This window comes from Mustela lutreola, chromosome 5, assembly GCF_030435805.1.
Source record: "Mustela lutreola isolate mMusLut2 chromosome 5, mMusLut2.pri, whole genome shotgun sequence".
In the NCBI taxonomy this organism is placed as follows: Eukaryota; Metazoa; Chordata; class Mammalia; order Carnivora; family Mustelidae; genus Mustela; species Mustela lutreola.
The window spans coordinates 28163362-28399653 of NC_081294.1; the positions used below are offsets into that span (position 1 = coordinate 28163362).

Consider the following 236292-nt stretch of genomic DNA (forward strand, 5'->3'; position numbering starts at 1 on the left):
AACAATAAAATGCCTTTCCTTTTCTGTGATTCACCACATCATAGGAACGCGTGAGACTAAAGGAAGACAGAATAGAAGAGAGGGAAGAGAGAAGGTAGTGGTACAAGGAAATGACAGGAAAAGAGAAGGGGGATGTGTACAACAATCAGGCTTCAGCGTCCAGGGATCTGCTTTGTCCTCAGTCCACTGCTGGGATCCTGACTTTACAGGTGGAGACTCAGGTGCCCTGAGCATCTTTCCTGATCTGCTTTTCTTAGCTCTCTACTTCTCTCACAGATTAATGACAAAACAACACAATGAAACTCTCTCATCTGGAGAATTAGGTAGAAGCAACTTCTTCCTAAGTTTCCAAAGGCCTAGCCAGAGCTGGGCCAAGAAAGTAGAGAAGGCACCATTGCTCCCCCAAAATCTCTAGAAGGACTAGTGAGGCTTCTCTTTTCTTTGAGCTCCCCGCACTATATCTAGGTTTCTCTCTAGGTCCTTAGGCATCTCCTGCCCCACCCAAAAAGAGTAAGTACACCAGTGGAAATCCCCTGAGCAAACTAGCACATGCTGTACCAAAATATTGTGTCTTGGCTTTGTTCTTTTACATCTTCACAACTAAAGGAAAGAGATACAATCAAAATGATAGTCCACTAAAATGATAAACAAGAGAATTTAAAGAGACACAACCCAATTACTCACCCATGGAGTGACAACCTGAGCAATCCATGGGACCTATGCTGGTGGAGAGATACAATACATGATTCCTTCTCTAACACTTACTTAGTTTATGGGAATTCGTAGTTACATCTTTCTTGAAAGGATCTTCAGCTCATTGCAAAAACGTACCAATTTTCATGAATCAGACTCGTGGTTTTTCTAGCCAAGCTTTCAAGACAAGATTAGAAATGAGGGCACAAATTATTATTTGATGCACAAAATTGTCACTCTTTGAAATATGTTTGAAAATGCCAAAAGAAAACCTCAGCAGGTGGAGGAGATAGATTGTGTCCATGCAGCTGGCTTCTTGCTCTGAAATGTCCCTTGAGCTTGCACTCCAGAGTGTGATCTTATGAACAGGGCACCCCTTCTCTTTCACTGGATCTGCCTCAACGATGGGGACAAGCTTCCAGAGACTAGTATTGATGCCCAACTTCTTCTTTTCTTATTTTATGAGTCTATCACAATAACTGTGATGATGACATCCATGAACTCAGGCAGCTTTCAAAGACTTTCTGTGTTTTACACTTTGGGGTGGTGTTCGTCTTTGCTAATTCAGCCACTTTTACAACCCTGTAGGACCAATATCTACCCAATGTCTGTAAATCAAACAAAAGTTCACTATCATTTTCTACTCCACATCAGTACTCATCATCTTGTAATTTTAGTCTTATGGCTTTTTTTTTTTTTTTCTAAAAAAGAGCTGAGGGGTATTTTATAACTCCAGTCCAGGTGATTAGCCAGTGAAGACCTGAGCAGTCATCAGTGTTATGGAAGGCCTGTCCGTCTGTTGATAACAGGATTGCTATCAAGCAGCACCTTCATTTGAATACTAATAGTGGTTTAAAGAAAAAGATACAACAATTACCAGGAAGTCCTTTAGACTTAACAAATATGACTACTTTAACCCAGGAACCAGGCTGGGAGCAATTTTGTTTGGCAGACAAGTTTGGGGAGAGTCTGAATTATCTTTGTCATTGTCCTAAGCTTTTGCCCAGTACATGTAGGGAGGTACCAGTGTGGTTTGCGAATACCGTATGTTCCCAAAATGTTGTGTGGCAATCACATTTTCACAAATATAAACCTACTAAAAACTCAAAGATAAGCAATCTATCCAATAAGCAAGGGATCAACAGTTTTTTTCTGTGAAGGACCAGAGCATTAAGATTTTACATTTTGTGTACCATATAGTTTCTGCAGTAGGTCCTCAACTCTACTGCTATAACACAACAGTACCTCTGTTCCAATAAAACTTTATTTGCAAAAATAAGTGGTGGGCCAAATTTTGTCCCTTGGCCATAGTTTGCCACGTCCTGAACTAAATAAATAATTCTTGAATGCCTACTTTGATGAGCAAGGCATAAGTAAGTACTGGAGACACCCAGAAAACCAAACAAAATTGCTGTTCTTATGAAACTCTCTAGTGTGTATGTTCAGAGATTGGAGGTGAACTATTTAAAATAACAATATATTCATAAAGTGCAGAATCTTTCCTTAAAGAGAAACCCCAGACAATCAACTGATTAGATTTCTAAGTTTAGAGTTTTATCTTGCTTTTTTTAATTGAATCTTATTTAATTGAATCTTAAGTGAATCTTTTTTTAATTGAATCTTTTTAATTGAATCTTATTTAATTGAATCTAATTTTTTAATTGAATCTTTAATTGAATCTATGCTTTTTTTTTTTTTTAATTAAATCTTATTCACCCTAGTCTCAGGTAGTTTGGGGCTAGATTTGAATGTGCTACCTTACTCTGGAATAAGCTGAAAAAGTTTGGGGGCTGAAAGACATGTCAAAGAGGTACAATAATTCAAAGGCTCTATCCCTTCATTTCCGCTACCTCTGCTTACAACAGCAATACTTTTTACTCAGACTTCCTGTTTCTGGCACTTGCCTTCTTTTTTGCTGTGTTTATACTTCCCCCTGTCTGTGGTTAAGTAAGTATAAAGTGCCAAAGCTGTAGATTTGTCTCTGTCTCTCTCTCACTGCTGCTCTCTCTCATTCATTCCTACACATAGGCTCACACACCTCCTCTCTCCTTTCTTTCTCTCTCTCAGAATGATGATTCTGGGTACAACTTTTGGTATGGTTTTCTATTTACTTCAAGCCGTTTCTGGAGAAAGTGGCTATGCACAGAATGGTGAGTCATTCCTAACTTTTCTTTAGGATTTCAGATTATCTCTAGCCTATGCTTCAGGTTACTCAGATCCCTAACAGACCTGATCTGGATACTGGGTTGGAAAGGAGTTGGAGACCTTACCACATACTCAGTCATTTTTTAAGTTCTAACCACCAGGACGGGGGGTCTTAGGGACAATACTGTGGGTGGTTTATAAAGTCTTAGAATCGTCAGAAAAGAATGCATTTGACTCTCTAAATGTGGATCTTAATTGTTGGTCAATGCCTCTGCTCTTACAAAAAGAACACCCATATGGACACAATGGCTGTGCTTATTGGAGAATCTCCAAGGAAGTTTTACCTTGTTAAAAAATCAAGCTAGATTTCTTTTGCTTAGCTTTTCAGGAGGTTCCAAAAGCATGACTTTCATGATAAAATAATTTCCAGAAACAACAGCTTTGTATGCATTCACCAATGCCATATCTTTAGCACCTGAAAGAGTATCTAGAACATGTACTCATTCAGTCTTCGAATTGAGTATTTGAAAATTTCTTCAAAATACTTTAGTTTTGATAGACTTACCTGAGATTCTTAGTGAATAACTGAACAGAGAAAGATCTGAATGAGTTGTCTCATTGAAATATATTTAATTTTCTACATATTGGCAAATTTATCATCCTATAATAATCTTTGGAATCCTTGAAATACTTAACATCTGGAAGCCAGTGCTGCCTACTTAGTAAACAGGTTGTTAATTACAACAAGACTGTAGACAAAGGCAAAACAGCCGCAAAGGAGCCAACTGGGAATTTGGACCACCCATTTGTTCCTGATAATTAAGTCCTATCACTTTAAGAATTAAAAAGGCTTTTCTTACCCAGGTTATCAAATACATCAGCCTAATGATTCAGCTTAGATATGTCAAGTCATGTATTTACTAAGGGTGGAAATTCCTAGAATATTTTCACTAGGGGCATTATCAGAGGGCTGACATTTTTCACAGGGTGACCATGTATGAATTTCATTGTGAGGATGATTATTATTTGAAAGTGTTGCCTAGTGTTTGCACAGATAGGTGGTTGGCAAGTAACACCTAATTCTAACTCTTCAGAGTATAATCTGTTTCCTCTATTTTCTCCTGGTGGCCATACTTTTTTTTTTTTTCTAAGAAATAAGAATTCTAACTGAAAACTGATCAGATGGATTTAAATTTAAATTTCAGATGGATTTAGGAGATCTAACCACTCATCCACATTGATCATCTGAAAACACATTTCAGTTTGGTTGTATAATAATCAGCTGCCATTTGTTGAAAGATTCATTCTTTGATAACCACAAAGATGAACAAAAGAAGAAAGGGTTATTTTTTAAAAATCCAAGCCATTTATGCTTTTGATTAACTAATTTATTCCAATAGAAAGATTTCTAAACCACATGGCCTTGTCTATAATACATATTCAAATAATTAAATTTTTATAGAAAAATATGCTTAGATAGTGAGCATTTAAAGGATATGTTAACTCACTGTTTTAAGTTCTATGTAATTTCAAAGCCATAGTAATAATACTTTTGATAAAGAATTCTTTTTCAAAGGAGCCCCCAAATTTTTCACATATATTTCAGAATTAGAATTCTTATTTTACCTTTTCATTTATTATTTCTCAAAAACAACAACAAAAAGATGATAGTCATAACTAACCCTTTTTGGGTGCTTACTGTGTTTTAAGCTAAGTCTTTGCATATATTTTGTTCAATCATTCTTCAAAATAATGTGAATTTCCATATTGAAACAATGAGACATAAAGAGGTTGAGTAACCTGACAAGGACCAAAAGTAAATAAAAAGTAGAATAATAAGAATTTAAACCCACAGGTGTGGTGACGGAGGCCTTAACCACGGTGTATATAACCTTTACCTAAGGATTTTTCAGCTTAGATCAAGTATAATATTCTCTTTGTAAAATGCCTTGCAATTTTTGCAAGTTGTTGAGGGGAACTTTTCTTGGTTACAAAGCAACTTTATTGGCTAAAGAGCCAAGGAACTGCTTCTCAAAACATAGTCACTTTAATTGTATGACCAGTGCTTTGTATATTGTATGAAAATGTACATCAGACTCACACCACCAGACAGGATGGCTAAGGTAGGTGGGAGTGCTTTGTTCTACTGGTGCTCAGCATCTGCTAGACTGTGTTCTCTCTCTGGCTTATACTGATCTCGAAGAATTTTGGAGACAAAGTTGATCCACAGAAGCCTGAATCCAAACAGTAATGTAGGTTCTATTGTATAGGATTGGTGGAAGATTTATAAAAGAGAAAACATCAAGACAGAGTGAGGACTGCTGAGTAAAGGCAGGCTAAAGCCACCTAGAACCATTCCACTGAGAAAATAGCCAGTTCTTAGGAGACAAGAGCTTAGTCCTATAAGATTAGGAATGAACATGTTTTAAAATGTGAGCCCTATCTGAGGGTTTTGAAGGGGTGGGGAGTGGGAGCTTGGGGGAAACCAGGTGGTGAGTATTAGGGCACATATTGCATGGAGTACTGGGTGTGGTGCAAAAACAATAAATACTGTTACGCTGAAAAGAAATTTAAAAATACATTATTAAAAAAATAAATGTGTTTCTATATTAAAAAAAAAAATGTGAGCACTAAATGATGGGTTTCCCCCTCATTATTTAAAACTATCATCAGGAAGAAGGCTATACCTTGCTGAAATTACATAAGAAGTCTTTGCTAGTGGCAGAATTGTGGGCCTAGTGAGTTCTAGGAATGGTCAGAAAGAGAAGTGCCAACAGCTCTTATCTAGATCTAGCTTTTCAAGATTTGTGGCTTTAACTGAACCAACCTGTCACTCAGCTAGTCGGTCCACTCACAACCAGCTTTACTAATTTTCTCACAGACCTGCTTAGTTATTGAAATAAAGAAGATGCTGTTTCTACATTTCATTGCATTCAGGACACTCAACGGGGGTTTAATTTTAGTACATTCTATATCCTATTTAAAACCCTAAGAGATTCTAATTCTAATTCCTGTTGTTGATGGGTCAAAGTATTTTCTTGTATTGATGGACCTGGAAGCCATCACAGGCTCACATTTGACCACTCCAAGAATGGCTTCGGTTACGCTGGATTTTTTTCAGGTCCCAGTCCAAGTGTATTTGCTGACAATTTTTTTTTTTATTAAATGCTGTGAAATATATATACAAAATGTCTGTTAAATCTTAGGGTCCTCAACCCAGTCTAAGAAATCTAGTACTATCTGTGACAGAATATACTGTCCAAAAGTGGCTGAAAAAAAATTCTGGTTCCCTCCATACTTCCAGAATTCTGATGTCTTTAAGATATAATATCTATAGAGGAAGGATCTATATACCTATAGAAGCAGTACCTGTAGGATTCATGCGAAGGTCTACTAGATCTGAGTCCTGTCAGATCTAATTTTTTCTAACCACATTTGCCTTAGTAGCTTAAGACAAATTGCTTTAAATAAATATTTGTACAATGGAGATAAGCAATTATACTTTTGGTTGGGATGCCGATTTATGCAAGGAAAAGCTATCCCTTAAAAAGTGAACTTCTGACTGTAAGATGGTTCTCATTTTCCTTCATTCAAAAAAGAAATACTTGGGAGTAAATAAATGAAGATTAGTGATAAAGTCAAAGGCTAGATTAGGTAACATTTGAAAAATGGAGATAAAGTATCCATATTCGAAATGTACCATTTAACAGAAGAAATTGACAGTATAAAAAAGAAGGAGCATATTTAGTATTTTATTCTAAAGAAAGAGTATACTTAGTATTTTATTCTAGATCTCTGGGGCACTAACTCAATAGCAGAAATATTTAGAAATATTTGGAGGTTATTTAGTAATTGTGATGATTTTGTTTCCTGTTAGAAAAATCTGTGCTCACTAGAGAATTTGGTTTGGGTTTGGGTTCTTTTCGGTTTGGGTGTTGGTATTGGTTTTTCTGTCTTTTCCCTTGGGCTTTTCTTCTTTAAATAAACTTATAATCATTCTTTCATGTCTGCCCCAAAAGGCTACCATTTCTTTAATGTCACCCCAGATTTCAAAAGGAGGTACCATTTGCTTCATTAACAGCCGCAGATTTGTCCTTCCCCAGGAGAGTTTGAAGATGCCGAACTGGATGACTATTCATTCTCTTGCTACAGTCAGTTGGAAGTGGATGGAACCCAGCACTTGCTGACCTGTGCTTTTGATGACCCCGACGTCAATACCACCAATCTGGAACTTGAAATATGGTGAGGTGCCTAGAAATCCTGCCTCTCCTTTCATGGGCTACTTAGCAAAGGAGGGAGGATGGGGCCCAGTTCTCAAGTACTAAAGTCGAATCGATTCCAAAAACTTCCTGAAACCCCCTGTTGTTCACCAAAAGACTCCAGCAGAGATGCTCTCACAGTTTCATCTGTCCGGCCTTGCTGCTACAGCAAGCTGACAGGATGACCTCACAATCCTGACTTCGTGGCAGAGTTTAAATCTTGCCTTCCTAGGACACTCCTCCCCCAGATTTCTTTGTCCAACATGAGACAGTCTAGTGCTTTGTTGCACTCTGGAGCACAGCTACCTGGTTTCTGATCCCCATACTGCACAGACTTGGCTTTTTAACCTAAAGCAAGTGATGTAACTCATCTATGCCTCAGTTTCTTCACCTGTTACATGAAATATACTAACTCATAAGGAGGTCTGGATGATTAAATAATTTAATACTTTAATAATTTAATTAGAAGACACATCCAGTATATAATAAGTAATGGGAAAAGAGCATTAAAATAACAAAATCTGAGTACAGACCTAACTTCTACTCTCTTGACATAGTTTCACTTCGCATGATACCCTCAGTATCAACTTTCCAAAAATCTGCAGGAATAACCCAGCTCTTGGTTTCTTGAGGTCTCAGAGAAAAGGCAAGGGAAAAGAGAACGTTTCTCTCTAGTTTGAAAGTTTGATGAAGAGCTCAGGGAGCTTTCTTCTCCCTCCACAAACCATCTTTTGTTGCTGAGGGTTATTCTCTCTGATGACTTGAAAAAAATGCTCCAATGTGAAATTCTAACTTAGGGTTATCTCCAAATTCATATCAGATGACCTAATTCGTTTCTTAGAAAAAAAAAAGTAAGTCAAGATTCACCAGTCGGAAAAGAGGGCTTCTTAAACTCAGTAGTCCTTCAGCTAAGCCCCTCTAATACAAAGCCTAGACAAGCTCTAAATCACATGTGTTATATTAAATTATAGGAGCTTTCCTGCATGTGCTCATGCAGTGCCTCCTGATGGAGTCATTGGAGAAGGATGGTCTTGGACTTGAATTCCACAGAGCGTTCTCACTCTGCCTCTGTAGGTTCACTTCTCTAACACACTTTCCAGAAATAAATCGTCAGAAGAACAGCAACCTTCTTTCCAGAAATAAATCGTCAGAAGAACAGAAACCTTCAATGTCCAGAATCTCTACTGCAACTAGATATACCAACATAGCCAAACAACTTATTCAAACTATCCACTCATTTTTATGGACAAAACCCCTTCAACAGAAGTTTGACTTTGGGTTTTCCACTCAGCTCTTTGATGGACTGTCATGCTAGGGTAGTTTCTCCTTGGGAGGCTGAGATGGCCTTTCTGGCCACTTTCCCTCACACCACTTCCTTGCCCCCTTGAATAAATTTGTCCACTCCCTTTTTCAAATTTCTTGATTATTTTTCCTGTCATATTGTAATCTGTCAGCAGCTTCTATTGGGGGTTTTCAATTGGATTTAGATATTTCAGTTGGAAAGAGATTGTCTTAAGACATGTTTTGCAGTGTGAAACAAATATGAGGAGGATAAGGTGCTCCTAGATAGCAGCTGTTTTTATAAAGGTATATGTTGACAGGGATTTTCATGTAATTCCTAGGCCCAGCAGGGACATTGTTTCTCAAATCAAAATCCCCTGGTGTGTTATATTTGCTGGATAGGCTAGGTTGCTTTTCCAGTGAAACTAGATTTATTGGAACTTTCTGTTCCTTTAACATGTTAATAAAGAAGAAATTGGAAATGACTCAAGAATGTGCTTTCTGATGAGGTCTTTACACAGTTTAGATTGTTGCTAGAAACCAGGTATTATTTCCCAGTTTACTAGGGGCATTTTCCTAGGTGAGTTTACCACCTGTCTGATCTGGCCACCAATCTCCCAGTGTTAGAAACTAAATTATTTAGTGTTCAGTGAGAGGATCCACCTCTCAGGAATGTAATTGGATTAGCCAAAATCATAGGATTAGATTACTGGCATGCCAGTTGATGATTTCACAGTGGTAGATAACAATTATTACAGATACCCAGATATTCATACTGGACTCAGGACCTATGAGACTTGGTCTTGGGAAAGAAGAGAAACAGAGCAGGCCAGTAGGGTGTATATCAATATAAATCCACTCTTACTGGGTGATCTGAAAATTTTTCATGCACCAAAACATTAACCAGTTTGCAGGTACCTAGAATGACAAAATAGAGGCACCAAAAATAGTCACCTAGGTTAGAATCCCAATAGCAACCCTTATAGAGCTCTGTGACCAAGGAATTACTTAAGCTCTCTGATCAGAACAACTACCTTGCATCGGGGTTTTTGGCATATGGTCAATACCTGTAAATGGCACTTAATTCTCAGTGTAGACTGATTTTCATTAACAATGTGATCAAAAGTTTGTTCAGTAAATAGAACGTAAAACAAAGGAGTTTGTTCATTTTAAGATGAAGGTTATTTGGTTCAGACTTTAAAGTGCTTATTAAATTTTTTAGGATTAGCTGCCAGCACTCAAACATCTAGTTTATCTCTTTAAAAATCAGTTTTGATAATAGTGGGCCCATAAAGCACAAGTACAAAGTAGAATTCCAGCTGCTTCTGTGGGTAGACATTGAAATCTCAGTCCAGAGGTTAGGCCCACTCTTATAGATACCAAAGGCACTTGAATTGGGAACCCTGCTTTTTAGCTGTTTGAGTAAGTCCTACAGTCAGCTTTCAGAAGGCAGCTGATTTCCTTTATTCCTGCATTCCTGGGGGTACCACATTCACTCCCAGTTGCCACCTACAGATATCACTTCACATACGTCACTCTCGGTTTCATCATTTACCACCTGTGACACAGGCACCCTACCAAATCTACCTCTAGAATTACCTAGCAATATCTGTCAGGTAATTAATTTAGTCCTTCTTCAGTAAACCATACTAACTTTCAAAGTTGTTTGATATTTTTGAGATTGATTCTGTCTTTCAAGGCCAAATGATGCTTTTGTTTCTGTTTTTACTATTTCCATGGAGACCCCTGTCTGCCCCCTCAGGAGAAATGCATTTATCCAGATAAACCAGACATGATTGCAGGAAATTTAGGAAGCTGGAGACAGGGTAGAGAGGCAGGCACTATGGTTTTCCCAACAGTCTCTCCCAGTTTTCAGAAACAGAGGGTTTTTGTGAGTGGCTTAGGTTGAGGTCCCCTGGGAAGGTCCTGCAGGCCCAAATTTGTTAGCCTGAGGTCAAAAGTACATCAACAACAACAACAACAACAAAACAAACAAACAAATAAAACAAACAAAAAACAGAAGTAAAGCCAGCAAATCACCGAAGTAGTAATTTCTGGAAGTTTATTGTGCATGTACCAAAAGGTTTGCAAACCAGGAGCACTTAAACTAAAATATGGAATGAGGCTTAGAGATATATTGTTATAAAGTAACTTATATCGTGTAAAGGCGATGAAGGTTTATTCTTTACAGTGATTGGCTATAATGTTAGAATTTTCTTAACTGAATGGAAATTGGTTAGTGGTTACCTCCTATCAGTTTTGGCAAACGATTTAAGTTTTGCTTATGATTGTCAGAAGCATAAGCAAGAAGTCACCCAGGTTAAGTTAATCTTGCTTGTCTTACAAAGTAAGCTAAAACATCTGCTTACATGACTAACTCATTTTGTCTGCCCAGAGAATATTCAAGTTTGGTTTCTGTGTTTAATTTTAACATTGGATAATTATAATCCTTTTTTTCTCCCCCCAAAATACCCTAAAATGGCTCTATCTGACAGAAATACAGTGCAATCCACAAACATCTGAGCCATATATGTAATTCTAAATTTTCTAGTAGCCACATTTAAAAAAAAAAAAATTGGTGAAATTCATTTAAATTAACATATTTAATATAATAATATATTTAATTTAATATATTTTATTTAAGTTAATATATCTAAAATATTATCATTTCAACATGCAATCAATATAAAAATATTATACACTCTTTTTTGCATGCTAAATCTTCAAAATATGTTGTGTATTTCATAGAGCACATCACAGTTTAGACTAGCCATATTTCCAATGTTCAATAACCACATACCAAGTAGTGGCTATTGTGTTGAACAGTGTAGTTCTAGAATATGTCTAATCTTAGCAATAAATACTTAGCAACAAAGTAAATTGTTTTAACCTAGTTAAGTTAATTGAAATTCAATTGGATTGACTTGAGTTTAACTTATCATGGGGAAGACACTAAATTTTCTTTTTTTTTTTTAAGATTTTATGTATTTATTAGACAGAGAGAAATCATAAGTAGATGGAGAGGCAGGCAGAGAGAGAGAGAGGGAAGCAGGCTCCCTGCTGAGCAGAGAGCCCGATGCGGGACTCGATCCCAGGACCCTGAGATCATGACCCAAGCCGAAGGCAGCGGCTTAACCCACTGAGCCACCCAGGCGCCCAACACTAAATTTTCTCTAATTACCTGAGGCCAGGGCCACTGGCACAAAGTGAGACTGTCCACTGTAGGCCACTGGGTTTTCTTAGCTCCTAGCATGGCTTCCCCTCCATATAGAGGGGATCCTGAAATTCAGACACTTAAAAGGATGCCAAGGCTCACAAGCCAACTGTATGGTGACCCTTTCTATTTCATTGCTTATTAATCTCATTCTCCAAAAGGTGAGAATGAACCAAGAATACCATTTTAGGTTCTTCTTAAACTTCCAACAATACCAAGAACTTGCTTCTTGTTAAGGATTTATAATTGAATATTCTACCATGCTTTACTTACAAATATATTCTAAACTCGATGACTGAACTAAAAGCTATTATCTTTTTAATTTCTCCACATCATGTCTTACCTAAATTCAGAAATGAAATCTACTCCAATTCTTCCCTTCTATCCTTATTCATCTAATTATGACGTATTGCCATCTTCAGAACTTTCCATGTGACACTCGTCCCAAGTTTGTCCCCTAGTATCCATCTGGCCTAACTTAAAAATTTGCTTTTGATATTTACTCTACTCCAAGGGGAAAAACCTCAATGAAGGATATGCTCTCTAGGAAGTCCAACACACACACGTGCACTCACACATACACACACACACACACACACACACACACACACACACACACTTAAAGCCAAAACAATTGCATACCTTAAGATATAACAACAAAAAAACTATAATTGGGGGTGGGACAATTTTAAGGAAGGTGCCACAAGTAGTAAATATACTTAGCCAATTAATAAACTTAAAATTTCTTCAACCATCTCTATCTTTGTCTGAATGCAGAAGTATAACCAGTCACTCAAAGATCACAGCAACCCAGAGCTGGGAGACTCTGCCCCTAAATCTGAGGCATCCTTCTCAGATTTTAGCCCAATGCCCACCTCATCTCAAGCCACAAACATGTTCTTTCTGCTCAGAGTCCAGGAACAATCCCAGAGAGGGCTCACTTGAGCACATGCTGAGATAAGTACACCCACATCCAGTTTGCCAAAGAAAACTAACACATTCTGTATTGTAGATAGTAAAGGACCTTTTTAGAAGATATTCCCTATAATCTTTTTTAAAAATAACTTGTACTATGCAGCCATCAAAAGAAATGAAATCTTTTATTTATTCTTCTCCTACCCACTTAAGCCCCCATGTTGCATCACCACTTCCTCAAGATGGGATTGGGAGGGAGACAAACCATAAGTGACTCTTAATCCCACAAAACAAACTGAGGGTTGCTGGGGAGAGGGGATTTGGGAGAAGGGGATGGGATTATGGACACTGGGGAGGGTTTGTGCTATGGTGAGTGCTGTGAAGTGTGTAAACCTGGTGATTCACAGACCTGTACCCCTGGGGATAAAAATATATGTTTATAAAAAATAAAAAATTAAAAAAAAATAACTTGTTATTTAGAAGAATTCTTTCCCTGTAAGCAAATCTATACAAAGCCTTTATTTTTCCTGCCACTATCCCCACTTCAAATTTGAGCCAGCTATACCTCTCTTCAGGGCTATTTGGCTAGAAGTGCATGTAGAAAAAAATTTGGTAACCATGTTTATCACAGGGGAGGGACATTAAATTGAGGGTTGAGGAAGGAAGAGAAATGAGTACTTTTATTTTTATTCTTCGTTGTTTAATTATTTTTACAATGAGAATACATATTTTACTTCCTTCTTTAATATGGAATATTTCTTTCACCCTAGAAGGATGCCTCCTGTCCCCTTTCAGCCGTTCATCCCATGTGAGCAATCTATCACCCCCTGGTTTTGCCAGTTTCCAATAGTTCTTATAAATGGAATGACACACTGTTTACTCTTTTCTATATGAATTCTCTCACACAACAAAATGCTTTCAAGAATTACCCATGTTGATGTATGTATCAGAGCTCATCTTTTCAACTGCTATTAATTCCACTGCATGAATATATCACAAGATTTGAATCCTTTCTCCTCTTGATGGACACTGGAGATTTTTCAAATTTTAGACTATTATTTTTTTAAGCTGCTACTAAATTATTTTACAGATGTGTTTGTTAATGCACACTTTCATTTCTCTGTGGTAAAAACCATAGTGGAATCACTGAATCATAGGGTAGGTGTGTGTTTAACTTTGTAGGAAACTGTCCAGCAGTTTTCCAGAGTGGTTATACCATTCTATTCATCAACCAAGAAAGTGTGAGAGCTATACATCGTCTCCAACATGTGGCTTTGAAAACAGTATCTCGTGATTTTTCTTTACCTTTCTCAAATAACAAATAATTTTGACCATCTTTCTGAGTAGCTGCTGGCCATTTGTATGTCTTCTTATGGCAGGTGTCTGCTAAAGCCATTTGTCTTTTTTACTGAGTTATTTATCCTTTTATTGCTGATGGGTATGAATTCTTTGTATGTTCTGGAAATAATTCCTTTGTCAGATACATGGATTACAACTATTTTCTGCCAGTGTGTAACTTGTCATTTCATTTTCTTAATGGTGTATTTCAATGAGGAAGAAGCTTTCATTTTGATTAAAGTCCAATGTCTTTTTTTTTCTCTTTCATGTTTAATTTTTATGTGTCAATACTATTTTTGTTCACTCCCAAAGTCAGAAAGAAAGTTTACTTTTTCAATGTTGTTTTGAGTATTCTGAGCTCTTTATATCTCCACATAAATTTTAGTATCAGCTTGGTTTTTTTCTTTTAAATCTTGCTGAGATTTTGATTAATATTATATATGTTACATTGGGGGAATTTGTTATCTTCTCACTACTAAATTTGCTAATCCACGAATACGCCACTCCATTTATTTAGATCTCCTTTAATAGCTCTGAGGAATGTTTTATAATGTCCATTGTAAAGGTCTTGAACATCCTTTATTAATTTTATCTTTAAGCATTTTATGTTTATTGTTATCATAAGTAGAGTTGTTTTTAAAATTTATTTTCTAATTGTTTGATTCTAGCTTATAGAAATATAATTGTCTTTTATATTCTGACCCTGAAGAATTCACCCTACTAGTTCCTGTAATTGTGTTGGAGAATCTATATAATGCTGTCTGCAAAGAAAGGTTTTTTCTTCCTTTTCAAACTGGGTATCTTCTTGTTTATTTTTTCCTCTTGCCTTACGCACTGACTAGAACCTCTAGTACTCTAATAAATAAAAGTGGTGAAAGTGGTTATTCCTGTTTTGTCCTTATCAACGGGAGAAACGTTCACAATTTCACCATTAAATATGATAGTAACTCTAGACTCTGTAAATTTCCTTTATCAGGTTGAGGTAATGTTCTTCTATGAATTGCTGGGAGTTTTTTATTATAGGTGGATGTTGAATTTTGTCATATGTCTATCTGCGTTACTTAAGATAATCAGATTATGTGTGACTTTTGTTCTGGTAATACGGTGAATTGTATGATTCATATTTGATTGCTGAACCTGCCTGGATTTCCTGGGATGTGACCTACTTTCTCATAGTAGTAACATCAATGTGTTAATATTTTCTTGGGGAAATTTTGATATACATTCTAGGGGGATGTTTATCTGTAAATTTCTTCTCTGTGATATTTTTGCCAGCTTTTGGTACAAGAGTTGAGCTAACCTCATAAATTAAGTTGGATAGAGTCTGTTTCTACTCTATTTCCCAGAGTAATTTCTGTAGAATTGGCACAGTTCTCAGTTTTCAGTTCTGTTTTTCTAGAGCCATCTAGCTATTGCTAACCCATGCTTTTCTTAGCATGTTTCTTAAATATTTGCTAGAAGTCACCAACATAGAAGTATCTGGCATAGAGTTTTCTTATTATGTAAGTTTGTTGATATTAAATGTAATTCCTCTGAAAGAAATATAGCTATTGAGATACTCAATTTCTTCCTTATTTGTACTTTTGGGCAATATCTTTTTCTTAGTAATTGCTCTAATAGTTAACAATATTCAACCTTATCATAGTTTATTTAGAGTTAATATTGTACTATTTCATATATGAAATCTAAGAAACTTGTAATGATACATCAATATACTAACAATTATCACATCCTATCTTATGCACTATTGTTATATATTTTTACATCTACCATACATTATAAATGCCACAATAATGTTATAATATTTGTTTTAAGCAATCATTTAGCTTTAAATAATTTAAAAGAAAGAAATATATATTGTCTTTTACATTTACCAAAGTATAGCCTTTCTGGTACACCTAGTTGTCTCCTATAGATCTGCAATCCCTTATGGTCAATGCCTTCTGGTCTAAAGAAGTTAAAACAAATTATCTCAATTTTTATTTATCTGGAAATATCTTTACTTGACCCTAATTATTGAAGAATATTTGGTACATGTGAGACTTCAAAGTGGACATATTTTTTTCTCTCTTCCAGAGTTTTAAAGGTATTATTCCAGGGTCTTCAGTTCCCATAGTTTTTGATCAGAAGTGATATTTTTCTCTAGATACTTTCAAAATTTTCTATTTGCCTTTGGTTTTCAGCCATTCAACTGTGATGTGCCTAGGGGTGGTTTCTTTTGGATTGATCCTGCTTGGATTTGCTAAGTTTCTTAAACCTAAAAATAGACATTTTTGTTACATTTGGGAAATTTGCAGCCATTATTTTTTAGGGCATTTTTTTCCATCCTAGTATCTTTTCTTGTTCTGGAATTCTAATTACATATTTATTTATTCCTTGATATCATCCTATAGGTCACTGACCATTTCTGTTACTTCAGACTGAAAACTTGTCGTTGCTCTATCTTCAAGTTCACTGACCCTTTCCTCTGCCATCTTCAATCTGTTGTTAAGCCCATCAGTGCATTTTTACAAATTTCTTTTTTAATTATTTATTTTTTATAAACATATATTTTTATCCCCAGGGGTACAGGTCTGCGAATTGCCAGGTTTACACACTTCACAGCACTCACCAAAGCAAATACCCTCCCCAATGTCCATAACCCCACCCCTCTTCTCCCAACCCCCCTCTCTCCAGCAACCCTCAGTTTGTTTTGTGAGATTAAGAGTCTCTTATGGTGCGTTTTTACAAATTTTGGATTTACTTGTTCATTACAGTATTTTCATCTGGTTTTCTTTTACAATTTCCATGGCTCCATTAACATTATACATCTATTCAATCATTATGGCTATATTCTTTGTTTAGCCCTTGAACGTATTTACAAAAGCTGCTTTAAAGTCCTTTTCTGCTAATTCCAACATCTGGTCACTTTAGAGTAACTGCTTTACATTGACTGCTTTTTGTCTTGACTATGGGTCTCATTTTTCTTTTTTTCATCTATTATAGTGGCTCTTGAATGTATGAAAGACATTGGTAACAGGTTTTCTGGATTCTGTTAAATTCCTCTGCTGAATTTTAGTTTTACCTCTGTTAGTAGGTCAACGGGACTAGATTAATCTTCAAATTCTCTTTTATTTTGAGACAGCATCTAAAATCTCATTTCAGTACTTTCTAGAGCCATCTAACTATTGCTAACCCCTGTTTTTCTTAGAGTCTCTCCCACACTTGACAATTAAAGGGACATATACTGATATGAGCAAAGTTTATATGCAGATCTGGTGTCATACATCCCCATTAAAAATATCCAGCCATGCAGACAAGTCCTCTAACTTCTCAAGAAAATAAAATTGTAGCTTTCTGTTATATTCTAGATGCCTATCACAGTATGATCTGAGGATTGCCATCAAACAAATTTTAAAAAACTAGGAACAAGGATACCATCCACCTCTTTTTAAAGGATTAATTTCCCTCTCATGTCTGCATATTTTTGGTTACTCTCTAAAGCTTTTAAATAGGATTTCCAAAAAAATAGCTTGTCTAAGGTTTATAATAGTTACATATTAGAGGGCTAGTATGACATAAGTTGTTCTGCTATTACTGGAACTCAAACATATACTTTTTATTTTAAAAGTACAATGTGGAACTTTTTAAAAAATATATTTTATTGGGGTGCATGGATGGCTCAGTGGCTTAAAGCCTCTGCCTTTGGCTCAGGTCATGATCCCAGAGTCCTGGGATTGAGCACTGCATCAGACTCTCTGCTCAGCAGGGAGCCTGCTTCCTCCTCTCTCTGCCTGCCTTTCTGCCTACTTGTCAAATAAATAAATAAGTAAATAAATAAATAAATAAGCAAATAAATAAATAAATAAATAGATGTATTTACACATTCAAATAAATGTATTTATTTATTTATTTATTTGAGAGAGAGAGAAAGAGAGAGAGAGAGAGAGTGTGTGTGTGTGTGTGTGTGTGTGTGTGTGCACGAGTTGGGGAGGGGCAGAGGGAGAGGAAAAAGGAGATTCCAGGCTGAACAGGGAGCCCAATGCTGGGTTCAATTCCATGACTCCGGGATCATGACCTAAGCCAAAGGCAGACACTTAACTGATTGAGCACCCCAGTGCCTCAATGTGGAGATTTTGATGTTAGTTGTACAGTAGGCAACAATCTCTCTTCCTCGGTTTCTTGAAAGTCTGATCTGAATTGGGAAGAGGAAGTGACAGAGTTCAATTCCTAGAGCATGGCTACTGTGTGTTAAGCTAGGGAACATGGGGAGAAGGGTTGATTTTAAAGTATGTTGATTAGGTAAAAGTGGAACACAGTCAAAATTACCTTTGAAAATCCCTAAATTACTCATTAAGTATATATGGTTTTATGTATACAATTCTTTAGACTATTGTATCATTTCCTTTAAGTTTTCTGGGGGCAATGTTTCTTTACAGGTTTTATTTTCTCAATTTATTTCTGCAGGATATCAAAAAGAGAAATTACCTTCTCACCTAAACAAGTATTTGTTTTTCAATGATTGATCATTTAAAAATAGGAATTTTCCATCTTTTTCATGAACATGCTTTGACTGTTTCAGATTCAGTATATCACTAGGTATGACAATAGCAAGAAGCCACATTATTTAATTCTCTCTCTCTCTCTCTCTCTCTCTCTCTCATAAGCATCTATGCATCCACACACCTATGGACAGAGTAGAAGTCATACAACTGAAATATCCATGAAATGCTACTCTATTGTAGACAGAGACTCCGACTTGATTTAAGATGGATTCACTTTTTGTTTCTACAGTGGAGCCCTTTTGAATGTAAAATGCCTGACTTTTGATAAACTACATGAGATGTATTTCATTAAGACAAAGAAATTCTTACTCATCGGAGACAGCGAAATACATGTGAAACTTGGAGGAAAGAACATAACTTTCAAGAAACTGAACATAGTCAAAATAGGTAAGAATTTGTATATAGGGGTAAGGTTGCCATTTAGGGATATATGAAGACACTGATTCAGTGTCATAACCTGTAAGTGGAAATTGGACAAAGTGATTAAAGAGATGCATTCTTTTGCTGGTTTTAAATACTATGGTTCACTTTCTCTCCCTATTTTTGACCCCTTCTTTGGCGCCCCAAAAGAAAATTAAAGGTAAGAGAGCAGTATTCATTAGAGACAACAAGGAGGTGAGAAACTTTAAATCTATCTCAGCTTTGCTTCACTAAATTGGTAAAATATAGAGTAAAAGCAGAAGTTCTATCTGTAAAAAAAAAAAAACCGGAAAAAAAGTCAGAGAAAAAGTCACTAATGTGAAAAAGACACATTAGTCAGAGGGTTGTGCATGTTGGCCACACAGCAACATAGGCCACAACCTATGTGAAAGCAAAGGAGATAATAACAACAAGTTAATTATGAGTATAGGACACAAGAAAGTTGGCTTTTGTCATTTGTAGACTAGGCTGTCAAGGATGGATGGTCAGTTTGTGCACTGTGCAAGAGCATAATATCTACAGGTTCATCACTGGAATTGCAAATATAGATAATAGACACACACACACACACAATTGCAAATATGTATCTCTCACTTCTCTGAGAGCAGGTAGAAAGGACAAAGATTCTCAGTCTTCTGGCAGACTCCTGGCATTTTAGAGACTCCAGCTGGCACCCTGTCCATCTGAATCCCCAAATCATACCCAGTTCTCTCAGAGGCCCAATTTCTATACCTCAGCAGAAACAAATCTCAAAAACCACATCTGAGGAGCCAAGGGAAAAAAGCAGTAGTGCTTACCCCTGGTAGCATGTGTCCCTGTGAAGTGGGAGTTAGGAACCCCTTGGGGTTTTAGAAAGCACCCTTAAGCAACCAGGATGAGAGATAGTGGAGGCATATTACTCAGTAGTACCTTCTTCTAGTTCTTAAAGTTATATTTCATTGGCAGAACTGTCATTGAATTAAATTTAAACTGGAAGTCCCTGATTGAGCTCTAGAACAGAGTTCCCCTGCAACCACCTGGCCCTCACATACTTCCCTTTCTTTAGGTTTGGGCCCTCTGATAAGGCTAGAGGGGTAACTCCCTCCATTCCCATTAGTCTTGGTGGCGTAAATCTGTTATTGTTCAGATTGTTTCCAGAATAAATAAACTTATAAAAATATTTCTTGAGAAATGAGCTACTTTTCCTAATGTGCTCAAAGGCACCCTTTGGACCAGAGACAGACCTATTTGGAGGACACCTGGCAAGCCACTATGAGATAATGGAGCACAAAAACAAAAGCTAGAGAAGAGCAAGCCTCAGAATCAGACAGAATTGACTTTAAATACTAGTAAACCATTTTATAGAAGCCTGAACTTAATTAATCTCTCTGAGACTCAATTTCCTCGTCACTATAGCGGTAATAAGGGATTGTTGGTGGAAGCTTGTATAACTAAAGCACTTGGTGCTTAGTAGGTGTATAATCGATAGAAGTCTGTTCTTCCCTTTTGGGGAGTCCTTGGGAGATGGGAAAGAAGCAAGGAATTCAGTGTCAGAGGTTTCATTGAGAAGGTGAATCTTAATTATTCTCTTGAATGAAGAGTAGGAACTGACTTGGCGCGTGAAAATGTTGACAATATTTTGTGGTGGTCTGTTTCTTTATACCCACCTGCCTTTCCCCTTGTTTCCCCTGGGCACCTTCCCTTTCTATAGTGCATCTAAGAGTAAAAAAGAATAAACTTCCTCTTTTATAAGACATCGAAGGACAAAGGAGAGACTTCCTCTTTTTCAGGATCTCTGGGGCAATGCAGGAAAATCTTAGGTGGTTACCACTATGAGCAAGTGACAATAATAAGTGAGCCAAATTCCACCACATGAGTTCACATTACTGGGTCAGCAAGTCGGTCTCAAAGCCCAAATCAGGTAGCTTAGACTCCAGATCAGTCTACAGAGTAAGAGTTTGATGAGCACATACTCTCTCATTAACAATAGGTTTAGCTTGGATTTTAGCCTATGTGCTCCCCATCTCTGTCTGAGATCAGCCATGCGAAAAAGTGGCTGTCCCACCTTTAGACAACTAACATCCCAGGCTTTGGCGATAGAGTAGCTAAGAACCCAAGACAGGAAAGCCCCTGGACAATAGTGGAGAGGCCACCTGACATGCATGCTTTTCAAAGAATTTAGTACATTTCTCTGGGATCATTTTGCCTAGAATAAAACCTATCTCCCTCAATAGCATTTCATATATGGTGCATATGATCCTAAGAGGAACTTTGCATGGCAAGCAGGCAGAAGGAAGAGACTAGAGAAGAATTTAGAGCCAATACAAACTAGATTGAAGTCACACCAGAAGTTATGAGCTTAGGGCCAGGAGGCAGACCCTCAAATTCTATATAGCTGAGACGTGCAAGTCTCCCAGCTTACAATCTGATTTTATTGGAATAACAAGGACTCAAAGTTCAAATACTCCTATTTGGGGGCCAGTTATTAGCAAATTCTCTAGTATTCAAAAGGCAAAGAGAATATGTTTTAGTGTAGAATTGGCACTAGCTGCCATAACAAATAAACCCTAAAACATATGACAGCTCAAACACCAAAAGTTTATTTTTTTGCTCACATAAGAACCAAAATAGGTATTTCTAATTTGTGGTTGATGCTCCTCCAAGCAATATTCAGAGTTCCTTCATTCTGTGGTTCCATTGTCTTCAACATATGTCTCCAAGTGTTAGAAAGGGAATAAGCATAGAGCCATACATGTAAGGTTCCTGGGCCAGGATGGGAGATGGTACACATCACTTCCACCCACTTTGCTCACAAGACCACACCCAACTGCTAGGGAGGCTGAAAAGCATAGTTAGGCTTGTGAATCAGAAGAAGAAGAAATGGTTTTCTCAACAACTGTCCAGTTACTGACTCAGAAAAAGAACGTGATTTTCAGAGTAGATGAATTTTAAAAAGTATAAATGAATTTTAAAAAGAAAATTCCTTTTTAATTTCTTTTTCCTTTCCAGTTAAACCTGAGGCTCCTTTTAACATAAGAGTCATCTATCGCGAGGGAGCAAATGATTTTCTGGTGACATTTAACACATCTCATTCACAGAAGAAGTATGTGAAAGAACTAATGCATGAGGTGGCCTATTGCCAGGAAAAAAATGAAAATGACTGGATGGTATGTAGATTACCCACATTTATCCATTACAACATTCATAAAGATGTATATATAAATATACTTTATAGGTAAATTTACATAAAATATACAAAATTTAAAACACTTACATAAAACTCTAAAATAAAAAACTTCTTAATGTTATAAATTTCATTGTCCTGGAGGTGAATTTACCTGGGGAGGGCCCATAGCAATTTTGTGGTCAAAATATACCTTTTCTGGGAGAGTCTGCTCAGTCATTAACCTTCTGCCTTCAGCTCAGGTCAGGCTCCCTGCTGGGCGGGAAGCCTGCTTCTCCCTCTCCTACTCCCCCTCCTTGTGTTCCCTCTCTTGCTGTATCTCTCTCTGTCAAATAAATACATAAAATTTTTAAAAAACAAAATGTCCCTTTTCCTGAAAGAAGCTTCAGGTTCCACAAAACCTAGGTCTTCTCGGGGCCATCCCATTTTAGCTCTAATTTTGTTTTTCTTGCTCTATTTTTTTCTTTTCATAATGTTTCTAAATTAGGCTGTTGAATTAACAATACAGAATCGATCCTCTTTATTTGGGGGGTCTCAAAAAGTACACAACTCTCACAGGAAAATCAGACAAAAATCATGACCAAGCCATAGCCACAGTCTGGGTCACAGTTGTGGAATCAGCCTGAAGTAAGGAAGCGAGTGGAATATTTTTCTTCGTTTTTTTTAAAAGCCTGAGTTCTTCATCTGCTTAGTAACAAGATTCATTTGTATCATAATTTGGAGGACTATTTAGACTCTATGAGTTACTGTTGGAATGGTCTAGCTGTCCCAGAAATTTGTCTTGAGGAAAAGACAGGAGAAATGTAGAGTGTCCCAGATTTTCAGGTTTCTCTTAGCCTACTGGCTTAACTTCTGTCTTTTTTGTACCACATGGACAAAAACCAAATGATGGCTTCTCCTTCTCAAGGTGAAGAGTGTCTACTTACCCATACTCTTCCCTTTTCTCAGGCCAGGATTAGCCTTCTTTTTCCACAACATGTTGCTGTACAGTACTTATATTAAATGTAATGTCTGCCCTAAACAGCCTTCTCTGTCTTTCTACCCATCCATCCCACAAACTAGGCTACCTTGATCCTGCCCTCTTGAACCTTCATCTGAAAACGCTCCAGTGGAAAAACAACTATAGCGTAGAAAGGAAGAATCTTGAATAAATGATAGTAGGACAGTCAGTTTGCTACTTGCCAAAAAACCCAAGTTAAATGTTTAACTTGGTCCATATAAAAATAAAATAAAATAAAAAGATGATTTAAGGAAATTATATAAAACTGAAACTATAAACTAGGTAGGGAAAATATAGGTAAATGTTTATATAATCTTGAGATGAAGAAGAATATCCTAAGCATAAAAGCAGTAAAAAAAGGCAAAAGATTGATACGTGTGACTACATAAAAATAAAGGCTTATAAATGTCAGCACATAAAATAATCAAAGTCATTAAGCAACTTAGAAATTAGAAATTAGGATTAAATTGTCACGTATACTACTGACAGATGGTTAATATCTTTCCTATATAAAGAGGTCATATAAATCATTAAGAAAAGGACAAATGTAGAATAGAAAAATTAGCAAGAAACTTGGAAATGTCTCATAAATTAGAAATATGTAAATTCAATAAATACATGAAAACTAATAATTGAATGAGTATAAATGTAAGTAACAATGGAATATTCACTTTTTATTGATCAAATTGAAAGATGTTTTTTCCTCCTTAAGGGTAATACACATTTTTGAAGATACTATTGTCTCTATATTGTTATTTACAATATAGAGTGGTATATTTTCTAGAGAGAAATTATTCCTGCTCACTAACCTTACCACTCCCTTTTATTTCCTTTTGGAATGTGAAATGGGGGAAAAGGGGAAAAAAGAAATTAAAGTATAGAAAGGAAGGTGGGAGCCTGGGAGTGATTTATATCCTCTTGGAATGGAGAGCCCAGCTCACCTGGGCTGAACAAACGTCACCTGCTCACCTGAACAAAGACTCATGGTACTGTTGTCCTCCTTGACCCCTGGTAGCATCATTTAGGAGCTCACACATGGTCCTCCCCATGTCATAGCTTCTTTTCCTAATGAGAGTATCCATGTGACTGAAGACACTCAACTTGAAATGATTCGGGGGATCTGGGTAGCACTTCTTTTTCAATCCTAGACATGTAACAGCGTACTTTGTTCTTTAGCATGTGAACATATCCAGTACAAAGCTGACACTCCTACAGAGAAAACTACAGCCTGATGCAATGTATGAGATTAAAGTCCGGTCCATCCCTAATGCCAACTATTTTCAAGGCTTCTGGAGTGAATGGAGTCCAACCTTCCACTTCAGAACACCAGAGATCACAGGTGGGAAATGACTGTAGAATCTTTGTGCCCTTCATAGGGCTTTGCATGTCAAAGTGTGTGAGCAGGAGTGAGAGCCAGAGAGACTAAATGAACCCACAAGTTAGGACTCCCCCTAGGGTATTCTTACAGTTTTATAGAATGACCTGCTGTCTTTGCCCTTTTGGTGAAGAACAAGGAAGTGGTGGGAGCAAGGTCCTTAGTTGTTGATCAAATGACTCTACTGGTATCGTCAGTGACTCTACTGACCTAGATGCTCTTGGGAGATGCTAATGCTGAACAAAATGCCCATTGACTACCTCCACTTTACCAATTTAGACTGGAATTCCCATGGCTGGTCTCTGTAAAGTGCCTCTAGGGAACGCCTGTGGTGATGGAAGACGGGCAACCAAATGCTGCTCTTCTGTGCCCCCTTTTTCAGAATAGCAAAGATACCCACGTGGTCTAGGAAGCAAGAATGGCTAGAAAAAAACAAAGAGCATGGCTCAGGCAGGCCCCTGAGGAACAAAAACACCGCAAACATATCTTATCTTTGACGGTATGAGGGGAACTGTTCTGCCATCCCAGACTCCCATTCTCAGACTGGAATTTGTCGAGTCTTCAGTACAGAGAATCCACCTCATCATTCTCCTGCAGGGCTTCCTTCTCTTGGTGGTGGGAGTTGGGAAAGAGTTCTGGCAGCTTAATGCCTGTCACTTTTATATTTCAAGTGACAGATGTTCTAGACTGGTCACCCAGTTCAGTACCACTTACTGAAACCAAAATTCTTAGTTTATAAATCTAGTACATCATCCTATTTGCTGAAAAGTAACTTCAAAGAAATAATAGATGGTCCTATGTTACTAAATAAATTCAAAGCACCCTGAAAGCATCCCCTACTACGTGGTTAATGATTGCTAACCAAGATCTATCCTTGCATTCCAGGGAGGATGGATCCTGTTTTACTAACTATTAGCATTCTGAGTTTCTTCTTTGTGGCTCTGATGGTCATCTTGGCCTGTGCATTATGGAAAAAAAGGTGAACTTTAACTAATAAAGAGGATGGTTACTTGGGGTCCCAGACAGTTGGAGCTCTAACCCTATTTATTGATGAAAAAACTACAAAGGGGAATAAGGCATTTCTGGAATTACAGTGCCCATATTCCTCCCCAGCTGGGGGCACTGGTGAATTTCAACCGTTAATTTCATAAGGGATGAAAATATGTAAATTTGACATAGGACAAACCCTCCTCCCAAACTTTCTCTCCTAACAGAATAGAAAGTATGCCTCCAAAATGTTTGGGCGGCTTGGGGTACCCAGGGAAAATGCAGAATGTATTTGAAAGCTTGAATTTCAACACATGACTTTGTGGGACTTTGCATTCTACCCCACGAAAGAGCCATGTTGGCTTCATTACAAAAATGATGTTTTTGGCACATACCTTCAAGTTATTAATGTTCTAGAAAGCTACCCACAGCACAGAGCCATATATTCTCATAAGACTCCAACTTGAAAAAGAACAACTTAGAGCAATTTCCCTGGGTGACTTAGAAAATATTCCTCATCTCCACCAGAAGAAGAGCAGAGGGGAGGAATAAGATGACGACACCTGTATTAGGAGTAGATGAACAGGGTGAGTGTTGGCTTCATAGCTACACCATTGCCAAACTTCACTGTTCCTCTTTCCCAGGGCTCTCTCCCCAGTGCTCACAGAGATGACTGACAATGACCCCTCTGTGAATTGACAGGACACTGAGGCCCAGGGAAAACAAGTCACTTACTCAATCTCACCCATCTAGTTGTAGCAGAGCCAAGACTAGAAATCCGCTCTTTTGATTTCTGGCTCAGAACAAATGGAAAGACCTACTGTGCATGCTCCCACACCATTCATTTCCTCTTTCTCAATGTTCTTTCATTTCAGAATTAAACCCATTGTGTGGCCCAGCCTCCCCGATCATAAGAAGACTCTGGAACAACTGTGCAAGAAACCCAAAAAGGTGAGGGCTTCTGGCGCTTCTACCACAATGTTAGAGGCATCCCAGTACCCAAGAATGATATTGCAGGATAGAGAAAAGTTGAACAATAAGTTTTGGTCTTTTGTGCTTCCCATGACTAGGGTCCCTCATGAGATCCTGGCCGTACCATCCTAGAGATAGGAAACTAAAATGAAGTAAAAGTCTCAGAAGTCTCCCAGGGTGGAGGACATAGCCAGTCCCTTTAGACCTTGATGTGTCAGAGCGTTTCCAGAGGCAGAGTCAACTAGACTTGTGGGTAGTTCTCCAACCTTCTCTGGTAGACCCCTGTCAGAAAGTTCCTTACATCCTTCCATGAACTGAACCTTTGCTTGTGTGTCCCTTTGGAGCACTCTCTATGCCTTCTCTCTTTTTTGGTGCAGAATTTGAATGTGAGTTTCAACCCCGAAAGCTTCCTGGACTGCCAGATTCATAAGGTGGATGACATTCAAGCTAGAGATGAAGCAGAGAGCTTTCTGCAAAACACTTCTCCTCCACAACTAGATGAGACTGAAAAGCAAAGGCTTCGAGGGGGTATGCAGGGCCCCACCTGGCCATCAGAGCATGCAGTCATCGCCCCAAAAACCTTCAGAGGAGATTCACCCTTCGGAAGCCTGGCTGGGAGCACCAGTATGTGTGAGGCCCTTGTGCAACCTTCTTCCAGGTCCCCAGACTTCAGGGAAGGTGGCAAGAATGGGCCTCATATGTACCAGGGCCTGCTGCTTGGGTCTGGAACTACAAATAGCACCATGCCCACTCCATTTCCTTTCCAGCCAGGAATCCTGACACTGAACCCAGCTGTCCGGGGACAGCCCGGGCTCACTTCCTTGGGATCAAGTCAGGAAGAAGCATATGTCACCATGTCCAGCTTCTACCAAAACCAGTGAATTGTCAGAAATGCAGGACTGGAACCATGAAGACCAAGATGACCGAGCTCCTACTTACTTTCCCTCATAGGACAAAGAAGACAAAATCAATGCCAGCCCTCCGTATAATCTACAGGATTCAGAAACATAGGTTGGACCACTCCTCCCCACTCCAGGGTCATTTGGCTTGAGGGAGGAGCACTCTGCTGCAGGCAACCCAAATTATTCCATTATTCCAGAAAGAAAAAGAAGCAGGAAAGAATGAAAGAAAGGGTGGAGGAGAGGAGAAAGAGGGGTGTACAGCGGGAAGAAGGCAAGGGCAGACAGAGGGAAAGGAGAACAGAGATGATATCTTCCATTACTAGGACTCACTGTGTGTCCTGTGCTCTGCACATCTTGTCTCCCTGCATCCTCATGGTAATCCCGGGCACTGGCGCAATTTTTATTGTTATTATTATTATTATTCTCTTTTCTAATGGATAATGCAACTGAGTCTTGGAGGCGTTAGGTAACTTGTCCATTTTGTTCCCCCTCAGCATGGGGTTTGATGGTTGGCATCTAACTCTGCCCACTGCCCTTCAAGGCATGTACCTTCTCCTTGATTAGGGGTCGTTCCCTTTACAAGTGCCACACTTCAATAATATGGAACAGGATGACTATATAATTTATTGTCCAAATTGAGTCATTTTGAAAGTGAAAGGGGACATTATAAATACTCATTCCAGGACAAGCAGCATAAGTCAGGAGTTTCCCAGGCATATGGGGACAAGGCCACCAAAAAAAAAAAAAATGCTAAGAGAAAGAAAGGGTGATGTAGTATGTGAACTACCATGGCTAGCCACGTCTATGAAAACTGAATAAGGCAAGAAAAAGCCACAAATGCCACTTGATTTTGTTTTTCTGAAAAAGGAGAAGCCCAAAATTTCTACTGTTAGTTATCAAACACATGATTCTCTTGCTACCACCACCCAGCTGCATCCCTTGACACAGAAGAATCTGTTACCACCTCTGGATACAGGTGCACTTGAGCAATAAACCAAGAATAACCTTTCTTTGTGTGTAGAGACTGCCCCAACCCAAACATATCTACAGACTGTCCTGAGTTTTATGGCCTTAGATGCTGCCACAAGCTTCAAGGGAGAATTATAAACATACACAGTGAGTGAGCTGACTTGGCCTGGGTCTTGAAGATAAAGAAGATTTGACATGTGTCCCCTTGCCTTTCTTGGTCTAGATGAACTTCTGGTTATTATCTCAAACCAGGTTAAGACAGCTAAATAATCGCAACCCAGGGGAGTGCAGGGGAGGTCTCTCCCACAGGCCCCCAGCCCCTGGGCACCTGTAGAATCACACAGGGCAGCTGAGGCCCAGGAAGTCATGAAGGGCATGGGTTCAGGATTTGGTTTGGTTTTGTCCAGGAGTTTGTCCCTGCTGTTGTTGGGGTTGATATTTCATATCTTTTTTTTTTCTTTCTTTCTGTTTTTAGTTTGTTGAGGAGGTGATGTGTTTTTAATCTCTTTGTTTTGTTTTGTGATATCTGGGAAGGGGGCTTTAAATTCTGTCTAACAGATCTTATTTGCTGGTTTAGCAGCCTAATTATAGTAAGATCATTTATTCTTCCATTGGGCATTATACCTTACAAATGCTTTTCTCTGAATCAGTGAAGAATATAATCTCACATTCCCTTCATGCTTTTGTGATTTTTAAAGCATTTCTGTAAGCATTATCCCTTTCATTTCCTTGACAAGTGTTTATGGAAAGTCTGCTATATGCCAACCCCAAGGCTGGGTGTGAGGAATCAAAGACTAATAAAGTCGGGGGCCTCATAAAGTGAGAAATCTAATAAAAGTGCCAGCTTTGTAAACAAATGATTATAATCACATAAAGTGCTACAATAGAGGCATGATCATTCAAAGGGCCCTGTTGAAGACAATCAGAGAAAATACCATATCTGCATGGAGGAAAAGCAGAATCTGCCTGGTGTGTCAACAGCAGAAGACATTTTCCACCAGGTAGACATGTGTTCTTTACCTTTTGTAGAAATGGGAACCAGGTCTCAAAGAGGAGGTCATCACAGGAAACTTCGTATCAGCCTAGTTCTCTGGTACCTTATCCACCGAGGTCCTATGAAGTGTGTTGTTAGCTTTGACTTATGGGAAAACTGGGAGACAGAAAGGACAGGTAAGTCATTCCACCTGAGGTGTGAAGTCAGGACTTAAAGCCCGAAGTTTGTTTCCCTGACATAATAGACAATCTCTCAAAGAAATGAGAGCATAAGTCTAGAGGAAGATCCAAGTTGCTCCAGCTCTAAAATCCTGTGTTTCAGTATTGTTGAGTACAAATGATCATTTGAATTTTGTGTGTGAGTGTCTGTCTTTTACTGGAGGGATTTAAAATTATTGTATTATCCTCTTATAATCATAACTGCTGCTAATGTGTGATCTTATACTCAGGGATAATGTATAATATCAGATTACAAGTTAGTTCTGACTGACCTCCTTTCAGATTTCATTAAGAAAGAAAAGCTGGTGAGAGACAGGGCAGAAGGCAGAGATGTAAACTGCTAGTTCTATAGAGCATGAAATGATTGCTGTTTTGACAGGCAGCTCATTTGGTCAAATAAACAATCCTGGCTGGATCTAGGGAGCCTTGGCGTGTTCAACTGATTTTCCACTAGCTTTTGCCTCACCTGTCCTTCTGGTTTCCATGGAAACTGGCTTCAGAAAAGCCAAGGATAGGCCAGTTCAGATGTGCATATATGTGTTTCCATAACACTTCTGGAGGCACTATAAGATGGAACTGGCCAGGAAGGTGGTGAGAATATGTGGTAAGACAACTGGAATGGTACAGATCAGATGGCATTTGTCAGCTCAGTGGTTTTTCTTTGGGGTTGTTCTAAAAACTCTCCAGAATTCACTACAGTGAAGGTCTCTGATTGGACCACATACTTCCCATGGGCATTACAAACATTTTGCAGAGCTGCTAAGTATCTAAGTATCCATTGTGTGTTACCATCTCATATTTAATTAAATGCTATGGAACTCTCTATGCCTGTGCTTGTCGTCTGTGAGGAAAAAGGGACAGAGTGGGCCACAGTTCTCCTCAGCCACTGAACACATTCTGGTGTCATTTGCTGTCATTTTATATTTGGATCTCTGGGGGAAACTCACTCGGTAATTAAGTAATGAATTCACAAATTAAGGAATTAATAACAGTTTGTTGAGTATCTGTTTTACGTTACTTTGTCCTGTGCTAAGCACTGGAGTTACAGAGATGAGATGTTTCCATTTCACCATCACCGGGGGCCAAAGACACACAGGAACAGTTACAATGTCATATCACATACTTGAAGGCCAGGTATCACCAGGATTCTCAGTTGAAGCAATAAAAACAAATGTAGGCTGATTTTTCAGAAAAGGAATTTAAAAAGGCTACTAGAGTCCTCCCAGAAAATTCAAAGGGATCGAAGAACCAAACATGGAGTTCACGAAGCTGTCCCTTCCCTCTAGCACAGGCATCTTCAAAACCTGGTCAACCTCCTCCACCACCACCACCAACCCCAGAGTAGACCTGACCACCATGTCTGGCAGCTTCACGTCCCTGGAATCTGCAGTTAGGTGTAACAATGCCTACCTAGCTCAGGTGCCTGGGCTCAAGCAGTGAGAAGCAGAGAAGAGAAGAACTTGTGTTTGCCTCTTCTGCAGGAAGAGGCTGTGCCTCGTAGATTGGGGTTGTCTCCAAATAAAGGAATGAATTGCTGCCGCTGGCTGAGGAAGGAAAACAAACAAACCAGGAGCAGCAATGTGGAGGAAATCACACTTGATGTGGCAATGCAGTGGAAGCAGGAATGTGACAGAGATACAGGAACCCGCAGGATGTTTCCTGGCAGAGAAAGCTGCTCAAAGTCATGGAGCTGTGACAGAACATGGGGCGTTGGGGGAGGTATAGATACAATAGGTGATGCCTCCTTGTCTCCCTCCATTGCAAACAGTAAGGTGTTGGTTTTTCCCAAAAGTCAGACCCAGGGCACTTTTATAAAAAGTAATACATTGCTGCCTGGAACACTTTATTTTAACTAAGAACATCTGACTGTATGCCCATTCAGCACTCATCTGTAAGAAGAGCAAAGCTGCTCCTTTGGGTTGTGGGCTGTTGACCATCATCTACTCTTTCCAATTTTGCCTTCTTTAAGATGGATAAGGACCTTCAAACACTTAAAAAAAAATGTAGATGCCTAACTTTGTAAAGGTATTTAATTTTTCAAAATGTTTTAATTTTTTTAAAATTAAATTTAAAATTAATTAAATTTAAAATTAATTTTCTAATTTTTTAACTTTTAATTATTTAAACTCTTCAAAGGTATTCAACAGCCCTGTCTCATGCTATCATGTTTTCAGCCCTGTGACAGCATTTTTTCATGACAAGCGTGCCTTTGTCAGTTTTTTTTCAAACCATTGAAGATAGTTCTTGTAGATCCACATGAGTCTTTCTTTGCATACTCAAACTTCATCAGCCTTATAATATGATCACAGTAACAGGTCCGGTTGGCCTACACAAGTCTGAAACACGCAGGACTGACATGGGTGAGTTTATGTTTCACTAGAAGATAACCTGCTAGCAGCCAAGTCTCAGCAGAGGTGTTAACTGTACCTCACAGAGAGAATGAAGCGTGCTGGTTCATTCGGCAGGTGGTTCAGTGGAAGCCATCCAGAGGCAGAGAGTCTGCTGAGCGATGGCTAAGACGGTATTAAGAGAACTGGTGGGGAGCAATGGTTAAGCATTTGACAGGCCAGTCTCAGAAGTTTTGATTTAGTCTTCAGGGAATATACGTGGAAAGATTTTAATCAGGGTTGTGGCATAATAAATTTTATGTGTGTATCAGGGTTAATGGAGGAATCCTGTAACACCTTAGGCTTACTTCTATTCACCACATTGATTTGGCATTATCTGATCTGACTCCCCTTTGGGCTTCTAAGTACTCTGGCAGAGAGAACTGTGACTTACTGGTGTGTATGTGTGTTGTTAAACACAGTACCTAAGAATCAAGAAGGCACTCAATCATAACATGGAATGAATGAATCAGCATGCTAGTGAATGATATTAGTCAGTGTGCTTCCTTATTACCATTCAGGGTAGATTAATGCCAGGATAGGAGGCTCAGAGACACTGCATCCCTGAGAGAGTAGCATATCTGGCAGCCACGTGTAGGGAGTCGGTTGCCTTCCCCATCCACAGTTACCTCCCCAGCTGCACTCTTAACCACTGTAACCACAGAAGTGGGGAAACAATAGGGTGGGGGAAAGAATTTTTCAAAGCTTCATTTTTCAAAGCTTCATTTCTCTGGTGAATATCTACATTTAATTTTGTTTATTTACTTACTTAGTGTATTTCTGATGCACAGTGAAGTCTAATCTAACTTTACATTTTAATGGCTCATGGCATTTCTGTGGGATTTGTGTATCTCTTGCAATGAGGTAGCTGTTAAGGCAAAGAAAGTATGATGCATAAAACTTGGTGGGTCAGAGGAATACATTAACACTCATGAAAAACACTGGGGAAAACAAATGTGAAGCAAACAACACAAGAAGACCCAGAGGTTTGAAAAACAAAATTTTGATGTCAAATTCTGCAGAAACAGTTGAGCTGATCTGGTGGACCCTCAACTATAAATTAGGAGGGTCAATTCCTTTCTACTCTGGTAAAAGCTTCTCAATGAGAAGAGAACTCCCAGAGGCTGAGAAGGGCTTTTTCTTTTTTTTATGACAAATTATTTTGTTGCAAATTATGAATTGGACTGGTCATTACAAAAAGGATAAGTAATCAGAAAATATTTTAATATTAAGCCAAAGACACTGTTGTCTACTGATAACAATGAAATACTACTTTTATAGGTTAAGGAATAATTAGCTTAGATAAAAATTTAGGAAATGCTCTTCCATGAGACTGATGAATATGCTGTCAAGTCCCTTCTTCACACATCAACAAACTTTCATGGATTTAAATGTAAGGGTGCCAATGCAGATTTGAGTGATGCTTAGGATTAATTTTTTAATTAAAAAAAGCTTTAGCAAAATAAGAATAGGATATAGGCCAGAGTCTTGCTCAATGGTAAAATATTAAAAGTACCCCATTAAACTTAGAAATAAAACAGAAGAAATTCTACTGTCACCACATTTAACATTGTTTTTGAAATGCTAGAAAGTGCAATTAGACAAGGAGAAAAAGCGAGAGGCATAAATATTAAATAGGAGGAAACTAAGTGATCATTACTGGCAAATGAAATGTTTGCAAACTCAAAGGGATCAAGTAAAAAAATACACTAAAAGACACAGAGACTTTATTAAAGCCTTTGACTATAATATTTCCACTTGTTGAATTATTTCTTTAAATCTTCATTGAATATTTATTATGAAACAAATACTTGCTTATTCCTCAAAATTTAAGAAACACAGACATATATGATGAAACAAGTAGAAGACCTCATTCCCCAATTCACTGCTCAGAAATAATCATATTTAATAAGTGATGTGTAGTCTTCCACATCATATTGTTTCCATATTGTTTTAAATATCAATATGGAGAAATATGTGTTCAAGAAGAGCCTGCACAAGTCTGGAGAAGAAAAGAATTGAGAAGAAACTGACCAAATGAGTGATTTTGACATTTATTCATTTTTTAAAGATAATATAAATTACACTCATTTTATATTTAGAAATGACAAAATGATAAAAATTATCAGTGCAAAAAGCTACAAAGTTACTTGCCTAGAAATTATAGATATCCCTGGTTAGATTTTCCTTTTTTCTTTTTCTTTTTAATTTTTGTTTTCTGTTTTTTGACAATCATAGACATAGACATAGAGAACCTATGTGTCCAAATCAGGGTACTTATAAAAATTTCATTTACTTCTAAGTAGGGGAGAAAAGGTAGATTATTTAATAGAGATTAGAATAATACACTAGCCATTTGTAGATAAAGGTGGAAGTCCTGACTTCTAAAATAAATTCAACATAGATCAAAGATATAATGTTAAAATGAAAACAAATATGATAGAAAAGATGAGCAAATCATTTTATACTTTTTGAATGTGAAAAGCATTTCTAAAATGCTTTTCTAAAATAAAATCACAAAACCCAGAAACCATAAAAGAAGCGATAAGCTTGAGTAGGTAAAATTTAGAATATTTTAATTTCTTTATGAAATTAAAAAATGCACAACAAAAAGAAGATAAAAATAAACTGTAAAAACAGAGTAACTACAAGATAGGCACAGTGCTAATATCCTTAGTATCCACAGTCTTTAGATCAATAAGCAAAAAATGAATAATTTAAGAGGAATATGAACAAAACACATTAGCAGATGGTTCACAAAAGCAAAATTTATTCTAAAAATAGGAAATAGGAAATATGCTCTCTTTCATTCAGAATAAAAAGTGCAAATAAAATAATGAGGTAAATATTTTGCCTATTAAATTGTTAAAATTAAAAATATTGCTAAACTTCAATGCTGGGAAAGGCATATGAAAATAGGCTTTTTCATATACTTTTGATAGAACTATAAATCAGTGAAACTTTTAAGAGGATGCTTTAGACATACATGACAAAAATCTAAATGTGTATATTCAGAAATTCCACTTTCAAGAACTCTCTACAGAAATAATCAGAGGGGCTCAAAAATACATGTACCAAAATATCTATGCGCCACTGTTCAAAAAGGAGAAAAATCATAAATATTCTACATAAAATATGGTATATCCATACTATGGAATAATAACAAAGTCACTAAAAGAAATATGGTAGAGATTTAGATAAATGATAAAAATGTCTGTGCCATTTTGTCATAGGCTTCTAGGAAGGGGAAATTCTGTAGAGGTCTCTGCCTCTCTCTTACTCCCTTCCTCTATCATTTCCACAATAAGAAAATACCAGATTGAGCTGTGTAACTATTAGCTGTTGCTGTGTTGATGGTCAGTAACAAACCATGCCAAAACTGAGTGGCTTTAAACAGCATCATTTATTGTCACAAATTGTTCATCGTGTGGGAGTTGGATGACCTAGGCTGAGTTCTGCTGGGTGATTCTACTAGTATCAGCTGCAATGACTCTGCATCTGCAATAGAACAGAGTCAACTGACTTATGCTGGGTTCAACTGGGAATACACTGATCTGTGAGTTGCCCATCTTTTTTTTTTTTTTTAACATAATTTTTTTATTTTTTATAAACATGTATTTTTATCCCCAGTGGTACAGGTCTGTGAATCACCAGGTTTACACACTTCACAGCACTCAGCAAAGCACATACCCTCCCCAATGTCCATAATACCACCCCCTTCTCCCAAACCCCCTCCCCCCAGCAACCCTCAGTTTGTTTTGTGAGAGTTGCCCATCTTTTTCTTGAGAAAATACAGAAAGGGAAATTAGAGGATCGATTCCATTTATTATAGCACCAAGAACCATAAGATACCTGAGAATAAACCTAACCAAAGAGGTAAAGGATCTGTACTTGAGGAATTACAGAACACTTATGAAAGAAATTGAAGAAGACACAAAAAGATGGAAGACCATTCCATGCTCTTGGATCAGAAGAATAAACATTGTTAAAATGTCTATACTGCCTAGAGCAATCTATACTTTTAATGCCATTCCAATCAAAATTCCACTGGTATTCTTCAAAGAGTTGAAGCAAATAATCCAAAAATTTGTATGGAATCAGAAGAAACCCCGAATCGCTAAGGAAATGTTGAAAAACAAAAATAAAACTGGGGGCATCAAGTTACCTGATTTCAAGCTTTACTACAAGCTACTCCGTCTTACTCTTTTCATAGTAGAGGTGCAAGAGAGGAAACAGAAACACAAAGACCTTCTGAGACTGAAGTCCAGAACTAGCACACCTGTCACATCTGTCATTTGTACCTCATCCTATTGGACAAAGAGATCAAATAGCCAAACCCAGGCTCAAGGAGTGAAGAAATACTTTTTTTTTTTCTTTATGGGAACTCTGAAAGATAAGGTAAAGCATGTAGATAGGAAAGGGATAGAGTTGAGACATTAATGCAGCTCCTTCAGTCACATTTGAGGATAGATATGCGGTCAAATTTACAGGACAACACAAATGTTGTCCCTATCTGAGGAAGCTCTCCTCTCCCATTCACACAACAACAGCACCACCGCAGACACCTTCTCTCCATTCCTTAATGATAGGGCTTTTTTTCTATAATTGTACTGTGGATTTGGGGGGAAAGAGAAGTGGCTGGGCAATGGAAGGATTTCAATATTCATAGATCTCTCAATCTAATAGCAGCAAACCTAGCCATTTCTCATATGAATTGTTAAGTGAGAGAAAAAACACACACACTCCTAAGCATGAAATTTAATTTTTCCCCTTCGGTGTGATTGACTGAGTTAAAGTCATGTGGGCATCCCTGGACCAAAGATAGTCACTAGAGAATGCCTTGCACTAACAGGCTTGGAAATGGCTCACTCTCTGGACCTGGGAATGAGATAAGTCTCAAACAAAATTAAGGGTGAGAGGAATGAAATAAAGGATATTAAAGAAGCAAACTAAAGTGTCTACTAAGAAAATCTCCTTTTTTAAAGATTTTATTTGTATATTTTAGAGAAAGAAAAAGAGATAGTGAGAGAAAGAGACAGTGCATGAGTTGGGGAGGGGCAGAAGTAAAGAGAGAATCTCTAGCAGACTCCCTGCTGAGGATGGATTCTCAACATAGGGCTCCATCTCGGGACTCTGAGATCATCACCTGAGCTGAAACCAAAAGTCAGACACAACCGACTGAGCCATTCAGACAGTCCAAAAGACTTTTTTAAAAGTATATATAAAATACTTTATATATATATATATATATATATATATATATGGTATATAAAGAGAGAGATAGAATATTAAAGTTAGAATATGCTTTGAAAAAAACTCTGGAAGGCAAAGCTCGAATTTTTCAGTGGTTATTATTAAGGAGAAGAATGGAATGATAGATGAGAATATAAAAGTAAAAGACTTTTCAATTACTGTTTTTGTCTCTTTTCCTTTTCGGAGGGAGTGTATATGTTTTATTACTATAACAAAATAATTAAAAGAATAAAATGTTTCTCAATATAATTCTTACTTGGAATTAAAACTTTTGTTTTTTTTTCTGTAAAGTTCATTTTTCTAGAATAACATTGATATTGACTTACTCAACTAAAAATATGCAAATAATGAATCATGGAACACAACATCAAAAACTAATGATGTACAATATGGTGACTAACGTAACATAATAAAAAAATGAGATTTTCTTGTTCTAGATCCATAATCTGATTTCTTTTTGTGGGTGACACAGAAGTGAGCTTCAAGACGTCCTATCCTCGCATCTTGTAAATAATTTCTGAATTCCACCATAGTTCATCAAGCACATTGTAGTTGCAAATTGCAGTGATAGATGCTATGAAACAAGGTGAAATGCAAGAGCACCTGGCTCTAGGGGTCCCAAACAGCACAGATTCAGCCACTTACCACTGATAAAACCCAGTAGTGAAACAAGAATTTATTTCAGCAAGGCCAACATTAGGAAGACAGAGGACTAATGGTCCAAAGCCTGTCTCCAGAGTGCTGAAAAAACTTCTAGGTTTATATAAGGAAAATATGGGACCCAGGTTGGTGGGTATGTTTAGCCAAGCATTAAAGATAAGGCCAATCATTGCTCTGGGGACAATCATGCAGGGTCTGGCCAACTAGCATCAGGGCAGCCATTATTGTTTAAGGGGGTGGTTTCGGTTCCCATCATGGGATGCTTTGCCTGCCAGGTCCTTTGCCTAAGTTAAGAGATAGGTTGGAAAAAAGAACTTAATTCATTAGAAAGTACAGACCAAAGTCAAACTGGAGGTAAGCCAAGTCCTGTGTCAATATAGTATGTCTCTATGGTTCCCATCTCTTCTTCTTCATCCTTTCTGCTATATTGTCCTGGTAGAAATCTCACAATCCTGCCAAGTGGTGTCCATATAAATTTGTGCTTTCCTCTATTGGTGTTTGGCAGTACTTTCTCCCTCCAAGGCCCTCCATGATTCCTGCCAAACCTCCACCTCTCCAAATCCCCCCATTAAACCTCAACCCTTCTCATTCCCAGCGGGTATTTTTGCCTTTACTTTGAGAAAACTAGGCCACGACTCTTATTCCTCTCTTCATATTTCCATCTACAAACTCCCAAATTCCCATAAATACCTACCAACTCTTCTCCCAGTCAAAGGATGAGACATGCCTCTGTCAGTAGAAGACCAACTCAACCATTACTGTCCTTTACCCTTCCTTCCCCCACTCCAGAACTTTGTCCCTTCAATCATGTGATATCTCCTATACTTTTGCTATTTCCATTACATTCATTGGCTTTTTACCTTCAAGACTTTCTTATCGATCCAGACCTATACCCTGAGCTTTAGAATAATGTCCACTAAGCTGAACTTCCATGAGTAAATATATCATATGCCTTTTGATCAGGGTTAAATTTCTAGCACCTAGGACAGTACTCACTGGTAGTACTGAATATTTGCTTAATAAATACTTTCTGGTTGAGTGAATGCTCAACTGCCTATCTGTTTCTTACCTAGATATCCATAGAACTCTCAAAAGAGCTCTCCATTTACCCCACCGGTAGCTTCTCGAATTTGTCATTTCCCAAGTCTGGTAGAGAAGCTGCCATGATTTGATGAACTTAAGAGACCCTGAAAAGAAGGACAGTAGATGTCTCATGTATAGACTATATGAACTGGGGTTTTCCCTTCCCTTCCCCTATATGCCTCATCTGAGAACCATAGAACAGGAGGCATCTTTGTGGCTCAGTCAGTTAAGCATCTGACTCTTGGTTTCAGCTTAGGTCATGATCTCATGGTTGTGTGATCAAGACCAGCATCAGGCTCTGTGCTCAGAAGAGACATCTGGAAATATATAAGTCAGGACAAATTATGGGAGCCTTAAATGCCATGCCATAGGTCTGAACTCTCAAATGGTCTTGGGGAATTACTGAATATCTTTAATATCTTTAAGAAATGAAGTGACATGATTGAATCTGAGGTGTAGGAAAAATCATCCTGGTATTAGCATGAAGGGTAGAGGAAAAGGTATAAGACTGAAGGCACAGACTTACCTGTGGACCATTTCTACATTTGAGGTAGGAAGAACTCAACATGTAAAATGGGGAAGGAGAAAAAGACACCAAAAAAAAAAAAATCAGCTGACTCAAAAAACTGCTGTAAAATAATAGCAAACCCTTCTATACAGCTTATTTAGCACCAGCTGAAGTTCTAAGTGCTTCCCATATATTAACCCATTATCTCTGCTTAGCAGATGAGAAACTGAGCTGTGAGAGATCAAGTAGTTTGTCTACACTTATAAAGCTAGTAAGCCACACAGAATCAGATTTGAAACCAGGCAGGCTGACTCTGGCATTTTCACTCTTAACCATTTCTTGGCAAGGGAGGGAACAAAGATCCTTGGGTTTCTAGCTCATGTAACTGAAGACTACAGACTGAGATAAAAGTTCGCTCAGTATTAGTAGAAGATAGGGTGGGACTAATGGAGGCCACGGAAAGGAGTAATGAATTTTATTTTGGATCTGCTGATTTCAAGTGAACGTGAGTGACATGTGCAAATGTCTGTTACCTGGGCTCTTGCAACGGAAGAAAGTCAAGTCTCCTTTCCTGCCATTTTTTGGAGCTGGCATTATGTGTTAGAGCTAATATCTTAATGATGTTCTGATTTTTAACTCTATCTGATTCTAAAAAATTTCCCCACAATTTCTATCTGTAATAATAGTCTGCTTTGTCAGTAGACAATACTCACAAACCCTGAAAACTTCCCATAATTTATTAAATTAGGATGATTAGTTATTCTGCTGAATTATTTCCAGATAAGATTGTTCCAATTTAATTCTTCCCTCCAAGATGAAACAAAAAAGTATCTGATGTCTGGTCAGTTCACCAGGGCTTCAGTGAGGTACATTCCAAATGGTATGGAAATAAGATAGCCCACAGAGCAATATTATTTTTACTGTGATATTTTATACACAATTAATTAGAACAGAGGTATAGAAAAGTACCCTACAGAGACTAATTTCACCCTCAAATGGGTGAGGTAAGCCAGATCCTCAGTGATTCCATTGACATGTCTAATTAACATATCTAAAGTGAAAAGTGTGTCCCTTTCATGGGTAGTTGCTCAGCTATGAAACATTGAGAAACAGAGAGGTCAGGGAGGAATTTTTGTTAGTTCCCTCCAGGGATTGTTATGAAAAGAATATTATGGTCTTATTGGCAAGATGAATGCAATGCAATAAACTGTCAGCCTAATTTCATTAAATATTCTAATACACATGCCCTTTGTTCTTATTCCAGTGACTAAATAACCTTATAATTGTTTCCAACAAAGAACCTGCCTCTAGGGCAAAAATTTTCTCATTTACTAACATAAGTAACCTGGTTCCAGCATGTGAGATAAGACATAGCTACAACTCCCCACGGAAAACTCCTGTGTGGACATAGATGGAAAATTCCTAGCTCCTCTACATAGAGGGAGATAAAGGATGAATTGTCTCAGAGTTGGCATAGCATGAATTTCAAGATCTAGAATAGAGCCATAAGGCCAAGAGACAAGACAGGCCAAGTGGAGAATCATTACCTAATGTGGTTGTAGAAGTTGTTTTCTTCGTTGCTAATATGACCAAGAATAGAAAGACCTCGGTTCTATACTCCTCCAACCTGGCAAATACCTTACTCCACATGGATTAGCAGGACCACCAAACATGTCTCCCTGAGAAGATGGAAGGCAGGGCACCTGGGTGGTTTAGTCAGTTAAGCACCTGCGTTCAGCTCAGGTCATGATCCCAGGGTCCTGGAGATTTAGCCCATGGGGCTCCCAGCTCAGTGGGGAGTCTTCTTCTCCCTCTCCCTCTGCCCTGCTCATTCTCTCTTAAAAAAAAAAAAAAAATGAAAGAAAGAAAGGAAGAGGAAGAAAAGAAAAGAAAGGAAAAGAAAAGAAAGAAAGAAAGAAAGAGAAAATGGAAGGCAGTGGGGACTGCTATTTTAAGTGGTAGAAACAGCTAATGGTCCACTAAAATTTGTACTCTCTCCCTATTAGATAGATTTGCATTGGCAGGAAGATTTCCTGATTGAGACCACACTTCCCAGCCTCCCTTGCATTTAGATGTAATCATGAGACTAGTGTCATCAAGCAAAATGCAAGCAGAAGAGATGTGTGTCCCTTCCAGACCATACCTTTTCAGAAAGTTCTTCAGCCTTCTCTACATACTCTTTCCCTTCAGATACCTCGATCTCAGTGACTACAGAGCCTGAGAAAACAGCAGAATCATAAAATGGAGGAATCGTGCAACCCAGAATCACCACCTGGAGGAAAGCTATTCACTGACCACAAACTGGATACATAATACTGCTTCAGGAATGAAAAAGAAATATCTATTGTATGAGCTATGATAAATTTTAGGGTTTATTTACCACAAATGTTACCTAACATGCCATGTGTATGCCCTCTGCACTGCTTAGTAGCATCGGAGAACAAATTGCTAAGTGACTAGACTAAGAGCTGAATCGTCGCTCTCTCCCATCCTCAAACCCAGAGGAGGCTCTCTGATCTGGCCTCAGCAAGTGTGAGAATTGCATTCTCCATAGTAGATGAGTGGCTTGGCATTCCAGTTGCTATGAGCTCGCTCAACATAGGTCTGTCTTAGGAGATGGACCCACTCCCGGCGGGCTGACACATTCAGAATCTCAAGGCTGGAAGTCTCCAGGACTCAGCCCTCCAATCAAAATGCCTCCTCCCAAGAGTGCTATTTTGCTCCTACACATGCCTGGGGGCACATATATTTTCTTGGTACCTCCTTCATATTTTCAAGACTCTGATGGCAAGGAGAGGATGGCCCAGCATTGACAAATGGGCCAGGAAACCTTGCATCATCTGCCTTATGGAGGAGCCTAAAAGTGGGTTCCAAAGATGAATTCCCAAAACAGTTTGAAAGCTTTCCTCACTGGTGTACCCTAAAGTTCCAGAAAGCCTCCAAGTCTTTTTTTCCTGATAGGTTGACCCAGGACGTGATCCCACAAAATCCTAGTCTTCTACCAAGAGGGCCAACTGAGCTCACCTTCCTTTTGTCACCAGAATCACTTGTGACTCCTGTTCACGCATGTGTGGGCATTTGTTGACTTTAAATCCCTGGCTTAAAATATGAAGACAGAAAAAAAAAAAAAAAAGACCATTAAATTCCAGAATAAAATAAATTTTATTTGTATTCACCAAGAGACACATTAGAATAAGTAAGCTCAGGAAATTTTACAAAGTCAGATGTTCTTCCAATCTTTTTATCATCACCCACTGCTAAAGACTGGAAAGAGAGGGAACAAATAGAGATTTGGGGAAACATCTACCTTTACCCCTGTAAGAGGAATGACTGTAACAAGAGGTACATTATTTCACCAAAGAACCACTTGCCAGTCTCACTTCATGGCTTGCTTCATTCCTTCCTTCCTTCCTTCCTTCTGTTCTTCCTTTCTTTCTGATTTAAAAATATATCCTCAGCCATTTAAGCAATGCATAGGATCCAGGCCATTAAGTAAGATGACTGAAGATCTATTGCTTTTAAAATCCTAGATCTTTCAGAAACTTTAGTTTACACCTTATCAAGAATCTATAGCATTGGACGTCTTTCAAAGTCATTCCACTCTCTGAGAGTCCCCGATTTCCGAAAGAATTAACAGACAGAAAGTCATAATCTCCAGGATTTTGTCATCATTAAAATGAAATAGGCATCCGTGTCAATAGAAGCACTGACACCAGCATAATAGTTCAAGAACTCTTCTTTCGAAACCTGAGAGGGATAAAGAGCAGGAGAAAAAGAAGGACATGGTGTCAAAATATGTGAGACATGGTAAGGCATTTTACATTCTCCCTGAAATGTTTTCAATGGAGTCTGATCTGCCACTGATGATCAAGCAAAGTCAGGTAACTGACTCTGAGATCAGGGAACCTGGCTTGCCCCTCCCTTCTGAGATGGGGCCCTTGCACGGTAGGCTAAAGACCCACCTGCCCACTGGCCATCACCTTTTGCATTAAGATAAAAATGTTTAGAGCTGTGCTATCCAATACAGTAGCCTCTAACCCCACATGGCTTTTTAAGTTTAAATTTGTTAAAATTAAACATAATGAAAAACTGAATTCCTCTGTTGCACTAGCCACATTTCCATTGCTCAATCGCCGTACGTGGCTAGAGGCTGACATCTTGGAGAGCACAGATGGAGAACATTCCCATCATCACAGAAGGGCCTATGGGACCATTCTACTCCAGAGCATACTTGGCATGATTATACTTGTGATTATTATTAATACTTTAGAGAAATTTATAGCATAAATGTACAGGTTAAAAAGCTCTTTAAGGAAAGGAAGTTTAAGTAAGATGACTGAAATAAAGGATAGAACTAGAGAATGGGGTGCTTCTCAGGATCCTTGGACACCCAGGAATCCACGATGGCTGGGATTCAAAAACAGGATGTAAGGCACTAGCCACATGGGAGGTGCTAAAAGGCAAACTTCTCATTTTGGTCAGGATGTGTATTCGTGTTTCGTCATTGGCCCTGTGAAGCCTATAATGGGCAATGAAATTAAAAGAGCAGAAATCAGCCTGTGGGATCCATTTCTTTCTCCCCCCTCTTAACCCCCCCTGTTTCTTAATACAAACACACAGAGTATTCTATTCCCCACAGTCTTAGGGGTACCACTCAGAGGCTGGGCATTGCGGGAACTTGCTTGGCCTGCCAAATGGGAGGAGTCCAACCCTGCAGGAAAAGGAATATAGACATCAAATTTTCAAACTCTCATTCTTGGCTCAAAATAAGTGGGGGTGGGGAGGGTAAAGTTACATTTTGTCCTTTTAAAAACATGAGCAAGTACAATTTGAAAAGGGCCTTATCATTTTCAAAGAAGAAATTTCATCCCCTTCAACTGAATTATCACACAAGCAACATTTTAAATGATCCAAAAGCACCATCTGGGAAGTAAACTTTTAAAAGAAGCATGATATGTAACATGTTAGCTATTAAAGAGAAAAATATTTTGGAAAGACTTTAAAACAGAAACAAAAGCTAGATGAACTCTTTTAGTACAGGGTTGTTAATGTTTCAAGTCTTCAATTGAGGGAATTATGTTAAATTAGAAAATCATGTGAATGTCAAGACACAATATGATAATGTGGTAAATTGACAAAGTTGGTATTAGATATTAAATTAGATCTAACTTTGGAGCTCAAAATCTTCTTAATTTCTGGTTTCTCAAAGCAATATCTTAACTGTTGACATTATGACAAATTCTTGCTTTCAATGCATACATAGCTTACCCACTACAAGCATGTATAGATTTTTTAAACAAAATATTTGAAAATTTATATCATAATGTCACTGAAATTCTGCTTTATAAAACACCTTTTCAGCCTCAATTTCAATTAAAGATACTATCAGGATAAGATTTACATATAGGAACTCCTCACTATCTAGAAATGGTTTGAGTCACAGTTAGATAAATAAAGTCTTGCCAATGAACAATTGGCCTAGGGCCATTTTCAGATATGTGGGAATTTTTTATGACTAGCATTTTAATTACATTTATGTGCAAACAGATATCTCCAAATACCTGTAAAACATATATGCACATAAGCCAGCACAGCTCTTATAATCTTTACATAATGACTTGCTTAAGAACCCATCCTTTTTAGTGTTGGTGAGACAGAAGTAGATTTTCACTCAAACCCTAAGTGAGCTCAATTAGAGGAGCTTAAATTAATGGTGATTTACTCTATTTACTGTGCAGCTTCAAAGATTATCTTAAATAAATGGTTGTAGAATGATGTTGCTAAATGAGATTTTAGGCATGACTCAGGATGAAATCTGTGGAACAGGGTTTATTCTGCAGTCCCCTTGGAAACTAAAAGAATGATCTGGGTTTCAGAAGGTAATGCCTGGTGTTTGGTAATGCTCTGCGTTTGTGCTGCACTTTATCCCATCAAGGTGGAAGCAATCGGAGGCTCACGATAACCCCGGCAAGAGAAGCTACTCTGCCATCTGTCATTTTCTCTCAATTACAGGTTCCTTTTCTGTTCCAAGGCACTCTCAGAGCACGGGCCATCATCAGTTCCGCATGTGGTCTGAGTGTTTCTAGGAGACCAGCAACTCAAACCTTTCAAGTATAAGATCAAGATGTTCCCAGAATCAATACCCGTGTCTGAGTGCCAAATGCAAAGGTTTGTAAAGAAAAAGTTATTCAAGTCTTTCATGACAGGATTACAAACTACATACTCAGATCTTGCTTCAAAATTTCAGGTGCTTGAGCTCTGAGTTACAGGGTCCCTCTTAAACTTATTATGGGGTCTCGTGCAGAATGACACATCTGAGCCGCGCGGCACTTGTCCCTATGTTGGGAATGAGAGTGGGAACAGGAAACTCATGGTGCTCACAAGAATTTTGGTGAAACAGAAATGGCATCAACCATGTTCCATGGCTGTTAGAATTTGTGTCATACTCCAGAGAAATCATAAACAAATAAATTCCATTTATGAAGAGTAAGAAGACTCTAGAACAGGTCGGTTCATTTTGAGATTTTTCTTTCCCTGATATGATATACCTTTCTGGTTGTTGCAAGTTCCATTATCAAAACCTCAGCTACTGGTCGGTGGTTCACATTTTCAGTGTGTTCACTCCTAAAGAGCACCTTTCACTCTATTCTGCTGAGGGAAGATACTGGCTTTGGCGAAGCAGGTGTGAAAATAAAACAAGAAGGTTATGCTATTCTCAGAGAGGAAGAGCTGCTTCACCACAAGCTTCTCACCACACCAACTGAGGTGGCAAAAGAACTCTTCTCACACAGCAGCTTCTCAGAACCCCCATCAATCATTTGTTTATGTTTCTTTCAACAGATTTCACTCGTCATCTGTTTTATAAGACATAATTTTAAGGGACTCATTTGGTAACTTGGTTGTTTTTTTTTTTTTTTTAAGACAAGGAAAAAACTAGTTATCTCTCTCTAAGTTATATAGTTTCCACATCAGCAACCTGGAGGAGTAGGAGCACACTTAGAAACTGGCTTTCCAAAGGATCAGTTACATGAAGATGACATTATACTATAACCTATCAGATCCTTTGGCAGCTTTATTTTTCCTTGAATCATAAGCATTTCTAAAAATTGAAAACTTTGCTGCTTCTTTCAATAAGCTCTTAATTTACAACAGCAGCTTACAATTTCCAGGAAAGCAAGTTTGTTGACCAATCTGAGAAACTGGAATTTGGAGGTGGGGGGGTTCTTTTATGCCCCAGAGGGTTGTGTATAAGTCCAAAAAGGTATACCACTCAGAGGATGTTAGTAGAATTTCATGAATGAGGAGCAGAAGGGCCCCACACACCAGCCAAGAATACATATTTGGTTAATTTCATCTCTCCACTTGATTAAACATCAGCAGAACAAATTGCCTCTGTAGGTTACCTAAAGAGGGTTGAATCATTCCCTACTTGTACTCTTATGGCTCAGCAAGGCAATTCACAGTGGCCAAGGGAAGTGAAACACTGACAGTGATCTGCCTCCAAGAATAAAGGGATCTTTTCTTGGCAGTGTCTTGATAGACTTCCTATAATCAGTAAATTTACTGCATGGTCCTACAGCACATTGTCATAGGAAGGGCCCCAACTATCCTGCCTTCAGGGCTGATGCTTCTCCTCTCTTATCTCTGAACTCTGGGCTCTTGGTTTGGGTTCAAAGCCAGTGGTTTTGTTTGAATTTATCCTATAGCTTCTTCCTCTATCCCCAAAGCCTACACATAGTAGTGACTCAATAAATATTTACTGATGGGATGTATTCAACCTTGAACTGTGACAAAGGCAATCTGCAGCCTACTTGGCGGGGACCCAGCTCTGCCTTAAAAAACTGCTCTTAGGGTATGAATGTTGTTCTGTGTTGCTACCAAACTACAAAGAGCCATCCATCACCCTCCAGAGTGTCATTTGGGTCTGGGACAAAATCCTATCAAGGTTCGAATGTCTAGGAAAATTAGCCGTGCAGGTGGGCTGGAAGAATTCTGCCTCAGGCTGCAATACCAAGACTTCTTCAGGCAGGATGGGAACCAGCCCTTGGAGAAGCTGGTTAGGGTCAGACCACCATTCTTGCCTAGTTTTGCCTTTGCAGGGTAGGGCGGGGGAAAGGGTTACAACCCAGATTCAGTATTGATATTGGTGGCTTCTTGTGGCCAATCCTGATTCTCAGAATTTTTACATACTGTCTCTGTTTCATGAAAAGCTGCTAAGCTCATCCTCTTCTCTTTGGCTTGTTTCCTTCCTTCCTGTCTGGGGTCCTGGCCCCAAAGGTAAAGTGCTCCTAAGGGTTGGAGATATTTCATTGTGTTTAGCTTCTGACCTCAGTATTTACTTTTTCAATTGGAAATGGAGTAATATTTAAATTGTGTAAGTTAAATAAATAGAATATATATATCCAGAAAAGTGTTGTTAGCAAATGATTTTTCTTAAATGACTGTTTGTTCCTCCCCTGCTACCAGAAGGAGTAAGAGTTAAATTATGAGTGAGCCCTGATGAGGCCAGAAATCACAGTTAAGACTCAGAATAGGAATGTAGTGATTCTTGACCATAAGATTGTTAGATTTTTTTTTTTTTTTTTTTACTGGGCGCGGGGGTCGTTGGTGGAATCTTCATTTGTGGGCCCAGCATCTGACCTGCTGGAAGGGAGACATCTGAATGTGGCCAGACACACGCTGAGGTACAGGTTATCTGAAATCTGATAGCTGTGCCCCAATTAGACAGGAAACAAGAGTACGACTGGGGAAGACAAAGCTGATAGCTACAACCTAGTCCTTATTCAGAATCACATGCTAACTCTCCAATTAAGCAGAGGTATGAGTCATTCCCAAAATCAAAGGCACAATCCATCTAGAACAATACACTTGAAATCATGGCCAGGAAACCTGGGACCTCTCCTTCGCCATCCTCTGCAAGGTGCAGGTTACAGAAAACATGGTTTTTTTTTTCCCTATGCATTCCATCATAATCTCTTCTGGATTTCTACCTCATTTCTACATATTTCTTCATAATACCTGGCATCTTTTGGCCTGCCAATCTCTACATAAGCCTATAGAATAAAGTCAGTGGAAAGCCAGACTTGTGCAATCAATTTCTGAAAAACTAGCTTCCCATAATTTGGGGATGTTCCCAACCTCAAGAAAAAGGTCACTTGTCCGGCCTGTCATAGGGAAGTGGGAAATTGGCTTCTTGACAACAAACAAACTTCTATTATTCTTATCTGGAAACACCTGCTTTCACAAATTTTAAATCAATGTGTATCTTGGTCTCCACTTCCAACTCTCTGAGATAAAAAGTAAACAAGCGAATTAGTACAAAATACAGCAAGTGTGTTTGATTGACCCTAAACCCAGAGCCACTTAAATACATGGGATCTTAAAGGGTACTATTATCTCAATCCACATCCCCAAAGCAGGGGATGAATGCAGCCAGGGACAGAGGTGACAAAAAGGACTGTCCTTGAGTAACAAGGCAGGTAGTCATAGTCAAAGGGCTGTCACTGTGCTTCTACCTCTGGCCCCAGACACAGAACACACAGAGGGACACAGTGGTGGTTTCAATATCTATTTGCTAGTAGCTGGGGCTGCCTTTGCTTAGAAGCCTTTCATGGGGAGATTCTCACACACTGACAATATGAAGCCAAAGCTTAGATCTGGGAGGAGAACACTTTGGGCCATGAAGTGTCAAGATGGAAAATCTTGGAGTAGCAGGCCTACTCAAGTACCCCACCCCCTTGTACTGGTAGGAATGTCAATATTATTGGCCCATGGCAGGGACGGGGGAGATGAACATTCCACCAGACAAAGGCTTGCTGATATGGTCTGCTCACTCACAGGGCAAGAGGTCCCACATAATATCTGAGAGCACAGCCTAGCCTGAGACTTGAACCACACGGATGGTCCTAGCTCACCTGCTCAAGGAAATGGCCTCCCCTCTCACAGACACTTTAGATGACCCAAAAATGTCATTCTAAACCTACTCACCAAACTGAGGCTTCCCTAAACCACTGGCAGAGAAACTTAAGATTCAGGTATAAAAATTGAGGCCAATGTGTGGTTCTTCTGGTCCCAATTTGGAACTGAAGCACTTAAATATTTACAGTCAGGTGAATTCTCTCACCTAGAAACAGACCATCTAAAATGAGGTGGAGAAAGACTGTGGGTGCGTGGGTAGGGATTGTAATTAAAATAGTCAAACTTTTATTTATGGCCAAGGAAGACACCTATGTTTATTAGACATGTGTATGTATCCTAGAGCCTGGCTCTAGTAGCTTTTTGAATCTTATTTTAATTAATCCCTCTAGTAGATCTAAGGAAACAGCTTTAGCGAAGTCTTTTCTGCCCCAGAAGATGCAGTTTGCGTTGACACGAAAGAACATGAACATGAAATCAAATGTGATCCCAGTTTGGGGCTGATGTTTAACCATTTGGAGCCACGTGGCCATACACCCAAGACCCTGGTCACCAGGTCCTACATTTAGAGCTTCCAGGCAGTTCTCATCATGACAATGAAATACACATCCGTGTCAATGGACGCGCTCACCCCTGCATAGTAGTTCATAAACTCCTCAGGGGTCACCTGCAGTGGAAAAGTCAGACACAAAAACAAAACTTTGCTTCCCACCACTTCAGTAGAGGCCTATCACCAGTACCTGGAAATGAGAGAAAAACTTTGGGCAAGGCTCTTTAGTGACACAGATCAAGAGTAGATCTCAGACGAGAGGAAACAGTCAAGTGGAGGATGGCCATGAGGGGTAGCGGAGGGGAAAAAGGAGTAGAAAGTTTTGAAAATTTCCAGACCAACCTAAATGAAAAGCGAGACACAGGCTCTCGCCTTTCTTTAAGTGCAGGAGCCTATCTGTTTGGATAAGTGTGACTGAAACACAGAATGAGAAAGAAGTTTCTTTAGTGGTAGTTAGTATGGGCTTTCTGCAACATGTCAGAAATAGTGCTTCAGGTTCTGGGTCTGAGCAAGTAATGGTTCACCTTTCAGAAAGTGGGATTCTGCCCTGTGGATAAAGAAACAGATTTCTACTTAAATACTCCTTGGCCTTATGCTTTTTTAAAGTAGAATGTACTCATTTCAAGGCACAAAGTGAGTGGGGCAAAAAAAGGCGACCTCTGCTCCATGCCTTCCCACACCCCCTAGGATGGGTTCTTTCTCCATCCTATGTCTATAACTGTCTCTTTGGAATATCAATTAATGTGTTTACCTAGGCTAGAATTTTATTTTACTTTCCTTCTAGAAAGAAGAAACAATAGTTATCAATCTTATTTTTTAATAGGTATAGACGATGTGTACGCTACAGTTCAACTATACGGGCTGACGTGATTAGGTGACTCAGGGAAAGAACTGTTTTCCTGTTCGACTGAGCTCTCTAACCAATCAATTTAGCCCGAGTACTGCCCTACTTACACAGGAGGACACAGAAACAATTATGATGGCTGTTAGCCCTCAATGTTAAGTGTCAGAAAGGATTAAAAGCATCACAAAAAGTGAAACCCATAAATAAATAATAAATAAATCCATATAAATAAACCCATAAATACACCCATAAAAAATGAACACTTCTTTCACAGAATGCCCACCTATATCTACTAAGAATCATGGAGCTGACTCACCCACTTACCTTTTTTTGCAATTATAAGTGAACAGAGAAGAAAAGTCACAGGATCCATATTTCACTCTCTACACCTAGCTCCCACGTGAGCCCCAAATAGTAAGATCCAGAAGGAACAAAGTAATTGGACTGAGCTAATAGTTAAGCTGGGCTTTTCAGTGGCCTAGAAGTAGAAGTCGATGGACATAGCTTTTACTAAAATCAGAATACTCTTAATGTTCTCCTTTCTTCAATTTCTTTACCTATATCTTCCTGTGCATTTGTCCGTTACCTAGCATGAAACCCCACCTGAGAGTCAGGTTACATAAAACTGGACATCAGAGCTAAGATATTTGATCACGTCAGAAAAGGCCATCAGTTATTCTTCGTGAGGTGTCTGCTTGTTTCCTGAGATTCACCGTACACGGAGAATAGCCTGAATTGAAAATCCTATGATTTCCCCAAGTTTGCCCTCATTGTAGTAAAGCACCTTTCACTAATAATACCCAACTACTGAATTATCTTGTTGGACATTAGTAAAAAGTGAGAAAGCGGACATGTCTGCTCTTGGTCAGCCTCTTGATGATGCTACCTTAGCTGATGGACTATTTATTATATGATGGAGAGTGTCCCAGATGGGAATGAGGGGAATATTTGAGTCATGATACAGAGTACAGTACCCTTTCCTCTGTTTAAGACTGATTTTTTAAAAATTGTAAGATAAATTTAGGTTATTTGTATAGACTCAGTAATATATTTAAAATAATTTTAATTATTAAAAAAAAAACACTATGAGATAGATGAGGCAACAAGACCCATATTCTCTCACAGGCTAATCTACTTCTGAGAGATTTTTTTTAAATATTTGTAACTGTAAAATGAAATATATAAATGAAAACTTTCAAACATAGATATTAAAAACAAGAAGTAAAAAATTTCAACCAACTAGGGTGGGATTTAGAGAGAGAATAGGAGAGAGGATAGTGGCTGGGTGGCTTAGTTGGTTAAGCATCTGACTCTTGATTTTGGCTCAGGTCGTGATCTCAGGGTCATGAAATCAAGACCCACCTCAGGCTCCACGCTTAGCGGGGAGTCTGCTTGAGATTCTCTCTCTCTCCCCCTGCTTCTGTCCCTCCCCCTGCTCAGTCTCTCTCTCTTTCAAATATATAGATACATCTTTAAAAAAAAAAAATCAGAGTGAATAGGGTTCACTTCATACATTATACAGTTGCTTTCATCCACATGACTTCTGTGCACCCATTGCTTGGAGGGCGGGGTATGGGAATTACTAGTACAGGACCATTCCATCAAAATCCATGACTACTATATGGAAAAAAGACAGCCTTTTCAATAAATGGTGCTGGGAAAATTGGACAGCCACATGCAGAAAAATGAAATTGGACCATTCCCTTACACCACACACAAAAATAGACTCAAAATGGATGAAGGACCATGACTACTATAAACCCCAGGAGACTTTATGGCTACTTGAGAGCTTAGCCCACAAATTTGAGCATCATCCTTAGCTGAGAAGTGTACTAAATTTCTTGCCTTAGTCTAAATTCTGTCTTATTTGGATATGAGCTGTATATGTTAACCATAAATGAGTGCACTGGCTTCAAACATAGCTATGCTTCACCATAAGAAATCTTGATGTATAAAACAACTCAATTTGGAAAGATAAGTTAAGAACTAATTATCCTCTTTATGAAAGAATTTACCGTGGAGTTTCTTTACATGAACAGTTCCTTGTGCATTTAAAATATGATTCAGTGTACAAAAGTCTGAATCACACATCACATTCCAGAAACATTTTCGTTATGTCTTTTAGGTGAGATCGCTCTGTAAAACCCTTAGCACAATACCCAGTAGGTAAGTACTCAATAAATGATCTAGATCTGTAATTATGCCACGTAAGTTTCATGTATGTATTATATGTAGTAATTAAAAAGGGGCACTTCTGAATCTTTTAGAGACAAGGATCTCAGATGTGAACATGATTAAGAGTCATCGGGGGCCCTTACTAAAACTGCAAACCTTTGATCTCCACCCGAAAATCATCAGGTTCTGTGGTTCTGCCCGGTGGCCAGCAAGGTACATTATTAATCCATCCCCCAGATGATGATCGGGCACAGTCAGCTGGGCATTTATACAGGGTCTGTGATATTCAGGTAATATCAAACACTATAACTGCTAAAAACCCCCAGTGACCTTTATGAGCATTTGAGAACTTGAGATGGCTTGTTAAAATAAATGTCAGAAAGGACAGGGTTGGGAACTTTAAATCAGCTGAATCATAACAACCGGCCACTCTGACTTGGGTTAGAGCAAAGAGCAGCTGAGGTTTCCCCTGGCAACGGGGAGAAGGAACCACCTGCAGAGAGCAGGCAAGTACACCCTGGGATCTCATGTAGAGGTGGGCTAATTTGGGGAAATGGCAGTTGACTATTTTTCCACTCCCATTTCAGAGATCAAAGGCTGGCTATGTTGGAAGAAAACATACGGTTCAGTTCTGTTAAGTCTGTCTCTAAGCATTAGGCTGCCCTACAAAATCTACCCCTAACCCCTTCTTTGAATCCACCTCTATAATTCCTTCAACTAAAAGGAGGGGTATTTCTCTGTCCCCTGGGGGAAAATGTCAGCAGGAAGGAAAGAAAGGTAGTCCCCTAACCCCTTGCTAATAAGACTTTCCATGAAGTTTCACAGAAAAATTTGGGGGAAATTCCCTTCAGAAGGGGAAGCCTTGTTTCCTATTCCTACCATTGCCATTTTTCCTCCTGCCCAGGGCCCCACTCTTCTTCCTGTGTAACTCGGCGGGGAAGAACCCTCCCTAGGGTTCCGCTGCACTGAATGTCAGCCAAGGAGAACACTCCCTTCCCCATCATCAGAGCAGCCAAGACACCTAATAGCAGAACTGAGGCCAAGTTCAAAAGTCCACTTACGGCTGTTGATAAAAGACAGACGACTGACACTGTCATCTCAGCGTGACACAGCTGCTGAGTTGCAGTTCCTTAGCCTATCAGACTATGCATTTGCAGCCTAAAGATACCAGTTAATGGAGGTGGGGTGGTTGCCCTTTTTTTTAAGGCCGCTGTAGTTTCCAAATGCAAGTTAATCTCAAAGCCCACTAACGATGAAATCAAAGCGAATTCTGTTATCTGGCATTCCCTTTACTGAGGGCCTCCCTTAAATGACGGGCCTGCATAGCAAAGTGTGAGGACACACAATGTTGTGGGGGTGAGTGTGAAAAGCACTGCCACAGCCTGAAACACCTTGTGAATCATGTTCCAAATAATTAAGTTTTGGTTTCATTTTGAAGTTGAATAGGCTCTGCTGCAGTCGAGTTCATTGGAATGTGGCTGGCTAAGTACGGTAAGTACAGTGACCATGAAATGGAGTGTTAAATCAAAGGACCACGTTCTCCAGATGATGGCTATTTAGCCGTGTGTGGATCCCTTACCAATATATGTGCAAACACACATATCTTATCACTTCCTCTCCCAACTTTCTAGATAGTCTCTAAGGAAATACTTTACTTCTACTTATAAGGAATATGTTACACATATCTGTTAAAGCTTTGGCTCTCTTTCCTAACTAAAATTACAAACTTGACAGAAGAAATTCCACTAAAGTTAAGCTCTTCTACTTACCAATCCATCTTTGTCATAGGGTGAATCAAAGTTATCCAGAAACTTCCTGAATACTTGCTCCTCCGTCCATTCTCCATTCTGGTACTTAGGGTGGTGTTTGGCGTTATATACCTCACGAAGATCTTCAATTGTTATAACTCCATCTCCGGTCTTGTCTAACTTCCTAAAAGCTTGCATAATTACCTCTTTTCTGGCTCTAGACATTGGAGGCTAGACAAACAGAAACACACACACACACACAGACAACGCAAGTCAATGAGCTTGTTTTGTATCATACATCATGAAATATCTGTTTCCTCTCAAGGGTATGAAATGGTCTGCGTGCCGTTAAACAACACGCATGACAATTACTCTGAAAAGTCCCTACACCTGTTGCTGATCTCCTTCCCATCTCCTCCACAGTGCGCTGACAACTTCTGAAAACAAAACCTTAAAATAGCCAACCCAAACCATGTGAAAGCCAAACTCAGCAGATACAGATTCATGAGGCTACTTACTCTTAATGTAAGAAGAAATTCATTGAAGTCTATTGTTCCGTTTCCATCTTTATCAAACCTCCGGAAGAGCTCTTCTGCCTCTTCCTTTTCCATGACCACGGCATAATCATTTAGCCCTTTCACAAATTCTTTGAAGTCAAGAGTTCGGTTGTTATTGTCATCCATAATTCGAAACACTCTAAAGAAAACATACACGGACACAAAAAGAAAGACAAAAAAAAAAAAAAAAAAAAAAAAAAAACAGAGAACAAGGGGTAAGAATAAAGATTTAAGAATAAACACTCTCACAGTTTTTTAAAGTAAAATACAGAAGCCCTAGATTCTACTCTGAACCCTCCTCCCAAAATAGGAGAGTCTCTTCCGAGCCTCTCATAAAATAAAATGTGCTATGCGATTCTAATTTTAAGACATTCTGAAAAATGCAAAGCTATAGAGACAATAAAAAGACAAGGGAACGGGGAGAAGAGAATAGGCAGAGCACAGGGGATTTTTAGGGCAGTGAAAATATTCTGTATGATTTTATAATGGTGGGTACTTGGCCCTATGCACTTGCTAATGCCCACAGAACTTTAGTATACAAAGAGTAAACCTTAATGTGTAAATTTTTAAAAAATTATTTAGGAGGTCAGGGAATTCCAGGAAGGAACGTAGACGGTGACAGGAGAACCTAAAGTTGGAAATAATCTCACTGAATGTGGGGTGGGGTATGCTGACTTGTAACTGTGGAAATTAGAAGAGTGCATAGGACTAAAGGCACAAGGAACTGCACATAGGCACCGGACTCTAGTTCATAAAGATATTTCCCATGGAGATTTGAGTGGGCAATTCTGACATGCTATAAGCTATACTGGAATTAAACAACTGAGTAAACAGAGGGCAGGTGGTGGAAGTTAGTGTATCACTGTTGAAATGAGAATTTAGATGAGCTAGGGAGGAGCCTAGAATGGTCTGATGCATGCGGGTAATGGGCTAGAGTTGGAGACATTGATATGAACTCATGTTTAGCTTAATATAAATAAAATGATTACATATAAAAATCTATAGCTATGTACATATATCATATATTTTCTTTTTCTGTCAGCTAAGAGAACCTAGAAGTAACACCCCATTAACAAGCACATCTAGAGCCTAGATCTTGGTTTCCAATACAGTTCTTCAATAAAAGGAATGGGGATTTTTGGAGAAATGTCTGATTCTAGGACTGGGGCATGATATACAAGATGAACCTGGAATATCTTATACCAGAAAGTAAGGAAGTGCTCAAAACAAACAAAACTACATTGATGGGGCTACATCAGAGGGACACAGGAGCCAAGTGAAAGAGCTCCTAAGGCCCAGACTTCAACATTTTGGGCAATAAAATAGTGTTGTGTTGTAACCCAAAGTATAAACTAAATATCCATGAGTTCATATTGATTTAAGTAAATGATTCAATAAAGAAATAAGCAAATATTACTTAGAAAAGACAAATTTCTCTTGCAGAAATATTCCAGATAAATTGTGCACATACTCTGTCCTCAAGGAGGAAAGCATAGTCCCCACTCCCTATGTATGGCTCTGCACAGAGACTTCCTTCCAAGGAGTACAATACAGAAAGGGAGGGAGCAGTAACTTTACATTGGAGAAGCCAGACTAACATTGTCTCAGCCAGATGATGAAGGTCAACATCAACAGTGATAAGTCAAGTTGACAGTAGGCATCCTTGACATGAGGTGATGAAAATGGTGCTTCCCTAATGTGGTCTCAAAAAACCATAAACCCAGTCTAATCATGAAGGAAACAGGAGAGGGTAGCTTCCACTTGAGTTGAAGAGTGATTAAGGAAAGGGCAAAACCAGTAAAGGGGCAGAGGCAGACGGCACATTGGAGCATGAACGATCCAATAAATGAGCCAATAAACTGGCTTATAGGGGAAGGGCTGTTAGGGATTGGTCTGGGGGGTGGGGATGCAGGTAGCAAGAGGGACTCTACTGAGCGGGTCAGTGAGTAGGTGAGAGGGCAGTGTCGCCGAGGGGTTTGCACCAAAGACAGTGATAGGACTCCAGAATGAAAGAGGTGGAGTGTGGAAGTTAGGGTGATACAGTAGTGAAGAGAAGTGGGCTAGTCTTCCTGCTGGACTGTGGCCACCTGGCCACCAGGGTCCATGTGTCCACAGTCTGGACTTCTGACGGCACTGGGCTTCCTGTGAGAATTTGAGACCACTGAACGTGACAGTCCTGATACTCAGCGAGTACCTCACTGGAAGAGAAGCCTTCCACAACCTCCGCATGTGAGGCCGGGGCCCCTGAGGCTGCCCTGTACTTCTCTCACACACGACGTCACCACAGAGATTCTCACTTCCGTGACAATGAGTCTCCTCAGTCTAAGGCCTGCGTGGGGCCTGGAGGGGCCTTGTTCACCCACGAATGTACACGCACCTGGCTCATGGCAGGCTCTCCTATAGTCTGTCAGAGAGAGGTAATGGGGGGCTCGGTGGTTCAGTCAGTTAAGCGTCTGACTCTTGATTTTGGCTCGGTCATGATCTCAGGGTGGTGGGATCAAGCCCCGCGTTGGGGCTCTCCCTGCTCTCCCTGCCCACCACAGAAAGCTCTCTCTCTCAAGTAAATTAATTGATTAATTAATTTTTAAAAATCTTTTTAAAAGGGGGGGCCTGGGAGGCTCAGTGGGTTAAGCCTCTGCCTTCAGCTCAGGTCATGGTCCTGGCGTCTTGGGATCGAGCCCCGCATTGGGCTCTCTGCTCAGCAGGGAGCCTGCTTCCCCCTCTCTCTCTGCCTACTTGTGATCTCTGTCAAATAAATAAATAAAATCTTAAAAAAAAAAAAATCTTTCAAAAAGGAGAGAGAATGCACAGGATCTGCCCACTGGAGGCTAACAATCTCTTTCTCCTTAGGTTTTGAGGACTTCTCCCATATCAGAGGGTCTGAGGACAGGCTCTATGGAGCTGGGAGAATCCCACTGCCGTGGTATATCCCACAGGCAATTCCTGTGGCCCCCCAGAGGTGAGCAAGATAGGACTGCCTGAGAGCAACCTCCTCCCTCTTCCACGCCGGCCCCTATTGTCACAGCTGCTAGGAGCGTCTCTCTCCAGGTCCTGCTCCGTGTCTCTGGGACCTGAACATGCCTCTCCCTTCACTTCCAGGCATCCCAGCAGCTGGGCTCTCTTGTCACAGACACAGCCTTGCTGAATCTCGGACAAAGAACTAAAAATTGTCACAAGGGACCTCAGAGATCCGTTCCTCCAAACTGCATTTTACAACTAGGGAATGGAGACCCTAGGAGACCAAGACTTGCTCAAAGACCCAGAGCTAGTCATAGCCTCACCTGGCTGTGTCCCGCCTCTCTACTTTGGGCCACTGCCACCCCCTGGCCCGGATCCTACCTGCCGAGTCCTTTGATGCCTGCGGAGCCCCGGGCCAGGCACTGCAGTCGGAGTCTTTCAATGGGGTCAGTGGCCGTGGTGAGCTTTTTCTTGGCCTGGATTGCCATCTCCCGATCGTGCCGTGCTGTCCCTGCCATCTGAGAGGAGAATTCGCAGCACATCAGCAGAGCTCGGGCCTCATCAGCCAGCTTCTGGCTGGGCAGGGGGACAGCAGCCTCTCCCAGAAGGAAAACACTCTCACCCACTTCCTGGGAAAAGCCTCGAACTCCCCAGAATTTCCAGCTTTTGGCTAGACCAACTATGTGCCTGGAGTATTCCTTGCTTACTTCTCTGGTCCTGAGGACATCTGACTTCTCCAGCCTGGACAGCAGTTCTGGACAACAGTTCAAATAAACAGCCTTTCCCAGACACACTTTCATTTTGTCGAAACACTCCTCCCATCATACAATGAAAAGTCCCACTTCTCTATATTCTCCTTTTTGAGTTGTCCTTCTATTATTCTCGTAGTTAGCATTCTACATCTTCCCTTTGACTCCACATTTAATATTCTCCTCTTTGGCCTAACATTAATTTTTACTGTTTCTGTCTTGGCGGAGCTGCTCCACACTGGGCCCTCAGAATCCCTGCCCATAGCTGGCATGTTTTGTTTAACAGGTTGGTGTTCATTACTACCTGGATTCCTGAGACAGAGAACGGTAAACAGGTACTCTCTCTCTCCTGACAAGTAGATATAAGATCTTTTTTTTTTTTTTTTGTCTACACTTTGGCTTTTGTGTTTTAAATATTCAGAAATAGGAGAGGGTGGGTACCGTGAACCTCCCTCCGGAGAAGTCCCTGAGCCACACACAAACTCCTGCAGGGCGGTTTGGGGTTTCAGAACCTGCAGAAGTGGAAAGCGCTCTGGGATGAGGGCCTGGAGACCCAGGTTCTAGTCCAGACTCCCAACTCCCTCTCAGCGACGTCTGAGCAAATCTCTGGGCCTCTGGTTTCTCCTTCTCTGTCAAGTGAAAGGCTTAAACGATTTTACAGTTCCTCCCTGTTCCAAAAACAACTAATCCTCCTATGAGCTCACTGACCCAGCAAATGAGGGATTCTAGAAATTACTTTTCTTAATGGGAGTTGTGAATGAAGGAGCAAGACAGTTGAGGGGTAGGCAGACACAGCATTCAAATGCAGAAAAGATGGTGCTGGAATGGATCTGCTCTTGGCTCAAGGCTCCCCCCCCCACCACGCCTTGTCCCTGGCCAAGTGCTGGCAATTCATTCTCCTGAGGCCCACACTAAAAAGGGGGAATTCTTTTCATCGGAGCCGACAACTCTCAGACCGATGCTCTCTAAGGCTGTTCATCTACACTACAGGTCGTGAGTTCTCCCCCACAAAAATCTCATTATTTCACTTTGGAGCGAGGGAATCTCAGACTGAAAACTGAGACCACAACAGATAAGTCAGGGATGTGAATTCCCAACAGCCTCATTCCCTAGCACATGTCCCAAGAGCCAAGTTAGAAGTTCTCTCCTTCTTGACCCACATTCTGGTTCCCACGACTTGAATGTAACTTGGGAATAATTCTCAGTTCTCTTAGACCCCCAAGGCAAGAAGGAGACCTTTGTCCAGTAGGTCCTGGCCGCTTTATTCCACATGAAGAAGAAACTGGTCTGCTCAAGGCTGGCTGGATCCTTCCTCGCTTCCTCCAGCAGCGAAGGAACGGGTTGGCCAGAAATCCAGATGGCCACCTGCCATGCTTTTGGAGGCCTCTCTCTCCACTCCCAGTGGGCCTGTACACACAGGTCTCCAACTCACGCAGCCACCTCAGCCACAGCCCAAATCAGCTGCCTTCCTGGCAGCTTTAGCCTCTTCAAACCTTCCTTTTCCTGTTACTATTTTGTCACCTGATGTCAAACCGACAACTCCTGGAGCTTGACCCCAGCTTCTAGCCCTAAGGCCACCCCACAGAAGGCTTCAGCCACAGTCAGAACCCTGGGTTTTTCTGTACGAAAACCCCAGCTCCCTCCAGGCACCCCCTGCCCCCGTACACAGCTAGCCTTGCCCAAGCCTCTTCCTAGCCCTGAGCAGCCTGAGCAGCCCTGACCAGAGGCTGCTAGCAGCACCGCCACCGCGCCCCTCCCCGCCACCGAGGGAGCTGGAAAGGCTATAGGCAATCTTGTGCCCTAGCTCCGTCAGGCCCCCAGCCCTCACTTGGTGCCATCTGCCCAGTGGCTGCCCCCTCCCCCTATTCATCTCCCTGTCCTCATTTCCATCACCTCTCCCCTGCCTTTTCACCCCGCCCTGCTGGTTCTGGTTTGCCACACCGGTCACAGGGGCAGGCGGGGAATGGAGAGACACACAGGCCACAAACCAGTAACGGGGTGTGTGAGAGACAGCACGAGAAAGGACCCAGGTGGGGCCCTACTGACACACCTTCAAAATTAACAGCGTCAGTTGCTAGAGTTTATGGCTCCCCGACCCCGTGGTAGGCGTGTGCCCAGGCCTCACAAATGCCCAAGGAGCTGAACTGAAAACAGAAGCTCAAACAAATACACGTGCGTCCTGTTCAGAGCATTCCTCACGGTGGCCAAAAGCACAGAAAGCCCAAATGTCCATCCACAGAGGAGCAGATGAACAGAACACGGTTCCGCTTCTCCAAGGTCACCCAGTCTTCAGATGCCCTACCTCCTTGTGGACCCGGGTTTGGGATCATAATAACACTGCATTAACCTCTACTGTTCCCATGCTCCTGCTTGGTCCTTCTATGCAGTAAATGTAACCTTGACCCACATAAAGAGTGGACTCGTCTGCTAATTCAACAGCTATTTGTTGGGTAGGTACCATTGGTCGGAGTCTGCTGGGTGCTGGGAACCCAAAGATGAACCCAGGTCTGTCCCTGTTCTTCAGGAGCCCAGATTTCATTCACTAGCAGCTGGAGAAGGGGAGGTGCACATGGATGATTAGGGTAGAGTGAGAAAACTATAAGATTGGTGCTTCAGCAGAGAGCCGTGGTAATTGGGGAAAGGACCTCACATCTGGCCTTGAGGGGGGAGTAGCAATGCAACGAGCAGAGAGCGGGACAAAGCATGCACAGACACAAGAAGGAAAAGCCAAAGTCACACACTGATTCCATGTACAGGGAACATCAAGAAAAGTCAAGTGCACAGAGACAGAACACAGACTGGCTATGGCCAAGGCCTCAGGGAAGGCGGCCATGGGAAGTGGAGTTTTTTAGAGGAGCGGGAGGGGGGGTGATGAAAATGTTTTGGAACCTGATACAGATGGTGGTTGCACAACATTAGGAATCTACAGTATATTTTTAAATGACTAATTTCACATTATGTAAATTTCACCTCAATTAAAAAAAAAAAAAAAAAAAAAACCTGTGAGCTAGTTACAGTTATGGTTTCTATTTCACTGATAAAGCAACAGGGGGGGGGGCGCCTTCGGTGTGGCTCCCAGGAATTCACACACCCTTAGGACCATGAGGTCACCCCAAGCCCCTCCTCCTTCAGCAGACTGGGGAACTGAGGCATGTGCTGGTAAAACAACTTGCTCCCAGATCCTGGCTGACACCCAAACGTAGGTCTTCTGACGTTTCAGCAGAGCTCCTTCTACTTCACCACGTTTGTGAAGTAAGATAAAAGAATCTCAAAGCACAGTAGGTGGTTCCCATCCACAGGAGAGCAGGGCAGAGCTCAGGAAAGCCTCCTGCGGGTTTTATCCCCTGTGCCCGACCCCACACAGCGACCATGCACATGGTGGCCTCTGGGGTTGACTCTGATATATTCAGTAAAAAGAAGTCCATTCCCTCCTGCCATGATTCTTGAAATGCCTGAGTTAACCATTCACATCCATCGCTTAGTTACCTGGTTCATCAACAAACGTATGTTCTGTGCGCTGTTTTCAAGTCACAAGTGTCAGAGAGGAAGGATGACTCTGAGAAGCAACTCCTTGAACAGCACAGGATCTTAAATTTGATTGAAGATTAACCACTGAAGTCCCGTGGTTAAGCAGGACAGGAAACAAAGTTTGGTAAGAACTGGGGGGTTTCAAAGAAAACCCAACAAGGCAGGATTTTGGTGATGAAAGACGACACTCGGGACTTCCGGAACTTGCCTTAAGGCTCCAGGCACCTGGGCAAGAGTCTGTCCCCAAAGGTGTGTCACTTAACATCACTGCAGGACATAAAGCGTCCCTAGACTGCAGAAGACCCTCCCTGAACCTCTAGGAGCCGGCCTGGTGACCGCCGAAGAGCATGCCCTCCCTAGGCACGGGGCCGCAGCGCCACCTAGTGTTGGCACCGCGTCTGCGCATTTCCCCAGGGGGGCTGGGTCCCTTTCTCCAACAAATGTTTATTAAGGGCTTAGTTTAGAGCAGGTCACTGGGTTGGACTGGGGAAGGGGGAGTAAGGGCGTGGGGGAGAGCAACCCTACTACTCCCTCATCACAAATCAGAAGAAGGTAGCTAACCTGACTTCGAGCAGGGTTTTCTGAAGACTTCTCAGAGAAGGGGCTGTCTTTTATCCTAAAGGAAAGAGTAGTTAACCAGGCTAGGGTTGTGGGGGGCAGAAGAAGGAAGGGTACCGTACACTTCCAGAGTGCCAAGGCCCAAACGAAAGAGAAAGTGGTATAATTACAGAAATGCAAGTATTCTAGCAGGACTGCAGAATGGTGGGCGGGTGGTGTGATGAAGCCCTTGTTGGGAAAGGGAGGAAATATGGAAAGCGGAGATTTGGAGAAAGATGACACTGAGAAGGTAAGCAGGCATCAGATCACAAGGAGCCTGGGACACAAGCTGGGCAGTTTGGATCCTGTACCAACAGGAGACGACAAAGGACTTTAACGAGGCAGTGACAGTTTGTTGTCAAAGAGCCCTCGGATTCAGTATGGCACAGACTGGGGACAGCCAGGTGAGAGATCCTGCTGACTGAGTGGAGGTACTGGCAGCAGGGACAGAGAAAGGGAAAGAGATCTGAGATGGAGAGTACTCAAATATACAGTGTGAAGGAGAGGGAGGGCTCAGGGTTGGCAGAGATCAACCACCCACGACCCCGCCAACACCCCCCCACACACTCCCCCAGCTGGTGAGGAGGAACGTTCACAGAGCAAATATAGGGAGGGACCTGGAGATGTGGGGCACAGGCCAGGTGGAGCCTCCAGCAGCAAAGCCAAAGGAAACTTTGCAGCAAGGGTCACTGGGGCTCCTCACACAGAAGCTAGTTAAGGCTCCCTCATCCCACTGTCCAGCTGCACAGCCTCCTGCCCCTGCCAAAACGCTCTGCTTGGATTTTAAATGAATCATTGTGAGACAGGATATGGACAGGTAAAATTGCATGGAGGTCTGTCTTTTCAAGTGTCTCAGGAAGTCGTCTTTGCGGGGTTCAGGGACAGATTTAAACTGAACCTTTGGTGCCTTCTTGCGGCCATAAGCTGAATTACAATTCTCTCGTGGCAGTAAGCGGAGAGAGGTCTCCGTCTCTCTCCGTCTCTCTCTCATGAGACTACACCCAACAGCTTACACACAGAGGTGGATCTTAAAACCAAAGAGAGAGCCCCAGGAGTCATTTATTCAGACACCGATACAGAGAGAGCACCAAGATCTTCCACATCCTCTGACACAAAACAGGAAACGTCTCATCTGTAAAGCACACTACCCTCTGTTTTCTGTGACATTACACTTCTGGTTTTCCTCTTTCACGAAAAAGATGGTTGCAGGAAGGTGCAGAGGGAACTGCAGCAGGGTTAGTCAGGTCAGACAAACTTTAGAGAAAGGGAAAGCTAGCCTGGAAGTGTTGGGGGAAACTGAATTAGGGAACCGTGGTAGAGGGAACAGAGAGGAGGAGGCTGTGGGCTGAGGAGGAGGAGGGAGAGCAGGCTGGCCTCCCCTGGCTGCGCAGGGATGTTCACCGTGATGATGGGACATGGTTTTGCCCAGAAAGTCCTCCTTTGCACCCCACTCCTTGGGGTGCAGAGACAGGGGGACAGTGTGTACTGTGAGGGAACTGTCCTACTGAGGAAGTCACAGAAGCCCAGCCCCATGAAAACAGTAACTGCCAGCAGAGCCGTCCAGTCTTTGGAAAGACTTCATGCTATCAAGCCCATTTTCCCCATAGCCAGCCCATGTAGTGAATCTTGCCTTAAAAACCTTTTGAGGCATTTCTGTAACCGTTAAGTACCTGTGCCATTACATTAACCATTTCAATAGCAAGGGACCCAGAGTTGCTATAATAGCTCTGTGTGATTTTAAACATTTTTCTATTTAGAGAAAAGAAAAGAGCAAGGCAATGTCAGAGTAGGTAGCTGCTGCTTAAACTGTAGAGCTTCGAACTCACCCTTAGAAGATGGAAGACCTACTGACCTTCTCTCAAACCCACATCCAAGCCAAACCTTTCCCCATCTTGACTTTGTGGGGATGATCCTGTGCCTAAGGGCCATCCCTATGTGGATGGGGACATGTGGGGGGTTTTAGATTGTCTCTACTTGGGAACAGAATGTAAGACTCAAATTTTGATTTAGACTCAGTGCACCTTTTACTAATTAAAATGTCATCCAGGGATAGGGTAGGACATTCAACATATCGTGTTTGAAGACAATAGTAGGGAAATATCAAACCATCTCTACTGACTCCAATCCGTTTAATAAACTAGCTCCTGTTATGTAGCAGATGGCAAAATCCTGTAGTTCCTCAAGAGTTTCCCTTAGAAAATGCTCCTCTGTCATGAACTGGCTCCCAGTAGCTCAAAGTAGCCTAGCAGGAGGCTAGAAGATGCCCCTCTGAGACTGAAATGAAAGACCCAGATGATTTGAGGAAAGACATAGTTTCTGCAGTAGAGTCCTGGGAACCTGCACTCACCCCAAGTTTAATCACAGGTGTGGGTCAGTGTTGTTGATGTCCTGGGGGATCCTTCATTGAACCCATTTGAGCTCAGTTCAGTGAAACAGACCCTTAGCATCTCTAGCTACTAACAAGGGACGGTGCTAAGTCTTCAGGAGCAGGTACAGAGCTATGGTTCCAACCAGGTATGATTTCACCCACTCTGCCCTCCCTCCCCATCCCCAGGGGATATTTGACAATGTTTGGAGACGTCTTTGGTTGTCACCGCAGGGGTCTGGGGTATTACAGGCATCTAGTGAGTAGAAGACAGAGATGCTGCTAAGCTTCCTACAAAGCACAGGACAGCCCTTGACAACCAAGAATCTTCCAGTCCAGAATGCCGGTAGTCCCGAGGTTGATCCCCCCTGGCGGAGAGAAGGAACTAGAGCACCAGGAGCAACAAGGGCACCAGAGGTGTTGTTGATGACTCAATGTCTGTGCCCCACCCCAAGCACAGGAAGTTAAAATCTCCAGGTGTGATGGCAGGGATCTGTACGGGGCTCAACACGTGGCTCAACATGGGGCTCAAAACCCCGACCCTGCGATCAAGACCTGAGCTGAGATCAAGAGTCAGATGCTTAGCCAACTGAGCCACCAGGATGTCCCTTCAGAGGGTTTTAAGATGCACCCGAGTTTGAGAATAGAAGGAAGCAACAGGAGCTACAGGATCCCTCTAGTGGCAGGAGTGAGACCTTGAGTGACAGGGCTAGAGGAGAACTGAAACGTAACACAGGATAAAATTCAGGCACGAGGAGAAGTGTTAAACCATAATTCAAACCACTCCGGGGGCCATGTCTGTGGCTCAGTGCTCTACATGCAGGAGTTCATGGCCTCGGGCAGTTGGTTCTGTCAAACATTGTCACCCTATTCCAGGACGTTGGCATAAACCCAGAGAACCCAGATCCTTGCCCAACCAAGAAAGTGCCAGGGGCAGTGGCAGAGTCAGCGCGGACACCTGAATGTGCTCTGGCGACGTCCCCATGTTCAACAGGGATGCTCCGGTGCTCAGACACTGCTTTGGGAATTCAGGGAAGGTCCCTGAAAGGAGAAGGAAAGCCAGAGCTCCAAGGAGGAAAGTGCCTTGGAGGGCTCGAAGGCTTTCACTGCAGACGAGGGAAGGGGACAACAGCACAGGGCCAAGCCAGGCCACACAAGGGGGTCCTAAACACACCCCTCGCCCTCCTGCCTCAGGGCCTTTGCTCAGTTAGCAGAGTGATGTGCAAGGTATTGGTTTTGTTTTTTGAGGTTTTCTTTTTTGTTTGTTTTTTTCCGAAATCAAAATCAAAGCTACTGAGCTGATTATCTTCCATTATATTTGTCTTTTCCCACAAATTATTTTTTTTTTAAGATTTTATTTATTTATTTGACAGACAGAGACTACAAGTAGGCAGAGAGGCAGGCAGAGAGAGAGAGAGGGAGAAGCAGGCTCCCTGCTGAGCAGAAAGCCCGACTCAGGGCTCGATCCCAGGACCCTGAGATGATGACCTGAGCCGGAGGCAGAGACTTAACCCACTGAGCCACCCAGGCACCCCATTCCCACAAATTATTTTTTAAATTGCTCCACAACCTATGAATACATGAAACATCTGGGTTTTGTTTGGATTGTTAATTTCCACATCAATTTGAAGTATGATGGTATGCAGATCTACACTTTAATGATAAGAACACACTGGAAATGAGACATCACTGAAGTCTGGCATCTTATCAGGTTTTCTCTGTGCCAAAATACATTTTCATAAGATGTTTAAAATTCCTGCTTTAGCCTTTGTCAATTGGCAGGTTTCTCTAGAGCCCATGTCTGCTAAATCATTGTCTTTCTTTTATTCTCTCTGCTGTTCTTTGGGATGTGACTTAAGTCCTCGTGTTACTGTTTATGATATGGCATGATTTGAGAATAATGCATTATAAATATCAGTGTTGGAAAATGTCTACTTCATACATCTACTTGAAATTTTATTTTATTAATTCAACCAGGGCCAGGATTCAGGCCCAGTAAGGTAGGGGACTAGGGTGCCATGTTTAAGGAGGCCCTTCATCTCAAGACGGTGCAAATGTCAACATTGCACTTGTCCAAACCTAAGAGTCAGTGCCTCCTTAAATATTGTGCCCTAGGTGCCTGCTTTGCCTCACCCTGGTCCTGGTCCTGAAGTTAATGTCTGTTTACTGAACACCCATTATGTGCCACAACACAGTGATAAATGGGACAGCCAAGGTCTCTTCCAGGAGTTTCCAGTCCTCAGAGTAGTTTTAACCTTGTTGAATTTGAACTACATCTGATGTTCCAGACACTGCAACTGGCTTATTCTAAAGTCATTCCAATCTCCTTTGTCTGCTGCATTCCATTTTCAGTTGGGTGGCCACGTGAATGAGTTCTGGCCAGAAACCCAACTGAAAGTATCGAGAGCTCTAGGAGAACTCTTCCATTTCGTTTGCCTCTTCCTGCCTTGAACAAGAACGCAATGTCCAGAGATTTAGCAGCCTTTATGCAGTCATGAGGAAAAAGCCAAGGGAATCACAGATACCAACTTAAAGCCCTACTGTCACTGTGCTGCTGTACCAAGTCAGCAACTGCCTGACTCCACGCTCTTGTCCTGAGGAACCTGTCAGTCAGGTTCTCTATCATAGCCAAAAGTATTTCTAACTGATATAGTTGGCAAAAGCTTCTGTGTACAGAGCTTGGCTTGACCTTAGATATTGACCTTTACCCAGGTAAAATAACTAGCAATCCAATGTGAGGAGAGAAGCTCCCCTGAGAAACAGTCGAGAGGAGATCAAGTGACTCCATTACAATCTGCTCTCTCCACAGAATTTTATCAGCATTCAGCAACCTCTGCAGCATTTTTGGCTACGAAGAAGTGAGAAATACTCTTCAGCCTTATACTCAAGAACCCATATCACTAACACAATGTGATACCAGTTTATTAAAGCCCAAAGGTCCCAGGCTTGCGAGATCCTTATAATGAGCATCTCCAGGGAATCTCTGGAGGCAGGAGGCGGTGTAATAACACTCTCCTTGCTGTCTCCTTCTCCATCTTTCTCTGCCTTTAGTCTCTGGGGTTTTTACCAGGAAATCGCTTGCAATCTATTCCGGTCAGACAGCCTATTACATGAAAGATCTTAAAGAGGCAGAGTAAGAAAAGACCTAAGCTACACAAAAGTAAGAAAAGATTTGGCTGGATTGGTGTACAAAATGCAAAAAAAACAAATAAACAAACAAACAAAAAAAGACAAAAGAAAAATAAAACTTTCATTCCATACTCCCTGGTTTTAGTGACTATGCTCTTAGAACCAACCAGGCAACATTCCAATATCCCATTTTTCAGGTACCGTGAGACCTTGGCCTCAGTGATTTCAAACCCACTGCAGAGACAAACCCCAAATGTCTATCTTCTACTACTTTTAGATGGGAATAAAGGTCTGAGTACCATTTGTATTCTTGCAACATTAGAAACCAAAATCACTTAAGTAACTATTTTACGGCCACTGAAAATGCCTCCTTTGGGGTCATTTGTCCATATAATGTTTATTTTATAGCCACTTAGAAATCCAGCCAACTATTTGCATCTTGCAGGCTTTTAACTGATACTTCCAGAAAACCAAGAAGCACCAATGGATAAAAACCCAATGTCAGAGTGACAGTATCTGCATAGCTAGCGTATCAGACAGAAATCATGTCCAGCTACTCATAACAGAAACCCGGAATTGTCTGTGAATATGACAGAGGTTTATTTCCTCTCATGTAAAGGAGTCTGGAGGCATTTCAGAGAGTCTATGTCCCAAAGAACTACCATCTTTCTACTTTACCATTGTTTGTATCCTCAGAGTTGCTTCAAGTTACAAACGAACCTTTGTTGCTCCCACCATTACATCCACACCCCAGGCAGCAGAGAAGAGTGAGGACAAGGAGAGTGCCCTTGGCAGCTGAGTCATCCCTTCTTAATGGCTCCCACCTCCTTCCTTAATGGCACCCAACTCCTTCCACTGAAATCTCATTGGCCAGTCCCTCAAAGGCGGCTAGCACTATGATCTGAATGTTCATACCCTTCCAAAATTCATAAGTCAAAGTCCTAACTCCCGGTATTAAGAGGTGGGGACTTTGGGAGGTACTTAATTCACAAGGGTAAAACATGAATGGGATTAGTGTCTCATAAAGGAAGCTCTAGAGAAATCCCCTGCCCCTTCTACCACCTGAGCAGTAGCACGAAGGTGATGGCTCTACACCAGGTAGGGGGCCCAACCATGCTGGTGTCTTGGTCTTAGATTCCTAGCCCACAGAATTATGAGAAATAAGCTTTTGTTTTTATAAGCTACCCAGTTTGTGGTATCTTGCTAGAGCACTCCAAACATATTAAGACAGCTAAGAAACCTAATTTGGGGCTGGGTACTTTGCCATCCTTCAGGTTGTTTATAAAGAAGAGGAAAATTGACAGGTTCTGCCACAGTTGGCAGAAGAAATAGAGTCCTTCTAGAAACTATGTCAGCGCTTCCAGATCAGTTTTTCCCACAACATCCTGCGAAGCCACCATATCATCCTGACGGAGAACACCAGTGTGAATTCTGGAATCAGAAGTGAATACGTTGATGATTTCTGGGCTCTCAACCTCTGTTTCCCCAAAGAAACTAAGATCCACAATTCCCTGGGAAGTTGTCGAGAAGACCCTGAGTTTACACCAACATACCCGAAAATGATCTAGACCTGGAGACACCAAACCACAGCCCGGGGGCCAAATTTGCCCCTCCATCCAGTTTTGTAGATAAAGTTTTACTGGAAAACAGACACACGCATTTGTTTATGCATGATCCTTGGCTGCTTTCATGCTACAGCAGGAAAGGTTAATAGTTGCCACAGAGACCTCTGGTCTACAAATCCTGAAATATTAGTTTGACATTGATTAGATTCCTCTTTCAATCTTCTCAACCTATGCCACGCTCCTCCACACCTTGTCTTGAAAATCACAGTAAAAATGGAGATGAACTCACTTGCATCACCTCCTCCAAGTCTGTACAGGTATTTATCTCCAAAACCATCCTGACTTTGTCCTCCCTGCCCTGTAGGAAGTGAGAATTGCCTCCCAGCTGAGGATGGTCTCCACCTAAAACACAAATCCCAACCCCTCTTCAACCCTCAGCCCCCATTTATGCCCCTTCCCTCCCCTCCACCAGCTCCTCCTTTTAGTTCATGAATCTGCAGTGATCCCTCCATCGTACACGGCCTCCAGCTCTCGCCCTTCAAAGCCCACTACCTGGAGGAGTCTCTGGCTTCTCCACTGTCTTCCCTTCCATCCATACTTCAGCCCACTGCAGTCTGGTCTCCGCCGTCCCTCCACTGAGCCTTCTCTCAGGAAGCACTGCCCACCTGATTACCACCACCAACAGTCACTCCTCATCTATTGCACTTTGCCCAGCAGTTGACTCTGTTGATCATTCTTCCTTCTTAAAACTAATCTCTCAATGAATCTACTTTCCTCTGTCTCCCTTTGTCTCAGGAGGTCTGACCTATTTTGCCTCTCCCTTGCCTTTTGGCTGCTTTCTAAAATGCTACTCCCTCCCAGGATTTGGTTATTTATCCTCTTCATGCTCTCATACCATCCCACGGCCCTTTCAGCCCCATCTACTGACAGCACGATGGCTCCTGAGTCTTTATTCCAACTCATGCACTGTGCTAGCTTCAGTCAGCTTTCCCCGCAAAATGTGTGTGCTTCAAGGACCTACAGGCAACTCAAGTTTAATGTTCCAGAGCCAAGTTCATTATCTTTTCCTCCTATTCCTTGCCTCAGGAAATGATACCACCATTTCCCCAGGTCATCCACTGAACATTATCCTAGACGACTCCTCCCCTCTGTGTTGAATCAGCAGGCAAATACTGTAGAATTTCGCCATCTTGACACCCCTTGCCTCTCTGTTCCCTCCCTCATCTCCATTGCCATGGATACAACCTAAGTCCAGGACCTGGTCACCTCCCATCTCCACTATTGAATTTGCCTCTTAGCTGATTCCTTTTCTCTAGTCTTCCCCTCTCCAACCAGCCTTCAGATGACTGTCATAGCCATCTTTAAAAATGGAAATCTGAACTTCAAACTCTAATTAAAAACTTTTTTAAAGACTTTTTAAAAACCTTTAAGTTTTTTAAAGGTTTAATGGCTTAAAGGTTTAATGGCTCCCCATTGTGTACAGGTAAAGAGTAAACATCTTCGCATTTGAAGTAGACACTGGCCCTACCTGTCTCCCCAGCCTGGTTTCTAGCAATTCTCCACCTCTTTACAATTTATTCTGCATTTATACCCATTCACATTCCCTACGCGCACTATCGCATTTTGTCCCTGTGCCTTTATACATGCAGTCCCGTGTTAAGGAACACTTTTCCTCACTTGTTGGCCTAGAAAAGTCCTGTTCTTCCTCGTATAGTCACTATGGTGAAGCCTGGCATAACCACTCTCACCAGAGGGAAACAGCTTGCGTCTTTCTTTGCACCATCTGCGCAAAACCCAGATAGTGTCCATGCTGAATCACGATGCAACTCTCCGCTTTCAGAACTGCCTCTCCTACTAGACTATAAGGTTCTTAAGGGCAAATGCTGTAAACTTTGTGTCTCCAGTCATACCATCAGCACTCAGCAGGGTGCTACTAGATTGTTATTAGATCACCGCTATTTACATATAAATAGAAATACATGTCCACAATTTAAATCTCGGTATTTAAGATGCAGTTACAAAATAGAGACATTTCTGTAGTAAAGAGATTTTGGTAAAAAATAAACAAACAAATAAATAAATAGGAGCTCTAAAAACTGGAAACGAATTCATCTACTTAGTATGATTTAACTACACCCTAGAGACTGAAGGCAAGATAAACAGTATTGCTGTTTAATAAGGTCCTTCTCAATTTTGTGACCAATCAAATCAACTCGACAACGTCTAGCAAGCAGTGTCCAGCCTACTGCTGTTTTCTGTCTAAGTGGTCAGTTCAGCAGGGTATGACAGAAATAGCACATCTTTCAATGCCGGAAAAACCAAGGTCTGAATCAAAGCTCAATCTCTTGATGGCATTAATGACTTGGAGATGCTTCACCTCGAAGCTGTGTTTCCAATGGTCATACAGGCTAGATGAAGCAATTCACCCAAACGCTTCACACGTCAGTACCCTACACCTAGTGACTGCTCAGTGATGTGTACTGCCCTCCCCTTTAGGGAATAAAATTGATTCTGTACCTTTTTATCTGAGCTCTTCTTCTCAAAAGATGACCAATCGTCTCCCAGAACCACGCTATTTCCTCCCCAGACTGACAACCGAGAAGTCTCATCAACTGCTGGTTTTCTCTTTAGAAAGTAACACCTTTCGTCTTCTCTCTCCTTCTTTCTTTCTTTAGCTAAAACTAACCAAAGTGATCAAGCCAACATAATAGTTCAAAAACATTGATTTACCTTCAGTGCTAACCTGAGGCCACCAGTTGCTGGGAACCGAAACTACGGACGCGCTCCGGGGTGTGCGCCTGGGCGGGTTCAGCCCCCCTGCATCCCCCGAGGCCTCCTCCGCGTCCCTCCCCCGCGACCCGCTCCGGCCGCCCTTGGCGCTCAGTGCACGGGGCTTGGACTCCCAGAAGCAGAGTCACACCCTGATTGGCTCAACTCACTGTCCATCCCTTCCCTGGCCCTGCCCTTTCTCAAGTTTACATTTTGGTTGCCTAGGAAACGCGCTGGCGGTGAAAGCCCGAGCCGCTCCCCGCCGAGCGGAGGCTGCAAGAAGGGTACCTGGCGATTGTTTGGTTTCAAGGACGGCATCAAAACTTACCTCGTTTGTTGTATCAAATGATGTTCAGCAAATTGTCTTACTCCCTCAGGCCACCCCCTCCCGCCCTTCTGTTGTCTCCAGGCGGCACCCTGCTGGGGTGTCTCATTCTCTCTCAGGTGACACTGAAAACCTCAACACACAGGAGACGCCACGTTATTCTAAGTGATTCAAAGTCCTCCCTCGTTCTCCACAAGCTCAAGCTGACACGATGCCATTCTGTCCTGTTTTGGTTACCTCTTTTCTCCTTTCTTCTCACTTCCCTTCTCTTCTTACACTTGCTCACGATGAGTTTGCCAGATTAGAAGCAGCCTAGGGCCCTGTTCAGAAAAGGTACCTAACTCCAGCTCTCCTCCCTCCTGGCACCCGTGACATCCGCCCCTTCTCTCGCTTCTGTCATGAACTTGTCCAAAGAAACCAGGACTCTAATGATGAGGACAGGAGTTCCACCCTCTGTCTGGCATTCTACATTCTACGGATTCTCAGACAAGTGTGGTCATTGATGTCTACTGTCTCTACAGAGGACATTACATTTCTCTTGTCCACTTGTCACCCTCGCCCTGGAGATCAAAGAGGTAATATTCTCTGGGGATTTTAAGGAGGACTTGCCTTGGTCGAAGGAATTTCCGTCGGCGTGTGATTTGAGGAGCAAGAAGGGCCACTTGCAAAATAAGTCCTTTGTTTCTCTTTTAGGATAAATGTTGCTTTCAGAAAGCCCCTCTCAAAGGTACACAACACCCACCAAGCAGTAAAAACTATTGACACTGGCAGGGTATTTGATGTGGCACCCACCTTCACCCCAGGATAGTTCCCAGAGTCTTCCCCACACACCATTAGCTTTTTGTCGAAAGGCATCCCTCCTTACTGCAGCTGACCCCGAGGTACTAAGCAGTATCATTTCATTTTCACAAAGTGAGATTACTAAGCTAAACTGACCATGAGACAAGAGGCACTGCCAATGACAGATAAGTCTACTTTTCAACTAATAAATCAGTAAGACTGTGGGAAGTCACATGAGAGGACCAGGAAACTCTGCATCATCTTTGTATCTTTCAAAGCTCCCAGCATGATGCCTCGTTACAAATAGGAAATCAGTTGATGTTGGCTGAATCAAATTGTTGAACTGGGTAAAACGCACTCATGTTAAGGACATTTAAAATATGAAATCTAGAAAGAGCTAGTTCCTTGGACTAGGTAGAAATTTGCTTAAGACAACAAGTATTCCATTTACCTCCTTTTTCAAGGGTAATTGGTTGACACTTGTACAAATAGCTATCTCCCAGTAGCCTGCAATTAGGATGTGATTTTTTAAAAAATATTTTATTTATTTATTTGACAGAGAGATCACAAGCAGGCAGAGAGGCAGGCAGAGAGAGAGAGAGGAAGCAGGCACCCTGCTGAGCAGAGAGCCCCATGTGGGGCTCGATCCCAGGACCCTGAGATCATGACCTGAGACAAAGAGAGAGGCTTTAAACCATTGAGCCACCCAGGTACCCCAAGGGTGTGATAAACCAAACAACAGAAGATTGACATGGGGGGAACCATGTCAATTACCGTAGGAACCAACAAGTGATCATGACTGATGCTAATATAGAAATAGATAAGCAGAAGAAGCATTACATAATGAAGGGAAACATAAATGACAGATTGAACTCTATATCAGCATCTTAAAATGTACCTCTAAATACATGTATTTTGTATGCAGATACTGAGTGTCCTATTTCATGCCCATCAAAGATCAACATATTAAATATTTTACCTGTGTTTATCATTTCTCAAATGTGTTATTTTAGGTTATAATTATGGAGCAACTCTAGGTCCCACTCACAAAATAAACTTGAATTAAGTCTGATACATGTATCTGATCACTTAGTCTGATTCTTCAAGAAGTAACTCCAATTCTTACACACACTATCTCTTCTCTCTTCCAAACTGTACTAGCTCTATTTTAGAAATTATTAAAATGTATTTGAATTTCTAATTATGTTCAAATACAACAATAGTTCTTGAATACTACATTTTAAGGGACTCAACAGAGTGACACTGAAAAACACATCTCACACTTAGAGATTTTCAAATCAATTTAAAGTATAATTTGTATACAACAAGCTGCATCCATTATATAACTATAATACAAATGCTACTTCATTCATCTTTTCATGGGCATGTAGTTTTTTTCTGGGGCTATTATAAATAAAGCTGTTATGAACATTTGTGTACAGATTTCCAAGTGGACATAGGCTTTCATTAACCAGAGTAAATACCTAGAAGTGGAATGTCTTGGTCATGCGGCCAGTGTGGCTGAACTGAGAAACTGCAGAGCAATTTTCCTGTGTGTGGCTACACCATTTCCCACTCCCCTCAGCAATGGAACAGATAGGAGTGCCAGTAGCTCTGTCTCCTTGCATTATAACTGTTCATATCATCAGTCTTTTTAATTTTACTCATTCTAGTAGGTGTGCTATGATACTGTGGTTTTATTTTGCTTTTCTCTAATCACCAATGTGTCAAGTAATTTTTCATGTGATTATTGGCCCTTTGCATATCCTCTTTTGAGAATTGTCTGCTCAAACCTTTTGTTCATTTCTGTACTGGTTGTGAGATTTGTTTGGATATTCTATATACAAGGGTTTTGTCTGAGAAATGTGCTGCAATATTTTCTCCCAGCTGATGACTTACATTTTTATTTTCTTGTACATGTCTTTAGAAGAGGGAAAGTTTTTCCTTTTTATAAAATCCAACTTATCAAATGTATTTATTTTATGATTTTAGCTTGTGTGATATGAATAATAAATCTGTGCAATCATAAGACTAGGATGACTTTCCTTTAGAATATTCATAGCTTCAGTGTTCACATTTAGGTTGATGATACACTATGAGTTAGTTTTTGTATATGGTACATAGTAACAGTCAATGTTTCTTGTGTATGTTATTAAGGAAAAAATATAAGTCATTCAGATATCAGTTGTTCCAGTACAATTTGATGGGAGATTTTTCTTTTCCCATTGACTTGTTTGTGTACCTTCATGAATCAACTAAAGATGTCTATGTGGGTCTATTTCAGAGTTTTCCAGCTACCTTTGGAAGTAGTAACCAGAAACAAATCACAGAAGGCTATATCCCATGCAAGGAGAACCAACAAAGGATCTGAATCAGGGAATGATGAGATCAGATGTCCATACCATCAAGGCCATGCTGACAGTCTGCCCCAAGGAGAAGATTTCAATGAAAAGAGACTGGAGGCATCAGCCCGGTTCACCGGCTGCCTTGGATCAGATTCTTTGGATGAAAGTGGAACTTAGGAAGGAGTAGGCACAGAGCTGGCTTCTCTGATTTATAAGTGTTCAGGCAGGATGACAGGGTGAGAGTGGGAACAGGACTCATCAGCTGGAAGCCTCATTCCTTGGTCCCTTCGTTGGTTATGAGGGGGAAGAGTCTTGGCTATTTATTCTAATGACAACACAGAGAAAGCTTCAGGTCTGCCTTTCAGGAATTATTACAGAGACAAATTTCAGAGATTTCATAAGAATTGCAGAAATAAAACTTGAATTACACACACACACGCGCGCATGTCTTCATGGACGTGCTTGTGGCTGTAGGTGACATCATACAACACGAGAACTCACAGAACCTGGTAGACACCTGCCACCAGCTCTGCATTCTACCTAGAAAATCTTATCTTGACATGAGCAAGGGTGGGCCTCTTGCCACTTCTGCATGGAGTATTTCGTAGTAGCTGCTTCATCCTCCATTTGAATTATTTCAACATGTGGTCATAATCCCAGAATTAACCAATTAAAAATTAGGGTGTCTGGGGCCATCCTGGATATGTACTGTTTTCTTTACTATGTTTTAATCCACAAGGTAACATACATTTAAAACTTTTAAGGAAAATTTACTTCAATCTGAAAATGCAAAAGCAAATATAAGCACAGAATCTGAAGATTGCTTCATAAGAATTTCTAAGGGAGGCAGAAAATAGTGAAAATCAATTTTTGTACCACCCTCAAGTATGAATATGAGAAGACACCAGCGGTGCCCTGTGTGAGGGGAAATCCTTCTACAACCAAGACCTCCCCAAACATGCATCAAGGCTGCACCTCCATCAGGCTTTCTTCAGCTTCCTGAACCCATATAGCCAGCTGGCCACCATGCCCGGCAGCTTTCCACAGAGCCACAGGGTGCCCAGGGTGACCATCAGCAAGAACAAGAAGACATCCAGCAGGTACTGTTCATGCCACGGCTGCTGCAGGCCATGGGCTTAAGGTGGGCTACACCCCCTGTCTGGAGGATGTGGTCAATCCAGCCCACCAGCCTCTGGGCAGGGGTCAGGGGGTGGGAGCGCCTGATGATGCTGGTGGCCATAGCTGCTGACTTGTACCTGTTGGCAGAGACAGAGGTTGGGCATTACTCATGTGGTCTTAGAACTCTTAGAGACCTTGTATCACACACACACACACACACACACACACACACACTTTCAGTTATATGCACAAAAGACTCTGTTTCAAGGAAAAGTTGTTGGCCTGGACTTGTTAGAGTTTAGCTGGGTACCATTGAAAAGTTCAGGCTTGTCCTTCCATGCAAAGATGCATGCCTAGTGCTAAAAGTGCTAAATTATTTAAAAAAAAAAAAAGTGTACACTTACTAAGTGTAAGGATGAGTCTCTACCCAGGGGGGAAAACTATAAAGAAGTGTCTGAACTGTAAACACGCCTCTACACAAGGACACTTACAGTAGGCTAAAGGAAAGAGTATATAGGAATACATGTGATAGAACATACCCTGGATTCAGAGTAAATGTCCTTGAGACCCTAATAAGATACCCAGTCCATTGTGATTTTCCCATCATTGTGCCAGAAGGGAATTTACCAAAGAGAAGATGGGCCCTTTTACTGACTTACTTAAGAGAAATTCATCCCAACTTACTTTTGTGGCAGGCCCTGTGATAGTCCCTGAGAACACAGGGAAAAACAAGAGACACTGGGCTGTCGAGGGTAACTCTCTACTTGCTAGTGTGAGGGACACTCAGTAAATTAAAACAGAAATAAATGGGGTAGTTACTGATCCTGAGAAGTGTTAAGAAGGAAAAATGATTGAAGAGGGTGGAAGAAAGGGACACATTTAGGACTGTCACACAAAGACCACCCGCCTCTCTGATATGAGGGTACTGGAGAAGAACCCAACTGTCAAGAAGGAGACAGACCTGTGAAGAGAAGAAGGGATGTCTGAGGGAACAACACTGACAAATGGTCTGAAGCAGGAAACACTGTGGCATATTAGGGAACAAGAAGGTGTCCTCCTGCTCAGTGTAATTCTATTATCAGTAGCCCTCAAATATAAGATCTCTCAGAGACCCTATGTAAGTAGGTCAGAGTCCTCACAACACTTAGGGAAAAATTGCTCACAATATCTAACCTAAATTGCCTAGTCCTGTTCTCAGAAAAAATAGGTCATCTGTTAACTTCACACAGATATCATTCCATGTCCCAGAAGTTTCAGCTTTTATTACAAAAAAAGAGCCACATGTTGCCCTTTTTGCTTAATGTCTTCATTCAGCCTAAGTGAACACAAGCCCAGAGAACTCCATACCTCTTGTCTTCAATGACTTCCTTCATCTTCAGAGCCAATGTCTCTGCCTTGATCTGCTTTAGCTGGATGGAGACACCAAAATTTTGGCTTCTACTTGGACCAGGTTGTCAGACTGGTCTCCAAAGACAGGAATCCCCACCATGGGTACACCATGTTAGATGGCCTCCATTATGCTATTCAATCCACCATGCGTGACAAAGTGACAGACAGATCTGTGGGTTAGCTGTTGCAGATCAGGAACAAAGCAGAATATTTCAAGATGAAAACTTCAGAACACCAGGGAATGTATTTGGGTAGGAAAAAATACCAAAGGATCTCAAGGTATGTTAGATAAAATGGATTTACTGATTTAGTTTTAGACAGACTCAAGGGAGCATATTCCAGAATACAAAATTCTTGCCTTGACTCTGTACAGAGACTCCTCTAAATCAATCCATCTAAGACTTGGAGCTCAGGGAAATCTGTAGAGAAGGGTGGTAAGTAAGGCATATTCTTCCTCCCATTCATCCAACCTTCCTTCTATCCTTTTTCTCTCTTTGCTTCCCTCTCTTTGTTCTCTCTCCCTCTCTGTGTCTTGTCTGTTTCTTACTTTGTAGGTCTCAGGCTCTCCCTTTCACTGCCCATTAACTTCCTGCTTACATGAAGGCTAACACCGTCACTAACATAACATCTCATATGGCATTCATCAAACTTACACTGTATGTCCTTTCTCCTCAATTTCTTAAGAAATCCTCTAAAGTAGGCAATGATGGACCACCCATCTAGGTATATCCAGTTCCTGTGTGCTCACCCCACTATTATTTAGAGAAAACTAAAACAAGTGTTGATAATGAAGAGTTCATGTCAAACACTGCTTCTCAATAGGGATGTGCATCGGAATCTATTTGTGACTGGGTAATGCATATTATTAAGGGCACCTGTGGTCATGAGCACTGGGTGTTATAACACAACTAATGAATCATTGAACACCACATCAAAGCTAATGATGTACTAGATGCTGGCTAATTGAACATAATAACTAACAATTAACTAACTAATTAATTAATTAAAAGAATCTATTTGTGTTTCTTTGAAAATTAGAAACCTTTTTCCCTACACCATGTGTAGAACCCTGTATCATAACTTCTCAATATGCTTGTGAGCCATAGTCTTAGGGATCAACTTCTGATGTAATCAGTGGTTTTGGTAGTGAGGAGGCTCTAAAAAGTGGCACAGGACAAAGACAACCTATTAGTGTATAAGAAGTTCTCTGTTACCAGAGAGCTGGATGGACAAAATAACTGGCTGAGAGGTTACTTAGCTTCACACTCAGAAGTTTTGGCACATTCTTCAGACACTGTCAACATAAACTTTGTGAAAGTGTGAGTACACTTTTTGGGGAAAAAGAGGAAGAACCAATGTGTATTGATTGGAGTGTTTCTATAATGGCATGTGGCCTACCAGGGACTCAAGAGGCTAGGAACAACAGTGGCAACAAGAACCCCAAATGTAATCCCAGAGTCCGCAAACTGTCTTTGATTGTGTCTGGACAACCTTGGTCTGTGCCAAATATGGTAAATTCCAAATAACCTAATGAAAATATTGCTTCTGGTGGCAAGAATCAGGACTGGAATAGAAAGGAAGAAGAAAACATAGCAGCTGAAGCCATTTGGGAAGCCGAGCCTGATTTCCCAAGAACTCCAGCTGGCTGCTCCATTCCTGTCCTCTAAAGATTACCTTTAGCTACTAGATGGCCCTTCTCATGCTGGTGGGGTTGCCCAGAGGAAACCTAAATATACATAAATAGGAAGAGAAAAGAAGATCCAGGCACTCCTCACCCAAGAGGTCATTCTGAGGAAGCCAGTCCACAATTTTCACATCTGCTGCCAATTTGACATCTTTGGGCCAACAAGAAGGATTATACTTCCATATCACCCCTTGGGACAGATGAGCAAAGGCGCTGTTCATCTCCCTGAGAACTTCCTGGGACTGATAGCTGTTCACAATGGAGCTTAGGGCCACAAGGACAAAACCAGTCTCCCTACACGGCAATGAAATTCTCACTCTCCTAGAGAGAGGTAAGAAAGGAAAGGAGATTAACACAGTTGTTCATGAAAGCCTGGATGCTTTGAAATGAAAGTCAGATATTTACTGAATACATCTTCCTGTCAGTGCTTAGAGCTCACTAGGTTCTCCTAGCCCCTGGAAAGCTCAGTGTCCTCTGCACTCTGCTCATATCCATTGTCTGTTGGACTTGAAGTCATTTCTCTGAGATCTCAGGACACATCTTACCATATAAACACTTTCAGTAATCACAAACGAATGTGAAGACAGCTGTAGGTGTCCAACCACTTCCACAATAGTCCAAGTTGCCCTTGAGGCACTCAAAGCATACTATAGCACCAACATCTAGATCCAGGACTTGTGTGTATAACAGTGTTTTATAGCAAAGGAAAGTGGAGATGGTGGGAATCTCTTCCTTCATTGAAAACATGGTCCCAGGGTTATCTTCATCCCTCATTCTAGGTGTGGGGAGGTATGGTCATTTCGGAGTGTTCCAATGCCAGAGCAGAGGTGCTAGAGCCTGGGAGAATGCCAGTTGCTGTGCTGGCCCAGTCGGGGGCAGCATGCTTTCTGGAGGCTGAGGTAGATGATGGGGAAATGTTTTTATTATTGTCTCCTTCATATGCTTATTAGCTATCTGTCTGTCCTCTTTGTTAAGGGCTCTGGGAAGGTTTAACCATTTTAAAATTTTTGATTGGGGTTTTTATTGTTATTATTGAGATTTAAGGGGTTTTTTGTATATTTTGTGTATATGGTTGTGTATTTCTTATAATAGTCTTTATCAGATATTTCTTCTACAAACATTTACTTTTGGTTTGAGTTTCTTACTTTTATTCCCTTAGGACTGTCTTTCTCAGAACAGAAATTTTAATTTCAATTTAGCCCATTTACCAACTCTCTCCCAGAACATGTCATAGGTTTTGTATCTAAAAAGTAATTACCCAACCCTATGCTTCATTCAGATTTTTCAATTCTTTAAAACACTTTTCTTCTTTCCTTTGTATTTTTAGATGTTTCCAGATCCCAGCCTCTACCCCATTGCTCCACTCGGGCTTTACATGACTCCATGCAGCACAATACTCTAAAAATTACTACTCCAAAGGAACCACTTAAAACAGTTTCATTGCCCTTTTATAATTATAATGATCAATATAAATTTATTACTTAAAATTAGAAAAGGCAGAATATGATGTCAGGATAAGAAGGTGAAGGCTCTCATTTCCCCACAGAAACATTTAAAACAAGAAGAACTAAAGACTGACTTCATAACTTTATAGGCCTTGGGGAAACAGTATATACAGAAACCACATATGCCCATCGAGGGACAAAAAACACACTCAAAATGCTGGAACTTTCTATGGCATTCTTACTCTCCCTTGTCCTACCCTCTTCCTGGAGAGGCGTGTCACAGTCCAGAGGCAGCAGTGCTGGCCTTGCCTTCCCCAGCAGCAGAAGAACAGAAAAAAATTGCAACATTACAACCACTCTGTGGGCTCCCAAGTGGCAAGTTTCTGTCTCACCAAACTTGGAACTTTCACTGGGAATGGCAATATAGTCCAGATATCAGGCTGGCAGGACTTGTAAGGTAATAGTGGCACCATGGCATTTAAAACATGCACAATTCCACAGAACTTAGAGTCTTGGGGCAAGAGATATGGGCAAAAACTAAAATAGAACAACTAAAAGTCCTGAACAGAATCTGGGTGAGAGTCTCTGGGAACATAAGACATTAAAATTAGTCAAGTACGCAGGAAGAATCAGAGTTGAATAAATAAATAGATTAATTAATTAATTAATTAATTGCATATAAATAAATAAATGCAAATAAATGTCCTAGACAGGACAAATACCCCAAAATATCTAAGAGACTTTAATCCTTTGCCCCTGGCTCTTCCAAAAACTCATAACATGCCCCACTAATTAGTAAGGTTCTTTCATGGTAGTCTGCAAACACTGGCTGAGGTGACTGTTTTTCCAAATGCCCAGTTTTCTACAAAAGATCACCAAAAAAAGACAGAAACAAGTCATCCAAAGGAAGAAAATAAATCTCCAGAAACCCCCCTTGAGGACACACAGAAATTGGGTTTACTAAACAAAGACTTACAAAGTTGACTAAATATGTTCAAAAAACTAAAGAAAAATGTGGACAAAGATCTAAAGAAAATCAGGAAGACAATATATGAATAAAACTGATAATATCAAGAAGTGCAGAATTTTTTTAAAAAAGAGCAAAGGAAATCTGGAGCTGAAAAACACAATAATTAAATTGAAAAATTCAGTAGGATATTTCAACAGCAGGCCTAAACAAACCAAAGAAAGATGTACTCAGCTTGAAGGCAGGGCATTTAAAATGTCAAATATAAGAAGCAAAATGGAGAAAGTATCCAGAAAATGGAAAGGAGTCTAGGGACTCATAGGACCCCATCATATGGATTAATGTATATGTTGTGAAGATCACAAGAGAAGAGAAAGAGAAAGAAGCACAACAATTGCTTAAGGAAATAATGGCACACAAGATAATATTACATGTAGATATTATATGTAACACCACATTATATGTAACAATTCCAAACACAACAAAAAACCCTGTCAGAACTAATAAACAGTACTGAAAAGTACCAAAAACACCAAAAAAAAAAAAAGCTCAAAAATATCAATTGCAATACTGTATGTTAATAATGAACATTTCAAGAAGGAAATGAGTAAAACAATTCTATTTATAATGTACTCAAAAATAAAATACTTAGGAATAAACTTAACCAAAGAAATGAAAGATTTTACATTGAAAACTATAAGATATTGTCAAAAAAATTAAAAAGATATAAATACATGGAAAGAAGTCCAGGCTTTATGAGTTTGAAGACTTAATGCTTTATAAAGATGTCAATATAAACCAAAGTGATCTACAGATACATACAATCTTTATCAATAGCAAACAATATTTTGTTGCAGAAATAGAAAACTTATCCTAAAATTCATATGGAATTTCAAAAGAACCTGAGTACCCAAAACATCTTGGGAAAAAAAGAAAAGTTGGAGGTCTCACTTTTCCAGATTTCCAAACTTACTAAAAAGCAACAATAATCCAATAATCAAAATAATGTGTGACTGGTATAAAGATAGATATATCAATAAATAAAAAAGCTATCCCAGAAGTACACCCTTATATATATTTGGTCAAATATCTTATGACAAATGTGCCAAGACCACTGATGAAGTAAAAGACAGTATTATCAACAAATGATGTTGAAAACTGGATAAAACCATAACTCAAAATGGGCAAAGACTTAGATATTTCTCCAGGAAGACATATAAAAAGCCAGTAAGCTTATGAAATGGTGAACATCACTAATCAAGGAAATTCTAATCTAATCAAAGTGAGACTGTACTTCCCAACCATTAAGAGGGCTAAAAACAAAATTAAAACACACACACAAACAGAAAATGGCAAGTATTTATGAAAATATGGAAAAGTTGGAACTCTTATGCATTGTTGACAGAAATGTAAACTGGGGCAGTCACTCTAAAGGACTATATAGCAGTTCCTCAAAAAATTAAATATATAATTGTCATACAACCCCGAAATTCCATTTCTCAGTATATTCCCAAAGGAATTAAAAGCAGGGGCTCAAACAAATATTTTACATTACTGTTAATGAACATAGCAGCATTATTCACAATAGCCAATATTGAAAGTAACCCAAGTGCCTTGGATAGATAAATAGATAAACAAATGTGGTATACACATACAATGAAATATTACGCAACCTAATAAGGAAAGAAATTTGGACACATGCTAAAACATGATTGAATCTTGAAGACATTATGCAAAGTGAAATAAGCCATCACAGAATAAACATTGTACGATTCCACCTATATAAGGTACCTATAGTTGTCAAATTCATATGACAAAAGGAGAACAGTGGTTTCCAGGGTCTGGAGTCAAAGAGGAAATAAAGAGTCATGGTTGAGTGGGTATGAAGTTTCAGTTTGGAAAGAAGAAAATGTTCTGGAGATGCGGTGATGGTTGCCAACAGTATGGAAGTTCTTAATGACCCCAACTGTACTCTTCACGTGGCTTAAGTGGTGAATTTCACACTATGTATATTTGGTCACATTAAAAAAAAAAAATAGGAAAGGAGAGAAGAAAAATTACACAAGTGTTTGCTGTCTCACGAATTACACTCTAACTTCCATTATTCTCCACCACAGTAATTCCTGTCTCAGTTCCAAGACCTAACTCACCATCATGTCAGGTAAGACCTGTGTTTTGTTCTGGTCTTATTCGTTCAACTGAATCTTCCACTACTCTAGTGTGGCCAGTGTCACTGAAGGAACCCAGCCTCATGGCCATCTCACTTATACCTCCACACACTGAACCTCCTATTCTCTCGATATGCTGTTTCTTCCTCCCCATTCCATTTCTTTGAAAATGCCACCATGAACCAAAGTCCATCTTGCCCATGAATCATTCCCCAGCTTTTTCTGTTCACTCAATACAAGGCCAGCAGAGGAAGGGTGGAGAACTTGGTGCCTAGAAAGCACGAGGACATCTAGGCTTTGGTGCTCTGAGCTGAATGTACTAGGGAAAAAAAAAATTAAAAATTTTTTAAAAATTAAATATATATTCACCTGAATGTCTGTCCTCTCATTTGTAAAATTGGAGGCCATCACTGTTCCCCCAAGGTGGCATGATATACAATCTATGAAGTAAATTCCATATAATAGCAACCCAGTACCTACAGGCAACAGGCAGCCCCTAATCTCAGCTCTACTTCATTTTGATAACTTCTAGAGCAGTGGTTCTGAGTTCAGGCTCTGCATTCAGACCAGCTGAGTAGCATTTAAAACTTACAATACCTAGCCCCAATCCCAACCAATCAAATCAGAAAATTTATACTGAGTCAGGGATGGGGGCTCTAGAGAAAAGAGCCATTGGAGATGATGGCTGCAGGTCTTGCTGTCAGTCGCACCTAGTCCAGCCTTGTTATACTATGTCTCTTTAGTTTTTTTAAGATTTTATGTATTTAGGGGCGCCTGGGTGGCTCAGTGGGTTAAGCCACTGCCTTCAGCTCAGGTCATGATCTGAGGGTCCTGGGATCGAGTCCCATATCAGGCTCTCTGCTCAGCAGGGAGCCTGCTTCCCTCTCTCTCTCTGCCTGCCTTTCTACCTACTTGTAATCTCTCTGTCAAATAAATAAATAAATAAATAAAATCTAAAAAAAAAAAAAGATTTTATGTATTTATTTGAGAGAGACAGAGAGTGAGAGAGAGATCATGAAGAAGGGGAAGGGTAGAGAGAGAAGTAGACTCCCCACTGAGCAAGAAGCCCAATGCAGACTTCATCCCAAGGCCCTGAGATCATGACCTGAACTGAAGGCAGATGCTTAACCAACTGAGCCACCCAGTGGCCTCTATGTCTCTCTCAATCTCTCTCTTTCTCTCTTCAAAATATATTTCATCATGGATAACCAATCTCCTTAAAAATCGTTTCATGCGGTAGCCTCTCACTTCATAATTATTATGCATATGATCATAAAAAAATTAAAATTAAAATGTCAACATACTGAAGCATTTTTACCAGCAAGATTAGGACCAGGGTAAGGAATAGGAAGAGCTTAAGAGTTCCTCAAGGAGGTTCACAATAGCAGGGTCATGTAGGACCTAACAATACTTCCATTACCCTTACAGGAAGGGCTTCCTTAAAAGTAGATCCTGGAGTCAGCAAGATGGCAGAGTAGGAATCCCTGGACATTCTTTCCCCCTGAAAGCACACCAATTTGGCAAAATTTCATGGTCAAATTCTCTTTGTAAGAAATCCAGAAACTAAATGAAGGGGTACTGCACCCAAGGCAAAGGTTAAACAAATTCACCAGAGCTGGCAGATAGTTTTGAAAATACCCTCTCATCAGAATTCCAGCAGATGGATAGCCACATAAACAAGAATAAATTTGGACCTTTACATCATACAAAATTTCAAAATTGATGAAAGAATAAAAATAAGACCTGAACTACAAAGCTCTTAGAAGAAAACATGGGAGGAAAATTTCATGGTTTTGGTCTTGCCAATGATTTCAGAGATATAGGACCATGGACAGGCAACAAAACCAAAAATAAACAAGTGGGACTATATCAAACCAGAAAGCTCTATAAAGACTAAAAAGACAATTTAGAGAATACAACCTAGAGAATAATACATTAATTATTATTATTATTATGTATTAATACATTAATACATAATGTATTAATGTACAACCTAGAGAAAGTATTAAAAACAATATACCTGATAAGAGGTTAATCTCCAAAATATACAGAGAGGACTACAACTCAATAGCAAAAATTAAAAAAAGAAAAATTCCTATAACTAGATTAAAAAGTGGGCTAAGTATTTAAATGACATTTATCCAAAGACAAAATACAAACAGCCAACAGATACATGAAAAAAGGCTCAAAAAGCACTAGTCATCTGGGAAACACAAATCAAAACCACAGTGAGGTTTCTCTTCATATCTGTCAGTACAGCTAATACCAAAAAGCAGAAAGACAAGTGTTGAAGACATGAAGAAATTACAATATTTATATACTAGTTTCCAACTAGTAGCTGGAAATGCAAAGTGGTATAGCCACTGTGGCAAACAGTGTAGTGATTCCTCAAAAAATTACAAATACAACCACTAATGATTCATCAATCTGATTTCTGTGTATATAGCCAAGAAAATAAATCAGGATCTCAAAAAGATTTCTGCACTCCCATATTAATTAAAGCAGGATTCATAAGAGCTGAGACATGGATACAACCAAAATATCCATTAAAGATGAATAGGTAAAAAATTATCATGTATAGATACATAAACACAAAGGAATATTATTTACCCCCTTAAAAGAAAGACATTTTATTCAACACTTGGGTGGCTCAGTTGGTTAAGTGTCTGCCTTCAGTTCAGGTCATGATCCCAGGGTCTTGAGATTAAGACCCTCTACCTCTCCCCCCAATTCATGTGTTCAATCTTCTCCTCTCTCTGTCAAATAAGCAAATAAAAAATCTTAAAAGAAGGAAATTTTACAATATATGAAAACATGGATGAATTTTGATGACATTATGCTAAGTGACATAAACAAATATTACATGATTTTAATTATATGAAGTATCTAAAACTCAAATTCATAGAATCAAGAGAGAAAAACCACGTGGTCCTCTCAATTGATGCAGAAAAAGCATTTTCAGCATCTGTTCCTGATTAAAATGATTCAAAGTATAGGGATAGAGGAAACATTCCCCAACTTCATCAAATCTAACTATGAAAAATCCACAGTGACTATCATCCTCAATGGGGAAAGCTGACAGCCTTCCCTTTAAGATGAGGAACACGACAAGCATGCACACTCTTGCCACTTCTAATACTCTGAAGTCCTGGCAACAGCAATCAGACAACAAAGAGAAATAAAAGGTATCCAGGTTGGCAATGAAGAAGTCAAGCTCTCTCTCTTCACAGATGACATGGAAAACCCAAAAGACTCCACCCCCAAACTACTAGAACTCATACAGCAATTCAGTAATGTGGCAGGATACAAAATCAATGTACAGAAATCAGTTGCTTTCTTACATGCTAACAACTAAAATAGAAAAAGGGAATTTAGAGAATCAATTCCATTTACTATAGCACCAAGAACAATAAGATACCTGGGAATAAACCTAACCAAAGAGGTAAAAGATCTGTACTCAAGGAACTATAGAACATTCATGAAAGAAATTGAAGAAGACACAAAAAGATGGGAGACCATTCCATGCTCATGGATTGGAAGAATAAATATTGTTAAAATGTCTATACTGCCTAGAGCAATCTATACTTTCAATGACATTCCGATCAAAATTCCACCAGTATTTTTCAAAGTGCTGGAGCAAACAATCCTAAAATTTGTATGTAACCAGAAGAGACACCGAATTGCTAAGGAAATGTTGAAAAAGAAGAACAAAACTGGGAGCATCACGTTGCCTGATTTCAAGCTTTACTACAAAGCTGTGATCACCAAGACAGCATGGTACTGACACAAAAACAGACACATAGACCAGTGGAACAGAGTAGAGAGCCCAGATATGGACCCTCAACTCTATGGTCGAATTATCTTTGACAAAGCAGGAAAAAAATATACAGTGGAAAAAAGTGTTCAATAAATGGTGTTCGGAAAATTGGATAGCTATGTGTAGAAGGATGAAACTTGACCATTCTCTTACACCTTACACAAAGATAAACTTGAAATGGATACAAGACTTCAACATGAGACAGGAGTCCATCAGAATCCTAGAGGAGAATATAGGCAGTAACCTCTTTGATATCAGCCACAACAAGTTCTTTCAAGATATGTCTCCAAAGGCAAAGGGAAAAAAAAAGCAAAAATGAACTTTTAGGACTTCCTCAAGATCAAAAGCTTCTGCACAGCAAAGGAAACAGTCAACAAAACAAGGAGACAACCCACGGAATGGGAGAAGATATTTGAAAATGACAGTACAGACAAAAGGTTGATATCCAGGATCTATAATGAACTCCTCAAACTCAACACACACAAAACAGAAAATCATGTCAAAAAAATGGGCAGAAGACATGAAGAGACACTTCTCCAAAGAAGACATAGAAATGGCTAACAGGCACATGAAAAAATGTTCATCATCATTAGCTATCAGGGAGATTCAAATCACAACCACATTGAGATACCACCTTACTTACACCAGTTAGAATGACCAAGATCAATAAGACAGTAAACAACAAGTGTTGGAGAGGATGTGGAGTAAGGGGAACCCTATTACACTGTTGGTAGGAATCCAAGTTGATGCAGCCACTTTGGGAAACAGTGTGGAGATTCCTTAAGAAATTAATAATAGAGCTTCCTTATGACCCTGCTATTGCACTACTAGGTATTTATCCCAAAGGTACAGATGTAGTGAAAAGAAGGGCCATCTGTACCCCAATGTTCATAGCAATAATGGCCACAGTTGCCAAACTGTGGAAAGAGCCAAGATGCCCTTCAACAGATGGATGGATAAAGAAGATATGGTCCGTATACACTATGGAGTATTATGCCTCCATCAGGAAGAATGAATACCCAACTTTTGTATCAACATGGACAGGACTAGAAGAGAGTATGCCAAGTGAAATAAGTCAAGCAAAGAGAGTCAATTATCATATGGTATTGTTTATTTGTGGAGTATAAGGAATAGCATGGAGGACATGGGGAAATGGAGAGAAGTGAGTTAGGAGAAATTGGAGGGAGAGATGAACCATGAAAGACTGTAGACTCTTAGAAACAAACTGAGGGTTTTGGAGGGGAGTGGCAGGTTGGGTGAGCCTGGTGGTGGGTATTATGGAGGGCACATATTGCATGGAGCACTGGGTGTGGTGCATAAACAATGAATTCTGGAACACTGAAAAGAAATTTTAAAAAATTAATTTTTTAAAAATTTACGTATGTAAAAAAAAAAAAGTACTCATTAATTTCCAGGGGTTGGGGGAAGTAGGTAATTGGTAATTAGTATTCAAAGGAGGAAGAGTTACAGTTAAGTGAAATGAAAAAGATATTGAGATCTAAGGCACAACATGGTACATATAGTCAATAGTTATGTGGTATATGTTAAAAATGTGTTAGAAGGAGCACCTGGGTGGCTCAGTGGGTTAAAGCCTCTGCCTTTGGCTCAGGTCATGATCCCAGGGTCCTGGGATCAAGCCCCGCATCGGGCTTTCTGCTCAGCGGGGAGCCTGCTCCCCCCCAACCCCCGCATCTCTCTCTCTCTGGCTGCCTCTCTGCATACTTGTGATCTCAGCCTGTCAAATAAATAAATAAATAAATCTTTTAAAAAAAATGTGTTAGGAAGGTGGATACCATATTGCCATTCTTACCACAGTAAAATAAATTATAAAATAACAGAATGGAATAAAATTTTAAGTGAAATTGATTTAAATTAAATCAAATTAAAATAAAAAGGTACATCCTAACTGTTTTGTTATCTCATCCTACTTTACTCCCAGTTCCCATTGGCAGAGGAGTCAACAACTCTGCACTAAAAGCTTTGCATAAGTCCATATTGAGCGTAAAGGTTTCACTTACTTGTGGTACTGCTTTAACAGGTCTCACCATTAAGCCTCCAACATACACAATGCTGGGTAACAGGGGCTGAGTAAATTCAAAGGCAAAGTCAGAGCTCAAACCACAGCTCTGCTTTCCTTAGAAGATGAGACAAAACAGGCCTAGAACCTTCTGGGAAATGTTCCTTAATGGTGCTGTCAAATGCAGACTGGATTCACCATTGCCTCTTGAAGAAATCAAAGAGCATCAGAAAATTCTTCATTCTTCCCCAGAAGTCCATGTGGTCAGTTAGCAAGGAATGGCATGCTGGAACATAAGACATAGGGATTGGTAGCCCAAAGTCCACACTGGCAAATGGGGTGGGAAGAATTGACACAAATGGTTTCTGAAGCTTGTCAGCAACCAGGAAAGAACAGAAGTCAAATGCTTCAACAAATAATAGGTCAAAGTTCTCATACTTTAAGGAATCCATGATATCTCCTCTCCTTAGTAAATCACAGGGTGGCTCAGTGGGTTAAAGCCTCAGCGTTCAAATCAGGTCATGATCCCAGGTCACTCAAACCCTGAAGTCCCAGGTTTCAATCTAGGGGGCTGCTCTAAAGAACTTTCCCTTTTGCTGTGGGTCTGTGAGTCTGTCCTCAGTCCCCAGCATGGGAGGCTTTTGTGCTCTGGTGGTGCAAGATTCCAGAGACTCCCTCCCCCTTCCATTTATCTTCCAGTATTTCCTGTACAGTCATGGCTCCCTGCTTCATACCTCAAAACCAACCGCCAGAGATACTCTGTTTGTAGATATCTGGATATATCTTCTTACATCTCAGGCTGATTTCCTGGGTGTTCAGAGTGGTCTGGTAGATATACAGCTCAATTCAGGGAACTGGCTGAAATAGGGTCCCCCTCCTCCTCTGTCATCTTGCTCCAACTCCCATAGCTTGTGCTTTATGTGGGACAGCAGCACAACACTCTTTGTGAGCTCCTGTGTGAATGTTTGTGTCTTGAATGAGTGTGCACAATGAATCTCTGTAAAAGCAAGTTGTCCTCAAAGCAGTGTAATACATGTGCTCCTGGAGAAAGTTCAATGTGGTTAAGATCTTGCCAGCCAAGCTTATGAGCAGGGCTGTTGAGGCAGTCCATGAGAAGCCAGTTATGAGGGATTTATATCCTTCCAAGATGAAGATGAAGAGAAATTGTGGTTGAGAGCTTGTTGAAATAGAAATTAAACAGAAAATATGCACCAAATTTGTATGGTTGTGAAGTATTTATGGGTACTTAGATATGGTCAGCAATTTCAATAACATTGGAAATGGGAGCCCTGATAGATGAGGCATGGCATTAAAGTTATAGTAGTCCCCTGCAAGGCACCATTCATTCTTTCCAGGTTTAGGAATAGTCTAAATTAGGCTATTAAATGGAGAATCACTGGGAATAATCACTCCTCCACTAAATAGGATTTAATCCTTAAAGGCACTGTTCTAATATAAATTAAGTTGTATTAACAGTTATAATATGTTGAGCAGATCCAACATTATCTCTGTTTTTTTGTTATGCTGACTGTAAGTGCCAACACCTTAATTTTATTTTAATTTATGACTTTAATTTAAATAAGAGCTACCACGTCCACTTTGAAATTATTTAACAAATGGGTTTTCTAACTATGGGATATTTAATTTCATGTGTTATGACAAGGCATGCACATTTGTCTTCTAATGTTTTGTAACTTTTAAGAGTTACAAACTCCTAAAACTAATTTCAGGGAATTACCTTGATAAATTTAGATAGCTATTCTGATGTATTGATGAAGATCATTAAGTCTTGCCATTCATTCATCTCATCTTATGTTAAAAGTAATTTAGAAGCTCTGATGTCAAAAGCACAGAAACAAATCTGTGCCCTTTTTCTGTTATAAAGTTTTAAAATAATATTAAATTCCACATGTCAAAACTAAGAACTTTGCTTTAATTTCTTTCCTGACCCTCCCATCTTGCCTTTTCCTTCTCTTTCTGCTTTCCTTTGGTTGTTATTAGATGTATTTTGGAGAAGATATTCTTTCCAATCTGTTCATATTTATAAGTTTCTTCCTCACAATGTCCTACTTAATATCATCAAGGTGAGGGGCATTCTCACTGGTGATTTTGAGAGATCTTAGATTAAGCTGAGTTTGAATTAACTCCCTGAATTAACTCCATGGGGGTTATCTATGATCAGTGTTTTCCCCTATTACTCTGTTAGTCAAGGTTTTCTTTTGCTACAGAGATATAATCAGCAGCAGTAGCAAAGGCATTTTCTAAGGTTCTAGTGCACCTTCTATGTTTACAGGTATGGATCTCATGATATGCCATGATGACTACTCTTCTTCACACCATTCTCTGGGCTTGTAAATTGTATCAGTCTTACCCTGGAGGACCATCCTTAATGGGGAAAGTGCCTGACTAGCACACAGCCATTGGTTAGAGGGTTCCAACTAGCCTGGTGTCAGTCACAGTTCATGCTGCAATCCAGGGCCATTTAAAGGCTAAACCCATACTTTTGTCTAAATGCACTTATAGAAGCCTCTCAATGGGATGGAAGTGAGGATTTCCCTACTTGGATCTGACTTGCTTGGCTTGAAAATTTTGCTTACACAAGGGAGGGTATGTTGAGACTTTCACTTTGCCAAGATGATTCAGAGAGGATTAAAAGGGAGGTGGAGTTTGAAAGCTGTCAGCAGTCCAACCTCAAAAATGGTGTCAGACTCTATTACACATGAGTTTTGGGGAAAATCCAGGATGGTAAGTAGGGCTGCAGAGGACTGTGGTTTTTAACTTAGCCTTTAGTATTTTGGGGCAGAATAAAAAACCTTGGAAGGTACCACCTTTATGTTTAACCTTTTTTTCAAAAAGAGAAAAGAATGGGGAACTATGTATGATAATAGAAGATCTGTATTTCAGTACAAAGGATACCACTCATTATATGTTCAATCTTGAGAAATTATTTGACACTCTGTTCATTTTTGTTTTCTCACTTGTATGATGAAGAATAGCTATACCTTTAAGCAAAAGCTTTAAGTAGAAACTTCCGGTACTTTAAATTGAATAACAGTGACTGGATCATTATAAGGTTCTCAATAATATTATCAGGTCCTATGATTGAACTGAGAAAGCAAGAAAACAACAGCAATAAAACATACTTTTTACTTTTTCATTATTTATTTAAAAGCATATATATATATATATATATTCTTTTGGAATTAAAAAACTATTGTATCATCATGTTAATATTAATCTGAGGTAAGTGACCTATCTTTATTATTGCTTATTATGGTGTGTTTTTTTTTTTTTAGAGAAGAAAGCAAAATCATACCAAGTTATCAGTTGGTTTCCCATTGAAGATCATGAAAAACATTTTTTAAAAGTTTTTATTTTTTTTAAAGACAGAAGCTTTGCATGGCAGATAATTCTTTTTATTTTCTGAATGAAAGACTTACCATTTTAGTGACACAAATGAATTTTTGGATGCATGGATACTTGGAGTGAGTTTAAGAGAAATGGATGGATGGATGGATGGATGGATGAGTGGATGGATGGAGAGATAATGATGGGTGGCAGTGGATGGGTAAAGTAAATGAGTTTGGCACCCCCAATTTTTCAGTCTGTGTACTATTCCTCTTCCACTGAAAACAAAAATGTATTTCTGTATACTGAAGAGGATTGTTCCTTCTGGATCATCCTGGTAATACTTCACCTACAGTCTTTGTGTATATATTCTCTCCCTAATTAAAAATGTGGATAGACAACTTAACTTCCCATTGTTGGTAGGCAAATCGGAGCCACCATTTTTTACTTACTTTTCCTCCGTTCTCCTCACATAAAATCAAGAATGGAAAAATACTGATTCTTTAGACCTTGAGCCACTATTTTTTAAACTCATTTTAAAACCCAAATACCTTGATGATAACAATGGGTGATTAGCCTGAGAGTTTTTATCATTACCTGAAGTATATAGAAAGTTCATCTTTGACATAAGAGGGGAAAGACAAAAATTCATGCTTTGTTGGTTAATAACAGCAGCCTAACCACACCTCTTTTCTTTCCTTAAATTTTTATTGAGTTAAGGTGGTCCTAAAATCTGACTTTTCCCAGAAAGCCTTTCTCCTTACCTAAACTAGGCCAAATTCTCTCATCTGTAAGAGATCTGATATACCCATTTGAAACTTTGGCTATGTCATCTTCTGCTATTCATAATTTTTAGTGCACATTTTGTCCCTTCTCCCCAGCTTGATACTTAGTAGACTAATTGTCTAAAATTGACTAAAATACATGTTAAATATGGTATGGTATACTGAACACAGTGATTTCTTATATTTTGTTCAATTTATTAACTTCAAATCTTATTAATGCTCTTCTTTTGAGGAGTTTGTACTTCATGACTTGTATTTATCCACAATCTATAGTAATTATTCATTATGCAAAACCTTTAAAAATGTAATAGAGGGTAATTTCAGCTAATCATCTGTTGTCTTAAAGTTGATTCTAAAGTGCCATGGGCATTTGCGTATTGCTAAGGAGCTCTCACCTGTGGGCCTTCTCTAAGTGGGCTGATATGGTGTAGTGTTGTATGGGTTAGAGGTTTGGTGGGCCATTGATTCTCAGTCCTTCATTTAAGTAAGAGGAACATGGGTCTCCAAAGCACCAGCACCTGTAATATCTGGTCAGGAGCATTCTTATCTATTGCCCATAAGTTGTGTAAAAATGTTCATTTTTTTTTCCAGGTACTGATGGGAAAATGTTAAAGGAGAATAGTGCCATAGACAGCGTCTTAAATAGGTATCAGTAAAATGTTAACATTACTTCTTTGAATACTCTTGGAAACATGAAATGGATAGGTTAATTATAAGCTTCAAACATACTTTTATTTTTTTTAATTGTTTACCTCATAAGCTAGAAAAATGTGAATCTTGTGTTCAGCTTAGAATTTGGATTCTAATTTTTACCATCAGAAGGTTCCTTATATGAAACAATTTGTCAAATTTAGATTGTACACAATTTAAAGAAAAAAACAGGGCTAGATTATCAATATTGGAGGACCCTGCTACCAAGTTACTTCCACAGGTAGGCTGGGAAGAAGATCGTCACTCATAAAAAGTTAGACAACTTTCATACAGATAAAAGTTATACAGAGCATCATAGAATGTGTCAAGAAGACAAGGAACTATGAGATTTGCTACAGTCAGGGATGGCTTCCAAAGTGGAAAGTTCTTGAGTTGGCATGGATGATGGGTAGATACAATTGGCTGGGGAAAGGGCAGGAGAGGAGGTGAGAACAATTTAGGAAGCAGAAACAACCAAGACAGTATGACCAGAGCAGAATTATTTGTTGGAAACTTTTAAAATAGGTGGGCTGTTGCCAGATATGGTCTTTCTTAACCTGGGGTATTTTATTTGAGCCAAAGATTCTCCTAAATATTATGAAATTGACACCTTCAATGAATATTTGTCATGACCATGAACTTCAGGAGTGCACTGTAAACTGGGGATGGCGGGTGGCTTTAGAAACACAAAGGGCAGAGACATGCCTAGACCTGGAAACAAGGGCTGGGAGGGCTGCTGTGGGGCACATAACCCAGAACACTGTGGTTTTTAGCAGCACAGACAAAAATGGAGAGAGTATGGCCTGCAGTTTTTACTGAAGAACAGGCTCTGATATTTCTGTTCTGAGACAGAAGTTCAGATATGGTTACTTCTGCTCTGACTCACAGAAAAGATGTGGAGAGCCACCAGAGAAAGCCGCCAGAGAATAAAAGCCCCTAAAACCTGTTTTCACTGAGCCCCCCCCCCCACAAAGGGCAGAGAAACTCTGCCCAAACAGGTTTGCCTGAGTAATAGCACTGCATGCCCTCCCCTATAAAACAGATGAAAGAACAAGAGGCTGACAACCCTAAGGTCCCTATAAATCAAGTGCATCTTGCTTAGGTTGTTGCTAATAATTTGGACTCTAAACATTCCCTCAACCACCCCTCAACAGAATGACTAAGTGGAGAAACCCCCAGCATAGGAAAAATTCAGAGACTGTGACCTCTGCCACAGAACTAATAGATATGGATATAAACAAGATGTCAGAAATAGACTTCAGGGTAACAGTTATGCAGATAATAACTACATTGTAGAAAACTATTAATGGCAACATAGATTCTCTAAAGGCAGAAGTGAGAGCTGAGATGGCAGAACTTAAAAATGCTAGGAATGAGATCCAGTCTAATCTAGATACTCTAACAGCTAGGGTAAACAAGGCAGAAGAATGAATTCATTATCCAGAAGACAAACTGATAGAAAAGAAGGAAAAGGAGGAGGCTTGGAACAGCTTAGAAGCCATGAAAACAGAACTAGAGAAATAAATGATGCCATGAAAATGTTCCAATGATGGAATCATTGATGTCCCTGAGGGGTTTCAGGGAGAGAGAGGGCTAGAACATATATTTGAGAAAATCCTAGCTGAGAACTTCCCTAATCTGGGGAATGAAACAAGTGTTTGTGTCCTAGAGGCAGATAGAACCCCTTCCAAGGTCAAGAAGAATAAACCAATGACCTGGCATGTAATAGTAAAACTTGCAAATCTTAAAACCAAGAAAATCATCTTAAGGGCAGTTAGGGGAAAGAGATTCCATGTGTACAGAGGAAGGAACATCAGAATAACATTAGGCTAGTCCACAGAGACTTGGCAAGCCAGAAAGGGTTGGCAAGACATATTCAGGGTACTAAATGAGAACATGCATCCAAGAATACTTTATCCAGTAAGGCTGTAATTTAGCATGGATGGAGTGATAAAGAGCTTCCAAAACCAGCAAAAACTAAAAGAATATGTGACCACTAAGCTGGCCCTGCAAGAAATATTAAGGGGCATTCTATAAGAGGAGAAAGACCCCCAAGCCAGCCCTGCAAGAAATATTAAGAGGGTTCTATGAAAGGAGAAAGACCCCAAGAGTGATACAGAACAGAAATTTACAGAGACAATCTATAGAAGCAAGGCACTCACAGGCAAAATGGTAACAATAAAATTGTATCTTTCACTAATCACTCTCAACATGAAAGGCCTAAATGCTCCCATAAAATGACAAAGTTGCAGATTGTATAAAAAGATAGGACCCATCCATATGCTATCTACAAGAGACTCATTTTGAACCTAAAGATACATCCAGACTGAAAGTGAAGGGATGGAGAGCCATCTTTCATGCCAATGAATAATGAAAGCCAGAGTAGCAATTCTCATATCAGACAAATTAGACTTTAAGTTGAAGACTGTAGTCAGAGATACAGAAGGACACTATATCATTCTTAAAGGGTCTATCCAACAAGAATATCTAACAATTGTAAATATCTATACCCCTAACATGGGAGTAGCCAATTACATAACCCAACTGTTAACCAAAATAAAGAATTTGTGGAGCATAATAAAAAAACATGGAGGACATGGGGAGTTAGAGAGAAGGGGGTTGGGGTAAATTGGAAGGGTAGGTGAATCATGAGAGACTATGGACTCTGAAAAACAATCTGAAGGGTTTGAAGTGGCAGGGGATTGGGAGGTCAGGGTACCAGGTGGTGGGTATTATAGAGGGCACGGATTGCATGGAGCACTGAGTGTGGTGAAAAAATAATGATACTGTTATGCTGAAAATAAATAAATGAAAATAATAATAATAATAATAATAATACATTAAATGTAGGAGACCTTAACACTCCACTCTCAGCAAAAATACAGATCATTTAAGCAGAATATCAACACAGAAACAAAAGCTTTGAATGACACACTGGACCAGATGGACCTCAGAGAACATTCCACCCTAAAACAACAGAATAGTCATTCTTCTCAAGCGCTCATAGAACTTTCTCCAGAAGACACCACATACTGGGTCACAAATCAGGTCTCAACCAAAAAGACTGAGATTATTCCCTACATACTCTCAGACCACAATACTTTGAAACTGGAACTCAATCACAAGAAAAAGTTTGGAAGAAATTCGAACACTTCAAAGACAAAGACCATCCTGCTCAAGAATGTTGGGGTCACAAGAAAATCAAAGAAGGACTTAAACAATTAATGGAATCCAATGAGAATGAAAACGCATTGGTCAAAAACCTATGAGATACGGCAAAGACCATCCTAAAGAGGAAATACATAGCCATCTAAGCCTCATTCAAAAATAGAGAAATCCCAAATACACAAACTATTCTTACACATTAAAGAACTGGAGAATCAACAACAAATTAAGCCTAACCTATGCACAAGAAGGGAAATAATTAAGACTAGAGAAGAGATCAATGAAGTAGAAACTAGAAATATAGTACAAGTTACCAACAAAAACAGAAGCTGGTTCTTTGAAAGAATTAATTAGATTGATAAACCACTGACCAGACTTAATTCAAAAGAAAATAGAAATTCAAATTAATAAAATTATGAATGAAAGGGGGAGAGATCACAACTAGCACCAAGGAAATAGAAATAATAATCTAGAAATTATTATTCCAACAGCTATATGCCCATAAGTTATGCAAACTAGAAGTGGATGTCCTGGAAACATATAAATTTCCAAGACTGAAACAGGAGGAAATCAATAACCTGAGTAGACCAATAACCAGTAACAGATTGAAGTGGTGATCAAAAACCTCCCAAAAAATCAAGAGTCCAGGACCTGATGGACTCCCTGGGGAAATCTACCAAACATTCAAAGGAGAAATAATACATATTCTCCCGAAGCTGTTTAAAAAAATAGAAACAGAAGGAAAACTTCCAGACTCATTCTATGAAGCCAGCATTACCTTGATTCAAAAACCAGGGAGAGACCCCATCAAAAAGAGATTTTTAGACCAGTATCCCTCATGAATATAGTTGCCAAATTCTCAACATGATCCTAGCTAATAGGATCCAACAGTACATTAAAAGGATTATCCACTACAACCAGATGGGATTTATCCCTGGGATGAAAGGGTAGTCCAGCATTTACAAATCAATCAATATGATAGAACACATTAATAAGAGAAGAAAGAAGAACCAAATGGTCCTCTCAATTGATTCAGGAAAGCACCTGATAAAGCATAGCATCCTTTCCTGAATAAAACTCTTCAGAATATAGGTATAGAGGTAACATTCTTTAATTTCATAAAATTGATCTTTGAGAAACCCACAGTGAATATCACTCTCAATGGAGGGGGGGGGGGTAACTGAGAGCATTTCCTTTAAGATCAGGAGCACAACAGGGATGCTCACTTTCACCATTATTGTTCAACATAATACTAGAAGTCCTAGCAACAGCAATCAGACAACAAAAAGAAATAAAATGTATTCAAATTGCCAAAGAAGAAATCAAACTCTCTCTCTTTGCAGATGACATTATACTTTATATGGAAAATCCAGAAGACTTCACCGCCAAACTACTGGAACTCATACAGCAATTCAGTAATATGACAGAAGAGAAACTCAATGCACAGAAATCAGTTGCTTTCTTATACACTAACAATAGAACTATGGAAAAAGAAATTAGAGAATAGATTCCATTTACAATAGTACCAAAAACCATAAGATGCCTTGGAATAAAACTAATCAAAAAGGTAAAGGACCTATACCCTAGGAACTACAGAACATTCATGAACAAAATTGAAGAAGACACAAAAGATGGAAAAACATTTCATGCTCATGGATCAGAAGAATAAACTTTGTTAAACTGTCTATGCTGCAAAGAGCATTCTATACTTTCAACACCATTCCAATCAAAATACCACTGGCATTTTACAAAGTGTTGGAACAAACAATCTTAAAATTTGTATGGAACCAGGGGCGCCTGGGTGGCTCAGTGGGTTAAAGCCTCTGCTTTCAGCTCAGGTCATAATCCCAGGATCCTGGGATCGAGCCCCGCATCGGGCTCTCTGTTCAGCAAGGAGCCTGCTTTCCTTCCTCTCTCTCTGCCTGCCTCTCTACCTACCTGTGATCTCTGTCAAATAAATTTAAAAAAAAAAATTTTTTTTAATTTAAAATTTGTATGGAACCAGAAAATACCCTTAATCACTAAGGAAATGTTGGGAAAAAAAAAAAAGCTGGAGGCATCACATTGCCTGATTTCAAGCTATATTACAAAGCTGTGATCACCAAGACAGCATGGTACTGGCACAAAAACAGACACATAGACCAATGGAACAGGATAGAGAGCCCAGATATGGACCCACAATTCTATGGTCAAAAATCTTTGACAAAGCAGGAAAAAATATCTAATGGAAAAAAGAAACGCTTTTCAATAAACAGTGCTGGGAAAATGGGACAGCTATGTGTAGAAGAATGAAACACAACCATTTGCTTATACCATACAAAAAGATAAACTCTAAAAGGATTAAAGACCTCAATGTGAGACAGGAATCCATCAGAATCCTAGAGGAGAACATAGGCAATACCTCTTTGACATTGGCCACAGCAAATTCTTTCAAGACACATCTCTAAAGGCAAGGGAAACAAAAGTAAAAATGAATTTTTAGGACTTCATCAAGATAAAAAGCTTCTGCACAGCAAGGGAAACAATCAACAAAACTAAGAAGCAACCCATGGAATGGGAGAAGATATTTGCAAATGACATTGCAGACAAAGAGCTGATATCCAAGATCTATAAAGAACTTCTAAAACTCAACACCCAAAAAACAAATAATCAAGTCAAAAAATGGGCAGCAGATATAAACAGACACTTCTCCAAAGAAGGCATACAAATGGCTAACAGACACATAAAAAGATGTTCATCATTAGCCATCAGGGAGATTCAAATCAAAACCACATTGAGATACCACCTTACACCAATTAGAATGGCAAAAATTAACAAGGCAAGAAACAAAAAATATTGGCTAGGCTGGAATGCAAGTTGGTGCAACCACTTTGGAAAACAGTGTGGAAGTTCATCAGAAAATTAAAAATAAAACTACCCCCTGACCCATTAATTGCACTACTGAGCATTTACCTCAAAGATACAGATGTAGTGAAAAAAAGAGCCATATGCACCCTGATGTTCATAGCAGCAATGTCCACAATAGCTAAACTGTGGAAAGAGCTGAGATACCCTTAACAGATGAATGGATAAAGAAGATATGGTCCATATATAAAATGGAATATCATTTAGGCATCAGAAAGGATGAATACCCAATTTTTGCATCAGCATGAATGGGACTAGAGGAGGTTATGCTGAGTGAAATAAGTCAGGCAGAGAAAGTCAATTATCATATGGTTTCATTTATTTGTGGAATATATGGAATAGCATGGAGGACATTAGGAGAAGGAAGGGAAAAATGAAGGGGGATTTCAGAGGGGGAGATGAACCATGAAAGACAACAGACTCTAAGAAACAAACTGAGAGTCTTAGAGGGGAGGGGTAACAGGGATGGGATAACCAGAGATGAGTACTAAGGAGGGCATGTATTGCATGGAGCGCTGGGTACTATACACAAATAATGAATCATGGAACACTACAATAAAAACTAATGATGTACTGTATTGTAACTAACATAATGTAATAAAAAGATTTAAAAAATTAAAATTTAAAAAAGCACAAGCTATGGCATGTCAGTTAAAATTCCTGAGAAGAACTATTGTTGCGTTGAAGATCTTTCCATCCCTACTGTCAAGGATGCAGTTTCATTTCCAGCATGACAGTACTGGAAACTTTCCCAAATACATGTTCCTACAGAGGTATATATGGAGGTGGGGAAGATTCTGAGACGATGGTGGAACACCAGGAATCTGTCTTCTGACCTAGACAACAATTCCACTTGCAGAATCTTCTAAAAAAACTATTTTGACACTCTGCAGTCAATTGATCACTTGCAACACCCAGGAGAAGTCTGTAAGTGTAAATTGCAGATAATTTCAGTTAGCTTCATCTCTTATCACAGTACAGTTACCCATTCCACCACCCCTCAGTCTCAAAGCAGGCAGCTGAACATGTGTTCAAAAAGCAGCTTACATACAGGTTTAAGGAGCCTACACAGGCAAAAAGGAGGTTCTTATCCAAATATCAGGTATCTGTGCTCTAATTGCTGATTGCTTCTTCTGATCAAAGAGGTATAGACAAAGAAGTCAGCAGCAATATTTTTGCAACACTGTCCCATTGTTGCAAGTACTTCCTCTTCTACTTGAATGGAATTCCAGGGAACTTAAAAGCCTAACACCATTTTTTCCCCTTATTTTTCTCATTTTGCCCTATTGAGAGAAAATATTAAAGGCTAGGATTTAAAATTTGAGTGTTGTAGTTTTAGCATGTTAAATAAATCCCCATGGCAACACACACAGAAAATAGCTACAGGATACACAAAAGGAAATCAGAAAGTAATTAAACATTTCACAACAAAGATTTGACTAAACACAAAACAAAGAGTAACACACAAAAATGAAGTATAAGAAGCTAAAAGACATATAGAAAACAATTATCAAAATGACAGAATGTAAGTCTTTCCTTACCAGTAATTTAAATGTAAATGGTTTAAACTCTCCAATCAGAAGACAAAGAATAGCAGAATGAACAAATCAAATCAAATAAGACTGCAAGAAACAAAGAAGGACATTATGTATTAATAAGGTTCAATATAGCAAGAAGATATACCTATTATGAACACATAACGCACATAACAAGAGACCATTAAATAGCTAAAGCAATAGCTGGCAGAATAGAGGGAGAAACAGACACTTCTATATAATCTTTGGACATTTCAACACCCACTCTCAATAATGGATAGAAAAACCTGAAAGAAGATCAGTAAAGAGACATAAGACTTACACACATTGATTCACTAGATGTAACGGACATATAAAACACACTCTACCCAAAAACAATAGTATACACGTTGCTCTCAAGGGTATGTGGTACATTTTCTAGCAGAGACCATATATTCAGTCACAAGTAAGTCTCAATGATTTTAAAAGATAGATATTATAAAATATAACTTTTCTGACCATATCAAGATGAAGTTAGTAATCGACAACAGAAGGAAAATTGGAAAATTCCAAGTTATGGAAATTAAACAACACTCTTTTAAATAACCAATGTGTCAAATCTGGAGAACTCACAAGGGAAATCAGAAAATATTTAGAGATGAATAGAAAATGAAAATGAAAATACAACATAACAAAATTTATGGGATGCACCAAAAGCAGTACTCAGAAGGAAATTTAAACCTGTATTATGCCTATATTACAAAAGAAAGCTCTTAAATCAATAACCTATTTTGCCCCTTAAAACACTGGGGAAGAAAGTGTACTAAACCTAAAATAAACAGAAGGTAGAATTAAAAGATTGTGGAAGAAACTAATAAAATTGGAATGCAAAATAAATAAGAACACAATGAAAGCCAATTCTTTGTAAAGTTCAAGAAAACTGATTAACAAAACAGAAAGAAACAAAGTACAAGGACCAGAAATGAGAGAAGGACTACCACTAATGCTGACAAAATGATAAAAAGAATTCTAGAATTCTATGAATTTTAGATGGCAATAAATTGGAAACATAGTTGAAATAAACAAATTCTTAGAAGACAGAAACTACCAAAGTTAACCTGACGAAGAAAATGACATTCTGAATAGACTATAAAGAAGAAAATTGTACCATTTTGGTAAAGAACACTGAATCTCTTGCCATTTAGATATCCAAAGTATAAATGAAGGTTAGACATGTGTCTAAGGACACAATATAAAGCCTTAACCAAGATTCTCCTTATCTTCTGCAGATTTTCAGACACTACTAATCATGATCAAGGCACTGATTAATTTCTGTACATGCACAAGCCTAATCTTCTTTGAACAAGACATTCAGTGAAACATTCAACTCCCTCACTAACCTCAGTCAGTAGGTCTCATAAAATGCCATGATGACTTATACAGATTCAAACTGAAATTAATGAAACATGGCACATTCTGGTCATCAGTCAAATGTGAAGGGAAACAGCCATTCCAGCCCCACCACTAACCACCATAAAAACCCAAACACATCCTCCTTTTCCTGCTCTTTTAATGTATGTTTAGACCAGCTTTGGAGATTCTTTACTCTCCCCTGTGAAGCCTCATTATGTTATTAATAAATCATTTATTAGCCTCCTGGTATGTATATAAAGCCATAAGTCTCAACATCCAAATCTAACTTTGGGATGGGGAGAGACATCCTGTCTCTCAGAGTGCCTAAAACAATTTAGGAAGAAATAATACTAATTCTACCCAAACTCTTCTAGAAAAATGAAAAAAAGAATATTACCCAATTCATTCTCTGAAGTAAGCATTGCATTGATAACAATGCCAGAAAAATAGAAAAAAAAAAGTTCCAAGAACACAACAATGTCCCATATGGTCACAGATATAATATTTTAAACCAAAATTTAACAAACCAAATCTAAAAATATGAAAACAGAAAGTACATTTTGACAAAGTGGGGATTGTCCCCAGAATATGAGTTAGTTTAACATTTGAAAACCACCTAGTAAAACTGATCATATTAAAAGAATAAATAAAAATCATATATACATATTAATACATGCAGTAAAAACATGAAATATATTTCCCCACCCCCTCAGTTTGTTTTGTGAGATTAAGAGTCACTTATGGTTTGTCTCCCTCCCAATCTCATCTTGTTTCATTGATTCTTCTCCTACCCACTTAAGCCCCCATGTTGCATCACCACGTGATTCACAGACCTGTACCCCTGGGGATAAAAATATATGTTCATAAAAAATAAAAAATTATATAAAAAAAAATATATATATATATATTTCCCCACACTAAAAATTGTGCTCTTCAAAAGACACTGCTAATAGTGTAAAAAAATCAGCCATGGACTGGCAAAGAACATTTGCAAAGTTTGTATCTGATAAAATACTTATATCCAAAGTATATATCAAGAACTGAAGACTCAATAAAGAGAAAAAAAAAAAGATCCAATTTAAAAATAGGCAAATTTGACAAACATTTCACCCGGAAAGATAAATGGATGACAAATAAGCCCAGGAGAAAAATGTTCAACATCATTAGTCACAAAGGAAATGCATATAGAAACCACAATGAAGCACAAGTAAACACTTACACAATGATGGCTAAAAGCAAAGACCAACCATACCAAGTATTGGCAAGGATGTGGTGTGCCGGGAACTTGCAGTCACTTCTGGTGAGAAGGCAGAATGTTACAGCCCCTGGGGAAACAGTGCGGCCATTTCTTAAGAAGTGAAACATACACCTAGCATATGGTTCAGCCACTGCACTCCTACTAATTAATCCAGATAAAAGATAGCCTACATTCCTTCAAAGTCTTGTACACAACTTTTCACTGCAGTCTTATCTGTAATAACTCAAAACAGGAGAAAACCCTAATGCCCACCAACAAGCAACTAACTAAGCACATTGTGGTAATCCATACAAAAAACATCATTCATCAAAAAAACCAAAATATTTTTGCTGAATGCACTAAACCAAAATATAAGGGGGCATAATTATGATCCCATTTCTATAAAATCTACATGATGCCATCTAACACATGGTGACATATCAGTGATGGATTGGCAATGGGAATAGAAAGGTGGGAAAGCTGGGAGGGGAGATGGCAGAAGGACATTAGACATCTTCTGGTAAAGAACAAATATATTTTTTATCTTGATGATGTTGATACTTTCACAGGTATAGATACATACATATGCTACCATATGTATATATCCAAAAATAACAAATTGTGAATATTGTTTCCATATAATGGTTTAAATAATGAAGATAAGAAACTTCAGTCTGCAGCCATGCAAAGGGAGAGGACTATATTAAAATTCTTACTTTAAACAACGAAATAAAACAAGACCAAATACATGTTAAAATGGTTTTTAGACATTGAACTCTAGGTAGTGCAAGATATTCACAAATGGCTGGTGAAAACATCCACAATACAGTTCAAGAAGGAGATACCCAGATGTAGCCTGACCATCTCTCTGAGTGGAGAACTTCTGATTTGGGGGAAGGCATGGCAGCTGGAACTCACAGGGAAGAATACCAGAATACACAAGAGAGCTGTAGGGAGAGAAAGCTCTGGGATTGGGGTCTTTCTGGGAACAGTCAATGAAAACATGGAGAAAACTACTCAAAGCACCATAAAAAATAAACAGAACAAAACCTAGAGGTTATACAGAGCCTCTTCTCAAGCCACTACTCAGTCTTGAAAACTTCCCAATCAGCTAGATAAAGGTGCATTTTGAACTAACTCCTGTTAGAGTTATGGAGTTAACTTTTCTCAATAGGTTCTAAAATTCAGAGGGAAAAGCTGTAATTTATTAAACTTTATAAACCTCAGCAATAAGAAACTGATCTCCTCTTGATAACAGCAGACTAGATACTAGGGTTTTGGGGTTTTTTTTTTAACTCCCAGGGCTAAGATGAAAAAAACATCTAGGTAGATAAACTGAGGATCCCATGAATCCAAAGCCTGAATCTCAACATAGGGCTTCCTAACATTAGCTGCTGATCTGCTCTCCTAACACCATACCCAACAAAAGCAGAACTAACTGGCTGAAGGGGTGGAATTGTCTGGTCAGGACAATTGTCCCTCTAGACAGAACTTTGCTTCAGGGTTTGTAGTAAAGCCTATGAGAATCAATGACATAACTGAACAGAAGAAAGAAAACCTGTCACTTGGGGAATGTCTACCTGGCAGAAGACAGCAAGCTCTTTTCGGAAAAGAAAGGGTCAGAACTGCAGGTCATTAAGTCCTCCATAAGTTGGCATCTTATACCTCTGACTTCAGTTATTAATAGAACAATCCACCATCTCAGCATTAGAAACAATAGCTACTTCAATTTTTCTGAAGTAATTTATTCATTAAAGTTGTAAATAAAAACCGCTTAAATAAGTTATCTGAGGGGTGCCTGGGTGGCTCAGTGGGTTAAAGCCTCTGCCTTCAGCTCAGGTCATGATCCCAGGGTCCTGGGATCGAGTCCCACATCAGGCTCTCTGCTCTGCAGGGAGCTTGCTTCCTCCTTCTCTCTCTGCCTGCCTCTCTGCCTACTTGTGATCTCTGTCTGTCAAATAAATAAATAAAATCTTTAAAAAAAAAAAAAAAAGAAGAAGTTATCTGAGAAGTAGTTAATACAGATTCAAGTTTCAATATTGAGTATTGAATAATCCAATCAAATGTTCCCTTATTTGCAGACCTCTTCCAAGATCAACTGCTGATGAGAAAAAAAAAATCCATTTCAAAAACCTCAGAAATTCTCAATGAATGGTAAATATTTCAAGAAACTCTGGACTATTAAAACTTGGAACCAAGAATAAAACTAAGGGAATCCATGGGTCCCCTGAATGGTTTGTAATTTTGAATGTGGGCATGTTTGTTAAAGAGGTAGAGGGTCTAAAGCTTTCAGCAGTTCCTCAATCTGTGGGTACCACCAAAATGAAATGATCATGGACTACAACTACCATGATTGGTAGTCAAGGAAAATACATAATCAGACTGATAATCAAGGCAGATAAGGGGATGTGTGTAAAAAAGATATCCAGTGAACAATATAGAACCCAATCTAGAAGGCAATTAAACAGTAAGAGAGTCTGAAGTTCATCTCTAGATTTTCATACCTGCTCAGACTTGTTTTTCATCAAAAATGATTAATTTTTGATTTTTTTAATTAAAGTTCCAGCAATTCTGAATGAGAAATCCAGAGCTTAAAGTTCCAGATCCACACAACTCTATTATTAACATGCTGTATGAACTTGAACAAATCTTTTGAGTTCTCTGAGCCTCTGTGTCCTTGTCTGTCAACAGAAAGACTTGACAACATTGATGAATTTCATCTTAAGTTCAAGCTTAAGTGGCTCAAGCACTTCTCCATCACTATGCACAAATCATGGGCAGCCAAGGACTTCTCAAGAATTTAGAATCATGTCATTGACAGATTCTGATCCTAGGATATTATTAAAAGACATCCTTTAAAAAATCTTTCTTAAAGTTCAGGTGTCATAGCAGGAGTAGAAAGAAACCTATGAAAAAGGAAGAATAACTTTCTTTATAGAAAGAATCTATAAATATGGCTGAACACTTCTGTTCAATACAAATTAAAGTCAAAGCACAGTAGTACTTTTCAAAATAATCAGTAATAATTTATAAAGGCTTGCCTGAAATGAAGTGACACCTAGGTAAGGGGGTAAACCATGTAGTTATAGCATGTGGAAGCCAGATCTACAGAGCCTGATAAGATACCAAAGAGGCAACACACACACACACACACACACACACACACACACACACACACACATTTTTTTCTACCCTGTCAGTACAACTAGATTCAAAAATATTTTGTGCTAAGTAGTGTTATACAAAAAACATTATATCTCTTTGCCTTCAATAGAAAAATTCAAGAATTCAATACTTACAAAACAAAAATGTACCTGGGATTAAAAAATCTCATCCATAAAGAAGCATAATGACATCATAGCCATGATCTTGAAGAATCTGAGATAACCGATCCAGCAGTAGATAATGGCTTCCACCTAGGAACAATACAAAATTTAATTTTTGCGAAGATGTGAACAGAGGGTCTGAAATTGATGTGGGAATGGGAAATCCAAGGTAAAAGGACAGAGAGTTGATGGTGAGCAGAGGAAGATGAGTTTCTTCAGTCTCCCTGTCTCACTTTAGGTAAGCAGCAGCTGAGATACCTAGAAACTGCCTGTGGCAATCCTCCATCAAAGACTTGTCTGTGATTATGGTCACCATACCAGTGTGAGGAGCTTCTCTAAACTAAGGCCTGAAGGAGTTTCTGATCTTGGTACATCGTGTATTTTAGCCAAGCCTTATGGAAACACCATGTCCTAAAGAAATAACTATACTGGTAGAAATCTCGAGACACTCATGTGTAAGAGGGAGGGAAACATTCCTATTGGACAACCAATCAGAGCTTGTTCTGGAATCTAGTGTAGGAGCCAGAAACAAGGGAACTTGAGTATCATTACAATAAACAGTACCTTGAGTTTCAGAGGGTTCAGATAGAGAGAAAAGTTGAATGCTTTGATTTGTTTACAAATGAATATTTTTATATTTCTGTAAGTCACAGATATCTTAAGAAAGAAGTTTCCTTAGTCTAAAATAGCAAACATTAGAGAACTAGCAGTGTTTAAAATGAGACACACTATAATCTTTTATTCATTTAGTCCCATGTTACTAATTTTGGTTTAGTTTGAATGCAGCTTTAGTTAGTTCTGGAAATTCTTACTCATTTCAGTTCTTATCTTAAAGATATTTAATACCTGTGTTGTCCTGAAAGTCCTTTATATGAATCTCCATTAAGGTGAAACTCATTTTGCAAGAGAATTAAAACAACTATAAATGACAAAAGCTCAAAATAGATATGGTTAAAGAGTTGATGAGATGAGAGTTTACAATATAGCTGGCAAGTAAATCAGGTTATTTCTGTAGTACATAACACTTCAATAATTAAAATAGCAAGTCAAAACATTAATGTATAGAACCTGTAGAACAGTTATAGCATTTACCCAAATGTAACCCAAGGTTTATCATTTGTTTAGCAGTACTTCCTGAGTAACTTAGCATACCAAGGAAAAGCCTAATGAGCTAAAGAGATTTCATTTATAATTTAAGTCTTGTCAACATTTGCTAAAATCTTATAAAGTTTTAAAGCACATACCTGAAAATAATTAGGGATGTTAAAGACCTGATGTAGGCAAAATGTGGAAAATGGTTTTTCTGGTCAGGCAAAGAGGAAACTGTTTACATTTTCTTCTTAACAGCAGGTCAATTAATCTAAGAAAACTTCATCTTTTTGAACAGAGAGAAAGCAGACTTTATACCAGTGTCTATTTAAAATTCACTTCAATATTAGTCCATTCCTACCATACCTAAAATTCCATTGCAAAATTTTCCCTTCAGAAACCTTCTACAACTTTCCTTTGCCTTCAGATTGTGTCCCATTCCATTTCTTTCCAAACAACCATCTCCTCAAAAAAATGCATTTCCATTCCTTATCTTTCTTACGTATCTCCTACTTTTCCACATACAGAGTTGTTTCCTTTATTTCCATCAGTCTTAGTTACAGTTAGCAGAATTTCATATTCTTAGAAACACCTTAGTCTCTATAGACAGTTAAGTATTAACCAATTGTGAACTGTTACAACAGAATTCTTTAGACAGCACATTTATGAATCAGTTAAGCACAAAATATGTTTACCATATTTAATTTAAATATTTACATATTTAAATATTCTTAGTTTCTTTGCAGTAAGTCAAAATTACAATTATTTTGGAACCTTGTAGTCAACTTCCAGAGAAGGATGTAACTGTAAATTGCATATAATTTTAGTTAATTTCAGTTATTCCAGCAATGTTCACAGTACCAGCCACCCATCCCAAACATACATCTCATGGCAGGCAGCTGAATATATGCTCATAAAGCAGTTTACACACAGGTTTCAGGAGCCAGAGTGGGTAAAAAGGATGTTCTCCAAATCTCAGGTGTCTGTGCTTTGACTATGAATTGCTACTTCTGATCACATAGGTACAGACAAAGAGAAGGCAGTGATGCTTTTGCACCATGCTATATTTTTTTCAAGCACATTTTGTTCTGGCTGAATAAACTTCTACGGGTCTTAAGAGACTGTTATCTGTTTTTTTCTCCCTGACTTTTCTCTTTTTCCTCTTATGGGAGACAAACATTAAGGGCTAGGATATTGGACAAAAACTACATATATGATGAAAATTAGAAAGTGTCTGTTCATGTCACTAAAAGGCTCAGAAAAGACCTAAGAAAACAAAAATTTACAACTCACACTGATGTTCACCCAAAGGCAGCCTAAAACAACCACAAAATAAAAACAATAAACAAAATTAATTTTAAAAATCTGCAAATCCTGGGGAAAAGAGGAGAGTCTAATCTCCAGATTTAACACATTGTTAAATTCAACAGGTCAGTATTCAACAAAAAACTCAAGAGATACCAAACAACAGGAAACACCCTAATTCAGAGGAAAGTAATAAATTAACAAACTGTCTCTGAGAAAGACCTGATGGCAGATATATTAGACTATGACTTTAAAATAAGGGCCATATGGACCACATTTTCTTTATCCATTCGTCCGTTGAAGGGCATCTTGGTTTTTTCCATAGTTTGGCAACCATGGCCATTGCTGCTATAAACATTGGGGTACAGATGGCTCTTCTTTGCACTACATCTGTATCTTTGGGATAAATACCCAGGAGTGCAATGGCAGGGTCATAGGGAAGTTCTATTTTTAATTTCTTGAGGAGTCTCCATACTGTTCTCCAAAGAGGCTGCACCAACCTGCATTCCCACCAACAGTGGAAGAGGGTTCCCCTTTCTCCACATCCCCTCCAACACATGTTGTTTCCTGTCTTGTTAATTTTGGCCATTCTAACTGGTGTAAGGTGATATCTCAATGTGGGGTTTTTTTTTTTTTAAGATTTTATTTATTTTGACAGACAGAAATCACAGGGAGGCAGAGAGGCAGAGAGAGAGGAAAGGAAGCAGACTCCCTTATGAGCAGAGAGCCCGATGCGGGGCTCGATCCCCGGACCCCGGGATTATGACCTGAGCCGAAGGCAGAGGCTTTAACCCACTGAGCCACCCAGGTGCCCCTCAATGTGGTTTTAATTTGAATCTCCCTGAGGACTAGTGATGATGAACATTTTTTCATGTGACTGATAGCCATTTGTATGTCTTCATTGGAGAAGTGTCTGTCCATATTTTAGATATGATTGCCTGTTTTGTGTCTGTTGAGTTTGAGGAGTTCATTATAGATCCTGGATATCAACCTTTTGTCTGTACTGTCATTTGCAAATATCTTCTCCCATTCCGTAGGTTGCCTCTTTGTTTTTTTGACTGTTTCCTTTGCTGTGCAGAAGCTTTTGATTTTGATGAAGTCCCAAAAGTTTATTTTGGCTTTTGTTTCCTTTGCCTTTGGAGACATATCTGGAAAGAAGTTGCTGTGGCTGATATCGAAGAGATTACTGCCTATGTTCTCCTTAAGGATTCTGATGGATTCCTGTCTCACATTGAGGTCTTTTATCCATTTTGAGTTTATCTTTGTGTACAGTGTAAGAGAATGGTCGAGTTTCATTCTTCTACATATAGTTGTCCAGTTTTCCCGGCACCATTTATTGAAGAGACTTTTTTCCACTGTATATTTTTTCCTGTTTTGTCGAAGATTAATTGACCATAGAGTTGAGGATCCATATCTGGGCTCTCTATTCTGTTCCACTGGTCTATGTGTCTGTTTTTATGCCAGTACCATGCTGTCCTGGTGACCACAGCTACACTATGGAGTATTATGCCTCCATCAAAAAGGATGAATACCCAACTTTTGTAGCAACATGGATGGGACTGGAAGAGATTAGGCTGAGTGAAATAAGTCAAGCAGAGAGAGTCAATTATCAGATGGTTTCACTTATTTGTGGGGCATAACAAATAGATGGAGGACATAGGGAGTTAGAGAGGAGAAGGGAGTTGGGGGAAATTGGAAGGGGTGGTGAACCATGAGAGACTATGGACTCTGAAAAACAATCTGAGGGGTTTGAAGTGGTGGGTGGGTGGGAGGTTGGGGTACCAGGTGGTGGGTATTATAGAGGGCACAGATTGCATAGAGCACTGGGTATGGTGCAAAAATAATGAATACTGTTATGCTGAAAATAAATTTAAAAAAATCCACACAATGCTATCTAACATATGGTAACATATTAGTGATAGATAGGCAATGAGAATAGAAAGGTGGGAGAGCTGGGAGGGGAGATTGCAGAAGGACATTAGAGATATTCTGGTGGAGGAACAAATATATTTGTTATCTTGATGATGTTGATGGTTTCAGAGGTATATACACACATGTGAGTGTATATATATATATATATATATATATTTGTGCACATATATGTGTATCTCAGCATTTGTATATGCCCAAATATATCAAATTGTAATTTTTAAATAGATGCAGTTTATTATATGCCGATATTACTTAAATACAGGTTGGAATAATGAAGATAAGGAACTTCGGTCTGTGGCCACAAGAAGACGACAGGACCATATTGAAATTCTGACTTTAAACAACTAAATAAAACCAGACCAAATACATGTTAAAATGGTTTTTAGACATTGCACCCCAGGTAGTGTAGGACATTCATTGATACCTGGGGAAAACTTCCAAGATACAACTCATGGAGGAGATACCCAGATCTGGCCTGGCCATCTCCCTGTGGGAGCACTTCAGATTTGGGGGAGGACATGGCAGCTGGAACTCACAGGGCAGAAAACCAGAATACCAAAAGAGAGCTGTAGGGAGAGAAAGCTCTGGAGTTTGGGGTCTTCCTGAAAACAATTATTGCAAACATGGGAGAAAACTACCCAGGACACCATAACGAATAAACAGAACAAAACCCAGAGGTTATAGAGAGACTCTACTAAAGCTACTACTCAGCCTTGACAGTTAATGAAGATCTAAGGAAAGCTCCCCGATCAGCTAGATAAAGGTGCATTTTGATCTAACTTCTGTAGATTTTTCTCAATTGATTCCAAAATTCAGAGGGAATGTTGGTTGTAATTTATTAAACTCTATGAACCCCAGTAATAAGATCTGACCTGGGGGTAACTGGGTGGCTCAGTTGGTTAAGTGTCCAACTGTTGGGTTCAGCTCAGGTCATGATTTCATGTTCCTGAGATAAAGCTCAGCACTAGATCCATGCTCAGAAGAGTCACTTGGGATTCTCTCCCACCCCCTCTGCATTTCCCCTCCCCCCTCTCTCTCTTTCTCTCTCTCTCTCTCATAAATAAATAATAAATGAATAAATAAATATTTTTTTTAAAAAGGAGAGAAAGAAAGAAATTGACCTCACCCTGATAACAGCCGACTAAGATACTGGGATTTTTAACTCCCAGGCTAAGGTGAGCACTATTTGATAGATTATCTGAGGAACCTATGAATCCAATCAAAGCCTGAATTCCAACATAGGGCTTCCTTGCATTATCTTCTGATCTTCTCTCCTACAACCATATTCAACAAAAGCAGAACTAGCTGACTAAAGGGGTGGAACTGTCTGGTCATGATGATGTCCCTCCAGATAACTTTGCTTCAGTGATTTTAGGCAAGCCCTTGAGCATCAATGATGTAACAGATCCCCCAAAACAAAGAAGACCTGTCACTTGGGCAATATCTACCTGGTAGAGAAGTAGAGCAAGCTCTCTTAGGAAAAGGAAGAGTCAGAACTGCAGACAACTAATTCTTCTAGGGTGGCATTTTATACTTCTGATTTCAGTTAGTGATTGAAATAATCTTACAGGGGCACCTGGGTGGCTCAGTGGGTTGGGCCTCTGCCTTCCACTCGAGTCATGATCTCAAGGTCCTGGGATCGAACCCCGCATTGGGGTCTCTGCTTCCCCCTCTCTCTCTGCCTGTCTCTCTGCCTGCTTGTGATCTCTCTCTCTCAAATAAATAAATAAATAAATAAAATCTTAAAAAAAAAGAAAAAGAAATAATCTTATAAGTCAATATTAGAAACTGAGGTTAATTCATTATTTCTGACGTCATTTATTCATTAAAGTTGTACATAATAACCTTATGAGGAAGTTATCCAAGCAGGTAGTCAATGTAGGTTCAAAAGTTTCAATATTGAGTGTTGAATCGGGTCAACAAAAGTAATCCAATCACGTGTTCCCTTATTTGCAAGCCTCTACCAAAGTCTACTGCTGAAGAGAAAAATAAATAATCCATTTCTAAATCTCAGAAATTCCCGGTGAATGGTAAATATTGCAAGAAACTCTGGACTATTAAAACTTAGAACCAAGAACAAAACTAAGGGAATCCATGGGTCCTCTGAATGGTTTGTAAGTTTTGAGTGTGTGTAAAGAGTTAGAGGATCTAAAGCTTTCAGCAGCTTCTCAATCTGTGGGAACCACCAAAATGAAATGATAATGGCCTACAACTACCATGGTTGGCAGTCAAGGCAAATACACAATCAAACTGACAAGGCAGATACAAAGGGATGTGTACAGAAAGGAAATCTAGTGAACAATATAGTACTTAATCCAGAGGGTGATTAAACAGCAACAGAGCCTGAAGTTCATCTTCAGAATTTCATAATTGCTCAGACTTGTTTTTCATCAACAATCATTAGTTTTGGATTTTTTAAAATTAAAGTCTCAGCAAGTTTGAATGAGACACCCAGAGCTTAAAGTTCTGGATCCACCCACTCTATTATTAACCTGCTATGTGGAATTGAACAAATCTTTTGAGTTCTCTGGTCCTCTGTGTCCTTGTCTGTCAACAGAGAAGATTTCTCAAGATTGATGAGCTTCATCTTAGCTATAGATTTTTTTGGATTTTCTTAATTCAGATTCAATTAGTCAACATATAATACATCATTATTTTTGATGTAATGTTCAATGGTTCATTAGTTACATATAACACCTTACACTAGTTAGAATGGCTAAAATTAACAAGACAGGGAACAACAAATGTTGGCAAGGATGTGGAGAAAGGAAACCCTCTTACACTGTTTGTGGGAATGAAAGGCGGTACAGCCACTCTGGAAAACAGTATGGAAGTTCCTCAAGATGTTAAATAGAGCTACCCTACAACTCAGCAATGGCACTACTGGGTATTTAGACCAAGGACTCAAGAACTTCTGACATCATTATGCACAAGTCATGGGCAGCCAGAGACACTCAAGAATATAGGCTCATCTCATTGATAGGTCTGATCCTAGGACATGATTAAAAGACATCCTTTAAAAATGCTTTCTTAAAAGTTCAGGTCTCATAACAGGAGTAGAAAGTAACATATGAAACAAGAAGAGCAGCTCTCCTTAAATAACAAAAACTGTAAATATGGCTGAACAATTCTGTTCAACACAATTAAAGGCACACCACAGAGTAGAGTTATCAAAATGAACAATAATGATATACAGAGTTTTGCCTAGATGAAGTGACACCTAGCTGAGGGGGTAAAACATGGAGTTATGACATGCAGAGGCCAGATCTACAAATCTTAATATGATATCCAGGAGATAACATGAACATACATGCACATATTTTCCCCCTTTATTCAATATAGCTATATTCAAACAGATTTTGTGCTAAGCAGTGTTATACAGAAGACATAGTCTCTCTGGGATAGAAGAATTCAATGATTACAAAAAACAAACGAACAAACAAAAACACACCTGGGATTAAAAATTCTTCTCCATAGATTCTTCTCCTACCCACTTAAGCCCCCAACAAGATGGGATTGGGAGGGAGACAAACCATAAGTGACTCTTAATCTCACAAAACAAACTGAGGGTTGCTGGGGGGAGGGGGGTTGGAAGAAGGGGGTGGGATTACGGACATTGGGGAGGGTATGTGCTTTGGTGAGTGCTGTGAAGTGTGTAAACCTGGTGATTCACAGACCTGTACCCCTGGGGATAAAAATATATGTTTATAAAAAATAAAAAATTAAAAAAAAAATTCTTCTCCATAAAAAAGCATAGTGACATTGTAACCATGATCTTGAAGAATCTGAGATACCCAGTCCTGCAGTAGATAATGGCTTCCACCTAGGAAAAACACAAAATTTCATTTTGTAAAAATGAGAATGGAGGGTCTGAAATTGATGTGTTGGATAGAGAAATCCAAGGTAAGAGGGCATAGAGTTGACTGTGAGCAGAGGAAGATGAGTTTCTTCAGTCCCCCTGTAGCAGTTTGAGTAAGCAGCAGCCAAGACACTTACCCAGTGTGTGTCCAAATCCCAACCAGTGTAAATGCTCCATCAAGATTTCCTTTTGTGATTCAAGGTCTCCATGTCACTGTGACAAGCTTCTCTACTTAGGCCTTAGGAGTTCCTGATCCTAGGTACATACTGATATTAGCCAGCTCTTACGGGGACACAGTGGAAATTAGGCACATTACTATGGAGGAGAGTGGGAAGAGTTCCCATTGAACAACTGGTCAGAGATCTTTATGGAATAATTCCCTTAGGAAATTTATGTTAGAGTCAGACCCAGAAACTGGGAACTTGAATATCAGACTGAGAAATAGTCGTTGGAGCATGAGGAGGTAGACCCACCACTTAGAACCCAAATCCCTGAGATTCAAAAATATTTGACAGGATGTTTCCAATTGGAGCTTGAAAATTGCTGAGTATGAAATTAAGTCATTCAGGACAACTGTGGACCTTTGGATGGAACTACAGAATCCTACACATGATAGGTTTGGATATCACCCATCTTAAGATTCCTGAGATTCTAATGAAGAGGAAGTTTGATCCTCTAGGGTGGTACGGGTTCTATCAATGCAATGACTGTGAAAGACCATAAGCCACCATGGAGATTTTTGTTGACTCTATGGATCTTGGCAGCAGAAAAAGTCAGAGTAGGAAGAAAGCTATAGACTTTGCCCACGTGGGAAGTGATGGTTATTTGGAAGATGAAGATCTCATGATTACTAAGTAGGCAAGAGGGATGTCAGACTACAGTAATGGTGTGTATCTGTGGAAATTACTCTAGTTTTTTATATCTATACTGTGTTGGCTGGGGTAATGCCAGTTATATATAACACAAACCCCTCTCCTCCTCAGACTGCCTTCAATGGATCACATTAAATCCTTGAGAAAAATGGATGCAGGGAAGAAGCCATCCACAGAGGCAGCCATTCCTGAGGGTATTGGGGAAACCAGTGCATTCTGGACCAGAGGTGGGGTTTCTAGCTCTTCTAAACCATACGTGCTCCCTCCCAGAATCCAGAGAACACGTACTTTAAAAATACTTTTGTTCTGCCACCTTTTTCACCAAAAATAGTTTTAAAATAGAAAACAGTTTTTTTAAATACTGGTTTTTAGGAATCCCCACTGTAAAGTGTAGATTCTGAGGAAGAGGATCATTTTGAGGTAAGAAATAGTGAGTAAAGTCCGAATTTGTCCATCAGGGAGGTCTGGTGTGCTCTTGCAAAATGCCCCTCATTTCCCTGACCCTCAGGTTCCCGGTCAGGAAATAAATTAGGGATATCCAATTAGATGAACTTGGTGGTTTCTTCTAGCTCTAGGATCCCCAGATACATAGGGATTTAAAGTGATCCCAGTAGCCCCCTATCCTTTCACAGTGGGTCCAAAATATTCTTGGGGGAAACTCCATCCTATGGTAACTCATTATCCTAATAAGTGTGCCTGTTGCCCTTCTGTTCCCATTGGGGAAAAGTAAGGGGACAAATTTCATTGACAAAATTAACTGCTTCACTGTCCTTTAAAAGCTTCCAGCAGCACAGGCAAAAGAGAGAGGGACTCTAAGAATTTGATTGTCCTCTGCTCTGCCAGTCTTCTAGGTGTCCTATCACTGACACATTTTTAGTCTGCGCTGTCTCCAAGACCCTAAAACTGACCTCACCATCCACTTTCTACTGGTATCTACTCCACACCCCCAGATTTTTAGGGTGTGCCTCTGAAAGTATCTTCTTTCACTAGAGTAGATGGCTTAAGGTCTCCAGGTCAGTCTGGAACTAAATTCTGGCCCCAGATATGCACAATGGGAAACCCTTCCAGAGAGGATAAAATGAGATGAAAGGACACAACTGATTTCTCCACAACTATCTTCCCTATCCCCAGCAGTAGAAACTCCACTCTGAAACTCCAGGCCCCCTCCCTCTTCTTCTTCCTCTAACCTAGGACTCAAGCCCTGTAAGGAAAACCACATAGAATGACCCTCTGACCTATGGCATGTGTCTGAGTCCTAGAGCAGGTACATGGGGTGCACCAGACTCTGATTCTCCTGCCAAACACTCACCCAGTGAGAATGTAGTCAGAATTTTGATGGCCTCTGAGAGCAGGAACCCAGGCAGAAGGAAGCCTACTAGCAACAACATTCCCTTCCCCGCCATGCTAGCTCCCGTACCAGCTGTGTCACCCAGCCCTGTGCCCAGATCCCTGTGCCCTGAGCCCTGCACAGTGACCTGTGGGCTCTGGGGACACATGCTGCACTGGCAATCAAGGAAATGTGCTGACAGGCAGCTAGGGAAGAGGAGAGGGGTGGATCCCAACTGTCTTCTCTTCTGTTTGTCACTTCTGGCCCTTCTGCTCCTCCTCCCAGGGTGCCTACTCTACTGGCCAATCTGTCCTCACCCTCTCTAACCTGGAGCGGTGAGAAGGAGGAGTTAGTGAACTCTCCTTAACTCCTCTCTGTCCCTGTAATCACTGCACTCTCCACAGAGAAGAGACTCTGAACCAGGCGCGTAGGGACCTTAGGAAGTCACTTCCAAGATAGTTCCATCTCCAGGTGACTCAGTTCAATTTCCATTTTAGGGACATTTTTATGAATTTTCCACGTCCGAACTGTTCTATTGACCTCATTGTGACATCCCCATGCCCCAATGCCCCAGGTACTTGCTTAAAATCTTTGCTAGTGTTCCAATATCAAGATCCCCAAAGCTGATTCCCAAAGAAAAACTGCCTACACTTATTGCTCAAAGAATTTCTTTGGAAAATAACCTGTTGATGACAAGTGCCAGGGTCCCCTAAATCTTAAGCTCCACTAGAAGGCTAGGTCTTGACCTGAAGTACTAAGTCTCTAAAGGTCAGTCTATAATTCTGAATGGGCATGACAAAACAAGACTGGGTGGTGGGGCACCAAGAAGTTCTAATCTTATAAATGCTTGAAATCCTTTCTTAGAAAGATTAGAAAACTCTCCAAACATTATTCCAGTTTTCCCTTATACTATGTGATTGCATGCGTGTGCATTCACAATTATCAACCGTTCAGGTATTCTACCTTCCCTATGAAAAACTTAATCTGCATTAGGAAGGCACCATTTAATGTTTATCTAATCATGGTATTTTATCTACAAACCTTATTCGAACCCCTCCCCTTGTCTGATTAATATCCTGTGATGTGATATGAATTTGCTGGTGCAGGAGCCAACCCAGGATCACTTATTACATTTACTTATCATGTCTATTCATCTCCTTTAGTGAGGATTGGTTCTCACCCCCTCTTTGTCTTTCATGTCATTGATATTTTAAAGACTACAAGCTGCTTATTTTGTGTGATGGATCCCAAGTTAGATTTGCCTGATGTTTCTCATTATACTTCAGGGATACTACAAAGGTGCTGTTGATTCCATCTCAGTGAGTCACGATGGGAAGCACGTGATGTCAGATGGTCCTGTCATTAAAGATGATAACTATCCTTTGTTTAAGGGGGTACTCACCAAGATTCTCCACTGTAAAGTTGTTATTTTCTAACCCTATAATTAGGAAGATGTGGGGAGACATTTTGAAGCTGTGTAAATATTCTGTTTCTATCAAATTTCCCTCACTCATTTTATCATCTTTCATATTTCTTACCTGAAGCAATCATTGCCGTCATGATGGCTTATCAATTATTTTAATTGAATTTTTCTTTCTTTTTTTCATGTAACATTGTATTGTTACAAAAACCTTTCTCTTTCCCCCTCTATCTGGTTATCGATCCATCCATCCATCAATCTATTTGCCTATCATCAGTCTGTATCAATCTGTTGTTATTATTTATTCACCAATTTATATTTATTCAGTGGTCTATCATCTTTTACTCTCACCATGTATTGGGTTACTCCTGTTTAACCTCAACCATTTTGGAACTTTTTCTTTATTTCTTGCACATAATTTCTTGACTCCTCTTATACTTTTCTTGTCTCTGTCTTAAATTCTTCCATTTCTCAGTTCTTTTTTAGTAAGAAATGATACTCACAAACCTGGATATGGTTGGCAGAAGTGCTCATTGTTAATGAAGCTCCTTTGCTTATAACTGTTTTCAGTGGACAGAATTAATCGATAGATACAGATATGAACAAAATTTTACGTATGTACATTGCCATGTTTGTATTTGTGAAAAATTGTGAATTCATACTGATACCTTCCAATCCAATACACCACTACAGAGGTGATTTTAAGCCTCTCCATTTCCACATTAGTAAATTCCCTTCCTAAGACTGAGAAATCTCCTTTCAACATCTTTGGTATATTTACTCATTTGCTCAGTCGTGCTATGCACTGGAAAGTTTACCATGTACTCATCCACCAACTGTGAGTATCAGCCCTACCCAACATACTACTCAAAAAATAGTCTTCTCAAAAACAGACGTTTTGCAGTTCTTTTTTCCTTTAGATTGACAAGACAGATATTCAAAGCAATATGTGCAAAATGCAGTTGTGTTCACTCATGTTTTTTTAGTACACGCAATTATGTTACTACATTTGAAAGCGTTTTAAGGCGTGCCTGGGTGACTCAGTTGGTTAAGTGTCTGCCTTCAGCTCAAGTCATTTTCTCAGTATCCTGTGATCAAGCAGGCATCAGGCTTCCTGCTCAGCAGAGTCTGCTTCTCTCTCTCTCTCTCCCCCATCCTCACTTTACCCCTCCCCACTGCATATTCTCTCTCTTTAAAAAAAAATAATAAAATCTTTAAAAAGAAAAAAAGAAACATTTGAGTTCTCTTCTTTTTGTTTGTATTCTATTATAGAGTTTTCTTCACCATTATTTTGGGGTTTTTTTATTTATTTTTTATTTATTTTCAGCATAACAGTATTTATTATTTTTGCACCACACCCAGTGCTCCATGCTATCCGTGCCCTCTATAATATGTAAAATACTAATGTGATTTGGAAAACCAAACTATGTAAACAAAGAAATCACTAGGCCTGCATTTGTTTCCCTGACCTTCATGCTATTCAAAAATAGCTTTATAGATCATCTATCACATTACTCTGTCTTTTCCTTCCTCTCCTTTTTTTTTTGCAAAGAAATGCAGATAGATTTATATTTTTACTCTCTCTCTCCTTTCTCTTGTCTTAAAAATAAAAGTTAGCTTACTATATTTATCTTTAGACTATATTCTTTCTTACTTTGTAGATTACAATCCAGTCACCATATGTTTAAAGTTGTCTTGTTCAGTATAGTTTATAGCTGCCTACGATTTTGATGTGTGCATATACCTGCATAGGTAAATTTACATAGCTTTATCCCATAATTTTAATAGTTTTTTTAAATGTTGGGAATAGTAGTCCTGTATATGTGATGAAAGTTACATATATGTTACATATATGTGGCATATATACATATGTAACATATATACATAAAGCTACATGTATACATATGTTACATATAACATGAAAGTTACATATATTTTTCTCACTATTTTCTTTTTTTGAGGAGGGTGGGAAGAAGTTTCCTATATTTACTTGTTTTTTCCTTTTTTCTTAATTAATGAATCATTCAACACTACATATGTACTAAATACAGTTCATACTAAATACAGTTCATATATAGTTTTTGATGCAGTGTTCAATGATTCATTAGTTAAGTATAACATTCAGTGCTCATCACAACACATGCCCTCCTCAATACCCATCCCCTTTATTACCCCCCTCCTCCTATCCTTCTCCCCTCTGAAACCCCCAGATTTTTTCTTGGGGTCCATAGTCTTTCATGGTTCATCTTCCTCTCTGATTTTTCCCCCTTTCAGATTTCCCTCCCTTCCCCTATGGTCCTCTGTGCTAGTGCTTATGTTCCACATATGACTGAAACCATATGATAATTGTCTTTCTCTCCTTGACTTACTTCACTTAGCATAACCCCTCCAGTTCCATCCATGTCAGAAAGGTATTCATCCTTTCTGATGGTGGAATAATATTTCATTGTGTATATGTACTACTTCTTTATCATTCATCTGTTGAAGGGCATCTCAGCTCCTTCTACACTTTGGCTGTTATGGACATTGCTGCTATAAACTTTGGGGTGCACATGCCCATTCTTTTTAATACATCTGTATCTTTGGGGTCAATACCCAGAAGTGAAGTTGCTGGGCCAATGGTAGCTCTATTCTTAACATCTTGAGGAGCCACCATACTGTTTTCCAGACTGGCTGTACCAGCTTGCATTCCCAACAGTGTAAGAGGGTTTCCCCTTTCTCCACATCCTTGAATTTGTTGCTTCCTGTTTTGTTACTTTTAGCCAGTCTAACTGGTGCAAGGTGGCATCTCATTGTGGTTTTGACTTGTGTTTCCCTGATGGCTAGTAATGTTGAGCATTTTTTCATGTGTCTGTTAGCCATTTGTATGTCTTTTCTGGAGAAGTGTCTCTTGCATTATTAGTTTTTTGAGTGTTGAGTTTGTATTTTGGCCCGACTTGTGGTGATTTAACCATGCAAAAAAGCTTTAATGTTGTCAAATTACATTAGTTGACTTTTCTTTGTGGCATCAGGATTTTTAAGTCGCATTTTGAAAGTCTTACCATATACCCTTCTTATGGAGAAATTCACCATTTTCTGTTAGACTCAGTATGTTGTCGTTTTTGTACTAAATATCTAATGTGTTTAAAGTCAACTTTTAGATATGTTGTGAAATATGGATCAAATATGGTCTTTTTTCTAAAAGATTATCTGGTCATTTCAGCATTGTTTGTTCAAGCTACCATGCCATGTGCTATAACAACAAGATAAATAGAACCCATTCCTGACTGTCAGGGTCTTAGAGTATCTAAATACAGACACATAAATGTTAAAAATTTCAATATAGCAAAAAAAAATGCTTCAAAAGAGGATATACGGTGAGCTCTGTTGCAGGCACCAAAGTAAAGTCTAGTCACGCTAATGTGAACATAAAGGTGAAATAAATCTTTGCTAGGAAGAACACGGGGAAGTCTTTTGTTCCAGTGAAAGCATAATGGCATTTCTTGGAGAGGACAGAGCTAGGTCAAAGACAGAAGGGTACAAAAAATATGATGTGTTGGAGTAGGTAGAAAAAAACTTCCCTCCTTAGGTAGATTATATCAAGATCCTCTGAATCCTCTTCCAGACTAAGATTCAACTTTGGCCTGCTGCCCTGCCCTTAGTCCACTAAGCCCACTTTTAGCAAAGAATCTGCATCTTCCAAAGGCCCAGAATGGTGCCTTCTACAAACATAAAATCAGTCAATGTTAGCTGAGCCATATTGTTGAACTGGGTAAAATGTACTCATATTAAGGATATTCAAAATACGAAATCTACTTTTCAGAAAGAGCTAGTTTTTTGAATTAAGGAGAACTAGCTTAAGACAACAAGTATTTCATTTACCTTCTTTTGCATGGGTAATTACATAAGTAATTTTTCATGTGATTACTGGCCATTTACATATCTTTTTTGTGAAGCGTTCAACATTTTTTGTCCATTTTTGTATGGGTTATAATAATGTATAGATATTCTAGATACAATTTTTTTGAAAAATGTGTGGCAATATTTTCTCCTAGTCTATGGTTTAATTTTTGTCTTCTCATGTATGCCTTTAGAAGATTGAAAGTTTTTCACTTCGGTAAAATCCAATTTATCCCTCTTTCTGTGATTTGAGCTTATGTGATCTGAAGAGCAAATCTCCACAATATTAAGACTACAGGGACTTGGAGCACCTGAGTGGCTCAGTGGGTAAAAGCCTCTGTCTTTGGCTCAGGTCATGATCTCAGATCCTGGGATTGAGCCCTGCATCGGGCTCTCTGCTCAGTGGGAAGACAGCTTCCCCCACCCCCACCCCCCCCCGCCTGCCTCTCTGCCTACTTGTAATCCCTGTCTGTCAAATAAATAAATAAAATCTTAAAAAAAAAAAAAAAGACTATGCTGACTTTCCTTTAGAATGTTCATAGCAACATTTAGATCAATGATACACTCTGGGTTAATGTTTATGTATATGGTACACAGTAATAGTCAGTGCCCTGATGTAGGTAACTAAAAAAAATCAAAGACTCTTCCAACTTGCCAAAGAGATTTTTCTTTTCCCATTGACTGGTCTTTGCACCTTATTCATAAATCAAGTGAGCATTTCTGTGTGAATCTATTTCAGATTTTTCAAGATACATTTGGAGTAGTAGCTAGAAATAAATCACAGAAGGCTTGTATTCCATGCCATGGAAGCCAACAAAGGATCTGAACCAGGGAATGATGAGATCAGATGTCCATACCATCAAGGCCTTGCTGACAGACTGCTCCATGGAGAAGGTTTTGATGAAATGAGACTGGAGGCATCAGCCTGGCTCACTGGCTGCCTTTGATCAGAATCCCTGGATGGAAGTGGAACTCAAAAAGAAGCAGACACAAAGTTGGCCTTACTGAATTACAAGTGTTTGAGAGGATGACATGGTGGGAGTAGGAATAGGGTTCATCAGCTGGAAGCTATCTGTCAGTCATTTTGTTGATTATGAGGGGGAAAAACCATGGCTATGAATTCTCATGACAAGACAGGGAAAGCTTCAAGTCTGCCTCTGAAGGAACTGTTACCAGAGATAAATTTCAGAGATTTCATAAAAATTTAAGAATTGAATTATAAACACACATACACACTAAAAGTTTAAAATGGTTAATTTTATCTTGAAGAAGTCCCAAAAGTTCATTTTCACATTTGTTTCCTTTGCCTTTGAAGACATGTCTTGAAAGAAGTTGCTGTGGCTGATGAAGAGCTGATTGCCTATGTTCTTCTCTAGGATTTTGATAGATTCCTGCTTCACATTGAGGTTTTTTATCCATTTTGAGTTTATCTTTGTGTATAGTATAAGAGAGTAGTCAAGTTTTATTTTATACATAGATATCCAATTTTCCCAGAACCATTTATTGAAGAGACCATCTTTTTTTCCACCAGATATTTTTTCCTGCTTTGTTGGAGATATTTAACCATAGAGTTGCAGGTCCATTTCTAGACTCTCTACTCTGTTCCACTGGTTTATGTGTCTGTTTTTGTGCCAGTATCATGCTGTCTTGGTGATCACAGCCTTGTAATAAAGCTTCTATGCAGCAAAGGAAACAGTCAACAAACAAAGAGGCAACCCACAGAATGGGAGAAGATATTCAGAAATGACACTAAAGACAAAGGGCTGATGCCCAAGATCTATAAAGAACTCCTCAAACTCAACACACACACAAAACAGGTAATCATGTCAAAAAAATGGGCAGAAGACATGAATAGATACTTCTCCAAAGAAGGCATACAAAAAAGACATACAAAAGACATACAAATACAAAGAAGACATACAAAAAAAACACATAAAAAAATATTCATCAGGGAGATAAATAGCCATCAGGGAGATTCAAATCAAAACCACAGCTTCTTACACCAGTTAGAATGGCCAAAATGATCAAAACAGTAAACAGCAAGTGTTGGAGAGGATGTGGAGGAAGGGGAACCCTCTTACACTGTTGGTGGGAATGCAAGTTGGTGCAGCCACTTTGGAAAAGAGTGTGGAGATTCCTTAAGAAATTAATAATAGAGCTACCCTATGACCCTGCAATTGCATTACTGGGTATTTACTGTGAAAATACAGATGTAGTGAAAAGAAGGGCCATCTGTACCCCAATGTTCATAGCAGCAATGGCCACAGCTCGCCAAACTGTGGAAAGAGCCAAGATGCCCTTTAACAGACAAATGGATAAAGAAGAAAAAAAAAAAAAAAGAAGATATGGTTCATATATACAATGGAGTATTATGCCTCCATCAGGAAGGATGAATACCCAACTTTTGTATCAACATGAATGGGACTGGAGGAGATTATGCTGAGTGAAATAAGTCAAGCAGAGAGAGTCTATTATCATATGGTTTCACTTACTTATGGAGTAAAAAGAATAACATGGAGGACATTAGGAGAAGGGAAGGAAAAGTGAATTGGGGGAAATCGGAGAGGGAGACAAAACATGAGAGACTGTGGACTCTGAGAAACAAACTGAGGATTTTGGAGGGGAGTAGAGTAGAGAGTTAGGTGAGCCTGGTGGTGGGTATTAAGGAGGGCACGTGTTTCATGGAGCACTGGGTGTGGTGCATAAACAATGAATCTTGGAACACTAAAAAATAAAATTAAATTTAAAAAATAAATAAAATGATAAATTTTATAAAATATATATTTTACCACAATTCAAAAGAAGAATCCCAAGAGTGCTTCACAAGAATTCTTAAACACAGGCAGAAAATAGTGAAAAGAAATTTTGTGCAACCCTCAAGTGCCAATATAGGGAAGACACCAGGGTTGCCCTGTGCTAGGGAAAGCCTTCTACAACAAGTGGTTCCCCAAACCTCCACCAAGACAGCACCTCCATAAGGCCTTCTTCAGCTTCCTGGCTCCACACAACCACCTGGCTACCATGCCCACCAGCTTCCCACAGAGCCACAGTGTGCCCAGGGTGACCACCAGCAGGAACAAGAAGACATCCAGCATGTACTGCTCATGCCACAGCTGCCGCAGGCCATGGGGCTTGAGGTGGGCTGCACCCCCTGTCTGGAGGATGTGGTCGATCCAGCCCACCAACCTCTGGGCAGGGGTCAGGGGGTGGGAGCACCTGATGATACTGGCGGCCACAGCCGCTGACTTGTACCTGTTAGCAGAGACAGAGGTTGGGCGTTACTCATGTGGTCTCAGAAGTCTTAGAGACCTTGTATCTCTCACACACACACACACACACACACACTTTCATGCATATGCACAAAAGACTCAGTTTCAAGGAAAAGATATTGACCTGGCCTTATGACAGTCTAGCTGGGTCTCATGGAAAAGTTCTAACTGGTCTATCCATGCAAAGATCCATGCCTAGTGCAAAAAGTGCCAAATTATTAAAAAAGTGACTAAATTTAAGGATGAGTCTCTATCCAGGGAGCTTTTGGTAGGCTAAAGGAAAAAGTATTTATGAATATATGTGATATAACATAAACCCAAATCAGGGTAAATGACCTTGAGACCCTAATAAGATATTCAGTTTATCATGGTTACCACATCTTTATGCTGGATGGCAATTTACATAAGAGAACATGGAACCTTTTACTGACTCACTTAGTAGAAATACACCCCACCTTACTTTCTGGAAAGCCCTGTGCTAGGCCCTGGGAACACAGGAGAAAAAAGAGACACACTTGACCATCCAGGGGAGCTACTTTCTACTTTCTAATGTAAGGAACACACAGTGAATTAAAACAGAAAGAAATGGGGGTAGTGACTGATCCTGTGAAGGGTTAAGACAGAAAAGTGAATTATGATTAAAAGTGGGAAACTGGTGTATTTAGGACAGTCAGACAAAGACTGCCTGCCTCTCTGAGGAGAAGACATTGAAGATGAGTTTGGCTGTCAGATGAGTTAGCCCTGGGAAGAGAAGGGAAGCATGTTCTAGGGAGCAGCACTGACAAAGGCCTGAATCCAGAAACAGTGTGGCATTTTGGGGACAAGAAGGCAACTTCCTGCCTCAGTGTAATTCTACTATAAGCACTCCCAAAATAGAAGAACTCTCAGAGATCCTGTGTAAATAATTCGAGATGGTCACAACAGTTAGGGAAGAAGTTGTTCTCAACATCTAACCTGCATTGCCTTGTTCTCAGACATGTCAGGTGTCAGCACTACACACCTAATATTCCACATCTTGAAGTTTTATCTTTCATTACAAAAAAAGAACCATATAGTGCCCTATGTGTTTGACAGTTTGTTTCATCCAAAGTGACCATAAGGCCAGAGAGCTCCATACCTCTTGTCTTCAATGACTTCCTTCATCTTCAGAGCCAATGTCTCTGCCCTGATCTGTTTAAGTTGGATAGAGACACCAAACTTTTTGGCTTCTACTCGGATCAGGTTTTCAGTCTGTTCTCCAAGGACAGGAATCCCTACCATGGGTACACCATGTTGGATGGCCTCCATTATGCTATTCAATCCACCATGGGTGACAAAGAGACGGATGCGTGGGTGAGCTGTTGCAAATCAGGAAATATTTCAGGGTGAAAATTTTCAGAATACCAGACAAATTTCCAAGGACAGAAAAACTACAAAGGGATCTTAAAGCATGTTGTAAACTTGTATTTATTGATTTAGCTTAGGACACACTTAGCACACACATTCCAAGATATAAAATTCTGACCTTGTCTCTGTACAGAGATTCCTCTAAACCAATATATTTAAGAGGCAAAACCCAGGAAAAGTTCAGAGAACAGTGCTAAGAAAGACATATTCTTCTTCCCATTGACCCATTAATCCATACATTCATGCATCCATCATTCTCTCTCCACACTGTCTCTCACCTTCCTTCTATTATCTCTGTCCTTTCTTACTCTCTCCTAGTGTCACTCTGTCTGTATCTTCTCTGGTTTTCTATCTCTGACTGTCTCTGTCTTGTGCTCTCCCGGTCTTGTGCTCTCCCCTTCACTTCCTTTTCACTTCCCCCTTATCTGAAATGTTAACACTTTTATTGACATCACATCTCACGCGGCACTCATCAAACTTGTACTATATGTGTTTTCTCCTCAAGTTCATAAGAAATCCTATAAAGTAAGCTATGATAGACCACCCAACTTAGTATTTCTAGTTTCTGTGTGCTCAGTCCACTCATATTTAGAGAAAACTAAAACAAGTATTGATAATGAAGAGTTCATCTCAAACACTGCCTCTCAATAGAGATGTGCATCAGAATCTATCTGTATTTTTTTGAAAATCAGAATCCTTTTTACCTACAACAAGCCTTCTGAATAAATGTGCAGAACCCTCTATTTTAAGTTCCAATATATTTGTGAGCCATAATTGGGGGATGAGCCTCTGCTGTAGGAAGTGGTTGTGGTACTGATGGGCTCCAAAAAGTGACACAAAGGACAAAGAAAATGTATTGGGGTATAGGGAGTTCTCTGTTACCAAAGAACCGATGGAACAAATAACCAGCTGACAGTTTACTCAGCTTTACATATAAATATTTTGGCACACTCTTTACAAATGATAAATATCAATTTTGTGAGAGCATGAGGACATCTTTTGCAGGGTAGGAGAATATACTAAAATGTGTGGGAGTGTGTGTCTGTAGTGGCACACAGCCTAACAGATACTCAAGAGGCTAGGAACCACAGTGGCAACAAGAACCCCAATATATGTTCTCAGAGTTCACAAACTGTCTTCATTTGTGTCTGGGCTACCTTGGCCTTTGCCAAGTAGTGTAGGGTCAAAATAACCTGATGATTATATCATTTCTGGCCACAGGTATCAGGACTAGAATAGAAAGAAAGAAAACATGGCAGGTTTAGCCATTTGGGAAGCAGAGCCTGATTTCCCAAGAACTCCAGCTAACTGCTCCATTCCTGTCCTCTCAAGATTATCTTTAGATACTAGATGCCCTTCCTCATGTTGGTGGGGTTCCGCAGTGGAAACTTAAAGATAAATAAATGGGAAAAAAAATAAAGATAAATAAATGGAAAGAGAGGAGTAGAACTGAAGAGTTCTTACCTAAGAGGTCATTCTGAGGAAGCCAGTCCATGATTTTCACATTTGCAGACAATTTGACATCTTTGGACCAATAAGAAGAATTACACTTCCATATCACCCCTTGAGACAGATGAGCAAAGGCACTGTTCATCTCCCTGAGAACTTCCTGGGACTGATATATACTCACAATAGAGCCCAGGGCCACAAGGACAAAACCAGAGTCTCCAAATTTGGCAATGAAATTCTCAAATTCCTAGAGAGAAGGAAGAAAAGAAAGGAGGTGAACAAAGTTGTTCATCAAAGCCTAGACAGCCATGAAATGAAAGTCGGCTTTTTGCTGAATACAAACCTCCTATCTGTGCCTAGACCTCACTGTCTTGAAGCCTCTGAACAGCTCAGTGCCCTCTGCACTCTGGTCATCCATTGTGTCTGGTGGTATTGAAGTCATTTCTCCTTCCTTCCAGCAGCCCTCAATTTGAGAAGACCAATAATTTAAAAATGGGCTATCCCCTCAACACAGAAGACAGACAGATGGCTAATAAGAATACAAAAGAGCCAATAGTAGAAACATTTCCCCAGCATCTACCTCAGCTACCTCATCTACTTCTTCTTCCAGAAAAAGACACATCCTACCATATAAACACGTTCAGTAATCACAGATGAATGTGAAGACAGCTGTAGGTGTCCAGTCACTACCACAATAGTCCAACTTGTCCTTGAGGAACTCAGAGCATACTGTAGCACCAACACCTAGATCTAGGACTTACATGTATAACAATGTTTTATAGAAGAGCAAAGTTGGGGTGGTGGGAATCTCTTCCTTCATTGAAAACATGGCCCCAGTACCTCATCCCTCATTCTAGGTGTTGCAGATATGGTCATTTCAGAGTGTTCCAATGCCAGACCAGAGGTGCTAGTGCCTGGGAGAGTGCCAGCTCCTGTCCTGGCCCAGTAAAAGGCAGCATATCTTCTGGAGGCTGAGGTAGATGCTGGGGAAATGTTTCTACTATTGGCTCCTTTGTATGCTTATTAGCCATCTGTTTGTCTTCTGTGTTGAGGGGTTAGCCCATTTTAAAATTATTGGCCTTCTCAAATTGAGGGCTACTAGAAGGGAGGGCAATGAGAGGAATGGGGTGACTGGGTGATGGACATTGAGGAAGGTATGTGCCATGGTGAGTGCTGTGAATTGTGTAAGACTGATAAATCACAGACCTGTACCCCTAAAACAAATAATACATTATATGTTTGTCAAAAAATTTAAAAATAATAATAATAAATAAATAAATAATGTGCCAGAGGTTAGCATAAAACACTATTAATCTATTAAACGTTTAATGATAAGAAAATAACATTCTTGTCAATTATGGATAAAACAGGGAAAATAAAACCTCCATTATTTCTGGATTTAAAAAATTATTGTTTTTTTTTACTGTTAAATTCTAGCATTCTTGTATACTGTGTATATTTGTGTGTATAAAGTGCTTATTTGTGTATTTTAATAACTGTTTTAAAAATTGAGGAGGAAATGTATTGCAATGAGCACTGGGTATTATATGCAAACAATGAATCATGGAACACTACATCAAAAACTGGGTGTGGTGCAAAAATAATGAATACTGTTATGCTGAAAATAAATTTAAAAAAATTTAAAAAAAACTAATGAAGTACTATGTGGTGACTAACATAACACAATAAAATTTTTAAAAATGAGAATATATTGTGACCAAGTAGGATTTATCCGGGGATGCAAAGGTGGTTAACTATTCAGAAATCAGTAACTATAATCTTATTAATAAACTACTAAAGCAGGGGGAAAAATGAAAGATAGGTCTCTTCCAAATACTTTCTCTTGTTCTTGTTCTTGTGGCTCCTCTTTTCATTCTCTTGACAGTGCCTATCCCGAACAGAAATTTCAATTTCAGCTTCACACACTGATCAACTTCTTTTTCTGTATAGAATACAACTTAGGTTTTGCAATTTAAAAGTTTTCACCACACTCCATTTCATCTAGATTTTCTCTGATATCACATTCTAAAAGATTTATACATTACCATTTGCCATTTATATTTAGGTCTGTGGTCTATTGGAGTTAATTTTCTTTAAGTGTCTATGATCTTGGCCTAACTGTGTGTGTGTGTGTGTGTGTGTGTGTGTGTGTGCACAGATATCCATTTTTCCTGCACAATTTTTTGAAAGTCTGTGTTTTCACTATACAATTATCCTTACTTCTTTGTGAATCATCAGTTTACTAAATTTAGGTGGGTCTATTTTGGGGTTCTCTATTGTGTTATGTTGACTCTTTTCCTAATCTTCTGCCAATATCATTCCATCTTGATTATTGTAGCTTTATAATAAGTAATCAAGTTGGTAATGTCAGCCCTCCAACTTTCTTAAATATTGGGTTGGCTTCAATTGGGTTGAAGTTCAATATTGGGTTCATCTTCAATATTGGGTTGGCTCTTTAGAATTTTGGTTCTCCATGCTAATTTTAGTATCATTGCATAATTATCTACAAAATAAATTGGTGAGATTTTTATTGTGATTGCATTGAATGTATTGATCAATTTAGAGAGAACTAAATACTTGACAATATTGACTCTTCCTATCTATGAACATATTCTCTCCACTTATTTAGATCTTTGATTTCCTTCATTAGACCTTTGTAGTTTTCCATATATGGATCTTGTACATATTTTTTAGGTTTATTCCCAATTTTGGTGATGCTAACATAAATTGCATAGTGTTTTTAATTTCACATTCTTCTGTGAATTGTTTATATATAAGACTGGTTTTATACATTAAACTTGTATCTTGTGACATTGCACTAATTGCTTACTAAAGTTACAGGAATTTTTATTTGTTTTTTCTTTTTCAGATTTTTGTATTGGAGCATCATGTCATCTGTGAACAAAAGCAGTTTTATTGATCCCTTCCTAACCTATATGCCTATTATTCCCTTTGCTATTATTTACCTAGGACCTCCAGTATGAGGCAAAGAGGGCCTAGTAAGAGGACATGCTTATCTTGTACCTGATAGGTTGTCCTTTCATTTTCTACATAATGCCCTTTGATACAGAGCAGGTTTTAATCCTGATGAAGTCCTATTTATCTACTTTTCATTTTGTTACTCATGCTTCCCACGTCACATCTACGAATTCATTACCAATTACAAGTCCATGCAGATTTATGCCTTTCCTTTCTTCTGAGATTTTTATGGTTCTTAGTTCTTTATTTAGGCCATTGATCCATTTTGAGTTAATTTCAGTATGTAGTGTAAGGAAGCCTGAAATACATTCTCTTTCATGTAAAAATCTAGCAGAATCAACATTATTTGCTAAAGAAACTATTCTTTCCTTGTTTGAATGGTTTTGGCACCCTTGTCAAAAATGAATTGGTCACAGATGTATGAGTCATCGAACTGTTCTTCTTCATGTTCTTTTGGCAATTCAAGGTCTCATAACATTACCATATGAATTTGAAAATTGGCTTTTTCATTTCTATAAAAAGAAGAAGCCATTGAGCCATTGATAAGGATTAGATCAAATCTGTAGATCACTTTGAGTAGTAGTATTCTCTTAATAAGATTAAGTATCACAATCTATGGTCTGGAGATATCTTTCTATTTATTTAGGTCTCCCAGAATTTCTTTCAGCTATTTTGTAGTGTCCTGTGTACATGTCTTTCAAATCCTCAGTTTAATTGGATCCTGTTGTAAATAGAATAGTTTACTTAATTTTATTTACAGATTGCTCATAGCTGCCATATGGAACATAATTGCACATTGATATTTTCCCATGCAACTTTGCTGAACTCATTTATTACATCTAGTAGTTTCTTTCTGGGATATGAATTCTTTGGGATTTTCTCCATAGAGAATTACATCATATGAAAATCAAACTATTTCTACATTTTCCAATTTGGGTGACTTTCTTGTCCTTTTCTTGTCTACTTGCTCTGTCAAGGGCATATTTGAATAGCAGTGATGGGAGGGCATCTCAGACCACTGATCTTAGGCAGCACAATTGCAGTCTATCATAATGAATGTTATGCAGAGAGTGTACCATAACTCTTTATTATGTTCAAGAAGTACCTTTCTACCCCTAGCTCTGTGAGTATTTTTATCATGAAAAGGAGTTAGTTTTGTATCAGACACATGAAAAAATGTTCATCATCACTAGCCCTCAGGGAGATTCAAATTAAAACCACATTGAGATATCACCTTATGCCAGTTAGAATGGCCAAAATTAGCAAGACAGGAAACAACATGTGTTGGAGGGGATGTGGAGAAAGGGAAACCCTCTTACACTGTTGGTCAGAAAGCAAGTTGGTGTAGCCTCTTTGGAGAACAGTGTGGATATTCCTCAAGAAATTAAAAATAGAGCTTCCCTATGACCCTGCAATTGCACTCCTGGGTATTTACCACAAAGATACAGATGTCATGAAAAGAAGGGCCATCTGTACCCCAATGTTTATAGCAGCAATGGCCACGGTTGCCAAACTGTGGAAAGAACCAAGATGCCCTTCAACAGACGAATGGATAAGGAAGATGTGGTCCATATACACTATGGAGTATTACGCCTCCATCAGAAAGGACGAATACCCAACTTTTGTAGCAACATAGATGGGACTGGAAGAGATTATGCTGAGTGAAATAAGTCAAGCAGAGAGAGTCAATTATCATATGGTTTCACTTATTTGTGGAGCATAACAAATAGCATGGAGGACATGGGGAGTTAGAGAGGAGAAGGGAGTTAGGGGAAATTGGAAGGGGAGGTGAACCATGAGAGACTATGGACTCTGAGAAACAATCTGAGGGGTTTGAAGTCACGGGTGGTGGGAAGTTGGGGTATCAGGTGGTGGGTATTATAGACGGCACAGATTGCATGGAGCACTGGGTGTGGTGCAAAAATAATGAATACTCTTATGCTGACAATAAATAAAAAATAAATTTTAAAAAGTTTAAAAAAAGGAAAAAAATCTTTTCTGCACCTCTTGACATGATTTTTTTTCTTCCCTTCATTCTAATGACATGTTGTATTACATTGACTGATTTTGTTATTTTATAAAATATCCTTATCTCTTGCAAAGTTATGATATAGTCTGTTTTGTGTGGTATTAATTAGTATATAACTACGCCTAGATGATTCTTAAGAAGTTCTGATTTAATCCTCTAAAAATGAGTGTTAATACACTTTTGTCGATTATTCAAAAAATTCGTTTCTTCTTCGTCTGCATTATTTGGTTGTCCCCAGCTCACAGCCTTTACTCTATTGTCATATCTGGCTCTATTTTGACTCCATCCAACACTACACCAAAGATCTGCCAGCCAAGAGACCATTTAAAATCAGCTTTGTTGTCTTTTGATAATTATAAGTTTAATATAAATCTATTACTTAAAATTGAAAAGAGTAGAGCATGACATCAGAATAAGAAGCTCCATGCTCTCACTCCCCAAAAGAAATATTAAATATATATATATATTTAAAGAATTGAAGATGAACTCTACCCCAGGCAAATGTATAACCAGTCTCACTGAATACAGCAAATAGCTTTGAAAACACCATCTGATCAGAATCCCTACCCCCAGCATTGGATATTCACATGAACAAGAATAAAATCGACCCTCACCTTACACCATACAAAAAACTTAACTCAAAATGGATTAAAGATTTAAATATTTAAATGTAAGAAACTACAAAGCTCTTAGAAGAAAACATAGGGGAAAACTTTCATGGCATTGGTCTTAACAATGATTTCAGTGATATAGCACAATGCAAAAGAAAATGAAATATCAAATTCAAAATGAACAAACACCAAAACAAACAACAACCATAAAACCAACTAGGACTACATTAAACTAAACTAAAAAGCTTCTGCACGGTAAAAGAAAAAATCAAGAAGGTAACAGACAACGTACAGAATAGAAAATACTACAAACTATCCCTGATAAGAAATTAATCTCTAAAATGTATAGGAAAAGTCTACAACTCCATAACAAAAAAATTAAAAAATCTTATAACCCCATTAAAAAGTAGGCTAAGGACTGAAATAGACATGCATCCAAAGACAACATGCAAATGGCAAACACATATATGAAAAAATGCTCAGCAACACTAGTCATCAGGGAAATACAAATCAATACCACAGTGTGATATGAATTCACACCTATTGGTATGGTTATTACTAAAAAACAGAAGACGTGTTAATGATATGGAGAAAAAACAACTATCATATACTGTTGTTAGGAATGAAAAATGGTGAAGGCACTATGGAAAACAGTATGGAAATTCCCCGCAAAATTAAAAATAGAACCACCATATGATGGAGCAATCTGATTCTCTTTCTATACTCAAGAGAATGAAAATAAAGATCTCAAAGAGATATCTGTATTCCCATGTTTATTGATGCATTATTCACAATAGCCTAGATGTGGTAAGAAACAATGTACATTCAAAAGATAAGTGGGTAAAGAAACTGTGATATATATACATATAGATATATATGTATATATACATATACAATATGTATATGTTGTATATGTATACAATATGTATATATTGTATGTATATAATGGAATACTACCTATTGCTTACCCTTCAAGGAGGAAATTTTCCAATATGAGAAAACGAATCTTAGGGAAATTATGCTAAGCGGCATAAGCCAGAATAGCAAATACTGTATAAATTAACTTATAGAAAGCATCAAATATAGTCACATTTTAGAATCAAAAGTGGGAGTTGGTTTCTAAGGGTAGGAGGGTGAGGGAAAAGGGTAGTTGTTATTCCATGGAGGAAGAGTTTCAGGTAAGCAAGATGAATAATATCTTACAGATGTGAGGTACACATGATCCCTACAGTAAATAATTATATTTTGTACTGTTAAAAATTTGATAAGGGTGTAGATCTCATATTGTTTTTACCACAATAAAATCAAATTTGAAATGAAATCAAATACGAAAAATAGACTAGAAAAATATAAAAATAAATATGTATTTATAGTATAAAATAAATTAAAATATATATTCTCATTGTTGTCTTTCTCACACTACATCACTCCCAGTTCCTACTGGCAGGGGAGACACCAGTTCTGCATTAAAGAGCTCTCCATGAAGTCCATATTGAGAGCTAAGGTTTCACTTACTTGTGGTACTGGTTTAACAGGTCTCACCATTAAGCCTCCAACATATACAGTATTGGGAAGTAGAGGCCGAGCAAACTCAAGGGCAAAGTCAGAGTTAACAAACCACAGCTCTGCTTTCCATAGAAGATGAGACAGAACTGGCCTTGGACCTTCTGGGAAATGTTCCTTGATGGTGTTGTCAAATATAGACTGGATTTGCCATTGCTTCATGGAAACACCAAAGAACTTCAACAAATTCTTCAGTCTTCCCCAGAAGTCCATGTGGTCAGTTATGGAATGGAATACTGGAACATAAGACACAGGGCTTGGTAGCCCAAGGTCCAAAGTGTTAAACTGTGTGGGAAGAATTGCCACAAATGGCTTCCCAAGCTTCTCAGCAACCAGGAAAGAACAGAAGTCAAATGCTTCAATGAATATCAGGTCAAAGTTCTCATTTTTCAGGGAATCCATGATATCACCTCTCTTGAGCAAATCACTGCATTGGATTCCCAGTTGTACCATTAACTTAAAAAAATTGTCAGGTGTTTCCCTGTAAAAAAACTAATGGCAAATATTCATTGGAGCTGTAATTTCACAAAGTTTAAGAGAATCTTTGGCTCAAAGAACATATCCCAGGTAAGTAAGATCATATCTGGCATTAGCCCACATAATTTACCAGTGTCTAATGAATACTCTGTTCTCATCACTCTGCTCTGGGTGTTTCTGCTTTCTAAAATGTTCTCACTTCCTCCCCTCCCCTTTCTCTGGCCAATCCATATGTATGCACTAGTAAAGTTAATTCATGGTCCTTCTAGTTCATCTTTTTGTTTTGATTTACTTTGTTCTTTTTAAGGTCATTCTACATCGAAAACATTCTCTGTCACTAGTAGATCTCAGAGTCCCATGTCTAGCTGATACATTCTGTGATGTTCTGTTGAAGTTAATTTGTTTCATTTCTTCTGTTGAAGTTTCATACTGACATCTTACAAGTGACTGACTATCCTGTTTCCTAACCAAACTATGGAAATAACTTCATGGCATCAATATTCATTTATTTGAAACTGGGTATATCCTGAATTTGACAGATTGTCTCATACAAGGAACTTTCTGACAGTAGTATTAGAATCTAAATCTTAAGTTGAACATGAGATTTATCTCTTCCTACCTAAAGAGATTAACAGTTTTAAACAAACAAAAATAAAAGCCTATTCAAATCTAACTATTATCCTTCCATTTCATGCCAGCTGGAGTATTCACAAAAGTTCATGCTAAAATTTTACCACTACCTATTAAGACTCTTCTCTATGGCACTATTCCAGGAATTAGTCTTTCAATGTTTTGCCATCAGTGTCTGCAAAGAATATGACCTTTTTTATACAGCATATGGGTGATAGATGAGAATATTCTTGATGAGAGGTTATAGGCCAGGTGCTTTGGAGACCCATGGGCCTCCTATTGAATGAAGGACTGAGAGAACCAAGGCCCAGCAAACCTGTAACCTGTGCAACATTCTACCCTACCAGCCCACTTAAAGAAGGACCATAGGTGAGAGCTTATTAGCAATATGCAGATATACATGGGATTTAAAATCACCTTCATGTGACAATAGATGATTAGCTGAAATTATTCTCTATTACATTATAAAAGATTTTATATAAAGAAATATTGGTTAATATCATTGAAAATTCAAGATATGAAGTACAAATTCTTTAAAAGTAGAGCATTAATCATATTGGAAATTAAGTTAATCCATTGAATAAATACAGGAAAGTGCTGTGCTTCACATATTATACCATATCTAACATGTATATAAAACTGGTCTCTAAAATAATCAAGTGAGGTAGAAGAGACAAGACATATAATTTTTAAATATGTGAGTAGCAACACAAGATAAAATAGACAAAGTTTCAAATGAGAACTTTAGATCAGATCTCTTATAGATGAGAGAATTTAGTCTTCTAGTCTGACTAAGGAAAAAGGATTTATGGAAAAAGCCAGATTTTAGAATCACCTTGTAGCAAATAAAATTTCTATGGAAAGAAGGGAGATAGAGATGAGGCCACTGTATTAACCCAGCAGGAATGAATTTGTATCTTTTCCCTATAACATGATAAGTGACAACTTACTATATTTCCCAGGTAATGAACACTACTCTCAGGTTATTCACTCATTTTGTATCACCAAGATACTTGGTTTTTCAAATGAGTTTAAAAGACAGTGGTTGAAGGTATTAAAAAAACAATATTCAGGGTGCCTGAGTAGTTCAGTGGGTTAAGCCTCTGCCTTCAGCTCTGGTCATGATCACAGGGTCCTGGGATCAAGCCCCACATCAGGATCTCTGCTCAACTGGGAGCCTGGCTTCCCCCTCTCTCTCTGCCTGCCTCTCTGCCTACTCGTAATCTCTCTCTCTCTCTTTCTCTCTCTCTCTGTCAAATACATAAGAAAATCTTTAAAAATATATATATTCATAAGCATCTTTCTATTCTTGAATTTATGTGAGGGTAAGAGAGGATAAATAAGTATTACATGGTGGGTCTCACTTGCCTAACAACAATGAGAAATTTAAGTTGTCTAAACCACCTTCTTTGTTGTAGAGTATGAAAACAAATATCTAGGTGAAATGTTGCCTGGAAGATCCAGAAGGAATCCTCACTATATGGAAATACATACATGTATTCCCTCACTATATGAAAATACATACGTTTGCAGTGGAATAGCAACAGTACAAAGACTGAATGTTTGGGGGTGCAAAACTCATCTACTCCATCCATCCACTGCCACCAACCATTCACTCATCCATCTATACATGCAAGCATCCATTCATGCAACCATTCATTTCTATCACTAAAGTGGCAAGTGTTTCATTCAGAGAATAAAAGAAATTACCTGCCAAGCAAAGCTTCTGTCACAAAGAAATCAAAAAGTTTCTTAAATTCTTTTCTATGATCTTCAGATGGAAGCCAACTGATAACTTTGTACGAAATGTTTCTCTTTTCTAAAAAAAAAAAAAAATTAAAATTAAAAATAAAACACCAATAAGAAAATGTTTAATGATACCATACAACCCTAATTAACAATGACATGATGATAACGTGTTTGTTTACTCCAAGGATTGTATATATATATTCAAATGTTTGCTTTTTGAACTGGTTTGGTTTGGTATTTCTGCTTTCTCATTTCTTCAATCATGCAACCTGCTAAACTTTATTGAGAACGATATAATGATAGTCACTTTTACTCATTTTAAAGTAAGAGAAGTTTCTGTTTAAAGTTTGCACTTAAAGGTGTAACTAGTCACCATTTTATAGGTGAGAAAAGAGTACCAGATAATTGGTCCAGAGTGTACATATAGTGAATGGTACACTTCATATCTAAATACATGTTTTATCCCAGCTTCCCAGGCATTTCCCACCTATAAAAAGAAATCATTTTCATTAAAATTTAAAGTGATATATGCACAGGTTTTTCACTCTGCCAAAAGAATTACCAAACTCTAGATTTTAAAAAGCGGTCTTCTGCAGCCCTACTTCACATCCCAGAATTTCTCCCATAAGTCATGTGTAAAGGAGTCTGACACCATTCTTGAGGTTGGACTGATGACAGCTTTCAAGTTCTATCCCCCCCTTAAACTTCTGGGACATATCTTGGCAAACAGAGAAGAAAGCCTCAACATGCCATCTCTTAAGTGAGGAGGAGTTTCAAGCCAAGCAAACCAGACCCAAGTAGGGGAATCTTCACCTCCTCCCTACTCAGAAGCTTCCATAATTGGCATTTGGGGACAAAAGTATGGGAGTAGCCTTTCAGTGGCCGGGGCCATGTGTCTCACCAAACCTGTTTTCTGTGTTAGCTTAGATTGTGCTTCTGAATCCCAGCATGAGCCATGATTGACACTAGACTACATAGTACATAGTACATTAACCTGTGACCCATGGTTGCGTGTCTCAAGTACTGTCCCCATTATGAACAGTGCTCTGGGTAAGACTGATTCCAGTTTACAAGTACAATGAATGGTGTGAAGAAGGACAGTCACCATGTCATAGGTAGGAAGAGATCCACACCTACAAAAGTAGAAATAACTCTACAAACCTAGAAAATGCTTTTGCTACCACTGCCGATTATATCTCTTTAGCTTAAAGAAAACCTTGATTAAAAGAGGAACAGCGTGATCTCACAAAACAAACTGAGGGCTGCTGGGGGGAGGGGGGTGGGGAGAAGGGGGGTGGGGTTATGGACATTGGGGAGGGTGTGTGCTTTGGTGAGTGCTGTGAAGTGTGTAAACCTGGTGATTCACAGACCTGTACCCCTGGGGATAAAAGTATATGTTTATAAAAAATTAAAAAATTAAAAAAAATAATAAATAAAAGAGGAACAGCGTGTATGTGTATGGTTAGCTTGTGCAGTTGTGATCTTTCTACTTTTTTTCTTAATGTACAAAGCAGCTTTCTTTTTCTTTTTCTTTTTCTTTTTTTATTTTCAGCATAACAGTATTCCTTGTTTTTGCACCACACCCAGTGCTCCATGCAATCTGTGCCCTCTCTAATACCCACCACCTGGTTCCCCCAACCTCCCACCCACCGCTGCTTCAAACCCCTCAGATTGTTTTTCAGAGTCCATAGTCTCTCATGGTTCACCTCCCCTTCCAATTTCCTCCAACTCCCTTCCCTTGTCCTCCATGTTATTTTTTATGATACTTCCAACTCTGTTCTCCTTTTTCAAGACAGCTTTGCCTACCCTGCATCCTTTTCATAGTTCCATATAAATTTGAAGATTGTTCAAGTTCTGGGAAAGAAAAAGCTGTTAGCATTTTGATAGGGATTGCACTACATGTTTTGGGTAGTATACATTTTAACAATATTAGTTTTTCTAATCCATAATCATAAAATGTTTTTCCCTAAAAAAAAAAAAAAAAAAAAAAAGAGGAACAGGGAAAAACACTGATGACACCCCCATGGAGATTAACTCAACAGGTTCATTCAAACTCAATCTCAGGTCTCTCAAAATCACTGCTAGCAAGGCACTGCTACCTAGCCTTGATGATACTAATTGGGGTGCTCCGAGGGAGAAATTTAAAAATATGAGCAGGTTAGAACAAACACGGACCCAAAACACATCTAACAACAACCCAAACAAAGAGGAAAGACAGGCGGAAAGCACGGTGGGAAAGTCAGGAAAGAAAATAAAACAGAGGTCTCAGCTTTGATACATGTGGAATTTAACATTACTTGTAAAAAGCCTTTAGAACAGAAGAAAAGCACAGAATGGCTTTTGTCCTCTACATCAAAGCTTCTAAATTACTTTAAACATTGAATGAGATATACCAATGACAAACCTTAATCGTCTTAATGAATACTTGGGCAAAAATAACAGATACATAAGAAAAGCTCACTGAATTTATCAAAGAAATTCCTGTACTCTAAGGAGTCAAAAATATTAGTTATAGAGGACAGATTTGCATGCCCTGTCTTAACTACTGGGACTAAATATCCCATAGTCATAATAGCCATTTTTTATACTATCTCCTGGTGGCTATGGTTGCTCTTATGTAACAAGTCATTAACAAAAATAAAATTAAGGTTTTAGCATTTACAGTAATTTTGACAAAAAGGGACCCTTTGGATCTTCCCAACATATTAAAACTGTTAATACACCCAAATATATATTAAAAGAGTATCTTTAAGGATTATAATAAGATTTAACCATTACGTAGAATATGTTAAGCAAAGAGTGATTATCTCCACTGATTCTCTAATTTATAAAATTTTAATAGCCTAATTCAGACTATTCTTAAACCAGAAAAGAAGTAATGATGCCTTGCAGTGGATTACTATAAGGCTATGGACATGATGTAGCATACTAAGACCCCCCATTTCTAATTATTACTGAAATTGCAGACTATGTTTAAGTACTAATAGATGCTTTACATGCATAGATTTGGCAATGATTTCTATTTGGCAATCAATTCCTATTTCAACAAGCTCTCAGCTGCAGTGTCTCCTCACCTTCACCTTGGCAGGAGACAAATCATTTGTAACTGCTTTCTTATGGACTACCTCAACAACCTGCACACAAGCTTTCCCGGCAAGACCTTAACCGCATTCAGTTTTCTCCAGAAGTACATGTATGACATTGCATCAAGGACAACCTCCTTTTGCAGAGATTCATCCAGCACGGGCACTCAGGACACAAACATTCACACAGGAGCTCACAAGAGGGATGTGCTGCTGCCCTACACAAAGCACAAGCCGTGGCACCTCAGTTGAATTCCTGTGAAGAGTTACCTGTCAGTTGAAGGTCTTTCCATCCCTGACACCATCAAGAAATAATTGTTGGGGCTCACTTCCAGCATGAGAGTATAAGAGCTTTCCTGGACACACATTCAAACAGAAACTGGTCAAAATTTTATTTTATATGTACACACACAAATTCAACTAAATATACATAAATGCTGAACAGAAAAGTTGGTCAGAAGGTAGTGGTAAATATTCTAGGAAGATGGGGGAGAACCAAGAATCTGTCTCTGCACCTAGATGACAATTGTCCATCTGTGCCCAAGAAAATGCTTGAAAGATCTTTCAGAAAAGATCTGAAAGTACCAAAATTTATACCTCAGGTTGAGCCTCGCCACAAAGGCAACCTGACACAATCACAATACAAAAGTAATAAGCAAATTAATAGCAAAAACCTGCAAACTCTGTAGAAGGGAGGAGAGTCTCATCTCCAGATTTAACACATTGTTAAATTCAATTGGTCAGTTTTCAACAAAAATCATAAGACACACCAAGAAACAGGAAACTGAAGCCCATTCAGAGAAAAATAATAAATCAATAGAAATTGTCCCTGAGAAAGACCTGATGGCAGATATACTAGACGATGACTTTAAAATAACAGCTTTGAAGATTCCCAGGCAACTAAAGGAAAATGGAGAGAAGGTTACAAAAAATGTATGCAAAGTAGAAATATCAATAAAGCATAGAAAATCTAAAAAAATTTCAAAAACAAATTGTGGCACTGAAAAATGTAATAAATGAAATGAAAATTTCACTAGGAGGATTCAAAGGCAGATTTGAGGGAGAGAAGAAATAATCTGTGAACCTGAAAATAAGACAATGGAAATTATCAAATGCAAAGAACAGAACGTTAAAACACTGAAAAAAAGAACACAGCCTAAGGGACCAACATATGCATTGTGGATGCTCAGAAGAAGAAGACAGAAAGAAAGGAATAGAGAGAATATTTTAAGTCATAATGGCTGAAATCCCATAAACTGGGTGAAAGATATGAATAGAAACATCCAGGAAACTCAATAAACTCCAAGGAAAATGAACTCAGACACCCACACCAGGACACATTATAATTAAAATTTAGAAAGATAAGGAGAGAATAGTAAAAGCAGCAAAAGAGGGCATGTAAAATGATGAGCCCTGGTGTTATATACAACTGGAATTGAATTATATGGAATTATTGAATGCTATATCTGAAACTAATGATGTACTATATGCTGGCTAATTGAATTTAAACTTAAAAAGTAAAAATAATAAAAGCAGCAAGAGAAAAGTGACTCATCACATACAAATGACTGATTTACTCAACAAAATTTTTTCTGAAGGATGTCAATGAGATGAAGAATAGATTTCTTTTTATGGAGGGAGGATAGGCATCCAAGGAAAGAGAGAGAAAGAGAACCTCAAGCGGTTTCCTTGCCAACATGGAGCCAGCCATAGGGATGGATCTCACAACGCTGAGATCATGACCTGAGCCAAAATCAAGAGTCAGATGCTTAATCAACTGAACTGCCCAGGCACCCCTAAAATTATCAACAGATTTTTAATCAGAAGTTTTGGTGCCCAGAAGGCAGTGGGCTAATATATTCCAAGTGCTAAGAAAAAGAATGATCAACAAAAAATTCAGTATCTGGCAACACTTCAAAAGTGACATTCCTATTAACACATTCCTGGTAAACAAAAGCTAAAGTTGGTTGTTACCACCAGGCCTACACTGACAGTAGGGAGCCCTCCTGGGAAAAAGGAAGCCACCAGATAGTAACTCAAGAGATATGGAAAAATAAAGATTTTAATAGAGGTGAATGCATAGGGAATTAGATAGCTAGTATTATGGCAATGCTTTCTAACTTGACTTGAACTTTCTACATGTTTTTTGAAAATAGTACATTTTTGTAAAAAATATATTATTAGTTTGAAAACAAGTATTTAAACTTTGTAACTCCAAGTTTTCTCTGTAATTTAAGGTACTAACACACTTAAATTAATGATAGTTTATGTTTGGGGCACACAATGTAAAAAAAATGTAATTTTGTGATATCAATGATGCAAGGGATGAAAAAACATTATATGAGGAGAATTTCTGAATTTTGTTAAACTGTTATAAATTAAAATGTGAGTAGCATAGATTTTAGCATGTTAAATTAAATCCCCATCGTAACACACATAAAAAATAACTATAGCCATACACAAAAGGAATGGCACAAGAATTTAACATTTCACAAGAATCAGCTAAACACAAAAGAAATGGTAATAGAGAAAGTGAAGAACAAGAAACCTATAAGATATATAGAAAACAAGTATCAAAAGGACAGAAGTTTCTCCTTATCAGCAATTACATCCAGTGAACATGATTAAACTCTCCAATGAAAAGACAGACATTGACACAATGGACAAAAACAGATGTACCCAATGTTCACAGCAGCAATGGCCACAGTCGCCAAACTGTGGAAAGAGCCAAGATGTCCTTCAACAGACAAATGGATAAAGATCTGGTCCATACATACAATGGAATATTACATCTCCATCAGGAAGGATGAATACCCAATTTTGTATCAACATGGATGGGACTGGAGGAGATTATGCTGAGTGAAATAAGTCAAACAGAGAGAGTCTATTATCATATGGTTTCACTTACTTATGGAGTAAAAGAAATAACATGGAGGACATTAGGAGAAGGGAAGGAAAAGTGAATTGGGGGAAATCGGAGGCAGAGATGAACCATGAGCAACTGTGGACTCTGAGAAACAAACTAAGGGTTTTGGAAGGGAGGGAGATGGGGGGTGAGTGAGCCTGGTGGGTATTAAGGAGGGCACATATTGCATGGAGCACTGGGTGTGGTGCATAAACAATGAATCTTAGAACACTGAAAAAATTAAATTAAATTAAATATATATATATAATCCAAATGTAATAGCCTTGTGAGGTGACAGATGCAAGCCATACTTGTGGTGAACACTTCATAACATGAACAGTTGACAAATCAATATGTCACATACCTGAAACTATTGAAACATTATGTATCAACTATACTTCAATAAAAAGTAATACTTTAAAAAATTAAAAATAAAATGGGACTAACAATGGAAAAAAGAGGATGGGGTCTGTGGAACCTTCCTGTACTATCTTTGCAGCTTTCCTGTAAATCTACCATTATTCCCAAAAAACTAAATGTATTTTTAAAAATACAAAAACAAAAAGCCTATAAACACCCACACAAAGAAAAACATGATCCAACTGTACATACTGTGTTCAAGAGACTCACTGTAGGTCCAATGAGACAGACAGACAGGAAAATGATGGGAAAAGAAATTCTAAGTGAAGAATAAGCAAAAGAAAGCAGATGACCAAATATCAATCACAACAGATTTTAAATCAAGTAAGATTGCAAGAAACAAAGAAGGACATTAAATATTAATAGATGTTCAACACAGCAAGAAGATAGGACTATTATAAGCACATATTCACCTAATGAGAGACCATAAAAATAGCTAAAGCAATAACTGACAGCTGGATATTTCAATATCCACTCTTCAATAATAGATAGAAAAACCAGAAAGAAGATCAGTTAGGAGACAGAAGACGTACACACATTGATCCACTTGGTGTAATAGACATACACAGAACACTCTGCCCAACAGCAGCATACACATTGTTCTCAAGAGTACATAGGACATTTTTCAGCAGAGTCCATTGTTTAGCCACAATAAGTCTCAATAGGTGTTAAAACATACTTATCACAGGCTATCTAACCACACCAGGATGAAGTTAGAAATCAACAGCAAAAAAAGAAAAAAGAAAGAAAGAAAAGAAAAGAAATCAACAGCAGACAGAAAACAGAAAATTCACAAATTATGGAAATTAACATCCTTATAAATAATGCACATATCAAAGAGAAATTACAAGGGAAATCATAAAATACTTACAAAAAATTAAAAATGGTATACAACACACCAAAAGCTATGGGATGCCAAAAGCAGCGGTTAAAAGGGAACTTGGAGTTTTAGTGCTTATCTTAAAAAGGAAGTTATCAAATCAATACCCTATTCTTCCACCTTAAGACACCAGCGAAGAAAGTGTACTAAACCTCAAACAGAAGGCGAAATTGACAAAGACTGGGGGAAACTAATGAAATTGGAAATAGAAAACCAACAGAAGTCAATAAAAGCAGAGCCAGTTTTTTGAAAATATCAAGAACATTTACAAACAAGAAAGATACAAATTATTAGCACCACAGATGAAAGAAGGAACACCACTAATTACCACACAGAAATGAAAAGGACTATAGGAGAACGGGTGATATGGACAAATTCTTAAAGACAGAAACTACCAAAGTTAACTAAAAGAAGAAAAAGACATTCCAAAGAGACCTATAAAGACAAAAGGTTGTTCCATTTGGGTAAAGAGCACAGAAACTCTTGCCATATAGATATCCAAAATATACCTGAAGGTTACACATGTGTCTCCACACACCAAAGACACAACACACAGCATGAAGCAAGACTCCTTATCCTCTACAGATTTTCAGACATTACTGATTATGAATGACCAAGGCACTGCTTCATTTCTCTACATGCACAATGCTGGTCTTTTGAACAAGACATTCAGTGAAACATTCAGCTCCCTCAACAGCCTCAGGCAGCAGGTCTCATAAAATGCCATAATCGACTTTCTTATAAAAGATCCAACTGAAATAAATGAAACAGGATGTTCTCATCATCAGTCAAACATGAAGGGAAACACCCATTCCAGCCCCACCACCGACTACCATAAAAGCCCAAAAGCATCCTCTTTTCCCTGCTCTCTCAATGTATGTTTGGACCAGATTGAGACTTTCTTTACTCTCTCCATGAAGCCTGATTATGTTATTAATAAGCCATTGCATATTTTTAAATATTTTATGTTTAAGTAATCTCTGCATCCAAAGTAAGGGCTCAAACCCACAACCCCAAGATTGAACGTTGCATGCTCTACCAACTGAGTGAGCCAGGAGCCCCTAATAAACCACTTTATAACCTCTTTGTGTGTATACAAGGCTATAAATCTCAACATTCCAATCTAACTTTGGGGTGGGGAGAAGTTAGAAATCAACAACAGTCTCTCAGGGTGGCTACAACAATTTCAGAAGAAACAATAGTTTTACCCAAAGTCTTCCAGAAAAGTGAAAGAGGAATACTATCCAATTCACTCTGTCAGGAAACTAATGCACTGATAATATTGCCAGAAAAAAGAAAGAAAAAAATCCCAAGAAAATCAGAGAACCATGGAACCACATGGACACGGATATAAAATTTAAACCAAAATTGAACAAATTACATCGAAAATTACATAAAAGAGAAAACACATTGAGACCAAGTGGAATTCGTTCCCAGGACAAAAGGTTAGTTTAACACTTGTAAATCAGTGTCACTCATTATTTTGACAAAACAAGCAAAAAAAAATCATATATTCATACCAATACATGCCACAGAAGCATGAAATTAGACTTCATCGAGTTAAATATTCTGCTCTTCCAAAGAGAGTGAAAGATAAGTCATGGATTGGAAAGAATATTTGCGGATTTATATCTGATAAAAGACTTATATCCAAAATATCTGAAGATTCAATAATAAGAACTATTTATAATAATAACCCAATTTATGAATGGCAAATTTGGCAAACAGTTACCAGTAAAGATAAATGAATGACAAGCACATGAAAAAAATGTACAGCATCATTAGTGATAAAGGAAATGCATGTGAAAACCACCATGAAATACAACTAAACACTTACACAATGGTGACTAAAAGCGAAAAGACTAACCTTATCAAGTATTGGCAAGGATGTGGTATGCATAGAACTTGCAGTCACTTCTGCTGTGAGAAGGAATGTTACAGCCTCTTGGGAAATGGTGTGGCCCTTTCTTCAAAAGTGAAATATACACCTAACATACGGTTCAGCTACTGCACTCCTACCAATTAATCCAAAGAAAAGATAATACATGTTTATACACGGGCTTGTACACAACTCTTCACAGCAGGTTTATTTGTAATAGCTCAAATAGGAGACACACTTAATGCCCATCAACAAGCAAATAAATAAAAACATTGTGGCAATAAATACATTGAACATTATTCAGCAATAAAAGTGAGTGAACTATGCATACACACATTATAAATGAATCACAAAATACTTTTTGTTGAGTTCAATAAACCAAAATCTGAGACAGCATAATTGTGATCTGATTTCTATAAAATCTATATGATACAATCTGACATAGGGTGACATATTGGGGATCATTAGGAAATGGGAATGGAAAGGTGGGAGAGTCAGGAGGGGAGATTGCAGAAGGACATTAGACATCTTCTAGTGAGGAACAAATATATTTGTTATCTTGACAATGTTGATAGTTTCACAGGTATAAATACAGACATATGTTATCATATGTATATATCCAAAGGTAACAAATTGAAAATATTATTTCCATACAATGGTTTAAATAATGAAGATAAGGAACTTCAATCTGTGCCCACAAGAAGATGACAGGACCATATTGAAATTCTTTACTAAATAAAACCAGACCAAATACATGCTAAAATGGTTTTTAGACATTGCAACCCAGGTAGTACAGGATATTTGTGGACAGCTGGAGAAAACTTCCAAGATAGAGCTCATGAAGGAGATACCCAGATCTGGCCTGGCCATCTCCCTGAGGGAGCACATCAGATTTGGGGCAGGACATGGCAGCTGGAACTCACAGGGCAGAATACCACAAGAGAGTTATGGGGAGAGAAAGCTCTGGGGTTGGGTTCTTCCTGAGAACGGTCAGTGCAAACATGGGAAGAAACTACCCAAGGCACCATAAAGAATGAAACACAACAAAACCCAGAGGTTATACAGAGCCTCTTCTCAAGCTACTACTCAGTCTTGAGAGTTATTGAAGATCTATGGAAAGCTCCCCGATCAGCTAGATAAAGGTGCATTTTGATCCAACTTCTGTAATTTCTCTCAATAGGATCTAAAATTCAGAAGAAAATAATGGTTGTAATTTATTAAACTCTATAGACCCCAGCAATAAGAAACTGACCTCCCCTTGGTAACAGCAGACTAAGATACTGGGTTTTTTAACTCCCAGGGCTAAAGTGAGCACTGCTTCATAGATAAACTAAGGAGCCCATGAGTCTAATCAAAGCTTGAATTTCAACATAGAGCTTCCTTACATTAGCTACTGATCTCCTCTCCTGCCTCCATACCCAAAGAAAGCTGGACTAAATGACTTCAAGGGGTGGAATTATCTGGTCAGGACAATATCCCACCAGGCAGAAATTTACTTAAATGTTTGTAGGCAAGCCCCCTGAGAACCAAAGATGTAAGTGCACAGATCCCCAATACAAAAGAAGAACTGTCATCTGGGGAATATCTATCTACCTGGTAAAAGGAGAGGCATGACAAGCTCTCTTAGGAAAAGGAAGAGTCAGAATTGCAGACAATTAAGTCCATTTGAAATTGGCATCTTAAACTTGTGATTTCAGTTATTGATTAGAACAATCCTATGTCTCAGCAATATAAAATGGAGCTAACTGAGTTTTTCTGCAGCCATTTATTCATGAAAGTTATAAATAAAAACCTTATGGGGAAGTTATCCAAGCAGGCAGTTAATGCAGGTTCTAAAGTTTCAATATTGAGTGTGCAATCAAGTCAACAAAAATAACCCAATCACATGTTTCTTTATTTGCAGACCTCCCCCAAGGTCTACTGCTGAAGAGAAAATAATCTATTTCAAAACCTCAGAAATCCCCAGTGAATGGTAAATGTTGCAAGAAACTCTGGACTAGTAAAACTTGGAAACAAGAATAAGACTAAAAGAATCCATGGGTCCCCTGAATGGTTAGTAGTTTTGAGTGTAGGTATATTTGTCAAAGAGGTAGAATGTCTACAGCTTTCAGCAGTTCCTCAATCCATAGAAATCACCAAAATGAAACAATCATGGACTACAACTACCATGGTTGTCAGTCAAGGCAAATACACAATTAGACTGATAAACAAAGGGATGTGTATAGGAAGGATAGAAAGGATATCCAGTGAACAAAATAGAAGCCAATTTAGATGATTAAACCGTAACAGAGCCTGAAGTTCAACTCCAAATGTTCATAATTGCTCATATTTGTTTTCATCAAAAATGATTAATTCGGGTTTTTTTAAGTAAAGTTTCAGCAATTCTGAATGAGAAACCCAGAGTTAAAGTTCCAGATCTACCCAACTCTATTATTCACCTGCTATGTGAACATGAACAAATCTTTTGAGTTCTTCGGTCCTCTATATTCCTGTCTGTCAACAAGAGACTTGACCTGATTGATGAGTTTCATCTTAGCTACAAATTTTTTGGATCCAGTGACCCAAGAACATCTAACATCACTATGCACAAAGTCAAGGACAGTCAGTGACTTCTCAAGAAAATAGGATCATCCCACTGATAGATTCTGATCCTAGGATATGACCAAAAGACATTCTTTTAAGAAGCTTTCTTAAAGTTCTGGTCTCATAACAAGAGTAGAAAGTAACCTATAAAAGAGAAAGAACAGCTCTCCTTACATAACAGAAGCTAGAAATATGACTAAACCGTTCTGTTCAATACAATTAAAGGCACACCACAGAGCAGCAATTATCAAAATGATCATAATCATGTATGGAGGTTTGCCTGAAATGAAGTGACACCTAGGTAAGGGGGTAAGCCATGGAGTTATGGCATGTGGGGTCCTGGTCTATACAGCCTATTATAATATCCAGCAGGTAACATAAAAACAGACACACACAGATTTTTCCCCTTCTTTCAATATAGCTAGATTCAAACAGATTTTGTGCTAAGCAGTGCTGTACAGAAGACACTGTCTCTCTGGGATAGAAGAATGAAATGATTCATAAAAAAACATACCTGGGATTAAAAATTCTTCTATGTGAAGAAACATAGTGACATTATGACCATGATCTTGAAGAATCTGAGATACCCGGTCCAGCAGGAGATAATGGCTTCCACCTAGGAACAATATAAAATTTCATTTTTGTAAAAATGTGAACAGAGTCTGAAATTGATGTGGAGGATGGGGATATGCAAGATAAGGGGGCAGAGTAGTGTTCATGGTGATCCAAGGAAAATAAATTACTTCAGTACCCCCATCTCACTCTGGATATGCTCCAACAAAGATATCTCTGTCTGGTCTGTCCAAATCTTGACCTGGGGCAATCCTCCATCAGACACTTCCTTTTGTGACTCATAGTCTTCATGTCAGTGTGATGAGCTTCTCTTCTTGGGCCTTAAGGAATTCCTGATCTGAGGTACATACTGATATTAGCCAGACCTTAGGAGACACCATGCCCTAAAGAAATAACTGTACTGGAAATTAGAAACAGTGCTGTGTGGGATTGGGAAGGGTGCGTAGTGGACAATCAGTCAGAGCTCTTTATAGAATACTTCTGTCTGGAAATTCATGTTAGAGTGGGAACAGACCCATGGGAACTTAAATAACAGTCCAAGAAATAGGATTTGAAGCAGAAGGACGTAGACCCACCCTTTAGAATCAAAATCCTGGGAGATTCAAATATACTTGGCAGGATGTTTCAGGCCTGAAAATTGCTGAACATCTAATTAAGGCATTCAGGATAACTATGAACCCTTGGGTGGAACTACAGGATCCTGTATGTGACAGACTGGGGTGTCACCCATCCTAAGACTCCTGAGATTCTAAGGAATGAGAACTTTGATCTTCTGGGAGGTACAAGTTCTATCAATGATTTTCTAGAACCATGAGTGATCACGGGACCTCTTTTATTTTAGTCTATGGGTCTCAGAGACAGAGAATGCCATATCAGTAATAAAGGAATAGAATTTGCCCACACTAAGAAGTGGGATTGTTAGCAAGATGAAGATTTCATGATTATTGGGTCAGCAGAGAGGGATGTAGGACTATCGGAAAGGTGTGTATCTGTGGAAATCACTCTAGTCTTTTATATCTGTGCTTGTCCTGCCTGAGGTAACAAGGATTATAGAAAACAAAAACCCCTACTCTCTCAGACTGCCTGCTCTGCCTTCACATTTAGCCCTTGGAAAGAAAGGACACACGGGACAAGCCATCTACAGAGGCAGCCATTCCTGAGGTCTTGGTGAGCCCAGTGCATTCTGGGCTAGAGGTGAGGCTTCCAGTGTCTCCAAACCACACCTACTCCCTCTCAGAGTCTGGAGGAGACGTGCTTTGAAGAGTAAGGAAGTTTGTTTTCTTCTAGTTTTTGTTTTTTGCCACTATTATTAAAAAATTGATTTAAAATAAAAATCAAGGTTTTTAAAATACTGACTTTTAGGAATCCTTACTGTATAGAGTTTGGGGAAGAAGACAGGTTGAAGGTAAGAAACAGTGTGTAAAGTCCAAGTGTGTCTATCATGAAGGTCTGATGTGCTCTTGCAAAAGGCCCCTCATTCCCCTGACCCTCAGAGTGCCTCTCAGGAAATAAAAAGAGTGATGCCCAGTTAGATGAACTCAATGGTTTCTTAAAGTCTAAGATCCCAGATTCACAGGGACCTAAAAGTGATCATCAGAGCCCCCTATCCTTTCACAATGGATCCAAAAGAGTCTTGAGGAAATTCTATCCTATGATGCCTCCTTATCCTGATAAATGTTCTTATTCCCCTTCTGTTGCCTTTGGAGGCAAAAAAATAAAGGAAATAAACCTGAGCTCACATAGAACTAACTGCTTCACTGTCTTTCAAAACCTTCCACCACCAAGGGTGAAAACAGAGAGGGGATCCCAAGATCTTGATTATCCTGGGGCCCCCTCCTCTGCCCTGTCAGTTCTCCAGGTGTCTTATTAATGACACATTCCCATTCTATACTGTTGCCCCCAAAAGCCCCCATCCTTGGCCTCCAAGAGCCTGATACTTACCTCACCTTCCACTTTCTACTGGCATCTACTGCACACCCCCAGACTTCTAGGGTGTACCTCTCAAAGTGCCTACCTTCCCTAGAGTAGGTGACTCAAGGTCTCCAGGTCATCACTGGAACTAAATTCTGGCCCCAGTTATGCACAATGGGAATCACCTCCAGAGCAGATAAAAAGAGAGGAAAGGAGGGGCACCTGGGTGGCTTGGTGGATTAATCCTCTGCCTTCAGATTGGGTCATGATCCCAGGGTCCTGGGATCGAGCCCTGCATCGGGACTCTGTGCTCAGCAGGGAGCCTGCTTCCCCCTCTCTCTCTGTCTGCTTGTGATAATGAAAGACCCCCCCCTCACCGTCGTTAACTAATTAACTGCTCTTTTGTTGTGTAAGAGTACCCCTCCTCCCCTTGCAATGAAAAGACCCTTCCCCCAGGGTTGAATTCAATGTAACTGCTCTTTTGCCTTTCTGTAACCTCTTGGCTTTTAGGGCATGACACTTGTCTCCTGTTTGAACAAGATACCTTCTCCTAATAGCCGAGGCATGGTCACATAAGCAAGGGGGCTGCATGGTCACGTAGGTCACGTAGACAGGGGGCTGCATAGTCAGGTAGGCAGGATGTCTTTCTGCTGAGTAATAAGGTCAAACTTCCCCTCTTTGTTTCCCCTTCCCGCCTTTCTCTTCGCGCGAGGGGGTCTTCCAAAGCCAATCCGCTAACACCAAGTATGCCTTTTTTCAAATGTTCAAATTGTCAGCCAATCGGCCCCGTCCCATCCGGGACTTGTTTGTACCTGTCTATAAAAATCCTGCACCACCCCAGCCTGGTGTGCTTAGCTAGCAGGAGCTGCTGACCACCCGCAGGCCCTTGCGTAACAATAAAGAACCTCTTGCTGTTTGCATCCTGTGGCAGTGTTGAATTCTTGGGTAAGGGGATCCGCAGGTCTTTCATTTGGAGGTCCCACCGAGATCATCGGACTCCTGCCCAGGGACCCAACCGACTCTCACTGGGAGGTAAGCTGGCCAGCATTTAAATTTTAATAACTGTGTTCTTGTCTCCTGTCTCGTGTTCTTGTTTGTCCTCTGTCCTGCCTATACGCCTGTATAGGACTGTACTACTACGCGTAGTAGCTCTGTATTCTGGGCAGCTTGAGAAGGAGTTGACGAACTCGGACTTCTCCCCTGCCACCCTGGGGGACGCCCCAGGGATCAGAGGGGCCCGGTTTTTTGGGGCCCCACAAGTATCCGAGGGATACGTCTGTCTGTAGGCCTCAGAGGAAACTTGCAGTTCCTCGCGGCCCTCTGAATCTGTACTTTCGGTGTTGCACCGAAATCGCGCGCGTTTGTCTTTGCCGGCTTGTTAATTGTCTTGTGTCTTGTGTGCTTTTCTCGTCGCCCTTTGTGTTTCCCTTGATTAAGGTTAACTGGAGCCAACTGGGGTTGGTCTAACTCGAGACAGAGACCATAAGGAATATTCCCAAGCAGCTGCCGAAACTCTCTTTGTTTCGGGGAAGTTTCCCTGTGTTCTCTGGCCTGACTTGGACTGCTTAACCCCTCCCCCCTTGCTGGTGGGAAAGCATGGCGTCTGCTCCTCTGTTGGGGCTTAGGAGCTCCAAAACCGGGAATCCTTTCTCTGCCTCCTGGCGGCGCTTTGTTTCTTCTGTTTCCCCCTTACGTGTTTCTGTACCAACGTGTGTGCAGCCTGCATGACTGGCCTCTAGATCATGCACCACGGCTCCTTCTCTCTTCACTGTCAAGGAGCAAGAACAACACCCCCTCGACCTAACACCTCCCCACTCCAGATCTTCCCACGCATGTCTCAGGTAAACATTCAAAGTGGAGTGGGTCCAGGTGGAACATAAATCAGAGTTGGAACTAAGTTGAGTTTGTTGGTTTAATTAAGATAAGACGTGTCTTTGAAGTTACAGCAGTAAATGTGAAACTTTTATTCTATCAGTTTACTGAAGGTCAGATAAGCTTGTGTTACTTGTTAAAATTTGTTAGCAAAGGAATAACTAAACTGATGGTTAATTGTCTGTCTCAAAGTTCTAATGGCTAATTGCTAAAATAGCTTTCAAAGTCTTTGGTAACCTGAAAGTTTTAAAGTTTCGCTTGGATGACAAATGGAATTGAATTGTGGACATCTATATCTTAACCAGACAGGATAAAAAGCTAAGTCGTTAATTACTGGATGTAGGTTTGTGCTTTTGACTTCTTACTGCAAAGAAACTAAGAGTATTTAAATCTGTTGGTAAACTTGTTTGCCACTTAACTGATTGATAAATTGCCACCTGAAGAATTCTGTTGTAACAGTTCACAATTAGTTAATAACTAAAGGTGTTTCTAAGAATACAAAGTTCTGCTTAGTGTAACTAAGACTGATGGAAATAAGGGAAACTATGTAGGAAAGTAGGAGATATGTAAGAAAGATTTAAGGAATGGGAATAAATTTTGTTGAAGGTAAAGGAAGATAATTTTGTCCTAAATGAGATGGTTGTTTGGAAGGAAATGGCTTGGGACAAAACCTGAATGCAAAGGAAAGTTGTAGAAGGTTTGTGAAGGGAGATCTTCAGAAAAGGAATTTTATCTATGATCAAGAATGGATTAAGATTGAAATGAATGGGTTTTAAAGGTACATTGGTACAAGGCTGAAATTGTCTCTGTTCAAAAGGACAATGTTTTCTTAGATCAATTGATCTGCTGTTAAGAAAATGTAAATGGTTTTCTCTTTGCCAGCCCAGAAAACCCAGTTTCTATGTTTTGTTTTATTAGGTGTTTAACATCTCTAATTATATTTAGGCATATGCTTCAACACTTTCTAAGAGTTTAGCAAATGTTGACAAGATTTAAATTGTAAATCTCTTTAACTCAGGCTTTTTCTTGGTATGTGAAGTTGCTCATGAAGTACTACTGAACCAATGATAAACCTTGGATTACATTTGGGAAAATACTATAACTATTCTAGAGATTCTACTCACTTCCTAAAGTTTTAATGTTTTGAGAGATCACCGCTTGATACTGTAATTATGGAAATGTTATGTATCACAGAAATAACCTGATTTCCTTGCAGCTAAATTGTAAACTCCCGTGTCTCTTTAGCTCTAACCATATCCATTCTGAGTTTTTGGCATTTATAATTGTTTTAATTCTCTTGCAAAATGAGTTTTATCTTCAAGGAGATTCCTATCAAGGACTTACAGGACAAATACAGATATTTGATATACTTGAAAATCCTAAAACTGAAATGGGTAAGAATTTCCAAAACGGACTAAAGCCGCATTCACCAGAATTAGTAACATGGGACTAAATGAACTAAAAGATTATAGTGTTGTGTCTCTTAATGTTTTGTCTTACTTTAAACATTGCTGGTTCTCTTTAATGTTTGCTCTTCCAGACTAGGGATACTTCCTCCTAGTTATCTGTAATTTACAGAGATGTAAAAGTATTGATTTGCAAACAAATCAAAGCATTCAACTTTTCTCTCTATCTGAACCCTCTGAAACCAAAAGGTCTCAGTTAAGCATTCTTCCATGGCAATCAGTCATTTGCATAAGTTCAATAAGAATCTGTTCTCCTTTAACAGGACACCATTGGAAACATGGGTTATTTTACCAAGGCTTTGGCTGGAATGTCATATTTGAGAAAGACATGCATAGACTCAGATATGACCAGACAGCTTTAAAGGAACTAAGGTTGACTTTATGAAACCTGGAGCCATAAAGCCCCTTGGGACTGTTGGCCTGATACCTTGCTTACAGAGTTCCCAGCAGCCTCACCAGGTGAGTAAAGAATGTCACTCTTTAGTAGGTTCGGAGACTCAGAAGAGGCATTCACCCAAATCAACAGGTATTGCAGGCATGCCTGATGGCAAGTACAGGGCTTGGCTTCTGGCCCGGAGAGGCTACTAAAAGTTCAACCTAGAGATTCCTTATAAGAAGTTCCAGCAAAGCAGATTCTAAAAGATCTATATGATCACACTCACTGTTCTTGCTGAGCTTATGTAAATAATGGGCCAAGTTTGTAAAAACTGGATTTGTTTCACAAGTGAATCAGTCCTGATTTGGCTATCTCTGTAAATGAGGGTTATTTTAGAGAGAAAAATTGTTTTAGTAATGATGAAGTCCCAGAACCTAAGTCAGGTTCGGTGGGGAGAGGTTCGGAGCTGAAGACTAAAGAAAGAATTCTTAAGACATCTTTGGTGCAAAATGGTGGTTTATTAAAGCACGGGGACAGGACCCGTGGGCAGACGAAGATGCTGCTGCCCCGGGTTGTGAGGAGTGGCTGGTTATATACACAGGAGTTGGGTAGGTGAGGACAAAGGGTTGTTCAGAAGGGCTATTGGGATAAAGAAGACTGTCAGGATATGGAAGGCCTGGTTACTATCAAGCCAAGGCCACTTTCCCTCTAATGAGGCACTAACATAAAGACAATTGGGAGTCTCCTGGTGGAATGTTACATTCCTGCTATCAAACGTCCTTGTTAGTGAGATTTAGGTCTTAAAAGAAATTTAACTTTATTTACTTTTCCTTCTACCTCCGTCTCCTTCAGTTTTTTATGGAGGGGAGGGTGACGTTAGGGCTTGAGAAACTGAGTTATGTATCTTTGGAAATTGGGCTATTGATAAGGTAACTTCTTTGTTGTAAATCTCAAGGACATTTATAAACCAAGAGAGACTCCTGCCTTGCAGGACTATGATCTCTGCAAGTTAACTATTTGTTCTTCTTTTAGGGCAGTCAGGGGTGCCTGTGGAATGTCACACATATTACCAAGGGGAGTGGGTGGAGAGGGGGTGCAAGGTGCCAGCCCCTGCTCCATCCTCAGCCAGCCTCCTGTTCCCTCATCATTCCCCCCTGAACAATTTTGACCCTTAAATCTTTAAGGTGGTTGAAGGTGGAAGGTCTCATCTTCTGTAACTTCTTCCTGCTGAATAGGGGCGTAGAGCTGTCCCTACCTATTCAGGTCAACATTGATCAGTGGAGGAATGTATAGGGGAGTTATGAAAGGCGGAGGCAGCTGAATCCAGCGCTGACAGTGAAGGAGTGTCTTTGCGCGTGGTAAGGATCATCTGTCGTGGTAAAGTCATTGCAGCAATGGAGTCTCGGCGCCAAGTAGAGAAACACTGAACAGAGCAACATATTAAGGTTAATGAGGCGATAAGAATGAGAAGCCCGAAAAGGAGATTTGGCCATAGCCCTCCTTCAAGCTAGGAACTTAACTAATCACTAAAAGAGAGAGAGAGACCTTGTAGAGCCTTAATCTGGGCATTCATATCCTTTATATAAAAGTATCCTTTGATACTTTTGTGATAGTCTGGGATGTACACACAACATTCTGTCTTGATAATTGCACATGTGCCACCCTGGGCTGTTGTCAGGACATCTAAGGCCATCCTTAGTATAGCGATAAGGAGGGTTTTGTAACTTAGGCCCATATTTGATTGGGGTGTTATGGCTTGATAGCATCCCCTTTCCTTCCAAATAGCTCCCTGGGCATATTTGGAGTCAGTATAAATGTTAATTCTTAGGCTTTGACAATTTGGCTACTAAGACAAATTTGGACCTGATGTGACATCATTACAGTCAGGGACTGTCCCATAGTGAGCTTTGAGGCTCCTTTTATGAGGGCTGTTCTATGCTTAGCTAAAGCATCTGTTTGTAATTGCACCTCAACAGAGGTGGCCTCTAGGATAAATATGACTAAGGGATGAAACCAATAAGATGACCTCTGAGTGGTCCAACCTTAACAATATCCTGATTACAGAGGATCATTGTCAAGTGGGAGAAAACTTGTTAAGAGATAAGGAGAGTTCCCCATGCATCATCCAATCCAATCATAAAGAAAGTGGGGTCATCCATTGTCTCCACAAGTCCATAGTTAATCCTATGGAGTGCAATAGGCTGGCTTTTAGGCAATTTCATTATCCCAGCCACACATAAGGTGTTAGTTAAGTTATACAATTGTAGAGGAATCAATCCCATTTTTCAGTTGTTTAATCATGTGCCGTGGGGTCTGCGAATATCCCCACAAAACAGTAAGATCAACTAAAGAAGCTATTGTACAACTTCTCTGAAGTTTACCTCAAATTGTTTAGCTTAGGTAAACATTTAAAGACAATCAAATCTAGAATTTAACATCCATAAAGGTGTGTTACTAAAACAATTTTTTTCTCTAAAATAACCCTCATTTACAGAGATAGCCAAATCAGGACTAATTCACTTGTGAAACAAATCCAGTTTTTACAAACTTGGCCCATTATTTACAAAAGCTCAGCAAGAACAGTTGAGTGTGATCATATAGATCTTTTAGAATCTGCTTTGCTGGAACTTCTTATAAGGAATCTCTAGGTTGAACTTTTAGTAGCCTCTCCGGGCCAGAAGCCAAGCTCTGTACTTGCCATCAGGCATGCCTGCAATACCTGTTGATTTGTGCAAGTTCCTCTTCTGAGTCTCCGCACCTACCAAGGAGTGACATTCTTTACTCACCTGGTGAGGCTGCTGGGAACTCTGTAAGCAAGGTATCAGGCCTACAGTCCTAAGAGGCTTTATGGCTCCAGGTTTCATAAAGTCAACCTTAGTTTCTTAAAGCTGTCTGGTCATAGCTGAGTTTATGCATATCTTTCTCAAATATGACATTCCAGTCAAAGCCTTGGTAAAATAACCAGTTTCCAATGGTGTCCTGTTACAAGGAGAACAGATTCTTATTGAACTTATGCAAATGACTGATTGCCATAGAAGAATGCTTACTGAGACCTTTTGGTTTCAGAGGGTTCATATAGAGAGAAAAGCTTGAATGCTTTGAGCACTTTTACAAATGAGCACTTATACATCTCTATAAGTTACAGATAACTTAAGAAAAAGTATCCCTAGTCTGGAAGAGCAAACATTAGAGAGAACCGGCAATGTTTAAAATAAGACAAAACATTAAGAGACACAACATTATAATCTTTTAGTTCATTTAGTCCCATGTTACTAAATCTGGTGAATGCGGCTTTAATCAGTTTTGGAAATTCTTACCCATTTCAGTTTTAGGATTTTCAAGTATATCAAATATCTGTATTTGTCCTGAAAGTCCTTTATAGGAATCTCCTTGAAGATAAAACTCATTTTACAAGAGAATTAAAACAATTATAAATGACAAAAACTCAGAATGGATATGGTTAGAGCTAAAGAGACATGGGAATTTACAATTTAGCTGCAAGAAAATCAGGTTACAATTTCCGTGACATATAACATTCCCATAATTACAATATCAAGTGATGATCTCTCAAAACATTAAAACTTTAGGAAGTGCATAGAATCTCTAGAATAGTTATAGCATTTTCCCAAATGTAACCCAAGGTTTATCATTGGTTTAAATCTTGTCAACAATTGCTAAAACCTTAGAAAGTTTAAAAACACATGCCTAAATATAATTAGGGATGTTAAACACCTGATAAAACAAAACATAGGAACTGAATTTTTCAGGCAGGCAAAGAGAAAACCATTTACACTTTTTAACAGATCAATTAGCTAAGAAAACTTTGCCCCTTTTAAACAGAAAGAAAACCAGCTTTTTATACCAGTGTCTTTCCCTTTTTTTATTTTACTTCTAAGTGTGCAGTCTTAAGATAGGAGTTTTCTGGGTTTCCCTCCTATCATGAATGATGTCGCAGACAAGGGAGGGGGGGGATCTTTCCCCTGCTGTCCTGTTTGCATCCCTCACGGGAATTTAGGAGCGTCTTAGCTAAGGCCTGTCCGCATAAACCCCGGACCAGGCTACTCCGTGGAGTAGATGACCGTTATGCCATATGACACCCCGCGAGACTCAAGGTGCAGCCCACTCAGACTTGGTAGCCGAAGTGGTGGATCCATACAGACACATTCACACAGTCAGGCACTCTTCAGATTCAAACAGGTTGGATACCCTCCCCTTCTGGGCATCTCTGGCTAATGGGAGGTGATCAGTCTCCCCTCTCATTCTTTACAGATTAGAGTGAGTTTCTATGGTTACAGGCAATGGAGGATGGTAACAGGGTGTTTTCGCAGTCCCTCAAGGTTGGGCTGCTTCCTTAATCTCTCAAGGCCAAATGGCCCTTATACTTGGAAGTATAATCTGTGTGGAGGCAGGCCAGGAGAGTGCTAAATCACCTTGGAGGCTGTTTTTCTTTCTTTTTTTAGTCTGTCCTGACCATATCTAAAATTTCTTTTGTGAAGATTTCCGTTCACAAACCTTCTACAACTTTCCTTTGCATTCAGGTTTTGTCCCAAGCCATTTCCTTCCAAACAACCATCTCATTTAGGACAAAATTACCTTCCCTTACCTTCAACAAAATGTATTCCCATTCCTTAAATCTTTCTTACTTATCATCTACTTTCCTACAGAGTTTCCCTTATTTCCATCAGTCTTAGTTACACTAAGCAGAACTTTGTATTCTTAGAAACACCTTTAGTTATTAACGAATTGTAAACTGTTACACAACAGAAATCTTCAGGTGGCAAATTTATGAATCAGTTAAGTGGCAAACAAGTTTACCAGCAGATTTAAATACTCTTAGTTTCTTTGCAGTAAGAAGTCAAAAGCACAAACCTACATCCAGTAATTAACGACTTAGCTTTTTATCCTGTCTGGTTAAGATATAGATGTCCACAATTCAATTCCATTTGTCATCCAAGCAAAACTTTAAAACTTTCAGGTTACCAAAGACTTTGAAAGCTATTTCAGCAATTAGCCATTAGAACTTTGAGACAGACAATTAACCATCAGTCATTTCTCCGCTAACAAATTTTAACAAGTAACATAAGCTTATTTGACCTTTAGTAAACTTTGATAGAATAAAAGTTTCATATTTACTGCTGTAACTTCAAAGACAGGTCTTATCTTAATTAAACCAACAAACTTAACTTAGTTTCAACATTGATTTACTTTTCACCTGGACCCATTCCACTTTGAATGTTTACCTGAGACATGCGTGGGAAGATCTGGAGTGGGGGTGTTCTTCTTGCTCCTTGACAGTGAAGAGAGAAGGAGCCGTGGTGCATGATCTAGAAGCTAGTCATGCAGGCTGCACGCACCTTGGTGCAGAAACACGTAAGGGGGAAACAGAAGAAACAAAGTGCTGCCAGGAGGCAGAGAAAGGATTCCCGGTTTTGGAGCTCCTAAGCCCCAACAGAGGAACAGACGCCATGCTTTCCCACCAGCAAGGCGGGAGGGGTTAAGCAGTCCAAGTCGGCCAGAGAACACAGGGAAACTTCCCCGAAACAAAGAGAGTTTCGGCAGCTGCTTGGGAATATTCCTTATGGTCTCTGTCTCGAGTTAGACTAACCCCAGTTGGCTCCAGTTATAGCCATTAACACGGGAAGTGAGTGAGGGAGAAGCCCCCACATCTATTAGGAGAAACAGGAATAACGCCAGAGTCCCCTTTGCTAGGGATGGCCCAGCAACCTGGGTTTACTAGAAGAAGGCTTATTTACGTAATTACCATCCAATATGTCAGGAGAAAGTTTACTAGCTGACTCATTTGGGCAAACACATTCCGCAAAAGCCCCTTACTTGGGGTCCTGGTGCAGAGCAATGAAGGCCTAGGTATGAGCGGTGAAGGTATCTTAGGTCCATTTGCCCTGCTTCCTGCAGAGGAGATCTAACTGATAGATCCCACTGAGGCCATGCAGTGTTACAGGAGCTCAGTCCTTTCCTAAGTTTTGCAATCCAAATTATTTCCAGTGGGTTAAAAGGCACCCCAAGGTAGAGTCCTTGGGAACTGAGGAAGCCTACTGAGGCCATGCTTCCAGAAAAGTAAAGAAGGTCCATTACCAAATCCCCCCTGACTCCTGGGTAGCGTCCCACGCAGGATATGTCAGAGGTTCCTGTGTGTCAAAAGCGACCAGAGGCGTCCCTCAAGATATCACTATTGATCACCATCCTGCCTTCCCTGGGAAGACATCCCTGCCATAAAAGGCCCTGGAGGGGTGCCGGCGTCCCTCCACTTCCCCATTGCATCCTAGGCTGCTGATGGGTGCCTGGTGAATGGACCAAAATGCTGTGCCATGCCATGCTCATTGTCTGTCCTGAAGACTGGATAGTGTTTTGCCATTTTAACCCATGGAAATACTAGAAAAGTTTGGCAAGGGGAAATTACCCAATTTCATAGCTTTAAGCAGTTTGCAGACGACACTGACGAGAAACAGTAAAGACTGAAATCCATCATGGTCTAAGCGACATTCCAGCACATGTGGTCCTTACAGCCAACTTCCCTAGGAAACGGTCTCCGGTTGCGTTTTAATTCAATCGGGTACTGGTTTCGGCCGGCTCCCAGTGGAGGTCTCGCGGCCAGAAGTGGCTAGACCAGGATGTGGAGGGGATCACATTAGATCAATCAGGAGGAAACCTCACACGGGAGTCTTGAGATTGGCAGCCGTCCTGGTGACTTAGGTGGCTGTCCCGTGCCCAAGAGAGACAACTTTCTATAAGAACAGGAACAAAGAGAGGCCATCAAGTTTCTGGGTCTAAAAGGCAGACGTTCTCCTCCCCGTAGAGTAGCCACGGGCTAGAGGATTACAGCCTGAGCAATTGACATGCAAGTGTTCCAATAAGACCATACTCCTTGAAAAGCCCTGGAATGAGCGTAAAGGAAAAGGAGAGAAAGTACTCACCAATTTTGCACCGAAGCTCAGAGTCCAAATGTAAAGACTCATGAATCTCCTGGCTGGCTCACCAAAAATGATGAAGTCCCAGAACCTAAGTCAGGTTCGGTGGGGAGAGGTTCGGAGCTGAAGACTAAAGAAAGAATTCTTAAGACATCTTTGGTGCAAAATGGTGGTTTATTAAAGCACGGGGACAGGACCCGTGGGCAGACGAAGATGCTGCTGCCCCGGGTTGTGAGGAGTGGCTGGTTATATACACAGGAGTTGGGTAGGTGAGGACAAAGGGTTGTTCAGAAGGGCTATTGGGATAAAGAAGACTGTCAGGATATGGAAGGCCTGGTTACTATCAAGCCAAGGCCACTTTCCCTCTAATGAGGCACTAACATAAAGACAATTGGGAGTCTCCTGGTGGAATGTTACATTCCTGCTATCAAACGTCCTTGTTAGTGAGATTTAGGTCTTAAAAGAAATTTAACTTTATTTACTTTTCCTTCTACCTCCGTCTCCTTCAGTTTTTTATGGAGGGGAGGGTGACGTTAGGGCTTGAGAAACTGAGTTATGTATCTTTGGAAATTGGGCTATTGATAAGGTAACTTCTTTGTTGTAAATCTCAAGGACATTTATAAACCAAGAGAGACTCCTGCCTTGCAGGACTATGATCTCTGCAAGTTAACTATTTGTTCTTCTTTTAGGGCAGTCAGGGGTGCCTGTGGAATGTCACACATATTACCAAGGGGAGTGGGTGGAGAGGGGGTGCAAGGTGCCAGCCCCTGCTCCATCCTCAGCCAGCCTCCTGTTCCCTCATCAGTAACACACCTTTATGGATGTTAAATTCTAGATTTGATTGTCTTTAAATGTTTACCTAAGCTAAACAATTTGAGGTAAACTTCAGAGAAGTTGTACAATAGCTCCTTTAGTCGATCTTACTGTTTTGTGGGGATATTCGCAGACCCCACGGCACATGATTAAACAACTGGAAAATGGGATTAATTCCCTACAATTATATAACTTAACTAACACCTTGTGTGTGGCTGGGATAATGAAATTGCCTAAAAGCCAACCTGTCACACTCCTAGGATTAACTATGGACTTGGAGGCACCGTGGATGACCCCACTTTCTTTATGAGTGGATTGAATGATGCATGGGGAACTCCCCTTATCTCTTGACAAGTTTTCTCCCACTTGACAATGATCCTCTGTAATCAGGATATTGTTAAGGCTGGACCACTCAAAGGTCTTCTTATTGGTTTCATCCCTTAGTCATATTTATCCTAGAGGCCACCTCTGTTGAGGTGCAATTGCAAACAGATGCTTTAGCTAAGCATAGAACAGCCCTAATAAAAGAGCCTCAAAGCTCACTATGGGACAGTCCTTGACTGTAATGATGTCACATCAGGTTCAGATTTGTCTTAGAAGCCAAAGGCCACCAATGGATGATGGAGGCCAACTAATTAAATATTGGACTATACTTATAGATATGCCAGAAATAATACTTAAAATTTGTCAAACTTTAAACCTAGTTACCTGTATGCCTGAACCTGACCACTGTACTTCTTCCTCTATAGAGCAAAAATGGTTATTGATCTTGCTTACTCTATATGGCCAGATTTAAGATGCCCCTGTTAAAAATATGAATGACAGTTGGTTTTCTGATGACAGTAGTTTTCATAGAAAGAATAAGAAAAGCTAGGTGTGCCATAGTGCTCACTAGCACTTTGCAATTGCCAAAGCCTAAGAATAAACATTAACATTGACTTGGGCTTCTTATTCTTATCGCCTTATTAACCTTAATATGTTGCTTTGTTCACTGTTTCTCTACTTGGTGCCGAGACTCCATTGCTACAATGACTACACCACAACAGACGATCCTTATCGCGCGCGAGGACGCCTCTTCACTGTCAGCGCTGGATTCAGCTGCCTCCACCTTTCGTAACTCCCTTATACATTCCTACCCTGATCAATATTGACCCCAGTAGGTAGGGACAGCTTTGCGCCCCTATTCAGCACGAAGAAGTTACAGAAGATGAGACCTTCCACCTTCAACCCCCTTAAAGATTTCAGGGTCAAGATTGTTCAGGGGGAAATGAAGGAGCAGGAGGCTGGCTGAGGAGAAAGCAAAAGCTGGCGCCTTGTACCCCACTTAGTGCAAGAAAAGGACAAATGGATATAAGATTCTATCCATGATCAAGAAAAAGGGGGGAATGAAAGACCCCCCCCCACCGTCGTTAACTAATTAACTGCTCTTTTGTTGTGTAAGAGTACCCCTCCTCCCCTTGCAATGAAAAGACCCTTCCCCCAGGGTTGAATTCAATGTAACTGCTCTTTTGCCTTTCTGTAACCTCTTGGCTTTTAGGGCATGACACTTGTCTCCTGTTTGAACAAGATACCTTCTCCTAATAGCCGAGGCATGGTCACATAGGCAAGGGGGCTGCATGGTCACGTAGGTCACGTAGACAGGGGGCTGCATAGTCAGGTAGGCAGGATGTCTTTCTGCTGAGTAATAAGGTCAAACTTCCCCTCTTTGTTTCCCCTTCCCGCCTTTCTCTTCGCGCGAGGGGGTCTTCCAAAGCCAATCCGCTAACACCAAGTATGCCTTTTTTCAAATGTTCAAATTGTCAGCCAATCGGCCCCGTCCCATCCGGGACTTGTTTGTACCTGTCTATAAAAATCCTGCACCACCCCAGCCAGGTGTGCTCAGCTAGCAGGAGCTGCTGACCACCCGCAGGCGCGCGCTGACCACCCGCAGGCGCCTGCGTAACAATAAAGAACCTCTTGCTGTTTGCATCCTGTGGCAGTGTTGAATTCTTGGGTAAGGGGATCCGCAGGTCTTTCAATCTCTCTCTGTCAAATAAATAAATAAAATTAAAAAAAAAAAAGAGAGAGAGAGAGAGAGAGAGCGAGAGAGGAAAGGAAACTGCTTTTTCTTTCTCCAGACCCACTCCCTCTTCTCCCTAGTGTGGGATCCAAGCCCTGTTTGGAAAACCATATGGAATGACACTCTGACCCAGGGCTGTCTGCCTGAGCCATAGCTGAGGTGCCTAGGAAGCAGCTGTCTCTAATTCTTCTGCCAAGTCCTCACCTAGGGAAGATGATACAGTCATAATTTTGGCAGCCTCTGAGAGCAGGAATCCAGGCAGAAGGAAGGCAGCAAGCAGGAGTGTCCACTGCCCCGCCATGCTGACTCCTGTTCTAGCTTCAGAGCACAACCCTGTGCCCAGAGCCCTGTCCCAGGAGAACTGCCCAGTAACCTGTGGATTCTGGAAGCATGTGCTGTGTTGGCAGCCAAGGAAATGTGTTTGCAAAGAGCTGGGGAAGAGGAGAGGAGTGGATTTTGCCTCTCTTCCTGTTTGTTAATTCTTACACAGCTGTTCCTCCTCTCAGTAATCACTCCACTGGTTAATGTGTCCTCACCCTCCCTAACCTGGGGCAATTGGAAGGAGGGGTTCGTGAGTCTCCTTAACCCTCTCGATCCACCACACACTCCACAGAGAAGATACTCTGAACCAGGAATGATAGAGACCTTAGGAAGTCACTTTCAAGATAGTTCCATTACCAGGTGACTGAGACATTACCTGTCTCCATTTTAAGGACTCTCTGAATTTTCCCACCTCCTAAGTGCTCTATTGACTTCGTGCTGCCATCCCCATACCCCCTTTCCCCATGTACCTGCTTAAAATCTCTGCTAGTCTCCAATCTCAAGGTCCCAAAATCTGATTCCCAAAGAAAAAATACCTACGTTAATTGCTCAGAGTTTCTTTGGAAAATAACTAAATATTGGTAACAAGTGCCAGTGTCTCCTAAGTGTTAAGCCCCCCTGGAAGGCCAGGTCTTGACCAGAAGCATTGAACCTCCAAAGGTGGGTCTATAGTTCTGAATGGGCATGACAAAGAAGTTCTATTTTTATAAACATCTGAACTTATTCATTAGAAGATTTGTAAAACTCTCCCAATATTATTCTAGTTTTCCCTTGTACTATGTGATTCTATGCATGTGCATTCACAATTATCGTCTGTTCTGGTATTCTATCTTCCCCGTGAAAAATATATCTGCATTATGAACACACCATTTAATATTGATGTGATCACATTGCTTTGTCTACAAATCTTATTTCAATCCTTTCAATGGTCTGATTAATATCCTCCAATGGTCCAATTAATATCCTCTGTTGTCCTATGAATCTGGTGGTTCAGGAACAAATCCAGATCACAGTGCCATTAGTTATCACTTCTATTCATCTCCTTTAGTGAGGACTGACTTTTAGCCCTTTTTTGTCTTTCATGTCATTGATATTTTAAAGAGTATAAGCTGCTTATTTTGTATAATGGATCCTAAATTGGGTTTGCCTGATGCTTCTCATTACAGTTCAGGTTACTAGGGAGTTTGGTGGGAATACTACAAAGATGGTGTTGATTCCATCTCAGTGAATCACAATGGGAAGCTCATGATGTCAGATGGTCCTGTTGTTAGAGATAAAAACTCTATCCCTTGTTTAAGGTGGTGTTCACCAAGATTCTCAACTGTAAAGTTGCTATTGTTTACCCTATAATTAAGGAATAATATGTGGAGAGACATTTTGAAACTAAATATTCTGTTCCTATCAAATTTCACTCACTCATTTTATCATCTTTCATATTTCTTATGTTTCAAGTATTATTGTCATGGTGGCAAATTAATGATTTTTTTATTATGTTCAGTTACCCGCTGTATAGTACATGATTAGTTTTTGACATAGTGTTCAATGATTCACTAGTTAAGTATAACACCCATTGCTCACCACAACAATATCCTTAATATCCATCACCCTGTTACCCTTCTCTCAAAACTCCTCCCCTCGGAAACCCTTAGTTTGCTTCCCAGCATCCAGTCTCTCATGATTCTTCTACATCTCTGATTTCTCCCCCTTCAGACTTCCTTCCCTTCCCTTATGGTCTTCCATGCTATTGCTTATGTTCCACATATGAGTGAAACCATATGATAATTATTTTTCTCTGTTTGACTTACTTCGCTTAATAGAACCCCCTCTAGTTCCACCCATGTCAATGAAATGGTGGGTATTCATCCTTTCTGATGGCTGAATAATATTCCATCATATATAGTACCACCTCTTTATCCATTCATCCACTGAAGGCAATCTCCACTGTGCAGAAGCTTTTTATCTCAATGAAATCCCAAAAATTCATTTTTGCTTTTGTTTCCCTTGTCTTTGGAGACATGTCTTGAAGGAAGTAACTGTGGTCAATGTCTAAGAGATTACTGTCTATGTTCTCTATATCATTCATACAGGGTCTACCAAACAAGAAAATCTAACAACTATGAAGATCTATGCCCCCAACATGGGAGCAACCAACTACATAACCCAGCTATTAACAAAAATAAAGAGTCAGATCAACAATAATACATTAATAGGAGATTTTAACACTCCACTCTCAGCTTTGGACAGATCATCTAAACAGGAAATCAACAAATAAGAGCTTTGAATGACACATTGGGCCAGATGGACTTCATAGATATATATATATATATATATATATATATATATATATATATCTGTGAGTATAGATATATACTCATTCTTCTCAAATACACGAAGAACTTTCTCTGAAGTAGACCACATATCAGGTCACAAATCAGGTCTCCACTAATACCAAAGATTGAGATTATTCCCTGCATATTATCAGACCACAAGGCCTTGAAACTGGAACTCAATCACAAGAAAAAAATTTAGAAGGAGTTCAAACACTTGGAAGTTAAAGAGCATCCTGCTAAAGAATAATTGGGTCAACCAGAAACTTAAAGAACTTAATCAATTCTTAGAAGCTACCTTAGTCCAAAACCTGTGGGATACTGCAAAGATGGTCCTAAGACGGAAATACATAGCCATCCAAGCCTCTCTTAGAAAATTAGAAAAATTCCAGATGCAAAGCTAACCTTATACCTGAAGGAACTGGAGAAATAACAGCAAATAAAACCTAAACCAAGTGGGAAAAGAGGGCTTCCATTGCTTCCAGATTGTTTTACTTGTTGGCATATAGTTGCTGGTAATAATTTCTAATAATTGTTTCTATTTCCTTGGTGTTAGTCACGATCTCCCATTTCATTCATAATTTTATTATTTTGGGTCCTTTTGAAAACTTACAAACTACCAAGACTGAAACAAAAAGAAATAGACAATCTGAATAGACAAATAACCAGTAACAAGATTGAAGCAGTAACCAAAAACCTCCCAAAAGAGTCCAGGGCCAGATGGCTTTCCAGCAGAATTCTACCAAACATTTAAAGAAGAAATAATACCTATTCTACTGAAGCTATTCCAAAAAATAGAAACAGAAGGAATACTTCCAAATGTCTTCTGTGAGACCAACATTACCCTGATCCCAAAACCAGGAAAAGAGCCCATCAAAGGAGAACTGCAGACCAATATCTCTGATGAACATGGATGCCAAAATACTCAATAGGATCCTAGCTAATATGATCCAACAGTACGTTAAAGGGATTACTCACCACAACAAAGTGGGTTTTATTCCTAGGATGCAAGGGTGGCTCACATTCACAATTCAATCAGTGTGATAGAGCACATCAATAGAAGAAAAGAAAAGACCATATGATCCTCTCAATTGATGCAGAAACAGTATTTGACAAAATACAACATCTGTTCCTGATTAAAACTCTTTGGAGTATAGAGATAAGGGAACATTCCGCAATATCATAAAAACCATCTATGAAAAGCCCAAGGGAATATCATTAACAATGATAAACAATGAAAAGCTCTCAGCTTTTTCCTTCAGGTCAGGAACACAACAGGGATGCTCACTCTCACCACTGTTGTTCAACATGGTGCTAGAAGTCCAAGCCTCAGCAGTCAGACAACAAAAAGAAATAAGGGCACCCAAATTGGCAAAGAAGAAGTCAAATTCTCTCTCTTCACAGATGACATGATTCTTTATGTGGAAAACTCTAAAGACTCCAGTCCGAAATTAGAACTCATATAACAATTCAGCAATGTGGCGGGATTTAAAATCAATGCACAGAAATCAGTTGCTTTCCTATACACTAACAATGTAACTGTAGAAAGAGAAATTAAGGAATCAATTCCATTCACAGTAGCAACAAAAACCATAAGATAGCTAGGAATAAACATAACCAAAGAGGTAAAGGATCGATACTCTAGAAACTACAGAACACTTATGAAAGAAATTGAGGAAGACACAAAAAGATGGGAAAATATTCCATGCTCATGGACTGGAAGAATAAACATTATTAAAATGTTTATCTTACCCAGAGCAAAATACACTTGAAATGCGATCTCTATTAAAATATCGTTGGCAAGGAGGAGTCAAGTTGGTGGAGAAGTAGCAGGCTGAGACAATATCAGGTAGCAGGAGATCAGCTAGATAGCTTATCAAACCATTCCAAACACCTACAAATCCAACAGGAGATATAAGAGAAGAGCAGTAATTCTAGAAACAGAAAATCAACCACTTTCTAAAAGGTAGGACCTACAAAGAAGTGAATCCAAAGTGACAGAAAGATAGACTGCAGGGGGAGGGGCTGGCTCCCAGCAAGTAGCAGAACAATGGAGCACAAAATCAGAACTTTTAAAAGTCTGTTCCACTGAAGGACATTGCTCCAGAGACTAAACTGGGGTGAAGCCCACACGGGGACAGCGTGGTCTCAGGTCCCGTGGGGTCACAGAAGGATCGAGGATGTCTGAGTGTCGTGAGCTCACAGGTATTAGAGCAGGGAAGCCGGCTACAGAGACAGAGACAAGGAGTGAGGTCTCAACTCAGGGTTACCTTAAATTGTGATCTATGGCAAAGACCACTGTTCTGTGAGTGGGGACCCCACAAGATCCGGGGAGACACCCCTGGAGGAGTGCGAGGATCTGTGGGGTTTGGAGACTCCAGGCAGGGCTGTGTGCCAGAGACAGAGACACTTGGTCACAGGCTGGATGAGCTTGGCATGCTGTCAGAGGCCAGGGAGACGGGAGTGATTGAGTGCTTTTCTCTGAGGGCTCACTGAGGAGTGGGGCCCCGAACTCTTGGCTCCTCCAGGATGGAGATTGGGAGGCTGCCATTTTTATTCCCATCCTCTGGAACTCTACAGAAAGTGTTCAGGGAACAAAAGCTCCTGAAATCGTACCCGAGTGGGTTACTTAGCCTGGCCCTTCGTAAGGGCAGTGCAATTCCTCCTTGGGCAAAGACAGTGGAGAATCACTGCAACAGGCCCCTCCCCAAGAAGATCAGCAAGAAATCCAGCCATGACCAAGTTCACTTACCAAGGAGAACAGTGGAATTCCAGAGGAGGAGAAAACAAAGAATGGAATTCATGGCTTTCTCCCCATGATTCTTTAGTCTTGCAAAGTTAATTAATATTTTTAATTTTATTTTTTTCTTCTGCTAATTTAACGTTTACCCTTTCCTCTTTTAATGTTTTATAACTAGTTTATGTTAACAATGCCTTTAAAAAAATCTTTTTTTGAAACTTCATTATTACAGTCATATTTTATCCTTCATTGTATCGAACTTTATTTTTTGTATACACATAGGGTTTTTTCTTCTAAAAAAATTGGGGACAAAACTTCTTCTAATAGATCAAAATATACCCAAAATCTAGCACAGGGCTTTGTTCTAGTCTCCAGCCTGAGCAAATTCTCTCCACTTTCTTTTTCTTTATTCTCCCAACTGACTTATCTTATCAACTCTTTTTTAAAAAATTTTTTTAAAAATTTTCATCTTTAAAGTCATATTCCATCCCTTCATTGAGTTTACCCTTATATATGTTTTTCATTCCTTAAAATTTGGGGAGGTAGTTTCTTCTTTTTTTTTTTTAAGATTTTATTTATTTATTTTGCAGACAGAGATCACAAATCAGATAGAGATCACAAGTAGGCAGAGACAGGCAGAGAGAGAGGGAGAAGCAGGCTCCTTGCTGAGCAGAGAGCCCCATGTGGGGCTCAATCCCAGGACCCTGGGATCATGACCTGAGCCAAAGGCAGAGGCTTTAACCCACTGAGCCACCCAGGTGCCCCAGGAAGTAGTTTCTTCTAAGAGACCAAAATACTCCCAAAATTAAGTGGGTGACCCTGTTCTATTCACCAGTCTAATATATATATATATATATATATATGTGTGTGTGTGTGTGTGTATGTATGTATATATATATATATATATATATATATATATATATACAACACACATTCTTTTTTAAGTTTTTTCTTTATTTTTTTAATTATTTTTTTCTTTTTTTAATTTTTTTCTGAACTTTTTACCCCCTTTTTTCTCCCCCAATTTGGGGTCTCTTCTGATTTGGTTAGCATACATTTTTCTGGGGTCATTGCCACCCTTTTCGTATTTTATTCTCTCATTCATATATTCTTATCTGGGTAAAATGACAAGGCAGAAAAACTCACCACAAAAAAAAAAGAAGAAGAAGAACAATAAAAAAGAACAAGAGGCAGTAGCAAAAGCTAGGGCCTAATCAATATGGACATTGGTAATATTTCAGATCTATAGTTCAGAATGATGATTCTCAAGGTGCTAGCCAGGCTCAAAAAAGACATGAAAGATATTAGAGAAACCCTTTCTGGAGAAATAAAAGCCCTTTTGAGAAATAAAAGAAGAAAGTTCTAACCAAGTTGAAATCAAAAAAGCTATCAATGATGTGCAATAAAAAATGGAGGCTATTACTGCTAGGATAAATGAGGCAGAAGAGAGAATTAGTGATACAGAAAACCAAATGACAGAGAATAAAGAAGCTGAGCAAAAGAGAGACAAACAACTACTGGACCACAAGGGTAGAATCTGAGAGATAAGTGTTACCATAAGACTAAACAATATTAGAATAATTGGGATTCCAGAAGAAGAAGAAAGAGAGAGGGGAGCGGAAGGTATATTGAAGAGAATTATTGTAGAGAATTTCCCTAATATGGCAAAGGGAACAAGGATCAAAATCCAGGACGTGCAGAGAAGCCCCCTTAAAATCAATAAAAATAGGTCCACACCCTGTCATCTAATAGTAAAATTTACAAGTCTTAGTGACAAAGAGAAAATCCTGAAAGCAGCCTGGGGCAAGAAGTCTGTAACAGACAATGATAAAAATATTAGATTGGCAACAGACTTATCCACAGAGACCTGGCAGGCCAGAAAGAACTGGCATGATATATTCAGAGTACTAAACAAGAAAAACATGCAGCCAAGAATACTATATCTATCTAGGCTACCACTGAAAATAGAAGAGATAAAAAGCTTCTAGGACAAACAAAAAGAATTTTTTTTCTAAAAGAATTCGTAAACAACAAACCAGCTCTACAGGAAATATTGAAAGGGGTCCTTTCAACGCAACTAGGAGATGGTTCTTTGAAAGAATTAATAGGACTGATAAACACCTGGCCAGACTTATCAAAAAGAAAATAGAAAGGACCCAAATAAATAAAATAATGAATGAAAGAGGAGAGATCACAACCAACACCAAAGAAATACAAATAATTATAAGAACATGTTATGAGCAACTATATGCCAGCAAATTTGACAATCTGGAAGAAATTGATGCATTCCTAGAGGCATATAAACTACCAAAACTGAATCAGGAAGAAATAGAAAACCTGAACAGACCCATAGCCAGTAAGGAGATTGAAGCAGTCATCAAAAATCTCCCAACAAACAAGAGCCCAGGGCCAGACAGCTTCCCACGGGAATTCTACCAAACATTTAAAGAAGAATTAAATCTGGGGTGCCTGAGTGGCTCAGTGGGTTAAAGCCTCTGCCTTCGGCTCAGGTCATGATCCCAGGGTCCTGGGATCGAGCCCTGCGTCGGGCTCTCTGCTCTGCAGGGAGCCTGCTTCCTCCTCTCTCTCTCTCTGTCTGCCTCCCTGCCTACTTGTGATCTCTGTCAAATAAATAAATAAAATCTTAAAAAAAAAAGAAGAAGAATTAAATCTGGTAACGTGATGCCCCCAGTTTTATTTTTGTTTTTCAAAATTTTCCTTAGCAATTTGGGGTCTCTTCTGATTCCATACAAATTTCTGAATTATTTGCTCCAGGTCTTTGAAGAATACTGGTGGAATTTTGATCAGAATGGCATTAAAAATACAGATTGCTCTAGGCAGTATAGACATTTTAACAATGTTTATTCTTCCGATCCAAGAGCATGGAATGGTGTTCCATCTTTTTGTGTCTTCTTCAATTTCCTTCATGAGTGTTCTGTAGTTTCTCAAGTACAGATCCTTTACCTCTTTGGTTAGGTTTATTCCCAGGTATCTTATGGTTCTTGGTGCTATAGTAAATGGAATCGATTCTCTAATTTCCCTTCTGTATTTTCATTGTTAGTGTATAAGAAAGCCACTGATTTCTGCACATTGACTTTGTATCCTGCCACGTTGCTGAATTGCTGTATGAGTTCTAGTAGTTTGGGGGTGGAATCTTTTGGTTTTTCCATATAAAGAATCATGTCATCTGTGAAGAGAGAGAGTTTGACTTCTTCATTGCCAATTTGGATACCTTTTATTTCTCTTTGTTGTCTGATTGCTGTTGCTAGGACTTCTAATACTATGTTGAACAAGAGTGGTGAAAGTGGGCAACCTTGTCTTGTTCCTGATCTCAACAGGAAGGCTGCAAGCTTTTTCCCATTGAGGATGATATTTGCTGTGGGTCTTTCATAGATAGATTTGATGAAGTTCAAGAATGTTCCCTCTATCCCTATACTTTGAAGCATTTTAATCAGGAACGGATGCTGAATTTTGTCAAATGCTTTTTCTGCATCAATTGAGAGAACCATGTGGTTCTTCTCTCTTCTCGTATTAATTTGTTCTATCACATTGATTGATTTGTGAATGTTGAACCATCCTTGTAGCCCAGGGATGAATCCTACCTGGTCATGGTGGATAATCTTTTTAATGTGCTATTGGATCCAGTTTGCTAGGATCTTGTTGAGAATCTTAGCATCCATATTCATCAGTGATATTGGTCTGAAATTCTCCTTTTTGGTAGGGGCTTTTCCTGGTTTGGGGATCAGGGTAATGCTGGCTTCATAGAAAGAGTCTGGAAGTTTTCCTTCTGCTTCAATTTTCTTAAACAGCTTCAGGAGAATAGGTGTTATTTCTTCTTTGAAAGTTTGGTAGAATTCCCCAGGGAATCCATCAGGTCCTGGGCTCTTGTTTTTTGGGAGGTTTTTGATCACTGCTTCAATCTTGTTACTAGATATTGGTCTCTTCAGGTTGTCGATTTCTTCCTGGTTCACTGGGGGCATCACGTTATCTGGTTTCAAGCTTTATTACAAAGCTGTGGTCACCAAGACAGCATGGTACTGGCATAAAAACAGACACATGGACCAGTGGAACAGAGTAGAGAGCACAGATATGGATCCTCAACTCTATGGTCAATTAATCTTTGACAAAACAGGAAAAAATATACAGTGGAAAAAAGACAGTCTCTTCAATAAATGGTACTGGAAAAACCGGACAGCTATATGTAGAAGAATGAAACTCGACCCTTCTCTTCCACCGTACACAAAGATAAACTCAAAATGGATAAAAGACCTCAATGTGAGATAGGAATCCATCAGAATCCTAGAGGAGAACATAGGCAGATATCTCTTTGATATCAGCCACAGCAACTTCTTTCAAGATATGTCTCCAAAGGCAAAGGAAACAAAAGCTAAAATAAACTTTTGGGACTTCATCAAAATCAAAAGCTTCTGCGCAGCAAAGGAAACAGTCAACAAAACAAAGAGGCAACCCACGGAATGGGAGAAGATATTTGCAAATGACAGTACAGACAAAAGGTTGATATCCAGGATCTATAATGAACTCCTCAAACTCAACAGGCACAAAATAGGCAATCATATCAAAAAATGGGCAGAAGATATGAACAGACACTTCTCCAATGAAGACATACAAATGGCTATCAGACACATGAAAAAATGTTCATCATCACTAGCCCTCAGGGAGATTCAAATTAAAACCACATTGAGATATCACCTTACACCAGTTAGAATGGCCAAAATTATCAAGACAGGAAACAACATGTATTGGAGGGGATATGGAGAAAGGGAAACCCTCTTACACTGTTGGTGAGAATGCAAGTTGGTGCAGCCTCTTTGGAGAACAGTGTGGAGATTCCTCAAGAAATTAAAAATATAACTTCCCTATGACCCTGCAATTGCACTCCTGGGTTACCCCAAAGATACAGATGTCGTGAAAAGAAGGACCATCTGTACCCCAATGTTTATAGCAGCAATGGCCACAGTTGCCAAACTATGGAAAGAACCAAGATGCCCTTCAACAGACGAATGGATAAGGAAAATGTGGTCCATATACACTATGGAGTATTATGCCTCCATCTTCAGAAAGGATGAATACCCAGCTTTTGTCACAACATGGACGGTACTCAAAGAGATTATGCTGAGTGAAATAAGTCAAGCAGAGAGAGTCAATTACCAGATGGTTTCACTTAGTTGTGGAGCATAACAAATAGCATGGAGGACATGGGGAGTTAGAGAGGAGAAGGGAGTTGGGGGAAATTGGAAGGGGAGGTGAATCCTGAGAGACTTTGGACGCTGAAAAACAATCTAAGGGGTTTGAAGTGGCCGGGGAGTGGGAGGTTAGGGTACGGATTGCATGGAGCACTGGGTGTGGTGAAAAAATAATGAATACTGTTATGCTGAAAAGAAATAAATTTAATTTAAAAAAATAAAATAAAATAAAGAAGAATTAATTCCTATTCTCCTGAAATTTTTGTAAAAAATAGAAATGGAAGGAATACTTCCAAACTCATTTTATGAGGCCAGCAGTGCCTTGATCCCAAAACCAGACAAGGATCCCATCAAAAAAGAGAATTATAGACGAACATCTTTGATGAACACAGATGTGAAAATTCTCACCAAACTACTAGCCAATAGGATCCAACAGTACATTAAAAGGGTTATTCACCACAACCAAGTGGGATTTATCCCAGGACTGCAAGGTTGGTTCAACATCCACAAATCAATCAATATGATACAATACATTAATAAAAGAAAGAGCAAGAACCATATGATACTCTCAATAGATGCTGAAAAAGCATTTGACAAAGAACAGCATCCTTTCCTGATTAAAACTCTGCAACATGTTGGGATAGAGGGTACATGCCTCAGTATCATCAAAGCCATTTATGGAAAAACCCACTGAAAATATCATTCTCAATGGAAAAAAACTGAGAGCTTTTCCACTAAGGTCAGTAACATGGCAGGGATGTCCATTATCACCACTACTACTCAACATAGTACTAGAAGTCCTAGCCTCAGCAATCAGACAACAAAAAGAAATTAAAGGCATCCAAATTGGCAAAGAAGAAGTCAAACTTCCAATTTTTGCAGATGATATGATACTATATACGGGAAACCCAAAAGACTCTACTCCAAATCGGCTAGAACTTGTACAGGAATTCAGTAAAGTGTCAGGATATAAAATCAATGCACAGAAATCAGTTGCATTTCTATACACCAACAACAAGACAGAAGAAAGTGAAATTAAGGAGTCAATCCCATTTACAATTGCAACCAAAAATCATAAGATACCTAGGAATAAACCTAACCAAAGAGGCAAAGAATCTGTACTCAGAAAACTATAAAAGACTCATGAAAGAAATTGAGGAAGACACAAAGAAATGGAAAAGTGTTCCATGCTCATGGATTGGAAGAACAAATATTGTGAAAATTATCTATGCTACCTAAAGCAATCTACACGTTTAATGCAATCCCTATCAAAATCCCATCAGTTTTTTCCAAAGAAATGGAACAAACAATCCTAAAATTTATATGGAACCAGAGAAAACCTCAAATAGCCAAAGGAATGTTGAAAAAGAAAGCCAAAGTTGGTGGCATCACAATTCCAGACTTCAAGCTCTATTACAAATCTGTCATCATTGAGACAATATGGTACTGGCACAAAAACAAACACATAGATCAATGGAACAGAATAGAGAGACCAGAAATAGACCCTCAACTCTATGGTCAACTAATCTTCTACAAAGGAGGAAAGGATGTCCAATGTAAAAGAGACAGTCTTTTCAACAAATGGTGTTGAAAAAATTGGACAGCCACATGCAAAAAAATGAAACTGGACCATTTCCTTACACCACACATGAAAATAGACTCAAAATGGTTGAAGGACCTCAATGTGAAAAAGGAATCCATAAAAATCCTTGAAGAGAATACATACAGGAACTTCTTCTACCTCAGCTGCAGCAACTTCTTCCTAGGAACATCACCATAGGCAAGGGAAGCAAGGGCAAAAATGAACTATTGGGACTTCATCAAGATCAAAAGCTTCTGCACAGTAAAGGAAACAGTTATCAAAACCAAAAGACAACTGACAGAATGAGAGAAGATATTTGCAAACAAAGTATCAGATAAAGGGCTAGTATCCAAAATCTATAAAGAACTTATCAAACTCAACACCCAAAGAACAAATAATCCAATCAAGAAATGGGCAGACATGAATAGACATTTGTGCAAAGAAGACATCCAGATGACCAACAGACACATGAGAAAGTGCTCCACATCACTTGGCATCAAGGAAATACAAATCAAAACTGCAATGAGATATCCCCTTACACCAGTCAGAGTGGCTAAAATTAACAAGTCAGGAAATGACAGATGCTGGCAAGGATGCAGAGAAAGGGGAACCCTCCTTCACTGTTAGTGGGAATCCTAGCTGGTGCAACCACTCTGAAAAATAGCATGGAGGTTCCTCAAAATGTTGAAAATAGAGCTACCCTATGACCCAGCAATTGCACTACTGGGTATTTACCCTAAAGATACAAAAGTAGTGATCCGAAGGGGCACATGCACCCAAATGTTTATAACAGCAAGGTCTACAATAGCCAAACTATGGAAAGAACCTAGATGTCCATCAGCAGATGAATGGATAAAGAAGAGGTGGTATATATATACAATGGAATACTATGCAGCCATCAAAAGAAATGAAATCTTGCCATTTGAGACAACGCGGATGGAACTAGAGGGTATTATGCTTAGCAAAATAAGTCAATCAGAAAAAGACAATTATCGTATGATCTCCCTAATATGAGGAAGTTGAGAGGCAATATGGAGGTTTGGCGGATAGGAAAAGAATAAATGAAACAAGATGGGATTGGGAGGGAGACAAACCATAAGAGACTCTTAATCTCACAAAACAAACTGAGACTTATAGGGGGAGGGGGTCAGGAAAGGGTGGTGGGGATATGGACATTGGAGAAATAATGTGCTACAAAGTGTGTAAACCTAGCGATTCACAGACCTGTACCCCTAGGGCTAATAATACATTATATGTTAACAAAAAAATTAAAAATTAAAAAAAAAAGATACATGCACAGGTTTTTCATCCTACCAAAAATATTCCAAAGGCTAAGTTAAAAATAGTAGTCCTCTGAAGCCCTACTTAATATCCTGGCATTTCCCCCATAAGTCATGTGTAATCATCTGACACCATTTTTGAAGTTGGACTGATGACAGCTTTTAAGCTCCATCTCCCCATTAAGCTTCTGTGACATATCTTGGCAAACAGAGAAGAAAGCCTCAACATGCTATCTCGTAAGTGAGAAGGAATTTCAAGCCAAGCAAGCCAGACCCAAGTAGGAGACTCCTCACCACTACCCTATTCAGAAGCTTCCATAATTGGCATTTGGGGACAAAAGTATGGGAGTAGCCTTTCAGTGGCCCTGGCCACGTGTCTCAATAAACTTGTTTTCCATGTCAGCTTGGATTATGCTTCTGAGTCCCAGCATGAGCTGTGATTGACACTAGGCTAGGTAGAATCCTGTGACCCATGGTTGTGTGTCTCAAGTACTGTCCTCATTATAAACAGTGCTCTGGGTAAGACTGATTCCAGTTTACAAGCCCACAGAATGCTGGTAGAAGAGTAGTCACTATGTTATATGATGAAATTCACATGTGTAAACATAGAAGGCGCATTAGAACCCCAGAAAATGCCTTTGCTATTGCTGCTGATTATAACTCTGTAGCTAAAAGAAAACCTTGGTTAACACAATAATGGGGAAAAGCATTGATGACACCCCCATGGAGTTAATTCAAAGAGTTCATTCAAACTCAATCTCAGGTCTCCCAAAATCAGCACTAGGGAGGCCCCTAACCTTGATGATACTAATTGGGATATTCTAAGGAAGAAACATGTAAATATGAGCAGGTTAGAAGGACACCCTCCCCCAAAGTGTAAGTAATGACAACCAAGAATGGCAAAAAAAAAAAAAAAGAAAGAAAGAAAAGAAAAAAGAGAGAGAGAGATTTTAAGGTGGGGGAGTCAGGAAAGATATTAAAACAGAGTTCTCAGTTTTGACGCATGTGAAATCTAATGTTACCTTCAAAAGAAATTATTTCAGAGAAATGACACAGATTGGCTTTTGTGACTTTACATCAGAGGTTCTAAATTACTTTGAACATTGGATAAGATGCACCAAAGACAAACCTTAATCATCTTGGCTAATACTTGGGGAAAATAACAGATATGAGAGCTCACCAAATTTATTGAAGTATATCTGTTCTCTTGGAAGTTACAAAATATCAGAAGACAATTGTTCATGCCCTGTTTTAACTACTGGGATTAAATATCTCATAGTCATAAGACCCATTGGTTAAGTTATTCATAACAAATCATAAAATAAAATTAAGGTTTTAGCACTAACAGCATGACAAAAAAATAACTCATTGGATCTGCCAAATATATTAAAACTATTAATACTATCAAATATATCTTAATAGAGTGTCTTCAAGGATTAAATCCCATTAAAAAGTGTTTATTAACAAAGAAGTGGTTTCCCCATGGGTTCTCCATTCAATAGCCTAATTTAGACTATTCTTAAACCTGAATGAATAGTGCCTCTCAGTGGACTGCTATAACTTGACTGCCAATGTCATCATATTAGGGCTTCCATTTCCAAGACTACTGAAATTGCTGATTTATCTAAGTACTAATAGATACTTTACATGCATAGATTTGGCAGTATCTTCTGTTCAATTCCTATTCAGCAAGCTCTCAGCTGCAGTGTCTCCTCACCTCATCTTGGCTGGATACAAATAATCTGTAACTAGCCTATCATGGACTACCTCAACAGAACTGCTCATAAGCTTAGCTGGCAAGATCTTAACCACATTCAACTTTCTCCAGAAACACATGTATAACATTGCATTGAGAACAACCTCCTTTTGAGATATTCATTGACCACAGTCATTCAGGACACAAATATTCACACAGGAGCTCACAAGAGGGATGTGCTGCTGCCCTACACAAAGCACAAGCCATAAGCACACCTCAGTTTAATTCCTGCGAAGAATTATTTGTCAGTTCAAGGTGTTTCCATGAAGAAATAGGTATTATTTCTTCTTTGAATGTTTGATAGAATTCTCCAGGGAATCTGTCGGGTCCTGGGCTCTTGTTTTTTGGGAGGTTTTTGATCACTGCTTCAATCTCATTACTATATATTGGTCTATTCAGGTTGTCAATTTCTTCCTGATTCAGTTTTGGACCTGTGTCAGGCTCCATGCACAGTGAGGAGTCTGTTTGAGAGTCTCTACCACTTCCTCTTTCTCTGCCCCTCCCCTCACCCAATCTCCCTCTTCCTCTCTCAAATAAAACAATATCGTTTTTTAAAAATGCTAAAAGAAAAGAAAATTAACAACAAAATCTTATATTCAGCAAAACTGCCCATCAAAAGTCAGGGAGAATTAGACAGTCCAAGTTAAACAAACTAAGGGAATTGGTTTCCACTAGACCCATCCTGGGAGATATACTCAATGAAGTTCTCCAGGGAGAAATGAAAGGACACAAGATAGTAACCAAAGGTGTATGAAGAAATAAAGGCTTTAAAAAGGTAAATGAGGGGTGCCTGGGTGGCTCAGTGGGTTAAAGCCTCTGCCTTCGGCTCAGGTCATGATCCCAGCATCTTGGGATCGAGCCCCGCATCAGGGTGTCTGCTCAGCAGGGATCCTGCTTCCTCCTCTCTCTCTGCCTGCCTCTCTGCCTACTTATGATCTCTGTCTGTCAAATGAATAAATAAAATATTTTTTTTTAAAAAAGGTAAATGAATGGGCAATTATAAAAGTTTCTGTTATTGTAACAATGGCTTGTAACTACCTTTTTATTTTCTACATGTTTTGAGATTAGTGCATTTTTAAAAAATAGTCTAAAAACTACTACCATTATTTGGACTTTGTTTGTAACATAATTGATGATATCTTACTAGGTGCATATATATTTATAATTGTTATATCTTATTGCTGTATTGAACCTTTTATTAATATATATACTGTTTTTCCTTGTCTCTTGTAATCGGCAAAGAGAGAGGGGGAAGCAGGCTCCCCGCTGAGCAGACAGCCCGATGTGGGGCTCGATCCCAGGACCCTGGGATCATGACCTGAGCCAAAGGCAGAGGCTTAACCCACTGAGCCACCCAGGCACCCCCAAATACAATAGATTTTAAATCAAAAAAGATTATAAGAGACAATAAAAAAAACAGTATATTAACCATCCATCTTTTTCAAAGAAATGGAGCAAATAATTCTAAAATTTATATGGAACCAGAAAAGACTTCGAATAGCCAAAGGGATATTGAAAAAGAAAGCCAAAGTTGGTGGCATCACAATTCCGGACTTCAAGCTCTATTACAAAGCTGTCATCATCAAGACAGCATGGTACTGGCACAAAAACAGACACATAGATCAATGGAACAGAATAGAGAGCCCAGAAATAGACCCTCAACTCTATGGTCAACTAATCTTCGACAAAGCAGGAAAGAATGTCCAATGGAAAAAAGACATCCTCTTCAATAAATGGTGTTGGGAAAATTGGACAGCCACAGGCAGAAAAATGAAATTGGACCATTCCCTTACACCACACATGAAAATAGACTCAAAATGGATGAAGGACCTCAATGTGAGAAAGGAATCCATCAAAATCCTTGAGGAGAACACAGGCAGCAACCTCTTCGACCTCAGCCGCAGCAACATCTTCCTAGGAACATCGCCAAAGGCAAGGGAAGCAAGGGCAAAAATGAACTATTGGGATTTCATCAAGATCAAAAGCTTTTGCACAGCAAAGGAAACAGTTAACAAAATCAAAAGACAACTGACAGAATGGGAGAAGATATTTGCAAACGACATATCAGATAAAGGACTAGTGTCCAGAATCTATAAAGAACTTAGCAAACTCAACACCCAAAGAACAAATAATCCAATCAAGAAATGGGCAGAGGACATGAACAGACATTTCTGCAAAGAAGACATCCAGATGGCCAACAGGCACATGAAAAAGTGCTCCATATCACTCGGCATCAGGGAAATACAAATGAAAACCACAATGAGATATCACCTCACACAGTCAGAATGGCTAAAATCAACAAGTCAGGAAATGACAGATGCTGGCGAGGATGCGGAGAAAGGGGAACCCTCCTACACTGTTCGTGGGAATGCAGGCTGGTGCAACCACTCTGGAAAACAGCATGGAGGTTCCTCAAAATGTTGAAAATAGAATTGCCCTAAGACCCAGCAATTGCACTACTGGGTATTTACCCTAAAGATACAAAAGTAGTGATCCAAAGGGGCACGTGCACCCAAATGTTTATAGCAGCAATGTCCACAATAGCCAAACTATGGAAAGAACCTAGATGTCCATCAACAGATGAATGGATCAAGAAGATGTGGTATATATACACAATGGAATACTATGCAGCCATCAAAAGAAATGAAATCTTGCCATTTGCAACAACATGGATGGAACTAGAGCATATCATGCTTAGCGAAATAAGTCAAGCAGAGAAAGACAACTATCATATGATCTCCCTGATATGAGGAAGTGGTGATACAACATGGGGGTTTAAGTGGGTAGGAGAAGAATCAATGAAACAAGATGGGATTGGGAGGGAGACAAACCATAAGTGACTCTTAATCTCACAAAACAAACTGAGGGTTGCTGGGGGGGAGGATGGGAGAAGGGGGGTGGGGTTATGGACATTGGGGAGGGTATGTGCTTTGGTGAGTGCTGTGAAGTGTGTAAACCTGGCGATTCACAGACCTGTACCCCTGGGGATAAAAATATATGTTTATAAAAAATAAAAATTTTTTTAAAAAATAAAATAATAATAATAATAATTTTTTAAAAAACAGTATATTAATAAAAGGTTCAATACAGCAAGACGATAACATATATGTACCTAGTAAGATATCATCAAAATGTCTAGATCAAAAACTGACAGAACTGAAGAAGCAATAATTCTATAATAATTATTGGAGATTTCATACTCCAATCTAAATAATGGATAAAATAACAAGAAAGAAGATCAAAAAGTAAATAGAAGACTTAGGCAGATTGATCCACTAGCTGTATCAGACATTCAGAATACTTTACCCAATAAGAATGGCAAACACATTCTTCTCAAGGGCACATCGGACATTTTCCAGCAGAGACCATATGTTAAGCCACCAGTATATCTCAATAGATTTTAAAAGATAGATATCATACAACATACTTTTTGTGATTGCAACAGGTTGAAGTTAGAAATCAACAGAAGGAAAACCAGAAAATTCATAAATTATGGAAATTAAACAACACCTTTTATTTAAGCAATGTATCAAAAAGAAATCACAAGGAAATCATAAAATACTTAGAGACAAATGAAACTGAAAATACAACATACCAAAACTTAGGGAATACACCAAAAGCAGTACTTGGAAATTTAAAGCTGTAAATGCCTATATTATAATAGAAAGTTCTCAAAAAAAAATCTCAAATCAATAACCTATTCTGCCACCTTAAGACACTGGGGAAAGTGTACTAAACCTAAAATAAACAGATGTTAGAATTAATTAAGATAAGGAGAAAAATAATTATTAATTTAATTAATAATTTATTGATTTTAATTTTAGTTAATTGATTATAATTAATTTATTAATTTAATTTATTAATGAAATTAATAATATTTCAAATATATTCATTATATTTAAATTACATTTAAGTATATGATTATAAAAATTATAAAATTATGTATTATATGTTATATATGATTAATACATTATAAAATTATTAAAATCATAGAATTGTAATTGTTTAATTATATTTAAATATTTAAATATAAAATAATTAAATAATAATAGTCAATAAAATTTAAAAATATGAAAGCAATGAAACCAAAGCGAGTACTTTGAAAAGATCAAGAAAATTCACAAATAAGACAGAAAGAAGCAAATTATTAGAATGAAAAATGAAAGAAGGAGCACTACTAGTGACCACACAGAAATATAAAGGACTATAAAAGAATTCTATGAATTTTAGATGTAATAAATTAGAAAACAGATGCTATAGACAAACTCTTAGAAAGACAAAAACTACCAAAGTTAATTTAAGAAGAAATAGACATTCTGAGTAGACTTATAAAGAGTAAATGCTGCCCCATTTAGGTAAATATCAGAGTTTACTGATCAATAATAATGTATGGAGTTTTCCTTAAAATGAAATGACACTCAATTACAGAGATGAAATATGCAGATATGGCATTGTGGAGGCAAGGTCTACACAGCCTAATAAGGTTTCCAGCGCTTAACATAAAACACATACACACATTTTTTTCCATCTTTTCAATATGACTAGATGAAAAAAGATTTTGTGCTAAGCAGTGCTATACAAAAGACATTGTCTATCTTTTCCTGGGATAATGAAGTATAATAATCAAAAAAAAAAAAAACTTGGGATTAAATAACCTCCTCCATAAAGAAGCATGATGACATTATGGCCATGATCTTGAAGAATCTGAGATACCCGATCCACCAGTACATAATGGCTTCCACCTAGAAGCAATACAAATTTCATTTTTGTAAAGGTGAGAACAGAGAGTCTGAAATTGATATTGGGGATTGGGAAACCCAGGGTAAGGCAGTAGAAGAAAATGAGTTTCTTTTGGATAAGCCTCCGACCAGATACCCACATTCCTTCTGACAAAATCTTGACATGTAGCAATCTTAACGTGAAAGATTCCCTTTTGCAATTCAAGGTGTCTATGTCAGTGTGATGAGCTTCTCTATGTTTAGGCCTGAAGGAGTTCCTGAACCTCAGTATATCCTGCAATTTAGGCAGGCTTTATGAAGGTATTGGGTCCTAAAGAAGTAACTAATTGGTCGAAATTTTGGCACAGTGCTATGTGTCTGAGAATAAAGGGTTTCTAAGGGAATAACAATCAGAGCTATTTCTGGAATCCTTCTCTCTGGAATTTATGTTAACATGGAAGCCAGAAACATGGGAACATGAGTATCAGTCCAAGAGCCACAGAAGCAGAAGGGGATTACAGACATTTCTCAGAGCCAAAATCCTTCAGATTCAAATATATTTGACAGGAGGTTCTTCAGTTGGGGCCTGCATCTTGCTAAACATCAAATTAAAGCATTCAGGATAACTGTGGGTCCTTGGAGTGGACCTTCAGGATCCTCTGTGCAAGAAAGATGGGGACATCACCCAACCAAAGAAAATCCTGGGATCCTAAGGAAACAGAAACGTGATCACCTGCAGAGGTACAGGTTCTATCACACCAATGTCTAAAACCATGTGATATCACAGAACATTTTTCTTGAATTTATGGGTTAAGGAGTAGAATTTGCCCACACTGGGAAGTGGGTGTTATTTGGAAGATGAAGATCTCATGATGATGGGGTCACCTGAAAGAGATGTAGGACTATTGTAATGGTATGTATCTGTGGAAACTATTCTAATTTTTTATATCTATACTTGTCTTGCCTGAGGTAACAAGGATTATAGAAAACAAAAACCCCCGCAAACAGCCTTCTCTGCCTCACCTTTAACCCTTGGAAGAAAAGGATATAGGGGAGATGCCATCCTACAGAGGCAGCCATTCCTGAGGGTCTTGGTGTGCCCAGTGCATTCTGGGCCAGAGGCGGGGCTTCCAGCACCTGGTCACAACATCTGCTCCCTTTCAGAGTCTGGAGGACATGTACTTTCAAGAGGTGAGAAAGTTCTTTTTTTTTTTTTTTTTTTCTGTTGCTTTAACTATCATAAGAAATAGATTTTAAAAAGAAATCAAGGTTTTTTAAAATACTAATTTTTTAGGAATCCCCACTGTAAAAGTAAAGTTTGGGAAAGAGGACAAGTTCAAGGTAAGAAGCAGTATGTAAAGTCCAAGTGTGTCCTTCCGGGAGGTCTGATGTGCTCTTGCAAAAGGCCCCTCATTCCCCTGACCCTCAAGATGCCTGTCAGGAAACAAAAAAAGTGATGCCCAATTAGATGAACTCAATGGTTTCTTAAAGTTCTAGGATCCCCAGATTCACAGGGACCTAAAAGTGATCCTGGAAGACCCCTGTCCTTTCACAATGGATCCAGAAACTTCTTGGGGAAACTCCATCCTATGATACCTCCTTATCCTGATAAATGTTCCTATTTACTTTCTGTTCCTTTGGGGGGCAAAAAATAAAGGAAATAAACCTGAATTCACACAGAACTACTTCTCTGTCTTTCAAAACCTTCCACCACCAAGGGTGAAAAGAGAGAGGGGCTCCCAAGATCATGATTGTCCTAGGGCCCCTTCCTTTGCCCTGTCAGTTCTCCAGGTGTCCTATTAATAACATATTGCCAGTTTATACAGCTGCCCCCAGAAGCTCCCATCCTTGGCCTCCAAGAGCCTGAAACTGACCTCACCTTCCACTTTCTACTGGCTTCTACTGCACTCCCCCAGACTTTCAGGGTATGCACCTGAAAGTCCTGGCTGGTGACCTGGAATAGGTGGCTCCGGCTCAAGGTCTCCAGGTCAACACTGGAACTAAATTCTGGCCCCAGCTATGCACAGTACACAATGGGAATCACCTCCAGAGCAGACAGAAAGAGAGGAAAGGAAACTTCCCCAGCACAGCAGTGGGACCCCTCTCTGCCACACAGGCACACCAACTTCTCCCTCCTCTAGCCTGAGACACAGTCCTTTCTGGAAAACCACATAGTGTTTTGTGCTTGAGCCTTGGCCCAGGTGCCTGGGATGCAGCTGTCTCTGGTTCTCCTGCCAAGCATTCACCCAATTTGAGTACAGTCAGAATTTTCACAGCCTCTGAGAGCAGGAGTCCAGTCAGCTAGCCGTAGCGTCCTCTACCTGGCCATGTTCACTCCTGTATCAGCTGTGGAGCCAAGCCCTATGCCCAGAGCCCTGCTGCCTGAGCCTGGCACAGCGACCAGTGCACCCACAGGACAGGTGTGCTGCTGGCAGCCAAGGAAACGCACAAGCCAGCAGATTGCGAAGAGGTGAGGGGTGGATCCCACCTGTCTGTCCTTCACTGGCTACTGCCCTTTGCTCCTCCTCCCAGGGTGCTTGCTCTACTGGCTACTCTGTCCTCACCCTCCCTAACCTGGGGCAGTGGAAAGGAGGGGTCAGTGAGCTCTCTTTAACCGCTCTCTGTCCTTGATCACCACACTCTCCACAGAGAAGATTCTCTGAACCAGGAATGTAGGGACCTTAGGAAGTTGCTTCCAAGGTTGTTCCGCCTCCAGATGACTCAGACCCATCTCTATTTTAGGGATCATTTTCCAAATTTTCCCACTCCTAATGGCTCTTTTGACTGTACACTGCCATTCCCATGCCCCATTTCCCAGGCAACTGCTTAAAATCTCTTATATTCCAATCTCAAGATCCCAGAAGCTGATTCCCATTGGAAAATGCCTACTCTTACTGCTCAGAGTTTCTTTGGAAAGTAACTTACTGGTGTCTTAGTAAGTAAGTACTTAGTAAGTAAATACTTAGAAAGTAACTTAGTGTCCCCTAAGTGTTAAGCTCCACGGGAAGGCCAGAACTTGACTGAAGCACTGAACCTCTAAAGGTCAGTCTATAATTCTGAATGGGCATGACAATATAAGAGAGGGCAGTGGGCCCCCAAAAGTTCTCTTCTTATAAATGTTTCAAATTATTCATTAGAAAGATTTTTAAACTCTCTCAATATTATTCCATTATTTCCCTTCAAGTTCTTTCCATGTTTTTGCTATGGAGTCTTTGAGAACATGTGGTCCCATGCATACACATTCACAGTTATGGGTCCAGGTATTCTATCTTCCCAGGGGGGAAAAAAAATAATCTGCATTAGGAAGGCACCACTTAATATGAATCTAATCACATTACTTTATCTGTAAATCTTATTCTAATCCCTCCAATTGTCCGATTAATATCCTCTGTTGTGCTATGAATTTGCTGGTGCAGGAGCCACTCCAGGATCACACATTGCATTGAGCTATCACACCAATTTGTCTCCTTAAGTGAGATTGGTTCTCTTTGTCTTTCATGTCATTGATATAACTCTTTATTTTGTATGATGGATCCCAAGTTGCATTTGCCTTCTCATTATACTTCAGGTTACTAGGGAGTTTGGTGGGAATACTATACATGTGGTGTTGATTCCACCTCATCTGATATCAGATGGTCCTGTTATTAGAAATGATAACTCTATCCCTTGTTTAAGGTGGTGTTTATTTAATCTTGGTGTTCACCCAGATTCTCCACTGTAAAGTTCCTTTTTTTTTAAACCCTATAATTAGGAAATAATATGTGAGAAGACATTTTGAAATTGAAATTCCATTCCTCATCAAATTTCCCTCCTTTTATTATCTTTTATATTTCTTATCTGATTCAAGTATTACTGTCATAGTGGCAAATCAGTGATTTTTTTTAAATCAGCAGAATCCTGGGAACTGCAGTAGTACTGAACCTGAGGCCCCAAGACCTCACACAGAGGTCCAGGTTCTGCACTTGAGGTCTCCATGACTACATTTTTCTGAGTGTTAATCTTGAGAAGGGAAATGTGGGAAGTGAAAACCACAGCATGAACTATGGCCTAAAGGCAGCCTCCAAATCTGACCAGCAAAGCAGGGGCTTTTCACAGGAGAGACACGGGACAGAGACCAGGATTCCTGAGCTTGGAGGTGAGGTGAAAAGGAGATGCAAGAGAAAAGGCCAAAATGGAAAAACTGGCCAATATCTTATATCATATCATGAAAAGTGAAAAAGGTAGAAAGAAGGAGAGAGACTGAAAAGTTTCTGAGACAGAAAGTATATGAACCAGACTAAGGCCATCTTGAGAAATTCCACCACAATAACTGCTCTGTGGCCTAAAACCTTCTTAAGTACAGCCCCTTCCTCCATTCTTTTCTTTTGTTTAACACACCCTTAAGTACACCCTCCAGGCAAAGCTTCCTTGATCTGCTCAGGATATGACTCCTCCTGGTAGCTCCCAGCAAGTACTGCCCAGTCTTCAGAGCCATAAAAGCAGGCCTAACTGGAGATGGTGTTGTGGAGACCTACTCATCTTGTGGCAGCCCAAGACAGGCTTCTGTTCATATAATAATTGTTCCTAATAAACCATTTCTTATCAAGCTGGACCTGTTTGCCTTTTACTTCAGTGCCATGGCTTCTTTGGCCTTTGAAGTTAGTTTTGCATATATCTCCCTTTCAGGGAACAAGAGGATGACTAGGCAGGGCATTGTGTCTAGGAGCAGGGAGTGAAGACGAAGCTGGGGACTGTCTGCCAAAAGTTTGAGTCTCAGTGAGGAGTCCACTGATGAGGGGTAAATTAAGAAGCCTGAGACTCATAGACACAGAAGGTAGAACAGGGATTTGTAAAGAGTCAGGGTGGGGGCATAGGGTAGTATTGGGAGTTATTATTTAATCAGTGCAATTTCAGTTTGGGAAGATGAAAAGTTCAGAGATGGATAGTAGTACTGTTTAAACCACAATATGAATGTACTTAATGCCACTAAACTCTATACCAAATGGCTAAAATGGTCAATTTCATGTGATGCATATTTTACCACAATTTTTTTGAAAGACCCTCAAGAGTGCTTCACAAGAATTTCTAAAAAGAGGCAGAAAATAGTGTGCCACCTTAAAGTGCCAGTATGGAGAAGACACCAGGGGAGCCCTGTGCTGGGGAAAGCCTCCTATAACCAGTGGCTCTCCAAACACCCATCAAGGCAGCACCTCCATCAAGCCTTCTTCAGCTTCCTGGCCCCACACAACCACCTAACCACCATGCCCAACAGCTTCCCACAGAGCCACAGGGTGCCCAGGGTGACCACCAGCAGGAACAAGAAGACGTCCAGCAGGTACTGCTCATGCCACGGCTGCTGCAGGCCATGGACCTTGAGGTGCGCGGCACCCCCTGTCTGGAGGATGTGGTCTATCCACCCCACCAGCCTCTGGGCGGGGGTCAGGGGGTGGGAGCGCCTGATGATGCTGGCGGCCACAGCTGCTGCCTTGTACCTGTTGGCAGAGACAGAGGTTGGGCGTTACTCATGTGGTCTCAAAACTCTTAGAGACCTTGTCTCTCTCTCTCTCTCTCTCTCTCTCTCTCTCTCTCTCTCTCTCACACACACACACATTTTCATCCATATGCACAAAAGACTCAGTTTCAAGGAAAGGTTGTTGGCCTGGTCTTGCCACAGTCTAGCTGGGTCCCATGGAAAAGTTCAGATTGAACCCTCCATACGAAGGTCCATGCTTTGTGCTAAAAGTGCTAAACTATAAAAATTGACTTAGTCTATAAGGGCTAGTTCTCCCCAAGAAGGCTTATCACATACTATAGAAAATTATATGTATAAGCAGCTATGTTATGCTGGTATCTGGGCTAGATGTCAAACAGGACTGTGGGGACTGGGGCTCAGGACGAGTCTATACTTTCCTACCTCTTCAGAGGTAGGAAATATTGGCCAGATCTGGCTCCATGGACTACCTTCTACACTTTTGCTCAGCACCCCACACTTAGGTCCTATGCTTGCTTTAATTCTCTGCTGCCATTGTCTTAAACTTTATAACGATTGGCCCTACATTTCCATTTTACTTTGAGCCCCTCAAATTATATACCCAGCCCTGATGCATAATATGTAGGGACCATCCCAGCCTAAATGATTCCATCATAGGGCCAGCAAATGATGGGCATTTCGGGTCTAGGTCTTTGAATAGCCAATGAAATTCACAAGCTCATTCTTCAGAAAGCAAACATTTGCTATTCATGAGATACCAAACATAATGAAATGTCTGAGGTTATCAGACCCCCAGAGTTTACAGTTTTTCTAGGATTAAGAATCATATGCTGGGGCGCCTGGGTGGCTCAGTGGTTTGGGCTGCTGCCTTCGGCTCGGGTCATGATCTCAGGGTCCTGGGATCGAGCCCCGCATCGGGCTCCCTGCTCCGCAGGAAGCCTGCTTCCCTCTCTCTCTCTCTCTCTCTGCCTGCCTCTCTGCCTACTTGTGATCTATGTCTTTCAAATAAATAAATAAAATCTTTAAAAAAAAAAAAGAATCATATGCTATGTGGTGACTTTTAGTCATCTAACAAGAACACCTTTGGGTCTCCTTTGTGCAAGGTAAAATAAGTCTTGAGGTCTGCATCAGTTTATGCCCTTGAAACTTTAAGTTTTTCAGTTCTTCTTATCTTTGAGGTAGAAAGAATAAATTTTTCTCTTTATATGAGATCTTTGTATTAGGTGGAAATTTACCCAAGAGAACGTAGGCACTTTTACTGACTAACTTAATGGAAATTCATCCAAACTTACTTCAGCAGGCCCTGTGCTAGGCCCTGGAAACACGAGGGAAAACATGGCTTCCTTTGCTATCCAGGGGAACTAACTCTCTACTTTCTAGTGTGAGGAACACACAATAAATTAAAGCAGAAAGAACTGGGTTAGTTACTGATCCTAAGAAGTGTTAAGAAGGAAAAATGAGTTATGATTGAAAAGGGTGGGAGAGAGGAACACATTTAGGCATGTCAGACAAAGACCACCTGCCTCTCTGAGGAGAGGATATTGGAGGTAAGTCTGACTGTCATAAAGGAGCCAGCACTGTAAAGAGAAGGGAAGGGTGTTCTAGCAAACAGCACTGATAAAGGGCCTGAGGCAGGAAACACTGTGACATATTGGGGGACAGAAAGGCAACCTCTGACTCATTTGGAATTCCACTATAAGCACCCCCAATACATAAGACCTCTCAGAAACCCTGTGTATGTAGGTCACAGAGTCTTCACAACACTTGTTCTCAACATCTAAATTGCTGAGTCTTGTTCTCAGAGGAAACACGTCATTTGTAAACATCAGCACATATTTTTCTGTGTCTTGGATGTTTTATCTTTTATTGCAAAAAGTGTCAAACATTGCCCTTTGTGTTTGATATCTTCATTCAGTCTAAGTGACCATAAGCTTCAAGAGCTCCATACCTCTTGTCTTCTATGACTTGCTTCATCTTCAGAGCCAATGTCTCTGCCTTGATCTGCTTCAGCTGGATAGAGACACCAAACTTTTTGGCTTCGACATGGTTCAGGTTTTCAGGCTGGTCTCCAAAAAGAGGAATCCCCACCACAGGCACACCATGTTGGATGGCCTCCATTATGCTATTCATCCCACCATGGGTGACAAAGAGACGGATGCGTGGATGAGCTGTTCCAATTAAGAAGTAGAGCAGAATATTTCAGATCGAAAATTTTCAGAGTGAAAAGTTTCAGAAAACCGTGGAAAGCAGAAAAGGCAGAAGAAAATACAAAGGGAATTTCAAAGTCTGTCGGAGTCATTATAAAGATATTTTGCTTGGACACATCCAAGGTGCATGTTATTAACATACAGGATTCCAAACCTTGCCTTTTTATGGAAATTCCTTGACCCAGCCAGAACCCAGCTAAGACTCAAACCCAGAGGACTCTCCAGACAATATTCCTAAGCAAGGTGTATATCCCTCTCCATCCACCCATCCATCTTTCTCTCTATCATCCTAGTCATTCCCTTTGTTTCACTCATCTGTATTTTCTCATTGTGTCTCTCTGTCTCAGTGTCTCTCTCTTTCTCTTTGTCTTGAGCACTCTTCTCACCCGCCAACTTATTTCCCTCTTCTCTGAATTCCTGACCATTCATTAGCATCATAACTCGTGTGTCAATCATAAAAATTATACTACATGCATTTTCTCCTCAAACACATGATTAGCCTCTTGAAAGCAGAGACTAGACCCTATGCTTGAGTATTTCCATTTACAGCATTTCCACCCCACCCTATTTAAAGCTAACTAAGATTATTGTTGAAAATGAAGAGTTTGTCTCAGCCTGTGTCACTCAACTGGGATGTGTGTCAGAATCTCCTTATCTCTTTCTTGAAAGAAGCACCATATGCCCACTCCAGACTTAAAGAATTAAATTTGCAGAAGTAGAGTCAGGAATCTGTTCCTTAATTCCCCAGGTTATTCTGAGTCATTGTCTTAATCATGAGCCTTTGATGCAGTCAGTGGCTATGACAGTAAGGAGTCGGTAAAAAGCAGCACTGAGCATGAAGAAAACCTGTTGGTGGGGGTGAGGGCAAGGAGAGAACTCTCTGGTACCAGAGATGAAATGGACCAAATAACTGACTATGAGCTTGTTCATCTTGGCACTCAGGCATTTTGGCACATCCTAAAGACACTATTGACATCAAATACTGTAAAGGTATGAATTGCTCCCTCTTTAATAGCTAAGAAAGGTGTGTTTGTGGGAGAAGTGAGTGTATATATACATGTAAGTGCACGTGGATGAACAGGCACTCTTAAAGCCACTAAATACAGTGGCGACATCCTTCCAGTATGTTTTCTTTAGAATCCATAGGTTGTTTTGGATTGTGTTTGGGTGACCAAGGTGATTTGATGTGGGTTGACATTTGGCCTCGAATAGAAAACAATGAAAGGGAGATGGCTGTTTGGGCACTGATCTCATTAGAAGTAGGGTCTGATGCCCCAAGAACTCCAGCTGGCTGCTCTGTTCCTTTCTTCTGCAGACTTAACTTTAGCTATTAGCAGCTCCTTCTGGTGCAAATGGGATTGCCCTACTAGAGTTCAGAGCCTGGTGAGTTCTAAAAATATGTAAATGAGAAGGGTTAGAGCCTGATGAGTTCTAAAAATATATAAATGAAAGGGTGAAGCAGACGTGAGCAGCCCTTACCCAGGAGATCATTCTGAGGAAGCCAGTTCACAATTTTCACATTTGATGACAATCTGATGTCTTTGGGCCAATGAGATGGCTTATATTTCCATATAACTCCTTGAGAGAGACGAGCAAAGGCACTGTTCATCTCCCTGAGAAGATCCACTTGAAAGTTGCTCACCATGGAGCCCAGGGCCACAAGGATAAAACCAGAATCTCCAAACTTGTTAATAAAATTCTCAAATTCCTGGAGAAAGGTAAGAAAGGAAAAGGAGTTGAACAAAGTTGTTCATGAAAGCCTAGATAGCCATGAAATGAAAGCCAGATATTACCAAACTTTACCCTCTTGTCCTTCTCTGAGTTCATAGCCCCTGGGACAGTGCCCTGTGCATGGTGCTTATGCCCATGGTGTTGGGGGGAATATCTTTCTTCTTTAAAATCTAGATGTTAGTGTCAGGGTCATCCTAGATCCTCTGTTCATCGTAGGTCAATGGAGAGACATGGTTACTTGGGAATTTTCCAAGGCCACCAGAAAATGGTAGGATAGGAAGAATACTGGTGGGGTGCTAGGGTCCAGCAGAGGGAGGTGCTACACTGGAGAAGTCAGGAGAAAGCCTCTAGTGTAAGAAGTGGAAGAAATGGAGAAAGACTCCTGACCACTCACACTCAATGTACCATGTGGAGTGCTTTGCTCTGATACATTGTGATATTCTTATAAACTGATCTTTGTAATTCATCTTCTACCTTAGTGGCTCACCCACATGACTGCAAATTATATCCACATAAGAAGACAAAAAATGGTGGTGCCCAGTACTAACTCTAGACTCATTTTTTTAAATAAGTAAAAATGGTAGTGCCCAGTCCTAACTCCAGCTTATTTTTTAAAATCCTCAGGCAATAGTTAAGAAAGGTTGAGATTTAATGTTGCAGTCTTGGCTTTAACCCCGTTTTAGTGAATCTTGCTTCAAGTATTTCTTCAGACCCTGACTCTGGACTGCTGGAGCCCTCCTCCCCCAGCTTCTAGACTCTCATCCCTAGATTGATTCTGTGCAGCCTAACACTGCCTGATTTACCACCTCAAAGGACCACTTTGACAAAAGCTTTGTTGTTTTTTTTTTAATTTAAAAAGCTACACGACACACTATATAAAAACTAGAAAATAAAGAGAAAAAAATTTTTTTAAAGTCTCTATTATCTCACAGCCATTACAACCCTTACTCCCATTATGTTCCTGCTTGACAATCCCCTCCCCCTACCCTCTAACCAAGGCATACCCCAACTTGTATCAAGTAAAATCTCCTGTAATCTGGTCTGGCTACATTTATGTAATTGAATCTTCTAGTCTAATCTAGCTAGAGTCACCAAAGGAACCCAGAGTCATGCCTGTCTTACTTTGACTTTGACACATTCAGCTATTTGTTCTTTCTAACTGAAATTCCTTTCCTCCCTAGCTCCATCCATAAAAAATCCTGCCACCAACCTAAAGCCCATCTAGCCCATGGATCAATCTCCCTGCTTACTCATTTCAAGGTCAGTAGATAAAGGATAGACACTAGGGTGCCTGGAAGACCCAGCCAAATCAAGTCTTCCTAAGTCTGAAATAAATGGCAGTGGGAAAGTCACTTGCTCCACCTGAAACTCTGTCTTCTCCTGTATAAAAATGGAGATCATCATACTTCCTTCCAGGTGGTAAGATATTAAATAAGATAAATTCCTTAAAATGTCAACCAGTGCTGATAGGCAACAGGAAGCCAACTCAGCTGAGCTCCTCTCCATTTAAAAACTTCTATTTCAGTAGTTCTGACTTTAAGCCTTCGAACCAACCCAGCAGCTTTCACAATTCACAGTCCTCAAGACTGACCCCAGATCAATCAAATCAGAAGGCCTCGGTGGAATTAAGAACTAAGGCTCTGCAGGCTGGGGATGCTGGTGATGATGCCCACAAGTTCTTACTGTCAGTCCCACCACTCCCACCTCGGTTTCATAGTGTTGTGTGTTTCATTGTGAGTAACTTGTCTTTTCAACAATTCTCGCATATAATGGATGCTTGCCACACAGTTACTACACATATGTTCATGTTCACGGGACATAAAAATATTAACTTACTAAAATGCTTATCCCAGGGCACCTGGCTGGCTCAGTGGAAAGAATGTGCAACTCTCAACCTTGGGTCTTGAGTTTGAGCCCCATGCTGGGTTTAGAGTTTATTAGAAAGAAAACATTTTTTTTTTTTTTTAATTTAAATCTATCCCACCAGCACCAGAACTGGAGAGGACCCTGGGTATACTATGTAAGGAAGTCCTCAATCTCAGGGTTATACAAGTCCTAACAATCCAATTGCATGACTCTGAAAGTGATTCATCCTTAAAAGGTATGTCTTAGGTGCAGTTGCCTCACCCTACTCTGTCCCAGGTCCCACTGACAGGGGAGCCACCAATTCTGCAGTGCAGAGCTCTGCATGAAGTCCATACTGAGACCTCAGGTTTTACTTACCTGTGGTACTGCTTTAACAGGTCTCGCCATTAAACCACCAACATACACAGTGTTGGGAAGCAGGGGCCGAGCAAATTCAAGGGCAAAATCAGAGTTAACAAACCATAGCTCTGCTTTCTTTAGAAGATGACACAAAACTGGCCTAGAGCCTTCTGGGAAATGTTCCTTGATGGTGTTGTCATATGTAGACTGGATTTGCCATTGTCTTATGGAAAAATCAAAGAACATCAGAAAATTCTTCACTCGACCCCAGAAGTCCATGTGGTCACTTAGGAAGGAATGGAATACTGGAACATAAGACAGGGGGTTTGGTAGCCCAATATCTATAGCACCAAACGAGGAAGAAAGAATGGACACAAATGGTTTTCCAAGCTTCTCAGCAACCAGGAAAGGACAGTAGTCAAAATTTTCAACTATCACTAGGTCAAAGTTCTCATTCTTTAAGGTGTCCATGATATCCTTTCTCCTTAGAAAATGACTGCACTGAAGCCCCAGTAGTTCCATAAAGCTTAAAAAATTTCCAAATGTGAATCTGTAAGAAAGAAGATAAATGATAAATATTCACTGGAGGTGTTAACTTCACAATACATAAAGGAGTCTTGGGCTAGAAAGAAAATACCCAGTGAGAAAGACCACATCAAGCAGTAGCGTACCTGTCCTATCACTGTCCATAAATACCCTCACAGTCACTCTGAGCACACATTCTGCTCTGGAAAGTGTTCCCTTTCTCCCCTCCTCTTCCCTCTCTCATCCAAATCCCAATGCCACATTATTCAAAAAACTATAACTTTGAGTTATATGCCACATTATTCAAAAAACTATAACTTTGAGTTCTTAATTCTTGAAATCCATGGACACAACTGAACTATGTTAACTGAAAACAAATTGTCACTGTTGGACCTTCTGCTCTGGGAACCTTCTCTGACCATAGCAAATCTCACAGAACTCTTTCTACTTGATAAATTCTGTAATGTTCTCATTACTTTTCTTTTACATACTGACTTTTTATGAGTGATTTTCTTGTTTACTCAACCAAACTGTGGAAGTCCCTAGATGACACAGTTCCATAAATATTGGTCATATAGGCTATTTTTAAAAATCACTGTGTAATCTAGGACACATGATATTATGAGCGCTGAGTGTTATATGCAACTGATAAATTACAGAATACTACAAAAAAAATCTACTGAAAAAAAAATCACTGTGAATTCTGAATTTGATAGATAACGTCACTCAAGGGATTATTTTATCACATTAGAACTCAAATCTCAGCTAAAATGGGAATTCCACATTTCAATGCCCACGAGTTAAGCAATTAAAGAAAAGAAAAGAAAATAGAGAAGAAAGGAAAGCAAAGCAAGGCCTGGTTAATAATAAACATATTACTAGTTTTTCTTTTTTATATATTTTATTTATTTATTTGACAGAAAGAGAGGGAGAGACACAAGTAGGCAGAGTAGCAGAGGGAGAGGGAGAAGCAGGCTCCCCACTGAGCAGGGAACCCGATGTGGGGCTCAATCCCAGGACCCTGGGATCATGACCTGAGCTGAAAGCTGTTGCTTAACCAACTGAGCCATCCAGGCACCCCTAGCTTTTCTACTACAGTAGATTGACATGTCCAGAGAAGATAATAGAAGATAAAGATAATAGAAGATAAAGAATACTAACATCTAATTAAGACTTGGTGCATGGGACTATTCCAGGGACCTATCTCCTTACAATACTTTCCCATCACTGCCTGTATAGAATGTGACTCTGTTCCCTTCCTGTTTGTACACCTATGGGGAAATAGATAAGAATGTCCACCTGCACTTTAAGGTATCAAAGGTAACAAGTGCAAGAACTCAATACATCATTGGCCTGCCGGCTACATGGAGGACCAAGAGAATCAATACCCTGGCACCCTGTAATTGTTCACTACTGTACCATTGCACCCCAGATAAAGAAGGACCAGAAATGAAGAACTTATTAACAATATACAGATCTCTGCCTGGTGTTTAGGAACAACTTCAAGTCATACAATGGATGTGATTGGCAGAAGTCACCCTTGGCTGTGTATTTTTGAAGATTTCATATAACAAAAGAGTGTTATTGTCAGATATTTTAGATAATTTCAGGAGTGCTATAAAAATTCCTAGAATATACCTCATTAATCATATTTAAAATTGAGCTAACAAATAGAAAAATTGTTTAAGAATACATGGTTACCTATGCCTATCTCCAAAACTATTACATTAAGGGAAAAGAGACAAAGCATGTATTTAAAATATGTAACTAACCATGCAAGATAATACAGACTAAGTATCAAATGAATAGGTTACATCAGACTTGACAGGGGGGACTGTGGTTTCCCAATTTGAGTAAGGAAAAAGACTTTCTGAAAACAGGCAAATGTAAGCAAACCTTGACTAGTAAGTAAAAGTTTGAAGGTAAAAAGAAGGTGAGTGCCTGCATAGCACAATTGGTAAAGCATCTGACTCTTGATTTCAGTTCAAGTCATGATCTCAGGGTTTTGAGATCCAGCCCTTCATCAGGCTCAGCAGGGAGTCTGCTTGAGATTCCCTCCCTCTCTCTCTCTCTCTCTGCCTCTCATTCCACCCCTTCCTTCACTCTTGCTCTCTCTCTCTCTCTCTGGGTTGCCCCAGCACATAAATCTTTTTTTTTTTTTTTTTTTTTTTTTTTTTGCTTAAGTATTTTTTTTAAAGATTTTATTTATCTATTTAACAGACAGAGATCACAGGTAGGCAGAGAGGCAGGCAGAGAGAGAGACAGGAGGAAGCAGGCTCTCCATGGAGCAGAGAGCCCGATGCAGGGCTCAATCTCAGGACCCTGGGATCATGACCTGAGCCAAAGGCAGAGGCTTTAACCCACTGAGCCATCCAGGTGCCCCATTGCTTAAGTATTTTAAATGACCAAAAATTTAAAAAATAAAATAAAAGAGCTTTACATGGCCAGATGTTCAATTACTACAAAATCAGTGTTCATAAGTCTTCCCCCCATTAATAGAATATATGTGAAGAAAAGAAGGAAAATAAATGGAAGAAGGTCACTTTCATTTCCCTATCAACAGTGAGAGATTGAAGTACCTATACTTCTGTGTTAGGGAGGTTATAAATAAAGATGTAAGAGAAGTGTTGAAAGGATGTCCCAGAAGGAACAACCTCTACTTTCTACAAAAATCCATTCATGGAAGAGGGACAGTACAGAACAAAGAAGACTCTCCAGTGACTGAACTGGACAATTTGGTGTGAGTGCTTGTTTCCCCAACCATTCACTCATCATGAATTCCGTCATTTATCCACCCATCCACCCATCCCTTCCTTATGTCTTCAGTCCAAACATCCATCCATTCATCCATTCATTTGTATCGCTAAAATAGTGACTCTTTGGTTCAAATAAAAAAATAAGACTTACCTGTCACCCAAAGCTTCTTCCATAAAAAAATCAAAATTTTCCTTTAATTCTTTGTTATAATCTTCGGGTGGAAACCAAGAAATAACTTGGTATGATTTTTCCTTCTCTTTAAAATCTAAAAAACACCCATGGGTTAAAAATGTTAAATATGTCACAAAACATGGATTAATATTAGCGTGAAAAGATCAATATTTGTTTGCTCAAATAATTTTTATTTATTTGAATGTTGCCTTTTGAACTATTTTTATGTGCTTTGGTTGCGTTCTCATTCATTCCGTCTTTTAAAAATGATAGCATGTATTGAGAACCTTATACTAATTAAGGAGTGCTTCTCAATTTAAAGTTACAGAAGTTTCCTTTTTTTTTTTTAAGATGTATTTTTTTTTTTTTAGATAGAGCACATCGAGAAAGGGAAAGAGCAGAGGGAGAGAGAGAGAGGGAGACAATCTCAAGCAGACTCTTCTGAGCATGGAGACCAATGAGGGGCTCCATCTCAGGACCCCGATATCATGACCTGAGCCTTAAACAAGAGGTCATATGCCTAACTGACTGAGCCACCTAGGCATACTGGAAGCCTCCAGTAAGTTTCCATAATGGGGCACTTGGGTGGCTCAGTTGGTTAAGCATCCGCCTTTGGCTCAGGTCATGAACTCAGGGTCCTGGAACGGAGTCCCACAACAGGATCTCTGCTCGGCAGGAAGACTGCTTCGCATTCTCCCTCCACTCCTCCCCTCTGCTTGTGCTTTCTCTCTCTTTCTCATTCACTCTGTCTCAAATAAATAAATAAAATCTTTTTAAAAAGTTAAAAAAATAAAGCTTTCTTAAGATATAGCTATTTGTCTCATTTTATGGGTGAGAAAACAAAGGCAATTGAAGATACAAAGGTAATTATCTTCAGCAAATTAAGATAATTTGTCAAAATTGCACACATAGGAAGTGATAGAGTCTGGTTGATTCCAGAGCCTCTGCCCTTTCTGTTTTAGAAAAGCTCATTTTCATTATTTAGAGTGATAAATCCAAATAGTTTTTTGATTCAGTAGAAAGTAGGAAAAAGTACTGAGAAGCTTATATAAAATAATAGACCTCTGTACCTCTACTTACCAGCATAGCTTCTCCCACATATCCATGTGTAATGAAAAGTCTGAGTCCATTTCTGATGTATGACTGCTGACAGTTTTCAAACCCTATCTCCCACTCCCTCTTAGTGCTTCACCTGGGCAAACTATTAAGAAAGTCAGCATGCTCCTACCTTTGGCCATAGTGGGAATTTCAAACCATGCAAGTGAAGGCCAGTGACAGGGAACCCTGAACACATCCCAACTCTCCACCCACAATAATAACTCATCCCTCCCTCCTCTGGAAAGCCATTTTTCAGATTTGCTTAGGAAACCCTGTCCAACTCATCTTATATTAAAAAAAAAAAAAAGCTTTATTATTTGAATAACAAAAATTCCACGCTCTTATACATGTATGCTTTCTTCAGTCATAACCTCCAATCAAATTGTGTGTAAACTGAAGATAGATTAATGCACAGCCTTACATATTAAAACTACCGAGCCCAATCTTAGTGAAATTACTGCTATCCAAGTACGTACTGGCAAATACTTTGCAATCATAGATTTGGCAACTATGTTCTTCTGTACCATGTCAACAGGCTCTCAATGTTAGTTTCTTCACTTTGGAAAGGACACAGTGCACATTTAACTAATTGTCCATGGGGTATTTCAACAGTCCTACCATTGGCTAAGATTTTTTTTTTTAAGATTTTATTTATTTATTTTTGAAAGAGAGAAAGAGAGAGAGACCATGAGAGGGGAGAGGTCAGAGTGAGAAGCAGACTACCCGCTGAGCAGGGAGCCCGATGTGGGACTCGATCCCAGGACTCCAGGATCATGACCTGAGCCAAAGGCAGTGCCTTAACCAACTGAGCCACCCAGGTGCCCCATTGGCCAGGATCTTTCCTGGCAAGACCTTAACCACATCCGACTTTCACCAGGAGCCCAGGTAGGACGTTGTATTGAAAATAGCCTGCTCTAAGAAGATTCATTTGACATATTCATTCAGGACAGAGAAATATTCCCAAAAGAGCTCACACAAAGGAATGTGCCATTGCCCAACACAAAGCTCAAGTGATAAGACCTGGTTTAAATTCCTGGGAATTATTTAATCAGTTAAGGCCTCTCTATCCATGACACTATTAAGAAACAACTATTGGGTCACCTGGGTGGCTCAGTCGGGTTAAGCATCTGACTTCAGCTCAGGTTGAGATCTCAGGACCCTGGGAATCCAGCTTCAAGTTGGGCTCCCCTTTGAGGAAGGAGTCTACTTCTTCATCTCCCTCTCCCTCTACTCCTCCCACTGCTTGTGTGTTATCTCTCTCTCTCTCTCTCTCTCAAATAAATGAAAAACAAAATCTTTATTTTAAAAAAAAGAAACACCTATTGACTCACAACATCATAATGTCTCAACAAGTCCAACAACTTTTTGCAGTGTATTGGAGGCAATGTATTTCTGATTTATACATTTTCCTTTAACCCATTTATACTTATTTTTTAAATCATCCCACCTTGAATAAGGCCAAATAACAAAAAGTTCTAGAATCTATCCAAATTGCAATATAATAGGCACTGTCATTAGTGCCTCCCACATTTGCATTCATTATGAAGGCTTCAACAACCTCTTCCCGTACTTCCTGGAGTTCTCTAAACCACCTGCTGATAGCAGTATTAAGTCTCCAATTGCTGCTGTAGTAAATTACTATAAACTTAGTTGCTTAGAACAGAACAAATCTATTATCTTACATTTCTGGAGATCATAAGTCTGAAATGGGTCTCACTAGGACAAAAACAAGTTGTGGGCAGGCCAGCATTCTTTTTGGAGGCTCTGAAAGATATTTCTTGCCTTTTCCTTCTTTTAGTGATTACCTTCATCCCTTGGCTCATGGTCTTCTTTTAACTGGCATTGACATCATCTAGCATCTACTTTCCTTCCATTATCACATTTCCTTCTCTTATTCTCCTGCCAACTCTTTTTGTTAATCAGTTAATTAACATATAGTGTATTATTAGTTTAAGACACAGAGTTTAGTGATTCATCAGTTGCATATCACACCCAGTGCTCATGACATCAAGTGCCCTCCTTAATGCCCATCACACAGTTACCTTACCCCCTCCACCTGCCTCCTCAATCTCCTTTTTTGTAGAAGGACTCTTGTAATTATATAGAGCTTAAATTAATAATCCAAGACAACCTTCCCATCTCAAAATCCTTATTTAATCACATCTACAAAATCCTTTTGCCATGTTAGGTAGAATATTTATTGGTTCTAGAAATTACAGCATATCTTTGAATGGGGCCATTATATTCTACCCATGTTCTGCTCCCCAGACCTCAAATACTCATGTCCATATCACATACAAAATACAATCCCTCCATCCCAACACTCCCACAAGTCTCAAACTATCACATCATCAACTCATAGTTCAAAATTTCATCTAAATATCATTGGCTCAAATGTTCCAAATTATATTATCCAAATAATTCAATCAAGTATGGGTGGGAGAGTCCAGATATGATCCATCTGTGGACCTATGAAAATTAGGAAACAAGTTTATCTAGTTCCAGGAAACATTAAAATACCAGTTATAGATATTATCATTCAAAGTGGAAAATAAATGGAAGCAAGTTATGAATTTCTGGTCCTAAGAAATGTTGACATTCATCTGGGCAGACAATGTTAGGTTTCAAAAACTGGAAATAACCTGCCATGACTTGACGCTCAGCCCTGTAAGCTTGAAGTTCTACCCTTTATGTGCACTGCTTCACACTCAGACTTTTCATTTGTTCTTCATGAAAGGTCGCATGAGTTTACAACTAACTAGTTTATGAGCATGTTTCTTACCTTGGCAGAGTCCAATAGCCTTCTTTTATGTCACTCTTTCTCTGTCCTTTTAGTCCAAATTGGAAGTATTTATCCTGTATAAGATTCTCAAGTACCTTATAGATCTTCTGGGTATGTCATGGGGATTCAGTGTGCTAGACAAGACTGCTACACAGATGTTTAAAATGATTTCATCTCTACTTTTGGCTTCAGCCAACAAGGCTGAAGGGACTCATGATTCACATACCCAATATTTAAAGAGTTCTGTGAGACTGAATATTCTGAGCTATTCAGAGACAACAGCAAGAGGTAAACCAGCCACGCCACTAGTTTTATCTTTCCTGGCAGCAAATACCCTAGTTTTAGAATCTTTTGCAATATGGATAGGCTGAGAATTTCCCAAATCATGAAGTCTTCATTTCTTCATGCTTAATGGTTCTTCCTTCAATTTATCTCTTTCCTCTCACATTTTACTATAAGAAGCAAGAAGTCCTTACTACCTATATTTTTACCAGAAGTGTGTTTATGATGATTTACATATTGTCTCAGACAATAAAGATTTTTCTCTATCATGTTCCTTACTTCCTTCTTAGTCCTCATTAGCAGAGTTCTTATATTTTTTATTAAGACACAAATGACATGTAACATTATATTAGCTTCAAGTGTAAAACACAAAGATTTGATGTTTTTATAAATTGCAACAGAGTTCTTAAGAACCACATTTCTAGCAATAGTCCCTTCAAGACAATCTAGACTTATTCTATCATGCTCCTTAATATTTTTCCAGCCCCTATCAATAACCCAATTATAAAGCTAGATATTGTTTGGAGCAATAGTTTATGAGAATATTAAAAATCTTTGCTTCTTCAATCTGATACCATTTCTTTATTAAAGTAGTAAGTAAATGAACAAGATGGGAAAGTGTATCCAAACAAGGAGTTAATAAATGTTACAATATACAGAAATGGGCATCAGGTCAGAAATAATAACTACATCATGTGTTTTCCCCATTTGCAGACATCTAGTCAGGCTCTATTTCTAAGGTAATGAATTAAAATGCTGTTTCAAAGCCTTGGAAATCCCTGTGATTGGGGAGTATTGGAAGAAACTCTAGACTTTTGAGCCTGGAAACAAAGGATAAAACCGAAAAGATCCAAAAGAAGACACTCAAATAGCCAACAGACACATGAAAAAGTATTGAACATTACTCAATATCAGGGAAATACAAAGAAAATACAAAGAAAAACCACAATGAGATACCACCTCACACCAGTTAGAATGGCTAAAATTAACAAGTCAGGAAACAACAGATGTTGGCAAGGATACAGAAGGAGAACCCTCCTACACTGTTGGTGGGAATGCAAACTGGTGCAGCCACTCTGGAAAACAGTATGGAGGTTCCTCAAAAAGTTAAATTAGAGTTACCTATGACCCAGCAATTGCACTACTAGGTATTTATCCGAAGAATACAAACATAGTGATTCATAGGGGCACATGTACCCCAATGTTTATAGCAGCAATGTCCATAATAGCCAAACTATGGAAAGAGCCCATATGTCCATCAATAGATGAATGTATAAAGAAAACGTGGTATACACACACACACACACACACACACACACACATACACAATGGAATATTACACAGCCATCAAAAATTTGAGATCTTGCCATCTGCAAAGACGTGGATGGAACTAGAGGGTATTATGCTAAGTGAAAAAGTCAGTTAGAGGAAGACAAATACTATATGAATTTACTCATATGAGGAATTTAAGAGACAAAACAGATGAACACAGGGGAAAGGAAGGAAAAATAAAATAAAATGAAAATAGAGAGGGAGGCAAACCATAAGAGATACTGAATTCCAGGAAACAAAATGAGGATTGCTGGAGGAAAAGTGGGAGGGGGAAGGAATAATTGGGGGTTGAGCATTAAGGAGGGCACTTGAAGTAATGAGCACTGGGTGTTATATGCAACTTATGAATCACTAAATTCTATCCCTGAAACTAATTATAAAAAAAAAAAAACTGATGGGAACCATGAACTACCCAAATTGTTTATAGATTTTTATGTATATATATTAAAGGGGTAGAAGATCTGTGGCTTTTATTATTTTCTCAAAATCCATGGAAACTACTAAAATTATTTTCAATCAATCTAAAATTTTAATACAACTTAATTTTATTAAGAATTTTAATTAAATTTAATTGCAATTTCAAAATTAATAATAACTACTTGAAAATTAATGCACTGCAGCTATTTAATCATGTCTGTGGTCAACACAGATTCAAAACGATATGTGTATAAATAATATTCAATGAAAAATGGGGAACCTAATCTGGAAGGTGATTAAAATGATTTTAAGCAGAGATTCAAATAAATATTTGTACACCAGTTTTCATAGCAGCATTATTCACAATATCCAAAAGGTGAAAACAACCTAAATGTCCATGGACAGATGACTGAGTTAACAAATGTGGTATATACTTACGATGAAACATCATTCAGTCTTTAAAAAGGAAAGAAATTGTAATCTACACTACAGTGTGGATAAGCCTTGAAGACATTATGCAATGTGAAATAAACTAGACACAAAAAGACAAATATTGTATGTTTCTACTTAATGAGGTATCTCCAAATTATTAGAGAAATAAAGTAGAATAATGGTTACCAAGGGCTGTAGGCAAGGGAAAATTGGCAGTCACCATATAACCAGTACAGAGTTCCCATTTGTGATGATCAAGAGCCATGATGGTTACATAACAATATGAATGTACTTAAAGTCACTAAACTGACAAAACAAATGTGTAAGAGATCAATTTTATGCTGTATATATTTTACCACAATAAAAATCGTAAAAGAAATTTTCACAGAAAAAATTATTTTAATAAAATCTGAACAATAACAAAGCCTGATTACCTTCAAAGTTTTATAGTTTTTCAGAATTTTATTCCTCAAAAATGCTGCTTAAAATTGCATCTTTTTTAATACCAAAGGCTAAGATAACTTCAGATTGAGCAATCCAGAGCTTAAAGTCCTAAATCCTCCCAAAACTCTTATTAACCTGCCACATCATCTTGTGCAAACCATTTCAGTACTCTGGGCTGTTTTCTTGTCTGTCAACAGAAAAGAGCTGATAAGGTTTATTTGCTCGTGTCAGCTGAAATACACTGGATTTGATGATTCAGTTAAGATTGTCCAACATCATTATACACAAACTGTTGGTCAGGCATTGATTTTTCTAGAGAATAAAATCATCTCAGGGACGCCTGGGTGGCTCAGTTGGTTAAGCCGCTGCCTTTGGCTCAGGTCATGATCCCAGGGTCCTAGGATTTTGTCCCGCATCAGGCTCCTTGCTCTGTAGGGAGCCTGTTTCTCTCTCCACCTCTGCCTGCCACTCTGCCTGCTTGTGCATGTGCTCTCTCTCGCTCTCGCTCTCTCTGACAAATAAATAAATAAAATGTTTTAAAATCATCTCAGTGATAGATTCTGATCTTAGCTAGATAAATAACAGACTTCCTAAGAAAGATTTCTTTCTTAGATTTCAGATATCAAAAAAGGAGAAAGTAACCTATGATATATAAAAAAAAGTAATCTGTGATATAAGAAAAGAAAATGGTATATTTGGCTGAACACTTCTGTTCACATGTTTTCAAGCTGCTATGAAGTATTGATGAAGTCCCAGAACCTAAGTCAGGTTCTTCTTTGTTGTAATCTGAAGGACATTTGCAAACCAAGGAAGACTCCTGCCTTGCAGGATTGTGATCTCAGCAAGTTAACTATTTATCATTTTATGGCAGTCAAGGGTGCCTGAGGAATGCTACACCTATGGAGGGGAGCGGATGAAGGGGGGGGGGGTGCAGGGCGTCAGCTCTTGCTTTGTCCTCAGCCAGCCTCCTGCTCCCTCATCAGTACCATGTACCAAAATAATCTGTAATATATGGAGGGTTGCTGGGGATGAAGTGGAAGGCAAGGTAAGGGAGGAAAATATGGGACTACAGAGTGTGGAGTGGCACACTTGGCAGACAGAGCCAAGAAATGTTCCAACACCTTACATTAACACACACACACACACACACACTTTTCATTCTTTCACTCCAATTAGATTTTGAAAACAGTTTTCTAAGCAAAAGACATTGTTGCTTCACTTTACCCTTTGCATAGGGCGCCTGGGTGGCTCAGTGGGTTAAGCCTCTGCCTTCAGCTCAGGTCATGATCCCAGGGTCCTGGGATCGAGCCCCACATCAGGCTCTCTGCTCAGCGGGGAGCCTGCTTCCTCCTCTCTCTCTCTCTGCCTGCCTCTCTGCCTACTTGTGATCTCTCTCTGTCAAATAAATGGATAAAATCTTTAAAAAAAAAAAAAAAGGAATTAGTGAGAAAAGATACCTGATATAAATGAATTTCCTCTCTGGTGAAGCATGGTGACATTATGACCATGATCTTGAAGAATCTGAGACACCTGGTCCAGCAGCAGATGATGGCTTCCACCTAGGAACAATGTACAACTTCACTTCTGTAATGATGATAATAGAGCCCCTGAAGCTGATACGCAGAGAGATCCAGGAGATGAGAATTAGCAAGCAGAAAGCTGACGGTGAGGAGAGGAAGATGAGCTTCATCAATCGGTCTGTCCATCTCCATTTGGATAAGCCCCAGCCACTCACTCAGAGCCCATGGCCCCAAATCTTGACTTTGGCAAACCTCCATCACATCCTCTTTGTGACTCTGATCACAAAAGTGACCAAACATCAGTGTGATGGGCTTCTCTGCTTATGCCTTAAGGAATTCCTGATCTTAAAGATATGCTAAGTTTAGCCAGACCTCGTGGAGACAGTGTAACCTAAAGAAATAACTGTAACTGGAAGAGATTATGCTGAGTGAAATAAGTGAAGCAGAGAGAGTCAATTACCAGATGGTTTCACTTAGTTGTGGAGCATAACAAATAGCATGGAGGACATGGGGAGTTAGAGAGGAGAAGGGAGTTGGGGGAAATTGGAAGGGGAGGTGAATCATGAGAGACTATGGACACTGAAAAACAATCTGAGGGGTTTGAAGTGGCCGGGGAGTGGGAGGTTAGGGTACGGATTGCATGGAGCACTGGGTGTGGTGAAAAAATAATGAATACTGTTATGCTGAAAAGAAATAAATTTAATTAAAAAAATAAAATAAAATAAAGAAGAATTAATTCCTATTCTCCTGAAACTTTTGTAAAGAATAGAAATGGAAGGAATACTTCCAAACTCATTTTATGAGGCCAGCAGTGCCTTGATCCCAAAACCAGACAAGGATCCCATCAAAAAAGAGAATTATAGACTAACATCTTTGATGAAGGAGAAGGCAGTTGGAGGAAATTGGAAGGGGAGGTGAACCATGAGAGACTATGGACTCTGAAAAACAATCTGAGGGTTTTGAAGGGGCAGAGGGTGGGAGGTTGGGGGAACCAGGTGGTGGGTATTAGAGAGGGCACGGATTGCATGGAGCACTGGGTGTGGTGCAAAAATAATGAATACTGTTATGCTGAAAATAAATAAAAAATAAATTTTAAAAAAAAGAACTGTACTGGTGGGAAGAGTGGCACAGTGCTCTCTATGAGCGTGAAGGGTTCCCAATGGATGATCAATCAGAGTTCGTTCTGGAGTCCTACTCTTGGAAATTTAAGCTAGTGTAGGAGCCAGAAATATGGAAACTTGAATATCAGTCCAAGAAAGAGCCACTGGAGCAGAAGGAAGCTGAGCCATGACTTAGAACCAAGAAATTCAAATATACATATACTTGGCAGGGTATTTCTCAGTTAGGGTCTGCATCTTGCTGAACATCAAATTAAGGCATTCAGAACAATGCCTTAATTTGTGCACCCTTGGGGTGGAACTACAGGATCCTGTATGCAAGAGAAGACATCACCCATCCTAGGAAAATCCTGGGATCCTAAGGAAACAGAAGCATGATCATCTGGGGAGGTACAGGTTCTATTTCACTAAATCTTATCCAAAACCATATGCTCGGGAAATCCCTTGGGGGGTGGGGGGTGGGGAGAGGGCTAAATGAGATTACTTATGGTACCTTCCAGCTCACGATTCCCAGTGTGATCTACACACAGTAAGTGACCTCAAAGAGCCCACTGTGGGTGGAAATACAATCTTGGGAAAGCTGCATCTTATGATGATCCTTTCATCCTGATCCTTTTCCCTTTATCCCTTTTCCTTTTCATTTTCTATTCCCTTCGGTGGAAAAATAAAGGAACTAAAACTGAGGCCACGAAATGCAGAATTAACAGTTCCCCGAATCCTTCAAATATTTCCAGTCGCACGGGTGACAGGAGCCGGCATAGGCAAGACCGGAATTTCCAGGATCCAGTCTCCAGCCCTGGCCAGTTCTCCGGGTTTCCTCTGGATAAGAGCACTCCACCCCCACCCCCAGGTGTCACTGAAATACTTTCCCTGCTCTACCTTGGCTCCCATGCAGTGTCAGAAAACTAGTGCTTTTGCCCCCCACCCCACACACACATAAGCTCTTTTCCCTGGTCTCCAAGAGCCTGCAAACGCTCCCACAGCCTCTACTGGAAATTGCTGCACACCACCCAGAAGTTTAGGGTGAGCCTCTGAATTTGCAGCCCACTCCCCGGAGGGAGGAGGCAGCCCGGGGTCTCCAGCACTGGGAGGGATCCCAAACCTTGTGGACCCATTCCGCGCCTAGGAGAGCAAATCTGAGCAGGCAGAGGGAGGAAAAGGTATTCTATTTTCTCAAGAAGTTTCTTCACCTCTCGGTGGTAGGGTCTCCTCATTCCCCCACACCCCCATCCTGCCTCTCCCCACCCCCTAGCCTGGGACCCAAGCCCAGTAGTGCTCCCCTGACCCAGAGCTGTCTGACAGCCTTCCCGCGGATGTTGGAACTGTACCTATCTGGTTCTTCCGCAAGCACTCACCCACCAAAGACAGAGTTAGAATTTTGGCGGCCTCTGAGAGCAGGAACCCAGGCAGAAGGAAGCCAGCTAGCAGAAGCGCCCGCTGCCCCGCCATGCTTGCTTGGGTTTGAGCTGGGAAGCCCAGCCCAGCGCGCAGAACCCTGCGTCCCGCGCCCGGCAGAGCGCAGCGACCTGTGCGCCCTGGGGACGCCCTCCGCTTGCAGCCAAGAGTGGACCCCGCCTGTGTTGTCTTTTGTTTGCGGTTTCTTGCCCTTCTGCTACACCTCCCAAGGTAACCTGCTCCACTGGCTAATTTGTCCTCACCCTCCCTAACCCCGAACTTCGGGAAGGAGGGGGTTACTGAGCTCTCCTTGACCCCTCTCTGTCCCTGTCCTGACCGCACTCTCCGCAGAGAAGGTGCTCTGAGCCAGGAAGGCAGGGAGCTTAGGAAGTTGCTTCCAAGATAGTTCCACCTGCAGGTGACCCACGCCCATTCCCGTTTTAGGGACCCCTCCATGAATTTCCCCACCTCCTGTTGATCTCATACCGTCATCCGCATGCTCCATTTCCCTAGGTATTTGCTTAAAATCTCTGAGACACTACTCCGGGGAAGGAATGTCTACACCCTGGGAGTAGCTTGTTTCTAGAGTTAGGTATTTGCTTAAAATCTCTGAGACACTACTCCGGGGAAGGAATGTCTACACCCTGGGAGTAGCTTGTGTCTATTCTCTAGAAGCAAACCCCCAAGAGAAGTAGACCCACCCTTCCTGGATTGTGTTCCGAAGACCTCTGAGGGAGGTCATTTATTCATGAAGAGATGCTCGAGTCCTAACTCCAGAAGTCCAAGTGTTTGCGGAGGTTTGAACTTCTAAAGCCGAGACCAGAATTCTGAATGAGAATCATAAACTAGGACTGGGAATCTTTCCACTGTCTCCTCAGGCACAAACGGAGGACATCTTGTAATTCTGCCTCTTTGTAATGTCGGCCCTGACGGCGGCATCTTTGCACACTCTATCCTCCAAGCAAGACTGCTACTGTAAACGTTTTCAGTTCAGCTTTCCTTGCAGCCTGTTACAGGTAACAGAATTCTGGGGCAATGAGGACAGAGTCACTTTTCCAGGAGGAGGGGGAGGATAATTCTGTGAAAACTTTTACTTTCCTGATCAAGAGCTATATTTCTTTGAATGCTTATATAGCTTTCAGAGCTTTGACAAGAGTTTACAGGAAAGGCAAATAGAAAACAAAGGGATATGTAAAGTAACCATTTTAGGGGTGATTCCAAGTGGTAGAAGCAGGAGTGAGGGAAACAGGCTGAGAAGATACTGGACATGGAGGTTGGAATGGTTCAGGTCCATTGCCTCAAAGAGGGGCATGACAAGGAAAGTGTCCTCAAGGCTTAAAATATGAAGGTCATTGGTCCAAATTACCCTGGGACAGAATCACAGAACAGCCCATGCTGACTGGCAAATGAAGAAGTCCATAAGGGCTGAATAAAGAATTCCAATTTTAGGAAGAAGCCAATGAGCAGGAACTTGCAACAAAATTAGCAAGTAGATATGATGTGGGGAATAGGAATTGCCAGAATTCCTATTCAGTGGGAATTTCTTAAGAAATGGTAACACTGCACCCCTCCCCCCATTCTCTGTTTCCTAAGATACACTTGGCATCAGGCCTTCTTCAGCTTCCTGGCCCACACAGCCAGCTGACCACCACACTCAATTGTTTCACATATTGCCAGACATGGTCCAGGGTGACCACCAGCAGGAACAAGATGTTGAGAAGGTACTCTTCATGCCACAGCTGCTGGGAGGTGCAGGGGCTTGAGGTGTGCTGTGCCCCATCTAGAGGATGTGGTAGATCCAGCCCACCAACCCCTGGGTGGGCCAGGGGGTGTCAGGGGTAGAAGTGTCTATCTGATGATGCTGGTGGCCACTACTACTGATCTATACCTAATAGCAGAGACAGGAGATGACAACATTGGATGACAGGTTCTCAGCAGCTTACACAGGACAGAGAAGACTGGTTTTCAAGTAATTAAAATCTGGTCCTGAAATTTACCAGCTGGATGCCTATAAACAGTTTAATTTTATAAAGATTCTTGTATGCACAGAATCCAAATTAATGCCGAAAGGTGAAGTTGTGCCTAATTCAGTCCCTGGACTCATGGAGCTCATGACCTACTAGACCGAAAGATACCTGTGTATCTTTTGGCTAGGTGTGCTTTGGTGGCTAGGTGTGCTCATTGCTAACAAAGCACCACTGTTTATAGTCCTTTCAGTGGACAGAGCTAGGAAGTATTTGGTTATAGACATAGATATCGAGATCCCATACTTATTTCCCTAATTATAGATGCTGTAGCTGTCTATTACCTAGTGACAAAAAATCAATTTATAATTTATACTGGTATCTCAATTCAATAATCACAGGGGTTGTTCCAATTGTCCCCACTTCCACATTTGTAATTTTCTTTTCCAAAAGTAAGAAACAACATCAATACATTTACTCATTTGCTTGGTCCTATCATGCATAGAAAGTGAAGTCAAATATACTAACCCAAAAAACTGTAAAGAACCTACTCAATAAATAAGCTTTGTTTGCAGTTCTTTTTATCTTTATATTGGATATACATAGCTGATCCTTGAACAAATGGGTTTGAATTGTACAGGTCCACTTATATGTGGATTTTTTTTTCAATAAATATGGTACAGTACTGTAAATATATTTTCATTTATTTTCTTAATAACATTTTCTTTTCTCTAGTTTATTTATGGTATATAATACATATAAAATATACATGTAGTATATGTAATACATGTAATAGTAATACATATATATCTAGTATATAATACATATAACATACAAAGTATATGTTAATCAACTCTTTATGTTATTAGTAAGGCTGTTGGTCAACAGTAGGATATTAGTAGTTAAATTGTGGGAGAGTCAAAATATATGCAGATTTTTTACTATGTGAGGGATTAGCACTCCTAATCCCATGCTCTTAAAAGGTCAACAGTACTAGCAAAACAAATTCAGCAGCATATAAAGTTGATTACACACCAATACCAAGAAGGATTTATCCTGAAATGCAAAGAGGGTTCAACATATGGAAACTGATCAATGTAATACACCACATTAACAGAATGAAAGAAAAAAACTACATGATCACCTTAATTGATTCAGAAAAAGCATTTGACAAAATTCAACACCCTTCCATGATAAAAAACATTCAACATAATAAAAGCCATTAACTAAAAACCTACAGCAAACATCATACTCGATGATAAAAGACAAAGCTTTCTCTAAGATCAGGAACAAAGCAAAGATGGTTGTTTTTATCACTTCTCTTCCACATAGCACTAGAAGTTCTAGCCTGAGCAATTAAGCAAGAAAAAGAAATAAAAGGCACCCAAGTTAGAAAGGAAGAAGTACAATTATCTCTATTCACATGTGACATGATCTTACATGTAGAAAATTCTAAAGATTACACACACACACACACACACACACACACACACACACACACCTGTTAGAATTAATAAACGAATTCATCAATAGAGCAAGAGTACAAAATAAGCCAAAAAAATCAGTCACATTTCTATACTGACAGTAAACAATCTGAAAAGAAATCTACATAACAATTCCATTTACAATAGCATTAAAAAAGAATAAAATACTTGGGAATTAACTTGGCCAAGGAGGTGAAAGACTTGCACAATGAAAACTGCAAAACATTGCTGAGAGAAATTAAAGAAGTTACAAATGGAAACATATCGCATACTGGTGTGGATCCATAGCACTGATCCTGCAGCTCCTTCCCGCTTCTCTGAGCCCTGGGACAGTGCACATGCAGCTCTGTGATAAAGAAGCCAACTTCTCTTATAGGTCTCCTGGGGCATTGAGACTGGAGGTATGAGAGACATACATGGGTTTTAGTCCTCTCACAAGTCCTAGTCATCCTTGCCGGCTCTAGTTTATTTCTGCTTTCATTCTCTTCTACTTTATTTTTCCTCACAGCCAGTCTAGCTGACTTAAATTTCAAGAGTAGAACCTTACATGGGCTGTTGCACCAGCTGCCACAAATATGTTAAGGTCTAGACCCAATGATAATTCTTTTTTTCTACATAATTCATATTCATATGATCAAAGCCTGACCCAATATTCCTTCTCCTATTCTGCTTTACTAACCAAACCTCAATTTTATTTGTAATAAAACTTACAAACAAAAGGAAAGCCTCTACATTTTCCAACCTCTATTGTAGATAGGAGTCATCATGTGACATAGTTCTGATTAATGAAAGTTAAATGGGAGCCACTGAATAGTTACGCTTTCAAGGGGGACATGCTCTATTAGGTTTCTATTTTCTGTTGTAAATAATTACCATAAACTTGGTGGCTTAAAGCAACATGACTTTATTATCTCACACTTTCGTAAGTTAGAAATCTGTTGTTGGTTTTTTGGGCTAAAATCAAGGTGTTGGCCTGGCTGTTCCTTTTGAGGACCCTAAGGATGGATTCATTTCCTTGCCTCTTCAATTTCTAGAGGTCCACCTTCCTTGGTTCAGAGTTCCTCTTCTGTCTTCAAGGCCAGCTACATAGCATCTCTCTCGCCATTCTTCCATGGCCACATCTCTCTCTCTGCCTCTCCTCTCCTTCAACTACAAAGAGCCTTTGTGACTGTATCAGGCTCATCTGATAACGCATGATAATTTCCCTATTTTAAGGTTAGCTGATTAGCAACCTGAATTCTATCTGCAATCTTAATCACTTTTGCCATGTAATGTAATGTATTTACCTGTTCCAGGTATTAAGACATGGACATTTGTGGGGAGCCATTATTCTGCCTGTATCACATAGAATTCTTTTTTCCCCCTTCTTCCTTGCCTAGAGCACATATATCCTGGCTCCAGCTACAGCAAGCATATAGCACCCATGAAAAAATCTTGTGATGGAAGCAACTGGCAAGAGTGACTAGCCAGAGAGGGACTGGAGAACTGTTGACATTAGAGAAGTGCCATTCTAATCCCACATTTCCACTCTAGCCATCTTTCATGTGAGAAGGAAATAGACCTATTATATGTTTAAGGCATTATTTTTTGAACTTCTATGACTGATCGTCAATTTAATTTCCAGTGATACATAACATATAGGAAGGTCCATTGCAATGAAATGAAAAGGGGATGGAATTCTTTTCCTGAATCAAAGTAGTCTTAGAAATCACCACATATCCATTGGGGATGGTATGTGCTATGGTGAGTGCTGTGAAGTGTGTAAACCTGGTGATTCACAGATCTGTACCCCCAGGGCTAAAAGTACATTATATGTTTATTAAAAAATTAAATAAATAAAATAAAAAATAGAATTAAAAATTAAAAAAAAGAAATCACCACATATCTTGCTGCCTGACTCACAAAAACATATTAAGGCTAAACACAACTTTCATGGTCCTGTTTGACTTTCTCATAACCCCATGTTAGAAAGCAGGTGTCATGGAAAGATTTCATGAAAGAAAAAACTGTAGAACAACCTGTGAGCCCTATGTGTAGTCAGCAGAGATGGTGCTCCCTGCAGGAGGGGATATTGTAGCTGCAGTGGAGTTCTGGGAGGGAAGATTATGGGAGGGAGGGTCTGCACATATTTAGGGGGTTGCTTTCTGGAACCAGAACTTTGAAGGGAGTTCAGAAAAAGAGGCAATTTGGGTTTGTCTTACTCAGTTCTGGCTACTATATCAAAATACCATAAATCTAGTGGCCTATAGACAAGAAATTTGGAATACCTTGGTGGCTCAGTCAGTTAAGCATCTCCCTTTGGCCCAGGTTATGATCGCAGGATCTTGGGACCAAGTCTTACATCGGGCTCCCTGCTCAAGGGGAGTCTGCTTCTCCCTCTCCCTCTATCCCCATCTCATGGTCTATCTCTCTCTCACACACATTCCCATTCTCTCAAATAAAGTCTTCAAATTTAAAAAATTTTTTAAAAAACGAAATTTATTTCTTACAGTTCCAGAGGCTGGGTAGTCTGAGATCAGTGTGCCAACATGGTTGGCTTTGGGTGCGGACTCTTCCTGGCTTGTAAACAGCTGACTTCTCATTGTATCCTCACATGGTAGAGTGGACTAAAGAACTAGCTAGTTCTCTGGCCTCTTCCTATAAGGGCATTAATATTCATGGGGACTCTATGCTCATTACTTAATTGCCTCTCAAAGGCCTCACCCCCAAATACCATCACACTGGAGTATGGTTTTCAACGTATGAATTTAGGGGAATCATTCTACTGCAGTCCCAGTCTACTGCAGTCCCAGAAGCAGACCCTGAGATAAAGACTTGAGTACAAATAGTTCATTTGGAAAATGCTTAGGAACACTGGTGTGAAAATGGGAAACTGATACAGAGAAGGGAAGTAAGCCAAAAAAGTGTGACTCAATAAGCCAGTTACCATAGTTTAATTCCATAGGAAAACTGAAAAACAGTGCAAAAGACATGACTTAGAATTATCCCACAAGAGAAAAAAGGGAATTGGGCTATTTACATGCTAAAGCTCAAGACCATTGGTTGAGGGTTGTTCCCAAGGGTGTTAATTAACAGGAACTTCCATACTGTTTTATACGTGGGCAGCACAGCCTCCCACAATTCTGGGGAGAAGATCACACATGCTTAGAGTTGCAGGTATGGACCTCTGGCACTTGTAAGAGCACACTGGAAAGTCCACAGCAAGAAGCAGGATTTGATAGCATCTCCTACTGGGATGGAGGCAAGAGTGGGAGAAAGAGACTGAGAAAGTGGCTGAATCAGAAGACTGGAATCATCAGAGCAAAGTGCCTAGGAGAGAAGAGTGATAAGCTAGGGACAAGGTTTTAAATCTGAGAAGTTGGTCGAATCACACACAGGCAGAAACACAACATAGCCCCAGCTATTCAGTAAGCCAAAAAGCCAAAGAGCTCTGGCAAGACAATGTTAATAGAGAAGGAAGCACCCATGGGTGATATATGCAGCTAATGAATCATTGAATACTACATCAAAAATATTGATGTACTAATGATCACTATAGTGGCTAAATGAACCAAATTTTAAAAAAAAGAAGAAGAAGAAGAAGAAGCAGGTTGTGCTAATATAAACAAGAGGAGTTGAGATAAAGGGAGCCAAAGTAGTGGGAGACCAGTATGGTCTATGCAAGTGTGAGGCATACCAAGAAGCAGTGACTTCCCAATACACCCATACCTAGGATGCATCCGTGTCACATCTGCTTCAGCTTCCTGGCCCTACAAAGGCCCCTGACCATGTCTAGCAGCTTCTCATACAGCCAAATAGTACCCAAGGTGACCACCAGCAGGAACAAGAAGACGTTCAGCAGGTACTGCTCATGCCACAGCTGCTGCAGGCCATGGGGCTTGAGGTGGGCCACACCCCTTGTCATGCTGAACACCATACAGTAATTACTCCAGGCATGGAATGACTCCTCCAAGCAGCAGTTCGTGGCCCTGCTGGGTTTTAGATCCCATTAACAGTCTGAGGAACATCATAAAAATACATTCTAAGAAATGTAGATACCCTTCACAATTTTACCTTTCTAGGAGTTCATGAGGCCCAGGAGCATCACTGTGTTGCTGAGCCAAGAACCCCTGATGTAGAGGACTAGTATTTAGTTATTCTTTACTTGTTCAACAATTACTTATGGAGTGCCTACTGTGTGCAAAGCAGTGAGAGAAGCCAGGATAAATAAGAAAGATATGAACATACTGTCATGAAGCTTACATTCTAGTTGGAGGAAATAGTCAATAAACTATAAACTAATGAAGAGTAATTACAAAGTATGACACGTGTTGTGAAGGAAATTATGTGGAATGGCTGGCAATGATCAGAGAAGGCCTCTCTGAAGTGATGACATTGGAGCTAAATGGAAAGAATGTTCCAGAACAGCCAAAGGCAAAGACCTCTAGAGGAAAGAATGACATGTTTGAAGAAGTAAAAGGACAGGACGCCTGGGTGGCTCAGTTGGTTAAGCAGCTGCCTTCAGCTCAGGTCATGATCCCAGCATCCTGGGATCGAGTCCCACATCGGGCTACTTGCTCCACCGGGAGCCTGCTTCTCCCTCTGCCTCTGCCTGCTACTCTGTGCCTGTGCTCGCTCTCGCTCGCTCTCTCTCTGACAAATAAATAAATAAAATCTTTAAAAAAAAAAAAAAAGAAGCAAAAGGACACCCCTGTACCTGTCCAGAACCTTTTTAAACCTCTCAAGAGAAATAAAAACTCTAAAAAGAGAAACTTGTAGAAGTTTCTTCTAAAGACACAAAGTTCTTCCTTTCATCTGCCTTGAATTTGTCTTACTGAAATATAAGACTCATTCTTTAACTTGATATTCAGTAAAAATAGGTCAGCTGATATCTTAGTTTAGCTGAGTTTTAGCTTATATGGGGGTGGAGGGGAGAGACCTTCCAGCCAGTTCCCCTAGTGCTACTCCGAGGCCTACATACATATCTTTTGTCTCCCATGACTTGCTTCATCTTTGGAGCTAGGGCTCCTTTGGAGCTGCCCTATCAGAATGGAGATACCCAGGTCTTTGGCTTCTACTTGGAGTAGGTTTCCAGGCTGGTCTGTGAGGAAAGGAATCCCCACCACAGGCGCACCATGATGAATAGATTCCATCATGCTATTCTGCCCTCCGTGAGAGACAAATAGGTGAATACTGGGGTGAGCTTGGACAAAGGAGAAAGAAAGAGAGAGAGAGAGAGAAAGAAGGAAGGAGAAAGAGAAAGAAAGGAAAGAAAAAGAAAGAAAGAAAGAAAGAAAGAAAGAAAGAAAGAAAGAAAGAAAGAGAGAGAGAGAGAAGGGAAGGAAGGAAAGAAGGAAGGGGATGCTCGAGAAAGGATTTGGTGAATCTGGAAAAACAGCAATGTCAGGAAGACATGCAGGGGATTCTAGAGGTGTTTAGGAACCATTTAAAGAGTCAGTTACTTGGAAGACACTCTGTGAGCACTCTCAGAAACATGGATCTAACACCTGAACCAAAGAACAGCTAAAGCTAAGAATGCAGAGAGAGCACTAAGTTCAGCATATGCCACCATTCATCCATTGATTCCTTCATTGTGTCTCTATGTCGTTTTAAAGCAGGGCTTATGCCTTATACTTTAACACTGCCAGATCCTGTCATACTGTCTCTCCCTTATTTGTAGCAAAATAAAATGTTGATGAGGAGGAGCTTATCCAGCCCAAGGACCTAGAAACCCTTAAAGTACTTTTGGTAAATGCAATTTGCTGGCTCTACCTCTGGCTACTGAAATACATTTGCAGGGACAGAATCAAAAACGTGTATCTCCAATTCACTGAGTGGTTCTGATCCAGTCTGCAGCTACGCACAAGAAGCATCCCCAGAATGCAGCAGGGGCCAGAGAGAGAAACCCTCTTGGAGATGTGGTAGGACAGCTCAGACAGAAAAATGAGGAATTTTAATCACATTAGGAAGACACTATGGCCCCTAGGTCTCTCGCACTCCTGGTGAGAAGGAACTGGGCCAGTGCCTGTAGGGGGTCTGTGTGTAACCAGCAGGTGGCTTCAGGCCACTGCACAGCAGCGACATCCTTTCTGCTCTGCATACTTATGTCTCAGAACATTTATAGGCATTTCTTGGAAGGTGTCTGATCCTGATCACCTACCAATTGCAAGAGGCCACAGTAACCCCTCTTGACTATCACTTGTGGCTACAGATAACGGGTCTGGGTTACAAATGAATGAAATGACCCCAAAGTGACAAGCTCTTCTGGTGCTTTGACTTCCGCTCACAGATGCTTTCGTTTTCAAGGGTGGTGTAGTGCCCAGGTAGGGGTGACCGCTGCAATCAATGCTAAAGAAAAAGTAACTGGAGAGAGAGGGGGTCAGAACGGCTGCTGCCTGTAGAAGCAGGAAGTCCTTACCCACAAGGTCACTCTGAGGAAGTCAGTCTACAGTTTTCACACTGGCTGCCAATTTGACACTTCCAAGTCACCCCTGGGGAAGGTGGGCAAAGATAGTATTCATCTTCTCTAGGACTTCCTTCACCTTTTGGTGTGTACCATGGAGCTCAGTGTCACAAGAACAAAACCTACATCTGCAACTTGGCAGTGAAGCTCTCAAATTCTTGAGAGAACAGAAAAGAGTCATACCATTCATGCAGCACATCTCTGAACTCTCTGGGCTTCCCTTGTTTAGGATAAATTAAAACCTTTCTTTTCCCTAGGATAACATGTGCTGAATGGCCTGGAAGAAAGTGATTTTTCTGAGCCTTGATTTATCCTTTTTCTCCAGGATCACAGCATTGGTGTTTCCTTTCCCTGCAGGCTTTACAGCTGGATGAACTGTATTTCAATTTCCTCTCTTGTGGGTCAGGAGGGAAGACAGGGACAGTTTTTGATAGTATCCTCCAGAGGACTCAGTGAACACCTTCCCGCATCCGGTACTATGGGCTTTCCCCAGAGAAGAATGGGAGGCAGGCAGGATTCCCAAATGCTCAGGAGCTGGATCTCCTCCACCCTTGCGAGGGAGGCAGCTAGAAGATGGTCAAAGAGATGCATGTCTTCAAGTGATACAATATCGTCTCAAATTCTCAGTTTTCTTTTTTTTTTTTTAAGATTTTTATTTATTTATTTGACAGAGAGATCACAAGTAGGCAGAGAGGCAGGCAGAGAGAGAGGAAGGGAAGCAGGCTCCCCACTATGCAGAAAGCCTGATGTGGGGCTCAATCCCAGGACCCTGGGATCATGACCTGAGCTGAATGCAGAGGCTTTAACCCACTGAGCCACCCGGGCGCCCCTCAAATTCTCAGTTTTCTAAAGGTTTACAGTGACCTATGTGGGCTTGGCCACCAGGCAACCTAAGTTCATGGGTATGTGTGCCCCTCCCAGCTTCCAGTCTCTCCATGATGTTCTGTGGGTACACTTTTGAGAGGGTCTGTAATCTCTGCTTTCTCCTTTTTCTGTGCTTCCGAAGTCAGCCACTCCTCATGCACTTGAGCTCCTTGCTTTCCCCCATGGTAGTGGTTGCTATAGGATCAGGGAGGACTTAATGAAAAAGATGGTGGTAAATCTCTCAAGAATGCATAGAAAGCTATAAGCCAGACTGAAATGTAGAGCATCAAAAATACAGAAGGAGCTGGATCTTTGCCTCCCAGTTAACACTAGCCAAGAGGCATGTGTCTGGTTTTTCAGTACTTGTTAACTGAGATGTAACGATAATAATAAAAAAGACCCGGGGTGCCCAGGTGGCTTAGTCGTTGGGTATCTGCCTTATGCTCAGGTCATGATCCCAGCATCCTGGGATCAAGCCACACATCAGGCTTCCTGCTCAGCCGGAAGCCTACTTCTCCCTCTCCCACTCCCTCTGTTTGTGTTCCCTCTCTTGATGCCTCTCTCTGTCAAATCAGCAAATAAAATCTTAAAAAAAAAAAAAAAAAGACCCATTCAGTCATGCCTAACATGTGTCAGACATTGCAATGGAACTCTTAAAAACATATATCCAATCCTGTCAACAATCCTGAGTGCCAAGTGCTCTTTCACACCCCCAGAAACTGAGGCTGAGACCCAAAACACTTGTTGGAGAGAATATATGAAATAAATGGCAGAACCAGCATTGAATTCAGACTGGGTCTGACCCTAAAGTCCAAGTTTTTTCTATTACACAACATCAAAATGGACTAACATTCGGAGAAAATGATGATTTCCATATATTGCTTTTAGAATATTCATAGGTGGACTCATAATGAAAATATCTTTCCTTTTGCTGTCTCACTTTGGGGTTTAGCACAGACTGTGGAGGGAAAGAGTTAAAAATAGAGGTTGCCTCACAGTTTTATAGACTCAGTCAAATATTGAGTCAGTATAAATACAGTTTGGGTGTGCTGAAAATGCAAATTATGAGGATTCAAACCTAGAGATCCTGATTCAGTAGGTCTAGGGTGGGGCCTGGAATCTGTATTTTCTATAAGTATCTCAGGTGAACCTGACAAAGATAAACTAAGAACCACACTTTGAGGAAGACTAATCCAGAGCATGGCCGGCATAATCCTGAAGCACCAGGGTAAAAGGGTACAGCTCCCTAGAGCTCTCTATATCTCCTGGGGCTGGACTGGGAAAGGCTCTGACAAGGCAGCATGTATGACTGATAAGATGCCTATAGTGGAGAACCAATTGTTTCAGAGCACCCAGTGCCCATGTGTCTCCTTGTTTCTATGAAAAATGAAATATCCAGTTGTCAGATATGTGAATTGAGCAAATTATTTGGACAAACACAACTTATCAAAACTGGCACTAGAAAAATTAGAAATTTTAAATATCTCTAAATAGCTTTAGATTCAATTTTTTTTTTACAAAAATTGATTTCCGAACCAAAAAGCTTTCCGAAAAGAATCTTCTAGAAACATAACCTCTTAAAATACAAGAAGAGGGTACAATTCCAATGGAGTTTTATGAGGCCAACCTATCCTTCAAAATATTTTTAAATGGAATCCAGCAATAAATAGAAAACGTAGTACATCGTGTCCAATTCTTCTATCCAAAGATGCAAGGTCAATTTAAGTCAAAAATTATCATTATAATTCACCTCAATAACAGAGTAAAAAGGAAGTTTCATATGATCTCCTCAATAGATGCAGAACAAAACTTTAGCAAAATTCAACACCATTTTATCATAAAACTCTCAATATGGCTAGGTATAGAAAGTAATTTCTTTGGTGTGATAAAATGCATATATTGAAAAAATTCTTGATCTATAATAATACTTTAATGGAAAATACTGAACTCTTCCCACCTAAGATAGGAACAAAGTAGAGAGGTCTGCTCTCACCACTTTTATTTAACATCATGGTATAAACTCTAGCCAGAACAATAAAACAAGAAAAATAAGTAAAATAAATAATGATTAGAAAGGCAAAAGAGAGAGTTGTTAGTTGTATGAGACACCATCATCTATATAACCCTGTATGTCAGGTTCTGCACTCGGTGCAGAATCTGCTTGAGATTCCCTTTCCCTCTCTCTCTCTCTGCCCCTCCCCCTGTTTGTTCTCTTGCTCTCTCTGTCAAATAAATAAATAATAAATTCTTTAAAAAAAAACCCACCCAGGGGCACCTGGGTGGCTCAGTGGGTTAAAGCCTCTGCCTTCGGCTCAGATCATGATCTTAGGGTCTTGGGATTGAGCCCCACATCGGGCTCTCTACTCAGGAGGGAGCCTGCTTCCCTTCCTCTCTCTCTGCCTGCCTCTCTGCCTACTTGTGATCTCTCTCTGTCAAATAAATAATAAAAACCTTTAAAAAAAATCCACCTAGATTTAACCTTTGTCTGAGCAATTTCTATCTGTGCACTAATGGCACCATCATGAGAGAGATTCTTTACATCCAAATGGAACACAAAGGTTTTACTCACCTGAGTATTGGTTCAACAGGTTTGACCATTAAGCTTGCAATATAAACAATGTAGAGAAGCAGGGGCCGGGCAAAATAAAGGCAAAGTCAGAATTAACAAACCATAGTTCTGCTTTCAGTTAAAGATAAAATAGGTCTGGCCTAGAGCCTTCGGGGAAACATTCCCTGATAGAGTCATCAAACTGAGCATGAATATACAATTCTCTCAAGGTCAAAATGAAGAACATCAGAGAGTTTTTCTCTTGGCCTCAGAAATCCATGTGATCTGTCAGGGAGAGTAGAATGCTGGAACCTAAGACACAGGCCCAGGCAGACCAAAATTCATAATTTCAAATGTGCTAGCAAGGATGGTCACAAATGGCCTTCCAAGTTTCTCAACAACCAGGAAAGTGCAGCAGTCCGTAGCATAACCAGCCCTAGGTCGAAACTTTCATTCTTTAGGGAGCCCATCCTGTCTGTCCTTCCTAACACATGACTACACTAAATTGCATGTAGAGCTTCATGACCTTTAAAAGCTTTGTAAATGAGCTCCTGTGGAAAAGGGAAGGAAAGAAGGAAGGGAGGGAGGAAGGAGTGAGAGATACTTGATATTCATGGACAGCGTTAATCTTGAAACATATGAAGGAATCTTGGCACCAGAATTGAATACCTTGAAAGCACTTTTGGTAATAACCTGTCCTATTGGTCTCTCCTGAGAACTTTCTGCTCGAGATGCTGGTTTTTTCTTGATCTTCATATCTACCATGGCATTTTCTTGTTTTTTTCTTTGCTACAATTCTTCCTGATGCTTAGAATGTCCCTGTTTTCCTCCCTCTTCCTTTCTTTCCCTCATAGAAATCCTATCCATCTTTTTTTTTTTTTTCAAATTTATTTCACAGACAGAGATCACAAGTAGGCAGAGACGCAGGCAGAGAGAGGAAGGAAAGCAGGCTCCCCGCTGAGCAGAGAGCCCGATGCAGGGCTCGATCCCAGGACCCCGGGATCATGACCTGAGCTGAAGGCAGAGGCTTTAACCCACTGAGCCACCCAGGTGCCCCAATCCTATCCATCTTTTGATGCTCTTCCTTCCCTGGAAGATGTTACCAGCTATAGCTGGTGCATATGATCTCTCTCCACTGGCTGAATGCTGGAGCTCATCCGTGATGCTCTGTATGACCTGCAATTATATGTGAACTTTGCTCTCAAATGTACATGTGTGTAGGATTTATTTTCCCAGGGCTGTAAGCATCTTGATGTCAGTGTCCCATGAACATAAGTGGAAAACCGCACTTTCCATTGGAGAAACCACTGTAGAAGCTGTGTGCCTGTGATGGCTGCTGGCTTGCTTTCAACTACTGGGCCAATGGATGTCTTCACACTCCACTGGCAACAAATCGTTCAAAAAGATCACTGTTGCTTGGGCTTCCCATGTAAGGGTCAGTGAATAAGGACTTTGAACTTTTATCTGCCTCTAAGGGCCTCTTCTTTGATACAAATTCTGAAATCTTGCTGAATATCAATGTTCCGTGTTAGTTTTTTTTTTTTTTTTTTAGATTTTATTTATTTATTTGTCAGAGAGAGAGAGTGAGAGCGAGCACAGGCAGAGTCAGCGGGAGAAGCAAGCCCCCCACGGAGCAAGGAGCCCAATGTGGGACTCAATCCCAGGACGCTGGGACCTGAGCCAAAGGCAGCTGCTTAACCAACTGAGCCACCCAGGCGTCCCTCCATGTTAGCTTTTACTTGAGCATTTACTGTATTTTATTGAAGATTCATTTACTTTTCTTCTAATAATATTTGAACATTTGCTAAGGTGATTCTGTACTGGTGATTCAGGATCCACAAAGTGAGCTAAAAAATGAGATTCCAATGAGGATACAGGCAGTTGACTTATAAATTGAAGATCAGTCATCAGCTGCTTGATTTCCTTTTGTTAAAGTGAAGACCAAATACTTAAGGAGAACCCATAGCCCTGCCCTATGCCCTCTGGTAAGCGGTGAAGGGAGAGAGAAACATGGCTCCACAGGGAAGGTCTCTACCCTGATTGTGTACTATAATTCCTGGGGAGTTTACATAATTTATATATAATTTACACAAGACTTTCTGAAAGTGGGACCCAAACATAAGTATTTGTTCAAAGTTCCTCAGGTGATTCTAATCACCTAATCTTTTCAGCCAGGGTTGAAAAGTGCCAACCTGAGAGAGAGAGAGAAAGCAAATACGCATTTATCATAACATAAGGACACAGGGTATACCACTATTCATGTATATTTAAATGGTTCAACTATTTTTTAAAAAATATTTAATTAATTTATTTATTTGAGAAAGAGAGAGTGGTGGGAGGGGCAGAGGGGTTGGGAGGGGGTGAGAGAGAGAATTTCAACTGATCTCTGTGCTAAGCACTGAGCCTGACTTGGGGCTCAGTTTCACGACTCTGAGATCATGACCCGAGCTGAAACCAAGATTTAGACCCCCTTTTTTAAATTTAATTTTACTTTATTTTGTGTGTGTGTGTTCCAAAATTCATTGTTTACGCACCTCACCCAGTTCTTCATGCAATATGTGCCCTCCTTAATACCCACCACCGGGCTCACCCAACCCCCCACCACATTCCCTCCAAAACCCTCAGTTTGTTTCTCAGAGTCCAGTCTCTCATGATTTGTCTCCCCCTCTGATTTCCCCCAAGTGAGTCAAGAGTCAGAACCTTAATGAACTTAACCATCCAGGTGACCCTGGTTCAACTATTTTTAAAAATTTGTTCAGGACAAAGAAGAAGATGTAAAGAACTAATGTTGGGACTAATGTTGTTAAAAGTTCACTTCCAATAGAGAAAATTCTTTCCCTGAGGATAATTTCTAACAATTACTGGGGACAAGAGAGAGGAAGTTGTTTTGTCATTTCAGCAGTGCAATGGGCAGGGCAGGCTTCTTCCAAAAGGACAAGATTATGAGGAGAAAATCAATGGGATCAAATGGGCAGTCGATTTAGTAAGTTTGACAGGATGTTCTGATTAAATCGGAGAGCAGGCAGACAACTACTTTAAGCCAGAGAGGAAGCCAAGGAGGCTTCTTGAATTCAATGATCAGGATAATCTTCCTAATTACATCTGAGGCAATAGCAAAAGTTTCAGTAACTATAAAAAACTAGTCAAGTAAGATGTAATTTATTATTTGACCTAGTCTTTTCATAAATCTTCACCTTTCAGTAATAAATGTTTACCTTCTGTCTTCTATGTGCTATATACTCTAATAGATTCAGTAGATCCAGTAGTGTGCAAGGAAAACATGACCTTTGCCCTGATGGAGCCTACGGTTTGCCAGGAGAAGCAGATATTGAGCAAATCATTACAAGTAAAAAATTATCAGTGTGTTAAGTGTTTCAAAAGAAAGAGCTAGGCATATGAAAGTGTACAAACTACGTACTTAACTTAGCAATTAGTACCATGATTCTCTCTGTGTGCTACGACCAATTACCCACATACATCAGAGGGGATATATTTTAAAAATTAAGAATTTTTAAAAAAATGTTTAAAGGAGCACTGGCTGACTCAGTTGGTAGAGCATGTGACTCTTGATCTCAGTGCCATGAGTTCAAGCCCCACATTGGGCGTGGAGCTTAGTTAAAAAAAAAAAAAAAAAAAAAATTAAGGTAATACATGGAATAGCTTTGAAAAATTCAATTCATCTGGTATAAACTTTTGAAAATTAGCCAATGAAAATATAAACATCAACTTAATATGAGAGAGAAAAGACTTGCAGAAACACACTGCTAGGACTTGGAGGTCACACTCTGAAAGTGTATGTTCCCATCTAGTTGGAAGACGAGAGAACAGAGGGAAGACTTGAAGATTTTTTGTTTGTTTTTCCAATAGCTTTCATTCTCTGCCCTGTCTCTAACCCCTACATTGCCTGGCACATATTAAGTCCTCAGTAGATCTTTTTAATGAAAAAGAGAAAGCACAAAAGTAAGTGCTAAGTCAGCTGTATAGATAAGCTTAAAGGAAGAAATGAGGTAGATAAAATAGATTTTATGGAGGAGGCAGTATTTAAGAAATGCCTTGACTAGTGAGTCACATCTTTTCTCAGAAATAAGGGAGGAGCAAGGGCATGCTACTTAACAGAGAGCATGATTTTCCTCTCTGTGATTTCATACTTAAGATAAGTACTTTCTTGTCATTTTGAGTTTCAGAGGAGTGGAATTTCCAAGAGTCAGTCTCATGACTTACAGTCTGCAAGGCTGAAAATGAGTCTTAAATAGCCAGATTCCAGTTCCACTGTGAATGAATCTTAATGGCCATCTTGAAGTTCTGCAAAAAGAAATCTTTGTAAGTGACCCCCATCAACAGAAAATTTATGAAAAGAGAAAGGAAGAGAAAGAAGTGAAACTGAGTGACTAACTTTATCCAACAATGAAATGGTGAGCTGTCCATCACTGTCCCTAAGCTGGAGACAATAAAGGCAATCAATTGAGGGGAGTTTCGTAAGGTGAGATTCATCTCAATTTCTAAGAGTAATATCTGCTCATCCAGGTTTGGAAGCTGAACAAACTAGGAATGTTTGCCAGCATACCATCTCCACAGGACTGTCTGGTGTGATCAGTTCAGAGATTAATGAAATTGTTTGATTCGTTCATTCATTCATTCATTCATTCACTTACTCACTCATATTTCTCAAAAAATGATTGCTTTATTTTTGTTTTTAAAAAAACCTACTATATCCCAAGCAAGGCTTCCTTTAAAAGGTAATCAGAATTAATCTTGAATTCCTATTTATAGTCTTCTGGAGGAGACCAACTGAAAATTTGGTATTTTTTTTCTTTTTCTTTTTAAAATCAAAGAGACAGAAGAGAAAAACTAATCAAATATATCACAAACCTAGATTAAAAGAAATGTTAAGGGACCCAATTTTAGTTCTTTCCCTTATTTATAACTCAGAATTTTTTTTCTTTTCTCTCTTTAATAACATCTCTATTGAGTGATAATTCACATATCCTAAATTTATTCTTTAAAAGTATACAGTTTAGTGGGTTTTAGGATATCTGCAGAGTTGTACAGCCAGCATTTCCTCACCCCCAAAAGAAACTTCATATCTATTAATAGTCACTCTCATTGTTCTCTTACTATCACTTAGTTCTTTAGACACAACTGCCTTTAATTCTTTGAATACATTTCTAATCACAGACTTAAAGTAGCTGGATATAAAAATCAATGCCCAGAAGTCAGTTGCATTTCTATATACCAACAATAAGACAGAAGAAAGAGAAATTAAGGAGTTGATCCTATTTACAATTGTACCCCAAACCATAAGATATCTAGGAATAAATCTAACCGAAGAAGCAAAGGATCTGTACTCAGAAAACTATAGAATACTCATGAAAGAAAGAGGAAGACATGAAGAAATGGAAAAATGTTCATGCTCATAGATTAGAAGAATAAATATTGTGAAAATGTCTATGCTGTGTAGAGCAATCTGCATAGTCAATGCAATCCTTATCAAAATACCATCAACTTTTTCCACAGAACTTGAATAATCCTAAAATTAAATGGAACCAGAAAAGACTCCAAATAGTCAAAGGAATGTTGAAAAAGAAAAGCAAAGCTAGTGGCATCACAATTCCGGACTTCAAGCTCCATTACAAAGATGTCATCATCAAGACAGTATGGTACTGGCAAAAAAACAGACATATAGATCAATGCCAGAATAGAGAACCCAAAAATGGACCTTCAACTCTATGGTCAACTAATCTTTGACATAACAGGAAAGAATATCCAGTGGAAAAAAGGCAGTCTCTTCAACAAATGGTGTTGAAAAAATTGGACAGCCATATGCAGAAGAAAGAAACTGGACATATCTTTACACCACATACAAAAATAGACCCAAAATGGATGAAAGACCTTATTGTGAGACAGGAATCCATCAAAATCCTTGAGATGAACACAGGCAGCAACCTCTTCAACCTCAGCTGCAGCAATTTCTTGCTAGACACGTTTCCAAAGGCAAGGGAAACAAAGGCAAAAATGAACAACTGGGACTTCATCAAGATCAAAAGCTTTTGCACAGCAAAGGAAACAGTTAACAAAACCAAAAGACAACTGACAGAATGCGAGAAGATATTTGCAAATGACAAATAAAGGGCTAGTATCCAAAATCTATAAAGAACTTCTCAAACTCAACACCCAAAGAACAAATAATCCAATCAAGAAATGGGAGAAGACATGAACAGACATTTCTCCAAAGAAGACATACAAACAGCCAACAGATACATGAAAAAGTGCTCAAAATCACTCAGCATCAGGGAAACACAAATCAAAACTGCAATGAGTTACCACCTCATACCAGTCAGAATGGCTAAAATTAACAAGTCAGGAAATGACAGATGTTGGCGAGGATGCAGAGAAATGGGAACCCTCCTACACTGTTGGCAGGAATGCAAACTGGTGCAGCCACTTTGGAAAACAGTATAGAGGTTCCTCAAAACTTGAAAATAGAGCTACCCTAAGACCCAGAAATTGCACTGCTGGGTATTTACCCCAAAGATACCAATGTAGTGATTTGAAAGGTCACGTGCACCCCAATGTTTATAGCAGCAATGTCCATAGTAGCCAAACTATGGAAAGAGCCCAGATGTCCATAGATGAATTGATAAAGATGTGTTACACACACACACACATACATACATATATATACATAAAGAAGATTCACAACACACACACACACAGAGGATGGCTTGTTACACAGCCATCAAAAAACAAACAAACAAAAAAGAAATCTTGCCACTTGCAACAATGTGGATAGAACTAGAGGGTAATATGCTAAGCGAAATATATCAATCAGAGAAAGACAATTATCATATATGGAATTTAAGACACATACAGAGGATCATAGGGAAAGAAAGGGAAAAAATAAAATAAGACAAAACCAGAGAGGGAGAAAAACCATAAGAGACTCTTAATCTCAGGAAACAAACAGGGTTGCTGGAGGGGAAGAGGGTGGGAGGATGGGTAGACTGGGTGATGGACATTGGTGAGGGTATTTGTTGTGGTGAGAGTGTGTTCAGACTGGTGGAATCACAGACCTGTACCCCTGAAACAAGTAATACCTGATATGTTAATAATAATAATAAAAAAATAACAACAAAGTCTTTGTCTAGTAGAGCCACTATCTGGGCTTCCTCAAAGATCATCTTTGTTGCATAGCTGCAATTAACTCATTTTCATTTAGTTTTTCATGTATATATCCATCATGTTGGATAAATAAATCTATTGTTTATTGAATTGTTTATGGTTGAGGCTATTATGAATAATGTGGCTATGAGCATTCTTATATGTATTCTTGTCCACATAAACACATTCTTGTGATATATTCATTGCTAAGCCCAAAGTCTATTTTTCTACGTTATCTTCTAGAAGTTTTATAGTTTGGTGCTATAGTTTAAGGCTTATGATTCATTTGGAGTTAACTTTTGTAAAAGGTGCAGTGAGCAGTGTCTAGATTTTTTTTTTTCTTTTGGCATGTGGCTGTTCAGTTGTTCAGTTCATTTGTTGAAAAGACTATCCTTTCTCCATTGAGTTGCCTTTGTTCCTTTGTCAAAGATCAATTGACTATATGTGGGTCTATTTCTGGACTTTCTGTTCTGTTTCACTGCTCTGTCTACTCTTTTGTCAATCTCACAATGTTTTGATTACCGTAGTTGTATAGTGAGTTTTGAAGTATAAATTCTCTTTGTTCTTCTCCCTCAATATTGTGTTAACTCTTCCAGGTCTTTGGCTTTGCCATATAAACTTTGGAATATTTGTCAATATCCACAAAATAACTTATTGGAATTTTGATTGGGATTGCATTGACTCTATAGATCAAGTTGCAAACAACTGACATCTTGACAGTGTCAGGACCTTCTGTGAACATGGAATCTCTAGATTTATTTAGTTCTCTAATTTCTTCCATCAGTTTTGTGCTTCTCATACACATTTTATACATATATATGTATATATAGATAGATATATTTATTTTATATATATTGTTACGTTTATACCTAAGTATTTCACTGTTGGAGCTACTAATGTAAATGGCATTGTGTTTTTAATTTCAAATTTCACTTGTCCATTTGTTATATACGAAAGTGATAGACATTTGTATATTAATCTTGTACCCTGCAACCTTAGTATACTTGCATACTCCTTGAGTTTTTTTGGTCAGTTCTTTCAGATTTTCTACATAGACCATCATGTCATCTGCTAACAAAGAGTTTTAATTCATCCTTCTAAATCTGCATCTCTTTTATTTCTTTTTCTTGTCTTAAATTGCATTAGCTAGGACTAATATAAATGGTACTGTGTTGTGTGTGTGTGTGTGTGTGTGTGTGTGTTTAATTTCAAACTTCCATGGTTGCTTTTGGTATAAAGGAAAGCAACTCTATCTTCTTAGCCTGGCTAGGATTTAACCA

General features: G+C 39.5%; 4 protein-coding genes and 2 pseudogenes across 15 annotated transcripts; 1 reads left to right on the top strand and 5 right to left on the bottom strand.

Annotated features, from left to right (window-relative positions):
* Nucleotides 1-2650: 2650 nt before the first annotated feature.
* IL7R (interleukin 7 receptor) lies at nt 2651-30212 on the top strand. 2 transcript variants are annotated; one of them, XM_059173783.1, is made up of 8 exons: nt 2651-2843; nt 6942-7080; nt 18619-18776; nt 21798-21955; nt 24149-24311; nt 25233-25326; nt 26210-26285; nt 26684-30212. In XM_059173783.1, the coding sequence occupies exons 1-8, from the start codon at nt 2762-2764 to the stop codon at nt 27185-27187; spliced, it is 1374 nt and encodes a 457-aa protein (XP_059029766.1). In that variant the 5' UTR covers nt 2651-2761; the 3' UTR covers nt 27188-30212. The 2 variants fall into 2 exon arrangements, with proteins under 2 accessions (XP_059029766.1, XP_059029767.1); XM_059173784.1 differs by lacking the exon at nt 25233-25326 and having other exon boundaries at nt 2652-2843; nt 26684-26821.
* A 12211-nt stretch (nt 30213-42423) lies between these two features.
* Nucleotides 42424-72810, bottom strand: CAPSL (calcyphosine like). 9 transcript variants are annotated; one of them, XM_059173792.1, is made up of 7 exons: nt 72691-72810; nt 58409-58545; nt 55031-55208; nt 54534-54743; nt 49827-49862; nt 43932-43991; nt 42424-43027 (listed from the first exon to the last, which is right to left on the bottom strand). In XM_059173792.1, the coding sequence occupies exons 2-6, from the start codon at nt 58543-58545 to the stop codon at nt 43935-43937; spliced, it is 618 nt and encodes a 205-aa protein (XP_059029775.1). In that variant the 5' UTR covers nt 72691-72810; the 3' UTR covers nt 42424-43027; nt 43932-43934. The 9 variants fall into 9 exon arrangements, with proteins under 9 accessions (XP_059029775.1, XP_059029774.1, XP_059029777.1 ...); XM_059173791.1 differs by having other exon boundaries at nt 43899-43991; XM_059173794.1 differs by lacking the exon at nt 49827-49862.
* Nucleotides 72811-77159: 4349 nt separating this feature from the next.
* LOC131831105 (UDP-glucuronosyltransferase 3A1-like) lies at nt 77160-121111 on the bottom strand (annotated as a pseudogene).
* A 6669-nt stretch (nt 121112-127780) lies between these two features.
* Nucleotides 127781-169039, bottom strand: LOC131831106 (UDP-glucuronosyltransferase 3A2-like). Its single transcript, XM_059173337.1, has 8 exons — nt 168943-169039; nt 153257-153358; nt 150539-150544; nt 140954-141062; nt 138089-138617; nt 130970-131201; nt 129237-129456; nt 127781-128102 (listed from the first exon to the last, which is right to left on the bottom strand). The coding sequence occupies exons 1-8, from the start codon at nt 169037-169039 to the stop codon at nt 127781-127783; spliced, it is 1617 nt and encodes a 538-aa protein (XP_059029320.1).
* Nucleotides 169040-191897: 22858 nt separating this feature from the next.
* Nucleotides 191898-214805, bottom strand: LOC131831655 (UDP-glucuronosyltransferase 3A1-like). 3 transcript variants are annotated; one of them, XM_059173795.1, is made up of 7 exons: nt 214486-214805; nt 211977-212078; nt 203712-203826; nt 200298-200829; nt 197823-198051; nt 196085-196304; nt 191898-194137 (listed from the first exon to the last, which is right to left on the bottom strand). In XM_059173795.1, the coding sequence occupies exons 1-7, from the start codon at nt 214604-214606 to the stop codon at nt 193861-193863; spliced, it is 1596 nt and encodes a 531-aa protein (XP_059029778.1). In that variant the 5' UTR covers nt 214607-214805; the 3' UTR covers nt 191898-193860. The 3 variants fall into 3 exon arrangements, with proteins under 3 accessions (XP_059029778.1, XP_059029779.1, XP_059029780.1); XM_059173796.1 differs by having other exon boundaries at nt 191902-194137; nt 214513-214804; XM_059173797.1 differs by having other exon boundaries at nt 191906-194137; nt 214517-214763.
* A 6919-nt stretch (nt 214806-221724) lies between these two features.
* Nucleotides 221725-228619, bottom strand: LOC131831107 (UDP-glucuronosyltransferase 3A1-like; annotated as a pseudogene).
* Nucleotides 228620-236292: the final 7673 nt, after the last annotated feature.

Excerpts from the sequence above, each read along its gene's own strand:
- LOC131831106 (XM_059173337.1), bottom strand. The coding sequence starts at position 169,039 with ATGGCGGGGCAGTGGACACTCCTGCTTGCTGCCTTCCTTCTGCCTGGA. Across the intron at positions 153,359-168,942 it reads GACTGTATCATCTTCCCTAG|GTGGAAGCCATTATCTCCTG; the intron begins GTGAGGACTTGG and ends TATTGTTCCTAG. Across the intron at positions 138,618-140,953 it reads ACAGAAGCTTTGCTTGGCAG|GGAAACACCTGACAATTTTT; the intron begins GTAATTTCTTTT and ends GTTTTTTTACAG.
- IL7R (XM_059173783.1), top strand. The coding sequence starts at position 2,762 with ATGATGATTCTGGGTACAACTTTTGGTATGGTTTTCTATTTACTTCAA. Across the intron at positions 2,844-6,941 it reads AAGTGGCTATGCACAGAATG|GAGAGTTTGAAGATGCCGAA; the intron begins GTGAGTCATTCC and ends GTCCTTCCCCAG. Across the intron at positions 26,286-26,683 it reads TGTGCAAGAAACCCAAAAAG|AATTTGAATGTGAGTTTCAA; the intron begins GTGAGGGCTTCT and ends TTTTTGGTGCAG.
- LOC131831655 (XM_059173795.1), bottom strand. The coding sequence starts at position 214,606 with ATGGCGGGGCAGCGGGCGCTTCTGCTAGCTGGCTTCCTTCTGCCTGGG. Across the intron at positions 198,052-200,297 it reads CTGTTAAAGCAGTACCACAG|GAATTTGAGAATTTTATTAA; the intron begins GTAAGTAAAACC and ends ACCTTTCTCCAG. Across the intron at positions 196,305-197,822 it reads TCCTCAGAATGATCTCCTGG|CTCATCCACGCATCCGTCTC; the intron begins GTAAGGGCTGCT and ends TAATTGGAACAG.
- CAPSL (XM_059173785.1), bottom strand. The coding sequence starts at position 58,545 with ATGGCAGGGACAGCACGGCACGATCGGGAGATGGCAATCCAGGCCAAG. Across the intron at positions 49,863-54,533 it reads CCTATGACAAAGATGGATTG|GTGACCCCTGAGGAGTTTAT; the intron begins GTAAGTAGAAGA and ends TTTCCACTGCAG. Across the intron at positions 43,028-49,826 it reads TTATGAACTACTATGCAGGG|GTTTCGAAAGAAGAGTTCTT; the intron begins GTGAGCGCGTCC and ends TATCCCTCTCAG.